The following is a 269167-nucleotide window of genomic DNA, read 5'->3' as shown; positions in this document are numbered from 1 at the left end:
ATTACCATTCAGGACATAGGCATGGGCAAGGACTTCATGTCTAAAACACCAAAAGCAATGGCAACAGAAGCCAAAATTGACAAATGGGATCTAATTAAACTAAAGAGCTTCTACACAGCAAAAGAAATGACCACCAGAGTGAACAGGCAACCTACAAAATGGGAGAAAATTTTCGCAACCTACTCATCTGACAAAGGGCTAATATCCAGGATCTACAATGAACTCAAACAAATTTACAAGAAAAAAACAAACAACCCCATCAAAAAGTGGGCAAAGGACATGAACAGACACTTCTCAAAAGAAGACATTTATGCAGCCAAAAAACACATGAAAAAATGCTCACCATCACTGGCCATCAGAGAAATCCAAATCAAAACCACAATGAGATACCATCTCACACCAGTTAGAATGGCAATCATTAAAAAGTCAGGAAACAACAGGTGCTGGAGAGGATGTGGAGAAATAGGAACACTTTTACACTGTTGATGGGACTGTAAACTAGTTCAACCATTGTGGAAGTCAGTGTGGCGATTCCTCAGGGATCTAGAACTAGAAATACCATTTGACCCAGCCATCCCATTACTGGGTATATACCCAAAGAACTATAAATCATGCTGCTATAAAGACACATGCACACGTATGTTTATTGCGGCACTATTCACAATAGCAAAGACTTGGAACCAACCCAAATGTCCAACAATGATAGACTGGATTAAGAAAATGTGGCACATATACACCATGGAATACTATGCAGCCATAAAAAATGATGAGTTCATGTCCTTTATAGGGACACGGATGAAATTGGAAACCATCATTCTCAGTAAACTATCGCAAGGACAAAAAACCAAACACCGCGTGTTCTCACTCATAGGTGGGAATTGAACAATGAGAACACTTGGACACAGGAAGGGGAACATCACACTCTGGGGACTGTTGTGTGGTGGGGGGAGGGGGAGGGATAGCATTAGGAGATACACCTAATGCTAATTGACGAGTTAATGGGTGCAGCACACCAGCATGGCACATGTATACATATGTAACTAACCTGCACATTGTGCACATGTACCCTAAATCTTAAAGTATAATAATAAAATAAAATAAAACAAAAAAAAACAAAACGTGATCATGCTACTGCACTCCAGCCTGAGAACCTGTCTCAACAACAACAAAAATACTGTAGAACTAATAAATGAATTCAAAGTTGCAGAAACAAAAGCAACATACAAAAATCAGTGAGTTATCTATATATAAACAATGAATTATCTGAAAGGAAATTAAGAAAACAATCCCACTGACAATAGCGAAAAGGAATAAAGTACTTAGGAATAAAATTAACAAAAGAGGTGAAAGACATACAGTGAATTTTTAAATCACTGATGAAGGAAAATAAGGAAGACACCAATAAATGGGAAGACATTCATATTTATGGTTGGAAGAATTAATATTGCTAAAATGTCCATACTACCCAAAGTGATCTAAAGATTCAATGCACTTGTTATCAAAATTCCAATGGTGTTCTTTACAGAAGTAGAAGGAAGTCATCCTAAAATTCATATGAAACCACAGAAAAGCTTGAATAGTCAAAGCAATCTTGAGCAAGGAGAACAAAGCTGGAGACATCATGCTTCCTGTTTTCAAAATATAGTACAAAGCTATATTAATCAAAACAGTATGGCACTGGCATTAAAAACAGACCAATGGAACAGTTAGAAAGCCCAGACATAAAACCACATGTATATGGTCAACTGATCTTCAGCAAAGGTGCCAGGAATACACAATGGGGAAAGAATAGTCTCCTCAATAAATGGTGCAAAAGAGCAAAAAGAATAAAATTAGAACCTTTCCTCACAACATATATAAAAATCAACTCAGAATGGATTAAAAACTTAAACATAAGATCTGAAACCATAGAACAACTAGAAAAAAACATACAGAAAATCTTTATAGCATTTGTCTGAGCAATGATTTTTTGGAATATGACACTGAAAGCACAGGCTACAAAAGCAAAAGTAGGCAAATGAGATTACATCAAACTAAAAAGCTTCCTCACAGCAAAAGTAATAATTAACAGAGTGAAAAGGTAACCTACAGAATGGGAGAAAATATTTGCAAACTATGTTAATATACAAAATATACTAAAAGAACTCAACAACAAAAAAGCCAAATAACCTGATCAAAACGTGGGTAAAAAACCTGAATAGACATTTCTTAAAAGAAGACATGCAAAAGGCAACAGGTATATGAAAAGGTCATTAATTCACTAATCATCAGAGAAATGCATATCAAAACCACAATGAGATATTACTTCACATCTGTTAGAATGGCTATCATCAAAAAGACAAAAGGTAAGTGTTAGTGAAGATGTGGAGAAAAAGAAACACATTTGTACATTGTTCTGGGAGTGTAAATTGGTATGGCCATTGTGAAGAAGAGTATGGAGGTTCCTCAAAAAATTAAAAATAGAACTCATGGTATCCAGTAATCCCACTTCTGGGTATATATATCAAAAGGAAATAAAAACAGTATGTCAAAGGAGATACCTGTACTCCTATGTTCACTGTAGCATTATTCACAGTTGCCAAGATACGGAAACACCCTAAATATCTGTTAATGGGTGAATGAATAAAAAAATATAATTCTATTATAAATATAAAATATTACATTATATATAATACATATTATATAAATATATATTACATGTAATTATCTATTATTTAATTATATAATTACAATTATATGTTATTAATTAGTAATATAATTCTATATTAATAATATATAATATAATTCTATATTAATAATATAATATAATTCTATATTAATAATATACAATATAATTATATATTAATAATATATAATACTATATTATAGATAAATATATAATGTATATAAATATGTAATGAAATATTATTCAGCCTTAAAAAAAGAAGAAAATCCTGCCATTTGTAACAACATGGATGAACTTGGAGGACATTAAGCTAATGAAATAAACTAGACACAGAAAGAAAAATACTGTGTGATCTCACTTATATGTGGAATGAAAAACAGTCAAACCACAGAAGCACAGAGAATGGTGATTTCTAGTGGTTGGGGGGTGGGAGAAATGAGATGTTGGTCAGAGTATGGAATCCCAATTATGCAAGATAAATATGTTCTGAATAACTAATGCATAGCATGGTGACTGTGGTTAACAATACTGTACTGTATACTTCAAATTTGTTAAGGTGGATCTTAAGTGTTCTTACCATACACACAAATGGCAACTGTGTGAGGTGAGAGATATGGTAATTAGCTGAATTGTGGTGATTATTTCACAGTGTGTATGTATATGAAAGCATCAAGCTGTATATCATGGATATGTGCAATTTTCACTTGTTAAACCTCAATACCGCTACACATAAATACACACGCAATAAATTAAGCCTAAATTATTAGTAAATTGTATTCTAGATTTTTCAGGCCTGTTTACACAATTTATTTAAATTACTTGCAAGTGTGCAATGTGAAGTAAACAGTCCTTGAAGCTGCTTGTTCAGTGTTACTTTAAATCCCTCTTTGGGGTCACTTCCAAGATGGCAGAATAGGAACAGCTCCGGTCTGCAGCACCCAGTGAGATCTATGCAGAAGACGGGTGATTTCTGCATTTCCAACTGAGGTACCTGGTTCATTTCATTGAGACTGGTTGGACAGTGAGTGCAGCCCACGGAGGGCAAGCTGAAGCAGGGTGGGGCATCGCCTCACCCAGGAAGCACAAGGGGTTGGGGAATTTCCCTTTCCTAGCAAAGGGAAGCCATGACAAGCTGTACCTGGAGGAACGGTACACTTCTGTCCAAATACTGCTCTTTTCCCATGGTCTTAGCAACTAGCAGACTAGGAGATTCCCTCCCATGCCTGGCTCAGTGGGTCCCATGCCCATGGAGCCTTGCTCAATGCTAATGCAGCAGTTTGAGATTAACCTGCAATGCTGCAGCCTGGCAGGGGAGGGGCATCCACCATTGCTGAGGTTTGACTAGGGAAACAAAGAGGCTGGGAAGCTCAAACTGGGCAGAGCCCACTGCAGCTCAGCCAGGCCTACTGCCTCTCTAGACTCCACCTCTGTGGGCAGGGCATAGCTGAACAAAAGGCAGCAGACAACTTCTGCAGACTTAAACGTCCCTGTCTGACAGCTCTGAAGAGAGCAGTGATTCTCCCAGCATGGCCAGCGTTTGAGCTCTGAGAACGGACAGACTGCCTCCTCAAGTTGGTCCCTGACCCCCGTGTAGCCTGACTGGGAGACACCTCCCAGTAGGGGCCAACAGAGACGTCATACAGGTGGGTGACCCTCTAGGATGAAGCTTCCAGAGGAAGGATCAGGTAGCAATATTTGCTGTTCTGCAGCCTCCACTGGTGATACCCAGGCAAACAGGGTCTGGAGTGCACCTCCACCAAACCCCAACAGACCTGCAGCTGAGGGGTCTGACTGTAAAAGGAAAACTAACAAACGGAAAGGAATAGCATCAACATCAACAAAAAGGACATCTACACCCCATCTGTAGGTCACCAACATCAAAGAACAAAGGTAGCTAAAACCACAAAGACAGGGAGAAACCAGAGCAGAAAAGCTGAAAATTCCAAAAACCAGAGTGCCTCTTCTCCTCCAAAGGATCACAGCTCCTTGCCAGCAACAGAATAAAAAAACTGGACAGAGAATGAGTTTGATGAGTTGACAGAAGTAGGCTTCAGATGGTCGATAATAACAAACTTCTTCTCCCAGCTAAAGGAGCATGTTCTAACCTATCGCAAAAAAGCTAAAAAACTTGAAAAAAGGTTAGACAAATGGCTACCTAGAATGAACAGTGTAGAGAAGACCTTAAATGACCTGATGGAACTGAAAACCACAGCACGAGAACTTCATGATGCATGCACAAGCTTCAATAGCCAATTTGATCAAGTGGAAGAAAGGATGTCAGTGATTGAAGATCAAATTAATGAAATAAAGTGAGAAGACAAAATCAGAGAAAAAAGAGCAAAAAGAAATGAACAAAGCCTCCAAGAAATATGGGATTATGTGAAAAGACCAAATCTACATTTGATTGGTGTACCTGAAAGTGATAGGGACAATGGAACCAAGTTGGAAAACACTCTTCAGGATATTATCCAGGAGAACTTCCCCAACCTAGCAAGGCAGGCCAACACTCAAATTCAGGAAATATGGAGAACACCATAAAGATACTCGTTGAGAAGAGCAACACATGACACATAATTGTCAGATTCACCAAGGTTGAAATGAAGGAAAAAATGTTAAGCGCAGCCAGAAAGAAAGGTCAGGTTACCCACAAAGGGAAGCTCATCAGACTAACAGCAGATCTCTTGGCAGAAGCCCTACAAGCCAGAAGAGAGTGGGAGCCAATATTCAACCTCCTTAAAGAAAAGAATTTTTAACCCAGAATTTCATATCCAGCCAAAATAAGCTTCATAAGTGAGGGAGAAATAAAATCCTTTACAGACAAGCAAATGCTGAGAGATGTCACCACCAGGTCTGCCTTACAAGAGCTTCTGAAGGAAGCACTAAACATAGAAAGGAACAACCGGTACCAGCCACTGCAAAAACATGCCAAATTATAAAGACCATTGACGCTATGAAGAAACTGCATGAATTAACAGGAAAAATAACTAGCTAACATCATAATGACAGGATCAAATTCACACATAACAGTATTAACCTTAAATGTAAATGGGCTAAATACCCCAATTAGAGACAAAGACTGGCAAATTGGATAAAGAGTCAAGACCCATCTGTGTCCTGTATTCAGGAGACCCATCTCACGTGCAGACACACGTAGGCTTAAAATAAAGGGATGGAAGAAGATCTACCAAGCAAATGGAAAGCAAAAAAAAGCAGGGGTTGCAATCCTAGTCTCTGATAAAACAGACTTTAAACAAATAAAGATCAAGAGACAAAGAAGGGCACTGCATAATCGTAAAGGGATCAATGCAACAAGAAGAGCTAACTATCCTAAATGTTTATGCACCCAATACAGGAGCACTCACATTCATAAACCAAGTCTTTAGAGACCTACAAAGAAACTCAGACTCCCACACAACAATAATGGGAGACATTAACACCCCACTGTCAATATTAGACAAATCAACAAGACAGAAGGTTAGCAAGGATATCCAGGACTTGAACTCAGCTCTGTACTAAGCGGACCTATAGACATCTACAGAACTTTCCACCCCAAATCAACAGAATATACATTCCTCTCAGCACTACATCTCACTTATTCTAAAATTGACCACATAATTGGAAGTTAAACACTCCTCAGCAAATATAAAAAGCAGAAATCACAACAAATTGTCTCTCAGAGCACAGTGCAATCAAATTAGAACTCAGGATTAAGAAATTCACTCAAAACTGCACCACTACATGGAAACTGAACAACCTGCTCCTAAATGACTACTGGATAAATAATGAAATGAAGGCAGAAATAAAGATGTTCTTTGAAACCAATAAAGACACAACATACCAGAATCTCTGGGACACACTTAAAGCAGTGTATAGAGGGAAATTTATAGCACTAAATGGCCACAAGAGAACACAGGAAAAATCTAAAATGGACACCCTAACATCACAATTAAAAGAACTAGAGAAGCAAGAGCAAACAAATTCAAAAGCTAGCAGAAGGCAAGAAATAACTAAGATCAGAGCAGAAATGCAGGAGATAGAGACACAAAAAACCCTTCAAAAAATCAATGAATGAATCCAGGAGCTGGTTTTTGAAAAGATCAACAAAATAGACCACTAGCAAGATTAATGAAGAAGACAGAAGAATCAAATAGACGCAATAAAAAATGATAAAGGGGATATCACCACTGATCCCACAGAAACACAAACTACCATCAAAGAATACTATAAACACCTCTACACAAATAAACTAGAAAATCCAGAAGAAATGGATAAATTCCTGGACACATACACCCCCCTAAGACTAAAGCAGGAAGAAGTTGAATCTCTGAGTAGACCAATAACAGGTTCTGAAATTAAGGCAATAATTAATAGCCTACCAACCAAAAAAGTCCAGGACCAGAAGGATTCACAGCTGAATTCTACCAGAGGTAAAAAGAGGAGCTGCTACCATTCCTTCTGAAAATATTCCAATCAATAGAAAAAGAGGGGATCCTCCCTAACTCATTTTATGAGGCCAGCATCATCCAGAAAGCAAAGCCCAGCAGAGACACAACAAAAAAAGAGAATTTTAGACCAATATCCTTTATGAACATCGATGCGAAAATCCTCAATAAAATACTGGCAAACTGAATCCAGCAGCACATCAAAAAGCTTATCCACCACAATCAAGTAGGCTTCATCCCTGGGATGCAAGTTTGGTTCAACATATGCAAATCAATAAGCATAATCCATCACTTAAACAGTACCAATGACAAAAACCACACGATTATCTCAATAGAGGCAGAAAAGGCCTTTGACAAAATTCAACAGCCTTTCATGCTAAAAACTCTCAATAAACTAGGTATTGATGCAACATATCTCAAAATAATAAGAGCTATTTATGACAAACCCACAGCCAATATCATACTGAATGGGCAAAAACTGGAAGCATTCCCTTTGAAAACCGGCACAAGACAAGGATGCCCTCTCTCACCACTCCTATTCAACATAGTGTTGGAAGTTCTGGCCAGGGCAATCAGGCCACAGAAAGAAATAAAGTGTGAAAAGAGGAAGTCAAATTGTCTCTGTTTGCTGATGACATGATTGTATACTTAGAAAACCCCATCGTCTCAGCCCAAGATCTGTTTAAGCTGATAAGCAACTTCAGCAAAGTCTCAGGATACAAGATCAATGTGCAAAAATCACAAACATTCCTACACACCAATAACAGACAAACAGAGAGCCAAATCATGAGTGAACTCCCATTCACAATTGCTACAAAGAGAATAAAATACCTACGAATCCAACTTACAAGGGATATGAAGGACCTCTTCAAGGAGAACTACAAACCACTGCTCAACGAAATAAAAGAGGACACAAACAAATGGAAGAACATTCCATGCTCGTGGATAGGAAGAATCAGTATCATGAAAATGGCCATACTGCCCAAGGTAATTTATAGATTCAATGCCATCCCCATCAGGCTCCCAATGATCTTCTTCACAGAATTGGAAAAAACGACTTTAAAGTTCATATGGAACCAAAAAAGAGCCTGAATAGCCAAGACAATCCTAAGCAAAAAGAACAAAGCTGGAGGCATCATGCTACCTGACTTCAAACTATACTACAAGGCTACAGTAACCAAAACAGCATGGTACCACTACCAAAACAGATATTACCAAAACAGATAGACCAATGGAACAGAACAGAGGCCTCAGAAATAACACCACACTTCTACAACCATCTGATCTTTGACAAACCTGACAAAAACAAGAAATGGGGAAACAATTCCCTATTTAATAAATGGTGCTGGGAAAACTGGCTAGCCATATGTAGAAAGGTGAAACTGGATCCCTTCCTTTCACCTTATACAACAATTAATTCAAAATGGATTAAAGACTTAAATGTAAGACCTAAAACCATAAAAACCGTAGAAGAATACCATTCAGGACATAGGCATGGGCAAAGACTTCATGACTAAAACACCAAAAGCAACGGCAACAAAAACCAAAATAGAAAAATGGGATCTAATTAAACTAAAGAGCTTCTGCACAGCAAAAGAAACTATCATCAGAATGAACAGGCAACCTACAGAATGGGAGAAAATTTTTGCAATCTACCCATCTGACAATGGGCTAATATCCAGAATCTACAAAGAACTTAAACAAATTTACAAGAAAAAAAGAAGCAACCCCATCAAAAAGTGGGCAAAGGATATGAACAGACACTTCTCAAAAGAAGACATTTATGCAGCCAACAGACACGCAAAAATGCTCATCACTGGTCATCAGAGAAATACAAATCAAAACCACAATGAGATACTATCTCATGCCAGTTAGAATGGCGATCACTATAAAGTCAGGAAACAACAGATCCTGGAGAGGATGTGGAGAAATAGGAACGCTTTTACACTGTTGGTGGGAGTGTAAATTAGTTCAACCATTGTGGAAGACAGTGTGGCGATTCCTCAGGACCTAGAACTAGAAATACCATTTGACCCAGCAATCCCATTACTGGGTATATACCAAAACGATTATAAATCATTCTACTTTAAAGACACTTGCACATGTATGTTTATTGCGGCACTATTCACAATAGCAAAGACTTGGAACCAACCCAAATGTCCATCAATGATAGACTGGATTAAGAAAACGTGGCACATATACACCATGGAATACTATGTAGCCATAAAAAAGGATGAGTTCATGTCCTTTGCAGGGACATGGATGAAGCTAGAAACCATCATTCTCAGCAAACTATCACAAGGACAGAAAACCAAACACCACCTGTTCTCACTCATAGGTGGGAGTAGAACAATGAGAACACATGGACACAGGGCAGGGAACATCACACACTGGGGCCTGTTGGGGGGTGGGGAGCTGGGGGAGGGATAGCATTAGGAGAAATGTCTGATGTAAATGTCAAGTTGATTGGTGCAGCAAACCAAGATGGCACATGTATACCTGTGTAACAAACCTGCACATTGTGCACATGTACCCTAGAACTTAAAGTATAATAAAAGAAAGTAAGAAAAAAAAAATAAATCCCTCTTTGGAAGTCCCATTCCAAGGCACCGACTTCTCCATGCATGCAACAGTGCCTTATGAAGCAATATAGGGGTTCCAGGAGAAGCCAGTCTTTAAAATCCAAGGACTGGGAAGGGCATTTCCACTTCTAGGAAGATAGAGCAGACATATATTTTGTTGTTCCTCCAGCTAAGCACAGCTGAAAACTCTGGACATTATATATAAAACAAACATAAGACACTGAAAAATGGAGAAAAGAAAGCAGACCAACTAGGGACTTTGCAACACTATGAATAACAAGGGGTATGAGTTACCTGAGGTTTCTTTTTGTGTCATAGATCCTAGACTGAGTCCAAAGGAAGTCAAGGGGTTCAGAAATACCAATGGTTTCAGGCAAAAATAAGCTCCCCACAGATTCTGCTCTTTTTTGCCAAAGGACCAGGAAAGGGGCAGTCTAGCAAGACGGAAAACTTTTAAGTAACAATTGCTTTACTCCAGTTAAACGCCTTCGACCCCACCCCCACCCATCTAGCAAAGACCAATTAGAGTCTAGTTTACTACTCTTGCCAGCCTGGGACAAGGCACTTCAACCCCTGGTGGGGTGGGGTGATATCACAGAAGGCAAGTAGCAGAGAATTTCATTTCTGAGTAAAGACTGTCTCCGCAGCCTGAACACACATACATCCGATGACAATTGGAGACTATGGGGTAATCCTGGAATTCCACCTGCACCCATTGAGGAAGATAATGAGGTCCCCCTCTCCCTCCTTACTGAGGTGGTGTTAGAAAAGCCTACTAGAAAGTGAAGACTTTTGTCACTGCTCAACAGTAATGAGTTCACCCTTTCTCAGTGGGAGAAGGTGGGGAAGAGTGATAAAGTGCCATTCCGCCTCTCAGCCAGGACCTAGTGGGGAGACTGAACTTCTAACCTTGCCCAGGGGTAAAAAGAGCTTCCTCCCTACCCCTGGCTTCACTTTTACCTCCACTGGCAATAATGAGACTGTGTCTCCCTTCTCCCATGAGAAGAGTGTAAGAAGAGGCCTTTTAAAATACAAGATTTAAATAAGATCCGGTGTCTTACGGTACCCCAAACATCTAGGTTTCATTGGAACATCAACTGTCTTACCAAGAACAGGAAGATCTTAACTTGAATGATAAAGGAAATCAATAGACCCTAAAACCAAGGTGACACAGATGTTAGAACTATCTGACAAGAATTTTAAAACAGCCATCATAATGATGCCTAAATGAGAAATTATTAACATACTTGAACCAATGAAAGAATAGAAAGCCTCAGAAAAGAAACAGAAAATAATTTTTAAATTGAAAATATTAGAGCCAAAATATACAATAGCAAAAAGAAAAAACTCAGTGAATTGGTTCAACAGCAGAATGGATAAGACAGAGAAAAATATTAATGAACTTAAAGATAAAACAACAGACACTGGCCAATTTGAAAAACAGAGAGAAAATAAGCTGATAAGATAAAGGACAAAAATCAAAGGACCATCTCAATAGATGGAGGAAAATCACTGGACAAAATTTAACACCCTTCATGAAAAATGCTTGACAAACTAGAAATAAAACTTCTTCAACCTGATAAAGGATAACTATAAAAAACCCACAACTAACATTATACTTAATGGTGAAAGACTGAATGCTTTCCTCTTAAGATCAGAAACAAAACATGTTTGTTCTTACCAATTCTATTCAACTGTACTGAAAGTTCTAGCTAGGCCAATGAGGCAAGAAAATGAAATAAAAGGCATTCGTATTGAAAGGAAAGAGTGAAACTATTTTATTTGCAGATGACATGGTCTTGTATATAGATAACCCCATGGAATCCAGTAAAAAAAGAAAAAAAAGAAAAAGAAAGAAAAAAGAAAAGAAAAAGAAATAATAAGAGTTCAGCAAGGTTGTAGGATACAAGATAAATCTCTACAAATCATAGTGTTTACATACGGTAGCAATCAGCAAACTGAAAATAAAATAAGCAATTCCATTTATAATAGCATAGAAAACAAAGTACATAGAAATAAATTTAACCCAAAAGTACAAAACTTATATTCTGAAAATTACAAACCATTGTTGAAAGAAATGAAAGAAGACCTAAATCAATTTTGAAAAATTTCATATTCATAAAGTAAAAGACTTCATATTTTAAGATGGCAATATTATCCAAATCAATCTATAGATCTAACACAATCCCTATCAAAATCCCATCTAACGTCTTTGCAGAAATTGACAAACTGATTCTAATGATTTCTTAGCTATGACAACAAAAGCACGAGCAAAAAAACAAACAACAACAACAACAAAAAAACCGTAGATAAACTTGTTATCACCAAAATTACAAATTTATCCTTTGAAGGATACCCTTAGAAAAATAAAATGAAAACCCACATATTGGGAGAAACTGTTTTTTTTTTTTATATTTATTTTTATTTTTTGAGACAGAGTTTCTTTCTGTGGCCCAGGCAGGAGTACAATCGTGAGATCTTAGCTTACTGCAACCTCTGCCTCCCAGGCTCAAGCAATTCTTGTGCCTCAGCCTCCCGAGTAGCTGGGACTATAGGCACGCACTACCACACTCGGATAATTTTTTGTGTTTTTAGTAGACATGAGGTTTCGCCATGTTGACCAGGCTGGTCTCGAACTCCTGACCTCAAGCAATCTGCCTGCCTTGGCCTCCCAAAGTGTTGTGATTATAGGCACGAGCCAGCACTCCTGGCCTAGAGAACATTTTTATAAATCATATATCTGGATTTGTATCTAGAACATATAAAGAACTATTGAAAGTCAGTAAAATGATAAATAATAGAATTAAAAACAAGTAACAGTTCTGAATACACATTTTTCCAAAGAAGATATACAAATAGCCAGTAAGCAAATGAAAAGATGTAAAGATGTTTGGCATCATTAGTCACCAAGGAAATGCAAATCAAAACTACAATTAGATACTATTTCACACCCACTAGATTGTCTAGAATAAAAAAGTAGGATGTCTAGAATAAAAGAGATAATAACAAAAGTTGGCAGGGATGTAGAGAAAATTATACAGTACTGATGGGAATGTAAAATGATGCAATCATTTTGGAAAACAGTCTGGTAATTCCCAAAATAGTTAAACTTAGAATTACCATCTTATCCAATAATTCTACTCTTAGAGATATACTCAAGAATAATGAAAATATATGTCCACATAAAAATGTGTACATCAATGCTCACAGTAGTGTTATTCGTAATAGCTAAAAGGTATAAAGAACCCAATGCTCATCAACTGATTAATAAAGAAAATATGGTATAGTCATTTGATAGGATATTATTTGATAATAAAAAGGAATTACATATGGATATGTGCTACAACATAGATTAACCTTGAGAACATTACACTAAGTGAAAAAAGGCAGTCACAGAGGACAAGATATTGTATAACTCTATTTGTATGAAATGTCTAGAATAGGCATAAAGGTGTAAAATGTCCCCAAATTGATAGATAGGCTTAACAACTGAAACTACCATTTAACTAGACAAAATTTTTTCTAGCTATGGACAAGATTATTCTGAAGTTTATATGGAAAGGCAAAGCAACTAGAATTTTGAAAAAGAGTAAGGTGGGATGAATCATTCTACCCAATTTCAAGACTTATTACATAGGTACTGCACTCAAGAGTGTGCAGTATTGGTGAAGGGACAGATACATTGATCAATGGAAGAAAATAGAAACCCAGAAGTATCCCTGAACAAGTATAGGCAACTGATTTTGGAAAAGGTCAAAAACAATTCAATAGAGGAAAGATAGTTTTTTCAACAAATAACCTTGTGGCAGTTGGGTATCCATAGACATAAATGAACTTTGACTTAAACCTCACACTCTATGAGAAAATTAACTCAAAATAAATCATATATTTAAAAGCAAAATGTAAAACTATAAAACTTTTAGATGATAATATAGGAAAAATATATTTAGGACCTAAGTCGTGGGTGAAGAGTTCTTAGACATGACATCAAAAACATGATCCATAAAATAAAAAGGTGATAAATTGTACTATCTCAAAATTTAAAATCTTTCTCTTTTAAATATCTGTTAAGATGATAAAAAGACAAGCTATCAACTGTGAGAATATATTTGCAAACCACATATCTGACAAAGGACTCCTATGTAGAATATATGAAGAACTCTCACATATCAATAGTAAATAACAATCCAATTAGAAAATGGGCACAAGACATGAGATATTTTATCAAAGAGAATATATGGTGGCAATAAGCAATGGAAAAATGTTTATATCACTAATCATTAGAGAAATGCATATTAAGAACATGATGAATTATCACTACACAGATAAAACAGTCATTATAAAATGCTAACAATATCAAATGCTAACAAAGATGTGGACAAACTGGATCTCATACATTGCTCATGGGAATGTAAAATGGTATTGTCATTCTGAAAAATAGTTTGGCGGTATCTTAAAAAACTAAACGTACACTTACCATATGACCCAGAAATTGCATTCCCAGAGAAATGAAAGCTTATGTCCACACAAAACCTCTATATGATTTTTCATACAGCTTTAGTCATAATAGCCAAGAACTGGAAACAATCAAAATGCTCCTCAAACAAGTGAATAGTTGAACAAACTGTGGTAATCCATCACAATAAATCCTCCCTCAATAAAAAGGAATAAAACATTAATTCATACAATGATCTAAAGAAATCTCAAAGGCATTATGCTGAATGAAGAAAGCCAATCTCAAGACATCACATACTGTATAATTTCATTTATATAATATTCTTTAAATGACAAATCATAAAGATGGAAAACAGAATAATGGTTTCCAGGAGTTACAGGTGAGGGAGGGTGAGGCAGTGACTGTGATTGTATAGGGGTAGCATGTGGGAGATCTTTGCAGTGATGGAATAGTTCTGCATTTTGATTGTGATGATGGTTACAGGAATCTACACCTGTGAGAAAATATGACATAGAAATATACACACACATTGTACCAATGTCACTTTCCTGGTTTTGGTATTTTACTATAATTATGTTGGATGTAACTCTTGGGGAAAATAGGTGAACGGTACACAACACCTCTCTATCTTTGCAACTTCCTGTGTAATTATTTCAAAATAAAAAGTTTCAACAAAGACTATCCTAACTGAACAGGAAATCAAAACAAAACAAAATCCAAAGGGGCTGTATGACGAGCCTCAAAGCTGTGTGTTTGCAACGTCTTGTCTCCTAAGTAGAGGAATGGAGTGTGGTCCATTGGTGACATTTTTCTACCTTGCAAAAGTGTCAGGGCCTCAAGATTAAATGCTTTGTTTGTGTTTCTAGGTCTCCAAGCAGCTTTGAAGTATTTGGTCTCCGGGGGGGGGTCTGAAGTTCAGCACATTGCTGCCTAACAGTGCCACACCTGTCAGCACACACACAGGGGCAGGCTGCTGGCCTCTCCGGAACACTCCTACTTAGGGAATGTGACCAGGACTTCAGGAAATCCCCCATGTAGGGGAACATTTTCCAGTTGAAAAAGAACTTTAAAAAGTGGAGGTGTGACTGTAGCTCTATTGAACAATTTTCCCAAGTAGAAATAGACACTGCTGTCCCCAGTCTGGTCACATTCCATCTCCTATTCTTGGAAATTCTCTTGTAGGTACACATTGTTCAGACAAGAACCCCATGATGTTTCTCCTCTGGCTCCTGAAATCCATACTTTGGAGTGTCACACCCAGTAAACTTGGAGTTTTGTGGCCTTCGATGACTAATCAGCTGTCTGAACCATGTTGGTTAAAGGACACATTATCCTTTAAGACTTGAACTGGAAGGGAGAATAAATTGAGATTTGTTTAGCCTGGTCTTCTTGATGTCTAAGTTATTCAGCTCAACTCAGTACACACGCTGGCAGGCCTTGTGCTGGGCATTGGGGATACAGAGGTGAATAAAGCACTTGTCCCTGCCTTCTTGGAGTTTGGTGGGAAAACAGACATTGAACAAATAAACACAGGGAAACATGTAGTAGTCCATGCCTTCCAGAACTCACTGCCAAGAGACTGGTAGCAGAAAAATAAACGAGGGAACTGCCAAAGAGGTCAGGGAAAGCTCCTCTGAGGTGTCCCTTCAGCTGAGGGAGATAGAATGAAGAAAGAAAGATAGAACTGTGCTTCGGGTGTGTAGCCAGTATGTGCAAAACAGGGAGGCAGAGATTCAGAATGGAAAGGGAGTTGGTTTGGCTGCATAGTGCAGTGCCTGAGGGCTGTGGTGAGATTTGTCCATTGTTGAGGAGGGCAAAGCCTGCTGCTTCCAACGAGCCATCTCTTAACAAGCATTTGCTGAGACCCCATGGGCTGAACTACACTTTGTGGGGTACAGAATAATGTCTGGGTCCTGCCCTTAAGGAATTTTCGAGGTGCAATTGAAAAGGGTACTTCAAAGAGATGAGTTGTTTTCAATCTGTGAAAGGGTGAGCTGGCATTAGCAGACTGAAAATATCACCAAAAGGTCTCACCAGCATCTGCAGCTGTTACACATTACTGGGGTCCAAAGGTCTGGCCTTGAGTGTCTTAGTTTTTTCTCTTCCAATATTCTTACTTTAAAATAGAAAAAAAAAAAAAAACCTTAAAAACAATCTTGTTTACTTTATCCAAGATTAAAGAGCTTGAACCGACTTGGATGGTCTAAATGGATTTTTAAGTGCTTTATGGACAAGTACCCTTAATTGCTAAAATGCTAGGCTAGGCTTCTGTGACCCTTGCTCAGGGCTTGTGTTGTCTGGGTTTGCTTATTTACTCTCCTTGTTAGAGGTCAAAACTAAGTCTTAGATTAGAATATTTTAATTTCTGAAGCTATGGATTGAAACACATTCTCTAGAGCCATGTCACACTATGAGCAGTCACTTTACATTTTTTTCGTTGAGTAGGCTACTCCAAGGTATAACAATGTCTCCAATTCAACGTTCTGTGCATGAGAACCCAGTGGAGTAGTAGAGCATCCAAGAGGTACAGATCACAATCCACATGTCTCAGGAACAGAGAACAGCCACAGAGAAGTGCTGGAAACGGCCAAACTAGAGTCTCTGGCTTCTCCTTTCACCAATCATGGAAGCAGCTTTGGATGACAGCAAAAGCGCAGACGTTGAAACCCATGTTCTCAGTGCCAACCCCGTCACTGCAGGACAGTGTGACCCGGGGGAGGGGGACACTTCCCTCTTTGAATCTCAGTTTTCCCGTTGGTAAACTCGTGACAGTAACCTGCCTCCATGATTGGTTATGGCATCTGAATCATGAGGGTGAGAGCTCCAGCAATCCCAGCCATCAGACTCAGCAGAGTTCCAGTGAGAGAGTCCCTCCCCAAGAGAACAAGTTTTGAAAAATTTGCAGAAACCATCCTCACAGCGCCAAAATAAATTATACTTAGGACATTTTTCCAGAAGCTAATAAGTACTTTTTAAACACTTCGTGAAGATTTATAGCAATATTCTTGGGAGATGCCTAGGGGGACAGGGCCATTTATACCATTGTTTTGGAGTTGATCGTCTACTTAGCTGATTATTCATCAAAGGTGTGCCATATGGCCTTTCTTTTTTCGCTGCATAATTGCAGCAGTTGTATTTCTCATGACTTCTGCAAGATGGCGGCCAGGAAGTGAACTCTGCACTGTGGACCCATCATGCAGGAATGGGAGACCCAGACAACCTGGCTTTTATAGACCAACGAGATGGTTCTGCAGGACCCCAGATGGCTGAGCTGGTGGCTTAGATCTGGGGACCCAGACGACTGGCTCTGTCAGGGGCTGGAGCCGCCTACCAGATGGGGCAGCCCTTCCATTGTGGCTGCCCAGGCAGTGATTCCTGAGCAGCTTTCACTGATAAGTAACCAAATATACATTGCTCTCTGGAGAACAGGATAAAGACTTTTCTAGAAACCTGCAGGGGAAGTAAAGTGAGATAAAAGCCAAACTATGAAGCAAACATTATTTTGTCAGGCACCATCTAGGTGGTTTTTGTGTTGGACTGGGGGTGGTTCTTGCCCTTGGGAGAGACTCTCTGTGTATCAAGGAGGCAGATAGCAACTTTAATTCTAAAGTGGGGTGCGGCAAGGGGAGCAAGGCAAGTGAGAGACTCATTACTGCCTCTTCACAGGAAGAGGCCTGGGTAGATTGACTTGGAAAGAGTTAGAAGACAGAAGACACCAGACACAGTCAAGGGTAGGAGGCAATGACTCAAGCTTAACTAACCTAGGGGAATTAAGTGAAAGTCTGCATCCTGACCAGAGGATCTCCCCTACAGCTTTCCTTTCCAACCCTCCCCAGAAGGCATGCACTCCTCAGAAAAGAGACTGAAGCAATAACCTGGGAAGAAGATAAATATCCCCAGGCTGAATAATTAACATGAAGATAAGTGGGATTGCAATGCATTGCTGTTGGATCTCATTTCTTTCTTCCTTTTCCTTTCCTTTTTGATTTGGGGTCTCATTCTGTCACACAGGCTGGAGTGCAGTGACGCAGTATTGGCTCACTGCAGCCTCAACCTCCCCAGGATCAGATGAACCTCACACCTCAGCCTCCTGTGTAGCTGGGTTGACAGGTGTACCGACCATGCTTGGCTAATTTTTGTATTTCTTTGTAGAAATGAGGTTTTGCCATGATGCCCAGGCAGTTCTGGAGTTCTTGGGCTCAAGCCAACAGCCTCCCAAAGTGCTGGGATTACAGGAATCAGCCACTGCACTGGGCCCAATCTCATTTCTTACCTTGCTATCTGTGGGCATTATCAACTTATTAGTTATGCCAGTAAAGAATACAGAAGTGAGTATAAACCAATGTTAGAAGGTACTATTTGACCCTTGGTCAACGGGGGAAGAAAGTAGAAGAGCTCCTGAAAATGGTTTTCATGAAGATACATCAAATTCACTCAAATGTCATTTTAGATATGTGTAAGAACTGTGTGGCCTAGAGAATTAGGTAATGAGAGATATGAGAATACTGCCTCTTTGTGCTTTGAAGCCTATGATATAAATGTCTTTATTAACAGTATAAAAGTGCTGATTTCATGTTTTTTTTGACATACCTAAGAGGGGCTCAGTACAACAGTAAGGGTAGAGAGAAGGATCGTTCTGAGTTTCTGCAGCTCCAGGTCTGACAAAATCTCTCATAGGAAGTAACCCTGGCTGCCTGAGCAGAATTTTACTTCTTTAGTGGGTAGGCATCTTTAAACCCCAGCAAGATTTAGAATTAAGAATAGAAAGGCTTAAAAGAATAGAAATCATTGCATTCATATTTTTTGTTAAAAGGCAATCTTTTCATATTTGACATTTTAGGTATTTATAATGCTAGAATTTGGCTAATTATAAATGAAAACCTTGAACTCAAATTTAAAATGTGTACTCAATATTTGTTTTAGATATGTAATTGTAGGTTGAATTAGAATATTTAAATTAACTTTACATTTAACATATACGTAAATTTAATATTTTAAATGCAAAAATTATTTATGTGCTCAGGAAGTTTGTTAATTCAGAAAAAAATAAAATACTTGAAAACTGAATATTTTCAGTTTATATATGCATTTTAAAATATTTAACTGTATCTAATAAATTATGTTTGTAAATAGGAACAAATACTCAAATACCTCTCTGGAATGATTTCTAAGATCTGCAAGACTTATAAATTCAATCATAACATTTGTAAGTACAAGTCAAAATTTACAAAAGAAAGAGGACTTAAAAATTAATGAGATCACATGGACACAGGAAGGGGAATATCACACTCTGGGGACTGTGGTGGGGTGGGGGGAGGGGGGAGGGATAGCATTGGGAGATATACCTAATGCTAGATGACGAGTTAGTGGGTGCAGTGCACCAGCATGGCACATGTATACATATGTAACTAACCTGCACAATGTGCACATGTACCCTAAAACTTAAAGTATAATAATAAAAAAATTATAACTTTAATAAATTGAACATTAAATCTTAAACAAAATACAACAAACCTTTAAATGATACTTTCTGTGAGTAAAAGCCATCCTTGAGGACACTACAAAACTGACAGTAATTTGCTGACATTTTGCAGACTTTGTTAGAATTGTCAGTTCTCCAACTGATCATCTCACAGAGAAATCCTCCAGTTGACAATCCCACCCATGAAGAATCAGACTTTTAGTGTCTCACTTTTATTTATTGAAAATTTGCATTTTTAATTTATTTTCTTTTTTGTTGATAAATAAAAAAGGAATGTATGGTTTACAACATGATATTTTGATTTGTGTATACATTGTGGGATGGCAAAATCAAACTAATTAACAGATGCATTACCTCATGTATGTACCACATTTTTGTGGTTAGCACACAAAATCTATTCTCAGTAATTTTCAAGTTTATAACATATTGGCATTAACTGCGGTCAGTATGTTGTACAATAGTTTTCTTGAGCTTATTCCTGTTATCTAATGGAAATTTTGTATCCTTTGACCAACAGGCATAGAAAGAACAGATGTCACATGATCTCACTTACATGTGGAATCTAAAAAAGTCAAACCCATAGAAGCAGAGAGTAGACTAGTGGTTGGTTACCAGAGGCTGGATATTGGCCTGTAGTTTTCATTTTTTGATGTGTCTTTGTCTGGTTTTGGTATGAGGGTAATATTGGACTCATAGAATGAGTTTGGAAGTATTCCCCCCTCCTTTATTTTTTGGAGTAGGGAACTGGTATTAGTTCTTTTTTAAATGTTTGGGCAGAATTCAGCAGTGAAGCCATTAGGTCCCAGGCTTTTCTTTACTGGGAGACTCTTTATTATGGCTTTGATCTTTTTACTTGTTATTGGTTTGTTCAGGTTTTAGATTTCTTCATGGTTCAATCTTGGCAGGTTGTATGTGTCTAGAAATCTATTGTTTCATCTAGGTTTACCAATTTGTTGGCCTATAGTTGTTCATAGTAGCCACTAACAATCCTTTAAATTTCTGCAGTATCAGCTGTAATGTCTCCTTTTTCATCTCTGATTTTATTTATTTGGGTCCTCTCTTTTTTTCTTAGTCTGGCTCAAGGTTTGTCAATTTTATTTTTCTTTTCAAAAAACCCATTTTTCATTTCATTGATCTTTTATATTGTTTCCTTCATTTCAAATTCATTGATCTTTATTATTTCTTTTCTTCTGCTGATTTTGGGTTTGATTTTCTCTTGCTTTTCTAGTTAAGATGCATTGTTAATGTTACTTGTTTGAAGTTCTTCTTCCTTTTTGATGTAAACACTTACAACTATAAATTTCCTTCCTAGTACTATTTTCACTGTATTCCATCTGTTTTGCTATGTTGTGTTTCCATTAACATTTGTTTCGAGAAATTTTTCAATTTCATTCTTAATTTCTTCATTGATCTCCTGGTCATTCAGGAGCATATTGCTTAATTTCCATGTGTTTGTATAGCTTCCAAAATTCCTCTTCTTATTGTTTTCTAGTTTTATTCCATTGTGGTTAGAGAAGATGGTTGATATTATTTCCATTTTTGACTGTTTCAAAACTTGTTATGTGGCCTAACATATGGGCTATCTTTGAGAATTATCCATGTGCTCAGGAGAAGAATGTGTATACTGTAGCTGTTGGATGAAATGTTCTGTAAATATCTATTAGATCCATTTGTTATGTAGTGCAGATTAAGTCTGATGTTTCTTTGTTGATTTTCTGTCTGGAAGATCTGTCCAATGCTGAAAGTGGGGTGTTGAAGTTTCCAACTATTATTGTATTGAGGCTTATCTCTCTCTTTAGCTCTAATAATACTGCTTATATATCTGAGTGCTCCAGTGCTGGGTGCATATATATTTACAATTATTATATCTACATTCTGAATTGACTCTTTTATCATTATATAATGACCTTTGTATCTTCTTACAGCCTTTGTCTTGAAATCTAATCTATTTTGTCTAAATTTAGCTAGTCCTGCTATTTTTTGCTTTCCACTGGCATGGAAAATCTTTTTCCATCCCTTTATTTTCAGTCTATGTGTATATTTATGGGTGAAGTGTTTCTTGTAGGCAACAGATCATTGGGGTGTGTGTGTGTGTGTGTGTGTGTGTGTGTGTGTGTGTGTGTGTGTGTGTGTGTGTATGCATGTGCATGTTTAATCCACTCTGTGTCTTTTGATTATAGAGTTTAGTCCATTTACATTCAATGTTATTATTGATAAATAAGGACTTACTCCTGCCATTTTGTTATTTGTTTTCTGGTTGCTTTATCATCTTCTCTTTCCTTCTTCCTTCCTTTCTGTCTTCCTTTTAGTGAAGGTGATTTTATTTCTTGCAGATTGTATTCATTGTATGATTTTTTCACTTGAGGTTGCCATGAGGCTTCCAAATATGATCTTGTAAACCATTATTTTAAACTGATGACAACTTAACACTGTCTGTATAAACAAATAAGCACCAAGAAAACTATTAAAAATGATACACTTTAATTTTGCTCCCCCACTTTTTAACTTCTTGTTGTTTCTTATTATGTCTTATTATACTATGTATTGAAAAGTTGTTATAGTTATTATTTTTGATTGGTTCATCATTCAGCCTTTCTACTTAAGAATATTTTACACACCACAATTACAGTGTTATAATATTCTGTGTTTTTCTGTGCGTTATTACCAGCGAGTTTTGTATCTTCAGATGATTTCTATTGCTCATTAACATCCTTTTCCTTCAACTTGAAGAACTCCCTTTAGCATTTTTTGTAGGACAGGTCTGATGTTAATAAAATCCCTCAGCTTTTGTTTATCTGGGAAAGTCTTTATTTGTCCTTCAAGTTTGAAGGATATTTTCACTGGATATACTATTATAGGGTAAAAGATTTTTTTTCCTTCAGTGCTTTATATATGTCATGTTGCTCTCTCCTGGTCTGTAAGGTTTCCACTGAAAAGTCTGCTGCCAGACATATTGGAGCCCCATTGCATGTTATTTGTTTATTTTCTCTTGCTGCTTTTAGGATCCTTTCTTTATCCTTTACCTTTGGGATCTTGATTGTTAAATGCATTGAGGTAGACTTCTTTGGGTTAAATCGGCTTGGTGTTCCTTCTTGTACTTGAATATTGATATCTTTCTCTAGGTTTGGAAAGTTATCTAATATCCTTTGAAATAAACTTTCTACCTCTATCATTCTCTACCTCCTCTTTAAGGCCAATAACTCTTAGATTTGCCCTATTGAGCCTATTTGCTAATTCTTGTAGGCGTGCTTTATTCTTTTTTATTCCTTTTTCTTTTGTCTCCTCTGACTGTGTATTTTCAAATAGCCTGTCTTCAAGCTCACTAATTCTTTCTTCTGCTTGATCAATTCTGCTATTAAGAGACTCTAATGCATTCTTTGTTATGTCCATTGCATTTTCAACTCTAGAATTTCTGCTTGATTCTTTTTAATTATTTCAATCTCTTTGTTAAATTTATCTGATAGAAATCTGAATTCTTTCTCTGTGTTATCTTGAATTTCTTTGAGTTTCCTTTAAATACTAATTTTAAATTATCTGTCTGAAAGGTCACATATCTCTGTTCCTTCAGGATTGGTCCCTGGTGCCTTACTTAGTTCATTTGGCGAGATCATGTTTTCCTCAATGGTCTTGATGCTTGTACTTGTTCATCAGTGTCTGGGCATTGAAGAGCTAGGCATTTATTGTAGTCTTCACAGTCTGGGACTATTTGTGCCTGTCCTTCCAGGCTTTCCAGGTGTTTGAAGGAACTTGAGCCCCAACCCAATAACACTGTGGTTCTTGCAGACTTATACAGGTATCACCTTGGTGGTGTGGGATAACGTCCAGAAGAATTATCTGGGTTACCAGGCAGAGGCTCTTGTTCTTTTTCCTTACTCTCTCCCAAACAAACAGAGTCTCTGTCTTTGATCTGAGCCTCCTGGAACTGGGGTTAGGGGGAACACAAGCATTCCTGTCACTACCACGACAGTGATAGTGCTGGTTCAGACCTGAAGCCAGCACAGCACTGGGTTTTGCCCAAAGCTCACTGTAACCACCTGGTTCACTCAGGGCTCTACAATGAGTAGGTGGCAAAGCCAGCCAGGTTTGCATCCCTCCCTTCAGGGTGGCAACCCCAGGCCTCAGAATTCCAGAAATACTCTCTAGGAACCCTAGAAATTTACCTGGTGTTCTATTTTACTGCAGCTAAACTGTCACTCAAACTGCAAAATTAAGTCCTTTCCACTTTTCCTTCCCCTTTCCAAAGGCAGAGGAGCCTCCTCTCCATGTGGCCACCATGAGCACTGATCCATAGGGCATTCTGCCAGGGCACTGCCAATGTTTACTTAAAGCCCAAGGCCTCTTCAGTCAGCTTATGATGAATGCTGCCTAGGACTCAACCTTTAGGGCAGCAAGCTCCCCTCTGGCCCAGGGCAGGTCCAGAAATGCTGACTAAGAGCCTAGACCTGGACTTGGGACCCTAAGAACCTACTTGGTGCTCTACCCTCCTGGGGCCAAGTTGTTACCCAGGGTGCAATACAGAGTCCCCTTTACTTTTCCCACCTGATTTTCTCAAACAAAAGGAGTCCTTCACCATAGCCACCACAGGTGTGAATGTTCTGGATCACACCTGAAGCCAGTAAGTCTCAGAGCCCAAGGCCCACAGCATATTACCAATGTATTGTTCTTGGTTATTCAGGGACCAGGGGCTCTTTAGTCAGCAGTTGGTGAATCCTACCAGGTCTCTGCTGTGACAGGGCAGCACTGAGTTCAATGTAAAGTTCCCTAGTCACTGTGCTCTCCTTCTCCCAAGTGCACAGATTTCTTTGCACTGCATGGCTGCTACCAGAGGGTGAGGGAGAGGTGGAACAAGCCCTCTCTTAGCCACCCTGGCTGGTGTCTCAGTAGTTTGTGTGCCCTGCCCACCAAGTCCACTGGCTCTGAGCCCAGCTCAGCACCAGGACTTGCATAGGAATTGCAACACCTGTGGCCTAGACTGCCCCTCAAGTTCACTTAGGGCCCCAGAGCACTCCAGCACACAGTGGCAGGGCTTTTATCAAGTCATGCTGGGATAGATAATTCTGTCTGGTTAGGGCCAGTCCAAATGCTCCCTCTGTGGGCAGATGTCAGCTGAGTACAGCCCAGTTCTGCTTTCCACTGTGATGGGGCAGCACTGAGTTCAGTGCAAAACCTCATAATCACCACACTCTCCCTCTTCAAAGCACACAGATTCTCCACACCATGCAGCCACTTCTGAGGAATGGGGAACAGGTGGCATCAGCACTTCAAGACTGTCTTTCTTGCTCTCTTCAATAATTCTTTCACTGATAGAAGTTAAAACCAGGTACTGTGATTGTTCACCTGATTTTTAATTCTTGTGATGATGCTTTTTGTGGGTAGCTAGCTGTTAAAATTTGGTGCTCCTACAGGGGTGACAAATCGTGTAGGCTTCTGTTCAGCCATCTTGCTCTGCCTCCTTCTTTTGTTCATGTTAAAATTGGATTATTTGTGGAGTTTTGTTTTGTTTTTTGCTGTTGAGTTGTTTGAGCTCTTTATGAATTCTGGTTATGAATCCCTTGTCATATGGATAGTTTGCAAACATTTTCTCCCATCCTATGGGTTATCTCTTCATTTTGTTGATTATTTCCTTTGCTGTGCAGAAGCTTTTTATCTTGATATAATCTCAATTGACTATTTTTGCTTTGGTTGCCTGTGCCTTTGAGGTCTTACACAAAAATTTTTTGCCTACACCAATGTCCTGGAGAATTTCCCCAATGTTTCCTTCTAGTAGCTTCATACTTTGAGGTCTTAGATTCAAGGTTTTAATACATTTTGGTTCCATTTTGATTCTGTGTGTGTGTGAATGGTGAGAGAAATGAATCTAGTTCATTCTTTGGCATATAGTTATCCAGTTTTCCCAGCATCATTGATTGAAAAGACTGTTTTTGGCACCTTTGTCAAAGATGAGTAAGCTGTAAATGTGTGGATTTATGTCAGCGTTCTTTATTCTGTTCCATTGCTGTGTGTGTCTGTTTTTATGCCAAATACCATGCTGTTTTGGTTACTATAACTTTTTGATAAAATTTGAAGTTAGGTAGTGTGAGCCTTTAGCTTTATCCTTTTTGCTCAGGATTGCTTTGGCTCTTTGGGGTCTTTTTTAGTTCCATACACATTTTAGGAATATTGTTTTCTATTTTTGTGAAGAATGTCATTGATATTTAAATAGGGATTGCATTGAATCTGTAGATTACTTTGGGTAGTATTGTCATTTTAACAATATTAATTCTTTCAATCCATGAGCATGGACTATCTTTTCATTCTTTTGTGCCCTCTTCTATTTCTTTCATGAGAGTTCTATAGTTTTTCTTGTGGAGATCTTTCACTTCTTTGGTTACATTGATTCCTAGGTATTTTATATTTTTGTAACTGTTGTAAATGGGATTGTGTTCTTGATTTCTTTTTCAGATTGTTTGCTGTTGGTGTATGTAATTGCTACCAATTTTTGTATGTTGATTTTGTATCCTGCAGCTTTACTGAATTTGTTTATCAGTTCTAATAGTTTTTTGGTGGAGTCTTTAGATTTTTGTAGGTATAAGATCATGTCATCTGTGAACAAGGCTAATCTGACTTACTTATTTTTAATTTTTTATTTGGATGCCCTTCATTTCTTTTTCTTGCCTAATTGCTCTGCCCCAATCCCAATTTTAACTGGCTCAACTTCATACATGAAGAAAGATATCAAATAAAAGTAAGAAATTAAAAGGAGTCTGGAGATAAAAGATAATACCCAAAACAGAAGAAAACTCTGAAATAATAAAAATAATTATATCATCCCCAGAGAAGTACATTTACTTAACCAGTTATAGAGTGCCTTTTAAGTGCTTATTATAAAAGCTGAATAAGAGAAGAAATGAAATAAAATGTCACATGTATAAAACATGCATAGGAAATTGTGAAAAAAGATGATGGAAAAAATGGAAAAATGACAAAATACCCAAAGAATAAATTTAAGACATTCAGTATCAAATTGATGAGTTCCAGAAAAAGAGCAAATTGTTGAAAGAAAATGGCTAAAAAAGTGAGATACATTTCTTTTTCATTGAAAGGGCCCAGATAGGGCTCAATACAATGAGTGAAAAAGTATCCTCTCCAATATGAAACTATGAGATTTTAGAATATCACAGGTATATCAGAACTCCGAAACTCTTCCAGAGAGAAAAAAAAAAGACAGAAAACTAAAAGTCAGAATGGCAGGGATGGGTCTTCCTAAGGGCAATACTGGATGTTAGAAGACAAAGAAAAAACATCTTCCAAATTCACCTATAATTATAGAGGCAATCAAAGTATTTAAGTGTGAAGGAGTAATAAAGGCATGGATTGAAAAACAGAACCCATAAGGCATCCTTTCGTGGGAGATAACTGCTTTCGTGGGAGAGGTACTGTAGTAAATTAAGGGAGTAAACCAAGAAATAGGAAGACATGGAGTCCAAGAAATGGTCTCCAACAGAAAATACCACAAAGGGAAGTCTCTTGCTAAGGATTTTGTAGCAAGTCTAGGGAACCAGTCCTCTCGGATCGCAGAAGAGACAAGGCTCCAAAAGAGGGATCTAAAGGGAATAAAAGGGAACTGTTTACTCAAAGGTCATCTGATATTATGGAGTATTCCAAAAGAAAACACTGGTAAGTATGTGATATAAATCAGATGCAGCATGTGGGAAAAAAATATAGTTACATAAAAAAGCCCAGGTCAATGAATAAAACCAGGTGACCATTAACTTCAGGAAAATGAAAAAGAGTACAGGAAAAAATATAATACTCTGCTTTCCACTGTGAATGTCATTTACATAGGCACAATAATGTAAACATTGACTGTATTAAAAAAACTAGTTAGCATTTAGAAGGATGGGAGCAGAGAAGTGGCCTTTGGTGATATTACTATGAAATTTTAAATCATTTAAACAGGGGATCAGTAGATTCTAAACACTGGCAATATAAAATTACTTAGAAATATGCAGGTTAATATCAGGAGAAAACAGTTCAAGGAGGCAAAAATAAACTGCTTCTAGGAAGTGGGCTTGGGGACTGGAAGGGTTGCAGGAGAATTGTAATTCTTTATTCTAAATCTTTTGATATGATTTGACTGTGTAACTATTTGTAGGCACTACACTTGCATTGTAAACCCTCTGTGTACTGCTTCAGGTAGTTTCTACCTCACCTGTGTTATTCAAACCTTAGCTGTGGTAACCAGTTCTACACAGGATCTGACCAGCTTCCTGCAGGTGTAACCTGACAGTGTCTTGCCTCAGATCCATGCCCTATGCTTCTGACTTCATGCTCTTGGGCTTCTCTGTGAAATCCCAGGCAGGAGCCACTGTGGGAACCCACTCACTTCCCACATCTGTGCAACCTGGAAATGCAAGGGAGTTAACGCTGCAGAAGGCAAACTTTTGACCAGTGGAGAGTCCTGAGCTGGTGGATAAACACATCCTCTTTCTTCCTCTGGACAGACAGTTTTGAGACAGGATTCATGGCATCTCCCTGGATAGAGCAAACAGTCACCTGCAGTCATGGCTGAGCAATAGTGCATCTTTGTCCTATCGTCCTCCTTCCCACTGTCACTGTCTGGACACTCATGCCATCCTCTGGATCATAGTCCCAGTCAGCCTTTGCTTTCTTGGCAAACCCAAGAAAAGTCTAAAATGATTAAAAACTTTTAAACAAAGGCAAAAATGGAAAGAAATTAAATAACCTACTTTCTAAAAAAGATCTAAATGGAAGATGATACTATAACAAGGAAATGCAAAGTGTAAATGCAGAATTTTTGCAGCAGTAGATAAATACTTGAAAAGGAAAACTAATGGTTTAGAATTGATAATTTCTTAGCAAAACTGAAAGTTGAAGGAGGAAAGAAATGCTATAATAAGTAAGAAATGCTCCAAAGTTCCCTTCACAAGGAGTGGTAAAGGGAATTGGGCTGGCAAAATGTCTTGTTGGGGACAGAATGGCCATTGTTTCATCTCATATATCAATGGGAAATATAGGCTTAAATATGGTAATGAAGATAGGGAGGAACCCACTAGCAAAATGGAGAAGCATAATAACAGTTGGAAATTAATGGTGGTAGTTGGGGGGTGGTAGTATAGAAAAAAAACTCAGTCAAGCACATACTAACAAAAAAATAAATCAGTAGCAACAAGTATAATAAATAGAAAACATGAACAAAAGGAAAATAAATATACCATTTAAACTAATAATCATAAATGAGTTGACTTCTCCTTTTTCTTGAAAAAAAAAAAGGACTCTCAGGCTACAATAAAACCCCACAAAATTTGCATCTGTATAAAGTGTATGAGACATACTTAAAAGCAAAAAAATAAAGAAATGTTTATTTTAATCTTGATTTTAGAGATCAAAGATATACCAGGCAAATGCAAACAATTAAAAAACAAGAAAGATGACATTTTACTATAAAACTTAATTTGAGGCTTACACCATGAATTGAAGAAAAGAACTAGATTGTTTATGATAAAAGAAATAATCCTTGAGGACGATAGAACAGCTACAGACCTTTGTGCATTCAAAAATATAATAGCAAACTAAAGAGCAAAAACTCCTAGAAATATAAGGAGAATTTTATAAAATCACAATGATAGTAGAAGGTTTTATTACAGCTTTCATTATTCAGTATATTAAGGCATTAAAAATAAGCAATGTAGAAAGCATTTAAATATTACAGCCAACAAGCTAATTTAATAGCTGTCTATGATTTTGTTCACCCTGGAAAACATGTTTAGAAATCAACATATACTTGATCACAAAAGAAAACAAATAAACTATCTCCAATAAGAGATTTTACAGGTCACATTCTTGGACCACACTCCTTGAAGACCGCAGCTGTCTTTGTTTCTTCCTGCTCCCCATCCCCCTCCAAGGGTGAATAAATCAAGCGTTAGGTAGTAATGAGAAGGCAAGAAAGGGAGAGCAGTGGGAACTGAGGTTCTTGGGTGGCTACTATGAGATAGCAGCTTCTATGCATTAGCCACTTTTCCTATTTTTAAAATCCAGTTCTCAACACCTTCCTGTGTAAGGGAATTTCATCCATTTGCAGGGGACGGAGAGTTGTTCTTCTTATTCAGTATTTGCACACTATCAGATCCCTATAAACTCCAGCAAAGTCCATGCCTTCCCTTGAAAGAGAAAGAACTGTACCCTCTGCCCTCAAATCCAAGGCCTCTTTCCTATCTCTGGGTGGCTCTTTTCCACATCAGTGGTAAAATGGGGATTGTCACACTGACCCACTTCTCAGCAGGGCTGTGAAATGCAACGACTAATTACAAAGGCTAATAAAATATTTACAGAGCTTACAGCACACTTTGGAAGTGCAAGGGTATAGTTAATAAAAATAATGACGGTGCTAGACAAACACTGCTCAGAGCCTAGTGCCACTCTCAAGAAGAGTAAACAACTTGCCAGGGTAATTTCAAGCCCTATTGGATGCTTGCAGCAAGTATCACTGTTGTCCAAGAGGAGAGAAAATCTGCCATGCAGGAAATCTTGACTGAAGGCCACAGCCCAGCCATTCAGAGCAATGTGGTTTGATTAAAATGAGCAGTGACCTTTTGTGCAAATGCTGGGATCTCTGGGCTTTTTCAGAATTCAGGGAGGTAGAAGTGAGTTGGCTGCTTGCCACCTTGGGCTCAAGGTCCTAGGCCTTGCTTGTTCTGTAAAGAGACCCTTCTCCAGGAATCCGAAGTCCAGACTGCTCTGGGCTGGCCAGGACCAAGGAAGGGAGGGATCTCTTAGTGGAAAGTATAGAGGCATTTTGGATCTTTGCAGAAGACACTAGAAAGAGCAAGTAGCAGAGCCTATTTAAGTAATAAAAAGAGAGGCAGAGGATCAGATGGTTCCAGACAGGAAGACAGAACCCATGCTAGGAATTTGGTGTAGGGGACTGGAGTTAGTAGAAAAGCTGATAGGGCACATAGAAGGAGACAGTGAGGTGACCTAGAGGTCAGCAACAGTTAAGGTAGGAGGAACGAAGGTGGAGGTGCTGTCACCTGAGCCCTGAAGGTGTGAGCTGGATCCATGAAGAAGATGCTGCCACTGCCTGAGACATGAGAGCCAAAGCCGAGAGATAAGGGGAGAAACCCTGGCTTCTACCCTCCTCCCTCCCACCCTCCAATGTCCTGTCTGTCTTCCTTCCATCAGCCAAACCTAAGCAGAAGCCAGTAGACAAGGAAGCCTAGGAATTGCAGTTTGCATGGCTGGCATCTGCAGCACAGAGCAGGGCAGGGGAGGGCTTGAGGGCTGATAGGCAGGTGCTCAGCACTTGAGGTGGGAGTCGGGGGGTGGGGCCGAACAAGGCTGGCTCAGTTTTATGGGATGCTAGACTCTCACCAAGAACCATGGGCAGCACAGATGGGTATTTAACCCAGGAGTCACTTTCCTCATCTCACACGCTAGACAAAGAGGAGGTTGTGACCTCTGGCCTCCCACCTCCCAGCTACCTAATGACCCATCACCTGGTGAGCTAGGCTGGCCTCATCCACTGCCCATAAGAACAAGCCTACTGGTCAAGGAATATGCTTCTGGCCATTAACACAGGTTGTAAAAGTGCCAATGCAGCCAACCCTTAGGGAGCCTATGAACACTCCCTCTCTGAGTTTGAGTTCCAGCCGGCATCAGAGGCTCACTGCAAGGGTCAATGCAATCCTAACTGGTAAACCAGATTCTAATACTATGAGGGTGTGGAATTCTAGCTACAGAAAGTCACCTGCATGCAATCACAAACGACCAAACCTGACAACAGGGTCAACAACAGGGCAATGTATTAAAAATGGAGGATGTCCATCAGTTGGGCGATCCCAGAAGTCAATCTAGAAAGTTCCACACAAGCCCTTTTTAAATTTTCCTCCCCAAGAATGGTGTTTAAAATTGTAAACTGTCTTATGAATCAAGTAAGGAGAGTCAAGTTCACGGGGTGTTAATTTAATGACTCACTTGGGGCTTTGACTAATTTTGTTTCTGTGACAGTGTGATAATTTTACAGACTCCAAACCAGGAAGTGAGAAGTAATTCATTTCCATTCACTCTGTGTCAACACAACTGACTAGGAACCAAGCATTCCTTTAGGTAGGTTTGCTAGTGGCCAAATTGGAGACCAGAACTCAGGAGTCCAGGCTATGAGTTGTGCACGTGGCGAGGTGGGGAGAGCTATTGTGTTGTTAGTGACCCCGTCCCCCCGTATTCTGTTCAGAGTCCCCTTTTTCTTTTCAAATGGTTTGACAGGAACTGCTCATTCCTGCCTCCCATGGATATAACACTGTTTCTGTTTCTGGGGCTCTAAGAGTTTCAGATTTGATCCTTATCCAGAAGTTCACATAACTCAACTGTTATGTGAGGAGGATCAAATGAGAGAATGCAGTTCCTGGTGCCTCTCACCTTACCTTGGAGCAGGAGTTCAAGCAATACAAACTGCTTTAGCACTTTTGCTGTTGATGCGTTGTTTGAATGGCAGTTGTGCTGGTGAGTTTCCATTTGCCCTTCCAATCCTGCTCATCTTTATGGACTGTAGCAAGCATCTCCTTCATTCCTGTTTTTGTTTGTTGTTATTGTTGTTGTTGTTGTTGTTTTTGAGACAAAGCCTCACTCTGTAGCCCAGGCTAGAGTGCAGTGGCACGCTCTGGGCTCACTGCAACCTCTGCCTCCTGGGTTCAAGCAATTGTCCTGCCTCAGCCTCCCAAGTAGCTGGAATTACAGGCACACGCCACTTCACTCAGCTAATTTTTTGTATTTTTGAATAGAGACAGGGTTTCACCATGTTGGGCAGGCTGGTCTTGAACTCTTGACCTCAGGTAATCTGCCCTCCTCGGCCTCCCAAAGTGCTAGGATTACAGGCGTGAGCCACCACGCCTGGCCCATCCCTGTTTTTGGTGTGGCTATGGGAGGTGCTGGCAGGAAACTGCAGGATGAGGGGAACATTAGGTTGGGAGGTTACCCCTCTGCTCCCTCTCTGCCAAACCACACACGAATGCTGTGGTCCTTCCCCAAAGGCCACAGCTCTCGTGCAGGTAGTCGCACCCTCCCTTTGCCACCTCAGGACTGGGGGAGCTAAGTGCTCCCCACAGCCATTGGCCCCAGGTGCTTCCCTGCTTCCTATTGTCTTCCTAACCCTGTCCTTATCTTCAAAAATTATCCTTTTGTCAGTGAAAAGAGTCAAACCCTGTAATATACTTTAGAGGTTTATTGTGCATCAAATATTAGTGACCAAGGCCTGACCCTGTCCTTATCTATTGTCTTCCTATTGTCTTCCTAACCCTGTCCTTATCTTCAAAAATTATCCTTTTGTCAGTGAAAAGAGTCAAACCCTGTAATATATTTTAGAGGTTTATTGTGCATCAAATATTAGTGACCAAGGCCTGAGGCACAGTCTGAAGAGGCCCTGAGTAGGTGCCCAGGCTGTTGGGCCACAGCTTGGTTTTATACATTTTAGGGAGACATGATCAATACATATGGGGTATGCATTGGTTTGGTTCAAAAGGCGGGACAACTCTAAGTTGGGCGGGGTGAGCTTACAGGTCATAGGTGGATTCAAAGAGTTTCTGGCTGACAATTGGTTGAAAGAATTGTTATTATGATCTAAAGTCCTGGAATCAACAGAAAGGAGTGTCAGGTTCAAGATAAGGGATTGTGGAGACTGCGGTTCTTGTTATGTACATGAAGCCTCATGCGTGGCTGCCCTTAGAGACTCTAGTTGACAAGTGTTTGCTATTCAGATCTCTAAAAGATGTTGGACTCTCAGTTAATCTCTTCAGGACTGGGAGAGACTGGAAGGGGAAAAGATCTAGTTATAGTAATAGATATTCTTTACAGATGCAATCCCCTTGCCCCACCTACCGCCACTGAACAGCTATGCAGGCCATTTAAAAATATGACAAAGAAACATATTCAGGGATAAATTATTTTGATTTCCTTCGTTTTTCTGTCTGGCATGTGGTATTGTGCCAGAGTCAACATTGGAAAGCAGGCCACATTATATAGGGTTAAATGAAACTCCTCTGATGAGATTTTATGGTTTGTAGGGTATGACTCTCCAGTCCCCTTAGATAGGAATTTGGGCAAGAGAAGAAAAAGATCAGAGTTTAGTCCTCACTTTATTACATTCTACATTTGAGGGTGCTCTCCTTCTCCTTTCTGCCTGATAATTGAGTAAGTATATTTCACAATTAAAAAAAAAAAAAAAAACAGCAACAACAAAAAACCCCAAACCAAAATACAGTTTGAAAACTCTCAGGACCTTTGGCCAGCTGTGGCCTGGGCACCACTGTGTCTTTGCCATTTCATCTTTTTAAACTCCCCATTAGTAGGGTTGTGGGAGAGGAAATTGGAGGAATTTGTACCAAGTAAGGTGATCAGGCAATTAATTTATGGCCTATGCATACAGATTTCTGGAACATGTAATATTCCCATCAAGAATATTCTGTCTCACTGTAGCCACAAGTATTCTCATGTACTAGTGCCAAGCTCACAAGTTCCATACACCTCTCCCTGTAATGAAAGATTCTTAAGAGAGGTGCCGTACCCAGACCATTTCTGGGAAACTGGGCACACAGATTTCAGCACCTAGAAAAGTACTGGGCATATCACGGGCACTCAATAGTTATTTGTAGATTAATGAATATATTCTGGGATATATCTACAACCCACTATGGTTGGCATGTGAGGTGGAGTCAGAGACCTCGAGCTTCCCCAGTGCAAACTGTGCCCCTTGTCTCCACGTCTTTGTGTGCAGGACTCATCTGTAGAATCAAAGTATCAATCTTTGGTAGATACTGGCAGAAGCATCCAATTGGGTTTCTGATTTTAAATAGTCTTTTCTAAGGGAATATGCCATGCATTCTTGGGGTTACCATTGCATTGCAAACCCCCAATTCTAGCTTCTGAACTGACTAAAAGAAAAAAGAATGAGGGGACTTTAAATCTCTGCACCTAACTCTACTAGCTCACAGCTGAAAAACCTTGATCACAAGTTGCCCACAGGATGACTCACACTGAAATGAGAGCCTTTTCCCTGCACCATGTGTTTTTGTAATGCTAATTGAATGTGAGGGAACTACCTAAGGACAAGGCTAGCTTTTCAGGTGAAGTCTTTGGTTAGTCTGGCCTGGTAATGACGAACTAGCAGTTCTTAGGACCAACCCTCAATGCAGGAGGCTACTTTGTTCATGTGGTTTGGCTCCCTAAACTAATGAAACTGCTGGCAGAGAAAGGGGAAGAAAGGCCTGAACCCACGAGCAAAAACTAGATGTGGTCCAACCCTGCTCAGTGATGTTTGGGTTTTACAGATTAATTCTGCAGCTATTAAAAATTATCATGATCAAAATTCCCACAGGATAAACAGGACTTTACTACTGAGCATTTGAAAGTCTCTAGGCCTGAATCCCCTTCCTTCTCCAACTGAAGCTCGTCTTTATGGGTACTTTTGTAACAAGACTTCTTAAGAACATATATACTATATTTTAAGCAGAACAAACTGTGGTCAACCAAGAGCCTTGGGAAAGCTACCCTCTACCTACCCTCTACCTACCCTCTACCATTTTCCTCAGCTTGCTAGAATCAGCAGAAGGACCTTCCTAGTCAGGTGTGACAGCCTCATTCTAGCAAGCTTGATTGGTACTAGAGTCCTTTTGTGACAGTGGTTGGTTGTAATGTTCTAGATCTTCTTTTCAGAAGGATGATGCATTACTTAAGGTTCTCCAGAGAAATCAGAGAAAAAGAAATAATAGGATATGTGTGTGTGTGTGTATATATGTATATATATATGAATACATATACATACTCGATTATATGTATATATCTATACATAATGCATATTCTATGTGTGTATATATACATATACAGAGAGAGAGAGCACTTCTGAAAGCTCTCTCTCTATAGCTTTTGAACTTTATATTACATATAATAGAGAGACTTTAAGGAATTGTCTCACACAATTGTGTGGGCTAGCAAATCTGAAATTTGTGAAAATTCAGGCAAGAGTTGATGTTGCAGTCTTGAGGGGAATTTCTTCTTCTTCAGGAAATCTCCATCTTGCTCTTAAGGCTTGCAATGGATTATACAAGGCCCACTGTCATTCGGAGGGCACTCTGCATACTTAAAGTCTACTGATTTCATGTTAATCTTCACTCAAAGACAACTGATTGTTAACGTTAATCACAGCTAAAAAGTACCCTCACAGCAACATCTAGGCTGGTGTTTGACCAAACAGCTGGCCATAGCCTGGTGAAGTTGACACAGAACATGAACCATCACAGATGCTGATATAGATCACCTCAAATACATACACATTCCAACAGACACTGTCTCCTTTGGAGAAAATAGTCATCCCAAAGAGAGATATATGGAGATATATGAAGAGAGTAAGAAAGGGAAACATTGTACATTTTAGCAAGGTCTGGGTGTTATTGCCTCATTTTACTTTCTTTCAGTCGAAGTAAGTGCTGACTGGCACTATGAATTGCATGTGTTTTCTCGTGTGCCATGATTGGCAGTACCCCTTGAAGCATTAGAGTCCCCTCCTTCATTGTGTTCCTCGCATCTCCTCGCTCTCGCCTCAGGGACAAACAGGACAGCAGTTGGCCTGCGTTATCTAAGAGGTGCGGTCACCAGAGCATAGGCATCCTCTCTTCTCTCCTATCCATGACAGAGAGCAGGGGCCTACCTTTCTGCATATATAGGTCATGATGTTAAATAAATTGCAAGTTTTCTTTCCCGGGTTATCCTTAGCTTTTCTGCTTAAAAGCAACATATGCAAAGTAATTTAGGATGGCCTGCTGTATTCACCTAGGATCTGAACAAATGAACACTACCATTTCTGACATTTTAAATAAAGCAGTGAGGCTTTAAATAAAGTCCTGACCTATGGGCTGACTCATAATATCCACATACGTTAAATCTGAGGTTCATTTTCATTATTTTATTTTCCTATTTTTGGATGCTTCAATGAAGCCTATTTTCTAAAATGTAATTCATATTAATATTTCACAGATTTGTATTCACTTTTCACTAGAATTAAGGACTTGACTCAACAATGTTAAGAAAAGCAAATAATAGATATTTATATGATAACTGTAATTTGAATAGATTATTATAGTTTTTATTTTACAAGATAATGTTGCAACATATAACATTAAAATTTAAAATATTCAATTGTTATTGCCAAATGCAATCAGTTTTTAATGACAAACTTCCCTCTATCTTTTTACATTGTATAATTATCTGTAAACAGATCACCTGAGTTCAAATTAAATATTTAAACTGTTTGCTGATTAGTAACCTATGAAGTCATAGCAGTTATTATTTGTGACACAGTAATAACAACCTTCTAAAACTAGAGATCTTTTAAAAGTAAAATTTACATTAAAATGTAAAATACTACAGAAAAATGTACAAATCCTAAGTGTTTTAACTCAATGAATCTTGGTATTTATTTTAATATCTAATTATAAATGACTTCTGGGTTATAAATTATTCCTGTATATTTTTCTAGAGAGTAGGTCAGCAGGGATTAGGGTGACCAAGTCATCATTCTCCCAGGACTTTGCAGATTTTAGCACTGAAAGTCCTGCAACCAGGGTAGCTCTTCAGTCTCAGGTAAACGAACATTTGGCTACTCTAGCAGGGACAGGGCTGTGATCTGGTCTTACCATTGATTGAATGTATGTGTTGAATCACCTTCTCATCCCCTATCCCCTTCCCTTCACTTGTAGCCTCAAAATGAATTCTGTAATTGACACCAAAGTGTTGGTGTTGGGGCTAAAGGGAAACAAGAATAAGCTGGGGGACAGGATGGTGAACGGCTTACAGAGGTTTCCAAAGTGGAGCCTTATTTTACATTGCTTTTATGGAGCAGGTCCTTCTTTCTCCCTTTTTGGGTTCAGTACTATTTTCCTGCCCCTCAGCTGGAACCTCTTTGTGCTCTGACCTCTGACCCCAGGAAATCCTGATGGAGAATGGATTTGCTTGGCCTTGCAGCCCTCAGGTACCAATGGCTAAGTCTGTGCTTGTTTATCACTTGCTCTTCTGAATGGACTCGCTTCATAGGAAAAGGCACTATTAGAATTTAACTTTCCAGAAACATGGAAGGTATGGATGAGAGAATTTTTGTGGGTGAAGTGGGTAGGCTTATAGAAGTACTTAACTGTTACCAAAACATATTTAAATAAAGAGAAGAAAACAGAAAACACTCATTCCACAGCACCTGCCTGCACAGATAAAAAGAAAATATAAATGAGAGGACAAGAGTAGGTGAAGAACTCTTGTCCTAATGCAGTTTGCTTGATCTGTCCTTCCTACTGGTGGAATTTCCTTTAACGACACTGTAAAAATCCCAGTGAGCCTTGACCTTTGGGAGCATGAATTCCACCTTCACCAAGTTCTGGCTATTTGATTTGTGGCAAAATGCTTAGGAATCATGAGCTTCAGATCCCTCACAGAGAACAGTGGAAGTAAAGATACTTATCTTGAAAAGTTAGTCTGAGGATTAAATTATATAATGTATGTGAAGATTTTAGCCAAGCAATGGCATATAATAAATGCTCAATAAATACAAGATTACTCTGTCTCCTAACCTTAATTTAATTTCATAAATATTAAAAATAAGATATTCATTCATTCATAGATCCATTCATTCAACAAATATTTATGGCACTGAAAGGGAGCTGGAGAGTGGGTCAAGTGAGAAAGAAAGACAGTGGCCCACTGAGAGTGAAAGGTATGCTGGCAGACTCAAATGAAGTAGAAAATGTCGGGCATGTCATATATGGCCTTGTGTGCCATGTGTTATAGAGATGACTCCTTCCCACTGAAAATTATGCTGTCCCTTTCAGAATACACAGTTGCTCCTGGGAAGTGGCTGATCAATCAGGAACTACATTCCCATCATCCTCACATTTTGATGTGGCCACTTCTTGCCAACAAATCAAAATGATACATGTCATTTTTAGGCTGGGACCTTTAAGAGATAGATTTACCTCCCCAGAGCTCTCTTTTCCATTCTCCCAGCTAGAAGCAGATGTCTTTGAGGCTCTCAACAATAGTAAAGTTGCTAGACAGAAGAAACTTTGGTTCCTAAATCACGGTTTAAAACCATTGCTAACTAGGACCGCTCATCTTGGACTGTTATGTCCAGAGAAATAGCCTTCTACTGGGTTTCAACCATTATATGTTTTGTGTTCCATTTGTTACAGCAGCTAGCATTACTCCTACTTATACATTGTGCTAAGTTATTTTGTGCAATGTATAAGTTAGAGTTACACATTGTATAACTACTATACAAAATTTTATTTTGAGTCCTATTTTATTCTAAATGTAGCCTGAAGCCATGGAAGGGTTTTAAGCAGGGAAATGACCTGATTTTTGCTAGAAAATGATAACTCTAGCTAAACAAATTAGGGGAGAGATTAGGGATCTAGTATTGTACAGTAATAAAGGCAAGAGGTAATAATGGCTAAAAATATGGGGTGGTAGCAGGAGAGAGAGAGAGAGAGAGAGACAGAAGTTTTGGTATGTGGGATCCCTAAGGCTAAACAATGTGAGTAAGGGAGAATGATGTTGAAGATAACTTCTATGTTCTGACTGGAGTGCCACGTGCCAAGACGAGGACTCTGGGAAGAGTCCCAAGTAGGAATAGGGCAGTGCAGAAGCAGAGACATTTCTGTGGACACCATCTCGTGTCTCTGTCAGTCTTTGCTGTGCAGCTAATCTTCATGGGATGCCGCAGTGAACTCCACATTACCAGATGGCATCTTTGGTCTGGCTAGCATAAAGCAGCCTTTCATGCTAAGTAGCAAACTCGTCATGGCATGCATTCCTTTGTTCATTCATTCACTCAACCAGGCACTGCGCTAGGGGCTGGGAAGTTGGCACACAGTCCTGTTCTTGAAAAACTCAGTCCTCACACTCCCAGTCTTTAATTGCTTATATAAATCTATTATAACAGAATCATTATCCAGAAATAGGTGGTTGGAGGAATTGAGAATTAATAAAAATATTGCTTCTGATATGAAATATGAAGGGGAAGGGTGTGAGGGGCAAGTGTGGAAAGGGAGCAGGTAGGAACAGAAAGGGCAAGAAAGAATAGTTTCCCTTAAAAATTTACAGAGTGTTTCCGTCTATAAAACTTTACGGGATACTTAAAATGTGGGAGGGAGACATCAAGGCCCAGAATCTTTACAGCATCTCCCCAAGATGTCACCACACTAGAACAGTCTTCCGATGCAAGGGCCATTCTTTTCTCATCGTATGCCACCATGATGCTTCCCTGGAGAGGGAAAGTGCTATTCATAACTGAGTTGAGGAAAAATTGTTGGCTCTGGGGATCACAGAGAGGCTGCAGCTACAGAGGGGCAGAGTGATGCCTCCTCACCTGCACAGGTGCTCAGGCCTGCCTGGCCATCTACATTGGGTGGGTTCCAGTGGCTGGAACTAGTTTGATTGGGTTTCAGTGTGGAGCCATAGGATGACTGCAGGCTGTGTCCCATGGAGCCCTGAGGGCCAAATTCTGTCTCCAAGTCAGGGAGGAGGGCATTGGGCTGGAAACGAGGACTTGCTGAGAAGGTCAGAATGAGGGCAGGAAATAGACCTGTGGTATGTGGGAGACACAGCCTGGCTCACAGGCCTTATGGCCTGAGTGGATGTACTATTAGGGGCCTGCCTAGATCCAGTTAGAAACAAGACTATTTCCTCAGAGCCAGGAGAGCTTAGAGAGATAGCCCTGACATATGTGTGTGTGCACACCCATGGGCACATGTGAATGCTTATAAACATATGTACACATATATGTGCTCAGGATGTGTTCCATGGCAGCGTGGGGTCAGGATGGATAGAATGGAAACAGGACTATTAGAAACAGAAAGCAGACCTGTGGGGAAGACAGGAGAGCTATCCTGGAAAGCACCTGTTTCTACCCATACTGGCTCTCTCTGCATCACTGGGTCTTTTCGTTTGGTCTCCTGGATTTATCACAGAGCCAGTCTTTCCTACATTGCTCTGATTTTACCTAAGGAAGTTTGCTGAAGACCTGGGGATGCTTCCAGGCCTCCCCAGCATTTGAAAGAGCCCCATAAGACTCTGCTGGAAAGAACCAGTGGCAAAAGGCAGACAAGGTGCTAATGTCAAATACTTGGATTCTCCTGTTAAACCCAAACGTGCTTTAATGTTTCCACGCTCTGTAAGACTTCACAAATACATGTGTATAAATCAGGAGAGCTCTGCTGGCATATTCAGATGCCTTGGTTTTCAGTTTGCAAAATGTGGTCTCTGTCTCAGCTCATACTGAAAACAGATTTCATGAGGGTTATATTTTAACAGCAAAGTGCCTCCAATGTGCCAGGTACTCTGAAAATGCTCTTTCCATCCTCTGACAACCCCAGGAGTTTGGTATTATTATAGTCCTCATTTCACAGGTGAGGCCTCTGAGGTTCAGTGAGGTCAGGCACCTTGCCCAAGGTCACACAGCTAGGTAGCAGCTCAGGTAGGGTTTGAATCCAGGCTGTGGGACTGCAGAGGCCCTGTCCTTAACTGTGCCCTCTTCCTTCCATGTGGAGCAGAGGCCTCTGTTCTGCCTTGTTGCACGAGATGGCTAATAGGCTGTCTTCTGCACTAAATTCTGACCTCGGAGGCAGGAGCTGTTTCTCATTTACCCTCATTCCTCCAGCTGGGAGCACAGGGGCTAGCACACAAAAGCAGCATACAAAGGCTCATTACCTGTTTGCTGCTGGGACTGGAGAGGCCTGCCAAGGTGACCCAGCCCATTCTCTTGCCCCTGCCTTCATTGTCCGGGGTTCTGCGCACAGCAATCTTACCCAACCCTTTTCACCCTCATGATGATTTTCCCTCCATAGTCTAAATCTCTTCTAAACAAGCTTCTCTGACAGGCCAAGTCCTGATGCATGACCATGGGCATCTGTCGTTTCTGTGCAGAGCCAAAAGGAAATGTGCCCACAGTGCTGAGCAGTAAACAATTTGCAACCAGAAGCAGGCCCAAGTCTCAGCTATACTTTTCTGGGCTGGGCACCAAAGCAGGCTGTGGCCCCTTGTTACCTCCACAGCAAAAATCCCTCCAGTTCCAACAATGATTTATCAAGTGAGCTCACTGACAGTTTCACGGTGCTCCTTCAAAACTTCCTTTCATTTCAGGGCACCCGAGGTAAAATCCAGTGGTGAGACAGAATGGCAGATCCAATTTACATGTATGAACGTAGGCACTGTTTCTGAATGGCGAGAAAACATTCCATGCTGCTTGAGTTTCTTCCAGAATTAGGCCTTCCCTGAGGCCTAATCAAAATGAGACAAATAGATTCACCTTTTCCACTTCACCAGTAGACTTGGAAGAGAAGGGAATTACATCGTGTGGTCCTAACCACATTTGCAAAATGGTGGATTTTTACTCCACAAAACAACAGACTAAAGGAGGGAGGAGGAGGAGTGGATTAATTGAGCCCCTACTAGGTGCCAAATTTTTATATGTCCGTTTTATAGACACAATAATTTATGAAGTGACTTTCTGAGGTGCATTCAGGGATGAGATTGAGACTCAGAGATTGTGACTTGCCCAAGGTCACATGGCTAGTGGGTTACAGAACTCAAATTGATCAAAGGTTTGCATGACCCCAAAGTTCACACTGTTGGCTGGATGCAGTGGCTCATGCCTGTAATCCCAGCACTTTGAGAGGCTCAGGCAGGAGAATCGCTTGAACCTGGGAGTCAGAGGTTGCATTGAGCCAAGATGTGGTCCCCGCATTCCAGCCTGGGTGACAGAATAAGACCCTGTCTGGAAAAAAAAAAAGTTCCTACTGTTCCCACCTCACAGTGCGGCCATAGACCTTTCCTTTACTGAGCAGCCTGTAAAGAAGGATTTTCCAAATTGCTGCAATAGATGACTCTAACCTTTAAAAATACCATGAACATATAAAGAAAATACTTCTATTTTGAACATTTATCTGTTCAGAGATTTATATGGTAAATTGTGTTACACTAAACTATGTTTTTGAAATATCATGTTTTTGAAAAGCTATCCTGACCTAACTTAATAGAAATAAACCACATCAAGTAAAGGTGAAGAAAGACAAATGTTAGCACCGTTCCACTAGGTGTTTCAGAATTTTTCTTTCTGACCAAAGCCAACAGACAGCATAGTTAAACAAGGAGGCAAAGTTAACTATTAACTTGGGGGTGAAAAGTCAGTAGTGAGAACATACTTTGTATTACCCTGGCCACACTCCAGCAAATATTAACATATATGGGCAAGGGCACTTTCCTATAACTATACAATATGCTTACAAAACATCAGCAATGAAGGCATTGTCCAGTGCTAGCTCTTCCTATTACAAAGGCCCAGAAAATTGACTTGTCTAAGGTCACCTCACTAGTTAGAACTAGGACCCTACAGGAGAATGATCCTGGCCCTCTCACCATTGTGTGATGGTTGGATAGTTAGGTCCTGATGGAGTACCTAATATTGCAATACATGGCATAATCACTTCCACTGATGAGCTCATCATGAACTTAAATGCAACACAATATCTGAAACAAAATTTGAGTTCGGTAACCCACTAGCTATGTGACCTTGGGCAAGTCAAAATCTTTGAGTCTCAATCCCATCCCTGAATGAAGTGACCTCAAATAGTCACTTCATAAGGTATTGTGGCTATTTAAGGGACATATAAAAATTTGGCACCTAGTAGGAGCTCAAAATTCTCATATTCTACGAGAATTTATCTACTTACTCCTGATCTTTTGCCTCCAAGTGGTATGGTCTGGAAGCCAATGGATGGATAAATGTTGATGTCATTACTTTCTAGACTTGAGTTTGCAGTTTGGTTTTCTAGAAGCAGCATGACACAGCAGAAAGAGAATAAAGCTGGCATCAGACTGAGCTAAGTCCTCAACCAAACTCTTTCAGTGTTCAGTTCAGTGGCAGGGCAAGTTCATCTCCTCCTGGGTCTCACCTTTCCCATTGATGAAATGGAAATAACTATATCTACTAATCCCGATGTGAGAGTGGATTGAATACCTGCCCCCCAACAAGATTCATGTTCACTGAGAACCTCAGAATGTGATCTTATTTGGAAAGAAGGTCTTTGCAAATGTAATTAGTTAACTATAAAGATGAGATCTCACTGGTTAAGGAGGATGCTAAATCCAGTGGCTGATGTCCTTATAAGAAAAGGAGAGGACACAGAGAGATACAGAGACGACCATATGCAGATGGAGGCAGAGATGGGACTTACCTGCCATAAGCCAAGGAATAATGAGAACCACCAGAAGAGGAGGAGGCAAGGAAGGATTCTTCCCAAGAGGCTGCAGAGAGGACATGGTCTTGCCAACACCTTTATTTTAGATTTCTGGTCTTCATAACTGTGAGAGAAAAAAAATTATGTTGTTTTAAACCACCAAGTTTCTGGTAATTTGTTATGGCAGCCCACAGAAATTAATGCAGCCTGCAAAGCGCTCAATAGGGTGCTTATCACATAGAAAATAATTGATAAATGCCTCCAATAATTATTATTTACACCTCGTAATGTTCAAGCATCAATCAGAGCATTCTGCAGTAGGTGGCAGAAGTATGACAGTTGCAAAGTCTGAAAGGCTAAGGTTAGAATAACAGGCTTTATTAATTGAGAATCTGCATCTTTTTCTATTTTTTTTCCACCCAAATCCCAAACCCTACCACTAAAAACAAAAACAAACTTTATTTAAACAACTAACTTTAACTATACAACTTGACACTAAATTTTAAAAGAATCCACAGCAATAAAAAAATTCGTAAGAAATAGGTATCTAGGTTCAGTTTGGACAATTTTTCGAACTATAAACCCTAATTATCTATATAGCTTAAGCTAACTGTGGCATTAATTCCCAAATTTCCTTGTAAAATATTGTGCTAGCGCTGAGGGGAAAAAAAAAAAAAAAAAAAAAAGACAGTGAAGAATACAAGTGGCATGGCTGCCTACATCAAACGGTTACAAAAGAAAAAGGACTCTGGGGCCAGGCATGGTGGCTCACGCCTGTAATCCCAGCACTTTGAGGGGCCGAGGCAGGTGGATCACAAGGTCAGGAGATCAAGACCATCCTGGCTAACATGGTGAAACCCTGTCTCTACTAAAAATACAAAAAACAAATAAATAAAAAATTAGCCAGGCGAGGTGGCATGCACCTGTAGTCCCAGCTACTCGCGAGGCTGAGGCAAGAGAATCACTTGGACCCAGGAGGTGTAGGTTGCAGTGAGCCGAGATTGCGCCACTGCACTCCAGCCTGGGCTACAGAGTGAGACTCTGTCTCAAAAAGAAAAAGAAAAAAAAAGAAAAAAAAGGGACTCAGGGCAAGTGTAAAGATTCTGTTTGACAAGCAGGAGGGAGTATTTCCAGAGGGGAGCCAGCAAACAGGACAAAGAGGACAAGTGCCATGAAATACAACCTAAGACGCTGTGCCCTGGCCCACTATGGCAGTGGCAGAAAGGTTGAAATACTTCTTAAGTTTCAAACCTCAAAACAAGGCTTAGAATTTCATTAGAGCCTACAGCTTATACTCTTTAAAAACCAACACCACCAATGTCACATAGGGTTAAGGGTTGGGCCACTCAGGATGGTGATCTCAGAATGGAGGGTCCACCTCCTGTGAGTGTGACACAGACTATGAATGAACAGCTGAAGCACGTCTTCCCAAGCTGGCTTCCCAGTCCAATACACCTGCCCACTCCCCTGGTCACCTACCACGACCCCACCTGTGGAAATGGCCATGTCTCTACCACTTTCCTTGGCCCTTAAATATCATTCATAGGTCCACAGGCAGATGCCTCACCCAAGCTGACCCAATCAGACTCTGCTGTGGGAATCTGAAGTTTAGAATATATACAAATATGAACTAGCAGTCTTTCCAGCAGAGTCACATTAATTGTAGACAAAGAGGTAGTGTGAAACTGCAGACTTGGCTGGGTGTTGTGGCTCATGTCTGTAATCCCAGCAGTTTGAGAGGCAGAGGCAGGTGGATGACCCAAGGTCAGGAGTTTGAAACCAGCCTGGCCAACATGGTGAAACCCTGTCTCTAGTTAAAATACAAAAATTAGCCAGGTGTGGTGGTGAGTGCCTATAATCTCAGCTACCTGGGAGGCTGAGGCACAAGAATTGCTGGAACCTGGGAGGCAGAGTTTGCAGCGAGTGCAGATTGCACCACTGCACTCCAGCCTGGGCGACAAAGTGAGACAGTGTCTCAAAACAACAACAACAAAACAAACAAACAAACAAAAACAAGAAAGAAACTGCAAACTTGCAGGGCTGTGGACTCCACACAGCTCTGATCCCAGCCTTCCTGGGGCTGGGGTTTCCCTGTTTCTCGGATTCCATGAGCTACCTTAGCATTTTTTAGTAAATTCTCATAATTTATTAATTAATGGCTTCCATTGCTTGTACTAGTACCATAGCCGTGTCCTCTGGGTCACACCCAGGGTGTAAGTTGTATGGATGGCCTCCCTGGCCAGGCAAAGGGTGTGCCGCAAGGAGTACTGGTAAATAAGCCAATCAACACAGCAGCTGAGCATCAGTAATGCAGTGGATAGGTGGGGATTATCTTAGTGGCTGGCACAGAATCTCAGATAACACACTGGCTGAACATCAATAATGAAAGGGGTTAGGTAGAATTACTTAGTAGCTGGTACCAAACTCCTCTTTAGTGGAGTGAACTGTCTTTGTCTAAAACATTTTTTTAAATAAAAAAATTATTCACTCCTGATCCAGCGAGGCGTCCATTGCCGCTCCCGATCGGGCTAAAGACTCACCATTGTTCCTGCACGGCTAAGCGCTCAGGACTTCGAAATCTTCTGAAATGTACCTTCACAAACCCCTTGGGAGATTTCAAAGAAACAGACAACTTATTTGAGGAGCCAAGATGGCCAAATAGGAACAGCTCCGGTCTACAGCTCCCAGCGTGAGCGACTCAGAAGACGGGTGATTTCTGCATTTCCATCTGAGGTAACGGGTTCATCTCACTAGGGAGTGCCAGACAGTGGGCGCAGGTCAGTGGGTGTGCCCACCGTGCGCCAGCCGAAGCAGGGCGAGGCATTGCCTCACTCGGGAAGCGCAAGGGGTCAGGGAGTTCCCTTTCCTAGTCAAAGAAAGGGGTGACGGACGGCTCCAAGAAAATCGCGTCACTCCCACCCCAATACTGCGCTTTTCCGACAGGCTTAAAAAATGGCGCACCACAAGATTATATCCCACACCTGGCTCGGAGGGTCCTACGCCCACGGAGTCCCACTGATTGCTAGCACAGCAGTCTGAGATCAAACTGCAAGGCGGCAGCGAGGCTGGAGGAGGGGCGCCCACCATTGCCCAGGCTTGCTTAGATAAACAAAGCAGCTGGGAAGCTCGAACTGGGTGGAGCCCACCACAGCTCAAGGAGGCCTGCCTGCCTCTGTAGGCTCCACCTCTGGGGGCAGGGCACAGACAAACAAAAAGACAGCAGTAACCTCTGCAGACTTAAATGTCCCTGTCTGACAGCTTTGAAGAGAGCAGTGGTTCTCCCAGTACGCAGCTGGAGATCTGAGAATGGGCAGACTGCCTCCTCAAGTGGGTCCCTGACCCCTGACCACCGAGCAGCCTAACTGGGAGGCACCCCCCAGCAGGGGCACACTGACACCTCACATGGCAGGGTACTCCAACAGACCTGCAGCTGAGGGTCCTGTCTGTTAGAAGGAAAACTAACAAACAGAAAGGACACCCACACCAAAAACCCATCTGTACATCATCATCATCAAAGACCAAAAGTAGATAAAACCACAAAGATGGGGAAAAAACAGAACAGAAAAACTGGAAACTCTAAAAAGCAGAGCGCCTCTCCTCCTCCAGAGGAACGCAGTTCATCACCAGCAACGGAACAAAGCTGGACGGAGAATGACTTTGACGAGCTGAGAGAAGAAGGCTTCAGACGATCAAATTACTCTGAGCTACGGGAGGACATTCAAACCAAAGGCAAAGAAGTTGAAAACTTTGAAAAAAATTTAGAAGAATGTATAACTAGAATAACCAATATAGAGAAGTGCTTAAAGGAGCTGATGGAGCTGAAAACCAAGGCTCGAGAACTACGTGAAGAATGCAGAAGCCTCAGGAGCCGATGTGATCAACTGGAAGAAAGGGTATCAGCAATGGAAGATGAAATGAATGAAACGAAGCGAGAAGGGAAGTTTAGAGAAAAAAGAATAAAAAGAAACGAGCAAAGCCTCCAAGAAATATGGGACTATGTGAAAAGACCAAATCTACGTCTGATTGGTGTACCTGAAAGTGATGGGGAGAATGGAACCAAGTTGGAAAACACTCTGCAGGATATTATCCAGGAGAACTTCCCCAATCTAGCAAGGCAGGCCAACGTTCAGATTCAGGAAATACAGAGAACGCCACAAAGATACTCCTCGAGAAGAGCAACTCCAAGACACATAATTGTCAGATTCACCAAAGTTGAAATGAAGGAAAAAATGTTAAGCGCAGCCAGAGAGAAAGGTCGGGTTACCCTCAAAGGGAAGCCCATCAGACTAACAGTGGATCTCTCGGCAGAAACTCTACAAGCCAGAAGAGAGTGGGGGCCAATATTCAACATTCTTAAAGAAAAGAATGTTCAACCCAGAATTTCATATCCAGCCAAACTAAGCTTCATAAGTGAAGGAGAAATAAAATACTTTACAGACAAGCAAATGCTGAGAGATTTTGTCACCACCAGGCCTGCCCTGAAAGAGCTCCTGAAGGAAGCGCTAAACATGGAAAGGAACAACGGGTACCAGCCGCTGCAAAATCATGCCAAAATGTAAAGACCATCGAGACTAGGAAGAAACTGCATCAACTAACGAGCAAAATAACCAGCTAACATCATAATGACAGGATCAAATTCACACATAACAATATTAACTTTAAATGTAAATGGACTAAATGCTCCAATTAAAAGACACAGACTGGCAAATTGGATAAAGAGTCAAGACCCATCAGTGTGCTGTATTCAGGAAACCCATCTCACGTGCAGAGACACACATAGGCTCAAAATAAAAGGATGGAGGAAGATCTACCAAGCAAATGGAAAACAAAAAAAGGCAGGGGTTGCAATCCTAGTCTCTGATAAAACAGACTTTAAACCAACAAAGATCAGAAGAGACAAGGAAGGCCATTGCATAATGGTAAAGGGATCAATTCAACAAGAAGAGCTAACTATCCTAAATATATATGCACCCAATACAGAGGCACCCAGATTCATAAAGCAAGTCCTGAGTGACCTACAAAGAGACTTAGACTCCCACACATTAATAATGGGAGATTTTAACACCCCACTGTCAACATTAGACAGATCAACGAGACAGAAAGTCAACAAGGATATCCAGGAATTGAACTCAGCTCTGCACCAAGCAGACCTAATAGACATCTACAGAACTCTCCACCCCATATCAACAGAATATACATTTTTTTCAGCACCACACCACACCTATTCCAAAATTGACCACATAGTTGGAAGTAAAGCTCTCCTCAGCAAATGTAAAAGAACAGAAATTACACAAACTATCTCTCAGACCACAGTGCAATCAAACTAGAACTCAGGATTAAGAATCTCACTCAAAGCCGCTCAACTACATGGAAATTGAACAACCTGCTCCTGAATGACTACTGGGTATATAGCGAAATGAAGGCAGAAATAAACATGTTCTTCGAAACCAACGAGAACAAAGACACAGCATACCAGAATCTCTGGGACGCATTCAAAGCAGTGTGTAGAGGGAAATTTATAGCACTAAATGCCCACAAGAGAAAGCAGGAAAGATCCAAAATTGACACCCTAACATCACAATTAAAAGAACTAGAAAAGCAAAAGCAAACACATTCGAAAGCTAGCAGAAGGCAAGAAATAACTAAAATCAGAGCAGAACTGAAGGAAATAGAGACACAAAAAACCCTTCAAAAAGTTAATGAATCCAGGAGCTGGTTTTTTGAAAAGATCAACAAAATTGATAGACCACTAGCAAGACTAATAAAGAAAAAAAGAGAGAAGAATCAAATAGACGCAATAAAAAATGATAAAGGGGATATCACCACTGATCCCACAGAAATACAAACTACCATCAGAGAATACTACAAACACCTCTATGCAAACAAACTAGAAAATCTAGAAGAAATGGATAAATTCCTCGACACATACACCCTCCCAAGACTAAACCAGGAAGAAGTTGAATCTCTGAATAGACCAATAACAGGCTCTGAAATTGTGGCAATAATCAATAGCTTACCAATGAAAAAGAGTCCAGGACCAGATGGATTCACAGCCGAATTCTACCAGAGGTACAAGGAGGAACTGGTACCATTCCTTCTGAAACTATTCCAATCAATAGAAAAAGAGGGAATCCTCCCTAACTCATTTTGTGAGGCCAGCATCATTCTGATACCAAAGCCGGGCACAGACACAACCAAAAAAAGAGAATTTTAAACCAATATCCTTGATGAACATTGATGCAAAAATCCTCAATAAAATACTGGCAAATCAAATCCAGCAGCACATCAAAAAGCTTATCCACCATGATCAAGTGGGCTTCATCCCTGGGATGCAAGGCTGGTTCAATATACACAAATCAATAAATGTAATCCAGCATATAAACAGAACCAAAGACAAAAACCACATGATTATCTCAACAGATGCAGAAAAGGCCTTTGACAAAATTCAACAATGCTTCATGCTAAAAACTCTCAATAAATTAGGTATTGATGGGACGTATCTCAAAATAATAAGAGCTATCTATGACAAACCCACAGCCAATATCATACTGAATGGGCAAAACCTGGAAGCATTCCCTTTGAAAACTGGCACAAGACAGGGATGCCCTCTCTCACCACTCCTATTCAACAGAGTGTTGGAACTTCTGGCCAGGGCCATTAGGCAGGAGAAGGAAATAAAGGGTATTCAATTAGGAAAAGAGGAAGTCAAATTGTCCCTGTTTGCAGACGACCTGATTGTATATCTAGAAAACCCCATTGTCTCAGCCCAAAATCTCCTTAAGCTGATAAGCAACTTCAGCAAAGTCTCAGGATACAAAATCAATGTACAAAAATCACAAGCATTCTTATACACCAACAACAGACAAACAGAGAGCCAAATCATGAGTGAACTCCCATTCACAATTGCTTCAAAGAGAATAAAATACCTGGGAATCCAACTTACAAGGGATGTGAGGGACCTCTTCAAGGAGAACTACAAACCACTGCTCAAGGAAATAAAAGAGGATACAAACAAATGGAAGAACATTCCATGCTCATGGGTAGGAAGAATCAATATCGTGAAAATGGCCATACTGCCCAAGGTGATTTACAGATTCAGTGCCATCCCCATCAAGCTACAAATGCCTTTCTTCACAGAATTGGAAAAAACTACTTTAAAGTTCATATGGCACCAAAAAAGAGCCCGCATCGCCAAGTCAATCCTAAGCCAAAAGAACAAAGCTGGAGGCATCACACTACCTGACTTCAAACTATACTACAAGGCTACAGTAACCAAAACAGCATGGTACTGGTACCAAAACAGAGATATAGATCAATGGAACAGAATAGAGCCCTCAGAAATAACGCCGCATATCTACAACTATCTGATCTTTGACAAACCTGAGAAAAACAAGCAATGGGGAAAGGATTCCCTATTTAATAAATGGTGCTGGGAAAACTGGCTAGCCATATGTAGAAAGCTGAAACTGGATCCCTTCCTTACACCTTATACAAAAATCAATTCAAGATGGATTAAAGACTTAAACGTTAGACCTAAAACCATAAAAACCCTAGAAGAAAACCTAGGCATTACCATTCAGGACATAGGCATGGGCAAGGACTTCATGTCTAAAACACCAAAAGCAATGGCAACAAAAGCCAAAATTGACAAATGGGATCTAATTAAACTAAAGAGCTTCTGCACAGCAAAAGAAACTACCATCAGAGTGAACAGGCAACCTACAAAATGGGAGAAAATTTTCGCAACCTACTCATCTGACAAAGGGCTAATACCCAGAATCTACAATGAACTCAAACAAATTTACAAGAAAAAAACAAACAACCCCATCAAAAAGTGGGCGAAGGACATGAACAGACACTTCTCAAAAGAAGACATTTATGCAGCCAAAAACCACATGAAAAAATGCTCATCATCACTGGCCATCAGAGAAATGCAAAATCAAAACCACAATGAGATACCATCTCACACCAGTTAGAATGGCAACCATTAAAAAGTCAGGAAACAACAGGTGCTGGAGAGGATGTGGAGAAATAGGAACACTTTTACACTGTTGGTGGGACTGTAAACTAGTTCAACCATTGTGGAAGTCAGTGTGGCGATTCCTCAGGCATCTAGAACTAGAAATACCATTTGACCCAGCCATCCCATTACTGGGTATATACCCAAAGGACTATAAATCATGCTGCTATAAAGACACATGCACACATATGTTTATTGCGGCATTATTCATAATAGCAAAGACTTGGAACCAACCCAAATGTCCAACAATGATAGACTGGATTAAGAAAATGTGGCACATATACACCATGGAATACTATGCAGCTATAAAAAAGGATGAGTTCGTGTCCTTTGTAGGGACATGGATGAAATTGGAAATCATCATTCTCAGTAAACTATCGCAAGAACAAAAAACCAAACACCGCATATTCTCACTCATAGGTGGGAATTGAACAATGAGATCACATGGACACAGGAAGGGGAACATCACACTCTGGGGACTGTTGTGGGGTGGGGGGAGGGGGGAGGGATAGCATTGGGAGATATACCTAATGCTAGATGACGAGTTAGTGGGTGCAGCGCACCAGCATGGCACATGTATACATATGTAACTAACCTGCACAATGTGCACATGTACCCTAAAACTTAAAGTATAATAATTAAAAAAATAAATAAATAAAAATAAAAAAATAAAAAAATTGTTCAAAAAAACTTTCTAAAGGTGTCCAGTAGACGGATTTCCTGAGAGGGAGAGTTACGGTAACAAAAGGAGTTTTTGGAATTCTCAGGGCATTCAAGAAGGAACCAGGGAGGTGTTTTAAGTGGGATAAGACCTGCCTCTTGCTGTCTGCCCTCACAACCTTCAGAAAAATTCACCAAATTTACATATGCTACATGTGAACAATTGTTTGTTGTTGGGACAAAACATGTGCTTGAGTTTCTCATTGGTATTGATGTGTTATAAAACATTCAAGGAAGCTGGAGCCTATGAGGCAGTGGACCCAGGAGAACAGAAACTCCCAAGACTTGGCAGGAGGCTGAAAGGGGGTTTTAGATTTCCCCTGGCCATGGAATTGGACTGGGGGAGGTGGGAAGGCAGTTCCAAAGCAAATTCCCCTAAACATGAAGGAGGAAGGGGAACCTGGGGTTCCCCCATTCACAGGGATGTGTGAAAATGACATCCCTGAGCAAACAAATTTCAGTCTCATTCCCTGTAATATGTGGGGATGTTCCCTTTGCTTCTTTGCTTGTCATGGACCCTTTTTCTGAGAAGAATGTCATTCAGAAATAAAAACCCTTCTCATACAGGGCCTCAAGGTAAAGGAAGGGCAAACCTTTACACTTATTCCTCTTAGAAATGAAAGGAGTGTGAATCAGGGGACTCCAGAAAAAAAATCCTGGCTGTTTGTCATTTAGCAATGAGCTGGCTAAACGGCCTCATGTAAGCTATAAGAACAAGGATTGAGATGACAACTTTGCCTCTGGATAGAAAGAAGTAGTTAAGAAAACTGTACCAGATGCCTCCAGTGACCCACGTCACATTTCCAGGCCACCTCTTCAGCGACACCTACAGAGAATGATTGTGGGCAAACTCAGGTTCACCTGACCTGACAGCATCTAGTCACTGCCAAGTTCTTTAGCTTTCTGCCCCAATCCTCTCCAAGGCCAGACTCCCTCTCTCCCTGAGCTTCAGTGTATGGATAAACTCTCAGGGGCAACCCCCAGCTAGTGGCAAGCTGGTGGATAAATGCCTGACTCCCATCCTTTGGATGGACAGTTGTAGGAAATGTTTATTTTTTATTTAAAGATTTTTTATTTTTAATTTTTGTCAGTACACAGTAGGTGAATATATTTATGTGGGTACAGGAGATATTTTGATATGGTCATGAAATATGTAATAATCACATCAGGATAAATGGGGTATCTATTAAGCATTTATCCTTTGTGTTACAAACATTCCAATTATACTTTTAGTTATTTTAAAATGTACAATTAAATTATTGTTGATTATTATAAAATTATGATAGTCACCCTATTGTGCTATCAAACACTAGCTTTTATTCATTCTTTCTATTTTTTGTACCCATTAGTCATCCCACTTGCCCCCACCCCACCCACTACCTTCCCAGCCTCTGGTAACCATCCTTCTGCACTCTATCTTGTAGAAGTTATTTTTGATGACACTTAGGAGGTCCCAATGGAATTGAGCCCCACTTGCACACAGTGGCACCTCACTTCTTAACATCGCCCTTATTGGCTTCTCCTCCTCCCTACCTCACTCTCCTCATGCTATCACCTCCCAAATAAACTAGATGCTCCCTAGTCATTAGCTCTATCTTAGGTGGAGTTTCAATATTATGCCATTTTGAGTGAGATGGAAAGCAAGTGGATTTGGTTCTGATATCAGATGAAGAAGCAAGACTTCAGATGTTCTGATGTCAGATGAGAATGTCAGGTCAAATATGTTCCAGAAATCCTGAAAATACAAGGCCCCAACTTCAGAACTACATATTCATCAAGCAATAAAGACATAATCAATTCTTAAATGACCCCAACTCTCTCGGGCGCCTTAGTGTTTACCTTGTAACTGCTGCTTGCCAGTGGATGGACTGGCTCTTCTGTTTTAGGTGAGTGCAATTCCCTCACTTCACTCATGGCCAATGCCTTGTGAAGTGAACAAGTAATAGTCTCAGAAATCCAGTGGAAATGCAATAGTTCAAGGAATACATCTTTAAAAAGTAATATATAGTTCTTGAAATGCACATACTGGGGGAAGCCAGCTACTGTATAAGAACTCCAACTATTCTAAGACTGTATGCTGTGAAGAAACCTAAGCTAGCCATATGGAGAGATGATTAGCTCTGTTTCTGGTTATCTTAGCTGGCTATCCTATCGGGTTATCTGTTCTGGTTATCTTGGCTGAATCTCTGAACATGTGAGTGAATAAGCCATCCTGGACATATGGTCCAGTTGAGCCTTCAGATGACTTCAGCTCCATCTACCATCTGACTGCAACTGCATGAGAAAGCCCAAGTGAGAACTTCCCAGCTGATCCCTGTCATGTAAACAGTGAGGGATTATAAATTGTTGTGTTAGGCCCATAAGTTTTGGAGTCATTTGTTATGCAGCATTAGATAACTAATACATTCCACAAAACTAATATGTGGGAGCTACAAGAAGCTTGGCTTCACTGAAATGTCGGATATATGACCAGAGGCTCTGGAGATGAGGCTTGAACATGAGGCACCATGAGACTGTATGGGGCCTAACAAGCTGTTCAAGGTGGTAATCTATTTGGTGGCTGTTGTCCTGGACCAATAAGAGATGATGATGTTCTGGGCTTGGGCATGGCCATAAGGATGGAAAGGAGACAGGATGGAGCTGACAGGGCTTGTTTGTCTATTGTCTGACAATTGCAGTGGCTCCACTATGTGTTTGTTGAGTGAGTGATGGATGGATGTTTGTGGGCTGAGTCAAGCAGAGCTGTCTGTGTGTTAGTTTGAATGACTGTAGCTGACTAATCCCTGAAATAGGATTTAGGGAATAGTCCACTGACTTTTGCATTATGCATATAGACTGCAACCCAAGAGGTTCAAATAACTGAACCCATCTTCCACCTAGAAGGTGTTATCTGCGACTCTGGCAGTCTTCCACAGGGACATGTCTAGGACAGCACATGGGAGATCTGCAGAGAAGCAGCCTCCTAGAGCCTGACTCATTCCTTTGCAATCCGAATGTTGGGCAGACAGCCTCTGAATTCAATTAGACATCTAGGTACACGACGGAAGGAAGGGACAAGGAAGGGAACGCTGGGGTTTGGTTTGCAGTTTTCATCAGTTGCTGGAAACTTCATTCCTGCTTGAGTGTGTTTGGCTAGGAGTGAGAAGTATTAATACATTTTCTTTTAAAAGGCTGTGAGAGAGAGAGAGAGAAAGAGAGACAGAAAGAGAGAGAGAGAGATTTGGGTAGAATAGGGCTCGACACAGATGAAAAGAGGATATTTGCTTTGGAAGCCGGGCAATTGACTCTGTGCAGAGGTAAAACCAAATATGATCATAGATACGACAGAGAAAGAGACATAAAGATTTCATGGAGCTATCCTTGAAATGAAAGGAAACTAAAGTTTATTGAACATCTCCCAGGAACTATCCATCTATGATCTCATATAATTCTCATGGTAATTCCAAAGTTAGGAGTAATTATCTCCATTTCACAGATATTAAGTCTCAAGGTCACACAAGGTAGAAATTGAGAGAGCTGAGATTCAAACGCAGGCCTCTAACTCTGGAGCCTCTGTGTTGTTACAGTTTCACGCTTTCTCAAGGGTGGGCACTGGAAGGGCTTAGAATCCCCTTCCTTCCCCTTCCACCTTCAGCCTGAGACCCTGAGTCCAGGAGGGCCACCTTGTTATCCTCTTGATTCAATTCATTTGGTTGGGTGGGGACACAGTGAGGGCCACAGGGACATAGGGCAGAGCTAGAACATTTTCATGAATAGGCTCCTCCCTTCCCAAGACCACATGGAACCAGCCTCCTGGGGCCTGACACCTTTGTCCCCTGTATGCTGGATTTACTTAGGGAGCCTCTTCTATGTGCAGGGCACCATGGGTGCCTCAGAGGTCAATAATAATAATAACCAGCATTTACTGAGCAGTTACTATTTGTCAGACTGGAACACCCAGGATACCTGCATCATGGCACTTAACCCTCTGAAGTTGCTCCCTTTAATCTCCCTGTGTCACAAACCAGGCATGAAGCTCATCTTATCCCTAAGATGCCCAAGAATACTCAGAGTGTCCCAGAGCCTGAATTCAAACCCACTTATGCCTGACCCCCAGCACCCAAACTCTTAAGCACTGAGCTTTGCTGTCCCCAGGGGAAAAGAGAATTGTGCTGTTCTTTCTTGGGCAGGGTGGTCCCTCCTCTGACTCCTTTCTTGGCTCTTCCAGGAGATAGCAGACACTGAGCAGTGCTTAGGAGCAGTGGTGCTGAGTGTTTGGAGGGAAACGGAAGGGAGTTAGCTCCCCATATTATATCTCGGTGGCAGCCTCTGGGCCTCCACATAATCCTGCCCCACCACCTCAGCCCTGCTCCTCCTTTTCTGAGCTATGTGGTCAGAGTTGGCCTCTACTGGTCAGGGAGCTTCTGCAGAGTGAAGGCCTGTGTGTGTGTTTGCGTGTAGTCCCCATGCTACCCTGTCACTTGCCCCTCATGCCAGCTGCCCCTTCTGTCTTGAGTACCAGCATGCCCCTTGAGCCTTTGTACACTGGCAGTTGTGTGGCCCATTGCCACTCCCTTTTCTTCTGGAGCATTCACTGAACACTGCCAAAGGTGAGAAATCTCAGGGGACTAGAGAGGTGACAAGCTTTTCCAAGGTCACACAGCAGGTTGTAGCAGCCTGGGATTTTGACACCTCCTTTTCTTGTTTCCACATGAACAAAGAGTGTTGTGTCTCTTCCTTCCATGGCACACCACTGGCCTCAAGCTTGATGACGCCTTGTTACCCAGAACCAGAGCTCCCATCCTCACACACAGAGAGCCTCCCTGGTATCCTCCTTGCTTCAAACTGCTCTCAGGTTAGGAAGGCCCAGGGAATCTTCTATTGGAAGCAAATGGGCTTTCTCAGCCCCTGAGTCTACTGCCCCTCAAACCCCTGGAGTTGAGCCCCCACCCCTGCTTTCACACCCCAGCCAGGGAAATGGCTGTGGCAAAGGTGGTTCAGGGAGTCATGTGGTACCTGCCTGGCTTCAACCACAGGAGGAAACAAAGGCCCAAGGTCCACTCGCATTTGACACAAGCCCCCCTCAGTGTAAGGCAGGCATTCGAAGCCAGGGTCTTTCACGGTTAAAATAATATCCTCTGTCATCACTGCAGCGAACAGTTTCTTGGCTCTATTTTTACAATTCTTGTTTCAGATTTCTTCAAGGCAAGACTTTCCCAGGAGCTCGCTGAATCAGATAGTCCTCGAGGGAACCCAGGGGAAAGTTGGCCTGGGAGTACCGCACGCCCACCAGTGGGGGCCCTTCCTCAGGAACCATGTGGTCACCTGCTCCTCCCCCACGTTTTGGGAAGACATAGAGAGGACAGATCTGGGATCTGCCAAGGCCAGTCTCAGAGCCCTGACCCTTCAGTGACCATGTATTTGGCTAAATCCATCTGTCAGAGCCTGCAGAGCCTCATTCACTCACCAACATACAAGCCCCTAATTCTGGAGGGCCTTCTGTTCTGTGGCCCAGGACTGCGGCGAGCTGGTGCAAACTCCTGCAATGACAGGTGAAGACACTGAGGCCAAGGCAGAGCCCAGGTCTCTTCTTGGCCAGAGTGTCCCTCCCTGCCTCACAGCTCCCCTTTGAGGAGGCCTGCACCAGGAGAACCATCTCCTCCATTCTCTTTCTCTCGACTCTAATTTCTCATTTAAAAATAATAATTATATATATAATATATATCATATAATACATGATATATAATATATATCATATAATACATGATATATAATATCATATTATATATTATATGATATATAATATATACTATATATGTCATATATCATATATTATATATAGTTATATATAATATATATTATATCATATGATATATAATATATTATGAACATTATAAATATATTATATATTATAAATATATAAACATATATATTCTATATAATATGTATTATATAATTATATATTCTATATAATATGTATTATATAATATATCATATATTATATATTATATAGAATATATAGAATATCATATATTATATATTATATGATATATAATATATGTTATATAGAATATATATTTATATATTATCTATATCATATATAATATATATTTTCAGCTGGTCATGGTGGCTCACCCCTGTAAACCCAGCACTTTGGGAGGCCGAGGCAGGCAGATTTCTTGAGTCCAGGAGTTCAAGACCAGCCTGGGCAACATGGCAAAACCCCGTCTCTACAAAAACACACAAAAAATTAGCCAGGCTTGGTGGCGCGGTGGGAGGTGGGATCCTGAGGTGGGAGGATCGCTTGGGCCAGGAAGGTTGAGGTTGCAATGAGCTGTGTTTCTGCCACTGCACTCCAGACTGGGTGACAAAGTGAGACCTTGTCTCAAAAAAAAAAAAAAAAAAAAAAATTTTGTAAAGAGATTGAGGTGAAGCCAAACTCCATGGGCTACATTTAACTTGTGTTCTCTTCCTGTGGAAACAGAGAATTCTGGGCTTGGTCCTGCTCCTGTAAGCCGACACTTTTGTGCTTCCGCACCAGGTCCCTGGTAATTAGGCCTCCAGGTGACTTCTCTGAGGCTCAGAGGGATCATTTGCCTGAACCAGGGAGGGGACTTGTGATAGTCTCAGAGCAGGGAGGCATTGCTCCCAGTCTGGGGGTAGGAGGGGACCCACCCCCATCCTGAGAGTGTAATTGTTTCTGTGAGTGTAAGAAGCTTTAATTGAAGCAAACCATCAGGTTGGTGTGAACAGCTCACAAATTACACTGTTGAGAACAAATACTATGGAAATTTTCTTCAGAAAATACAGAGAGAGAATGGTATATCCTGCCAGATATTTGCACCAAACTGTTAGATGTGGAACTAATTAGCTAATGTCGTTTAAGTTTTGAGTCTCATGTTTGTTTGTATTTCTTTTATTCTAACGTAACTCTCTTTAGTATAATGGCATGGTATGTATATATAAATGTATCTGAAAGCCTGCAGTTTAGAAGGAGCTCCTCCCCTTAGCGGTTTCTCTTTTATACTGCAATCAAGAGGCAGCAATATGTCCAACTGTCCCTTGTAACTGCCTCACTCCAGAATTGCATCACGTCCCTCACTGCTGAAGGGATATGATTCTTGCACCTCACATGGGGACCTTCTTGGACCCTCTCTGTGCCATTTTTACAGCCCAATACATGAAATTTGCACTATTTTTAATCTAATGCTGTTTCATTTCACATTTTTTAGGATGGGTTAAGAAAAAAAAGTTGTTAATTTTATTTATTTATTCATTCATTTATCTATTTATTCATTTTATTTGTTTCTTTCTTGGTTTGGGTACTCTCCAATACAGCCTGAAACATCAGCTTAGGTGCAGGCAAATTTTTGAAAGGTGATTCCAGGGAGTAGAAGTGAGCAAGTGGGGGACTGAGACGAGAGAAGGAAGAAAAGTCAATAAAGGGCGAGTTATTGAAGCAAATCAAAGCTGGTTATTGCCATGGTTCCCTGAAGCTCAATCTCTCTGGGGGCTCTCTAAGAAACTGTGTAGAACGCTTTCAAAATTGTCCCCCTGAATAGGAGGCTGGGGCATTTCCATGCCAATTCCCATCCCCCTTTGACTGAGGGTTTCTCTGGGGGATGTCAACTCACCCACTCTTCTGGGCTATACTTGTATGGGTTGTCCTGGTGGCTTTGGAGGAAGCCCTGAGGCAGGAAAATGGAGAGAAGCTCAACATTGCTGTGCTTAGTTCATTATGGGATTAGTTCATTACAGTGACAAGCTGAAGTCAAAGGGTAGAAATGCATCTGCTTTTGAATATTTCTTTCGAATATTCCTCATTCGAAAGAAAAAGAAGAAAAAGAAAAAAACACCCAGGTTTGCAGTGGTGTACACAAATGCCTATGGTACAGAAGATAAAATATGTGAAGAAATTGGGCAATGAGGGGAGAAAATAATAGAAGAAAAATTCTCTTGGGGCTTCTTAGCAGCCAATGCAAGGAGGGAAACAGATTAGTTGTACAATTTAGTGTCCACAAAACAAAAGCAAACTGTTGCTCAGGCAAACATAACCTTCCCCATGGTCCTCAGAGCAAAGGCACAGTGTCACTGTGCTGACATTGACATTCCAATGGTGAATGCAGTGGCTGCTCTTCTCTCTGTCTAATGTCATCACAGTCTGATGGTGGGAGAATTTGTCCTCAAAACAACAAACAGCATAATATTCTCAAACCCATTGTTTGGACAGGACTCTTTCAAGTAAGTAGCAGGAGCCCAATTCAACTCAGCCTTAACAGGTAGGGGCATTTGTTGGCTTGTGTGCTTTGACGGGCAGGAGTGGACTGACTCGGGCAAAGCAGGGGCCAGGGGTTCATATGTCACCAGGATTCAGTCTCTGTCTATCCAGATACAGAAGGTATTAATGGGCAGGTTACATCTCTGCAGCCAGACACAGGCATTTCCATCCCGCCAGAATGACATGGGATGGAAAGAGGAAAGCTGAGCAGCACAATGCAGCATATGTCCCCTGTACCCACTGTAACCTTCCAGGGCCCAGGTTGACTTCAATACTCGAGGGGTGGGAATGACATAATATGGTTCTCACCATGCACAATAATTTAAGATGATTTTTGAAATTATCCAAGTGATATGAAACAAACCTCCTGTTTGCTTAAGGAAAGGGATGAAATTCCATTGTAGTAAGGAAAGGGGTATGGCAGAGCTATTGGTGCCCCACCTATAGCACCTTTGTGTCACCACTCACATATGCTGACAGCACTTGAAACTATCCTGTGGGCTTTCTCTTTCCACAGGATTGTGTTTGACTTACTCATGGGATGGGGCAGAAGTATGGGTAGCTAATGTCGCCAACAAATGACAGTTGGGAATTGGAGGATATATACCCCAGCTTCCTCATCCCAGCACCACTGAAGCATGGTCTGTGTTGTCTTCCAGGGTACCCTGGTAGATTGAGCCACAGTTGACTACAGCTGTAACCTGCCCATTAATACCTTCTGCACTGGCTTCCTTTCCTTTGCTCACCTTCTCACCCTGTGCTGGGGCCTCCTGGGATCATCTTCCATATAAATTACTTGCACTTAAATTCTTGTTTTGTCTGCTTCCAGAGGAACCCAACCTATGAGTGGTCTTATTTATTCTCTCATTTCCAGAAACATTAATTATACTCCCCCACCTTCAAGTTGCTAAAATTATAAAGTCTACTCTCTGAGTTGGCAGATTTGTGTTGTTTGCTTAGAGATGAACAAGGTCTCCCAAAGGCAGGAGGAGGTCAAGATGACCCCTCTTAGATTTGGAAATCCCCAGCACAGCCAATTCCTAAAAGAGAGAAAGATGGCTTACCCTTGACTTGTAATGGGGCTCACATGCTCCCATTACAGTTCAAGGTCTGGGTTTTCTGCTCAATGTCCAATCATGGCAACAAGACTTATCGCTCAGCTTTAAACTTCTATTGGTTGTGTTAGATACAGCACAGCCCAGGAAAGAATAGCAGGGTTTGCAATCTGGATTCCTAGCTGAGAGACTACATCAGCACTTTGTTCCCGAAGCCACAGGGAACCGTGGATTTGTAGTCATTTCTAATGGAGTCCAGACAGGTTATAGCATAAGAATGAAGATAATTCCCCTGCCTGAAATATATGGATTTATTTCTAGGCATACCTCTGTCTGGTTGAAGTAGGACCTTCATTTAAATGTAAATGTGGGTTTTGAGAGTGCTCTTAAAGAAAGAAAAATACCCAAGCCGACATCCAGGGCCTGGGGGAAGGTGCACAGGATGGCTTGCGTGAACTAATGCTGCAAAGGTGCACAAGGGGCAGCCATGAAAAAGATAAGTCAAATGAAAGTGAAAAGATAATAGATAAGCTGAGGATTAGAAAATAAGATGATTTCATGTAGGGTGGGTTGGCTGCGGAGACCTATGGAAAGGCATTCATACTAGAAGAGTTGTCTAGTTGAACTTCCCAGGATGAAAATGCTCTCTGTGCTGTTCACAAGTGGTTATTGAGCAGTTAAAATGTGCTATAAGAAACTGAATTTTTAATGTTATTTAAGTAATTTAAATGTAAATAGCCATTTGTGGCTAGAGGCCATATAAGGCAGCACAGGTCTAGAAGCTTATTGGTTGGCGAAGGCTTAGAAACAGACCATTCACCCTAGGATATTAGGCCTGGTAATTCTCCAGGTGGAGGGGGTATATCAGAATTACATCGTCGGGAGAAGAGGCCTTTCAACAACACCCATGTTCTTTTTCTGATAAGCACCTCCTCCTACCATGGGAGGAGGGGTCCTGCGCAATCCTGCGGTGAGCCACCATCATCTAAGACAGTGTTTGTCCCTCAGGGGTCCGGGGACAGCAAAAGAAGTTGAGAACTCCTGAGTGAGTGAGCATAAAAATGGAAATTTTCTTTTTTTAAATATATTTTTAGAGACAAGGTCTTACTATGTTGCCCAGGCTGGTCTTGAACTCCTAGGCTCCAGTGCTCCTCTGGCCTTGGCTTCCCAAAGTGCTGGGATTATAGAAGTGAGCCATTATGCCCAGGCCAGAAAAAGAAAAAAGGTCAAGAAGGCATAATCTTATTTAGAATTGATCTTGTTCTGGTATATTGTTAAAGATCCATTTCAGTTTTCTGTAAGACAAGTGGGGAAGCCATATCTATTTACCCTGTCTATGTGGAAGGCCTGCTGTGTGCTCAGCTCTGTGCTAGGCATAGGACCTGTCATGGAAGGGGTGGGGAGGTAGGGAGGTGAGCCATCTGTCCCTGGTCACACATTCATGACTGGGTTTATATACATGTATGTGTATTTATCTTATGCTTGAAATGTGGTATAAATTCATCTTATTTATCATTCCAGGAATGCTCTTGGGAATGGCACAGATTTATTTCACTTTGTTTTTGTGTTTGCATAATTTGGTAAATATAAACACTGAAATTACAACTAAATATTTGTGAACCATGACTGGGCATTTCTTTGATCTTGGCCTGACTTAGCTCGCTTCACTAGGCTCACTCACGCATCTGTGGTCCGCTAGTAGGTGGACTAGAGCTGGCTTTGATCATCTTCATCAGACTCTCTTACATATCTGGGGCCTATGCTGGGATAACTGGGGTGACTTTGCCCTATCTTGTTTCTCATGGTCCAGCAGGCTATCCCAGGCTTGTTCACATGGCAGATGCCAGGGGCCTCAGATGGTGAGTGAGGCATGCAAGGCTTATTGGGGGCCTCAGCTTGAAACTTTAACGTGTTACTTCTGCCACATTTTATCAGTCAAAGAAAGTCATGTGGCCAGCTCAGATTTTAGGAATGGGAATTTAATTCTTTTTTTTTTTTTTTTTTTTTTTTTTTTGAGATAGGGCCTCACTCTGTTGCCCAGACTGGCGTGCAGTGGCACCATCTCGGCTCACCACAACCTCCGCCTCCGAGTTCAAGTGATTCTCCTGCTTCAGCCTCCAGAGTAGCTGGGATTACAGGCGCATGCCACTACCGCCCAGCTAATTTTTGTATTTTTAGTAGAGACGGGTTTCACCATGCTGGCCAGGCTGGTCTCAAATTCCTGACCTCAAATGATCCACCCCCCTTGGCTTCTCAAAGTGTTGGGATTATAGACATGAGCCACTGCACCCGGCCTAATTCTGTCTCTTGATTGGAAAGGCAGCAAAGTCATGTTGCAAAGGGGTGTGGATACAAAAAGAGAAAGAGAAATAATAATGGACATTTTTGGCAATCTACACACGAAGCTCAGTGATCATTCTAATGGGATTATAGGGTGATGTGGAGTAGTATTTGAGGTTTTAAGCAGAAACACACAATCAGAGGAGGGAGAGATACCCTTGTGCAGAAATGTAAAATTGAGGTGGGATGAAAAGTTAGCATATATGGCAAATAAAGACATTGTCATTGACCCTACCCTCATCAGGAAAGCATACATGAAAGATTTTCTTAATGGAAGAGAGGGCTTAAGTTGATTCAGACTTCCATTTATTTCTATCTCCTTTTTGAGCATTGATCCAAATTTGGATTTTGCAAGACAGCTGGCTATAATGTGGACTTTCCTAGACAACTTTGGCACAGGGAGAAAGAAATTGATATATTTAGAATTAAAGTCTGCTAAGGTCCTAGAGACTTAGGTTTTGTTTATTTTCTCTTGTTTTAATGACTTTTTGGTTGCTGTTGCTGCACTGTTATATCTATGTGGTGTTGTTAATTTGCAGTTCATTGGTGCCCCGTTGTACCAATGTACACAATAAGATAAATACACTAGAGCAATATTAATAAAGATGAGTAGTTATGGCAGAGTAAGATAATAGTGGCTGCAAACTTAGAAGGAAGGGTGTATGTTTAATTCCATAAGAAATAGTAAGCTATGTATACTTGGCATGAAAAACGTTCAACAGTCAGTATCCATAACTTGGGTACATCACAGCCCTCGGTACCCTCCAGTGTACTTATCCAGCCATGGAACGGCAGGCCCTTGCTTGGCTGGCTCATGGGCACCATCTCTTTAATTTCTTACAGAGAAAACATCTCTAAAGCATGGAGTTCTTTGAGTGAGGCACCTTAAACAGTCAGAAGAGAATGGCCCTGACTGATCTCTGAGTTTGGAATGACATCAACTCTACCCAGATTACTGGGGAAATAGCAGAACTATTTCCTCAGCAGGTTTTAAGGGAATTTGTTTAGACAGATCCAGGAAATACAATTTGATAACTCAGGGTTTATCTCACCTGCCACTGTCAAATTGGAATCTTTCCTAGAGTGAGAAATGCCGTCAAAAATTGCAGTGTGAGTTAAAGTATATAGCTGCATTGGCAGGAATTTCTCATTTCTTATTGGCTGTTAGGGAGCAGACAGCTCTGAAAAAGAGGAGAGGGGGCAGAGGAACCCCCTTTGCAGTCCCTCTTACATTGTCTTTGGGATCTGAATGTAGACTAGGTGATCCTCTTTCTCTAATATAATCTATAAAACCCTTGTTTTTATGTCAGCTCGACCTTTGCTTTTAAGTGTGACCCATAGACAAGCAGCATCAGCATCACATGGAAGCTGGTTAGAAATGCAGATCCTGGACCTCCCCTCACACTTCCTGAATCAGAATCTGCCTTTTAACAAGATGCTCTAGTGATGAGTGGCACATTAAAGTTTGAGAAACTCTGGTCTTGAGAAATCAGTTTATTGGAGTCATTAGAAACAGAGCCTATTTCAGGTAGGGGTTGATGCTTAATATTGCCTATCACTAGCTCCATAACCTTGAACACCTTTCTTTGTCCCAGACATTGTGCCAGGCAGTGGGTTACCTTAGCAAGCAAAAAACAGCCCTTCCCCTCAAGGAGGTTATAATCAGAGAAGCAAATGGGTCTTTGGAAATCAGTTCAATAAGCTTCCCGATAAGAGCAAAAGTCAAATGTTATGGGAACAAAGATAAGAGGTATGCAACCCAGTCTTAAGGGCAGAGATAGCTTCCCAAAAGTGATATTTAAGGCTGAAAGCAGTGGCTTATGTCTGTAATTCCACCATGTTGGAAGGCCGAGGTGGGCAAATCGCTTGAGCCCAGGAGTTTGAGACAAGTCTGGGCAATATGGTGAGACCTCGTCTCTACAAAGAATTAAAAAAAAAAATTAGACAGGTGTAGTGACACATGCCTGTAGTCCCAGCTACCTGAGAGGCTGAGGTGGGAGGATCTCGTGTACCCTGGAGGTTGAGGCTGCAGTGAGCCGTGATTGTGCCACTGCACTCCAGGCTGGGTGACAGAGTGACACCCTATCTCAAAATAAATAAATACATACATACATAAAATTTTAAAAAATCCTTTAAAACAGAAGTGATCTTTGAGCTGAAGCGTGAACAGACAGACAGCCATGGTTTTTCAACTAAGAAATGTGGTAGGGGGTGGCAAGGGAAAGTGGTGCACATTCAGCAGAGCGATTGGAACAGAAGCCACCTTGATTGCGCTGAGAAAAGATGGGAGGTGAGGATGTGGAAAGCGTTTACAGTTCAAGACTTTCTTAATGTTTGGCTCTGAGGAGCAGCTGGAGAGGATTAACATGGGTTGTGGAAAGATTTATTTTTTCAGATGGAAGCGATCTGATTATGTTATAAATACTGATGGGAAAGAACCAATGGGGTGGAGTAGGGGATAACAGAGTGGAGGAGATCCCTGGAAGCTGAGAGAGAAGAGATCCAGAGCACAGCGGGATGGGCCTTGTCTCAGCCCAATAATCACTGGGCTCCTGTATTTTACCAAGGTGGAAGGAGTAGAGGATGGAAATGATGCACGCCTGTTTATAACTTCAGCGGCAGAAAGTCAAAGGACCTCTCTGTAACCTGGCAGTAACTTTCCCTAGAGTGAGCATATACTGTTCAGCTGGGTAGGGGAGTACGTGAAGGAAATGGATAATTTACAGAAGAAAATGGAGAAATCAAGGGCCTGAAGTTCCTGATGAGGCTGAAGAACCAGGAAGAGTAGGAGCCACTGAGTGACACGTTCTCTTTGTTTGTCAAACATGTCAGCTCTGTGCATCTGTGCATGTTAATGTGCCAGTGACCTATTATCAACCCAATGTGCTAGCCCTTGTCCCTTACAAAGGTATTACTATTTTTTTTTACAAGACAAACATTTTATTTCAAAAGAGGCAAACCACAGATATAGTTTGGAATAAACAATTTCTCTGGTCTCAAAATCAAACCAAGCAGACTACTGACCATTATTCCTTTGTATAAGTGCCATTCATCTGGCTGGCACTTCCTGGCACCAAAACCAGCATCTAAGGAGTCTCTATGGGTTCCCATGGTGTCCCTGGGAACATGGTATCCTCTGTTCTGCATCAGCACTGTTTACATGGAAAGGGCTGCAGTAGTACTGGGAGCATCCTAGCAGCATAGCCCAAGTCAAATGCAGGGTCTGGGGAGTGGTTCACACCCCCTGTCCAGGCCTTGAGGGTTCTGTACCATTCCCAGCACCTCCTTAGCATCTGCTCACTTTCTCTCATGGTGTTAACACCTTCTGCATTAAATGTGACAGCTAGCTGACTACAACCTTGCTTTCTGACTAGACTACAAGCTCCCGGGAAAAGGACCACGTCCCTTCCATCGTTGTGGATCCGGTAGTGAGATCACAGGACTTTGCCTGGAATGTGTGCTCCATAAAGATTTGTTGATATAAATAGAATGCTCTGTTCCCAGCTGTTGGCCAGGGACTATGGTTGTCTGACTCCTGAATGGGAATACAACCGTTGCCTGAATATCACTCTCTGCCCTCTTCTCCATTTGATGTAGTCCCCTCAAGTCTTAGAGAATCCACAGAAAGAGTGGCATCCATACTTGTTTATCGGCTTTGCAAAATGAAGGAGTTTTATAGTTATAAGATGGTAACTTGCCATCATTTTTATTGGAAATGGTGACAAGAGAGCAGTGAGGAACTCTCAATGCTGCTCTGGAGCTGTGGGATTTCCTTTGTGATTGATGGTGTAGCCACTTTTCCTGTCACTGTCAACTGTTGCTTGGCCTTTTGCTGCAGGAATTATTGGAGTAGGAGGGTTTAGGAGGGCCATGTCTGAGGTCACTTGGATTTATCAACCTGGATTGCCAGCAGGAAACTGGTCAGTTTCATGATCAAGAGAGATGATTTCCTCCACACAATTACCACACGGCTCCACCCCCACTACTCCTGCTGCACTCGGTGGCTCCCTAAGCACTGATATGGGGTCTGACCAGGCGCACTCAGCCACAAGGGCATGCCATAATGGAATGTGGGCTTATTGGTGACACCAAACTTCCACTTGGAGAAAAGATTGACTATAGAAAATGTAATTACCTTTGAATCCACCAGTTCTGCAAATTTGTGTAAGATCACACAGGACTGGGCTGATTTGCTTTCATGATAGCTATGAAGGACAGGTTTGCTAACAAAACAAATAGATTAAACAAAAATGCAAACGGCATATTCAGACATCTTAAGGGGTCATTTTTCAAGCCCGTTAGCAAGGCTGTATGTAAATCCAGTGAGTTAGAATATTTATTGAAGTGATGCTGTTTAACTTTGTTTTTATAGGTGAGGAATCTTTCTTTTGCTCTTTTTCTCTCTCTCACTCTCTTTTTCTCTCTCTGTCTCTATCATTCTGTCTATCTTATGCACAACTCTAATAGCTGTAGCCAAAGAAAGAGGAACTCTTTGAGGTGGTTGGGTGGGACCTGGCAGGCTTCGATATCCCCTAACCATCTCATTCTTCTTGCACTGCCAGTGTTAGCCCCTTAAGAACCTCCACAGAGACCTGTGATATCAGGGAGGCCAGTTTAAAACCCACCAGTGTGACAGGTAGGGGCTTTATTTGTAGCTGTTTGATAAGCAGTTAGAGGTACCGTGCATGCTTTGTAGAAATAAGACTGCTTCTGAACAAAACATTCTCTAATCATGGCTGTTCATTCACCACAGACTTGGTTCTCATTAAAATAGTTCTTTCAATTAGCCCAAACAATTGTTTGGAGCTCTTCAAATAGAACAGGTATGGAGGAGAGGTGAGCGAAACATAATAACTGGGCTGCAGGTGGTCACACACTTTTGAAGAAGAACAATGGAATGAAGGACAGAGGTTACATGGGGCTGTGTCTGTGTCAGGAAAGGAGGCGGGAAGGGAATAGGGGAACACAGAGTTAAGAGGTGTGAAATGGTTATTCTTAGGAGCTTACGTGATACGCTTTCAAATGTGCTCAGTCAGCCAGGGGTGTGGAGCGATGTTGCCAGGAATGGCAGCTGCCAGCAGGCCTGTGCCATGTGCCTCCTGGAGGTTGATCTAGATGACATGGTCTCAGGGCTGGCAATTGAATCAGCAAGGAAGTAAAACTGCCTTTGCAAAAATTATAACTGAGGAAATTATGACATTGAAAGAGATCAGACCTAACCGACTCCATCTTGCTTCTAACTTTTAAGCTGTCCTTGTTTATTCCTGGGCATAGGCCCATCTAACCTTGAGAAGGAATTCAGTTTATGGTTTGATTCTGAAACAAAATTGATAACAGCCCTTCCCTAAAAGACCCCCTTCTTGCCTGGGGACAAGTCTGCCTTTGTAGGACTAAGAAACTAGCTACAAGATTGGAAATTATCATTTAGGGCTCATACAGCCTCTGGCTGCAAGAGTCTGAACCTCAAATTGCTACTGGGGATAACATCACTATCATAAAATCTAAAATCAGTGCTTGAGATATTTTGCAGACCCTGCACTGGATGGATCAGCCGACACCACCTAGATCAGTAATCTGGCTCAACCAGTTCTGCCAGCCCCTCCAGGAACAGAAGACAGCAAGAAAACCTCAATTCTATCCCCTATAATTCCATCTCCAACTTGACCAATCAGCACTCCCCACTTCCCAAGCCCCTACTCACCAAATTATCTTTAAAAACTCTGATCACTGAATGCTGGGAAGACTTATTAATTAATTAATTTATTTATTTATTTATTTATTTTGAGACTTAGTCTTGCTCTGTTGCCCAGGCTGGAGTACAGTGGCACGATCCTCAGCTCACTGCAACCTCCACCTCCCAGGTTCAAGCAATTCTCCTGGCTCAGCCTCCTGAATGGCTGGGATTACAGGCATGTGCCACCAAGCCTGGCTAATTTTTGTATTTTTAGTAGAGACGGGATTTCACCATGTTGGCCAGGCTGGTCTCAAACTCCTGACCTCAAGTGATCTGCCCGCCTCAGCCTCCCAAAGTGTTGGGATTACAGGGGTGAGCCACGGGATCTGGCCTCAGAGAGACTGATTTGAGTAATAATAAAACTTCAGTTTCCCGCACAGCTGGCTCTGTGTGAATTACTTTTTCTCCATTGCAATTCCCCTGTCTTGATAAATAGGCTCTGCCTGGGCAGCAGGCAAGATGAGCCCGCTGGGTAGCTACAGAAGTGCCTTCAGCCAAGGAGCTATGGCTTGTGCACACCTATGCTTGGATCAGTCACCCAAGCTGGAATGCCAGGCAGCAAAGAAAGAGTCTGGTTGCTCTGATCCTGGTTTAGGGATCATAAAGGCCACTGCAAGGGGAAGCCTGACCAGCATTCGGAAGCACCTAACTGTGGCCAAAGTTGCCAGACCCTCTAAGGGCTGCTGACCCTTGTGTCTCCCTGTGGCCACCATGATTGTCCTCTGATATATTCTGGGATGCTGCTGGTCCAAGTGGTCAAAGATGCTTAAGGGTTTGCACTGTTGAACTAACTCTCTCATTCTGGGTATTTGTGTGTCCTCCCTTTAAGAGTGGGACACATGGCCTATTCCTTCTGTTTCCCCAGGAAACATTGTGTTAGGTGTTTGATGTATGTTTAAGGATGAATAGAAGAGAGGATGAGAAGTAAGTCAAGAGGGCAGGGGGAGGCGTCAAGCTCTGTGATTCTAGACCTTAAGCAATGGCCAGCCTCATGGGCTGCCTTGAGAACCAGCTTGCTGCATGTTTCCCACAGGCCAGCCGTGCCCATCAGTCCCAGGCTTTGTGATCACCCTGCTGCCCTGCACAACCCCATCCCCACCAAAGCAAGGCAGCAGCAAGTGTTCAAGATTCTCTTGCCAGAAAGCTGCAACTCTCACAGCACTTTCTTTCCATTAATTTGGAACCGTATTCTGGAAATTTTCAATGTGCACAAAGGTAGACAGAATAGTATAATGAAATCTCATGTACACATTATGCAAACATCAACATTTTGCTAATCTTGTTTTATCTATATCCCACTTTCTTTGCTGAAATATTTAAAAGAAAATCTCAGTTATTTCATTTCTGTATATTAAATAGATAAACATTCATTTTTAACATACCCATAATATATTATCACTAAGATTATCTAATAAACTATCTTTGTTCAAATTTCCCAGATTATCTCAAAAATTTTTTTATAGTTGGTTTGATTAAATCATGATCCAAATGAATTCCATGCATTGTTTTTTAAAATACATCTCATTTCTTTTAACCTGTGTCTTTTCTCACGTTTTCAATGCCATTTATGTACAAGCATGCCTCACTTTATTGTTCTTTGCTTTATTGTACTTTGCAGATTATTGCACTTGTTACAAATTGAAGGTTTGTAGCAACCCTGAGACGAACAAGTCTATTTGTGTCATTTTTTGAACAGCATATTTTGTGTCATATTTTGGTACTTCTTGCAATATTTTGAACTTTTTCATTATGATATCTGTCATGGTGATCTGCGATCAGTGATCTTCGATGTTACTGTTGATACTATTTTGGGGTGCCATGAACCACACCCATAGAATAGGGTAATCTCAATGTATAAATGTTGTGTGTGTTCTGACAACTCCACTCACCAGCTGTTCCTCCATCTCTCTTCCTTCTTTGGGCCTCTCTACTCCCTGAGACACAATATTGAAATTAGGCCAATTAATAACCCTATGATAGCCACTAAGCATTTAAGTGAAAGGAAGAGTCACATGTCTCCCACTTTAAATCAAAACCTAGAAATAATTAAACTTAGTGAGGAAGGCACATCAAGATAGGCCAAAAGCCAAGACAGGCCAAAAGCTAGGCTTCTTGTGCCAGTTAGCCAAGTTATGAATACAAAGGAAAAGTTCTTGAAGGAAATTAAAAGTGCTACTTCAGTGAATGCATGAATGATAAGAAAGTGAAGCAGCCTTTTTGCTGATATGAAGAAAGTTTTAGTGGTCTGGAAGAAAGATCAAAACAGCCACAACATTCCCATAAGCTGAAACCTAATCCAGAGCAAGCCTAACTCTCTTCAATTCTATGAAGGCTGAGAGAAGTGAGGAAGCTGCAGAAGAAAAACTTGACACTAGCAGAGGTTGGTTCATGAGGTTTAAGAAAATAAATCATCATCACATCATAAGAGTGTAAAGTGAAACAGCAAGTGTTGATGCAAAGCTGCAGCAAGTTATCCAGAAGTGCTAGCTAAGATCATTGATGAAGGTGGCTCCACTGAACAACAGATTTTCAGGGTAAACAAAACAATGTTCTATTGGAAGAAGATGTCATCTAGGGCTTTCATAGCTAGAGAGGAGAAGTTAGTGCCTGGTTTTAAAGTTTCAAAGGACAGACTGACACTCTTGTTAAGAGCTAATGCAGCTAGTGACATGAAGTTGAAGCCAGTACTAATTTACCATTCTGAAAATCCTGGGGCTCTTAAGAATTATGCTAAATCTACTCTGCCTATGCTTTATAAATGGAACAGCAAAACCTGCATGACAGCACATCTATTTATAGCATGGTTTACTGAATATTTGAAGCCCCCTGTTGAGACCTATGAATCAGAAAAAAAGATTTCTTCCAAAATATTACCACTCACTGTCAACGCATCTGGTCACCCAAGAACTCTGATGGAGATGTACAGGAACATGAAGGTTGTTTTCATGCCTGCTAACACAACATCCATTCTGCAGCCCATGGATCAAGGAGTAATTTTGACTTTCAAGTCTTATTACTTAAGAAATATATTTCATAAGGCTATAGCTGCCTTATGATAGTGATTCCTCTAATGAATCTGGACAAAGTAAATTGAAAGTCCTCTGGAAAGCATTCGCCATTCTAGACGTCATTAAGACCATTCATAATTTATAGGAGAAGGTCAAAACATCAACATTAACAGGAGTTTGGAGGAAGTTGATTCCAACGTTTATGAATGACTTTGAGGGTTTCAAGCCTTCAGTGGAGGAAGTAACTACAGATGCAGTCGAAATAGCAAAAAAGAACTAGACTGGGCACGGTGGCTCACGACTGTAATCCTAGCACTTTGGGAGGCTGAGGTGGGAGGATTGCTTAAGCCCAGGAGTTCAAGATGAGCCTGGGCAATATGGTGAGACCCTATCTCTATTTAAAAAAAAAAAAGAAAGAAAAAGAAATAGCAAGAGAACTAGAATTAGAAGTGAAGCCTGAAGATGTGACTGAATTGCTGCAATCTCATGATTCAAGTTGAATGAATGAGGAGTTGCTGCTTATGCATGAGCCAAGAAAGTGGTTTCTTGGGATAAAATCTGCTTATGGTGGCTGGGTGTAGTGACTCACGCGCCAGTAGTCCCAGCACTTTGGAAGGCCTAGGTGGATGGATCAAGAGGTCAGGAGTTCAAGACCTGGCCTGGCCAATATGGTAAAACCCTGTCTCCACTAAAAATACAAAAATTAGCTGGGCATGGTGGCATATGCCTGTAATCCCAGCTACTTGGGAGGCTGAGGCAGGAGAATTGCTGGAACCCAGGAGGTGGAGGTTGCAGTGAGCCAAGATGGCGCCATTGCACTCCAGCCTGGGCAACAGAGCAAGACTCCATTTCAAAAAAAAAAAAGAATCTGCTTATGGTGAAGATGCTGTGAACATTGTTGCAATGACAACAGGGATTCAGAATGTTTAGAATTGAGAATATTACATAAACTTAGTTGATGACGAACTGGCAGGAGTTGATAGGATTGATTCCAATTTTGAAAGAAGTTCTACTGTAGGTAAAATGTTATCAAACAGCATCACATGCTACAGATAAATCTGTTGTGAAAGGAAGAGTCAACTGATGCAGCAAACTCCCTTGCTGTCTGATTTTAAGAAATAGCCATAGCTACCCCAGCTTTCAGCAACCACCACCCTGATCAGTCAGTAGCCATCAACGCTGAGGCAAGACCCTTCACCAGCGAAAAGATTATGACTCACTGAAGTCTCAAGACAATCATGAGCACTTTTTCTCTTTTTTAGCAATAAAGCATTTTAAAATTAATGTACGTACTTTTTATTTTTATTTTATTTATTTATTTATTTTGAGATGAAGTCTTACTCTGTCACCCAGACTGGAGTGCAGTGGTACGATCTCGGCTCACTGCAACCTCCGCCTCCCAGGTTCAAGCCATTCTCCTGCCTCAGCCTCCCAAGTAGCTGGGACAACAGGTGTGCACCACCATGTTCCGCCAATTTTTTGTATTTTTAGTAGAGATGGGGTTTCACCATGTTGGCCAGGCTTATCTCAAACTGCTGACCTCAGGGGATCCACCTGCCTCGGCCTCCCAAAGTGTTGGGATTACAGGCGTGAGCCACCACGCCTAGCCCAGTATGTACTTTTTAGACATTGCTTTTGCATACCTAATAGACTGTAATATATTGGAAACATAACTTTTGTATACCCTTGGAAACAAAAAATTTTGTGTGGCTGGCTTTATTGCAATATTTGCTTTATTGCAAGGGTGTGGAACTGACCCCACAGCATCTCTGAGGTATGCCTGTATTGAAGGAGTCAGGTTCTCTGTCCCATAGAATTCCTCATATTCTGGTTTTGGCTTCTTTCTTCCTTATAATGTTGGTTAGCGTGTTCCTCTATCTCTTGAATTTCCTGTAAACTGGTAGTTAGATCTAGATGTATGATTAAATCCAGGCTTAATTATTTCTGGAAAGAACACTGCTTAGGGAATGTTGTGTTCTTGCTAATTTGAGGAGACACCTAATACTCACAGCATCTTCTTAGCTCACGTTAAATGCATACTTACTAAATGCATGCTGTTGTTTTTCTTAAATTTAACATACTTTTCTTGAATTACAATCTGGCCCCACTTGTAGCTTCTTACTATTGACTTTATGTTTTATCCCAAAACTGTCATGAACCACAGGGTACTCCAAGCAGCTGACACCTCTTGGAGATCAGCAGGTACAACACAGGAGGTTATTCCTGAAGTTCCATTTATTGTCCCTAATTATCATTATACCCAGTTGTTGATTTTTAACCTCTCAAGTACAGATGAAGTTTTGCCTGGGATAAAATAGTCCATGGTATTGGCCAGGTACTGTGTTCCATGCTAGTCCTCAGACCTCCGAGGAATCAGGCATGTTTTTACAAAGCAAAGCAATCACTTTCACAGGTCTGAGTTACTGATACTGATAAACCATTTGTAAGTTTGCATGTATTATTTAACAGAAACTCCCACGTGCATCTAAGCAAGTTTGCATAAATTGATTAAAGAATAATTCTCAGCTGCAATAATATTAATTATTGTCCTGGAGCCCCCAATGATAGTTTTAGGAATTCAATCTGAAATGCCCTCCATGCTACCAGGACTTTCATTGGTGAAATTTAGGCAGTTGCTTGAGGGCTGTGGCATCTCAAAGCAACTACAGAGAACAAGGTCATTGTGAGATTAGCCCCAGGTTCTGCTTGCCTTCTTTCTTCCTTTCTACCCAGGAGCCAGGGAGGTAATTGTCATTGGCTAGGGAAAGTTAACCCAACTACTCAAATTAAATGGATGCAATTCTCACAATCAAGGGCTTAAAATAGACATGTAGTCTCAATTGTTCTATTGTGGAGACCTGTCTTGAGAAAACATGATCCATTCACAGAGGAGGATGGGATGGCCTCTTCTAGGTCCAATTTTGAATTTCATGAAGATTCCCTTGGGAACCTGGAGCCACTAAGGAAATGGAACTATCAGGTCCTGGAAGTGAATGTTTGCCAGTCACACTGAAGTTAGAACATCTTTGTAGAAAAAATTGGTGTGATTTACTTTACTCATAGAGTCATACTTGATTTGAACCCTGGGCTTTGCTTTGGTTGAACATGCTATTATGGCTGCATAGGCAGGGGTCAACCAAGAGCAAATTTCTGGAGGAGGGCCACATTGCCACAATCAGCTGATTAAAACTCAAGTGGGTTTTCAAAGCCTCGCTCCAGGTCAGGTTATCTTTGCATCTGTTTTTCCACTACCATTAGAGGAATAACAGCAGCCTACTTTGGAGAAAAAAAAAATGATCGGAAAAACATAGTGAGAGCATTTACCAACACAGTATTCATATTTCTCTGAGCCCTGGGGCTCTGGACCACCACAGAGAAAAGTTTTGTTTAACCTTTCCATGATGGGAAAACACTCATCCCTAATGCCAGCTCTCCACCTTCCAGCCGAGTCAAACTGCAGTAGTGGGAAATTGCTAGGGAAGCCGGCTTTGCAACAGTGAACAAATGTCTTTGTGAGAGAAGAAGGCTGCTCTGAGCAGTGGCTAATGGGGCTGCTTAGTGGAATTTTTTTCCCTTTTTAACCAAACTGAGCCTTGCTCCTTTCTGGCAGGCAGACAGGCCCACTCTTCCAAGTACGCAGGAAAGTTCTGTTTTGACAAGCGCACACATTCTTTTTCAGAAAGCCACAGAGGCAAACGCCTTTGTTGCAGACAGACCAACTCCCTTCCAGCCCAGGAGGTGAAAACTCTTTCATGAGCCACATAATGGGAGCAGCAGTTGTGCTTGCTTATACAGTTCCCGAAAAGTACATAACTTCCATTATGTAGCTTCCACATACGGAATGTACTTCCTCTCGCAAACCCAAACGCTAGCAGGGCTGTTTGTCCGGCACTGGGCCTGGCAAGGAGCAGGAGGTTGGCAGGACTCATGAGGCATTTTTCTGTTGGGCTTTGGTTTCCTGGCCAGTTGAACTCAGTCCAATTATTGTCCCAAAGTTCTGCCAGATAAAACAAGGAGAGAGCTTTTCTAGATGCCTGGCCTTGGGACTAGGAGATGGGGGAGGGAAGGTGCAAGCTGAATGGGGGTGGGGTGGGGCACACCCAAGGCCAGGGCTCAGGAGTCCCCTTTCCAAGCAAGGGCTCTGACTCCGCCCTGTAGAATGTGCAGCAGCCTCCAGAGACCTTGCCCTTCGGGTGAATGCCTGGCACTCAGGCCATTCTCCCTCTGGCATGGGGCCTGATCTTAGCATCATTTGTGATGGAAAGTCAAATTTCCTGGAACATAGGGTTAGCTTTTCAGCAGACTAATCCCATTTGCAATATACTATACAGTATTCCGAGCAGAATTGGCCCTATCCAGCAGCAGTTTAGAAGGCTGCTTCCTTGAGATGGTATCAATAACAGTGCAAGATACTGCCCACTTCCAAAGTGTCTCCCTTTACTGCCCTTCCATTGCACTTGAACTTCCTACTGTTGGAACCAGTATTTAAGAGTCACTAAAGCAATGTCTTCAGAAAATTCTATTTAAGTGCATGTATTAAATTCATAATTATGCCCACATTAAGATGCATAAATACATGTGAGCAAATTACAAAATATATGTAGGCTTAACCCCTATGGGTCTAGTGGTTACTCCCCATCCCTCCTTCTTAAGGAATGGTTGCATCTTTTCGACAGAAGAGGCTGAGGATAAATGTCTGCTCTGGAATCTCCTCACATTGCCCTGGTTCCATCTTTATCTTACTTCCTTCAACAGTCCATGAAGGGGCTTTTCCCAAATCAGTATAAACAAACTCACATTGGATTGATCATTTTCTTGTGTCTGAGCTGGGTTGCTAAATACAGAAGTTGTTCAATGTCCAGTATTTAAAATATGGAGACTTTCTGTCTTGATTACAGTTCAGTAACTCTATTTCTGTTGCTCTGTTATTTTGGTACCTAAGTGTGATTGCATAAATCTGTGAAATGTTGGAAATTCAAGTGGAGCTCATTTTTTCTGAGATATAAGTGCACTCTGGTTTTGCTTTTTGAAAAATGTCTTTGAAGTTTCCCTATACAAAGTGCCTGTGTTCAGCCCTGCAGAGGTGGCGGCAGGGCGGAGGGGCTTGAGCCTCCCTGATGACAAGCAGGACAAGGAATATCATCCAGGCTGTCAGTTGCCAACAGGATTCTGATCACTCAAGGCCCTTGCCCCTGTGGTCACTTTAGGTCTTCCACTATTGAATGTCCCTCTGGTTCTAGCAATTTTTCTCTGACCACAAATTGTGGCTTTGCTAATGTTTGATGTTTACTTAATTCCATGAAGTCTAGGTCACACATATTGTCTTGTTGCCTCCCAGTTTTCTCATACCTAACCTGAAGAGTAATGGAGACCCAGGACATGGGATCAGTGCAGGGAGGAAGGCCTGGGATTCTAAGCCACTTCTATTTCTATATAAATGTGTAGAATAGGAAGTTAAAAAAAACTCATTCAGACTGGGTAACGCAGGCAGACATCACTAAAGAAGTAGCACTGAGGCTGAGGCCTGAATGAAGAGAAAGAGGCAGCCCCATGAGGAGCGGGAGAAAGAGCCTACAGGTAAAGGGAAGAGCAAAAGCGAAGGTCCTAACTTAGAAACGAGCTGGAGGCATCATACAACCAAGGCCTGGTCACTGTGTCTGCAGCTGCAAGAAAGGGGGAGAATGGCATGCATGGGACAAAGACGCTCAGAGTAAAGTGTTTGAAACTATTGGGAAAGAATCCAGAAAGCCTTGGAGGGTTTTAAACAGGGAGAATGATGCAATCCAAACTATATATTTAAAATTCCCCTCTGGCAGCCGTACAGGAAGACAAGTAAGGACCACTGCCTAAATCAAGACAAGAGACAATGGTGGGAAAGATGCTGAGAGCCCCAGGCAGATCTCAGAGACATTTTGGAAGTTTAATTGACAGGATTTGGTAATGGGCTGGATATGACCCCAGGATCCCAGGCTCTGCCTGGTCCCAGTCCACTGTCTTTACCTGAACTTTATCACCTCTTAAGGATCCTCCAGGAGCCCATAGAAGCTGAGCCAGGCATTGGCACCCAGCTCGTGAATTAATCCAGACCACTTAGCACTTGTGCACACCTGCTGTTCCTGAGTCTCAGCTTTACTGAGGCCTTGAAACCTCTCTTTCTTCCTCTATTCCCCTGGTTACCATTGTGTTCCTAGAGCTTCCATATGTCAGGCTTCACTCTGACACCTGCTCCAGGGTGATCCACAATGTGGCTCTTGCTATTCACCCTTATGGCTTTATTCTGTGGGTACAATGCATCCCCCACCCTGTCCCAGCACCTACAGGCCTAACTGGCTGGGTCTGCCCCTCACCAACCCCTTTTCCCCAATCATGTGTGGTCCTGAGATGCTGCCCAGCTTTCTAAGAATGCCTCTTTTATTGGGATATTATACTTCTAGCCATTGACTAGGGCTGCTTCTACCTGGCTATGCCTCTTAGATCCATGTCTCACTGGCCTCCTGTTTCTAAGAGTCTACCCTTCTTGAGAACTCTTGCTTGTCTCATGGCCTAGATGAGATCCTATCTGCCTGTTCCTCTTCTATGGCACCACTAACTAGAACCAAAATGAAGCTGCTATGTCCCTTTGGACTGTTGGCTTCTTCTGTCTTGGGTGGCAGACAGAGCTAATGGCAGGGAGGCCACTAGCTGGCCCTGTCTTGGCCAGACCAAAGTTCTTCCTATGTGGTGAGATCCTGGCCTGTCACTTTGCTACACCCACCCAAGTCACAACCATGAGAGCACTATGCAATGAATATGCCTAGGTAAATATGCCTATACAGGCTGATTCTTGTGCATAAACATGTATATATGTAGGTATATGTTTATTAATAGAAGTCTACAATGACACAACTTCTTATAATTATTTTAGTTCATCTAAGGCCATATATGTAAGGATTAAAATTCAGATATGTAGACAGACCCTGATTATTGGGTATGGTCATGAACTGCTCACAAAATGACACCTCCCTGAATAGGTCTCACTCTAATCTTGCTTTTATCTTCCTGCACAGAATTATTCAGGTAGGCCTTCCTTTAAAAAAAAAGAAAATAAGACAAGATCATTGCAGAAAAGCATACCCAACTCCCATAGTTTACCACCTCTTCAAAGCTGATTCTTTCCTTGGTTCATCTTTTTCTTATGATTCATAATTCCTTACTTTTTATATCAGTCACCTATGGTCATAATAGTGCTGCATGAGGTACAATCTCAAAATATAGTGGCTTAGGATAATAAACATCCATTCACTTTACTGTTCTGTGTGTTGGTATTTTAGGCAGAGGTGGCTGAGCAGTCCTGGTCTCAGAATTCTCTCACGTTCCTGGTAATTGACTATTGGTTGATCTTGGCTGAGATGACTCTGGTGACTTGCCGGTTCCCACGTTGTGTGTCCCATCCTCCAGGAGCCAGACTGGGCATGTTGTCATGGTGATGACAGAAGGCAAGAACAGAAACGTAAATGGAAACATGCAAGTACTCTTTCGAGCATTTGTTTGTGTCACATCTACTAACCTCCCATTGGATAAAGCAAGTCACATGGCTTTTAATGAAAGAGTTAAAGCTTTAACAACACCTCTGGAGGCTTCCATAGTCAAGAATTTTGAGGTTTAGTTGAGTAAAATGGCAGAGTCAAAAGAATAAACCATCAGATGGAATGTCTTAGGAAGACTGCAGTAACAAGAAATTTTAAGAGCTTCAAGCCAGGAAGATCTTAGCTTGAAGAAATCCTCACCCCACCATTTTATAAATAAATAAATAAATAAATAAATAAATAAATAAATAAATAAATAAAAAAAAATAAAGCCCAGAGGGGTTCAAGTGCATTTTCAAAGGGAGAGAGATGGAGCTAGAACAAGAATCCAAGTCTTTTGCTCAGCCCAGTGTTCCTTCTGTTGCCTGAAGTTTCTCTGGCCATTGGCCACTCGGCTCCTCTATAATGTTCACCTCTAACCTTTGTTTTCATTTTCCTATCATCCAACTGCGTGATAATAAATTGGTCTCAGTACTCTGTTTTCTTAATTCCTAGTAGAAGCTGAAGGCATTGCTTTTCTCCTGGGAACACTGTTTGGTGCTGACTGATTGGAGGTGCCTCCCCTGGGTTTGCAGAGGGAGCAAGGTTTTAGTTCCTGGAAAATTTAATACACAATTTGATCTTTGCTACTCTACTGAACTTCTCCTAAGCTTGCCTTTCCTTATCTCCTTGCTCTCCCAGCTGCCAGGTAATTTGATCTGGATCTGTCTTATCAGTCCTAGGCCAGCAAGCAGGTGATGAATGAGGGGCTGGGGAAGCAGCTGTCTCTTCTTTGAGGCCACCGGCATTTTTGGAAGAGACTCTATGCGTGGCAGTTGCTGGAAATGGAGGTGAAACTCATTCCCACACTCCTTAGTCTAAGGCCTGTACTGTTTGTTTTTTGTTTTTTGTCTTTGCCTCCTCCAACTCACTTAGAGGTGAATCTTTCTTCTTCAGAGTTCTTGGCATTCCTGGGGCTTTACAGTGGTCTGGTCATTGAGGCTCCCTACCAGAGGACAGAATTTCCCTGGCTTAACCCTGGTTGATCTTAAAATAATCACTCACACTTATAAATCATATTCAGAGTCTTGAATTGAACTAGAGTGTAAAATAGTGCTGCAGATGGATTATTCATCCTTCTGAAAGAGAAGCCTTAATGGTACAATGGTGGTGCTGCCCCAAGTAACCTGGATAGGTCTTATGCTTCAGATGTGAGATTAAAGGATCAAGGGGAAGCTGTTGAGTCATGGCATCTGACCCACTTAAACCTGTTAGACTCTCTTCAAGAATCTAATATGTCCTTTGAGAGGAATCACCTCTGAGTTGTATCTCTTCTGCATGGCTACAGGGAGAAAGCCTGCTATATCTACTGGAATAAAAAAGGAAGCAGAGAAAATGGAATCTAGACAAATGGATATCCGGATCCAGCTGGACAAAGCCCTGTGATGTTAAAGCCACCAGTCTGACTCTGTAGGACACTGTCGCTACCACATCCCAAAAGGAAATGTACCCAGCCTGCCTACTTGCCACTCAGCATCCCTCCCAGGGGAAAGAGCTATGCCTTAGGGGTGTGATGTCACAAACAAGTCAACCATCGTTTAGAGGCATCATTTCAAGGTTCCCCCTCTCTGCTTCTCAGCTTACTTTCCCTCTGCTGCTGTCACCTGGCTGTCAGCATCCAAATTAGCACAGAGCCCCAACCCAAGCAAGCATCAACTGGATTGTCAGCCCAGTGAATGACCCACCCTGGGGACCTGCTGTTATACCCTGCCTCAGCTGTCACCTTCCTGTGGCCTTCCTCTTTCCCCGGGCATGCAGAGCCATGAAAACAGCAGTAAGCTTCTCCCTGAGAAAGAAAAAGCTGCGTGTAAGGTCAGGTAAACACAGGGCCAGAGAAAGCTCTCCCTTCCCCCATCCCACAGACACATCTTATCCTCGCCCCAAGCTAAGGACCTCTAAATCCAGCCACAGTAGCAATGCTGGGATGGCAGGAAAATGTTCAGCCTGGAAACCACAACCTCTGCAGCACAGCAGCCAGCACCAGTGAAGGACATGGAGTTAAATCGAAAAGGAATTTGAATGACAAAGTGACATTATGTCTATCTCCCTAATGATGGGACAAGTTGGTCTTCTGTCATTGGCAAGGCAAAACTGCCAGGACCAGATGTGTATTTAAAAGCTATTTCTCATGGTTTTAAGTCACCAGGTCAGCTCGATACCTAAAACAAAGAGAATGAATTATGGAACAGGACGAGGGGAGCTTGTTAATTTTCCTACTGATGCACTGTGAAATGAAAGCTTTATTCTAAGAATGGTATATCCTCAGGGCTCTCTCTGGAGAGACAAATTCAAATGTCCTTACTGTTTTCTTTGTCCCTTACTTTATGGCTTTTTCTGTACACATTTACGAAGTATATATATTTCATGGTATGTCTGTGTCTATAGGACTCAGGGAGTTCAAGTCTGTGATTCTCTTTAGGGCTTCCTTGACAATAAGGAGTGCTTAGGTGATGTTATTGATGAATACACACACACACACACAATTAGAATTTGTGGCCAGCCTGTCTGTATATATTATAGAGACATCCATGCAGGCTGCTTGCTATTGTCTGCACTAGTGAGCTATAGCCCATCTCCAATTGGAACCCAATGAAATAATCATAACAATTTTGCCTTCATGTATCACCTTTCATCAGGGAGGATGAAAGGACTTCACAAACTCTGGGTTCTTCTTTGATCTAGGCGCCTATCTGGTACACCGATCTCCATTGTGTATTCTGCCCTCACCCTGCCGATGGGCCTCCCATTGACAGTAATTGAACTTCCATATGCAGAGCAGCCAAAAGGCCGGCCTGGCCAGAGAGACTTCTGTCAGCTGCCAGGAGGGAGAGGGCTGCTTCCAGAAGGGACTTGGGTTGCTGTTCTGCATCTGCAACAGGGGGCAGGGATTATAAATGTGGGGAAAGAGGCAAGTAATTCTTAAGCTGCAACTTCAGTTTGAGAGAGGGGTGCTTAATAGGAGATGGAGGAACATTCTAGGTAACATGATAAAATAAATCTCCAGAATGTGGGTGTTGCCTAAGGCTCTGCTCTTCACTGTCTTCTCTTCCATATCGACTTTAGCTATTAGCTTTATGGGAAGGACTCCGAAATATGTATCCCAGGCTCAAACTCTCTTGGGTCTAGCCAGGCATCTCTAGCTGTCTCCTGGGCATTTCCATCCACATATTTCACTGGAACATCAATCACAGCTTCTACCAAATATTATATATGATTCTTCCTCCTCCTTCACTCTCAAATAGCTCCCTTCCCTGACCTTCCTACTTGTAGTCACTGATGTTACAGCCACAAGTAATTTAGCCAATATCTGTGTTCTCGTGGAGCTTGCATTTTAGAGAGGGGTGAGAGAATCCAATAAACAAGCAATAAATGAAGAAGAGAAATAGCAGGAAATGATAGTTTAGGTGGTGATGGGTTAGGGGTGTGGACCTCTTTGGACTGAGTGACCAACATTGGCTTCTCCAGGGAGGAAACTATTCCAGGTGCAGGGAACAGCAAGCACCAAAGCCCTGAGAGAGCCAAGGCCCCAAACAGAAAAGATGCTGAGCTGCTGGAGCATGATAACAGGAGAGTGGGAGGAGATGAGGTTAGAGAGGTGGCCAGTGATTAGATGAGGTGAGGCTTTGGTGATGGGATGCAGAGTTTGGAATCTAAGCCAAGTGCTGTCCAAAGCCAGGGAGGGTTTCCAGCAGCGGCTTGTGGGAGCTGATGTCCATTAGTAGCACCTCTCAGCTGAGACTTTGAGTCACTTTGACTCTTCTCTGTATCACACACCTCTCTCCATACAGGCAGTGTCTAATGTGGAATGAGAGAAAGGTTTTGGTAACCCTCCAACTCCCTTTGCTTCTCCCCTCCAGGGTCCCGGACAGAGTTTTCTGTGTTCAAAAGAACTAGAAGCCAAACAGAAAATAAAGCATCCTTTTTGTGATCGCTGGGAAAGGACAACATACCCTTCAGGCTGTAAATGTGGCTTAGGCTAGCAGACTAAAGCTTAGTTTCCCAATTTTTCTGAGAATATAGATCTTGGGACCCACCTGCTCAGGCATGCTTGCTGTTGGAGGGGGTGAGAATGGGTGGTCTCATGGAGAGTGGTTGCTACACCCATCTCCCAGCTGCTGAGAGTGTTGTCTGCTAAGGAAATCACAGCTGCCCTCCTCAGAGAATCGCCATTGGGAGGTTCCCCACCTTCCCACCAGGGGCAGCATGTAATCCATGACTGGCATAGGGTACAAAAGGCAGGCCCCTTACCTCTAGGTGAGACAATTCTGTGGTACAGTTCATACTCCAGAGCTCCCGTGGGAACAGGTCCAAGAAGTGTCCAGCTGAGACCCCAACCTTGCTCAGTCCTCTGCTGCACCTGGCTTACCTTCCCCCCTTCTCCTGAGAGCATTTTCTCAAGAGACATGTGCACTTCATCATCTTATCAGGATCTGCTTCTACGGAATGCAACCTAAGACAAGTGGAGATAGAGCCAGGCCTTTTAAGGAGCCCTGACAAATCTCTACAAAATTTCCATTCACTTCTCCCTTTTAAATTCATTCATTTATTCAACAAATACATTGAAACATGTTTTGTACACTCTGGCACACAAGAAATCAGGTAGGCACAGCCCATTCCCTCATAGAGCTTACAAACCAGGAAGAAAGGCAGACATCAAACTGGTAAATGCATTCATTTGGGTGCATCATGTTGAGAGTAGTCTTCGTCATTGTAATGGGACTGTTTGCCTCCAAGTCCCTATTTCTAAGACGATGAAGGAACAGGAGTAAGCCCGGACACCAGAGCCTTTCTTCTGCTTTGCGAGCTGCTGATATGTAGCTGGGATCTCTTTGTGTCCCCGCTGGGCTGACACTCACCAGTGAGCCAAGAAGGGAGGGGTGGTTAAAGGCGTGAGGACCCCGAAGGGGACCCCTTGAAAGTGCTCACTCTTCCTTCTACTAATTATTTTGTTTTTTTAAAAGCTTGCCCTGTTTAGTCTCTCAGGAGGTTTTCCTGCCCACGGGGGGTATGGCTGCCTCCCAGGAGAATCTGGCCAGGATTTACACCACCCAGCCCACAAAATCCTGAACAGCTCAGGACCAGCCCATGCTATTGTGAGCTGAGAGTCACTCTTCAGTTCTCATGATTGCAGGTAAATAAATGTTCCAGCCGTCCCGAGCTCTCACATGAAGACTACCTGCCAAGGAATTTTTTCCTCTGGGACCCATGGCCACATTGCTGGGCTGAGACTTTCTTGCATTCATAGAATTCCCCTGTTACAACGGCCACTAGTCAGCTCCCATTGCCTTAGTTTCCTGCTTGAAGGAGGTAGAAGAGAACTGCTGGCTGATGCTTGTTTAATTCACTGTGAAGGGTGCAGTTTAAGGAAGATCTCCCTCAAAGGCAGCCACATTCCGGACTCCTCTATAAGTGCTTACTAATGGAAGAGATAATTTGGGGTCAGGGCCAGCTTCGTGGGCCCCTGACCTGTGCAGTTTACATAGGACTCCACACTTAGAAGGGCCCTACTCTTGGTTTAATGTTCTGTTATTGCTGTCTTAAAATTCTTAATAATTTCTAAACAAGGGTCCCTACCTTTTCATCTTACCTTAGGCCCCACAGATTATGTAGCTAGTCTGGTTTGGGATCATGCATCAAGACTTGTTCCAGGTTGCCTGCCAAGAGGCAGAGAGAAAGGTAAAACTTCCCTTGGATCTCTTTCACCCCAGGATGCTGGTGAATTCTAAAGGCACAGGGGCAGATTTCTGCAGTTGAACAGTGTCTCTGGGGAGAGTATATTCACAATACAGAACCATCAGTCTGTACAGAGCCCAACGTGGTGGACAGTTGCTGACTGTCAGGGGTAGCTGCAGAGGGAGAATGGAGATGTAGGAGCAGGAAAAATCTGCTTGATTGTGAATAGAACTAGATCTGTTTTTTCTTGGTATGGCAGGTGTTTGGAGCTGATCATTTTTCTTAGGGAGCATCTGGGGGCTCCTTGAAGGTCTCCTGTTGGCCCTTCACTGGGTGTTCCCTTCATCCTAACAGATGCTTCTCGCTTCCAGGAGTCAGTTGAGGGCTCTTCCACAGCCCCTAGAGATCCAGCATCTCCCCTCAGCTCCTGGGGCCCCTGTTGAGATGAACCCAAGCAAATCCCACTCTGTTCCTCTCTCCTGCAGGGCCCACCTCCACCCAGCCCCACCCCCTCAACCTTGAAACCATGGCCATTTTATCTCTGTCAGTTGCACAGTAAGACACTGATCTTTCCTCCCACACTTTCAAATGCAGGCAATGCGTTTCACAGTTTTCTGAGTGATCCCGTGGAAGCCTCCTTGCTAAATCTGAGGCAAAGACGGCACTCCCTACCTCTTTCCCATGGGTGGAGTGGGAAGCCTCATGACATGACCACAGCTTTCTCTGAAAAATGAATACATCAGACATACTCACACACATGTTCAAAATTCTCTCATTCTCTCTCTCTCTTTTTGTATTCCCAGAGTAGGTAAGAGGGGACTTAGAAGTTATGAAACCAGTTCCTCACAATTTTCCTTATAATTTTTGCATGAGAGATCTGGCTTTGGAATTTCACACTATTGTGTTTCATTGTGTCTGTGGAAACTTCAATATTAACACCTTACTACAGGTGCCAGACCCTGGGTTAAGCACAGTAAGTTGAGTCACATATTATTCGCACGACCCTGTAAAGTTTACAGAGCAGCTCATGTGCCCTGCCTCATTTGGCTCTCCCCACTGCCCAGCAGAGTGAATCTATTGAGATTCAGGAGGCTGTGTGGTTTGCCCTTGTCGCTCAGCTTGTGAATGGAAGGGCTGAGGTGGAGACTTCTTCCCAGATCTCCCACTGCTGACTGCGGGCTCTGCCTTGGCACTTCTGCCCCAGAAACACACATGGATGTTGGTGACTATTACATGAAGCAGCCACTGCTTAGCACTCTACCAGATATGGAGATTATATTAGTTTGTTCTCACTCTGTCAATAAAGACATGCCTGAGACTGGGTAACTTACAAAGGAAAGAAGTTTGGCCAGGTGCGGTGGCTCACGCCTGTAATCCTAGCACTTTGGGAGGCCGAGGCAGGCGGATCACCTGAGGTCGGGAGTTCGAGACCAGCCTGACCAACATGGAGAAACTCTGTCTCTACTAAAAATACAAAATTAGCTGGGCATGGTGGTGCATGCCTGTAATCCCAGCTACTCGGGAGACTGAGACAGAAGAATCGCTTGAACCTGGGAGGCGGAGGTTGCAGTGAGCCGCGATCTTGCCATTGCACTCCAGCCTGGGCAACAGGAGCGAAACTCCATCTCAAAAAAAAAAAGGAAGTTTGATTGACTCACAGTTCCACATGGCTGGGGAGGCCTCACAGTCATGGTGGAAGGCAAATGAGGAGCAAAGCCAATGTCTTACATGGTGGCAGGCAAGAGCATGTGCAGGGGAACTGCCCTTTTAAAACCATCAGATCTCGTGAGACTTATTTATTATCATGAGAACAGCACAGAAAAGACCTGCTCCATGACTCAATTACCTCCCACCAGGTCCCTCCTATGACACATGGGAATTATGGGAGCTACAGTTCAAGATAAGATTTGGGTGGGGACACAGCCAAACCGTATCAGAGATAAAGCAAAAGACCAGTAGAATGTGTTACTATTTTTGTGGTTGTTACTTTGAGCTCCTGGGTCATCTGGGTTGACTGTTGAGGATGTCAAAGTTCATACTCATCTCTGGTGGCCATCTCACTTCTGGACTTCATCTGGACAGCTCTGACCACGGCCTACCCTCGTCTTTTCCCTGTGTGCCCTGGTTGCCTTGGACGTCTTGGGGTTCTGATGTACCCTCAGTATCCCCTACTGAAGTTTACTTTTCTTGCCTCTCCGTGCTCCAGGCCTCTGCTCATTGTGTCACCTAATTACCTTGCCTTCACTAAGGCGAAAAGGTTGAGGCAAGCCCTCAAATCCCTTGTAGGTGGCCAGTTAGCTTTTTAGTGGCCTTTAGAGATCATAACACCAGACTTGACCAAGTCCCACCCTAGTCACCTAATCCTAAAGAGTGTCTGACATGGTGGACAAGGGGACAGAAGCTTGGGATCAGGCTCCCAGGAGACTCGAAGGTGTGGGCAGGATTTTGTAGCTCTAGATCTTACACCAGATGATCAGCCATGCAGAGGACACGCTGGCCTTGAGTGGAAACTGCTTGGTAGTTGCTGAGGATGTTATGAGTGTCTAGAAAAGTTATTAGAGGGATTCAGGTTAAGGGAACATTGGCTAAGATCAAGAAACAAAAAATAGTAATAGTTAGTACATAATACATTCAGTGCATGCTAAGTACTGTTGTGCATTATTTTTTATACCCTCACTAACCTCATGTGTATATGAGGAGGGTAAAATAATTATCTTCAGTCTACAGGGGTATAGAGAGGTTAGGTAACCAGTCCAAAGTCACACACAAGTGGTAGGATTCAAACCCAGATCTTTCTGAGTTTGAAGCTCATGTTGTTAAGCATTATGCTGTTTTGTGATCTGACTCCTTAGGAACACCAGAGATGAAAATTGCCCATGTAACAATGTGGGAAAAACCATAAGAACTATTTTAAAGAAAAAATAAATTACATTTGTTGCAAAGTTCCACCATGAAAACATGTATGATTCCTCCAGCTTCTTCTCTCCCAGGGTTTCCCATTGGCTCTGCCTTGGATTATAAAGTAAATAATGGCTCTTCATTTGAAGTTTTGCAAACTAAAGTATCTTTAAAAGAACTCTGGGTGTGTTACAGAAAAGTGATTTTCCAGAAATACACATTCCTTTAAACTTTTATTCTGAGGGGCAGTCATAAGACCTACTGCCCCCATGGCCAAATCCACCACATTAAAGCAAATGAAAGCATAACTCAGATGATTAATGTGAATTATTCCTTCCATAACCCTTTATATTGTCAAAGTGCTTTGCCCTGTTGCTGTTGGTTTGTACAAATTAAGTAACTCCGCCAGCCAAAACACCAGGAAGAAAGATTTCACCAGGCTTTGATAGAATTAAATAGTCCAGCATTCTTTGGCCAACACTAAAGTTTTCATATGAAATTGAAACAAGAATAAATGCCAGGCTAAGAAAGTCCGATGACCAGAAAAACTTCTGGAATAATATTTTCACAACAGTGAACCAAGGAAATATTCAAGGCCAGATTACCCCTCCCAACAAGGTCACAGCTCTGTAAGAAAATAATTAGTAGAAGACTCTTTGTCCTTCCCCTCTCTGCAGAGTGAAGTCACTAGCCCTTTGTATTTGGTTGTAAGGCTGATATTTTAGAGAGCTTTGTTTCCTCATGCCCCAGTGCAAGCTAACCTGAAGTGGAGTTGTGTTAGGCTGTTCTTGCATTGCTATATAGAAATACCTGAGACTGGGTAATTTACAAAGAGGTTTAATTGCTTCTGCGGGCTTCATAGGAAGCATGGTGCTAATGTCTGCTAGGTTTCTAGAGAAGTTTCAGGAAGCTTCATGGTAGAAGGCTAAGGCAGAGCAGGCATGCCACATGGTGAAAGCAGGAGCAAGAGTGAGAGAGCGAGGTGCCACACACTTTTAAATAGCCAGATCTTGCAAGAAGTCACTCACTATCACGAGTAGTGATGGCACCAAGGGGATGGCGCTAAACCACTCATGAGAAATTCACCCCTTTGACTGAATCACCTGCATCCACCCCTTTGACTTAATCACCTGCATCCACCCCTTTGACTTAATCACCTGCATCCACCCCTTTGACTTAATCACCTGCATCCACCCCTTTGACTGAATCACCTGCACCAGGCCCTACCTCCAATACTGGGGATTACAATTCAACATGAGATTTGGACAGGGACTCATATCTGAACTGTCTCTGTGGTGTCTCAGTTTGAGTTCTCCCAGCAGCAGACTGAGACAAGGATTTGAGTGTGAATGTTTTTTTGAGGGGAGGAGATCCCGGAAACCACTGGCAGGGCAGTGGAGGAGTGAAACAGGAAAGGGAAAGTAGCCAACAGAAGTTCATACTAACCAAGTTACCACACTGGGGGACTAGAGGTTAATCTTGCTTAGGTCCTCTGGGAGTTGATGAAGAACATGTGCCTCTGAGGGGTAAGGATTTGGGGTATTTAAATACCATCTCCCATTACCTATTGTTTAAGAGCTGTGGGATAAGGATGTCAAATAGCTGCCTCCAGCAGCCAGAGAGAGCTCTCGGGCAAAGTGCTTTGGGTGCTGGCAGCTGGAAGATGGACTGACGTGCATGGAGACGGCAGCAAATGCCAATGCAAGCTGCATCTTACAGAAGAGAAGAAGGAGTAGGCAGAGCATCTAGGGCCCACGATACTTTTAGGGGTTCATAAAAATGTCTTAATTTTGATTCCTTTTAAGATCAGAAGAAAAACATGAATATAATAATCATGATACATAACAATAAATCCAGTCTGAATTACATTTGTCTTTATACCAATACCGTCATAAAATATGATTTTTAATTTTTCTTTTTTTTGAGACGGAGTCTTGCTCCGTCGCCCAGGCTGGAGTGCAGTGGTGCGATCTCGGCTCACTGCAGCTCCGCCTCCCGGGTTCATGCCATTCTCCTGCCTCAGCCTCCCAGGTAGCTGGGGCTACAGGCGCCTGCCACCACATCCGGCTAATTTTTTGTATTTTTAGTAGAGACGGGGCTTCACCATGTTAGCCAGGATGGTCTCAACCTCCTGACCTCGTGATCCACCCGCCTCGGCCTCCCAAAGTGCAGGGATTACAGGCATGAGCCACTGCGCCCAGCCAATTTTTAGTATTTTTAATGGAGGAAGGGGCCCATGAAGACTGACAAAAGTCATATGTGTCCCTGGATAGGGGAAGAGCTTCAATGATTTTTCTTGATGGTTGGCACATTCTCTCATTTCGGATGGCTCACACATCCAAACCACCCCACCTCATTTTACCAATTTCTCTCCACTTTTCTTTCTTTCTCTTCTGCTTCCTTGCTCCTGTGTCTCTCCTGCTGTATTTCTTTTTCTCTCTCTACAGTGAACATTTGTTATTTTTGTCTGCCCATTATTCATTCCCAAATCTTCTGATAAATAGCCTCTGAATTTGCTTCAGAGGAACCAGTCTTTCTCACTGCATGCAGTCTGCCCTACCTGCTCCTAGCCAAGAGGTGGGCACTTGACACAGATCAGATGCTCACTTCTTGGAATTTGACTTTTGAACAGAGCAATAAAAAAATAGTAGTTTCTGCTTCCCAGATCCCTGGCCTGCCCTCGCACCTATTCTCTTTGAAACCTGGTTCTTCAGCCCTTCCTTCCATTCTGTGAGTGGCTATTTTGTGCTTAAGTTATGCAGAGGTGAGTGTTTGTTGCTTAGAGCCAACCGCCCTCATTTATGTGTACATACACTGAATATATATACATGTATATATAAATTATCTCCTGGGCAAAAGTGGCTCCAAGTTCCAGGTTCATCCCTCTTCTCTGAATCTCAGCTTAGTAATTCTATATATAATTACCAAGCCAAGATTTATTCATCTCAGATAATTACAAAAAGAAGGTAAATAAATGGAAAGAATACAGAAAAACATAGATATTAATAAAATAGAAAGCGAACATATGAAAGAGAAAAATCAACAGGACCAACACATTTGATTATTTGGAAAGCTTAACGAAATTGATAAACTGGCCAGGCGAGGTGGCTTACGCCTGTCATCCCAGCACTTTGGGAGGCCAAGGCAGGGGGATCACCTGAGGTCAGGAGTTCGAGACCAGCCTGACTGATATGGTGAAACCTTGTCTCTACTAAAAATACAAAAATTATCTGGGTATGATGGCATGGGTCTGTAGTCCCAGCTACTCGGGAGGCTGAGACAGGGGAATTGCTTGAACCCAGGAAACGGAGGTTGCAGATCGCGCCACTGTACTTCTGTACTCCAGCCTGGGCGACAGAGCAAGACTCCGTCTAAAAAAGAAAAGAAAGAAATTGATAAAATTTTGGTAAGATTGATCCAAAAAAGGAGAAAAAGTCACACAAATGATCAGTGTAATAATATTATACAGACATTAAAATGACAATGAAAGAATGTTTTAAACATTATGCCAAATAGCTTGAAAATTAAAATGCATGGAAAAAATCCTAGAAAAATACGATTTACAAAAAAGACAGGAAGCGAGAATTTTAAACACCTGAATAATCCTATTATTATTGAATAAATTAAATCCATAATTAAAAAAATACTTCCCCTATATAAAACTATAGGCCCCAAAGCTATCATTGTTAAATTCCATAAAAATTTAAGGAAGAAATAATGCCAATCTTTAACAAACTCTTTTGGAGAACAGAAAATTATAAAAAAAAATGCCTCAATTCATTTTATGATGCCGGTATAACTTCATACCAAGCCTGATAAGACCAGAATAAGAGACAAAAGTAAGTTAATTTTACTCATGATCATACATTAAAAATTCCTTTAAAAAGTTAGCAAACACAATCCTATCATACACACACACACACACACACACACACACACACAATCCATATATATGTATATAGAAAATACATCATAACCAACTTAGATTTAGTCCAGAAATGCAAATGCAAGGTTAGTAGAACATTAGCAAACCCATTAATGTGTTCTGCCAAATTAAGAAATAAGAATGGAAAAATCATGTTTTTCAAAAAATGCAGACGTATTTGGCAAAATTCAATATTCATTCATAATCTTAAAAATAACAATGAGCTAGGAGGAGAAGGAGAATTCCTTATTCAATTAAAGAGTATCTAATTTAAAAAAACTGCAGAAACATTATATTTAATGATGAAATACTAAAGCCTTTTTCTTTGGGATCAGCAACAAGAAATAACTGGTACAGTTATCACGTCTTCTAGTCGACATTTTCCTGGAGGTCCTGAACAGTTCAGTAAGGTAAGAATAATAAATAAAATACATAGTGATTAGAATGGAAGAAACAAAATTGCCATTATTGAGATATGCTATGATCATATACACAGAACATTCAAGAGTATTACAAATAAATCAGACTTAATAGCAATATTGTAGAATGCAAAATCAATCTACATTTGTATCCATTTCATTTCTACATGTATTAGCGATAAACAAATTATAAATAAAATAAATTGTCTGTATAATAGTATAAAATACTTTGTAAACTAGAAAGCCTCTCCCCCCAAAATTACATATCTGTGTATGTGTATGTGAAAGGCACACCATGTTCAGAGATTAGAAAACTCAATATCATAAAAGATTCTTATTAAATTGATGTCTCAAATGAAATATGAATAGGTTTTTGTTTTCTGAAAATTAATAAGTTCTTTCTAGAATTTATATGGAAGTGCAAAGGGCCAAGAATAACCAAGACATTGTTGAAGAAGAAACATAAAGCAGGATGATTTGCTCTAGCAAACAAGGACTATTATAAAGGTCTAATAATTAAGGTCTAGGCTGGGATAGTGGCTCATGCTCCCAGCATTTTGGGAGGTCAAGGTGGGTGGATCGCTTGAGGCCAGGAGTTAAAGACCAGCCTGGCTAATATGATGAGACCCCCATCTCTACTAAAAACACAAAAATTAGCAGACTGTGGTGGCACATGCCTGTAGTCCCAGCTGCTTGGGAGGCTGAGGCACAAGAATCACTTGAACCCAGGAGGTGGAAGTTGCAGTGAGCCAAGATTGTGCCACTCCACTCCAGCCTGGGCAATAGAGTGAGACTCTGTCTCATACACACACAAAAACAGTATAGATGACTAAGGTGAAAATCTAGACAAATACACCAATGATAGAGAATACAGAGCCAAGAAACAAACCTATACAGGTGTAGAAACTTAATTTAAATCAAGGCACTACTACAGAAGATTAGAAAAAAGACTTTCCCATAAATGGTGCTGAAACAATGGGATATCAATGGGGTATCAACATGAAAACATTTAACTGAATCCCTACTTCACATTACACAAAACTAAATTCCAGGTGAATTTTAAACATAAATGTGAAAGGCAAAACAATAAATTCTCTAGAAGACAATGTAGGAAAATATCTTCATTATCTTGGATTAAATAAGAAACAAAAACACTGACTATCGTAAGGAAATGGTTATCAAAATCAGGCTCAAAATCAGTAACTTCTGTTCACAAAAATAACATGAAAATGCAAGCCAAAGAGTAGGAGAAAATATCTGAAACACAAAATTGACAGAGGACCTGTATCTGGAATGTAAAGTTCAACAAATTCAAAAGAAAAAGGCATAAAACCCAATGAAAAAATAGGCAAGGGGCTCAGAACAAATCACTTAGAGAAGAGGATATACAAATGGCCAAAAAAACACAAAACAAAGCATGAAAAGCTGATTAATTTCTTTGTAATGAGGGCAGTATAAATTGTAACCACAATGAGATACCAATAGATGTTCCTGATGAGGGAGGCCAAGGGTCACTGATGTTAAGAGGAAATTTACTTTTTATCGTATACTGTTTTGCATTGAATTTATTTTACATCATCCTTGTATTGCTTTACATTTAAAGAAGGAAATTGAATTACATTTACATTAAAGAAGGAAAACAATGAAGCCAAGGACAGAAGTGACTGGACAGACCCTGTTTCCTTGCTTGTGGATTAGTGACAGCTATTAGCTGATTGATGTTCTCAAGCTCTGACAACTACACAAAGATTAATCAATGGCTGAGAAATCAATCGATGGAGCAGCCCAACAGGTCTAGAGTCAGGCTCTAGACAACTTTTTCTTTTTTAATAGCAGAGTGGTTTAGTAAGACAATCTGGTTTTCTTTAGCTTGTAACAGCTAAACATTAGGCTAGGATGATACCCCACTGACTTGAAATAAAACCCCTATGAATATACCTATGTTTTAACTAAAGTATTTACGCAGGGGCTAATTTTTCTATTTTGATGGTCCATTTACTCACTAATATTAACTGAATGCCTATCATGTACCAGGCATTGCTCTAGATAATCGGGATATAGCAGTGAACAAAATAAACAAATTATCTGCCCTCTTGAAGCATATATCTTAGAGAGATACAGAAAATAAATAAATAAATATGCGGAATGATACAAAGAGTAACATGTGTTCTGAAGAAAATTCAGGCAGAGTTAGGGTTGAGGGTGGTGCTATTTCAGTTGGGATGGCCATAGAAGGCCTCTCTGAGGGACTGGTATTTCAGAAGACAATGGAGTGAAGTGAGGGAGGGGATCACACAAATATCTATAGAAAGTCCTCAGCAGAGGGAACAGCAAGTGCAAGAGGCCTGAGGTAGGCCTGTGTATCCCTGGGCTCTACTTGGGTTATTGTTGTTTTACAGGATGGAATGTTTTTTGCTGTGCTATCTCCTTTAAAGAGGTAAAGCCACAAGTGGGTTTAGTGCCTTTTGTTTGCCTGGATATGCCCTCCAGACAAGCCTGTGCATGATAGGTCAGTAGCAGATGTTGTCAGCAACTTGCTATGAAATAACAGATTGTCTCCCCTGGTGTCCTGGTTATGCCACTCACATCCCCAGAAGGGCTAATAAGTTGTCTTCTGGTGTAAAAGCTAGTATCTGGGGATTTCCACCCTAATTCTGTAATGTCGCCAAAGTAAAGAAGGCATCACTAACCCTATCACATACTAGGGGTCTTGGACCCCCCACCAACCTCCCCTCTAGGTGTTCAGATGGCACGTCTCGAGCTTCCAGGCTCTACCCCAGATCCTATTTGCTTGCTCCTATTCCCACAGTCTTCCTTCCGGTTCTGACACACAAAAGCTCTATTTTATTCTTTCACAATTAACTTTGGCTCATTAAAACCCAGAGCTCCGATATTTAGCAATCATAAAAACTGGCTCCCCTTTCCTTGAGGGCAAGATGAGCTTACTCTTTAAACTCTGCCAGCAAGTGGTGAGACATAGGTACATACTACCCTGGTGGGTGGGAAGTGCCCTCCACTCCCAAAGTGGATAGCGTCCGGCTAATGAGAGAAAAAAAAAAAAAAAAAGGAAGAAAAACAGCTGTCAGCATGTACAACCAGGTTGAATAGTCCATTCCTGCTGCATTTTCTCCTGCCAGTGATCCTTTGTGCATCCCTGTGTCCTCAGGGGAGCAACTTCTTTTCATTGGGTGGACATACCACCCACCACTAAGGGAGTGACTCTCTCTCCTGGCTTCCTTGAGTATGTGTGTTAGCAGGGCCCCTGGGTGAATTGCTCACCTCCTTTGTGCTTTTTCTCCCAGGGTGTCATTTCCTAATGATTCTGTCTCTTGTCCACCTCTGGACCATCCCTGTGTGTGTAGTTAGGTTCCAACATCATCATGCAGGTGTTCACTGAAGCTATGGGAATGTGTTTACCTCCCTGGCCCCCCGGGCCCACCCTCTCTTGTGGTTGCCTCTGTTTTCCTCAATTAAGGCTCTACTTTCTTGCCACAACCCAAGGGCATCCACCATCAGACTCACCTTTCCAGAAAGCCCCCTTTCCTGTCCCTTGTCAAGTGACCCCACCTACACTTGAAATTTGCACACATGAGGGCAATTTTCTTATTATTCTCCTTCGGAGAAATAGCCAGTTGTTTCTAACCTGAACAACCTTAGTGTGCTCTCCTCCACTCCCCTACATATTTTGTTGAAGAATCAAATCTTACACTGGGAAGCTTTAGTATTGATCATTTTTTTCCTACCGTGATATCCTTAGTTTTGTTCCTCAGTTGGTCCCCTTCTTGCAGCCCCTGATAGCTTAGGGTAGCAATATAATTTAATCAGTTCCTTGCTGTGGTGAACAATAGCGGTGGCTAACTGGTACTCTTACCATATTTTGGTTCTGAGGCCACCTGTGCTCTTGATCCTGTGGCTAAATTTCTTTGCTTATCTTCAGCAGAGATGGTTGGCAACCAAGATTCCCAGCCAAACCTAATGGCATTTTTCTTGGTAGTAATAGGCATGTATTAAATAGTAAATGCACCACACAGAGTCTCCATGTCCCTTTCACTCAGGAGGAAGTGATCCTACCTGTGTGTGGGGTGAGAGGAAAGTGAGCAGGCAATGGAAAGAATGACCTCCATCCAGAAGGCAGGCGAACATGTAATGTCCTACAATGCTCCTGACATAGTATGACCAGGGCAGTAGATTCCAAGACAGAGTGTGCATCAGACGCCCTTAGCGATCCTGTGAAAATGCAGATTTCAGAGATCCACTGACAGATATGGAAACTGAGGCGTAGAGATTAAGTAACTTGCCCAAAATTTTACAGTGAAGTAAATTCTATATTATAAATGATTTATTTTTATATTCTGAATTTGATACTCTTATTGTCTAAAGTTCTTCAAACTCTAAATTTGCTGTTAATTGATTCTCCTGACTATGGCTCATGGCATTTTATTCCAGGATATGTTTCATAATTTGAAATTGTGAGTTCATATTTCATGGGCTTTATTTGTGAATGTCCTGTGTATCTTAGGGTGGAAGCTTCCTACATTCTTCCTAAACAGTTTTAGTTTTGCTTCCTTCCAGATGCCCCAGAGATGTTGCCTACTGAGAATAACCTTTTATTAATTTCTAGGTTTGGGGTCTCCTGTGATACATTTGCAAATTTCCTAAGTAGACTCATTTTCATTAAAAAGGGTGGTTAAGAGAGATTCAAGCTTGTTGGCCATTTTGTTTTGAGGGCAGGTAGACTTTCTCTAGTTCACTGTGTATGTTAGTCAGCGTCCTCCAGAGAAACACAACCAATAGGGTATGTGTTTATGTGTCTATGTGTGTGTGGAGGGAGAAAGAGAGAGAGAGAGATTTATTTTAAGGAATTGGTTTACATGATCGTGGAGGATTGGCAAGTCCAAAGTCAGCAGCGTAGGCAGGAGGCGGGAGACTCAAGGAAGAGTTGCAGCTGGAGTCCATAGATGGTCTGCTGGTAAAATTTCCTCTTCTTCCAGGGAGGTCAGTCTTTTCCTAATTAACGAACTGATTGGATGAGGCCCATTCACCGTATGGAGGGTAATCTGCTTCACTCAAAGTCCACTGGTTTAAATATTAATCTCATTTAAAAACCCTTCACAGAAACATACAGAATAATGTTTGACCAAATATCTGGACACCATAGCCCAGTCAAGTTGATGGACAAGATTAATCATCACATTATGTCAGTGAGTGTGGGACATTTGAGAATTCTGGATTTATACAAAGATTCCAGTTCTAACTTTCTGTCTCATATAGGTCCAAATGCTTCATCTCTTACCCTGCATGGAATTAGTCTATTTTTAGGCCCAGGTTTCTGAGTTCCACTTAGGATGACCTAATTCTCAGAGCCTGAATTTTTATTTGGAAGTCTGTTATTGCTCTCGTTAAATTACTCCCCTCACCTGATGTTCTTGAGAAAACCAGCTCTTTAATGATGTGCAGAGATTGTGATGGTGTATTCCCTTGGCCCACATATCTCAAATCAAGTGATCTGGTAATAAATTTTAGCACCTGCAATTCATACAGTATTCACTTGGTATATTAAAGGAAATTCAAGTTAAAATGTTGTCAGCTCAGAGAGCAATTATGATCTGAGCCCAGCTGATTTAGGTGTCATGGGAGATCTGGCTTTATAAACCAGGCCATAGATTAATCTGGAACCTACTGCAAAGTGTGTATACCACAGTCATTGAAAAGGACCCAATACATGAATCTTGTAGTGCTATTAATATTAATGATGATGACAAGGCCACTATTTTTGAAGCACTTATTATATATGCTAGGTGCTATATTTAGTATCATACGTATGGTATTTCCTTTGAAACTCATGGAACAAGGAGCTGCAAGAAGTGGGTACTGCGAATGGAAAACAACCAAAGTTTGGAGCAGTTACCTTATTAGGCAGGTTTTAAAAATTGCAATATTATTGTATAACAACCCCAAATCCTAGTGGCTTTCAACAACAAGCATTTATCTGTCACTCATAAGTCTGTGGGTCAGCTGCAACTCAGGTGCATCTCCAGACTCCAGGTTTCTAGTTGCCCATTTGGTTTTCTCAGCATCCCACCTGAAAGCCCAACCACTTCCTGAAGAAGTCCCTTCCCATGGGGGAGGTAAGAAGCTCCAAGATGAGGGAGAAACAGTACGTGATGATTCTTAAGGCTTCAGCCCCGCATTTATACCCTGTCCACTCTGCTCACATTCCATTGGCCAAGGCAAGTATCACAGCCAGGTCCAGAGTAAATCGGATGGAGAAGTGAGCTTCACCCACAGAAAACCACCAGAAACATAGAAGAATCATAGACAAATAATACTATTCACCATGCTAATCATCAAATGTGTGCCTAGCACAGTGCCTAGCATGCAGTCCTCTCTCAATTAGAATTTTTTGAAAGACAGAATGAGAATATTTAAGCAAAGCTCTGATCGAGGTGTCTTGCTAGTGTTGTGGGGGCAGATCAGTCAAGTTATAGCATACTCTCTGCCCTTCATTTGCCTACAGTCGCCATCACATGCCCAGAGCCAAACCCATAGTAGGTGCTCAATAAATATGTGTTGAATGAATGAATAAGACTACCAAGCAAGAAACCCATGAGGCACATGTAAAACATGTGATGTCCCTAAAGGACCTTTGTTTGCGAACTGAATTCAAAGACATTCACATCTCTGGATGCAAGGCACCATCTCAGTGAGCAGACAATGAGGCAGCTCTGATTCGGCGGCAAAACCATCCTTGGGGCCTAAGAAATGAAAGAGCCTCTTGGGCCCTGCTATGTGGATAGGACACAGAAAAAGGGGGCCCATCTGACCCATAAATTGGAAGACAGCTCAGCTGAAAGGTGAGGGATGAATTGCTTTGCCAACTGGCATAAAAGGGACTTGAGGTTCACACTTGGTGATTAGTCCATTAATTTAATAAAAATCTATTATTTTTACCTTACACATGAAAGGGTAAAAATAGCAAACGTAACAGCTTGATGGAGGTGGTGGGAGGGTGGACAGTGACACAAGGAGGCAAACACATAGTATTTATAAAAGCAATGAGTGGGGAAGGGCACAATTTTTCACTAGTATCAAGATTAAATAGAGGATGTCCCATCCCCACTAAAGTCTGAGAGGTCTATCAACCCATTTGATCATGATAATACAAAGGGCAGGTGGCATTTCTGAGCTTTTTGCAATTTTATTTACAAAATTAGAGGTAAATCTCAATTCCAACATTTGCATTAAATAGCGTAGTACCAAATAGGAGCAAAGACAGCAAGAAATGTAGACAGAGTTGATAAAAATGTTCTAATGCAAATCCTGGGGTGAGAAGTTTGGGAAAAGGAGACTGCAGAATTCTTTGCAGTTAGTATATCACTGATCAGGCCTGCTACAGGAAGTGACCAGCCCAATGATCAGCATGGGTCCCAGAAAATGATCCAAGGATGACATGTATAAGAAAGGAGGAGAAGAGAAATAGTCCAGAGACTTTTCCTGGACTCTTCCTGCAGATGGATTCCCTGGTGCTTCATGAAGAGGGGTATGGGAAGTTGATATGTTTCTCAACATAGTTGATTATGTGTGTTACTTGTGGTTTTCCCCCTATTTTATGCTGTTCATTTTCTCCCTGTTTTATGCTGTTCATTTACCTGTTCACCTTGAATTCATTCCCTGTCCTTCTCCTGTTCTGTTCTGTGTGACATCAGTTCCCTGAAAACTACATTTCCCAGGCTCCCTTGTCCACTGGATTTCTATTAGTTTCAACCAGTGGGAAGAACCAATGGGAAAGCAACATCTCTGCCCTTCGTCGGTCCAGCTCTATGGGTGGTTATGTCTTTCTAATCTTTAATTTGTATCTCTGTCTCATTTAAAGCTCTTCCAACACTGTACACGTTTCGATCTATAGTGTGGATTCAGTTGTTATGAATTAAATCTTTTTGAGTCCCAAGTGTTTTAAAGGCAGGCTCCCTAGAAGCAGAGTCTGAGACATGGATTCTTGAGTAAGTGATTTATTGGGGCAGAGCTCTCGAGGAAGTAGGATGGAGCAAGGGGTGGAACTAATCAAAGATGTGGGTCTCAGCTGGAGTCTGATTTAGGCTCTCTGGAGCATGAATTGAACCACAGAGCTGATTCCACCTGGAGGCAAGGGGACTGGGTTTTTGTGAGTCTAGGTCAGTCAGCCAATGGCTGCTCAAGGATGGGTGGGTGGAGAATTGATAATCTCCACTGGCTTCAAGACCAATGAACAAGACAGCTGTGGGCTCTTAGGGGCCAACACTTGTTGCAGTTAGGCAGGTGGATGTGCTAGTCTGGTAAAGATGATCTAAGCAGGGCGCTATAGTATCCACTGCACCAAGTCAAAAGAACTCCTTTTAAGGTTATTCTCCATTCCTTCCTCAACCATAGCCCACTTCCCAAAAGAGAGGAACCCTATAGAAGTGACATGCAATCATCATGCATTAGCACTGTAGCCAGCAGGAAGTTACAATGCTTCCATTGTGCAGGAAGGTCATCAGAACATCTACTATCAGTGGCTGTGAGACATTGAAACTCTCTCCAGAGAGATGGGGAAAACATTCAGAATAAAACATCTGGCTGGGATGACTTGTGTGCAGCCTTGCCTAAGTTGGAAGTGGCCTTACATTGCGTGGTTTCTCCTTGAAGATTTGAAACAGTTAAATATGATCTATTACTACAAGAAATCTTTTTTCCTTATTACACAGTGAAAAAACAAGTTCCATGGGTTATTCCTGGGATTTTTATTTGCATCTATTCCTCTCCACTCCTGTTAAGAAACCTTAGTCTGGATCTACATGATCTCATTCTTGGATTGCCATGTCAGTTTCTTCATCATTTCCCACTTCCAATCTCTCCTCCTTCCATCTAGCCTCTGTTCAAGAGGCTAGAACCTCTGTAGCTCCTAGCCTGATCATAAAACACTAGTGTCATCACACCTCTTCTAAAATTCCCCAGCTGAAAATCTGTCTGCCACTTAACACTGTCTATGGTTTGGCCCACTGTGCCTTCATCACTGTTTCCTACCACCTTCCAACCCCATCCATCCTCTCCTCCATTGCTGTTCTCTACAGCGGTTCCTGCTCAGGTCCACTGGTGTCTTTGCACCATCAGTAGCCCAGGCCTTTGGGGCCTGGATGCACAGTTCTAACAGATCTTTTAGCTAGTTTCCACTTCTGTAAAATAAGGAACATTATTTAGCTTGTGGATGGACATCTAAGTGAAAAACTGTATTTGTCATGTAATTCTGTGCCTAGCACAGAATTTTTCACATGGGATGTTCAATTAGTCTTTAGTCTTCTCATATCTCTCATCACATTTTCTCCCACAGGAAGCACTGCTCTCTCCCCTTGGAGTGAACTTTGAGTGTCTATGCTAGTTATGCCTCTGCAGAACTTCCTGAACTGCCCCAGCACCAATTCTATTTTCTTATCCCCCATCTGACACACAAGGCCTCTAACAAACTAGCAAGAAATGCCGCTTTAACGTATGTTCTAACTGTTGCTACGTGTGTGGCTTCTACCCACCCTGCAGTGTTATGCCATTCATCAATGGTGCAGGTCCCTCCTTGCCCGGTGTGACTGTCTCAAATGTTAGAACCTATTCTTGATCTGAACTAAACCAGCTCAAATTGATGTCTTGACCTGGAACAATCATTAATACCATACCCCTCCCCGCCCCATTATTCTCCCAAGGAAAGGAAAGAATTTGCACCCTCCTCTGAATTTGTGCAAATTTGGAATATCAAACTATGCTGGCTGAATACAGATTTCAAAACCATTTTCCTTTTATTTCAGATCCAGCCCTCAAAGTCTGGTTGAAAAGTTTGGCTGACATGGTTTGCTTTTCATGACAAAAGGGTGTCTTAGGAAAGGTTTGCCTATTGGGGAGAAAAGCTCTGAAAAGCCCAAGAGTTAAATTCTGCCGGTGTGGCCACAGCTCCTCCAATCCTATATTCCATTATCTTCCTCTGCCCTTGAACAGTTGATAATATGGGGGATGGGGAAGAGAGGAAGAGAATACAAGCCACCTTTTTAAAGTCAGCCTGCTTTGGCTCCGAGAACTGAAGACTATGAAGATCAGAGCAAGTCCATATTCCAAGTCTTCAATGGACCATGTCCTTTGAACATGAAAGCCCTAACTTAGGCTCCCCAAGGCATGGAATCACTTAAGTGATGGTCACCCCGGGCCTAGGTCCAGCTGAGAATAAAGCCAAATATTTCAAGGCTAAAATCTTTATGAGAATGGGACATTTAACTACACCATATATTTCCAAAAATATACTGAAGACCGGAAGTGGGAGGAGACCCAGTGGCTTTGGCTTTCCTCCAGATGCCATCCAGGGCCACGTCTAGAGAGCTCTGCTTTCCCATCCTGGTTATCTACTGTAGGACGATCTGAGCAATGTCACTTCAGTAAAAAAGGGCTCCACCCCTTAAATTTTTCTGTCACTATTTCTCAATTTAAAAAAAGACTGTGTTATGGAAGCAAATGTTTTAGAAATATTTATGTATCAACTCAGCTGCCTTTTGTCTCCTTTGCTTTATCTCTAGATGAAATAGGTTCTGGGTGCAGTGCATAGAAGAACAGGATCCATCTGCTTTCTCATCTGCTGTAGTCCTCTAGTCTCTATGACTGGAGACACTCTCACTAGTCCCTCCAACTCTTTCTGGATCCTAAGGTAGTTAATGGTGTTCTAGGCCAGGCATTCTGTTCTACCCACACAAGACTTGTGTTGGTCTTGTAATGCATGCTTTGTACCAGGGGCATCATCCGGTTGGAGTTTTTTGCTTGATTTATTTTTGTTTTTTGGAATCAAGCTGCTGTTTCACACTCTACTTCCAGCAGGTTGGTTTTGGTTTTCTTTCTCCACCTGCCTTAGTTCCTACAGGAACTTTTTTGCGCTTACCCATTCTGTGTCATCTCCCTGACACTCCCTGTCTTTCCCTCTCTCTCCCATTCTGCCTCCTGCCAAGACATCTTGCTGTTAATTCACCTCTACCAGGATACTCTGTCCTTCTACCTACTGTCCAGATGACATGTTACATCCTTCCAGACCTTTCTGGGTCACTTGCAGCCTTGTGATATATTTTCAGTGCCTGAGAGGCCTCACTAGTCTGCCCTGCCAGACCCTGGTATCTGGCTATATAAGAGGCTATGATTAAGCATCAAGGAATCAGCCACAGCTTGGTGCATAGCTTGGTGCCCTGCATGGAGAACTGAAAATATGGGCCTAGAACTTTGGCTACTTTTTACTGAAGTTATAGTCCTGCATTTATTGGAAATACAATGGTTATAGAGGACCTGGGTTTTAGTCGTAGCCCTACCTTTTATCTACTTTGTCACTCTGGCCAAATCCTTTCCCTTGGTGGGACTCATTTTGCTTATCTGTGAAATGAGCCTTGAAGGAAGAAAATCCTTAAACATGATTCCAACTTCAAAGTGCTTTGACTCCTATTCACTTTGATCTGAGACAGTTCTGCTTTCAGAGATGCATGAAGACCTTGTGAAACTCCTCAGTTTATGTGGACAGAGCTGATCATTCTCTACTTGGTCTTTGTCTATAAACTTTGTCACTTAACTAGGATAATCCTTCCCCAATGACATTTTACTTTATATTGCTTTAATTAGCATCTCATTAAACTAATTCAGCATGTACCTATTTTGTATTGATGTCAAGGTAGAATGACTTTGAGAATGAGTTGAGAAACTGGAACACGAGTGCCTCCCTCCTTCTGGAGATGAAACCACCAAAACTGTCATCTGGGAACCACCCTAAAGTGGCTAGAGCTCCCAGATGCTCCTACCCTATTCTGCCTTTCATAGACCTGGGGCTGGGAATTCTATAAGCTTTCCTAGATGTGCGTTTCCTCTTCTTCCTCTTTTTTTTTTTTTTTGACATGGAGTCTCTCTCTGTCGCCCAGGCTGGAGTGCAGTGGTGTGATCTTGGTTCACCGCAACCTCCACCTCTCAGGTTCAAGCGATTCTCTTGCCTCAGCCTCCCGAGTAGCTGGGATTACAGGCGTCCACCACCATGCCAGGCTAAGTTTTGGGATTTTTAGTAGAGTTGAGGTTTCACCATGTTGGCCAGGCTGGTTTCATACTCCTGATCTCAAGTGATCCACCTGCCTTGTCCTCCCAAAGTTCTGGGATTACAGGCATGAGCCACCACACCTGGCTGAATTTCCTCTTCTTACAGAGAAAGAAAACAAAATCAACCTATACCTTGGGAAGGATCATAAGGACAAGGGTCCTTAAAAGAGTAACTCCGAGCTGACGCAATCAAGGCAGGCTCCTCTCCACGTTTGCCTTGAGAATTCTCCTTGCAGTATGGCTGGACCAAATAATAGCATCTCATGTTTCTATAGTGATTAAAAAACCCACATTATTTTTGCTACCTTATTTGAGCCCCAAAATAACCCTGTGAGACAGGCAAGGCAAATATCTAGCTGTCTACCTGGTGAGCTAGCTATTCTTATTCCCATTTTTTAGATGAGAAAACTGAGTCTCAGGAAGATTGCATGACTTGCCAAAGTCATTTTCCAACCCAGAAATCCCATATCTCAGTCTTTTCTCTTCCATACTTCACCTTTTTTATCTGAGAGTGTGTGCCTCCCTGTTCAGCCATGAGCCTGAGCCTTGCTCTGCAGTGATGAGCAAAGAACCTTTTCAGACAGATTCACAGATCATTTTAATGCAGCTGTGGAGAGGACAATAAACATGATCTCATAGCTCAGTGCGCAGAGGAGCAAGCAAGATTTAATATTATATATGGTCATGGAGCCCGGAGCCCCAGATCCAATCCTCCTGGTGGTGTGACAGATGACTTCATAGCTCCAAAAATATTGTTAGTCAGTTTCTCATAAGCTCCAGTTGTCTAAAGCTTTTGGAAGCATTTATGAGATGGGGAGAGGGGTGGCAGGAGTGGTGCTTATTGCTGCTTTGCTTTAAACAAAATTACAAAATGAGGCTCTTAATTTGCCTGTTTCTCCAGCAGCTCTACCAGCAGATATGCGTGGGTTTATAAGGTCTTTATTTCCTCCCCTCTGCTTTTTAATAGGAGAGTCATTCTTGGGGTAAACCAGATGCTGCAATTACTTGGCAACAAAAGAAGGGACCAGCCATGTGTCTAATTACTAAGGCAACCCCACATATGTGTCTGCTTCCCTCTTATTATGTAAATAGCAGGTAGTCCTATGTGTGGAGAGCAAAACCCACACAAGCTCGTAGATTCATCCATGCATTGCCCTCCAAGAATGACCCTAGAAGGGCTCCCCACATGGGCATGGCAGGGCTGAGACTTTGAGAGTGGGAAGGAAAGGCTTGCCCTTCCCAGCATGGCAGTCTGCTAATGGGGAAAGACTGTCTGGTCTTACAATGTTAGAGGTGGGAAGGCCCCTCCAGACTCCCTGCTGCAGCCTCCTAGTTGGATCTAGCTACAAGGAGGAGTAGGGGACCCCCGCAGCCTGTGGGTGGCTGGTCACGCTTCCTCTCCCAAGGCAATCCCAGAGGGAACAATGATAGTCAGTAACCACAGACTTCCAGAGCCTCAGCACCTGCTGTGGGCCTGGGTAAGAGGGAGCATTCCAAAGATGCCTGCATCCCTTGTGTGCTAGGGATGAAGGCAGAAGGAAACAGAATGCAGGAACAGACTGGGCAGACTGCACGTGTCTCTAGTGCAGCCTACAGGGAACACAGACAATGCTCAGCTGGTCTGGCAGCCTCTATTCTGATAGAGAAGACAGAACCAGCGAGTGAGCTAAAGAGAGAGAGAGCTATCCAGACTGACTCCTAAGTAACTAGGAAATCCAAAGGAAGCTAGAACAGTGCGTGGCTTGCCGATAAAAGTCCACACCGTGAGGCTTATCAGCTGTATTTGTGTGTGTGTATGTGTGTGTGTGTGTGTTTTCACAAAGACATACTGTCCCAGGATTCAGCTACTGAGCTAGGGTTCCTCTAAGTGGACAGAAACTACAAGGCTGCAGAAGTTCTTGTAGACTCTAGAATCTTTGCTAATGTACCTTGGAGCCATAAAACATGCAGGGCAATTTTTAGAAATTGATTTAACTTCTCAAGACATTTTAAAATTCCTTAGAGACTCACTATAGCAAGTAGCAGTGTCTGCTACAGGTGTTTGATGCAGAGGAATGAACTGGGTATCATTCTGTGTGAGCATGAGGACCCTGTTGTGAGGATTAGCCCCATCAACTGATGTCAAGACCTTCCACAGAGCAGAAACCCTCCCAATGCCTGGTTATCTCAGAAGGCTGCAGTCAAGAGTTCTTTCTGTTTGACTTTGCTTTCCCACACAGGTTTTGCATTTTAATTAGTTCCCACTGTTGTTGCTTTTCCTCTGTTTTTACCCCCAGGTTGGCTTTTTGTTATGGCAAAATTAGTACATTGAGAAATAAAGCTTAAAACCTGAAAACTTCCTTACCTCCAACAGTAAAAATCTCAAGTCTCAATCTTATACAACTAGTATAAGCCCAGGTCTTTGGTTTGGTTAACTCAGAAAGACTGCAGACTTTGGAGAGGGATAGACTTGAGGTCAAATCCCATCTTTGCTATTTACTTCTAGGTTACTTTGGGCAAGTTCCTTAACTTCTCTGTGTCTCAGTTTTCTCATCTATTAAGCAGAGATCATTATGCCACCCTTGTTAGGTTGCCTAAGGATTAATCAGTCAGTCATGTACAGATAGCAGCACATGGCAGCTATTCAACAAATGCCACTTCCTTTCCCAGCTGTCCTCTTGTCCTCTTGTTCCTGTCAGCAGCTGTCATTCCCAGACATGGTTCACACGGCCACCATCTATCTTTGTAAAAAGACTGACATAGGGGCTCCTTTAGGGAACCATGAAGGAAAGGGGTAGTCAGGAGCCATTAGCATCTGTTAATCCAAGAATTCTAACATATTTCCTTTGAACAAAGGGCACCACTATTATATACCATGTACATGGGAGTCCTGATTCTCTGTAGAGAGGCATGAGCGTATTTTGGTTAAGTGAGAAGACTGAAATCAGGCAGCCTGGGATCATGTGTCAGCTCAGCCATTTACTAGCAATGTGACATCCTGCAGGTCATGTAATTCGTAAAACCTCAGTTTCTTCATTTGTGAAATGTGGGGAGTAGTTCATACCTAACAGGGTTGATTGTTATATTTATTAATTTAAATAATACTTATTAAGCACTGTTTCAGTTATCTGCTACTATACAACAAATCATTCTGAAACTTAGTAACTTAAAACAACAGTTATGATTTCTCACAATTCTGCCATCTAGGCTGGGCTCAGCTGGGTGGTTCCTCTCCTCTGTGTGGTGGCTGTTGAGGCTGAAACATCTAAGATGGTGCACTCTCTCTCTCTCTCTCTCTGTGCGTGTGTGTGTGTGTGTGTGTGTGTGTGTGTCTGTGACTTCTCCATTTGGTAATTGGGCTTTCTTTTTTTTCTTGTTCATGTTTACTGAGACAGAGTTTTGCTCTGTCACCTAGGCTGGAGTACAGTGGTATGATCATGGCTCACTGCAGCCTCCACCTCCTGGGCTCAAGTAATCCTCCCACCTCAGCCCCAAATGTAGCTGGAACTACAAGTGCACACCACATCTGGCTAATTTTTTAATTTTTTTTTTTTATGGAGATAGGGTCTCACTGTGTTGCCTGGACTGGTCTTGAATTCCTGGCTCAAGCAATCCTCCTGTCTTGGCCTCCCAAAGTGCTGGGATTACAGGCATGAGTCACCGCACCCAGCCTTAACTGGGCTTTCATACAATGTGGTAGTATCAGAGTATTTGGTCACCCTACTTGGCAGCTGGCACCCAAGAGAGAGGAAGCAGAAACTGCCAGCTTTCCTAAAGGTTAGACCTAGAACCAGCACAGTGTCATTTCCACCAATGTTTATTGGTCAAAGAAACTCAAAGGGCCAGCCTAGATTCAAGGGAAGGAGAAATAAGCTTCATCTTTTCAAATGAGGAACCATGTGCATCCAGGAGGGGAAGGAATTGATGGTGGCCATGTTTGGAGAAGGGTTACCATAAGCACTTAGTCTGGTGCCTAACTAAGGACTAAGTAGGACTAAGTAGGAGTCATTTACAAAAAATGTTTGGTAGAGATCAGATTGAGATCTCTAGACACATTAGGATAGGAAATAAAACATGGACTTTCCATTCAAAATTTCAGGAGATCCTGGGTCCTTCAGACTGATGAATCAGAAATAATTCCTAGCAAGCATTCCCAACAGAAGCACCAAGAATGCCACATTCATCCTCATCCATTAAATCTATGCCTTATGTAAATGCAAAGGCTTATGCAAATGGCCTCTCGGAGTGTTGTAAGCAGTGCAGAGGTCCTGCTTTCTGTGGAGGTTAATGCAAATAAATGTGATGAAACCTACAAACAGGTGGTTCTTGCAATGCGGAGCAGAACATGGAACCCATTTTACAGGAGCCTGTTGGCCAGAGTTGAGTCAGAGTAACTACCAGAAAACCATTTGGGTGAGAGATCTCTACTACAATAAGGAATGATTTTGTGTGTCTATCATTCTGTCAGGCATGAGACAGTGATGGATGTGGAAGAGGATATTGCTGCAGCTAGCCGGAGGTGGAGAGAACACGGATATTTTCATTCATTGGACCTCAGTGCAGTCAGGGCTTCATAAATGCCAGGACCAATCTGCTCTCATAAAAGAATCAGTCGTTTTTCCCCCACACTCCCAGATCGGCAAAGTTGTATAATGTTCTTCTGAAATAAGAATGGAATAAAGGATAAAGCAAGGCAAGGAGTGGTTGGTGTGTATGCTCCGAGCCCAAAGATGATGATCAAGAAAAATTTCATTAAAATGTTTGAGAAAACAGACATATCCGCTGGACTAAATTTCCAGCTTTTGCTCTCACAGCTTATACCAGTATATTTAATTACAGGAAGAAATAAAGCATCGCAATGATGTAAAATCCTGCCTTTTGAGGTTACAAAATATTCAGTTTACAGAGTTAAGGAAAAAGATTTTATCTGTTACATGCTCTGTATCTGGACTCTGGACAGATTTAAATGTGTTTTGGGCACACAGCTTGTGGTCACAGTAAAATTGTGAAGCAATCAACTTTTTCTTAGGCCCGTTCTCTGCCTTTATTCACCAATTTTACCTTCGATTTGGCCTTCCTTTCACCCTGTCCTTGAGTGCCAGTGCTCTGGTGATTCAAGGCCCATAGCACAGCAATTTATACTAGAAGAATAAGTTTGTTTTTTTTTATGCTGGTAAAAGAATTTCTTTAGAGAGGAAATTGTCTCTGTTTAGGGAAATACCTTGATAAGCTGTTGGAGGGTGGAAGGGAGCAGCGCCCTGAGGGCATGGTCTGAAAGGAGGTAGGGAAACAGACAAGATGACTAAAGGGTTCTGCATGGGAAGCAAATAGCAGCTGGGAAACAGAAACACGGCAGAGAAAGAAAATAAACGCCTAGCCCCTTAGCCAGGAGCTGACACCTAAGATGGTAGAAATCACCCAGTGACTTGTTTTCAACAGTGTTAATTACTATAACAGCGGGTTCCCAAACTTTCTTGGTTCACAGCTTCCTTGGTGCCTCTGGCATTTTTTCATAGTGTCCCCTGGGCCACAAGAAAGAACAGTTCCTTTATTAAGTAGCAAACCCAACCAGCTTAATATGTCCTAACAACTTAATTGTGGTTTGAAATAATAATGTAAATTTAAATAAAAATAATGTTACTTTATTGTTAAATAACTACAATGATTTATTAATCACATATGTGTACACTGGATGTGCACACCTCTCAAACTTTGGACTAAGATTGGACACCCCCCACCCTCATTTCCTGTTCCATGTTGATTTTCACTCAGTGCTTGCTTTTTATCTCAGTAACCCTGAATATCCAGATTCACAAAGATATCATTGAAAGGATGTGCCGCAATCTACTGTTGAAACAGTGAACTACTTTGAGCTAACAACTTCTGCTCCAGTACCTAAGAGATACTGAATATCGCTTTGTTTACCTTGAAAATGTAAAATACCTCATAGAATTTCTTTTCTTTGTATTTTTTTTTTTTTTTTGGAGACAAAGTCTGGCTCTGTTGCCCAGGCTAGAGTGCAGTGGTGCTATCTCAGCTTACTGTAACCTACACCTCCTGGGCTCAAGCCATCCTCCTACCTCATGCTCCCTAGTAGCTAGGGCTACAGGTGTGTGCTACCACACCCGGCTAATTTTTGTATCTTTTGGAGACGGGGCTTCGCCATGTTGCCCAGGCTCGTCTCAAGCTCCTCGGCAGATTGCTTGAGCTCAGGAGTTCGAGACCAGCCTGGGCAACATGGCGAAAAACCCAAAGTGCTGGGATTTAAAAAGGCGTGAGCCACCATGGCCGGCCCCCTCATAGCATTTCCGTAAGTTGGCTACAGCATCTCAAGGTGTCTCCGCACACAGTTTGGGAAACGTAGTGCTGTAGTATTTACTTGTAAGTTGCCGATGTTGACTGCCACGTCAAGTTCTTCTGCCTTTCCTAACTTTCAGCGTGTTCTTATAAACCTGAAACAATCTTCTGTGAGTCTAAAAGTGGATGAGTGTCAGAGATGGCTCAAGGAGGCAGGCTGGGAACAACTCATACATGGGGGGGAAGAGAAACCCAGAACATAACTAGTTCAGCAGAGACAGGTGCTCGGTGTGAGTGACCCTCTGGACATAACTTCCAGAGTCCTGGTAGAATATCAGGTGGCATTTCACTTTCTACAGGATTCAGAATGGAATTTGAGCCAATCTTCAGACTCAATGACTCCAGTTGGCATTGTTTAAAAGAAGTGAACACCTATTATGTTAGTTGTTGGCAAGGTTTGTAGAAAATTTAATGTAAATTACCATCATTGCTAAGCCTAAAATTAGAGATGTGAGTCATGGGGACCAAAAAAAGAATCCTTCTATAGGATATATATATGTATGTATGTATGTATTTTGAGATGGAGTCTCGCTCTTGTCGCCCAGGCTGGAGTGCAGTGGCATAATCTCAGCTCACTGCAACCTTCGCCTCCTGGATTCAAGCAGTTCTCCTGACTCTGCCTCCTGAGTAGCTGGGGTTACAGCCATGCACAATCATGCCCAGCTAGTTTTTGTATTTTTGGTAGAAACCAGGTTTCACCATGTTGGCCAGGCTGGTCTCGAACCCTTGACCTCAAGTAATCCACCTGCCTTGGCCTCCCAAAGTGCTGGGATTACAGGTATGAGCCACGGCACCTGGCCTATAGAATATATTTTGATGACAGAGGTCAAGGCGGAAGCCAGTTTTGACAGCTGTCATTTTACATTAATAGAGCAATAGTGCCACACTTAACTAGCAATTTGCCCTTCTTTTGCTGAATCCATTACTGTGCCTCACTTTCCTTGTCCTGTATGAACCATCATGAAAATGTTGTCCTGTGAAAGACAATGTCCATATTTAGTGACCCTCTGAGTTCATACTCCCAATTCCCAGGTCAAGGTCAGGTCCAGGTCAGTAGCAGCAACTGGCAAATTTTTTTTTATGAAGAGCCAGACAGTAAATATTTTAGGCTTTGCAGACAGTATCATCTCTGCCACAATTGCTCAGCTCTGCTGTTGTAGCATGAAAGCAGCCACAGACAATACATAAAGGAATGAGCATAGCTGTTTTCTAATAAAACTTTATTTGTAAAAATAGACAATGGGCCATATTTTGCCTATGGGCTGTAATTAGCAAACTTCTGATCCAGGAAGTGACAATTTGTGATAGAATGCATATGATATAGTTCAGTAGCCACTGTAATAAAATACATAGCTGCAATGAGTTTGCCAAACTCACAGTTAAGGGCACAGTCTTCCAACACAACTACCACATCTGCTCAAAATTCAGATACCAGCTGAAAGTTTAGAGAGCTTCAGGGCCACCCTCACTTCTGACCAACTGGCTACAAATTCAAGGGTCCCTACCCACAGACTTTCTCAGGCATGACAATTTGCTAGAACTACTCACAGAACTTAGGAAAGAGCTATGTTTCCAATTATGGTTTTATTATAACAAAAGGATACAAGTCAGAACAAGCCAAAGAAAGAGATACGTAGGGCCAAGATCTGGGAGCTTCCCAAACAGAAAACTGTCAGTCATCTCCTGGGGAGTCCTTGATAATGTTACCTCCTCCCAACTACAATTAGTGATAATACTCAAGAGTACTGCCAACTGGGGAAGCTGAACTGAGTTCCACTGTCCAGTGTTCTTATTGGGGTTTGATCACATATTGCCTATGTTAGCTGATCTTTAGTCCCTCTGCCTCTCCTGGAGATTGGGGCTAAAAGTTTTAGTTTCCAGTTCTTAAACTGAAACTGGGAAAAGATCAGAACTGATACGGCATGGGCCAAAGTCCCCATCATATTGCATTATTAGGCTGTCCAGTGGCTAAAAACCCCTGGCAAACAAAAATACTTCTATGAAACAAGACATTCAAGGGACCTAGAGATCAGCTTCTAGCAGCTGAGGACAAAGAACAGAACTTGCTTTGGGTAAAGTTAATTCTTCACTACACAATAATACATAACAGCTTCAAAATTCCCTAATTTTATGGTTTCCATTTATTTATCTGTTTCTTCATTCATTTATTTATTAAAGCAACATTTTTGCCATTCTAACAGTCTCCTAAATGGTCTCCCAGCTTCCACCCTTTCCCTTGTTTAGAGCGATCCCCTGTAAACCTAAGTTAGATTTTGTCACCCCTCAGCTAAGGACTCTCCAATGGCTCCCATCTCAGACAAAAAACCAGAGTCCTTACAATGTTGTACAGGGCCCTTCATGACCTGGCTCCCATCACCTGACTACCCTCATCTCCCTCTCCCCTCCTCTCACTCCTCTCCAATCGTAATCAGCTTCCTTGCCATTCTTCACACATATGAGGCCAAGGCCTCTCCTTTGCATTGTCTGTTCTCTATGCCTGGAATGTAAGTATCCTCCAGAGAGCCATGTGGCCATCCCCTCCTTCCTTCAAATCTTCACTGAAATGTTACTTTCACAATGAGGCCTATCCTAACCACTCCATTAAAATTGAGACCTCCCTGAGCCCCCTGCCCTCAGCACCCCGGTCCTACTCTCTATTTTTCAAATATTTTTAAATTGTGGCAAAAAGTGCTTAATATAAAATGTACCATCTTAAACCATTTCTAAGTGTACAGTTCAGTAGTGTTAAGTAACTCACATTGTTTTAACTAATATTTGGAACTTTTTCATTTTGCAAAACTGAAACTCTGTGCCTATTAAACAACAACTCCCCTTTTCCTCCCCCTCCAGCCCCTGACAACCATCATTCTACTTTCTGTTTCTATGAATTTGACTACTCCAGGTATTTTATGAGTGGAATCATATAGTACTCATTCTTTTGTGTCTGGCTTATTCCACTTAGTATATTTTTCTCAAGGTTTCTCCATGTTGTAGTGTGTGTCAGAATTTCCTTCCTTTTTAAGGCTGAATAATATCCCACTGTACTATGGTCTGAATGTTGGTGTCCCCCCGAAATGCATATGTTGAAACCTAGTATCCAGTGTGAGAGTATTAAGAGATGGGTCCTTTGGAGAAGTGATTAAACCATGAAGGCTCCACCCTCATGAATGGGATTTGTGTCCTTATAAATAAGAGAGGTTGAAGGGAGCTGACTTGCCCTTAGGCCATGTGAGGACACAGTCAGAAGGCCAGATCTATGAAGCAGAGTGAAACCTTACCAGACACTGAATCTTCTGGCACCTTGATTGTGGAATTTCCAGCCTCCAGAATTGTGAGCAATAAGTCTATGTTGTTTGTAAATTACTCAATCTAAAGTATTTTGTTATAGTAGCCTGAACTAAGACAGAAATTGGTACTGAGAAGTGGGGTGCTATTATAACAAACAGCTAAAAATGTGAAAATGTAGAAATGGCTTTGGAACTGGGTAATGGGTAGAGACTGAGAGTTTGGCGGTGCATGCTGAAAAAAGCCACGTTGCTGTGAACAGAGCATAAGGGTGATTAGTGTGAGGGCTCAAAAAAAGAAGAGAGCCATAGAGAATGCCTCAATCTTCTTAGAGATTACCTAAGAGATCATGATTAGAATATTGGTAGAAATAGGGATGATAAAAACCGTTCTCATGAAGTCTCAGACAGAAATTGAAACATATTATTAAAAACTGGAGGAAAAGTGATCCTTGTTATAAAGGATCAGTGATCACTTGGCTAAATTGTATTTATGTCCTAGTGTTTTGTGGAAGGCAGAGCTTGTGAGTGCAGAAATAGAATAGTTGGTGGAAGAAATCTCTTAGAAAAGTGTTGGGGGTGTGGCATGGCTGCTCTTGACTACTTATAGTAAAATGGAAGAAGAAACAAAAAAAATTAAAGATGGAATTAATAATCAAAAGAGAAGCAAAACTTAAAGATTTTTGAAAATTCTCAGCCTGGCCATATTGTAAAGAATGGAAAGGCATGTTTGGGAGATACCACCAAGGGCATGGCCAAGTGACCATTTGATAAAGAGATTAATATGGGTGGGCAGAAGCCTAGTGCTATTCTTTATGACAATGCAAGAATGACCTCAAAGTCATTTTGGAGATCTTTGAGGGTGCCCTACCCATCACAGGCCCAGAATATCTGGGCCTTGAGAGCAGAATGATTTCGAGGCTCCACTCCCCTGACTACAGTGCAGCACTCCTTGGCCACTCCACTTGTGACTCAAGTAGGTGCAGCTTGTCCAGCCCTTCCAGAAAGCACAGGTGGTAAACCTTGGCAGCATCTATGAGGTTCCATCTCCACCAGGGTGCAGGGGTGGATGAGCTGTCAAGGGATGGCTACCCTCACCTAGATTTGGAAGGATGCCCCAAAGAGCCTCAAGGCCCAGGAAGAGAACCACAGCAAGGGTGGAACCACTATAATGAGCCCCAACTAGGGCAATACCCAGTGGAACCCTGAGGGTGGGACCACCTCAGAAAGTCCCCACTAAGGCAATGCCTGGTGAAGCCATGGGGGTCAGGGCTATTCCCAATACCCCAGAACTATAGAGCCCCCATTGTGCAACCCCAGCCTGGAAGAACTGCAGGTACAAAACTCCAATCTGTGAGAGCTGCCACACCCAGGAACCCATAGCAGCAGGGCCACCCAGAGCCTTGGGAGACCAAACCCCACCTGTGTGTCCAGAAAGCGGGACATGGAGTCAAAGAAGATTATTATGGAACATTGAGATTTAATGTTTGCCCTGTTGAGTTTTAAATTTGGTTGGGACCTGTTAGGCCTCCATTCTTTCCTGTTTCTCCTTTTTAGGATGGAAAAGCCTGCCCTATGTCTACCCCACCATTGTAGTTTAGAAGCACATAACTTGTTAGATTTCACGGACTCATAGTTGGAGTGGAATTTGCCTCAGGATAAATCACACCTTTGAGTCTTATGTGATTTAGATGATATTTGAATGAGACTGTGGACTTTAGACTTTTGCATTGATGTTGAAGCAAAGACTTTTGGGGTTATTGGAATGGAATAAATGTATTTTGCATGTGAGAAGGACTAAACTCAGGGGGCCAGAATGCTTTCATCTGCTTGTTGGTATTTCCCCCAAAATGTATATGTTGAAATCTAATATCCAATATGATAGTATTAAGAAGTGGAGGCTTTTGGAAAATGATTCTCATAATGGCCCTGCCCTCATGGATAGGATTAATACCCTTATAAAAGAGGTTGAAGGGAGCTGTCTGCCCTTCCACCATATGAGAACACAGTGTTTGCCCCTTCCGCCATGTGAGGACATAGCTGAAAGCCACCCCCTTTGAAGCAGAGAGCAAACCTTCGCTAGGCACTGAATGTATTGGCAGCTTGATCTTGAAATTCTCAGCCTCCAGACCTAAGAGCACTAAATTTGTTGTTTATAAATAACCCAGTCTAAGGAATTTTGTTATAGCAGCAGGAACAGACTGAGACACATTGTACATAAATATGTGTCTGTCTATCTACATATCTATCTACTCACATATTGTTTATCCATTTATCCATCAGTGAACACTTAGGTTGCTTTCATCTCTTAGCTGTTGTGAATAATGTTACAATGAACATGAGTGTGTAGTCACCTCTATTTTTTTCATGGCATTTATCACTTTATAATATATTATGTAATTTACTTATTTATCATGTATATTGTTTAGTATCTATTTCACCTCACTAGAATGGAAGCTCCATGAGGGATTTTTGTCTTGTTTGTTCCCTGATGTATTCCAAGCATAACAGGGTCTGACATGCAATAGATAGTCACTAAATAGTGCTATTAAGTAAATTAGTAACAAGCTTTTGTCATATACTAGGTCCTCTGCTAGACCTTGTGGAGGCACCAGCAAATAAAATACGGAATTTACAGCTTATTTATCTTTAACCCTTGGGATAGTTAAAGAAAACTAATTGGCAGACCCAAAATTGGAAAAACAAGCTTATTTGCAAGAATGCTATTAGTTCCTCAGCTTACCTACTTTGCTTCATGTGGGTCCCTTGCTGGATTTCACAGGCTTACAGCTGGAGGGGAATCACTACCTGTGTTACATGTGTATCCTAATGACTAGAATAAGCTGTTTCTAGCTCTTCATTTAAAGTATACATGATGTGAAGAGATCTGAATAATTGAATTGTAATTAAATAATGATTCTATTTTTATGTTATCTCTTCTGGAATAATTCCACCCACCAATCTGGCTTAATGGACAAGTGTATTGCAGGATTCTTCCAATTCTTCATTTAAGATTACCATCCACATGGAGAAAGGTTTCAAATGTTTTTCTCACCACACGTCTGTAGAATTACTCTCATTTCCAAAGTTTAGGTGATAGCCATTTTTAAAATCAGTAATTTTGCTTGAACAAAATTCCAGTTTCCCTGAAATAACTAAGCACCCTCATGGGGTGTACTATACTGGGGGTTTACCTGTGGAGATCTCAGGAGCTCTGTTCCACTCTTTGGGAGTATGTAATCAATGCAGTGGATTCTCTTTTCTGCTTCTGCTTGGTCTGACATTAAAATTATTATTTTTACTCCCTCTTTTCAGCAAATAGAAAAGTTTCTTTGCTCATTTTTTCCTATTAAAAATGTAGTTCATGATTATTCCAGAAAATACAAATAACAGAAAAAAACAAAAAAGGACACTAATTATTCCAACTGCTGTTAACAGCTTGGTGAATATAATTCTAGATCTGCACTCTCCAAATTAATAACCACTAGTCCCACATGGCTATTAAGCACTTGAAATGTGGCTAGTCTGAATTTAGATATGTTGTAAGAGGAAAATGCACATCAGATTTTAAAGACTTAATATGGAAAAAGGATATGAAATATCTCATTAATAATTTTAGGATTGATTACATGTTGAAATTAAAATATTGTTAATATATTAGGTTAAATAAAACATATTATTTGTTATATTAGTTTCTTTTTATCTTTTTAATGTGGCTACTAGGAAACATAAAAATATATTTGTGGTTTGCATTATATTTCTGTTGGACAGTGTTGCTCAGAAGATAATTTTCTGTGTATCTCTGTATATAAATACATACTGTAAGAGAAGGATCATGGTACTTCTATTTCATGACTCCCATTCTTCACTCAATAATGTATTTCAGCATATTTCCATGTCTTTGGACATATTTCTTTAAAATTATTTGTAATAGTCGCAGCATTTCATTGTAAAAGTGGGCCATAATTTCTTCAATCAACATGCTTTTAGTAAACAGTGGAATGTTCCCATTTTTCACTAAACAAAAAGCATTATAATAAATATCCTTGAACCTACATTTTTGTCTATGTGACTATTTTATTACACTAAATTTCCAAACGTGGAATTGCTAAATCAAAAAACACACATTTTTAAGGTTTTTGATACTTTATAGTTTTACAAGCTAAAAACTACCATGGCAGTCTAAAAAATGTGGTGCTAATTTAAACTCCATCAGTAGACTATACCCTGGTTCATTTCCTTATAGCTTTCTTTTATTGACTGTTATAATTTTAAAGAAAAATCTCATTGTTTTTATTTTCTTACTTCTGTTGTAAGATGGAAGGTTTTTACATTTTTATTTGTTTTTATTAGTACTTTGTAACTCATCTTTTGTAAACTAACTGTTCATGTCTGTAGCCCATGTTTCTTTTGGAGAATTCATCTTTTGTTACTGACTTATAAGGATGTTTTTATAGATTAATTATATTAATCCTTGGCCACACACGTTTCATATTTTTTTAGTTTATTTGCTTTTTAATCGTTTATGCTTCTTTTTGATGTTCAGAGGTTTTTAATCCCTACATAATTTTCTTTTAAGATAACTGCCCTTGAGCTTATGTTAAGGAATTCCTTTCATACTTTAAAAATTATATTGTTATTCAAGTATAATGTCTTCTAGTATGTTCTTGGTAAAACTTTTTACATTTATTCTCTTACACCATATGGAATCTATTTTTGTGTAGAAATTGCAAGGCTTATCTTTTCTAAATATTTAGCTAGATAACCCAACTCCATTTATCAACCATCTGTCCTTTCCTCATTGGTTTAAAGTCAACGAACGTGAAAGGATCAAGTATATACTAGGTCAACCCCATGGAAATTGGTAGAAGCAGAAAGAGGTATGTGTTTGTGTCCAGGATACAGGTGGGCAGGAATCAGGGTAGGCTGATCAGCAAGGAGGCAATAGCGTGCCAGCCTTCTGTTGTGTCCCAGAAAAATGTGCAAATACATCCAGCTTTGCATTTAATTGCATGAGATTGACAGATCTCCTGAATCTGTCCAGTGGAGTTATTGGGATACTGACTCAAACATGAAGGTCTCTAATCTGAAGAGTTGTGGAAAGCAAATTAAAGACCTAGAGAGGAAACTCATACACCAGGTAAAGAGAGGCACAAAGATGCTACTCTACTTTTTATGTAGTCACACTGGGATATTCAGCAGCCCCCAAACTCAGACTAGACTGCTCAGTCTCAGCCCTCTCTTCCTACTGATGGCTTGTCTAAACTGTGATTTTCTGCTGCAGTAGATATTGCTGGTTGCCTCTCGCGCAGCCACTCTCCACCCTATCAGTGTCCACAGTCTTGTTTAGTTATCCACCCTCCCACTCCAGGAAGCTGACTCCACCCCATTCAGCACCAGGGGCAGACCCTGGTTGACTCGGAACAATCGGAACGTTATACCCTTTGAATCTAGTCATTGGTCCAGGAGTGGACATGTGATGTAAGCCATCCTGTCGTTGGGAATTAAGGTCTCTTGCTTGGAACACTGGGGCAAAAGCATTGCCTCTCACCCACTGGACACAAAAGGGGAAACAAAGGCACCACCTGCTGCTGTCAACCATCAACCAACCAGCCTTAGAACAAAGTCAGCACTGTGCAAGGGAGTGAGAATAGAAGAGAGGAAATTCCTTAGTGAGATTGCTAAGCCACTGGATCTATCAACCCTGAAGGCCGTCCTAACTCAAGGCTTCTGTTACTTGAGTCAATAAATTTTTGAGTGATGTTTTCTGTTGTATGTAACCTAAGATTCCTAATTGATACATCCTGGCCTAGGGATTCCTGGCTTAAACACTACCTTCTCCATGACTTCCATAGTCAAGCCAGCTACAAGGGATCCCTCCCTCAGATGACCCTTGCTCTGAGCATATGTCGTGTCAAAGTTCGGTCCTAGGAGAAGGATTCAAAATCAATGAACAACATGCCTACCTGGACATCTGATGGAGAGGCTGAACCTTTGGGCTGGACTCTTTTTTTCTTGACATTTCAGGGGACATTAAGTGGTCACCTGATCTGCTGGACCCCTTAAAATGAAGGTCTCTGCTTTATCCATCTGGTCCACTCATAGGCAGCCTGTGATAAAAATGAACATTTAAAAAGGTAGAGAAAGGCCAGGTGTGGTGGCTCATGCCTGTATTCCCAGCACTTTGGGAGGGTGAGGCAGGTGGATCACTTGAGCCCAGGAGTTCAAGACCAGCCTGGACTACAAGGAGAGACCCCATATCTACACAAAAATTAGATAGGCGTGGTGGCATGTGCCTGTAGTTCCCAGCTGCTCGGGAGGCTGATGCAAAAGGATTGCTTGAGGCTGGGAGGTTGAGGCTGCAGTGAGCTGTGATCAAGCCACTGCACCATGCCTGGGCCACAGAGTGAGACCCTGCCTCATAAAATAAAATAAAATAAAATAAAATAAAATAAAATAAAATAAAATAAAATAATAAAACAGTAGAGAAAACTCCAGCCACTTACTCATGGTAATTGCTATAGTTATTCCTTCATAAATATGACAGGATTACCAAGATTCACTAGCTGTTGAAGCAAACAAGTGAAACAAAGGAGATGGGCTGATAAGATCAAATAGAACAAGTGACCCCAGGAAAGCAGAAATAACTTTTGGAGAAGAAGAAAACCTCAAAGAAATCTAATTGCCTCCCAGAAAAAGTTGAGTGGCTACTGCATCCATTTAAACAAGGGCACACGGCCATATAAAGGAGCAATAAGAGAATAAGAAATAGTTTACAAAAGTTCACAAATACAATTAGGAAAATTAAAAATATGATCACTACATTAAACATTGAATGCAGGGGCTATAATTTAAAATTTCCTGGGATGTTAAGCAAGAGAGGGATGGAGCAGAGGAGAGAGAAGGGGGATGAGAAAGCAATTCATGGCAGGGCTGGAACTGGGAGAAAGGTCTAACCAGGAGGGGGAACATCCATCAAGTAAAAGTCTAGAAAGAGAAAACAGAAAATATAGGGGAGAAAATATCTTAAAAACAATAGAAGACATTTTCCAGAGCTAGAGAAAGACACAAGACTTCAGATGTAGAAGGCCCAGAAATTATATATATATTTTATAATTTTATACATTATACTTTTATGTTTGTAATAACTACATGTATATGTATGTATATATAATTGAGACTCTGTTTGCCCTACTAGCATGTAAGCTCTGAGAATGCAGGGACTTTGACTATTTTTTTTAATTGCTGTGTCCCTACTGCCTAGGATCTGACCCAAATAAATAAAATAAAAATAAAAATATAACTAATCCAAATCAAAAGGAACAAAAGAGGGTGACAGCGATAGTATAAATGACCTAAAATGCTTGCTTTTCAAAGGAGAGCATCAATGGGATATTTCTTGATGTTGACAAATCAAGAAAAAATACTATAGGACTTCCATATCAAGATGATAGATGGAGCACATGGGTATATTTTTACTCTGTCTTGAAATCCCAACAAAACAACAGTAAAGGGGCTTTTTAAAAGACAAAAAAAAAACCCATAGGAACAAAAGGAAAGAGTAAAGTATAACATCAGAAAAATTTTGGAAGTTGGGAAGCAAATGGTTTGGGACTAACTCTCAACTGACCTGGGACAGCTGAATCCCAGGCTGGTAGTAGAGAAAGTTCTAAGACAGCTTCACTGACAGGGATGGGGTGCAAAGGGTGTGTGGTTTGATGAGGGCAGAGGTGAGGTAAAAGAGGTCTGGGCTCTCATCTTCTGAAAAAAAACAATAGATACTGAAAAGTTGAGAAGCGAAAACAGAAAAAAGAATTCTTAGTAATATGGAGGTAACTACCAAAAGAATCAGCCAGAAGAATTGAAAGTACTTGCCTCTGAGGGGAACAAAATCAGAAGGAAGCTTCTGTTGTTTGTAACAAACTTTATTGAAGAATTTGACTCTGTAAGTTAAGTTTACTCATATAACTATAATATTTTCTCAAATTGTTGAGTAACAGTAAAAAAGTTATACACCACTAGCTAAAAACATAGTTAAAAGTACGATCCTTTGGAGAGTAGGATTATGAGGAAGGGGGCTAGATGAAGTGCACACATATTTCCATACCCTTAAGTACTGTTCCAACTTTTATCTCCATGCATGTTCAGCAAATATCTATATTTACCTAGAGACATATATTGGTTGCAAAAATGGTCATAATAATTGTCTTCCCTGTATCCCTGCCCTTGTGTGGTATCCTCACGTTGTCTCCAGGCTTGGTCACTTGACTTGCTATGGTCAGTGGGACAATAGCAAATGTGGTACAAGTAGATGCTTGAAAATTGCTTATGTATTGGAACTTGCCCTCTTTTGCTGCTGGGACCCCTCATTACCGCTACCATGTAAAAAAGCCTGGGCTAACCTGCTAGAGGGTGAGAGACCAAATGGAGCAGATATCAACTGTTTCAGCTGAGGCCATCATAGACCAGCCAGTCCCCAGTAACCTGGCAGCCAACCATGGATGTGTGAGCCCAGCAAGACCAGCAGAAGAGCCACCCAGCTGAGGACAGCTCCAACTCCCTAGTCACAGAATCATGAGCTAAATAAAGGTGTATATTAAACTTCTGAGGACAAGTGATTATGTATCAAGTACTAACTGACAGAGATACATGCAGATATAGAAGTAGAAAATAAAATAGAAACAAAGATATATAATAGAATTTTTGGATCCCAACTCAAATTTATAAGATCATGCCAGAAAGTGAATCCTGAGAATTTATATTTGAAAATTTCCACAATGATTCTAATACAACCTGGACAAACATTTGAGAACCATTGGTATAGAACAAAGACTAAAGAGTTTGGAGATCTGGGTTCCAAACCAACTTCTTCTCCCTACTAATAGTGTAATCTTGGGCAAGCTATTTAACTACTCTGAGCTTCAATTCTTTTTCCCAGTAAAATAGAGGAAAGTTGTTATGAGGATTAAATGGTCTTGTACATAAAAAGTGTCCAGGATTGTACACAAAATTTCTTCCCCTTCCTCCCCCACGAACCCTGATGGACCCTCACAGAAGCAGCCAATTTAATGTATAATTCCAGAAAGCCTGCAGAGTAGTATAATATGAGATTTTTCTTGTCCTTTCTATTTTAATAAAGCACAGAAGAGAGAGAAAGTTTGGTGGAAAGCAACCCTCAGAAGGGTTTTATTTCCCTCATTTGTCAGCATGACTTTAATAAAAATGTGATAGTGTGAAATGAGAAACTTCCAGGGAAGAATGGAACAGGCCATAAGGAGAAAACAGGGTTTTTATCAGACTCATGATTTTGAACAAATGATTTGGAAAATCTCAAATACAAGACCAGAAGTTTCTAGTAAAGGTGCAAGAAATCATAGAAGCAGGACCAATAGCATGACAGCAACTTCAGAGTGTAAAATCTCCTTCATGATTTGTTGGAGTCAATAGAGTGAATTTGGACGACCAGGGGCAAGCTTCATGGCTTCATGAAAGTCATGTCACCTGTCTGGGCCCCAGTTTTCCTATTTGTAAAGTAAGAGGCTTGTATTCATTGATTCCTGTGGTTCTTTGGAATGCTAGCATTCTATTAATTTATAACTAGACCTTTTTTTTCTCCTTATCTAACTGTATCATACTTCAATCCTCCATTTTGAAAGGAAACTGGGCAACCGTTAAAAACAAACAAGTGTCTCTTGGTGTTGACCTGATCCCTGATTTTTATTTGTTTTCATTCAGAGAGAAAGATAACTATGTTTGTGGCCCATCATCTATGTCTGTGTTTCTTATCATTTTTTTCAAATTTGCAGCACCATACTATCGGAAGAAGAACTACATGCATTGCCTCAATTTCCCCCAGGTGATCAGATTTGGGAGGACAAAAATAGAATGGCTTGGTGACATCAAAAAAAAAACAAAAACAAATGAACAGCTATAATTATTGGCCAATCTTGTGTATAAATGCCTTATTGCTCCCACATCAGCCAGAAACAGACACACACTCAGGACATTCACCTTAGCTGTATTACAAACTGCATCATCAGTTCATATCAGAAAGAGAAAGATACTCTGTGTTTCTAGTGACCAGAGCCCCAGGCTTTAAAAATTTTAACCCAGGTTTCTGTTATCTGAGTATCTGTCCCCAAGCTTGGGCCCCTTCCTGACATGATGGTACACACAGCCTCTGATGAAAGAGGAATTAAAATGTGAGAGAGTTGTGATTGAATACCATTAGACAAGCTTTACCAGTTCTGGTAAAGACCTCAGAGAACCATCCATCTGGCCTAAGCAATCTGTTATAATAATGCTTGAAATGTGAAACTATTTAAAATCTAATTTTAAAATCCTATAGAAAGCAATGATGGCATTTTTTAAAGTCAAAGTGAACATTTTAATATTGACATTTGTGGATCTTTCCCAGTGTGGTCACAAAACCACACTGGAAAACACAGACACAGAGCTAACAGAGAATCAAGTAATTCCAGCAGGTATGTGATCCGTGTCAGGCCACTGTGGTTCTTAAAGTAGACCTATAATGTACATACTGCATTAACTGAGTTCACTGGCAGCATATCTTAAATTATAGGCATAGGCTGGGTGGCTCTCTACCCTTGGAAGAACCAGTACATTATTGGGCAGGCCAGCACTCGCCCCACTTAGTAGAGAAAAGGGAATGGACTTACCCCATGTCAGTGATTAGAACCTTGGTTCACCAACTGTACTCTGTGAACCAGCTGCATCAGCATCACCTGAGAGCTTGTTAGAAATACCTTCAGTCCCACACCAGACCAACTGAATCAGAACCTGCATTGTAACAAGTTCCTAAGGTGATTCATGTTCATGTTAAAGTTGAAAGAACACTGGGGTGAAGCCTCTTCTTTGTCCAGGTAAGATTATTTTCTCCTTGTGAAAGACTGCAAAAAACGGTCACAGATTTCTCCCACTTCTGTTTTCAGGTGCCTTTGCTTCCCCCATCAAGAGGTAGAGTCTATTTCTCTACCCCCTTGAATAGGGGTGCTTAATGTCCTGCTTTGAACAATAAATTGCAGTAGAAGTGATGGTGTTAGTTCCAAGTCTGGACCTCAAGTGGCCTGGCAGCTTCTGCTCTCGCTCTCTTGAGACCCTGAGAACACTGTGTGGAAAAGTCCAGTCCAGCTGGCTGGAGGATGAGAAAGCTTGTGGGGAGTAAGGTCCGGAGAAGAGCTGTCACCCATAGCCAGGCATGTAAGTGAGTCATGTTGGATCACTCAGCCCCAGTGGAACTGCCTGATGACAGCAGTCACGAGTGTCCTCAGGAAAACCAACAGAGGAACAGCCCAGCTGATCCCAGCCCAAACTGCTGACCCACAGAATTATGAGGAAAAACTTGTTGTATTAAACCATCAAATTGTGTAGGTGCTTTTAATGCATAAAAAGAGTTTCTGAACTCTTCATCGAGGGCTGTATGGATTTCCTGAGAACAAACAAGTCCATCTTGGTGAAAGAATCCACCTTCACTGATGTGAAACTAAAGGTTGAGCAAGTTTACTTCTGGAGAAGAACGCTGTTGACAGGCTTACACATGATGATGGAGCAATGGAAATATTAATGCTGGGTGATTAACACAGACTCTACAACCGGTGAGTTCTCTTCAGAACCTGAGGACGACTGTTGCAAAGAAATAAAAGCCGTGATCAAAATTTTCTGATATCTGGTGTCTAGATTTATGCAGGGACTTCTGGCCTGGCTCTGCCTACTCTCACCCCCATGCCTTGACCTAGACTCCTGATAGTTTCTGCTCAGATCCAACACCAACCGAAGCAGTGACCCAGGAGTCTTCAATGAGCAATGCAGAACTGGAAAGCGTCTAAGCTTTGGAGTCATCCTGAACCGAGTTTCAATCCTGGCCCCACCACTCATTAGCTAGGTGATTGGACAAATAGATTACTTAACTTCTCTGAGACTCAGGCTTCTGATTTGCTAATTGGGATTAAGAATCCTTATCTATCAAGATTGTTGAGATTATTTATCAGAAAAATGATAACATCTAATGACTGCCCTATAAGTGTATTCTGCATAAATGAGGCTGGGATGTGAAAGCTATAAAGTCCCTGACAGGTGTAATTTTTGAAAAGAGACAAACCCATCAGTTCCCCTCCACCAACTCCCTTCCACACTTCGAGAGTTCCTAACTTCTAAGTGTCAGGATGTTCTGACTACAGTCTGGCTGTGTTTTTCTGCTGCCTGATTGGCAGCTATTCTGCTTAGAGCCACTTGGAAGGAGGAGGGGGACAGGGTAATCAGCATTCATCTCTGGGCCACCAGGTCAAGTGGGTACTAATCAGGAAAAATGTTTGGCTATTAAATGCTCCATTGAGTCCTTTAAATATCACCTGATGTGTCATAAATTTGGATTAGCCGTAGAAAATCAATCTTCACCATATGCAAATTAACGATGAAATGAGATTCTCCTTGTGAGCCATTGCTGTCCCTCAGCAAACCAGTCACTTCAACTTTATTTAACTGGCCTGAATTTTTCTTCCATTTTGCTTCACTTTGTGACTTGAAGCTCATTATCCCTTTGACAGTTTATGGTCAGAGAGCTCTGGGCCTTCAGAGGGACTCAGCTAGTGCTTTCTTGGGTTCGTTTACTCATCTCCCTAGTGCAGACTCAGGCTGCCGCCTGGAATGAACCTGGATGTGCTGGCCTTGTCCCTGATGATTTCCCTAAAATTGGATGTTGAACCTGGTAATGATGCATATAATGCGTGTGTGTGGAGTGTGTGTGTGTGTGTGTTTGTATCTATGACTATAAATATGAATTCTAGGAACACATTCAGGAAGTTACTTTTTTCCATTAAAAAATAAAACACTGTATTTATTAGTTGCTCTTCATGATTCCACAAAACAGTGAAGCTTTGGGATCAAACTTCTTGGAGCTAGGCTGAACCTTTAGGTATAGAATGGCAAAAAATGGGCAAGTTTTTTACCACTCCTCATATTGCTCTGTTTTAGCCCATGCATATCCCATGTAGTTATATGTTACATACAAAGCATATAACTACAGGTAGGGAAATGGAACAAAAAGCACTGGTGAGTTTGCAATGGAATAAAATGCTAGTATCAGGTCCCAGCAGCCACTGGCTACCCAGGAATTTATTAATAGTCTGCCTTTGCGTTCAGCAAGCTTGCAATAGGATGCAGCTAATTAGCCTGCCTGGGAACCAACTGGCATGGATTAGAATGGGATGGAATGGAATGACTAATGATAATAAACTGTATACTACCTTATAATTTGCTAAAAACTGACAATAAATTATCTCACTAGATCCTCTCAACAGTCATGTAAGGTTTGCATTAATATTATCCCATTTTACAATATGGAAACTGAGATACAGAGAGGCTAAATTAACATGTGAAAAATCTTTAAAATGTTCATGCCATATGACTAGTAATTACATTTCTGGAAATTTAGCTTGACAAAATAAAAAAATCCAAAAATAGATTTATTGACAGATATATACAAAGAAGTTACATATAATAGCGAACATTGAAAATAACCTGTATGTCCAAAAAGAAGAAATCACTTAGGTAAATTATAGTGATTCAACATAAACATACACTTGATAATCTCTAAAAATAAGGTTTCTGAATATCATTTAAAGATGTGAAAATAAATTTACTACATAATCTTTAATTTTTAAAAGGAGATAAAACTTCTTATGCTGTATAATCCCAATTTTGCTATATCTCTGTATATACCTGAAAAATAACATGAAAGAAATATCTTAAAATGTTAGTTATGGTTATATCTGTTTCATGAGATTAATAGTGACTTTCCATCGCTTTTTACTTTTCTCTATTTTCCTAATTCTCTATAATATACAAGTATCATAATTTAAAAGTGATGAACAATCAATAAATAAAATAATAGTAACATACAAAATTATTTTTAATGTTACTTGTGCATGAAGAGCTAGTGAAAAAGCAGAATATTAAAATGTGAAACACTTGGAGTGGTTTTGAAGGTCAGAGTAAACATATGCCAAATACAGTTATTTTGTCAAAACCATTTTGTTCATTTCTAACTAATTTATCTTTAATAAGATAAACAAGTTCGAGGCTCTGGCAATGATCCATCTACAAAATCACTGGATGTTTGGTTCATCCTCGCAATTTTCTATACTTATTTATCCTTCACAAAGCACTGTCAGTGTTTGGGAAAATGATTTTGTGAAACTTGGTAAATGGCTAGGTAAAATATTTCCTTGGATAATGGTGTGCCTGACACTTTAAACATCTGAAAACTCTCAGAGTTATTAGATCTCAGGTAGAGGAGGTCAGATAATGTCTCTGGAGATGGCTCCTATTAGTAGAGCTTTGGATGATGTAAAATACAAGGCAGAGAGTGGAGAGAAAATGGTGGGCTGCAACAGCAGAATTCTAAATAGATACTTAGAAGGAATTTCCAAACAAGAAGCATAGTTCCTACTTCTATCAGAGTGGAGGGAAGCAAATTGATTCTGCAAGGGAAAAGTCCAGCCATCGTGAGGAGACTTCTAATAACGCCCAAATTCCATTTCTCAAAAAAAATTTTTTTTGCTTGAATTGCATTTAAAGCTACAATTTTAAGACTTTTGATTTGGGTACATTTAAATGTTAATGCACGGGTTTTAAAAAATTATTAAACTCATTTGGAATGTAGTGATAGTTTTTTACATTTAATTATTTAATTCTCCTGGAATGTACTTCCTCTTTTTTTACGTAAAATTTTTAACATATCTAGAGTGAATATTAATGATTTTATTAATAATCATCTCCACTACCACTTATCAGTACTTGCTACATGCCTGGAATTGTGCTAAATCTTTTTACACACATTAGCATACATCATTTGCTTTAAACCTCACAACACTGTGCAGATCTGGGGACTGAGCCTCAGAAAGGTTGAGCAAGGACACAGCCAGTAACACACACTCTGATTCCCAACAGTCCATTCCCTTAAACACCTTACTATGATGCCACTTGGATCACAGACCAAATTGTTATGTCAAGCATGGTTCCTTTCTCAAATTTTTGTTTGGTTCCATTGATCTGTTCGTACAGACTTACATCTTATTATTTAAACAGCTGATAGGACAAATGCCTCTGATGAGTCTATATAATCAAAATTAATCTTGGCTATTGTTACCCATACATTCTTCTAGAAGATTTTTTTTTTTTTGATGGAGTTTCGCTCTTGTTGCCCAGGCTGGAGTGCAAATGGCTCGATCTCGGCTCACTGCAACCTCCGCCTCCCTGGTTCAAGTGATTCTCCTGCCTCAGCCTTCTGAGTAGCTGGGATTACAGGCATGAGCCACCATGCCTGGTTAATATTGTATTTTTAGTAGAGATGGGGTTTCTCCATGTTGGTCAGGCTGGTCTCAAACTCCCAACCTCAGGTGATCCGCCCACCTTGGCCTCCCAAAGTGCTGGGATTACAGGTGTAAGCCACTGCGCCTGGCCCATCTTCTAGAAGATTTTTAAAATAATGTTTATGTTTTAATTATCCAAGTAATACATACTTCTTATTGGCTACTTAGGAAATGCACACAAGTAAGAATAGGAAAAATTAAAATCCCCTGTGAACTTACCCAACCAGAAACGATCACTGTGATAGCATTTTCGTGAGAATCTCATTTATTTATTATCTGTCTCCATTAGAATGTAATCTCCATAAAGCAAGAGTTTATCTCTTTTTATCACTGTTGCATCCTAGTATCACTAATGGATGGCATGGTTCACTCTCCAGATCACATGCTCAGGACCAAGGTACTTATTACCCAACCTGCTCCGAGTGCTGGCTCACATATGAATCCTTCTCTCAGAAGAGCCTTCAACCAAGGGAGCTACTCTGCCAAAGTTACATCTTCTCCAGAGGTAGCCCACATCCAATGATCTGTAGGTTTGGGGGTATCTAAAGGCCCAGCCCCCTCACCATAACTTGGAACAACTCCAAAGGGTCATTCCAAATCCAGAGCTTTCTGTGGAATTGGCTGGGGCCTATAATATCCTCCTTCCCTAACTCCCCTACTGATGTTATTCTGAAATTACTCCCCAGTAAACCTCCTGCAGGCTAACTTCTGCCACACAGCTTGTTTCCAGCGAGCATAATCTAAGATAATGTAGAACAGTGCTTGACAAGTGGTTAGCTCAATAGTATTTGTTGAATGAATAATGCAAAACTTCCTAGGGGCTCTTTCTTCATTCTTGCTGCCTTTAACTCTTCAGCAATGAAACAGAAACTCCACTGGGTCCCCAGGAAGTCAGAAGTCAGCCATTCATGTGCAACCATAAATACTATTGCAACGTCTTCCCATCATTGTCTCTTCTATTCTTGATGAAGCCAGGAGCCTCATCCACTTCTTGTTAACAGCCTAACATAACAGTGGCCAGAGACAAGATCCCAACTTGGCCGCCATTTTGAGTGTCTCTGGATCCTGTCTCCTCTAGTCTTTACAAATCTTGAGGCTTATAATCACTGCTTACTGGACCCAGGGAATCTACGGAGATAGCAATCCTGCTGATCCTGCATTTCCTAGTCTCTGCCCAAGTTGCATGGGTCCTAGAGTGGTGGTGAGGATGCTCCCACCTCAGTGTGTTGTATAGATAAGGGCATTTCATGATTGAAAGTGCCTGATCTTAGTTTCATCCACATGTCCACTTTTTGAGAGCATCACTTGTGAACAGAATGACTGTTGGGACAGGACTAGGACAGGCCTGGAAGCCAACACATGCCTCTGTTCTTGGTCAAGTCTTCACATACTCTCCTATTGAAATCATTCTTTGTTCTATCTGAGGCCAGGATACATACAAACAGAGCTTGAAATTGGGGATTTATGATAAATTAATTTATTAAAGATGATTCTCAGGAGAAGGGAATAAGGGAAGCAGGGCAGGGGAGGAGAAGGAGCTAAGCAAGGATGTGGTCTCAGCATGAGTCAATTGCACCACAGAGTTGTCCCCCTAGAGGTTCAAGGATCCAGCCTTTTATACCTCACGCAAGCTAGTCATTGGCTATGGACTGTCCCCAGAGGAGGAGTAGGAAGCATAACCTTCCAGGCAAGGCAGCTTCTGGTCAGTCAAGGGCAATTCTCTGAAGAAGGGGGTAACTGTGAGCCATTAGCAGCCCAATACTCTCAGCAGCTGGATATGGGTGTTCCAACAATATTCACTACAGGGGTCTTGCTCCCTCTCCTAACAGGTAGCTTCCATCACAATGATCCCTGTGTTTCAGACATAGTTTAATAACTTTGCCTAAAAATGGAAAATGTTATACCTCCTTCACATTTCTGCAGAGAGTTCCTCTATTCTTGTATACATTTAGGATCCCAGAAAAATAAGCAGATGGAGGCTCTATGCCCACCCACCCTCTTATCTCCTCTCCAAGTTCCAAATGCTCATGGTACATTTGCTTACAAAGCCCGGCTCCATAAGAAGGGAGAGCTGATAAATATTTAACAACTGGCTCTCCAAAGAGAAAAGCCTTAAGTTGTTAGCATTTGTCACTTTCTGCAGTGTAAATACTCCCACGTGGTCAATTTTAAGTTACCATATGAAGTCAGTGAACAAAGTGTTGGAAATAAAAATGCCATAGCACACAATCATGCAGCATGTTTACCCTAAGTTCACATAAATCACCTCAAAAGCATAGAAATAGTAAAACATAATAAGTAATTAATTTTGAGTATATATTACATTTTTCCTTTTTTATTATTTTTTTAAAATTATATACCCTATAATCGACAGCTTAATAAACTTTAACACATGTATAAATATGTGTAACCATAACCACAATCAAGATTCAGGATACTTGGTAGAAGACAGCTCTAGTATGCCCCAGTTCATTGAAAATTTTCCAATAATATGTAAATATGTATGTGTATATTTTCTCAAAACATTCTAATTCATGTATTCAAGAATATACTGCATGCTAGGTTACAATAATAAGCAAAATGACTAACCTCTGCCTTTACAGAAACAGGCATTAATCATATGATCACACAAACAAATATACAATTAAAAACTTATTTTTAAAAATCTGAGGAAAATGCTATGAAGGAAAGTCACAAGAACAAATTTCTAGAAGTGAAATTACTGAGTCAAAGAGTAGTGTATTTGCAAGGCATTTGGCATATGTTGCCAAATTGCCCTCCAGGAAAATCATTCCAATTTACATTTCTACAAACATTGCATAAGCAATGTATATTTCCTCCTACCCTTGCCAACGCTACAGAGTATCTTTTTTTCAGCTATTTTTATTTTGATATGTTAAAATATTTTTTTTTTAATTTTGCATTTTTAATTACATTTTTGTCTTCCTTTTTGGTCCAGTCTTTTCATTTTTTAGAAATTTTCTATTGGAGTATTCACCTTTATTTTATAGAATTGGGAAAGCTTTGTATAATTTGAGGCGGAGACCTGTTTTCAATTATCAGAGTAATATGTTTTAGAGGAAGTTAGACATACTTCTTTTTTTTTTCAGATGTATTATAATGTATTTAAATATCCTTTGTTAGCAGACATGTGTTTCCTATTTTTTTATTACAATGCAACAACCAGCATTCATATATATACACACACATATGCATTTGTATTTGTTTTTGCATTTGTTTTGATCATTTCCTTAGATAAAATTCATAGAAATTGAATTGCTGATCCAAAAGTCATAAACAATTAAAAAATCGGCCAGCACAGTGGCTCACACCTGTAATCCCAGCACTCTGGGAGGCTGAGGCGGGCGGATCACCTGAGGTCGGGAGTTTGAGATCAGCCTGACAAACATGGAGAAACCCCATCTCTACTAAAAATACAATGGCGCCATCTCAGCTCCTTGCAACCTCCGCCTCCCGGGTTCAAGTGATTCTCCTGCCTCAGTCTCCCAAGTAGCTGGGATTACAGGCATGAGCCACCATGCCCGGCTAATTTTGTATTTTTAGTAGACATACTTCTTTCAAAGAGGAACAGGTTAGGAAAAAAAAAAAAAGTGCATGACCTGCAAGGTCTGTAGGACCTGGCCCAAGTACACGTGTGTAGCCTGTGCCTTCCCTACCATGTTTTCCATCTCACTTCACCCACACTGGGTGCCTTGTGGTTCCTCAAAGTTTCAGTTTTCTAATTTGTGTGCATCAATAATTTAGTTTTATCTCATTTCAAACTAGTTTCATACTTGAGCTCTTACTTTTTCATCTCCTCTTGTTTGGCTGAACTAACAGTTTCTACAAGAAGAATACATGGATTAGAGATATTTTGAAGAGTTTATCTGATAAAGTAATGTGCCTTTGCACATGGAAGACACTTTACTGGGTATGAAATTCATGATCTTTTTCCAAAGTCTCTAGATAAGATGATCCAGAAGTTTCTGACATTTAGCATTGAAGAGATGAGTCCTGTTAAGGTATTTTTGTTGTTATTGTTCTGCATGACCCCTTATGAATTTTTTCTCTTATAATTAAAAAATGACAATTTAGATGCTGTCTTTATCTAGCTGGTATAGTTCTGTTTTACTGGTTTTGCCTGACAGGGAAAGCTCACTTTCAAGCTCCATGCAGAGGTCTTCCCTCAACTCACTAATGTTTTATTCTGTTATGTTGTTAATTATTGTTCTGCATTCTTCTTTAATGCTTACCAAAATCTGCAAGTACATATTTATTTGTGTATTTGCTTCTGTACTATCTAATTAGATAGAAACTTAATTGAAGGAAGTAATCACATTTAATACGCTCATTGCAGCCTATGCAGCACATAGCACACTGCACAGCACATGGTAGATAGCTCAATAAATACATGTTGAATAAATGGGTGAACTAGTATTGTTTCTGTTTCATTGTGTCTTGTCTTCTTCAAGCAAACCAATTATCTTTGTATTCATTGTTCTATATTTATGATTTTTTGCCTTCAGTGTCACTTTTTAGTACATTTCTTTGCATTCTGGGAGAGTATCTTTAGTTTAACATGTTACTATTTATATTTCCCTTGACATAACTTCCCTATACCAACAATATAAAGAAGTATCGAACTTCTTTATGGAAGTATATAACAATATAAAACAATACGTAACATAACTTCCGATTTCAGTGGAGATATTGGTTTTGTTGCTGAGATTTTAGTTTCCATGCAATACTTCCTTCTCATTCATTTCTTTTATTTCACTTTCTTTTCTTCTCTTTTTGTTGCCTTATCACCTTAGCCTGCTCTCTATGACTTTATGCTATTGATTCCTAGAGACTCTGTATTAGTCCATTCTTACAGTGCTATAAAGAAATACCTTAGGCTGAGTAATTTATAAGGAAAAGAGGTTTAATGGGCTCACAGTTCTGCAAGCTGTACAAGCATGACGGCAATATTTGCTTGGCTTCTGATAAGAGCGTCAGGAAGCTTACAGTCATGGTGAAAGGTGAAGTGGGAGCAGGCACATCACATAGCAAGGCCAGAGCAAGTGAGAGAAGGGAGAGGTCCCAGACTCTTTTAAATAACCAGATCGCGCATGAACTAATGGAGCAAGAACACACTTCTCATGAAGGGGACGGTGCTAAAGCATTCAGGAGGGATCTACCCCCGTGACCCAGTCACCTCTCAGCAGGCCCCACTTCCAACATTGGTAATCACACTTAAACATGAGATTTGAAGGAGACAAATATCCAAATCATATCAGACTCCATACTTAGCACTCTATTCAGAATGCTAACTAATTTCTCAGATTTTTTCCCCTCTGGGTCCTATAACAGATCATTTTCAGAAGGGTGCTCGTCCCTTGAATCTTCTAGATGCAATTGCATTTCCTTTTCCTTCAGTAATTTTTTGAAAAACCCACATGTTGGTATTTTTCTCTCTATCCTCAAACAGGGTAGATCCATCAATATGAGGGTGAATAGATTTCCTTGGTTTCTCCCAAATGTTTTTTTTTCAAATCTCTGTCTGAAGGACATGTTAATGTCAGCAACAGCCAGTGCCAGTTTTAGGAAGCCTTTTGTGAAACACTCTACCTCCCTAGTTATCTGTGTTCTAAATCATGTATCATATGAAAACAATAATTCTATAGGTAGAATTTTATTAGGTTTATTTTCTGTTCTCTGTACAGCCAGTGGTGTTTCTCTGGTGGTTACACCTCTCGGAATTGGTTACCTCATTTCCATTATAAATTTCATCACCACCATCATCAGCAACCATCAATGTTTCATGTGTAGTTAGTGTCTGGGATTCACAGTCTCTGCCTAGAAGTGGAAAGACAAGGTAACAGAAGCAAGGTGGGGACAGAGGAGAGGGATGGAAATATAAAGTTACAAAAAGAAGATAATTGTTCTTTTTTCATGGAGAAGCGCTCAGGAAGGCCAGTGGGCAATGGCTCTGGAACTCTGGCATATTCATTAAGTGTACACTTACGCACTACTTCTCAGGTTATCTCTGTTTTATAAGAGACATGGAGAAGTTCTTTATGGCACTGGACTCAGACAGGATTTCTTGACCAAGACCTCCCACAAAGCACAAATTATGAAAAAGCGATGAATTTTATTATCACATAGAAAGTCAAACTTCTGTTTAATTATAATCTCCCTAATTAAAGTAAAAAGACAAACCAGATAGTGGGAAAAGATATTTGCAATATGCATGCCTGACATACATAAAGAACTTCTGCATGTCATTTAGAAATAGATCATCAGCCAGGTGTGGTGGCTCACACCTGTAATCCCAGCACTTTGGGAGGCCGAGGCAGGTGGATCACGAGGTCAGGAGATCGAGACCATCCTGGCTAACACGTTGAAACCCCATCTCTACTAAAAGATACAAACAATTAGCCAGGCATGGTGGTGGGTGCCTGTAGTCCCAGCTACTCGGGAGGCAGAGGCAGGAGAATGACGTGAACCCGGGAGGTGGAGCTTGCAGTGAGCCAAGATTGCGCCACTGCACTCCAGCCTGGGGAACAGAGTGAGACTCTGTCTCAAAAAAAAAAAAAAAAAAAAAAGAAAAAAAAAGAAAGAGATCATCAACCCAACAGAAAAATGGGCAAAAAATATGAGCAGGCAATGAACATAGGAGAAAACCAATGGATCAAAAAACCTAGGATAAGGTGTTTAACTTCACCAGTTATCGAAGAAATGCAAACAAAAACAATGAAGCACTAGTTTGCACCTATCACTTTGACATTTTAAGTCTTATAACACCAAGTGTTTGCAAGACTACAGCTTAACAAAAACCTTATTAACTGCTTATTAAAGTGTAAATTGGCATAGCATTTAGGAAGGTCATTGGCAATGTCCTGTAAAAACTGAGTTGCACTTAACCCTGCAATCAACAATTCTACTTCTAGATATACACTCTAGAGCTGTGCTTTGCAAACTAGAGCATGCATCAGAATCACCTGAAGGGCCTGTTAAAAGAGTCCTGGGACCTAACCCTAGAGTTTCTGATTCAGTATGTCTGGGGTGGGGCCTAAGAATTTGCATTGCTAACCAGTTCCCAGATGATGCTACTGGTCCAAGAACCACATTTTGAAAATCAATGCCCTTGCAGAACTCTTACACATATGCACAAGGTATATGTACAACCATGTCTATTGTAGTAGTATTTTTTGCAGCACCAGAAAACAATGTAAATATTCATTGACAGAGAAGATAAGTACACTGTGATATAGTCACATGCTGGAAAATAATTCTGCAATTGAAATGAACAAACTAGATTTCCATGCAGATTGAGAGTCACAGCCTTTCTAACAAGTTTTAGAATCAAATTGTTACAAGCTATTTTGGTTACATCACTTATTCATTCACAATTTCATTGATTTGTGTTTTCTATCTTTTGTTTTGTTAAACTGGTCAGAATATTTTCTATTTTATTGTTTTGCCTTTTTCAGAGAACCAGCTTTTAAAGGTATTTATCAGTTCTTCTGCTTTTCTGCTTTCTAATTAATTAATGTCTGCATTTTATCATCATTAATTTCTTTTCTTTATTTGATGTTCTTTTTAGAGCTTATTGAATGGAATCGGGAGCTCATTTATTTTCATTCTGTCTGTTTATTAATGGCAGCATTTAGGGCTACTGATTTCCCATTTGGTAATGCTTTGGGGCCCATTCCACAAATGCTGCTATGTTATTAATTATTCCTATTATTCTAATTATAGTTTGAATTTTCTCTTTGACCCAAGAGTTTTTAAGCATAGCATTTTTTAAATTCCCATGTATTTAGAGGTTTTTGTTATTACTTTAAAGCTTGTGGCATTATGAAGAGTGTGGAATAGTGTGTGTGTGTGTGTGTGTGTGTGTGTGTATTCTATATGCAATAAAAAAGAACATATATTCTCTATTTAGAGAACACAAAGATCCTTGGATACTTATTAATAATTTTTATTGATTTATTATTCAAATCCTCTCTATCATAATTAATGGTTTGCATAATCTTTCAAAGACTCAGATAGAGTCTGTACAATTAAACAGGAGAGTGTAACCACTGATATTTCTTCAGTTGATGCCCGTGCTTCTTTGATCTCATTTCTATTTTCTGCTCTATGGGCTCTGCCTGCCTATGGGTGCCAATGAGGGCCATTGTTACGGACTGAATTGCGTTACCCCGAATTTATATATTGAAGCCTTAAAACTCAGTGTGACTATAATTTGGAGATAAGGCCTGTAAGGAGGTAATTAAGGTAAATGAAGTCATAAGGATAGGCTTCTAATCCAGTAGGACTGTGGCTTTATAAGAAGAAGAAGAGACACCAGTGCTCTCTCTTCACATGTGTACAGAGGAAAAACCATGTGAGGACACAGTGAGGAGGTGGCCATTTGCAAGCCAAGGAGAGAAGCCTCAGGAGAAGCCAACCCTTCTGGCACCTTAATCCTGAACTTCCAGCTTCCAGAATTGTGAGAAAATGAATTTCTGTCATTTAAGCCTTCTGGCCTACAATATTTTGTTATTGCAGCCCAAGCTAACTAATACAGTTACATTAACATTAATAACTCCCCTTTATCAGCACTTGACCATACATATTCGTAGAAGACCTTAGGTTCCTCTCCAAAGTCCTCCTAGCCACCCAATATTTCTGAGTCACAGGGAGTATCACGTGGGCTTGTTTCCTGTAGGCACTGTACAGCCCTGAAATCTCTTTCTGGGCACGAGAGTTTTCCACCAACTTCTGCTGCTGTCCCAGCCTCTAGATGGACACTCCAGGCTCTTGGAACAGATTGGCGGGGTTCCTGTCTCTGTTTCACTAACAACCCCGGGGCACCCAAGCCCCTAAAATGACCAGGATTTGGTGTAGTTTGTAGATAGTATCCACTTCATAGAGAACCAACTCAGAACACAGTCATGTGAAATAAAATAATAACAATAATGTATGTAATAATCATACACGTTTTACTATTTTAATATAAAATATGAACAATAAATATTTATGTGAAACTAGATATTATTTTGTATTATTTACTTTTCTACAACAAAAGGCTATTATTTAAACAAAACAACAATAGGACTAGCTAACAGTGGCACTGAGCAAAAATCATAGGACCAATAAAATAAATATGTAATAAAATATAACATTTCTATATTTTTTTCTGTCTTCTGATAGAGCAACTTATTTAAACTCTTTTTTAAGAAAACCTTTTAAATCAATATTCAAATTTTATAGGCTATATTGTGTATTCTTAACATACATAAATGTAGGACTTCTGAAAAGAAACAGATAATACAATTGGAGTTATTAAAGAGACATTACCTATATTTAATAAAAAATAACAATGAAATTTTTCTTTTTGTTCCATGATACAATAGGGTATTTTTACCCTTGATTTTTCATTGCCAGTAATGCTTTTTTGAACTCCCTGGAACCTTTAGGATATTTTTTCTTTTCTTTTATGTAGGGGTAAAACTGAATATAGTCAAACATAAGAGTTACTTTGACTTGTAGTTCTGTTCTTATCAAATGCACACTATATGGATTCTGATATCGGTTCAGTGTGATGACATCAAGCTAAATATACCCTCAAGTCTCAGTGAAAGTGTTTGGCATGGGTTACTTAATATAATAAAAATATTTTACTTACTAGCAGCAGCAGGTTTTTAGATTGATAGGAATTAGTTTCCAGCTCTCCAAAACAAGCCTGTATTTACCAAATGGATGGACATTTGTGGAGATCTGGAAACTAATTCCTACAAGCTGTTGCTGGTTTTCAGGATAAGATGCATTATTTGATACATGGTAGAAAGTATGACCATTGGTAAGAGCTGAAAAAAATCTGTGCTACACTGTAAGGGGTCAACACCAACATCTGTTAACAAAATTTTCCCTTTGGTTCACTCACAGGACATTATAATTGTGTTTAATTGCTATTTTAATCAAGAAAGGAAATTTCACTCAATTTCAGGTAACAAGGGAATTACATGATAATACATGTTTGTTGGTTATCTTGAGTTAATTCAGCAGGTACTATTTTCAGCTAAGCTTTATTGTATTGTTTGGAGATGAAAAATTATTTGATTGATTTAGAAGTACGTATCTGTCTCTTTCTGGATTTGGGAGATGCAGTGTCCATCTGTTTTCATGTCTCCTTCATCATCAGGCACAATTCAACATTTTTTTCACATATCACATAATATGCTATGTTTTGATTCTTTATCTCCTTAGTCCAGTTACATGTGTCCTTACACCCTTCATTAAAATTACACAGTCAATGAGCCTTTTGTTTTCCCAGTGATGTCTAGGTTATGCTGGCATTTGTACTGTAGCTGTTCTCATTTTTATTATATGAACTCTTAGAAAATGTAATCACACTACTCACAATATTAAAAAATTAAACAAGATTGGACATGCAAATTGCTAAAAGAAAGGCCTCCATAAGTCTGCTCTTCCGAAAAGGAATAAAACAGTCACAAAAATGTTTAAATCAAAGTTTTCAGAACTCTAAGATTAACCAAAGCCCTGCAACAACGTGAAGACCATTCATTTGACGAAAACTGCTTACCTCAGTAAGAACAGCAGGGTTCATGGCACTTTAACTTGACCTACTCTCATTCCTGTCTTTCCATCTCTGCAGTAGCCTTGAAAATCAGCAGCCATTCAGTCAACATGTACCGCGTTTGGAGCGTCTCAAAAAGCCCCACCCTAGAGCGTTGTCACTATGTGGTCTACCTCATAGTTCCCTGGAGAAACCCCATTTGCAACATGCTGTCATTACTTAACTCAGATCTCACCCTATAGGAAAAGTCCTGTCTTCAGAAGGTTTGTCAAAATAATCAGTGGCCATAGTAACAATGATATATTATATAGTTTCAAATAGCTAGAAGGATAATATTGAATGATCCCAAAGAAATGATAAATGAGATGAATATGTTAATTATCCTGATTTGAATATTCTTCATTATACGTATGAAAGCATTGCTACGTACCTTATGAATATGTACAATTATTATTTGTCAGTTAAAAAGTTTTTAATGAAAAAGCTTTAAAAAAAATCAGTGTCAATTATTTAACAGCACAGTTTTCCAAAGCTGTAATAATACCAGTTGAGGTAAGCAAGAACCTGCCCAATAGTTAAAAGGGAGATCTAGGGACCAATATGCCAGAAAGGACCTTGAAAATCTCTAACATATTTCTGGGGACCTAGAAGGATGCATGCCATGCAATGCTATATGCATTGAAGAAAAGACCTGAGAATACCCCAATCCCTCCTCACTGGCTGATCTTGAGGCCCTGAGCTAGTAGAAAGTAAAGTCGAAGGTAAAGGTGTAAACTGTCTGAGTGTTGAAAGACATGATTTTACAAACACAGAGTCCCTCAGCAAAAATTGGAAGATGTATCGGCTCAAGGCATTAAAAAAAAACTCTGACTGGCCAGGCGCAGTGGCTCATGCCTGTAATCCCAGCACTTTGGGAGGCTGAGGTGGGCAGATCACAAGGTCAGGAGTTTGAGACCAGCCTGGCCAACATGGTGAAATCCTGTCTCTACTAAAAATACAAAAATTAGCCCGGTGTGGTGGCGGGCACCTGTAATCCCAGCTACTCAGGAGGCTGAGGCAGGAGAACCACTTGAACCCAGGAGGTAGAGGTTGTAGTGAGCCGAGATCATGCCATTGCACTCCAGCCTGGGTGACAAGAGCAAGAGTCCATCACAAATAACAACAAAAAAAAAAAAACAAAAAAATCTCTGGCCAAACATCATCTAATCACTAAACTAATTGAGCAGAAGCTTCACAAACCACAAAGAATACAGACAATAGCAACAAAAGCATGAACAACAACAAACCCTAAATGATTCCCAAAATTACCACATAATATTATCTAAGGTACCCAATTTTCAATGAAAATTGTGAAACACATAGAGAAATAAGAAGGTGTGACCTATACAAAGAAAAGAAAGCAGTTAATGAAAATTATCCCTGAAGGGGGACTAGATGTTGGACTTACCAGACAAAGATGTTCAATTTTATAAATATGTTCAAAGAACTAAAGGAACTATAGCCAAACAATTAAATAAAGTGTGACAGCAGTGACTCATTAAGTAGAAAATATCACCAAATGAATAAAAATTATTTTTTAAAAAGAGCAAAAATACAATTATTTGAGTGAAAAAATACTATCAGGTTTCAACAGCAGACTTGAGTGGGCAGAAGAATCAACAAACTTGAAAATCATTCAACAAAGATTATCTAGCCTGAAGAATAGTAAGAAAAAGATGGAAGAAAATGAACACAGCCTTAGAGACTTGCGAGACACCATCAAACACATTAAAATACGTATAATGGGAATTTCAGAAGGAGAGGAGAAACAGAAATCTTTAATCAACCCATTGAAGAAGCTGAACAAACACTAAGTAACATACTATCAAGGAGATACTATAATCAAACTGTTGGAAGCCAAAGTCAAATACAGAATCTTGAAAATAGCAAGAGAAAAACAATTCATTACATAAAGGAAATCCTTAATAAGATTAGTAGCTGACTTCTCAACAGAAACCATGGAAGCCAGAAGACAGTGAAATGACATATTTAAAGTACTAGAGGGTGAGGGGAAGAGAATGTCGTTAACCAAGAGTTCTGCATACAGCAAAATTACCCTTGGAAAGTGAAAAAGAATTTAAAACATTCTCAGACAACCTAAAATAGAGAAAATTTATCAATAGTAAATCTGCTTTACAAGAAATAACAAAGACAGTTCCTCAGGCTGAAATGAAAGGACATTAGATGGTAACTCTAATTCACACAAAGAAATAAAGAGCACCAGTAAAGGTAATTACATAGACAAATGTAAACCACAGTATAAATATACATTTTGTAATCTTTTCTTCTGCTATGTGATTTAAAAGACAGTTTCACAAAGCAATTATAACATTGTATGGGTGGGCTTATATCAAGATTTAATTTGTGATAAAAACACAAAAGAGTACAGATGAAATCAAGCAATATTGACACCAAGTTTCTAGATATTAATAAAATTAAGTTAATATTAATCCAAAGTAGGATGTTTTAAGTTAAGATGTTAATTATAATTCTCAGTGCAACCACTAAGAAAAGAACTCAAAAAATATGGTTAAAAATGGAATTATAATTATATACTAGAAAATATCCTTTTAAAACAAAAGAAGGCAATAATGGAAGAACAGGAATGAAAAGTCATAAGGCATATAGAAAACAAATAGCAAAATGACAGCCATAAATCCTATTTTAACAATTATATTAAATGTAAATGGATTAAACCCTCTAATTAAAAGTCAGAGGTTGGGAAAATGGATTTTAAACAAATATGATTCATCAGTCTGTTGGCTATAAGGTTCCACTGTAGATTCAAAACACAAACAGGTTAGAAGTAAAAAGACAGAAAAAGATACATCATGCAAATAATGGCCAAAAGAAAGCAGAAATGTTTGTATTAATATCAGACAAAATCCACCTTAAAACAAAAATTTTTACTAGAAACAAAGCAGGAAATTTTATAATGATAAATTTTCAATATATCTGGTAAGCATAACAATTATAAACATATGTGCACATAACAACAGAGCCCAAAAATATATGAAAGAAAAACTGACAGAATAAAAAGGAGAAATAGACAATTCAACAATAACAGAGACTTCAGTACCCCAACTTCAATAATGGATGCAACAATAGACAGAAGCTCAATAAGAAAATTGAAGACTTGAACAAACTATAAACCAACTAGATCTAAGAGATGTATATAGAAAGTAATCCACCTGACAACAGCAGAATACACATTCTTGTCAAGCACACATGGAACATTTTCCAGAATAAACAATAAACATAAAGCAAACCTCAATAAATTTTCAAGGAATCATACAAGGTATGTTATCTAACCATAATAAAATAAAATTGGAAATCAGTAACAGAAGGAAACTTGAAAATGTACTAATATGTGAAAATTAAACATGCTTCAAAATAACCAATGGATCAAAAAGTAAATAACAGGAAAATTAGAAAACACTTTGACATACATGTAACTAAACACAACAAATGAAAACTTTTGTAATGCAGCAAAAGCAGTGCTCACAGGGAAATGTATAGCTATAAATATCTACATTAAAAAAGAAGAAGAATCTCAAATCAATAACCTTACCTTCCACCTTAAGAAATGAAAAAAGAAAGAGCAAACTTAACTGAAAGCAAGCAGAGGGAAGGAAATATTGAAGCAGAAATAAATGAAATAGATAACAGAAAAACAACAGAGAGAATCAATGAAACAAAAAGTTGGCTCTTTGAAAAGATCAATAAAATTGACAAACCTTTAACTAGCTTGACCAAGGAAAAAGAGAGGAAACTCAAATTACCAAAATCTGGAATAAGAAAGGCTGAAGTGGGAGGACAGCTTGAGCCCAGGAGTTTGAGGCTGCAGTAAGCTAAAGTTGTGCCATTACACTCCAGCCTGGACAACAGAGTGAAGCTCTGTCTCTAAAAAAATGAAAGAGAGGATATTACTACCGATCTTAGAGTAATATAAAGAATTATAAGGAAATATTATGTACAATTGTACACCAACAGATTAGATAGCCTAGATAAAAGGAACAAATTTCTAGAAAGACACAAAACACCAAAACTGACTCAAGAAGAAACAGAAAATCTGAATTGCCCTATAACAAATAACGGGATTGATTTACTAGCTTAAAAGTTATCCCCAAAGGGAAGCCAAGACCCAAATGGCTTCATTAGTGAATTCTAACACACATTTGAAGAACAAATAATGCTAATTTTTTTTTTAAAACTCTACCAAAAAGAGGAGGGAACACTTCCCAAATCATTCTATGGGGCAGTATTTCACTGATACCAAAACAAAATTGATATCACAAGAAACTAACACTACAGACGAATATTCTTCATAAATATAGATGCAAAATTTCTTAATAAAATATTAGCAGGCAGAATCCTGCAACATGTAAAAGTTGGAATTTATCTCAGGAATATAAATTCCCTAGTGGAATTTATCTCAGGAATATAAATTCCCTAGTGGAATTTATCTCAGGAATATAAATTCCCTAGTGGAATTTATCTCAGGAATATAAATTCCCTAGTGGAATTTATCTCAGGAATATAAAGTTGTTTTAACATCCAAAACTCTATCAGTGTAATCAATTAATGTGCACATTATAGAATGAAGGACCAAACCCTCTTACATGGTCATTTTAATAAATGCAGAGAAAATATCTGACAAAAACTAATCCCATTTGATGATTAAATAGATAGCAACAACATTTATGAATAAAAGAGAACTTCCTCAACCTGATAAAGATTACCTATGAAAAAACCACAGTTAACATCATTCTTAATGGTAAAAAACTAAATTATTTCCACCTAAGATCAGGAACAAGATAATGATATCCACTGTCACCACTTTTCAATCAATCTTGTACTGAAAGTTCCAGCCAGGGCAATTAGGCAAAAAAATGAAATGAAAAGTATCCAGACTGGAAAGGAAGAACCTAAATTATTTCTATCTGTAGATGACATTATCTTGTATATAGAAAATCCCAAGGAATCCACAAAACACTACTACAACTAATAAATAAGTTCAGCAAGAGAGGAGGATACAAGGACAACATACAAAAGTTAATTTTATAAACAATCTGAAAATGAAATTAAGAAAACAATTCTATTTGCAGTAGCATCAAAAAGAATTAAAAACTTAGAATTAGATGTAAAAAGTGCAAGACTTGTCCAGTGAAAACTGTGAAATACTGTTGAAATAAATGTATAAAGGACTAAGTAAACGGAAATGCACTCATGTTATGTGGCAGAAGACTCAACACTGTTAGTCAGGCAATACTTGCCAAATTGATCTATAGATTTAGTGTAAACCCTATTAAAATCCCAGATGACTTTTTTGCAGAAATTTGCAAGCTGATTCAAAAGTTCACAGGAAAATATGATGCATCCATAATAGCCAAAACAATCTTGAAAAGGAAAAATAAAGTTGAAGACTTCACATTTTTATTTCAAAACTTACTGTAAAGCTACAGTAATTAAGACAGATTGGTAGTGGTATAAGAATAGATATACAGATCAATGGAATACAATTGAGAGTCTATAAAGAAATTCTGACATTTGCGATCAATTTTAAACAAGGATGCCAAGACATTCAATAAGGAAAGAAAATCTTTTCAACAAATGATACTGGAACAATTGGTTATTCACATTTGAAAAATGATATTGAGTTTCTACCTCATACCATACACAAAAGTTAACTCAAAATGGATCATAAACATAAATGTAAGAGTTAAAACTATAAAATTCTTACCAGAAAAATAGAAGTAAATCTTTGTGTCCTGAGTTAAACAAAGGTTTCTTAGATATGACACCAAAAGCACAAGCAACAAAAAAAGATAAATTGGACTTCATCAAAATTAAATACTTTTTACAAAGAATATCATTAAGAAAGTAAAAAAGGCAATCTATAAATTAAGACAAAATATTTTCAACTCACACATCTAAGTTTCTTGCATCCAAAACATATAAAGTACCTTCATAATTCAATAATAAAAAGACAAATAACCCAATTTAAAAAGGGACAAAGGATCTGGATAAACATCTATCTAACAAAAATATACCAAAAATAGCCAATAAGCATATGAAAAGATGCTCAGCACCATTAGCCATCAAGGAAATGTGAATCAAACCATAATGAGATACTACTTTACACTTACTGGGACAGCTATAATTTAAAAAATCAGAAAATAGCAAATGTTGGCAAAAATATAGAAGAATCAGGATACTCATACAATGCTGGTGGGAATATTAAATATTGCATCTGCTTTGAAAAATGGTCTGGCATTCCCTTAAAAGTTTAAATACAATGTTGCCATATGACCAAGCAGTTTCACTCATAGGTATATACCCAAGAGAATTAAAGCATATTTCTACACACAGATTTGTACACAAATAGCAATATTCATAGCAGCCTTGGTCATAATAGGCAAAAAGTAGAAACAACCCAAAAGTCCATCAACTGATAAATGGATAAATAAAATGTGGTATAGTCATACAATGGAATATCATTCAACACTAAAAGAAATAACGTATTGATAGGGGCTACAGTATGGCCGAACCTTGAAAACATGATGCTAAATGAAAGAAGCCAGTCACAAGTCATATATTGTATTATTCTGTTTCCATGAAATGTCCAGAATTGGTAAATCTACAGAGATAGAAAGTACATTAGTGATTGCCTAGGGTATGTGGGAATGGGATGGAGAAAATGACTTCTAATGAGTATAGGTTTTCTTTTGGGGTGATGAAAGTGTTCCAAAATTAGATACTTATTCTACTAATATATAGTTGACTCTTGAACAATGCAGTGGGTAGGGGAACTGATCTTCCATGCAGTTGAAAATCATATAACTCTTTACTCCCCCAAAACTTAACTACTAATAGCCTTCTATTGATCAGAAGCCTTACTGATTATGTAACAGTTGATTAATATATATTTTGTATGTTACACATATTATATATGGTATTCCCACAATAAAGCTAGAGAAAAGAAAATGTTAAGAAAATAGTAAGAGAAAATATATTAACTATTCATTAAGTGGAAGTGGATCATGGTAAGGGTCTCTATCCTTGATGTCTTCAGGTTAAATAGACTAAGGAGGAGAAAGAGGAGAGATTGGTTTTGCTGTCTCAGGTGTGGCAGAGGCAGACAAAATGAAGGAGGTGGAAGGGGAAGCAGGAGAGGCAAGCACACTTAGTGTAACCATGGAAATACATGACAATTTCTGTCTGACATTTTGCTTTTTCATTTCTCCAAAAATGTTTCTGTATGGTACCAATTATTCTTCCACCATTTGCTTTAGCTTCAGTGCCTGTATCATTCTTGTCACAAAAGAAGTCGTAACTACTCTTGAATAATTAAAACTTTTTTTGTCGGATTGTCTAAAGTTTTTGGCACTGGTGCTTCTACATCTTCTTCCTCATGATCTGGCACTGGTTCAGAAGCACTCATCCTTATCAAGTCATCATCTGTTAATTCCTATGCTGTGGTGTCTACTAGTTCTCAAATTTCTCCAAAATCCATATCTTGAAACCCTTCACCCACCACTTTATTTTTTTTTTTTTGCCATATCCACAATCTCTTTCATGAATTCCTTGACTGACTCTGTTGTAAATCCTGTGAAGTCATGCACAACATCCGAACACAGTTTTCTCCAGCAGAAAGTTATTATTTTATGTTTGATGGCTTTCATCGATTTTTCCTGTGACAACGATGGCATTTTCAGTGGTGTAATCCTCCCACACTTTTATGATGTTCTCTCTAACGGGGTTCTCTTCCATAGCATTGACAATCCTTTCCATAAGGTACCATATGTAATGATTTTTTAAAGGTCCTTATGATCCCCTGATCTGCAGGCTGAATTAGAGACATTGTGTCTGGGGACAAATAGTCCACTTTAATGCCCTTGGTATTGAACTTGTGGAATTCTGGGTGGCCAGAGGCATTGTCGAATATCAAAAGAACTTTAAAAGGCAGTCTCTTACTGGCAAGGTACTGCCTTACTTCAGGGACAAAACATCAATGGATGTAATCCAGAAAAAGGGTTCTCATTGTTTATGCATTTTTGTTGTATAACCAAAAGACAAGCAGCTCATATTTGTCTTTTCAATTCAAGGCCCAGAGGTTAGCAGCTTTGTAGATAAAGGCAGTCCTGATTATAAACCCGAATGCATTTGTACAACATACAGTTAGCTTATCTCTTTCTGCCTTAAATCCTGGTGCTTACTTCTCTTCCTTACTCATAAATCTCTTTTGTTGCATTTTCCCCCAGAATAAGGCACTTTCATCTGCATTAAAAATCTGTTCAGGCAAATGTCCTTTCTCCTTGGTGACTTTCTTGAAGGTGTCTGGGAACTTGTCTGCTGCCTCTTAGTTGGCAGAAGATGTTTCTCCTGTTATCTTGACATTTTAAAGTCAAGCCTTTTTCTTTTTTTTTTTTTTTGGTGTTAAGAAGCACTTTTATTAATACCTTATATATGTCATAATTTTTCACTTGTTCTTTATTTTATATATATATATTTTTTTCATTATACTTTAAGTTCTAGAGTACATGTGCACAATGTCCAGGTTTGTTACATATGTATACATGTGCCATGTTGGTGTGCTGCACCCATTAACTCGTCATTTACATTAGGTATATCTCCTAATGCTATCCCTCCCCCCTCCCCCCACCCCATGACAGGCCCCAGTGTGTGATGTTCCCCTTCCTGTGTCCAAGTGTTCTTATTGTTCAATTCCCACCTATGAGTGAGAACATGCGGTGTTTGGTTTTTTGTCCTTGCCATAGTTTGCTGAGAATGATGGTTTCCAGCTTCATCCATGTCCCTACAAAGGACATGAACTCATCATTTTTTATGGCTGCATAGTATTCCATGGTGTATATGTGCCACATTTTCTTAATCCAGTCTATCATTGATGGACATTTGGGTTGGTTCCAAGTCTTTGCTATTGTGAGTAGTGCCACAGTAAACATACGTGTGCATGTGTCTTTATAGCAGCATGATTTATATTCCTTTGGGTATATACCCAGTAGTGGGATGGCTGAGTCAAATGGTATTTCTAGTTCTAGATCCCTGAGGAATCGCCACACTGTCTTCCACAATGGTTGAACTAGTTTACAGTCCCACTATCAGTGTAAAAGTGTTCCTATTTCTCCACATCCTCTCCACCACCTGTTGTCTCCTGACCTTTTAATGATTGCCATTCTAACTGCTGTGAGATGGTATCTCATTGTGGTTTTGATTTGAATTTCTCTGATGGCCAGTGATGATGAGCATTTTTTCACGTATCTGTTGGCTGCATAAATGTCTTCTTTTGAGAAGTGTCTGTTCATATCCTTCGCCCACTTTGTGATGGGTTGTTTTTTTCTTGTAAATTTGTTTGAGTTCTTTGTAGATTCTGGATATTAGCCCTTTGTCAGATGAGTAGATTGCAAAAATTTTCTCCCATTCTGTAGGTTGCCTATTCACTCTGATGGTAGTTTCTTTTGCTGTGCAGAAGCTCTTTAGTTTAATTAGATCCCATTTGTCAATTTTGGCTTTTGTTGCCATTGCTTTTGATGTTTTAGACATGAAGTCCTTGCCTAGGTCTATGTCCTGAATGGTATTGCCTCGGTTTTCTTCTAGGGTTTTTATGGTTTTAGGTCTAACATTTAAAAGTCAGGCCTTTCGCTAAGATTATCAGACCATCCTTTTCTGGCATTAAATTCTCAGGCTTTAGATTCTTTGCCTTCCATTTGCTTTAGGTTTTCATATAATGACTTCACTTTTTCTTGAATCATATTAGAGTATAAAGGTATGCCTTTCTTATAGCAATCCTGCACCCACAGAAAAGCCACATTTTCAATATGTGATAAAAAGTACTTCACAAAAAGTGCAAGGTTTCATGCACTTTTTTTTAATGCAGTGATGGCTTCATGAAATTGTTTTTCCTTCCTTCCTTCCTTCCTCCCTTCCTTCCTCTTTCTTTCTCTCCTTTCTTTCTTTTCTTTCTCTTTCTTTCTTTCTTTTTCTTTCTTCCCTTCCTTCCTTCCTTTCTTTCTTCTTTCTTTCTCTTTCTTTCTTTGATCTTTACACTGGTTTCATTTATCTTGAAATGGTGAACAACTGCAACTGCTGACCTCAATTGATGGTGCATATCAAGCAACTCTGTCTTTTCTGGTGATGTCATGACTTTTCTCTGACACTCGGGAGCACTTCAAGTACTGGCACGTTTGTATGGGTCCCATGATGTTATTCAAGGTTTATGGTATTGCAATATGAAAAATACATGGAAACCACAAAAGATCATTTTTTAATGTGATATGCAATTTACTGGAGAGACAAACTGTTCACAAGGAGATGAATAGCAGCACATGGTGTTTTAAGCAGATATCCCCAACACTGGAGCTGACCCAGTAGTAACAAGAGGTAAATACAAAATTATTACAGTAGTACAGTATGTATTCTAATTAAGTTTATGCAGTTATGATTTAATATTGTATATTTACATTTCTCTCAAAATACAATATATTGCATGTATTGTATATTTACATTACATGCAAAAGGCAACATGTATGGCCTGTATGTGTATGCATAAGTTTTGATAAATTTAAACTTTTAATAATAGATGAGCATAATTTATGATAGTAAATGATAAAAATAGACTACCATCTATATATATTTTTTGCATTGATTACATACCAAAATTTTACTTAATTTTTTTCCATATTTGTAGGCTATATGATTCATCTGCAAGTTTTTTTAAGCTGTTGCAAATCTCTGGGTATCAAAATGGACTGCTTGGATCCCAGTAACCTGCAGAATTTTTATTACCAAGGTATCCCATCTTCTTTTTTGCTTTCATGACAGAGACCTTTTCTTTTTTTATCTGTGCAGTCTACTTGCTAATTTTTATTATTCATACATTTTTAACAGCAATATTCATAAATGAGTTTGGTCATCTTCCTTGTACTCTGATTTGAGTGGTGGTGTTATTTTTGGCTTCCCGTGGAAGCTCTTCTTATCTTGCTGTGCTTTGAGACAGTTTAAGTATTGGAATTCTTTGTTCCTTGAACATTTGAAATTATTTACCTGAGAAACCATCTGGGCCTGGTGATTAGGGTATGTTTTAGTCTTAATTTCTGATTATTCATCTATTTAGAATTCTTATTTTCTCTAGGGTGAATTTTGGTAATTTCTGTGTTTTCTAAGACACTTAATTATTTCATCCAAGTTTCAATTTAATTTGTACCCAGGTTTGCCAAACATTCCCTGAAACTTTTTTGAATGTCCTCTGTACATTTCATTAATTCTTCTTTCTAATTTTTTATTTTTTATTTCTAATATGATTTTTTCAAATTTTTAAAATTTGTTTTTTCTTTTTCAGTCTTGTAATTCATTAATTTCTGCTTTTACTTTATTATTTATGCTTTCCATATGCTACTTGTGATATTTTTTCCTAACTTCTGGAGCACATTTTTTAAAATTTTCATTTGTAGTGTCTAATATATGTGTTTATGGCTTTATTTTTCTGTGAAATCAGCTTTGGCCATCTTACATTAATTTTGACATGCAGTATTTTATTATTGCTAAGTCATGGAGTTTGAAATTTCAGTTTCAATTTTCTCATTGACCCAAAAATTGTCAAAGAGGAAAATTCAGGGTTTTCCATCTATTATTACATTATGAGATAATTTAATTACTCTAATAAATATAATACTCTTTATTGATCTATGATAAATAGTATTCATCATGCTGGATGTATTAGTCAAGATCTTGGCAGTAAGACAATATGCCGAAAAATATTTAACTAAACAGAATTGAACAAGGAAACTAAGCATAGAGATTGGACGGGTTAAGGGAACCACAAAAAGATGGTGAGGTGTCCAGGGAATAGCAACTGTGGGAATCTGTTAATACCCGTAAACCTGAAGGAAAAAAGGGAGGGAAAAATATCACTGGAGCCTGTGAGAGTCATAGCCATGCCGGAAGGTCTGCCTAGAGGAGCTGCAGTTGAGGAGGAACACATCCACTGCTGAACACTGCCACTGCTGAAACCGCAGGGGATGAAAGGGATAGAGGGGACAAACACTCCAAGCATCCTTCCCTTCACCTTCCTTCCTCTGCCCATACCCAATGGCTGAGCACAGTCTGAAGACAGAGGATCTGAGAGCCTGAAAGATGTGGTCTGTGGAGGTCAGCCACAGAAGGACACAAAACAGGAACTGAAAAGGGAGGAGAAAAACAAATCTGGGAGCAAAAACTGGGAATAACCAGCACCTCAAGTAAATATCATTCTACTCGTATTTAAACATCAGGAATAGATGTAGACTGTGTTAATGCTCTGTGGTCTACTTACGTGATTCATTCTATTTCTAGCTTTCCTGATTTTGAAACATTCTTGCATTCCTAGTACCCTGAACCCTACTTGCATACCTGCATATTCTTTTCAGTATACTTTTGAGTGGTAGCCTCTTTATTTAGAATTTTTATATCTATACTTGTAAATGAGATGATTGGTTCAGCATTTTCTTTTGGGAATGCCAGTTGTCATAGTTTAGTACCAGGGTTAAATTTGCTTTGTGAAATCAATCAGAGGAGCTTTTCACATTTTTATGTTCTAAAATAATTTATACAATAACAAAAAATGATTCCTTAAAAGTTTTTTTTTTAATTACTCAATTATATTCCTACCAGGAACTGGTGACTTTTCTTTCAGTTAATTCTTGGACAATGTTTCTGGGTCTTCTATAATTATTGGTCTGAACAGGTTTTCTAATTTTGAGTCAATCTGGGTCACTTATAATTTTCTAAGGAATGGCTCCTTTCCTGGATATTTATTTTCTCCTGGTAGATCCACATTTTATTTACCCAAACTTGGGGGTTAAATCGTCTTTGTAAAGGGTTTTTCCATCCCCCGTGGCTGCCCATAGGATTGTTGTAGTTGCTGCGCGGAGAGCTCCTCAAAGGCTTGGTTAAAACAGTTAAAACTCTTAAGAGGGGTTTTATCCTGCAGATAGGATTGTTCCAGCTTCTCTGCAGCTGTAGAAAAATGCCACATCCTGTGGAGCTGACCACATGAGAATGTGCTTGAGCTGTCCTTCCAGAATGATTCACCATGTAGTTGCATAACCTCAGCACCTGCCTACCCTGGAAACTGACCTCTGAAAACTGGCTGTGATTTAGCCCTCCTGCTCAACAAAAGCAACAAGGAAGTATGTGAGAGGAGGAGAAAGAAAGGGAAGCAGGGAATGCATGCAAGAGTGAGCCCTGCTCTAAGAAGGATGTGCCTTCCTTGACAGAGCTTTCCTTCTGGCCTTGGCTCTGCCACTTTGGATGTGTCATTGTGAGTAACCTTGCTGGGCTTTAGTTACCTAACTGTGAAATGAGAGGCTCTGAGGCCTTCCTAGATTTATGTTTCTATTAACAGATTCCCCCCAGGATCATACCTCTCTCAAGAAACTGATGGAATTGCATAAGTAACAGTGTCTGAGAGCTGAGATCTTATTCAGGAGGGACAAAAAGGCCCTTCTGCTCCCCTTGTATCTCCCCACCAGCCTGCCTTGAACTCAAAGAGCTGCTATGTGGGGTTCAAGTTATCAATAGCCTGAGCAAGAGTCTTGGCCCAAAGAAACAACCCTTTGAACTGTTTAACACCTTAATGTGCACTAACGCATCCAACTGGCAAGGTTCTGAGCGGACAGGATGTTTTTGATGGGGAGGGAGAGGTCTAGTGCATGGACCACTGGAGAGAGCCAGCCTGGAATGACAACCAAAATTGCCAGGGATGGATGGGGAGGTGTGCAATTGGCAGGCAGGTGACAACATAGTGTTTATTGAGTGTGTGGCCAAGATGGAAGTGAAATACAACGCTGTCTTAGCTTGGGCTACTATAACAAATTATCATAGACTAGGTGGCTTAAATGATAGACATTTCTTACACTTCTGGAGGCTGGGAAGTCTAAGAAGGTGCTGGTAGATTCAGTTCCTAGTGAGACTTTCTTCCTGACTTATAGACATCCACCTTCTTGCTGTGTCATCACGTGTTCTTTCCTCCATGTATGAGCATGGAAAGAGAGAAAGATTCTTTCTCTTCTTGCAAGGGCACTAATCCCATCATAAGAGCCCCAGCCTCGTGACCTGTTCTAACCCTAATTACCTCCCAAAAGCCTTACTCCCAAATACCATCACACTGGGGATTAGGACTTTAACACATGAATTTTGGGAGGACACAAACATTCAGACCATAATGAACACAAATTAGTCTATAAGAGTTTGAGGAATGTTTAGCATCAAAGACTCTGGCAATGTAGCGTGAATAACATGGTCTATAGAAGCCAACAGAGCTGGGTTTCCATCCCAGTTTTGCCACTCACTTAGCAAGTTCCTAAATCTCTGTGAGCCTCTTTTCTCATTTGCAAAATGGGAATATAATGCCTATCTTTAGGGCTGATGAGAGTTAAGTGAGATAATGTTTAAAAAGTACTTAAGCACAGTGACTGGTACAAGTGAGAATTTAATCAACATATCTGCTATTAAAAAGAATCCCACTTTTGACCATCTCTCTCTAGAAGCCATCCTTAATCATTTAATTAATCACAAGAATTTTTGTGTTCCTGCTGTGCTGATCACTCTGGGGTTACAAGGAAAAATATTCCCTGCACTCAAACAGCCTCCTATCCAGTGGAGTAGACAGATTTGCACACAACCAAGTAAAACATAAAGCAAAACTGGCATGAGAACCAACTAGAGGTGTCCCAGCACACTGTGGAAAGGCCTAGGAAGGAATGATGAGCTCTCAGAGTGGGAGTGGGGGAGCAGGTCAGGCAGCATGTGAATTAGGTTTTACCAACTGATAAGGTCATCTAGTCTGACACCTTTGCTTTACAACTAAGGACCCAGACAGGTTTAAAAAGGTTAAAAATTCTCCACTCACATATTGACCACAGACAATGTGCCAGTCATTGTTAAGCTTGACTTCTTCTTTTTCTTTTTTTTTTTTTTTGAGACAGACTCTTGCTCTGTCACCCAGGCTGGAGTGCAGTGGCATGATCTCAGCTCACTGCAAGCTCCGCCTCCCAGGTTCACACCATTCTCCTGCCTCAGCCTCCGGAGTAGCTGGGACTACAGGCGCCTGCCACCATGCCCAGCTAATTTTTTGTATTTTTAGTAGAGACGGGGTTTCACCATGTTAGCCAGGATGGTCTCAATCTCCTGATCTTGTAAGCTTGACTTCTTAAACCTCACAAGAACCCTATGAGATGGAGATTCTTGCCATCCCCATTTTATGGATGAAGAAACCGAGGTACAGAGAGATGACATAACTTGTCCAAGGTCATATAGCTCATGGGTGACAGAACAAGAATTTGACTCCCTGTAGTCCTCTCCAGGACCAACACAGCTGCCTCTCTTAGCAGCAGAGCTGGAGCTGAAGAGCCCAGCTCGCGACTGAAACACTATGCTTTCCCATTCTCCTACACAGCCACTTCCAGCAAGTCAAATATTTCAGAAGGCAATTCTGGGTGAGCTTTCCAGGCTGAGGACAGCCTAGAAAAAGAATAGAGGACAGCAAGAGAAAAAGCATGGAGACCTGAATGGTCACGTTCTTGGAAGAGTGCAGGGATTACAACTGAAGGGTGGAATGAAGTTAATTAATAACAGTAGTGTAACACTTGCACCATTACAATCAAACCTCAGGTGATGAAGAAGCAGCAACAGCAACGTTCTTATACATTTTAGAAGTAAGAAAAGGCAAAGAGTGGTCTCTCAGGCATTAGTGTCTCCTCTGTCATCACAGAAACCATAGAGATATAAAGAAACCCTCAACTCTAAACCTGCTCCTCTCTTGGGTTCTACCATCCACCCTCCTGCTACTCAGAAACAGGGGAGAGGTAGGAGACTCATTTCTCCCTCATTCCTTTGCCAATTCTACTTTTAAAATATTTTTGGCTGGGCACCATGGCTCATGCCTGTAATCCCAACACTTTGGGAGGCCGAGGCAAGAGAATCACTTGAGGCCTGGCCAATATTGCAAGACTCCGTCACACAAAAAATTTTTTTGAAATTGCCCTTGTGTTGTTCCAGCTTCGTTAAGAAGCAGATGCCAAGGTGAGGTTAAACATGCAAGGATTTTTGTTAAGGAAAATATCTATGAGAGAAAATGTGGAGGAAGCCAGGAGAAGCTCACAATGAGTGCGACCTCGAATGAAGAAAAGAGGGAGAGAAGGTTGGGTGGAAGTGTCACACTGTTGTGCAGTGCAAGGAATGTTCCGCAAAGCCACTGGGGAGTTTTAAGCCACAAACACCATTAGGGGAGCTCCAGGTCTCCCAGAAACATCCCCGTACTTGTATTACTGCCACTCTTGGTAACTGGCTGACATTAGCTCATGGGAAGCATGGCTTCAACACAAACGTGAGGCTGGATTTAGATCACAGCAATAGTGCCCATGGTCCATTATGTGCCCTGTAACTGGGGAGCTGTGAGTCTAGACTGATGCCCAGGTACATAGCTCCTCATCAACTCTACAACTACTGGCCCAGTTCAGACCCTTCCATTCTCTGTAGAACCTCAGCTGGTCTCCCTGTTGCTAATCTTTATCACTCCAAGCCTTTTTCCACACCACAGTCAGAAAGACCCTTCTAAAGTACAAATCTAACATGTCAATCGTCTGCTTAAAGCCTTCAATAATGATTTTGCTAATTCCCTTGAAATCTATAAATGGAGCTCTTGCGTTGTATAAGAGATTGATTGAATATTTAATCAAACAAGATGCCCTTGAACTGGTAACATACTTTATTCCAGCACTCTAGTCTGAGTGAGGTAAGACTCTATAGAGACTGAAAATACAATTTAGCTGAGACACTTACACATTACCTTTACTGAGAGTCATTGAACGTCTTGCTGATCTTGTTGGGGAATTTAAATCTTTGTAAAATGTGACTTGGCTAAGCTTATCAACAACTGATTATTAATGATATTACTGCAAAAACACAATCAAACTCAACATACTACATTCTGAGTTCTTGATTGGGAATTTTACTGACCTTGGGATTTTCTAATACTTTATGAACATCCTGCCATCTAGAATATTGGCAGGGGGTGGAGGGTACCATCTTTTGGGAATGTATTAACTGACTTTGCCCATTCATGAGGTAAACCAATAATTAGCTCACGGCAAGATGGCAGGAAGTTCCTGCCACAAAATATAAGAATGACAATGTAGCTCCCATTATTCATTCTTCAGGAACACAGTGTAAACCTTCATTCTCATCTCAGTAGTTAAAAACGTCTGTAGCTCCTGGGACAACTGGAACACTACAGGTAGCACTGATCACAAGCTTTTATCTAAAGAAAATGCCATAGATTTAATTTTTGCTGTGATCTATGCAATGCTGAAATCCTTTGACTTAGTGACACACCTAGAGGAGGAATTCCTAATATAAAACTTTGAAGGTCACAGCGTGTCCCAGATTTAGATATTCTCAGGGTGATCATTTTGCACAGTTAATTCTGTGAAATCCAAAATTGGTTCATAATGTCACTTGAATATTATTTCTAATAAAAAGGATTTGAGTCATTCTTAAATATTAGGGCCAGTTTATATCTGCCCCCAAAGCATCACATTTTCTCCAAAAGACACTCACCATGTTAGTCTAGCCATCATACAAGTGGTCCTTCTAGGAAATGTCCACAAGAAAGCTTGGAGAAACCCTAGGCTTGATGTCCCATTATTAATCCCAATATTGCAAACACTCACAAGGCATATATCTTATGCCAGTGGACTTATGACACTGGCATCTAATATTTTCTCTGATCAAGAACTCATAACAACCATTTCAGATAAACAGCTTTTTGATCATAGCAGATTCTTATTCAAAATTCCTCTGATTTATTTAAAATTGAGGAAGAGAGGACCAAGACTCCTAATCCCCCATTCCTTGGCCACTTGCTTGCACCTACTTCAGGTTCCTAGAGGAGAGATAAGAAAGAGGTCAGGGTGAAAAAAATGCAAGTTTTCTCTTGCTTTGTCCCCAAAACCATATAGGAAGAGTCCAACCTTGGTAGCTGAGCTGGACCACAAGAGGGTGACAAGGACAACCTTTGTGCATCTGACCAAGGCTACACTAAAAGTCAGCTGTGATAGTTTTATGTGTGATATCGTTAGGCTTTATGTCCCCACCCAAATCTCATCTTGAATTGTAATCCACAGGTGTTGAGGGAGACACCTGGTGGGAGGTGATTGGATCATGGGGGCAGTTTCCCCATGCTATTCTCATGACAGTGAGTGAGTTCTCATGAGATATGATGGTTTTATAAGGCAGTTTTCCCTGCTCTTGCTTGCTCTTTCTCACCTGCTGCCATGTAAGATGTGCCTGCTTCACCTTCTGCCATGATTGTAAGTTTCCTGAGGCCTCCCAAGCCATGTGGAACTGTGAGTCAATGAAGCCTCTTTTCGTCTCAAGCAGTTCTTTGTAGCAGTGTGAGAATGGACTAACACAATGTGTCAACTTGGCTGGGTCACAGTGCCCAAATATTCGGTAAAGCATTACTTTTTATGTTTCTGTGAAGGTGTTTTTGGATGAGATTAACATTTAGATTGGTGGACTTTGATTAAAATGGATTGCCCTCCAAATGTGGGTGAGCCTCCAAAGAGTTTAAGGGCTGAATAAAATGAAAGACTGAACTTCCCTCAGCAAGAAGAAAGTCTGTCAGCAGACAGGCTTCAGTCTTGAACTGAAACATCAGCTCTTCCTGGATCTACATACAGCCTTCCGGCCCACCCTGCAGATTTTGGATTTGCCAGACTTCATACACACACACACACACACACACACACACACACACACACACACACACACACACACACACACACAGAAAAGGAAAACCCAAGAAACACAGACCCACGGAGTGGGACCCTGAGGCTGTCCCAGAGCAAAGGGACACTTCCCAAGCAGGCATTTCACAGTCAAGGAGGTTCTACCCCCAGTGTTGTGGCCTAATTATATGCTGGATCCATGTCATCCGGATGTCCAGAGCCCCCAAGATGTCTCATGCTGGAAGTGTTTTATTTGCCTCTTTAGATCCAATATCCACCTGCCTTTACCAGCTCTCTGGCCAAGACACTGATATCTGTGAGCCACTTTACAGGGTTTTCTTACTTCCAGCTGGCCACCAGTTGGGTCCAGCCTCTCATGCAGAGGTCATTGCTCTTCAGGCAGCCATCCCCATGGAGCCTCCCTGTCTTTCGGTTCTGAAAGCCTCACCCTCTCCTTGCTCCTGTGGGGACGGAAACTGAACCTGCTGTTTCTAACTCCAGGTACTGCATCATCCCTTGTTTTCCTGGGGCTGACTACACCTTTGTAAATAATCTCTTTTCAAAACCCTCCTTGAACTACCCCGTTTAAGTGTTTCATCTCTTTTCTGGCAAGACCCTGATTGACATACCACCCCTATTAGGATTGTCAGATTTAGCAAAATCAAAAGACAGGATGCCCAGTTATAACTGAATTTCAGATGAACAGTAATTTTTTTTAGTATAAACTGTTCCCAATATTCATTGTTTATCTGAAACTCAGATTTAACCAGGCACCCTGTGTTTTTATCTGGCAACCCTAGCCTTGCCATCAACTATGAAAATATTTTGGGAATCTTGGTGAACTTCAGCTTATCCCTGAAATGAATAAGGTTAATGACAGTCACAGAATATTAATGCTCATGATGCAGATACGGTCCTAATTTGTAGGACTGTTCTCTGAATTGTTTAACTTCCCCTTTCTCTCTCTCTCTCTTTCTCTCCGTGTGTGTGTGTGTGCACGCGCATGTAAGTAGAGAGAAAAAGAGTGTGTGAGAAAAAGTGAGAGCAGAGAAAATAATGAGAGATAAGCCTGGAAGGGAAGTTGATGTTGGCTCATCAAGAACCTTAAATCCTGGGCAGGCAACAAGAGGCCTCTCCACACTATAAGATGTTCTCAAACTCTTGTATGCATGATAAGAGTTCTGGCCCTCACTGCATTATCCATATTTCCTTACCTATCTTTCATGGTTGATTCTGATGAATTTAGCTCTCCAAGGTGGTTTTGTCTTTTTAAAAAAATCTGAAATTTATATCAAAGGATGAAATTGGACTCTGGGAATCTTGCTAGTTCCACTAACTGCAAAACCACATTTGGATACTATGCCACATTATATTTGTAGAACATATTCTTAATAATAAGATGAGATAAGGAAGACTTGATTTAATTTCCCTTTTCTTATTTTTTTCTTGTAAATATAAGAAAGAAAAAGAGAAAAGAAGGAATGAAGGAAAAAAGGAATGAAGGAAGGAAAATAAGGCATTTATAAGAAGTTTTAATAGCTCAAATAAGTGTGCAGAAAAAATTAAGTTTTGGCTTTTGTAATCTACGTTTAAAAATAAAAACATTATGTAATCATCAAAATAAGTGATTAGTTTTTGCAGCCTCCAGTTATTATAATTTCACTGGATATTTTATAAGTTGTTCTGGGAGATATTCCAATGCTTCCTCCGAGATTTCATGAAGAAAAAATTTGCCTCATGTCTAGAAGGTGTTTGATGAAGTATTATAGTGACTGTCTTTTCCGTCTTTGACTAGAGAGGCACCTATGTGGGTCTGTCAAAAAGGCTGTCACTTGAGCAATGAGCATAAGCAGCTCTCTGTGCTTTCTGAGTTGGATTTGAAATTAAATAACTTAATGTTCCCATTTTCCACGGCTCTCAAACAGAGACTTCAGAGATAGTTTGAACAGTCTATTTCAGGCAACAACTTCTGCTTTCAATGACTGGGCAAACATTACATTTTGCCCTTCCTAGGCCAAATCCTAGAAAGGATAGAAAACATAAAAATAATATATTACATATCTACATAAACACATTAAAAAATAAAAAGAGGGGTTTGCAATGGACAAAAAGCTATGAGAAACTCACCAACAACAGAAAGCAGAGGATCACACTGAAAAGGAAGACAGGAGGCAGGGTATGCAAGACAGTGTGGCCGCAGAAAGGGAAGGCAGAATGAGGACCAACATAGTGGAATCCAGGAGCAAGAAGGGGGACCCTTAGCTGGGATACTGCCATCGAGCTACCACATGGGGTACCCCAGACATTCTTCGCCACCACCAGGCCTAAGCGACCCCGTCACAAACGTGAGTGCAGGAGCTCCAAGCAGATGTTCAGACCACCAGGCCTTCATGAGACTGGCCACAACACCCTGTCTCATGTGAGGTTGTGGTTATCAGGCCCCCACTAGAAACCACCCCAGAAATTTCCTCAGAAGGCCCTTCAACCTGTGCATGAGCACCAGTTTACTTTTGTCTAAGAAGTCCAGCTTGCAATAATTTTGAAACTTTATCTATCAACATTCCTTCTCTGTGCCTCCTGGCTTTATGATATGTAGATTCGGGTCATTTACTCAAATGTTAGCCACAATTATGCCAAAGACAGAGCCTGCTGGCAACTACTAGAAACCTTTCTCCAGGTTCATGTGGAGGCAGGAAGCAGTGCCCTTTGAGCCAGGTTGAACTAGCTGTCAGTCCATCTTACTTGTCAACATTTTTGTTTAATCTGCTTACTAGCTGTGTGATTTGAACCAGGCACTTGGTCACTCGGAGCCTCAGTTTCCTCTTCCTACCTCATAGGATTGATATGAGGATAAAATGGGATAATATGCTTTGCACAGTCACTAGAATATAGAAGGAGATCAATAAATGTTCAGTTGTTATTACTATTTTGAGCATGTGGGGTAGTCAATGGTTTTCCTGGAATTTAGTCTTCCTGAAGCCCTCCTGGCCCATGTCTTACTTCTGTCATATACCTTGGCTGTGCCCCTTCTTCTAGCTTTTCCTTATATACTCTAGAGTAGAATTTATCTGAAAGCGTGATGTACAGGCACATTTCTTTCTGGAGGTGACATATTCTTGGATTGTAATAATTTTAGATTTAAAGTCTCCATTTTTTCTTATGTCATATCACCAGTTAGATTTTCTAGCCACAGGATTGTATCCATTTTTGGGGAGTGTTTTGGAAATCTGCCTTCCGAAGTCTAGAATCCATTTTCTTACCATCCTCAATATCTCGTTTATGAATCCTGGGGTAAAAGAGTCATTTTATGCAAAGCTTTTATCGCTTCCATTTTACCAATTAGTTTTTTTGTTGGTGGTCATAATCAATTCCAGAATAATCTTTCTTCCCTTGTGGCTTCACCTGCCTGTCTAGGAGTGGAAGTTGTCAGCAGGGCACTGTAGGAATGTGCCCTGTTTTCAGCAGAATGAGGCTTGTGCAGAATGCTGGAGAGCTGACACTCCAGCCCCAGCCCCAGCCCCAGCCCCAGCCCCAGCCCCAGCCCCACTGCTAAAACCCCTAAAACAATTGTTCTTCCCACATTTTAGTCTCACCAGAATAGTCTCCACTGTGTTTCTCCACATGGATCCATGAGTTTCTAGGTCATCTTCTATAGTGTGATTCTGTCTGCCCTTCTTCTGAACACAGTGTCCTTCTAGTTGTATTTCAGGTGATTTATTTACCAGAGCTGAGTATATTTTATGAGACTCTTGTTCCCTCTTTACATTAAAATTTTAGGTCATCTTGATTTTCCCTGAGCTTTATTCCTCCCTCCCTTGGTCAAGACACAGTCTAGCTCCCTCTTTAAGCAAGTCCTTATGAAACACCTTTCTTCTTTTCTTCATGAAATGCCCCCTATCCCTAGCCAGGAACTCCCTGCTGGGTCATCAAAGGTCAGAGTCCAGGAAAAAAAATGCCTTCTCCTTGCTGGTGGCTGGAGTCAGCTGTTCACAGCCCACATGATCCAGTTATTACTTAGGTATGACAGGTAGAAGAAGTAAAAGTGCTGAGCCTTCAAGCCCTTCAGTTCTTTTTTTTTTTTTGATGGAGACTCACTCTGTTGTCAGGCTAGAGTGCAGTGGTGTGATCTCGGCTCACTGCAACCTCCGCCTCATGGGTTCAAGTGATTCTCCTGCCTCAGCCTCCTGAGTAGCTGGGACTACAGGCGCATGCCACCACGCCCAGCTAATTTTTGTATTTTTAGTAGAGACGGGGTTTCACCATGTTGGCCAGGATGGTCTTGATCTCTTGACCTTTTGATCCACCCACCTTGGCCTCCCAAAGTACTCGGATTACAGGCGTGAGCCATGGCACCCGGCCAAGCCCTTCTGTTCTTTTATTGAGATTTCAGACCCCAAGGCAACATTCCAAGTTAATTCCGAAAGGATCCACATGAATCTGCAGAATGAGGAGCAGCCTGTCTTTTTCTGGCAAACTCTCAATGAAATCAGCCTCAGCAGACGTTAATGGACCCACCATATTGCCTCAGCACTCAACATTCCCCTGTACACCAATGACTTCTTAATGTGAACACCTGCAACTCTTTGCCTGAGGACTTTGATCAGTCCATGTGGGAACAAGCAAGAAGTGTTAGGGACCCCCAAGAGCAGCCATCAACCAATAACAGATGAAAACTCCAGCTTTCCTGCCCTTCAGGTGGCACATTTCAGCAGCCTATCCCACACTATTTCCCAAAGACCCTCCATCAGCCTCACCCCCAATTAACCACAGTTGGTAACTTGCTCAGCAAGAATAAATTTCCTTGCCTCTCTGTCTTCTTTGCTTCTTTACACTCCCAAATAAGCAACTGCATTCACATAAGTTTGAGGGTCTGCTTCTGCAGAACCCAGACAAAGACACAAGCTGACATGTGTTATCTGTTCATGCTTGGTTCATACCAAGCAAGCCAGAACCATGGTTGTATACTGTATTAGTTTCCTATTGCTGCTGTAACAAATTACCATAAATTAATTGGCTTAAAACAACATAAATGTATTGTTCTGTAGGTCACAGTTCTCACTGGGCTAAACTCAGAGTATTGGCAGGGCTGTTGTTACCGGACGCCTAAGGGAAGAATTCATGTCCTCGCCTTTTCCAGCTTTTAGGGGCCACATGCATTCCTTGGCTTGTGATCCCTTTCCCCTTCTTCAAAGTCAGCAGCATAGCATATTCAAATCTCTCTCTCTCTGATGCTCTTGCCTCCTTCTTATAAGGACTCTTGTGATCATGTTGGGTTCATCCAGATAATCCAAGATAATTTTCCTATTCACAGATCCTGAAATTAATCATACCTGCAAAGTCCCCTTTGCCATAGACGATCACATATTCTCAGATTTCAGGAATTAGGACATGGATTTGGGGAGAGGGGTTGTTATTTTGCCTATCAACGATATTCAAAGGTCCAAATTACAACTTTGAAACTGGAACTATTGCCACCATTTACTCTGCATGGTCCATGTGGAACGTGGATTAGTACCCTGGATCCAGGTCTTCTCCCAAATTCCTCTCCACAAGGGGCAGGTGGGCACTGTATTCCATCTTGCCCAGAATAAGGCTGGCCTAGCTTGCTGAGAGTATGCTGATTTCACTCACCTTCTGAGGGTTGATTTTTTCCACCTATAAAATGAAAATATTTCAATCTAACTTCCAGGGTTGTTAAAAGGTTTAAATGAGATAACAAGTTAAAATTGCTTATTAAATTATTTTTGTCTTTTGAGGTTATATATTATTTTGACTAAGTCTACACTTATTATGTAGTGGTAAAAAAAATTAAGTATATAATTTAAGGCTCAGTAAATATACCTTTGCCTCAATTAGCTGTTGTAGGCATTAGGGATACTGAGATTTCCTGTCTAATCACCACACTCTGTTCTGCAGCTGCCTCTCCAGAGGACCCAAAGACAATTCCTTCTTCCTGATCAGATGACCTCTTGTCTCTCCTTCCAGGGAAGAATTAACTTCATTATCTGAGTCAGGAACTTAAAGCAATGGGGACTTATGTGCAGCTAATCACATGGCATGGAAGAGTACAGAGTCAGTCAGGATCTACATGCTTGGGAAGGGATGCTACCCAGATTAAATAGATTGTTCCCCTCAGCATTTCAGGGTCTTCTCTAGTGACTGTGTGGCAGAGGACACAGATTTGCCCCTCCCTCTGACCCAGAGCACAGAACTGGTACCTACAAGCAGAAATTGCAGGAAGGTAGCTTTCAGATCATTCCAAAGAAGGATTTTCTAGCATGTAAGTCTGTCTTATAATGATGTGCTTCCTTTGGAAAGTAGAGCTTGGCCATCCACATTGCTCAAGCTGGTGGCTCAGCAGGTATCTTAATCTATTTTGCATCACTATAAAAGAATACCCAAGGCTGAGTAATTTATAAAGAAAAGAGGTTTATTTGGCTCACAGTTCTTCAGGCTATTACAGACATGGCACCAACATCTGCTTGGCTTCTGGTGAGGACCTCAGGAACCTTACAATCATGGTGGAAAGTGAAGAGGCAGCCAGCATACCATGTAGCAAGACAGAGAGAGAGTGGGGAGGTGCCACACCCTTTGTAAACAACCAGATTTTGCAAGAACTCACTCATTACCACAAGGAGGGCACTAAGACATTCATGAGGGATCTGTCCCCATGACCCAGACACTTCCCACTAGGCCCCACTTCCAACATTGGGGATCATATTTCAACATGACATTTGGAGGGGACAAACATCCAAACCAAACTATATCATTCTTCCCCTGGGGCCCCAAATCTTATGTTCTTCTCACTTTGCAAAATACAACCATCCCTTCTCAATAGTTTCCCAAAGACTTAACTTGTTTCAGCATCAAATCAAAGTCCGATGTCTAAGGTCCAAAGTCTCATCTGAGAATCAAGGTAAGTTCCTTCTACCTATGAGCATGTAAAGTAAAAAAGAAGCTATTTACTTTCAAGATAAAATGGTGGAACAGAAATTGGGTAAATATCCCCATTTTAAATGGGAGAAGTTGGCCAAATAAAAGGGGCAATAAGCCCCATACAAGTCCGAAACTCAGCAGGGCAGACATTAAACCCTAAAGCTCCAAATAATCTCCTTTGACTCCATGTCCTGCATCCGGGGCACACTAGTGCAAAAGGTGAGCTCCCAAGGCCTTGGGCAACCCTGCCTCTGTAGCTGCAGGGTGCAGCAACCATGGTTGGTCTCACAGGTTGGAGTTGAGTGCCTGTGGCTTTTCCAGGATCAGATTAAAAGCTGCTGGTGGCTCTACCATTTTTGGGTCTGCAGGACAATGGCTCCCTTCCCACAACTCCACTAGGAAGTGCCCTGGTAAGGATTCTGTGTGGGGGCTCCCACCTTGCTGTAGGCTTCTTCCTAGGCAGCCAAGCTTTCTCATACATACTCTGGAATTTACATTAAAAACTGCCAACCCTATTTCATTCTTGTATTCTGTGCACCTATAGGCTTGCCACCACATGGAAGCCACCAAGGATTACTCTCCAAAGTGGAAGCCTGAGCTGTGCCTAAAGCCCTTTGAGCTGCAGCTGGAGCAGCAGGGATAGGGAGGAAAGCCTCCCAAAGTGGCTCAGGGCAATGGCACCCAGGGCTTGGCCCCTGGAAGCCATTCAGTCCACCTAAGCCTCTGGGCCTATGATGGGAAAGGTTGCCTCCAAGATTTCTGAAATGCCTTTGAAGCCTTTTCCTCACTGCCTTGGATATTAGCACTTGGTTCCATTTTAGTTACACTGATCTCTCCAGCAAGTGGTTGCTCCACAGACTGCTTGAATTCCTCTCCTGAAAATGATTTTTCCTTCTCTATCACATGGCCAGTCTGCAAATTTTCCAAATTTTTATATTCTTCTTCTCTTTTAACTTTAAGTTCCAAATTTAACTCATTTATTTGCTCCTGTATCTGATTGTAGGCCATTAGAAGCAGCCAGATCACATCTTGAATCCTTTGCTGTTTGGCAATTTCTTCAACCTGATACCCTAGGCCAGGGGTCCCCAACCCCCAGGCCACAAACCAGTACCAGTCCATGCCCTGTTAGGAACTGAAGGGCAGGAAAGCTGGAGTTTTCGTCTGTTATTGGTTGCTGGCTGCTCTTGGGGGTCCCTAACACTTCTTGCTTGTTCCCACATGGACTGATTGAAGTCCTCAGGCAAAGATTGCAGGTATTGTTCATGTGATTAGGTTGCATTATATGCCATGGTGGATGCTAAATAAGGAAGATTATTCAAGTGGGCCTGACCTAATCTCATGAGTCCTTTAAATCTGGGTCTTGAGATTAGAGACAGGGGACATAAGAGACCCAATATATTCATATAAGAGGGAATCATTGCAAGGGAGAGTCTCCACTGCCTACCTGAAGATGAAGGGGTCATATGGCATGCAGCAGGCAGCTGGCCTCTAGGAGCTGAGAACAAGTCCTGGTCAACAGCTAGCAAGAAGATGGAGACCTCAGTCCTGTAACTGAGGAACTGGATTCTGCCACTGAGTTCAATGAGAATGAGCTTGGATTTCTGCCCACCCCTCCCCGCCACCCTGAAACCTCCAGATAAGAAGGCACCCCTTAAAGTGGGACCTGAGCAAGGAACTCTGTCAAGATGGGCCAGGAATTTTGACCTACAGAACGATGAGCTAACAAATGGGTGTTATTAGGTTGGTGCAAATTGACGGCAGTTTTTGCCATTAAAAGTAATGGCAAGAATTACAATCACTTTTGCACCAACCTAAATATTTTAAATCCTTCGGTTTGTGGTAATTTGTTATGCAGCCATAGAAAACTGATACACTGACCCATAAAGCAATTCTAGACCTGTTTGCACTTGTTCTCACCAATGGTCACCAATGACTATCAAGGAGGAGCCGTTACCACTATAAGGAGAACCAAGTAGGAAGAAAAGCCTTGGGTATGAGGCAGGATTAGGGGATTGAAATGAAGAGGAAAGCGAGGCAGAGTAAGGCTGTGCTGGCTAACTGGATGAAACAGCTGCACAAGCAGAGGAACCACTCGGAACCCAAAGCAGTCGTCGGAACGCTTGGCAGCAGCTTGGTGGGGTGAGTCAGGAAAAGGGGGCTTCTTTCTTAAGAGCAAGAACTATGCTTGAGATCACTATTTGAAGGAAGAGACGCGAATACAGGACTTTTGTGAGAAAATATACAACTGGGATGACTCAAGGAGCTGAAATTTTTGAGATGAGTATAGCAATAGGAAGGTAATAGCTAACCTGAAGGAGAGAAAGATAAAGAAGAGGAGGAGGAGAAGAAGGAGAGGGGAATGGGGCTATAAGGAAAACAAAAAAGAAGGTGTCCACAATAAAAATGCCTATACAGGGCCAGGCATGGTGGCTCACGCCTGTAATCCCAGCACTTTGGGAGGCCAAGGCAGGTGGATCATGAGGTCAAGAGATCAAGACCATCCTGGCCAACCAATATGTTGAAATCCCGTCTCTACTAAAAATACAAAAATTAGCTGGGCGTAGCAGTGCATGCCTGTAGTCCCAGCTACTCGGGAGGCTGAGGCAAGAGAGTCGCTTGAACCCAGCAGGCGGAGGTTGCAGTGAGCTAAGATCATGCCACTGCACTCCAGCTCGGTTGACAGAGTGAGACTCCATCAAAAAAAAAAAAAAAGTCCGTATTAAAGTCTTTAAGCAATTTCTATTAATTTGTGTGTTTGGGAAGCAATTCAAAATAACACAAATACTTTTTTTAAACTCAATTGCTAGTGTACAAATTTTTGTTACTGCATACTAAATTAAAACATCCCTTAACACCAAAAAAAAAAATTATCTTTCTGCTTTAAATAAATAACTTTGTAGAGCAGTGGTTATCTTATTCCGTAACAGTCAACAAATCCACCATTTTGGTGAATTAACACATTTTCCCCTTATTAGAATGAAAGATCCCAAAGACATAAAAGAAGCAGGCATTAAAAAGGTGGTCTCCTTAGAATCTCTCAAATACAAGTCTTCCCCAGTATTAAACAACAAAATATCACTTAGGTCAGGATTTCTAGAAACAGAAGCTGAGACAGAAATTTCAAGGTACACAATTTATTGAAAGAAGCTCTTCAGGAGAAGGGGAACAGGATGGAGTGAGAAAGCAGCTAATCAAGGATGTGGTCTCAGATGGATACCAGCCTCAGTCTAGTCCCAAAAATGGGCTGGGAGCTAGCCTTTTGTAGCCCTATAGAAGTTAGTTATGCTGCATTTTGGGGCTGAGATGCAAAATCTCTGGTTCAGCCAAAGGCAATTCTCTCGAGCCACTCATAGGAGCTGGGGGAGGAGTGCGCAAGCAGGTAAAGGAAATCTGAGTGGGGTCTAACTCCAACTGTGAGCAGAGTTGGAATCTTTTCCCAGGAGTTTCCTCAACCTCCAGATAAATCAGAGGATAGAGACCAGGGATATCCAATTCCATATGCCAGAAGCATACAGGTGTCCAGCCCCAGCAAGACAGCTGTGACACCAGTTTTAGACCTGATCTTTGATTGTTCCCCCTTCCTGAGGGCCACAGTCATCACAGTTCTGGCCCTGACTTGTATGCATTCCTGTTAACTCCCAGTCCTCTCTACCACCTTAACCTCGGCTTAGAGTCTCTTGGCCGCACTATATCCTGGTGAGTCCTCATCTCTGCTGGAATCAGGTTTCAAGAGGCTGTAAGAATCTTTAGGCTTAGGAAAGAAATTATAGAACATTCGAATTTGAGGGACCTTCAGAGTCTCATGTAGTCTAACTTGTTCTTCGCAGTAGGAAAGGACGTTGCTACATGCTGGTTTAGTCTCTTGCCATAGAGTCCAAGAATTTTGTAAGCACAGACCAGCTCAGATGTCCACTCCTAGTATAAGTAACTGTTGTCATAGTTTTAAGGTACATGGAGCAGCCTTGTCCAGGCAGGGTCTGTGGGTAGAGCAGGCAATGAATATATCCTCCTCTGACCCAAAGGCAGCCTATCCATTGTCAAGCCAAGAGCCAATCAAATTTCCTCCTTCAAAGATATAAACTGAGAGATATATAGAGAGATTATGGTTAGCAAAAATGGGTACTCCCAGCACTCCAAAGAGATTATGGTGTAGAGAGAGACCAGAGGAGGTCATATGGGATTTTAGCAATATTTACAAGTCGGGTACATTTATAGCTTAAGGGGTATTCATAGAAAAACATTTATAATTATGGAGGCAATCATGAAAAATTTATGCAAGTTTCTGTTTGCTTGTACTTATTCAGATAGCAGAAAACCGGGTTCCTGGGCCCCCAGATGGGCATTTTGGTTAGGTCTTTTAAATAGACTGCTACTTCCAAATGACAATTAAACAATTTCTCAATTTCAATAAATCTAGCCTGCCTGTGAATTGAGTGAGGAATGGTGGAATTTGTCTAAGGAACTCAATGGTTTAATGCCTTTTGCCATGGAGATTATAGCTATTGCAGCATGGGGACAGGGCTGGCTTGAAAAAAGATGAGCCCTCATTGAGCATTCTGTTCAGGTAGCTGCCCATTATCCAGGGGGTGGATGATCCAGTTTGGGGATTTTTCATGCCTCTGGCTTCTCCTCCCTTCTACTGTCTGCCCTTTGGCCACATTACAGATCAAATTAGCATGTCTTTGAGAGGATAGAAGGGGAAGGGACAGGTAGAATTCAAATTGGTCAATTTTGTAGCTTGTTCACTCCTCTAATACATGAGATCAAAACCAAAGGCTAACGTGGGGTTTTGGATTATCAGTGGATTATATTTAATCTATACCAGACCTCCCCTCCATTACTAGAGAAATTGGAGTCTGATGGGGACTGTCTGTATTTCATATGGATGCCAGAGCTCAGCACATAGAGGCTTGTCCAGAATCTCAAACACATACATGTTAGAAGTTTGGAGCTGGAAGGGGACTTATAGATGATCCAGCCTTGGAAAATCGAAGCTCAGAAATCTGCAGTAATGTGCTCAAGGTCATACCATGAGATGGTTGCCAGTAGCTAGTGAACAACTTGAGAGGGGACCTGAAACCAGTCAATTTTAAAATGATGAAACTGGCAGGTTGATAAGTGAGATATTAATTAAATGTGCCCCTTCATGATCCCTGGTGGCTTCTTGTTGGGACTCTCCACCAAATAGAAACTAAAATCAAGATCATCCATTTCTGCAGACATCCCCCCAGCACTGAGAGCAGAGACTCCTAACACTAAAGTTGCTAAAGAACACAGCTCTGAGTTTGAGACTAGACAGACCTGATGCAAAGAGGTAGCAAGAGACAGGTTTTCCCTCTGCCTGAGGAGAGAAGAGTTTAAAGATCAAGAATGAGGAGCGATATATTCCATCGTACACACACAGAGGTTGTCATCATCACCATCATCATCATCATCATCATCATTATCATCATCATCAAAGGAAGGAGCAAGAAGTGGGAGAGGGTTCCTCATGAGGGCTGAGGACAGCTGAGAGAGAAGAGGAAGGCCTTTGCTTCTCTTCCAGAGGTTTCTGACAGTGGCAATCTCATGGAACTACCTCATTGGAGCCAGCAGAGTGTTAGAGAGCTGGTACAGGAGAGGTACAGGAGACGGGCATCAGGCTGTCTTCAGCCCCCAAGTGGTGTGGAGGAGACTCTGCAGGTCCCACATAGCCAGCAGAAAGAGTCAGCATGCTCTTGAAAGTTGCCAGATGAGTGAGGTAATTCAGGGAGACAAACACCAAAAAAGGGTGCAGCTTATATGCTGGTTGGGATGGGTAGAGGAAAGGAAGCATGACTGATTTGATTCTAAGGGAACTTTTTGGAAACCAGACCACCCACTTGCCACACCCAGAGTGTGAATTACATGAGCAACACTCCTCAGCAGGCTGCCCACGTCCAGTCCACCTGCATGGAGAAGCTGGTTACCACGCTGCATGCAGGCACCCAAAGTAGAAGAGGTCAAGGTGGCTGCTCCCTCCCACACATCCAGTCACGAAGACCTCCATTCACCACCTGCTCCTCAGAGACTAAGTTAGGACAAAAGCACGGGGAGAGGCAAGAAATCCCACAGTCATTTTGGGCTAGACTGTGACCAAATTGCAAATTGCAGATCCTAAGTTAACCCTATTAATGACTGGAGTCATTACATAAACTGGATGATGTTTCTTGCCACCCAGTAGAACTGGGGCTTATATTCCATGGGGAGAAAGAAAAGGAGTTTCGTCGCTGTACTTGGTGTCTGGGGGCTGCTTTAACTGTGAAATTCCATATCCAAGACATTCCCTTTATGGGTGAGCTGTCCTCTATCTCCTAAAAACCAAGCAAGAGAGATAGAACCACACACTCAACCTCCAGGGACAAACCGGTGGGAGGAAACGGATATTCAGTGGGCGCCTATTATGTCCCTGCCCTGTAGTAAACACCTTCGCCATCCTTAGCATCTTTTCTATTTGTAATATCTCTGCAAAGAGGAAGAGCTCATCCTTGTTTTAGGCAAATGCAGCTAGGACCTATGAGCTACATTAATATCCGGTCACGGTGATGCCAAAGCCCTTTCCTCTTCCGCCAAGCTGCCTCGGGGCAGAACTTAGAAAGGCTGAGAAACATCCTCATTCCTCCCTCCGCACACTCCCACCCTGAGTGCTTTAAGAGTAGGACAGTCAGCAGCTGAGCACACAAATGCAGCCCTGTCTGGGAACAGGGAGCCCAAGGGGATGCAGCGGTGGCCTTTGGAGGGGTCAGTGACAGCTGTGTAATCGGGGAAGTGCCTTGTCCAATTGGAAGCCCACCCTCCCTTTGAACTATGCGCAATCCCCTCTAGCCGCCGGCCCCCGGCTCCCTCCTCCCAGGCTCTGGGTTCAGTTTTTTCCTTGGCAAATCACACCATTCCGTTGGGAGAGTGGCTTGCTGAGTTTGGCAGTGTTGACACAGCAGTCTCTGGACACGTTCCGGGAAAGCAGGCTACAGCATGTGAGATGAATTTTCTCCTGAACTGTGTGGTTTCCAATGTGTTAGAAAAACAAACTTGGAGAAGTCTGTTTGGCGTGTGTGCATGTGTAGACCCCACTTCCGGAGTCGAAAATGCTGTTGGCCTTCGCCCCCGTTACTTTAAAAAAAAAAAAAGAAAAGAAAAAAGAAAAAAAAGTCCGTCCTCCCAGCGTCTGGTTCCCTGAAACCTGAGGCAGCGTGGACAATGGGAGCTCTTTCAAGTCGCAGCCCCAGCGGCCACGTGACTGCGCCTTTGTGCTGGGAGTGGAGGCAAGTGGAAGCTGCCTGGGTGTCTGGACATTGGGGCCCTTTCAGTGTTGCTGAGCTGCTGGGCCTCACCTCTCCACCGCCTGCCTCCAGGCCCTTGGCTACCCTTCTTCCTCCCAAACATCCAGTTCCTGTTCCCAAAATAACTGCACACAGGAAACTGCCTCGAGGTGGGGCCTCTGCAGTGGGTGAATTCTTAGTGCCCCTGCAGGGATCTCCGGACCTGGCAGGGCCAGTGAAGACAGCGACTGCCCATCACTGCTATGGTTCACAAGCTGTGATGCCAGGAGGGCCGGCAACACCCACTCTTCACGCTCCTCCCATCCCATAACTTCTGTTTTTCCCATAAAAGCAAGGCCAGGCAGCAGCCAAGTCTGACTCCTTTCACTGCTTTTCCGTCCTTCAGGAAAGATGTTCAAGTACTTTTGACCTTCAGATGCACTGGCCAGTAATGCCTTCTTTTTCGACAGAGACTGTGGTTACCTGGCCACAGGGCGATGAAAGCACTTCAGCTGGAAACTACTGCTCCCTCACCTCCCATCTTCCCATGAAACAAGCCAAAGAAGCCCCCTTTGTTGCAGAATAGAGAGGTCCCTGCTCCTCCTTGCCAGGGAGAGAGGAGGCAGGGCTGACTCTGGAATCAGAGTCCTGGAGGGTAGTCACCCTCGGCACTCTAAGTGATAGGACGCCCGCAAGGGGGTCGCTCGTCTAGATTTCATCAGTGTAGCTAAAGTAGGTGTTATCCAATTCTCTAAGCCAGTGGTTCTCAACCCCAGCGGCACACCAGGATCACTGGGGACCTTTCAATACTTCTTTACCCAAGCAACCTCCAAACCAAGAAAATAAGAATCTCCAGGGGGTAGGACCAGGCACTGGTATTTTTAAAAAACTCCCCAGATGGTTCCAGCATGCAGCCAAGTTTGAGAACCACTGGCTTAGCAGTCCTTCTCAAACTCTAATATATATGTGAACCACCTGGGATCTTGTTAAAAACATAAGTTCTGATTCAGCCTGAGATTCTGGAGGCCTAACAAGGAGTGCTGACTCCACCGATCTATGGACCACACCTCAAGCAGCCAGGCCTAAGAGTCTTTAATGATACCCTGTACCTCTCCCTGGTTGAATGGGCAGAAACAACAAGGAGATAGGATGGGAGGGCCTATAGAGGACTTGTGGACTTCTAGGTCTTGAAGGGATTGCTGAGATAGAAGTCACATCCATGCATTTGGGAAATATCTTCAATGGTGGAGAGATCTGGTTGTCAGTGTCTGAATTCGGGATAGAGTAAAATATAAACTTCACCTTTCAAAGCTTGGATAAGAGAATTGACATGGGAGGAAATCACCTCCTACCTTCTAGCTCTTTGCCTGACGCTAAGGATAGTGACAGTCTTACGCTGACCCACTGAGTGACATAAAGCCCTATTTGGGATTGTCAAAAACCGTCTGGCCTGAAGAGGGCCATGGGATCTCAGGGAGCTCAAGCAATGAGGGGGATGAGGCAAAGGTGGTTCCTCCTCTCAGGGTGTCTCGGTGTTTCAAATACAGCTGACGTGCTCTGTCTACAACAGGGAAATCCTTTTTGTTGCCTATTTCCTTTCTGATTCAGAGCTAGTCAGTGCCTTCAAAAATACAAATAACATCAGAGCCTCATAACAGGTTTCTCAGAGTTACACTGCCACAACATCCAGAGCCTTTGAGCCACAATAGCAAACCCTCTGGTCTAAAGAACCAAAGCAATAAGGCACTGACACAGGTGGGATTTGGGACTCATAGTTCTCCCCAAGCCTCATTTTCTCATTGGCAAGATGGGCCTAACAAAAGTATATACCTTTTCAGATTATATGAAAATTAAATAGTGTGTGTAAAGCACATTGCACAACAGTTGGCAAATAGTAAATGCTCAATAAATGCTAGCTGCTATAATAATAATTACTATTATTAAAATAATATTCATCTCATAGAACGTGAAAGCTAGCATAATGCTTAGTACATAGAAGATGTGCAATAAACAGTTGCAAAATCTAAGCCAAAGATAAGTTTTTCTTTTATGCTCTCTTTTGCTTTCTTAAGGTATCTATCAGCCTTTAGTTGGTTTCCATCTTCCTGCCCCTTCTTTAATCACCCTGCAAATGCAGAGAGAAGGTTTAGAATGCAAATTCCCCCTGGAAGAAGTGTGACAACTGCCTGCTTTACAGAAAAGAGATCTTCCTGGTGGTGGGGGGAGGAAAGGATAGGACTTGAGAAAGGGGCGCTTATTTACAGAGACCCTGTAAGTGAAGAGGACAATACCAGGTGCTTTATAGACATTACCTCAGTCAATGCCAGTGTCCTTTCCTCCTTACATACAAAGGAAGGGGCAGCATCTGCTTCTTAAGCTGAAATACCTCCCTTTGCATGATAACACCCTTTGCACACATCCATGCTCTCAGAGTATGGTTTGAGGAATCATTTCTTCATCACTGGAAGTTTCTGCCTTTGTTGGAAAACACGTATTTCCCCCTTAATTCTTGGAGGAGTAAGTCTGGAGGAGTAAGTCCAGCAGGCTCAGAGTGCCTCTTTGAATTTAAATACACAGGAAGACTTCTAGGGAAAGGATGGAGATAGGCAGGAGCCATGGCTCTGCAATATGATAGCACAGGGCATAAGGAATTGCAGTGTTCCCTCTCGGAGTTCTCCTTCATGAAAACTGTGTGTAGGAGGGATCTGCTTTCTGCCAAGCGTGGTCTCTGCATGTCTGGAGACATTTTGGGACGGGAAGTAGTGGGGCAGACCTTCTGAAGACCACAGAACCTCAAGGGAGGAAAGCCATCTGTGATGGCTCATTTTATCTCAATCTGACTTGGTTAAGGAATGCCCAGATAGCTGGTAGAACATCACTTTGGGGTTTGCCTGTGAGAGTGTTTCAGGAATAAATGAGCATTTTTATCAGTACACGGAGTAAAGAAGATTCCCCTCACCAATGTGCCATCATCCAATCCATTGAGGGCCCTGCTGGGACAGAAAGGCAGAGGAAGTCTGAATTTGCTCTTTGCTTAGGCTGAGACTTCCATCTTCTCCTTCCCTCAGACATCAGTGCCCCTAGTTTTTGAGCCTTCTCACTCAGACTGGGACCTATGCCACTGGCTCTCCTGGTTCTCAGGCCTTTAAGTTTGGACTGGACCTACGTGACCTGGGCTTCTAGTTTGCAATAAGCAGATTGTGGAACTCCTCAGCCTTCATAATGGCATGAGACAATCTTCCTAATACATCTTTTTCTGTATATCTAGATATAGTCTATTGGTCCTAGTTCTCTAGAGAACCCTGACTACTACTCCATCTGCAGGGTGGGTCATGCTTGGCCTTGATTATTAGAAGCAGTGTGATGTGGAGTGATTATTAGAAGCAGAGTGATGCAGAGTTCAGTGTAGTGGCTGGCCCTGGGTCTGGCCCCACCCAGCCCCATGGATTCATGTGATCGCTGGAAGAAAGAGTGCTACGAGGGAAAATGGAAAGGGCTGTTGAATGAAGAGTGGTGAGGCATTGGAGCACGAGCAGCCCAGCTCTGGCTGTCCTTGGCCTCTGTGTGAGGCAGAGTGGAGAGGTGCCTTCATCTTCTCCATGTTGCCACAGGCCATTATGCATTTTGTCATATGGAAGGCTCTAGCACTTTCTCTGGCTAGGGTGGCAGCTATCAGTGTAGGGCAAAAGCAAAACCTGGAAGAGGTGGCCATGCCCAGAAAGCATGGCAGTGCACAGGACAGGCTGCGGTGCCCAGCAGGAGGGAAGGATGAAGGTGCCCACTATGCAGAGAAGGACCCACTGGAAGTGGGAGTGGTGACCAGGAGAAACCCCAGTGACCAGTAAGAGGAAAGAACAGCAGTGCCCTGCAGAGGCCCAGCCTGGACCATAAGCCAGAGAAAGAGACAAAGGAGCCTGGGGGAATGCTGTGTGGCAGCTGAATGGACTTGGGCTCAAGCTCCCAAAAGACTCCAATAAATACAATATGGGAGGCTTTGACAGGACCTGAACTCCTGTCATGGCTGGTGGTGAGTGGAGTGATTTCTGCTGAAGTCTCATTTTTAACCCTGGGGTTCCTGGAATGCTGAAATATTTGTCACTACCCTAATATCATTGGGATGAAGCCTCTTTTCTGTACATGGGGGTGAGCACAGCACTCACGCCTTTATCCTCCCCACCCCCTCCCTCCCTTTCTCCTTTATCTCTTTGGATTTTTGTCTGCCTCTGTCACCATCCCTCCATCTCCATTGTCTGTCCCTCTCATCCCTGCCTCTATCCTATTCACCCTATTTCCCATTCCCTACACTATTGCCTGACTCATGGTAGGCATTTAACAATTTTTTTAACTTCATATTACGGAAATTTTCAAACATACACAAAAGTTACAGAATAATATAAGGAACCCTCATGATCCCATCACCGAGTTTTAATAATCTTTCATTGACATCCTCACCCACCCCTCCCTGCATGTTATTTTGAAACAAGCTCAGGCATTGTATCATTTTACCCCTAAACATTTCAGAAAGTGTCTCTAAAAGATAATGGCTCAATTAAAACATAACAATACCATTAACACACTCAATAGTTAGCAATAATTTCTTGCTATTATCAAACATTGAATCAGTGCTTCAGATTTATTCAACTGACTCCGCTTTATTTTTTTTTTTTACCATTTGTTCATTCAGATCAGCATCTAAATGAGATTCATACATTGTGTTGTGTTAATAAGTCTCGTTAGGCTATCGTCACCAAATATTTTTTGGCTGACCACATCTCTTCTCTTTCTGTTTCTCTGTGTCTTTCTATTTTTCTGTCTTCCCTTCTATAAACATCTTGGTTTCTGCAGGCTTGGTTTCTGTCTGTCTATGTCTGTTTCTGTGTAACTTTATCTCTCTGTGAATATTTTTCTGTCTCTCTGTGCCTTTATCTGTATCTTACTCTCCTCTCTCTCTTTTTCTCTCTCCCTCCTTCCCAAGTCCTTCTGTCTTTGTGTCTCAAATGCGCGCACACACACACACACACACACACACACACACACAGCCAGGATATCCTGTAAGGGAGTCCTGCACACACCTGTGGCTGAAAGTGTATGTACTTGGATCTGAAGAAATAAACAAGGTCCCTAGCTTAAACATGAGTACAGCTTTATCGACCTTCTGCTTTTTGTGCTACATCCCTTCCACTGGCTTTCTCGAGACTCTCTTGTTATTGAGTCCTCCTTCAATAACCTGCACATAAGAGACAGCACCAAAACAAATTAACAAATGTGATGGCTGAATGTCCTGCACAGATGTCCATGGTGTTTATTACTTTATCTGTTGTTCCAAGTAAAATTCCTGAAGGATCACGGATTGGTGAATTCCTAAAACACTGTTTGTAAAGAAAGCTGAATAGAATGCTTGTCGACTAAGTGCTACTTCACATCAATCATAGGGATGGCTCTCAGTTTTGAAAGAAATCTTTTACAAAGTCTTCGATTATTTGTTAGAGCTGGAGGCAACAAACCCAGTGTTTTTCCATTCTTTTTTGTAGTGGAATTCTTTTTTGAAAAAAGTCTTACATAAAACCCAAATATATAAAATGCATAAAAACAGAACTTGGTAAATGTGGGTTGGTGGGTGGAGGGTGAATTGCTATGAAAAATAACTTAAACAAAGCAAAATAACAAAAACTGACCCGACCAAACTTATTTTGCAAAGAAGTGTGCATTAGTATAGAACCAACAGCAGAATTCAGCACCTCCTACCTTACTCCTTGCAGGCAAGTTCAGAATTTCACAGAGACCTTGAGTCTAGGGCTTTTAATATTTTTCAGGTAACCATTTTGGAAAATGAACTGAGCCAAATAGTCATTTTGGAGGTTTCAAGTCCCAGAAACCTTGAGCCATGGCCCCTTTGTTTCCCAGGGCAGAATCTGTTGATTGACTCCTTGGCAAATGACTATTAGCAGAACAACTTTAGAGTCCAATTATCAAGGTCAGAATTGCAGGATCTGAGTCTGCCTCTTATGAGAGTTGCCTGTGCTTGTGGGAAGGTGAGTCCTGTATGTTTGGATACAGACTGGAGAGTCAAAGATGAGAATAGTGACTCTTTTTGATTAGGAACAGTTGCCATGAACCCACTTTGAAATGGAAATTCCAAGTGATGGGAAGAAGCACGCTGGATGAGAGGCAGCTTGGATGCCTGGTCTGCAGCTACATACCTGGGACCCTAGAGAACCCACAGACGAAGCTGTAAACCTAGAAGAGACTCAAAGTGCTTGCTGTCTGCATATGTGCATCACCAGGGGTGCTGCCAATGAGAGCTGCTGGGGAGGCAGCAGTCTGGTTCACACTGAAGGTTGACTGTAAGTAAGCTCAGGGGGAATTACTCCATACAGCTGACAGATGAGAAAATTTACTCAGCTCAATATTGGATTGAGTTTTGGGGACCAGTGAGGTATACTAGAAAACACATGTACTTCAAGGCTAGAAAGACTGAGTGCATATCCCAACACCATCACTTTCTAACTGAGTGACATTGGGACTATTACTTAACCTGCTAAGCCTTGGTTGCCTCGTCTATAAATAAGGATGATGCCACTTACCTAGTTCACAGCATGTTTGCACAGTTGACTCTCAGCAGCCTTGGAAAACTGGTCTTGCAATGCCTGCTAGTCAGTGAAGAAACTAAGATCCAAGAGGAGTCCCCTTCTCAATCTCACTTACCTGGTGAGTGTCCCAGATGAGCAGATCTTCGCTTCAATCCTGGTCCACGATTTATCCACCACCCCATGCTGCCTCTTGTCTAATCTTCAGTTGGACAATGAAAACACAGAGGCCGAGAACTGCAATAAAGAACAGCCAAGATTCAAATTTACAGAGAAAGAAAGTATATTGGTAGTTGCCTGGGGCTGGGGTGGGACTGGACATTAATTGTAAGTTGGCACAAGGGATCATATTGGGGCATGAAAACCTCATAAAATTGATTTATGGTGATTGTTGTACAACTCTATAAATTTACTAAAAATGCATTGAAGTATACACCAGAAATGTATGAATTTTATGATATGTAAAATATACTTTGCTAAAGCTGTTTTAAAAAGCCAAGATTACAAAATATATATTTTCTTGGAAAGAATTATCTATTTTACCAATCATATTTGGAAGTAATTCATATTAGTTTATTTCCTTTAAAATGTGTGTCCTGTAATTACTGATTTGAAAAAATAGAAGGGACAACTTTCCTCTACAGTAACCGTTCATTAGCAACACAGTTAATATCGGCTCCATTTTATTCTCCTCATTTGTAAGACTACAGTTTGGCAGCCATGAGATTGGTCAATATTAGAAGTACCACTTGTTAATAGCAGGTACAGGGGGTGGCACATTGTGGGCTCTCACTAGTAGCAGGGTTAGAGATCTGGAAACTCCTACATACCCTAAGATCACAGGATAAGGAATTAGCAGTCCGCATGGCTGCTGTGACAACTAGCAATACTGTATGAAGGCATGTACCACCCTGACACTCAATAAATCAAGGCAATTAGCATTTTTATACCAATCCAGGGCTACTGAGTCCACTGGACTTCAGTTGTGCAGCAGAAACCCTCACTCTCATATCCCCATTCTAGCTGGATGAATTCTAGCCTTTTATTTCAATTTAATTTTTTTTTGAGACAGGGTCTTGTTCTGTTGCCCAGGTTGAAGGGCAGTGGCACGATCTTGGCTCACTGCCTCCTGGGTTCAAGCAATTCTTGTGCCTCAGCCACGCGAGTAGCTGGGATTACAGACAAGCACCACCACGCCAGGCTAATTTTTTTGTATTTTTAGTAGAGACAGGGTTCCACCATGTTGGCCAGGCTGATCTTGAACTCCTGGCCTCATGTGATCCACCTATCTCGGCCTCCCAAAGTGCTGGGATTATAGGTGTGAGCCACTGCACCTGGCCAAATACTAGCCTTTTAGAAGGTTGCATTCTTGTCAGTAACATATGGGAGTGTTTCATCACTAATTCTCGCCAATGAAGGATGAGAAGGGGAAAATTCCAGCAAGGTTGTATTTTGAGGAAGAGCAACACTTGCAGGGCTGCAAATGTGAAGTTCATAGTTAGTATTTTGTGGTGGCTGATTCCATTTCTTCATTTAATTGTAATTGAAAATGTGACAAAGCAACTCTTCGTTGTTGTTGTTGTTGTTTTTGAGATGTAGTCTCACTCTGTCACCCAGGCTGGAGTGCAGTGGCGCGATCTCGGCTCACTGCAAGCTCCGCCTCCTGGCTTCACACCATTCTCCTGCCTCAGCCTCCCGAGTAGCTGGGACTACAGGTGCCCGCCACCACGCCCGGCTAACTTTTTGTATTTTTAATAGAGACGGGGTTTCACCATGTTAGCCAGGATGGTCTCGATTTCCTGACCTCGTGATCCACCTGCCTCAGCCTGGGATTACAGGCGTGAGCCACCGCGCCCAGCATTGTTGTTGTTGTTGCTTAAAGGAAGTGATTTTTGTGGTTTGGTGACCCTGGTACATTTTTCAGAGTGGCCTGGCCACACATTGGTACTGGTTGGTGCCTTTGGTTGGAACAGCCAGTTTCAATGTTGGTATGTGGGATAGCATATTACTGCAGCCCTGGGAGATATAAAGTGTATCTTCAGGGTCTTAGAGGCTAACACTGAGAAGCTGTAAGCTTTTCTTTTTCTTGGCTTTGATAGCAATGACCATTGACCTAACACCAGGAATCCTGTGTCTCCAGTGGAGAGTGAAACCAGGATTAAAGTGGAAAATCTTGGGGGCCCAGGTCACCACATGTACACTCCAGGGGTGCCTGTTGCATTCCTTATCTGTGAATGGAGCCTGCTGGGCTGACCATGGAGGACCTGAGGGAGGGGGCCGAGAGGTCAGACTGGCTGATTGGATGTCTGTGTTCCAGATTCCTGCATCCATGAGTCTGAGACATTCTTGCTCCTCACTGTATTCCATATGGTTGCCCCTCTGCCTTTATGGGGATACTCCTGACATTTATTGTCTCCTGCATGCCAGGCACTGTGTTGAGCTGTTGCACTACTGTTAACTTACTCAGTTCCCACTACAGCCAGCTGAGGTTTGTCTACCTTTCTGTCTATTGAGGGTCTCAGTGGGGTTGTGTATGTACACATGCAGATATATGTGTATGTGTGTGAATATACATACATGAATGTATATTGCGTGTATATGTATACATGAATATTCCAAATTGCAACAACTCTACCTACTTTATTGCCAGAAATTCTCATAACTTTTTCTCCAAAATACAAAGTGCTCACTGCTTTGGCCTGCGGAAGGGCTGGATGGCGGTAGCCTTACTTGAAACTGAGCTCAGCAACTTCTGGCTCCCAACATCCTTGCCAGCCTCTGGCTTCAGTTACTTCAGTGTCTGCCAGGCTGCTGGGGGGAAGGGAGAGTCAGCGATCTGTGGTGCTTTTTAAACCTTCTGGCAGGATCACAGGAATTTGGTTTTTACCAAACCATCCCCTCCCACTGGCACTGAGATCTTACTCCTCAACCCCACATTTACTGCTAAGCTGCCTGCTTCTGAAAGCTCAGGTGGAGACCCTTCTTTATTATCCTGAGGATTTCCCATGGTGAGAAACAGGACACTCATCCCTCTGTATCATCCTTGGTGAGGGGTGCTCCACAACTGACCGCCTGAGCCCCTAGTGTCACAGCTCATACACAGGTTACAACAATTACAGTACACAGTGGTGGCCATTTGGTCTGGCACGTGCCCTTGGGGTGGTGGATCTGGGCATATGCTATATCTGGGACCAGCAGTCCTCTCCAGTGAACCCTCAAGGAATGCGGTTTACTGATACAGATGTCCTAAGCCCTCAGGGAGGCAGCCCTCTCTTGTAACTACTTTCCTATAATTCGATTTACCTTTGAAACTCGATGTCAAGTGAGTGACCAGCATCCCAGTCCCTTTCTCCCAGAGTTTTCATGGCCTCTGGGAAAATTTTTGCAGCAGAAATTTATTAGGAAGGGAGATCTGCCCTCCTCTAGGAGGCATCATTTAGTCCCTAAATACTGAGTGTACTAGAAAAGAATACTGTACTCCACTCACCCACATCTTTTGATTCTTAGGCCTTCAGTCACCAAAATTTAGACTCTCGGTTAGAAAACTTTAGCTCAACGAGGTTAAGTTACTGGCCCAAGATGTTATGACTTATCAAGGGCTTTGCATCAGCCTGCATTGATTCTAGGACCAGCTGTGGCTATAAAGAAAAAGAAACCTCAGATGTGTTTGGAGCTCTTGGTACTATTCAGCTTCCTGCAGAAGCAGGGGAACAAGGATTTGAGGGCAAGTTGTTTATTCAGGAAATGATCTCAGAAAGCACCAGTCAAAAACTAGGGAAGTAAGAGAAGCAGAGAGAACAAGCAGGGTACATAAATAAGCAGGTTATCACGGGAGCAAACAGGGCTTTGAGGAAGCGCTGGAGACTGTAAAGGGTAGATCCTCAAACTCGTGCATGCGTCAGAATCACCTGGAAGGGATATTGAAACTGACTGCTGGGCCCCACCCTCAGAGTTTCTGATGAGTAGGTCTGAAGTGAGTGGGACCTGAAAATCTGAATTTCTTTTAGGTTCCCAGGTGATGCTGATGCTGCTGGCCCTGGGACCATACTTTTGAGAGTAACAGTGAAGCACATGCCTCAGAGTGGTCCTGCCTAGGGGTAAAGAATTGCATATTCATCTGCCACTTCTCATCTCTCATTGGCTGAAGGCTGCTCCTGGGATGGTTAACTCCTTGGTGCCTTGTGTACCCACCATGCATAGCCCTGTAGCCAGAGGAAGCACTCAGGCACCGCTGTAAGGAGCCACAGAGCGTCAGAGAACAGAGAGTGCTGGGGCCACACCACCTGAAGGAATGGTGTATCTCTGTGGCCCCAGGTCATAATATCCTAGTTAGGGAGGCAGAAAGAACACTAAATCATAGTGACAAAAAAAGCACTAGTGTTCCAGCTGCTCTTGCACTCATGGTTGTGTGACTTCAAGCAAATCTCTTACCCATTCTAGGACCCCAGCTAGAAGATTTCCAAGGTCATGCCTGTCTTGAAAATCTCAATTTTCTGTCCACAAAAGCCTTGCAGCCTGACAATTAAATCCAAGTTATCACATTCAGTCACAGCCTGTGAAAACGTTCAGCCCCAACCAGAGTTCTGAGAAAGCAGAGGTTTGAGAAAGCACCAATGTTCACATTTGTTGCCCCTGCCCAGTCTTTCCCTGCAAGGTGCTACTTTGCTCAGGCAAGTGTTGCCCCCAGAGTGCCAAGCAGTGTGCTCCACTGCTCTCAGGCTCCCTAGGGTGGGCATCCTGGGTGGGGCTCTCAGCCCACTGGCCCACAGGCACCAGGCTCACTGCCTTCCTCTAAGTCCTTGGCAGGTGTATCAAACATTAATGAGCCATGTAGTCTCAATCAAGGAGGGCTATAAAACTATGCATTTTCTTTTAATGAGTTATGCAGTTAAAACAATAAGCTGCTTAAGCTCTTCATTTGGGGTAGGATGATGCATTAGGGCAGACTTAATTGTTCTCCTACCTCCCGCCCTTTCCCTGAACAGCCTGGCAATGACCACTGATTGCTGGTTGAACTTTCTGGGCACCTGGTCATAAAAAGTAAACCCAGGCTTTCCCATGGTACTGGAAAGGGCAGCTGGTGTAGAGGAAATCCATGAGGCTCACTCGCAGATAAACTAATGTAGTGGGCATCTGTGGGTTTATCTTCTAAGTAGCCAGATGCCCTTTTGTCAGAAACAGTTCCCAAATTTTCCTTGGAAATCTCACACCTCCCCCTTCTTAATCCCAAAGGTTTGAGACAGTGAGGCCCACCTGATCCCAGCCAAATCAGCATATTTCATAACTCCAGTCCAATGACTAACTCAGAGATGAGCACATGACCTAAGTCATCACATCAGAGTTTATCCTGGGACTTCTACTGAGTCAACCAGGAAAGAGACACTTTGTTTATGCTAAACCTGGAGCTGTAAGGATGAGCATGTGAAGTTTCCAGGAGTCACCATGACAGAGAGCCTGCCTGAGAATGAATGCAATCTGAAAGGCAGCGGAGCCAAGAGCAGGGGAGAGGCAGCTTCTTAGGGACATTTTTCAAGGGCCTTGATCCAATTGTCCCTGATAACTGTGCCTACCCTTAGGCTTTTCAGGGATGTAAGCCAACAAATAACCTTTTTTCCTCAAGACATTCTGTGTCTTGCATCTGGAAGAATTGGGTCTAGCATATTTGTGTTCACGTTATACCCACTCCTGCCACAGCTAACTGCGTAACCTTAGGTAAAATCCTGACTCCCACCCTCCAAGACCTCCACTCCTGCTGTGCCTCTCAGGGGCCTCTTCCAGTGGGGACATTCCACAATTTGAGTCCCAGGGCTATATCACCCTTCAAAGAAACTGCAGAAAATCCCAGGATTAAGATTCTGGATCTGTTAATTCTCTTGGTACAGCCCTTATCTCTGGAAGGGCCATATCATCACCATGCTTGACTCATGAAAACTCAGAGGTGCTTTGGAAAATCTCATAGCAACCTCTTCCATTTTTAAGATTTCCCTTACAACTCCGAGTATAAAATCTCATGCTGCCATAAATACCTTTTATTGCTTGTCTTCAAATCATGGCGTGGAAAGCCATCAGAGTAGCAGGAATTCATTATTTCAGTGAATAATTGGAAGGCCCAGACCTTCACTGAACATCACTGTAAGAGAAGGGCAGGGGACTTGGAGTTTTTCCATGCCCATCCCCCATGTGGTCCACCATCTCTCCTGCTCCCTCAAGTAGCAATATCCTGTCCTCTTTCAAGGTTCACTTGCAGATAGCACCTTTCTGAATCCAATCCATGTTCTCCTGGGCAGGACCAGATGTCTTCTTTGTTGGAGGTCCTCTTCCTCTGTCTCAGGAATCCAGAGAGTGAGTAGGGAGTCCAAGGTCACGAGTACAGCCCTTCAAGGTCATCCTGTGACCTAACCTGCCATCTTTGTGTTTCCTTTGTCCCAAAGTAGACCTGGCCACCTTGGTAGACCTGGCTGTATGTGTGTGGGTGTGTACAAGCACATACACATATGTGTGGTTCTTTTTGCTAAGAGACCTGAGCACAGTGCCTGAAGACCTTCCCACACTATCAGAAGGTTAGGAGAAAGGTATAGGTTGGGGTCATGCTTCTCATAAAAGTGCTATCTGTTTATAAGCATGTGATTGGTTGCCACTTGGATGGGAAGTTACTTCGTTCCTCCTGCCCCATGAAAGTGGCTGAAAGTTCCTTGCCTGACACCTGACCTGCTGCCAAGCTCTCTTGGGTCTCCCAAGTTTTGTGATGACAGGTCCCTGTGCCAGGTCACCCTTGTTAATTCCCTAACATTTCAAACAGAAATGCATCCCAGGTTGTACTTCCTTTCAAAACATGTGTCACCCTAATCATATAGAAAACTGGTGGACACAAGGTTTGATCACATTTTTATATCCAAGCTCTGATTTTAAATCCAAACTAAGGAGACACTAATGTATGGAAACTTGAGGACCCTCAAAATCACTTTTTCCCTTCTTTGTAACTTGACCTTTAGTCTCTTCCAATTTTTTTTCCTCTTAACCTTGAAAGATCTTCTAAGTTCATGTTAACTTAATTTAACATGTTTAATAACTATATGCCGCTTCTGTCTTTTTGGGAGGAAGAAAGCTTGTGAGTGTCCCAAGCTCGTTGTCCTATGTTTAGGGTCTTCTCCACCATTTTATTTCTCACAATAGAAGCCAATAAGCCATGCAGGTAGGGCACAAGCCAGTGGTCAGGGCTTGGTCACCCACACTCTCTAGACTTTCAGTTGGAAGTTGGCCACCCAAAGAAGCAGAAACAGAGGAAAATTTCTTTTGATGATGGTGGGGGTGGTGTGAATGCAGAATTCAGAAGCCAGTGACCCATTCACATTAGCAGGGGCATCCCCCATTACACACCTATTTCTGTGGCACAAAACTGGCTGTGGTTCTGTCAGTGAAGCTACCATCTATCCACATACAACCCCAAGCCTGAGTCTCTAGAGCTCTCAGGGATCCTGTCAGCTACCCAATATTCTTTCAGTGAATTTCTTTTCCTGGTCATATCACTCAGAGTCTATTTCTGTCATATGCAACTAAGAGCCCCGGTCGTGAACCTGCTACTGCTTTCTCTTCCTGCCTCCCTCAACAAAAAACCCCTTCTGTCCATTGCTGGCACAACCCTTCATGATCTGGTCCATCTCCCCTGAGGCAGCACATATATCCTCAGCATCCCCTCTGGGGTCCCACCATACCCAGACGTATCTCACATCACACCAAATTAGGAACACTTACCTGTCTGTTTTGTTGCCAGAAGTATCACCCAAGTCATTGATAGAGAAGAGATGATACCTTCTACCCCATGCCCATCCACAAACTCAACCTGTTCTGCAAGGCTTTTCTCTGTGGCACTGAACTGGGGGCAGCTGGGCGTTTGTGTCAAGGTTGGTAGAATCGTCTGTACTTTATAGCAACTCAAAAGAGAAACAGAAGTGGCTTGGCTTACAGACCTAAGAACTCTGCTCAGAGTCCTGAAATGAGTCCAGCTTACTCACAACCCAACAGTATTCAAGCCAAGAGTCCCAAGAGATCCTCTTATTACATTTTTGGGCAAAGTGAGACCTACCAGGAAAGTGGTTTACTCTGAGTCACATGTCGAGTTAGCAGCTGCTGATTTTAGAACTTTGGAAACCCTCAACTCAGTTAATCAAGCATTTGTCACACCCTATCAACCCACTAAAATCCTTTTCTTCTTCTTCAAGCCTTTCTTTTTCTTCATTTAGACAGATCTATCAATTAAATTCTCTTCTTTCCAAGGGCCAAACACATCTCTTTTCATAAAAATAATTTTTTAATAAAAAAATCTTTACTAGAGATTATCACATGTATTTTTCTTTCTTATCAGCCTTTGCATATTCTTTTTAGGGCCCGATCAAAGCTTCAGCTTTTCCAAAGAAGGAGCAAGAATGGATCTTCTAACCCAATATCCTCAAGATTGGGAAGAGTGTCCGGAGTCAATAAGGGAGGCTTAGCTAATGTAGAAGCCTGGGTGTTCCACTAACCACTAAGCCTCACCAATTCAGAGACCCAGCAAGCATTTGGTCAATCTGATCCACATAGATGGATGGGTTTGATAATTCAAGCTAAGAACCACCTGCTCTGATTCTAGAACTCTCTGAGGACAATAACTGCTTCTGGTTCTTTAGAGAAATTTCAGGAGGAGACTGAGGATAAAGAAGGGATGGAATGGGAGGAGGGAATGAAGAAGCAGGCCAAAAGCCCTCAGCTTTTTCTTTTGGCATCTGGAAAGCATGTTACAGCAGTGGTTCTCTGCAAGATAAGAGCTGGGACACAAACGAGAATCTTACGCAGGCAAGGCAGGGACTCCTAAATGCTCCTGATGCATAGGCATCCCACCCTCCCAGTGACAGTGAGAACCACCATTCTGTGGTATTGGCCATATCCAAGACTCAAAATTCTTCATTCTATTCTTGAACTGTTCATCTCATGAACAGATGAGTCCAGGGTAGAATGTCCAGGGCTATGAACCAATTCACTTTCTTAGATCAAGAGTGAAAAGATGTCTCCATCCACCCAACTTTGCAGTTGATCTTTCCAATTGCTTTGGAGAGTTTCAGTGGGAAACTAAACGCCTGAATTACTGGTTAATGTATTGTTTGTGTTCCACTTGCTCCCACAAAAGACTCAAAAGAACTTACAATAAAAGCACACAGGGTAGTTTGGGAAGACTGCAATAAAGATAAGAAAGATACTGGGTATTACGTGGACAAAGAGGATCATTGTTTCATTTACTAAGGAAGAGAGTTGCTTTAATCAGGAGCTTTGAGCTTCCTGAGATGGGGGTAAAAGTGAAACCTTGTGGGTCCTTTAGAACCTTATTGATCAAAAAATGTTTTATCAAGGGAGATAAGCTTTAAAAGATCAATAAATATAGATACAACTAATTCTTTTAAATGTTGGCATACTCTATAGTACGGATGGCTCATAATTTATTCAATCAGTCACCTATTGATGGCTTTCAAGTTGTTTCAAGTTTTGCTTAATTTTTCTTTCTGGACCACTTGAGCAATACTTCAATATCTACGATACATTATCAACAGAGAAAAGCTAGAAGCAGAGACACTTATTAACTCCATTTTTAAACAATAGGCATAAAAAAATTTACATATATGTATATGTGTTTGTACATGTTTGTATGGCCTGCAGAAATATGTGAAAGGAAACACCAAAGTTCCCAATATTTGCTATCAAGTAGAATTAGGTTTGATCATAAGCAACAGAGACTGGAACAACAGATGACATAAACAAGATAGAAGCTCATTTCTCCATATAGCAAAGAAGCCTAGAGCCAGGCAGTCCAGTATAGTGGCTCTACAAAGTCACCAGGGATAGGGCTTCTTCGGGGTCACCACTGCAAAGTCCCATGATATAGTCCTCATCCTCATGGCCTGGCTATTTTCCTCATGGTCCAAGACGGTTGCTAGAGTCCAGCCATCATATTGACATTCAAAGAAGCAAGAAGGAGGAAAAGATGCTAGAAAGAAAGTCTCGCTTTTAAAGGAGGGCTTAAGAAGCCCCATGTGACAATTCCACTTACATTTCATTGCCCAGAACTTAGAAAGATGACCATATGATATTGCAAAGGAAGCTGGGAAACGTAGTCTTTTATTTGGGAAGCAATGTACCAGCTAAAAATATGGGGTTTGTTAAACTAAGATGAAGAGTCAGAATGGACACTGAGAAGTCTTCAGCAATCTCTACAAGTTAACAGTTGATTTGAAGTATGAATAAGGAAGTGACATTGTCAGAGAAGCGAGGAATGGAGAAGCAAGCAGGTGGAAATGGTTAAACTTTTTTCTCTATATATGTGTTACTTTGTATTACTTTGTTAGTTGTACTGAGTAATATTTTTAAAGTAAGCTTGGAAAAGTTTAAAATTTTTTTAAATGTTTTAATTTTATATTTTTAATTTTTGTCAGTACATACTAGGTGGATATATTTATGGGGTACATGAGATGTTTTGATACAAGCATGCAATGAATAATAATCACATCATGGAGAATGGGGTATCCATCACCTCAAGCATTTATCCTTTGTGCAGCAAACAATCTAATTATATTATTTTAGTTATTTTTAAATGTTCAATTAAGTTATTATTAGACTATAGTCACTTTGTTGTGCTATCAAATACTAGGTCTTATTTATTCTAATTTTTGTGTCCATTAACCATCCCTACCTCCCCATGCCCCACCACACCTCTACCCTTCCTAGCCTCTAGTAACCATCCTTCTACTCTCCATAAGTTCAATTGTTTTGATTTTTAGATCCCACAAATAAATGAAAACATGCAATGTTAGTCTTTTTGTGCCTGGCTTATTTCACTTAACATAATGATCTCCAGTTACATCCATGTTGTTGCAAATAACAGAATCACATTCTTTTTTATGGCTGAATAGTGACATTTTCTTTACCCATTCATCTGTTGATGGACTCTTAGGTTGTTTCAAAATCTTGGCTATTGTGAATAGTGCTGCAACAAACATGGGAGTGCAGATATCTCTTCGATATAATGATTTACTTTCTTTTAGTTCTATAACCAGCAGTGGGATTGCTGAGTCATATGGTAGCTCCATTTTTAGTTTTTTGAGGAACCTCCAAACTGTTCTGTATAGTGGTTGTACTAATTTACATTCCCAACAACAGTGTATGAGAGTTCCCTTTTCTCCACACCCTCACCAGCATTTGTTATTGCCTGTCTTTTGGATACAAGCCATTTTAACTGGGGTGACATGATATCTCATTGTAGTTTTGATTTGCATTTCTCTGATGATCAATGGTGTTGAGCACCTTTTCATGTGGCTGTGTGTTTCCCATTTGAAGTGTCTATTTAAATCTTTCATTCATTTTTGATTGGATTATTAGAGTTTTTTTCTTGTAGAGTTGTTTGACTTCCTTATATACTCTGGTTACTAATCCCTTGTCAGATGGGTAGTTTGCAAATATTTTCTCCTATTCTGTGGGTTGTCTCTTCACTTTGTTGATTGTATCCTTTGCTGTGCAAAAGCTTTTAAACTTGATGTGATCCCATTTGTCCATTTTTGCTTTGATTGCCTGTGCTTATGGGGTATTGCTCAAGAAATTTTTGCACAGACCAATGTTCTGGAGAGTTTCCCCCCAATGTTTTCCTGCAGTAGTTTCATAGTTTGAAGCCTTAGGTATAAGTCATCAGCCAATATTGATTTGACTTCTGTATATGGTGAGACATATGGGGTCTAGTTTCATTCTTCTGCTTATGGTATCCATTTTTCCCAGCACCATTTATTGAAGAAACTGTCTTTTCCCCAGTGTATGTTCTTGTTACCTTTGTTGAAAATGAGTTCACTATAAGCATGTGGATTTGTTTCTGGGTTCTCTATTCTGTTCCATATGGTCTATATGTCTGCTTTTATGCCAATACCATGCTCTTTTGGTTACTGTAGCTCTGTAGTATAATTTGAAGTCAGGTAATGTGATTCCTCCAGTTTTGTTCTTTTTGCTTAGGATAGTTTTGGCCATTCTGGGTCTTTTGGGGTTTCATATAAATGTTAGGGTTGTTTTTCCGTTTCTGTGAAGAATGTCCTTGGTATTTTGATAGGAATTACATTGAATCTGTAGATTGCTTTGGGTAGTTATGGACATTTTAACAATATTGATTCTTCCAATCCATGAACATGATATATTCTTCCATATTTTTGGTGTCCTCTTCAATTTCTTTCTCAGTCTTTTTTTTTTTAATCCAAAATGTGTTTATTGAGATGGTTTCCCACTCATCTTGACTCAGAGTGCTTTTAGTGCTGCTTCCTCCTGAAGGAACATCCTTCTGTAAGCCTTGCTTTTCCTCCTGTAGGCTGGCAGAGGACAGTGGAGCAGCCAACACACAAAACTACCGTTTGTGCATGGCTAAAGACCGTGGTGATTTTATAGCATCCTGGGCATTTCACATCCATGAAGTAGGAATTGGGGCTCTGCACCAGGCCTTTCTTCTTGTGTTTCCTCTTCTCCTCTTCTGGAGAGGGATGAAGGAGATCCTTTGCGAGAGGCATGTTCTCGTGTGGGTAGGTCGTCACTGCCGGAAAAGCCTTTCTCAGTCTTTTATAGTTTTCATTATAGAGCTCTTTCACTTCTTTGGTTAAGTTAATTGCTAGATACATAATTGTATTTGTGACTATTGTAAACAGGATTACTTTTTAAATTTTTTTCAGATTCTTCATTCTTGGCATATAGAAATGCTACCGATTTTTATGTGTTCATATTGTATGCCACAGCTTTACTGAATTTGTTTATCAGTTCTTTGTGGACTAAGAATTTTGTGGAGTAAGGTTCTTCCAAATATAAGATCATATCATCTGCAAACAAGGATAATCTGACTTCTTCCTTTCCAATTTGGATGCCCTTTATTTCTTTCTCTTGTCTAATTGCTCTAGCTAGGACTTCCAGTACCATGTTGAATAACAGTGGGGAAAGTGGGCATCCTTTGTTGTGTTCCAGATCTTAGAGGAAAGGCTTTCAGTTTTTCCCCATTCAGTGTGATACTAGCTGTGAGTTCGTCATATATGGCTTTTATTATGTTGAGGTATGTTCTTTCTATACCCAGTGTTTTGAGGGTTTTTATCATGAAGCAATATTGAATTTTATCAAATGCTTTTTCAGTATTAATTGACATGATCATATAGTTTTTGTCTTTCATTCTGTTGATGTGATGTATTACATTGACTGATTTGTGTATGTCATACCATTCTTGCATCCCAGGGATAAATCTCACTTGGTCATGATGAACGATGTTTTTAATGTATTGTCGAATTGGGTTTACTAGTACTTTGTTGAGGATTTTTGTATCAATATTCATTAGAGATATTTGGCCCACAGTTTTCTTTGCTTTTTAAATGTCTTTTTCTGGTTTTGCTATCAGAGTAATACTGGCCTTAAAGAATGAGTTTGGAAGCATTCCCTCCTCCTCTATTTGTTGGAATCGTTTGAGTAGGATTGGTATTATCTCTTCTCTAAATGGTAGAATTCAGCAGTGAAGCCATTGGCTTTTCTTACTGGGAGACTTTTATTTATGGCTTCAGTCTCTTTACTTGTTATTGAACTGTTCAGGTTTTGGATTTCTTCATGGTTCCATCTTGGTGGGTTACATGTGTCTAGGAATTTGTCCATTTTGTCTAGATTTTCCAACTTATTAGCATATAGTTGATCATATGGTATCAGTTGTAATGCCTCCTTTTTCATGTCTCATTTTGTTTATTTGTATCTTCTCTCTTTTTCTCATAGTCTGGCTAAAGATTTGTCAATTTTGTCTGACTTTTCAAAAAACCAACTTTGTTTCATTAATCTTTTGTACCGTTTTCTTCATTTCAATTCCACTTATTTCTGTTCTGACTTTTAATATCTCTTTTCTTCTACTAGTTTGGGGTTTGGTTTGCTCTTGCTTTCCTAGGTCTTTAAGATGCATCATTAGGTTGTTTATTTGAAGTTTTTCCTCTTTTTGATGTAGGCACTTATAGCTATAAACTTCCCTTTTAGTACTGCTTTTGCTGTATCTTATAGGCTTTTGGTATATTGTGTTTTTTATTTTTTTTATTATTATACTTTAAGTTTTAGGGTACATGTGCACATTGTGCAGGTTAGTTACATATGTATACATGTGCCATGCTGGTGCGCTGCACCCACTAACTCGTCATCTAGCATTAGGTATATCTCCCAATGCTGTCCCTCCGCCCTCCCCCACCCCACAACAGTCCCCAGAGTGTGATGTTCCCTTTCCTGTGTCCATGTGATCTCATTGTTCAATTCCCACCTATGAGTGAGAATATGCAGTGTTTGGTTTTTTGTTCTTGCGATAGTTTACTGAGAATGATGATTTCCAATTTCATCCATGTCCCTACAAAGGACATGAACTCATCATTTTTTATGGCTGCATAGTATTCCATGGTGTATATGTGCCACATTTTCTTAATGCAGTCTATCACTGTTGGACATTTGGGTTGGTTCCAAGTCTTTGCTATTGTGAATAATGCCGCAATAAACATATGTGTGCATGTGTCTTTATAGCAGCATGATTTATAGTCCTTTGGGTATATACCCAGTAATGGGATGGCTGGGTCAAATGGTATTTCTAGTTCTAGATCCCTGAGGAATCGCCACACTGACTTCCACAATGGTTGAACTAGTTTACAGTCCCACCAACAGTGTAAAAGCATTCCTATTTCTCCACATCCTCTCCAGCACCTGTTGTTTCCTGACTTTTTAATGATTGCCATTCTAACTGGTGTGAGATGGTATCACATTGTGGTTTTGATTTGCATTTCTCTGATGGCCAGTGATGATGAGCATTTTTTCATGTGTGTTTTGGCTGCATAAATGTCTTCTTTTGAGAAGTGTCTGTTCATGTCCTTCGCCCACTTTTTGATGGGGTTGTTTGTTTTTTTCTTGTAAATTTGTTTGAGTTCATTGTAGATTCTGGGTATTAGCCCTTTGTCAGATGAGTAGGTTGTGAAAATTTTCTCCCATTTTGTAGGTTGCCTGTTCACTCTGATGGTAGTTTCTTTTGCTGTGCAGAACTACAAACCACTGCTCAAGGAAATAAAAGAGGATACAAACAAATGGAAGAACATTCCATGCTCATGGGTAGGAAGAATCAATATCATGAAAATGGCCATACTGCCCAAGGTAATTTACAGATTCAATGCCATCCCCATCAAGCTACCAATGCCTTTCTTCACAGAATTGGAAAAAACTACTTCCAAGTTCATATGGAACCAAAAAAGAGCCCACATTGCCAGGTCAATCCTAAGCCAAAAGAACAAGGCTGGAGGCATCACACTACCTGACTTCAAACTATACTACAAGGCTACAGTAACCAAAACAGCATGATACTGGTACCAAAACAGAGATATAGATCAATGGAACAGAACAGAGCCCTCAGAAATAACGCCGCATATCTACAACTATCTGATCTTTGACAAAACTGAGAAAAACAAGCAATGGGGAAAGGATTCCCTATTTAATAAATGGTGCTGGGAAAACTGGCTAGCCATATGTAGAAAGCTGAAACTGGATCCCTTCCTTACACCTTATACAAAAATCAATTCAAGATGGATTAAAGACTTAAACGTTAGACCTAAAACCATAAAAACCCTAGAAGAAAACCTAGGCATTACCATTCAGGACATAGGCATGGGCAAGGACTTCATGTCTAAAACACCAAAAGCAATGACAACAAATGCCAAAATTGACAAATGGGATCTAATTAAACTAAAGAGCTTCTGCACGGTATATTGTGTTTCCTTTAAGAAATTTTTCAATTTCCTTCTTAATTGCTTCATTGACCCACTGATCATTCAGGAGTATATTGTTTAATTTCCAATTTATCTTGTGTTTTATTTCTCATTTTATTCCATTATTATCAGAGAAGATACTTGATATTATTTCAAATGTTTAAAATGTTTTAAGACTTGTTTTGTGACCTAACATATGGTCTACCCTTGAGAATGATCCATGTGCTGAGGAAAAGATGTGTATTCCACAGCCATTGAATATGTTCTGTAACATATTACCTGCACTACAGAATATGTTCTATACTGCAGATTAAGTCTGATGTTTCTTTATCAATTTTCTGTCTGGATGATCTGTCCAATGCTGAAAATGGGGTGTTGAAGTCTTCAGCTTTTATTGCATTGGAGTCTATCTCTCTCTTTAGCTCTAATAACATTTGTTTTATATATCTGAGTGCTCCAGTGTTGGGTGTATATATATTTACAATTGCTATTTCCCCTTTCTAAATTAACCCCTTTATCATTATATAGAGACCTTCTTTGGCTCTTCTTATGATTTTTGTCTTGAAATCTATTTTGTCTGATACGAGTATAGCTACTCCTGCTCTTTTTTGGCTTCTATTGGCATGGAATATCTTTTTCCATCCCTTTATTTTCAGTCTAAGTGTGTCTTTATAGGTGAAGTGTGTTTTTGTAGGCAACAGATCAGTAGATCTATTTTTTAATCAATTCAGCCATTCTATGTATTTTCATTAAAAACATTTTAATAAGCATAGTAGGGACAATTTTTCCATAGATCTTTATATAGAACTCATGGAACAGCTTGATAAGCCAACAGCTTCACCAGGCTTAAAAAGGCAGGAAAGTTAAAAATGAAGGGCTGAGACCCTTTTAGGATCCTCATGGGAACCCTCCATTGAGGCACAAATGCATGTGGAGAGGCTGGTTATGAAAGGAGCTGAAGTTTGAAACAGAACTGAGTGTAGGGAGGGAAACACTGGCTACTCATAATCTGAACTCAAAACTTCTTGGGAACCATTTGTCTTTCCTCACCTATAGGTCTCAAGAAGATGATCAGGGCAGCAGAAGTCCTTCAAGACAAACTGGAAAATGTGGGGCTTGGGAATGTTACGATACCAGGTTCAGAGTTCATCACCAAACTCATTGGTGTCCCAGAGAAAGCAAGTCAGATGGACATGTGTGACCCAGTTCCCCATTTTACAACTGAGAGCAGTCTAGGGCATGAAAGGTTTCACCCAAAGGCCCCAGCTATTGGTAGCAGAACCTGTATTAGAACTCACACAACTTGATTCCCAGACAGCACCCTCCTCCCTGCTCTGCTCCACAGTCCCTTTTCCTCACAACAATCCCCAAGAACATTTCCATGGAGAAAAGCAAGAACACTAATTCTTGGGTTCTTGTTCTGAAAACTGTGACTTCCCTATGGGTCCAAAGTGGAACCAAAGGCTAATTGGTATTCTCCTACTGGTTCCCATTCAGATGCTCCACTTCCCAAAAGATAATAGAGTATGTGGTAACCTGGGGTTCCAGAAACAACCCTTTATTAATTTCCTAGGGCAGCTGTAACAAAGTACCACAAACTAAATATGTCAAAGTCATCAATTTTCTCACTGTTCTGTGGGCTCAAAGCCTGAGATCAAGATGTCACCTGGGCTGTGCTCCCTCTGAGACACTGGGTAGAATCCTTCCTTGCTCTTTCCTAGCTTCTGATGGTGGCTGCCAACCCTTGGCGTCTCTATGCTTTGCAGCTGTGTCATTCCAGCCTCTGCCTCTCTTGTCACATGGGGCTCTCCCTGCATGTCTCTCTTCTCCTCTTTTATAAGGACACTAGTCATATTGAATCAAGGACCTACCCCAGTCTAGTAGGACCTCATCCTAATTTACATCTTAACTACATCTGCAAAGACCCTAGCTCCAAATATGGTCACATTTAGAGGTACTAGGGTTACAAATTCAACATATCTTTTGTGGGGGCCATAATATAACCCATATCAGCCTCCTTTAGGTTTTTCCCTAAAAGCTTTCTGGGCCCGCAGCATCTCAGTCAGGCAGGGCCACTGTATTAGTTCATTCTCACTCTGCTAATGAAGACATACGTGAGACTGGGTAATTTATAAAGGAAAGAGGTTTAATTGACTCACAGATGAGCATGGCTGGAGAAGCCTCAGAAAACTTACAATCATGGTGGAAGGAGAAGCAAACACATCCGTCTTCATGTGATGGCAGCAAAGAGAAATGCCAAGCAAAAGGTGGAAAAGCCCCTTATAAAACCGTCAGATCTCATCCAGGCACGGTGGCCCATGCCTGTAATCCCAGCACTTTGGGAGGCCGAGGCGGGTGGATCATGAGGTCAGGAGATCAAGATCATCCTGGCTAACACAGTGAAACCCCATCTCTACCAAAAATATAAAATATTATCTGGGCGTGGTGGTGGGTGCCTGTAGTCCCAGCTACTTGGGAGGCTGAGGCAGGAGAATGGCGTGAACCCAGGAGGCGGAGCTTGCAGTGAGCCGAGATGGCACCACTGCACTCCAGCCTGGGTGACAGAGCGAGACTCCGTCAAAAAAAAAAAAAAAATCAGCTCTCTTGAGAACTTACTCACTATCAGAAGAACAGCAGTATGGGAGTAACCACCCTTATGATTCAACTACCTCCCACTGGGTTCCTTTCATGACACATGGGGATTAAGGGAACTACAATTCAAAATGAGATTTGGGTGGGGACACAGCCAAACCATGTCAGCCACCAAAGGGATCACACTTCAAAGGAGTCCACTGTGGGCATAATTATAAACAGAAATACTTAGAATTTCAATAATAATAATGAAAAAAAGAAAGGTAAGGTGCTTCAAGATGTGCCCCACTCCAAAGCATTGCCCCCCAGGGCAGTCACCCAGGGGTGGACCTGACCTCTTCCTCAACATTGTCAAGGAAACACCAACAGCCTTGTCAGTGTGCACAGGATCCTTCCTGCAGTCAGAGGCAGGACAGGGACAGTGTCTCCTTGCTGTGAACAGAGTCCCTCTAGCTGTCTTGGTACAGAGGGTAGAGTTTCCCAGCCCTGGCAATCCTGAGGGGTGAGGAAGAGAATGAAGTCAGATCAGGGAGTGAGGGAATTCCCCCAAGCACCACAGCATACAGGTTTATGAGATAGAGTGAGAACTCTCATGCCCTGAGCTCTCGAGCAGTTGCCAGACTAAACAGCATGGGCTGTACTCCTAGCCAACCACATGGCTTTCCCCAACCGTGGGCCTCAGTTTCCTTGCCTTCCAACTAAAGGAGTTTGGTCTCTAAAGTCCCTTCCCAATTCAGTAGTTCTGAGCTCAGAGTAAGAGCAGGAGTCTCTTGGGGGGATGTCTCCAGTGGGTTTTGCTGGAAGCAGAGATAGAGAGGATGATTCAGGTGCACGGGAAGGAGAGAAGCAGGACAGAAAGGGAAGGGGCCAAAGACATCTGGTCTCAAAATATTTAGCCATGGCTTGAGTCTAAGGGGGCTTTGGAACATAAATCCCACCACAGAGGCAATTAAGGGCTTTATAGCCCTTTAACATCAGTAAGTTGTCCTCTGTGGGCTGCCTTAGATGAGGGTGTGCATACCTCCTGGGTGAGGTGGCCCAAGGTTAATTCTCCAGAGAAAGGGGGCTGCTATGAGTTATCAGAGCCCCTCACAGTAGCTAGAGGAGGGGAGAACCACAGCCACCATTGCCAGGGAAATGCAAACATTAATTCTCTCAGGCCTCCACCTAGAGGAGACTTGCTGAGAACAGAAGAGAGATCCTGCTTTCTGTAAAGCCCTCCCCATTCACTCAACTTATTTTATGGAGCCCCTGCTACCTGCTAGGCACTGTTCTGGGTGTTGGAATATAATACCTGGCTTCCCTGAAATCACAACAAACAGTCTGGTTTTGGTACTTCTCTCAAGAACAGCTGGATTCCTGCTCCAGTGAGACCCTGCCCATGGAGGAGCTAACAATCAGCTGTGCTGGGAAGCATCTACAAGGCTGGGGAGGATGAGAGGAGGAGCAGCTCAGGTTTGCACATGTTGGGTCGTGAAATGCCTGCAGCACATTCAAGCAGAGATGCAGTAGCCACACTGGTACAATTCGGAGGCAAGTCTGGCTCCACTCTCCAGGAGTTTCTGGCCAGGAAGCCTGCTGTGCAGCCAAATGTAGCCTCCATATGTTTGAGCAAATTCCACTTGGCAGGTGGAGAGGGAACATTTGCTGGGCAGGCAGTCTTTTGCCTTCAAAGCCTCATGTGCCTCCCTTCTCACCTTTTAACTTGCATCTCTACTCATCTCTGCTGCCCCTACCACAATGGGAGCTTCTCCAAAGGGCCTCGGTGCTCACACTTGGGAAGCCTAGGACCAGCTTTCATGCCCCTAGAGGCTGGAGAGGAGGTGGTGTGTGGTGGGGACTGTGAGCCTCAGAAGCGGGGACAGATCTGGGTCCTGCCAGGAAGTGGACATCCAGCAGTGAGGGAGGGGCCACAACAGAGGGGGGCCACAGCCCTGTGAAGCCAGAAGGAAGTTAAAACAGGTTGTTTAATGTTCCTTTTTCAAAGTTCAAAGTTATTCCTCATCATAGAATGATAAAGGGGATGCTTTGAGAAGCAGAGAAAGTGGCCCAAAGCCAGCATCATGTTAGTGAGAGGTGGACAGGCTTGGGGGACTGGAGAGGATGTCCCTCATAAAGCACCCACTAGCATGAAAATAAGATGCCCTTGCTGGGAAAATGAGATGCTATCTAGTGGGTTCATGCATGGCAACAACTTCAATTGCAAACTGAATGTGTGGATGGCTCCAAGCCAAAGTATCAACTTCAGCCAACTATCACAAGCTCACAGCTCTGTCTCTTTCTCTCCACCTCTCCCTCTTTCTATACACACACACACACATATGTAAAATGTATGTGTATATGTGTGTGTATATACACAACCACACACACATACATATATGTGTATATGTGTATTTTTTTTCTCTAAAATATGGAGAAGACTACTTTCCATCTTGCGGAGAAAGACCCAACAGCAAGACTTCTATATGGTCACTGGTGCATATTTTAAAATAGTTGTGTCATACCAGGGAAAAACAAAAGACTAGACAGAGAAAGGATATGGTATTGGCCCCTGAATTAACATTTATTGGGCACTTAACATGTTCCAAGCACTATGCCAAGCCCTTTCCTTGCATGATCTCAGTCCCGCAACAACCCCCGATACAAGGCTTATTTGCATTCCTCCTTTTACAGATACAGAAACTGGAACACAGAGAAGGGGGCTAACTTGTCTGAGATCACACAGCCAATACATGTGAGATTCCAAAACTCAGTCTCTAACCACTTTATTGTAGACACAGATTCCAATTTAGCCCTGCCTCATACAGTCTTCAAAAGTGTGTCAAAAAACAACTTTTATAAGTGAAGTCCAGGGATAAGCAGAAGAGAAGGGCTGGGTAGAGAGGGTGTGAGGATGGAGAGGGTGGAGAGAAAAAATGACCCTAGAAAAATGAAGCCAAGCTGAGGGACTGCATTCAGCCAGACGACTAAGCTCTAAGCTTCCTGGGAATGGATGCAAAGGATAGGCAGGGAGTGGTCCAGCCCTCACCTAATAAGAGTGTCATAATCCAATTAGTCGCAAAAGAGGCTTTCGCAGCCCCAATTCTGGGGAATCCATGGATTTGTTCTGGAGTCTTCCTTATTTAAGGAGCATGATTCAGAGCCACTGTTGTTGAGGAGGAAGAAGAGAGTAATGATGCTTGTTGTGGCTGGTGTCTTAGCCCATTTGGGCTGCTATAATAAATTACCATAGACTGGGTGGCTTAAACAACAACCATTTATTTCTCACAGTTTTTGAGGCTAGGAAGTCTAAGACCAAGGTGTCAGCAGATCTGGTGTCTGACCTACTTCTTGGTTTGCAAATGGCTATCTTCTCGTTGTATATTGTCATGGCAGAGAGCAGAGAGGGAGAGCAAGCTTTCATATCTTTTCTGGGAAAAAAGGAACTAATCTCATTCATAAGGGCTCTGCCTTCATGACCTAATAGCCCCAACGGCCGAGCCTCCTAAAACCATTACATTGGGGGTTAGGATGTCAACATATGAATTTGGAGGAGACACAAGCAGTCCATAATAGTTGGTGTTTGTTAAGAAAGCCTGCCTTGCTTCAGGTGCCTTGGTGCAGGATTAGGGAGTGGAAAGTGGCTACTGCCTGAGGCTGCAATTCATGAGCACTCCATGGACATACCTGTCCACATGTATGTCCCATTGGAATAAGACAGCAACTTAACCTTCTCCCACTTCCCTCTGATCTCTCCCGCTCTGCCCCTTCTCCAGCCCACACCAACACCCCTGCAATGTTGGTGTGGTCTGGCATTTTAGGTCCACAATGTTATGGACATGTGCTTAGGTCATTACTTATCTAGGCAGTCATAAACTGTACTGGATTATTTCTTCACCTTTACTCCTCCCACATCTCCTTGCTTCCTCCTGGAGACACCTTCTCAGGTTTTTTCAGGAAGGCACTTTACATAGTATGTATCTGTGACTTTGTATCTCTGGGCATGCCTTTTTTTCTATTCACATTTAAATGACCATTCAGGTATATATATATTCTAGATGTACTGATATTTTCCTTCCACACTTCGGAGACATCACTCCATTGTCTTCCTGCTTTCCAGGTGGCCATTGAGAAGTTTAATATCTATTTTAAATGAAGTATTTTGCATGAAGCTGCATTCTGTCTCTGGAAACTTCTCTGTCTCTGATGTGTTTAAATATCAATATAATATGTCTAAGGGTGTGTGTGTGTAATTCTGTCCCGTTTGGTGCACCATCCACCTATCTAATCAGAGGCCTCAATTATGTCATTAATTCTGGAAAATCCCCAGTCATTAGTTCCTCAAATATGTATTCCCTTCCCTCCATAGACTCATTTCCCTTTTGCTGGAAGTTTTAGAAAAAAAAAGTAAACACTTCCAATTCTAACCTCCATATTGTTTTCTCTCATCTTTTCCCATCTCCACGCCTTTCTGCTACCTTCTCTAAGATGAATGACCTACATGTCTGTCTCACTAATTTGTGCTGCTGTCGAATTCCCTATGTTCTTCAACCCGTCCATTAAGTGCTCTATTTTAACAATTCTACTTTTGTCTCTATTACCTCCAATTAGTTTTCTTTTTTTTTTTTTTTTTTTTTTGAGACAGAGTCTCACTCTGTCACCCAGGCTGGAGTGCAGTGGCGTAATCTCGGCTCACTGCAAGCTCCGCCTCCCGGGTTCACACCATTCTCCTGCCTCAGCCTCCCGAGTAGCTGGGACTGCAGGCTTCCTCCTCCATGCCCGGCTAGTTTTTGTATTTCTAGTAGAGACGGCGTTTCAACGTGTTAGCCAGGATGGTCTTGATCTCCTGACCTCGTGATCCACCCGCCTCGGCCTCCCAAAGTGCTGGGATTACAGGCATGAGCCACCACAGCCGGCCTAGTTTTCTTTATAACCGCTTATTCCTACTTCCTGATCTCCCTGAGGATATTCATGATGTTTTTTTAAATTATTATTCTATTTGTTCCATTATTTCTGCTCCTCCTGCACAAGTTGCTCCTTTTGTTGGGTGTCTTAATAGCACACACACTCCTCTCAGATGTCTCCCTGAGAGTACCTACCCTGCCCACTTTGGGACTGTCAGCTGACAGCTAGGACTGCCACCTGGCTGGGAATGGAGAACACTCACCAGTGCTCCTCCAGGGCACCTCTTCAGGGTAGAGTCTGTAGAGCACACTCTGGGCTTAACCCCCAGGCAAGCTTGCCCCCCAGAGGGGACCACCCTCTGCTGAAGTGGATGACCCTCAGGGCTGGGTTGGGGGACCATCCACTGCTCTGCTATCACTCTAGAATCTCTCTCTGGCAGGATCCCTTCCTGCCCTGTGGGAGAGGGACCCAGTGGGCAATCCTCCACCCAGGAAATGTGGGAGAAAAAGGGCATTGCTGCCACCTGTGGCCCCAGACCTGCCACTGTTACCCCACACGGGGACCCTACCACCTTCAATGTCCTAGGGTTTTCTCCTACCATCTGTGTTGGTTCCTGAAATCCAGACACTTCTTTTTTGTACCTGTGGCATTTCTGGTTTTGGGCATGAAAACAGCAGCCCATGCTGGTCCAGAACCTGCCTCCGTTTCTGAGGCTCCACTCTTATGCATAAGCATGACCCTGCCCTCCAGGCCCTTCTCAGAGAACACAGCCTCCAACAGCCAGTTGGAGCTGCCCAACCTCCACCCAGGGCCCCCCAGAACAAGAGACATTTATGAAAACAAGCTGGAATTTCCCCAGGGCTTCTGACATCTTTGAATGAAACCAGTCTCCAGAAAGCTGATCTTGTCCCCAGCTCCCACTCCCTATCCTCCATTGGCCTCCAAAGAATTGCTCTGGGAAGCTGCTGCCCACCCCAGCAGTGAATGATACCTCTGAAATCTTACACCTGAGAAATTTCTTTTAGAGTCAAGTACCAAAATCTTTACCCTCCTAAAAAACAGATATATATTGTGTTCTGTCTGATAAATAAGAAATGTATGACTGATTCTTTTTCCCTTTCTACTTGGGCTGTCATAAAGTTCAGAGCCAGAATTGAGGCAAGATTCCAGCACTTACATGGAGACACTGATAGCCTGTGTATTTGAATTTCTTTCCTTCCTATTCCTGACTTCTTATTATTAGGTCTTGTTGGCTTTTCTGCCTATTTTATTTATGCTCTGATTGTCCAAAAAAAAATTAAGCTCACTTTTAGAGACCCCAAAAATAGGAAAGAAAGAGAAAAAGCAAAAGAGGTGATTGTTTATATTCTTTAGACCTGAATTTTTAACTCTAAGCTATATTTTACAATTTTATTGTATGTGTTTCTTTTGTACGTTAACTCAATTCCACTGTGGAATGAGGCTGAGTATATAAAAATAGACACAAAATAAAAATACATAAAGTCTGTGGAGCATGTCTTTGTGAGTAATCCTATGAAATACCAAGACGTTCCACAGATGGCCATTTATTACATTAAGCCTTAATGAAAGTCATGGTCTACCAATCAGTGGAGTGCCCCTGATTTGCAGCTGATCACAAAGCTTATATAAGAATAATAATGACACCTGCTCTGGCCTACTGGTGTTTGGGCAGATACATTTCACAGGATCGAGAAGGTGCCATTGTTTACAACATTTGTCCCTACTGAAAACTAGTTTATTATTCAATGAGGGTGCTCCCAAGCCTTTGTGAGCAAGGTGTGTGCTTGTTAAGGGCAGAATTTGCACTAAACAGCTCATGCTCTTTAAGCAGTGGCTAAAGCAGTGGCTGCCTGGAGCACAGGGCGCCAGTGAGAACATAAACCAGCCCATGGAGGAAAGCCATAACCGCATGTGCAATGATGGGGAGCAGCTCTTAAAGCCACATGAAAATTTCAGGCACCAGTTGGAGCTCTGTGATTTTCCTAGGCACAGATACATCAAGATACCTGGGTGACTCACAGTTGCCCTCTAAAAGCTTGCTTTCTCCTGCAGATTGGCATGGAAAGTACCAATGAGCTGCCTAAAATCATGCTTCATCCCAGCCTTTTTTCATAGCTTTCTGGACATGCGAATAGGTGGAAGCCTGTGTGAAGCTGAGCTAGAAACAAACGCCCTTTGGGCACTAGAAAAATCACTCCTTGAGGAGTTTAAGAGAAACAGGCAGCTACTCCATGCTGACCATGCAGACTTTCCAGGAACTTTCTCAAATGAAATTTCTTCTTCCTCAAGGCTTAGGTTAGGAAAGGCAGCCAGGAAGAGTCCATGGGTACTCAGGCAGGTGTGTAGGGTCTGTGTGTTCTAGGTCCAGATTTGCCCCCATTCACTGGTCTGAGCCTTTCGTTTCTCTGTGCCCTTTCTTATCTGCTAAATGGGGATTATAACCACTGCATGGAAGAAAGGCTTGAAGACTTGAGGAGAAATGGTGAAAAATTCTACTCTTCTCAAAACAGGTCCATATATAAAAATCATTCTTATTGCTTTGAATAAGTGATAGGGGAGATAGAAATAAAGTCCCATGGAAACAGAACTACACATCAGATTCTGAATTCAGTTCACAAGGAAAACTTCTTATGGGAATTGCTCCATAAACTGGAGAATGCTTTCAAAATAAAATCATCCACTCTTTATTGATCTGTCATGTTAGTTTATAATTTGGCATTCTACTTCTCCTTAAAGAGAGGCAGAGGGGTTGTACATCACATGAGGACTTAGACCCATAGAGGTTTGTGGAAACAAAGTGCTATGGGTCTGTGTGCTTTGGAGGTTAAGTGTGCTCAGAATCTGGCAGCAAATCTCTTTCTAGCTGAGCCTTAGTTTTCATATCTGTGAAACAGGAATAATATCCACCAAATAAGGTTGTTGTGAGGGCTAAGGGAAATAATGTAAGAAAAGCACTTCAGACAGTGTCAGACCCATAGTAAATGCTCCATAAATGATAGCAATAAGTATTCTTGTTAGAGTAGGAAGGCCCCATCACCATTATTCTCTCTATCTCATTCTCTCTCTCTTTCTCTCTCTCTCTCTCTCTCACACACACACACACACACCAGGGTCAGGATTAGGGAAAGGCAAGCTGAGAATCCAGGGTGCAAAATCACTCCCAGGTCTGTGCAAATCTGAGAAGGAGTGCCTAATTAAATTTTGCAACCTAGACACTTGCCCTACTCTTGACTCTGATGTACACACACACACACACGTCAAATGAGAAAACGGAGAAATTTAAGGAAACTGGATCTCACAGTTTGCACATGGGAACACTGAAGGTTCCAAGTTAGAGCCTCCTCCTCCCTTCTCCCATGCTCCACTCTCCTGGGTCTGAGTGTGGAGATTCAAAGAGAGGGCAACAAAGCCAGATAATGTGAGCTTGTTCCTGCAATCATGCCAATAATTTGCAGAAGAGAGAGACGGTGACTTCTGGTGCACCTAGAAAGATTTATCCCACTGGAATTCTTCTACTACCTGTGAATGGACCTTACTTTAGAAACTGACCCCACTGGACTTTGAGCAGGACTGGTGCCCATCAAAGGTGCACTCATAGGGCCTTCTGGCCAATCACACAAGGGTCCTTTTGGTTGGTCTCACTGGTTGTTAAATAGTTTGATATTGACCTGTGCAGAAGGTTTCCAGAGCCCATAGAGAAATGCGATGACTTGCCCTCAGTAAGGACAAAAAGCCTAATTCAGCAGGTGAGGGCATCCCTGCCTCTTTACAACTCCTCCTTAGAGCATCTGCTCTTGATCTCAAACTCCACAGCCCTAGATCCAGTGCTCCCTCCACTTCTCATCCAGGAGAAGCTAACCATTCAGCTTCCCACCCTTTTGAAAAGCCTGCATTCTCGTATGCATGGGTGCCACCCATTGTCTCTCCTGCCTTTCTAGCTCTGCTTAGCATGCGGCCTGGAGGTCTCATCACCAGCTCCAGAGTGAGCCCTGATCCAGACAGGGTCATGTTAGGAACTCCAGCCCACCAGCTGATGGTATCAGGAATTAGCCTTACTGCTCTGAAGTCAACCAAATACAACCTTCTCTGATCAAAATCATGACCACCCAGTCCCTAGTGAGGTTTCTGCTATTGTTTGCTGAGAATACACCCATTACCAGGCTTCCTCCTCCCCACTGGGCACATACATAGCCCAAGTGTGAAATCAAGGTCCAGTCCCTAGGGCTTGACCTTGATTTCAGTCTTGGACTGTGCCAACTCCAAACTGGAGGTCTTGCTTTGGCTTCTGCCAAAAGCTGACCCTGAGGCAAAGACCGGGGGAAGGTAGTTTGGTTGGAAGATTATCTAAGGAAGCATAACGAGAGAGTAGGGAAAGGAGGCAGGAAGGGAAGAAAAGTCTAGAAATCATGGGCTAATGAGCAGGTTACCACTGCAGGCACCTGGAACTCAATCTGGCCAGGAATCCTCAGAGAGACAATGTAGAACATATCCCTTAAAACTCAGACACCAAGAAGGGAAGACGCTGAGATATTCATCCACCAGGGCTAAGGATTAATCTTGGGAGAGTTAATTCTCAGAACTCCTACTCTCTCCATGTGCTGGCAAGTTACTTCTGTGGCCAAGAAAGCCTTCAGGTGGAGAGAGGTGCAGGGGCTCAAGATAAGAAGGCACCAGGGTACAAACAGGGTATCAGGAACCATCAACTGAAGCTACAGTTGACCTCCAGGGTGGCAGAAGTGATACAGCATCAGAGTTGGCAGCACCTGCTGTCACGAACAAACTTCCTGGAATAATAAAGTGTTTTTCTGGGCTTGGAAGAGCCCTTTCTACCCTGAGCCTTTATAATGTTAGGTTTTCCCCTCCAACCTCTCCTCTACCACCCTGGTCTTGATTTTTCTCATCAAGAGAGAAAGTGAGAAATTGAGAAAGGACAAAGTAATAAAGTCAGACACAATAGTGGTCTACAGACTTCCCTTCCACATTCCACTTTCATTTCAGGCTTCTGTCTCAGGCTGGGCTCTCCAGAAGATACCCTGAGATGAATAATTGTATGTGCTAGTCATTTGGTAAGGAAATACTCCCAGTGAGACTTTAAGGAAGATGGAGAAGCAAGACTGGGAAGGGGAGGAAGACAAGGAAGGATGTTATCTCAGGCAAAGTCCCTCTGGGGTGGCCTCTGCCTGATCCCATGGGGAGCTCTGGAGTGTAAGTTACATCTCAGAGTTGTCCTGACCCAGAGGCAAGAGAACTGGGTTCTCATCTTCCTGTACTGATGAATCACTGGCTCAGGGCCACTCCAGAGGGATGTAAATTCCCAGGCCTTTCCGGCTTTCCACAGTGTGGGCAAAGTGACCTCTACTAGCCCAACTGTAAGTGCTGGCCATTGAAAATAAAAGTGTGCCTAAACCATGGCAAGGGGATTTGATGGGCCCTGGATGGGGCATGAACATTATCTGCTATCAATTGCAGATAAACTTTCATTTTAACAACAGGTTCTGCTGCTTAAAAAAAAGTTTGGATACTGCTGGATTAAATAATTTCAGGGGTTTTTGTTTAACTCTCAGCGTGAAAGTCTCTAATTCTTCAACATAGAACTTCAGATCATGTGATTTTGGGGACTGGGTGCTAAACTATCCCATTAGGACTGAAAATAGTTCCTAAATCACACCCTAAGAGTGCCTGAAGCAAAGGCCCAAACATAGCTGGTTGCAGCAATTTCCAGCTCAGAAAGATCTAGTCACAAAAATGTAAGAATTACTGAATCTATCCATCAGAGATGACACACAGAAAAGTAGGCATTGCGGCTGGTCCCCACCCCCACCCCCATCACTCTTTCCTTTTCTAGAGATTTTGGCTAATAAAAGAAAATGAGTAGGTGTTGGTTCCCATGTTGCAAAATTTTCTTCATTGGTAGTATGTATTTTTATTTCATTTCCATTCAATAATTCTTCAGAATAACTCTTAGATATGCAAAAATGAGAAATGAAGATGAAATTATGAGATGTTAAAAGTATCTAGTCCTCTCTCACTCTGGGTACAACTTGGAGGTTGAGGTAAATTTTCTTGATCCTTTAAAGGATAAAATGAATATGTGGGGAAGTCCCCCAAACCATCAAAATATTTACCTTAAGTTTAAAAATATTTAGTGAGTTCACCATCTCATGCCTGTTTAATCCAAAGGTCATATTGCATGACACAGTCATGTTTCCTCAGGAAAAAAGAGGGACTTCAGAACCTACATTGGAAATATCATATGTTTTTAGTTCTTTGGAAACATTTCATCACAGGCAAATAGAATGATTTAGAGGAGTTTGTTCATTTTGACTGTGCATGAAAAGTAAGCCTGTTCTTTCTTCATTGCCAACAGGAGATAATACGTGAAACACATAATGGAATGTCAAAACAAATTAATTTCCTGGTCCGGCTTGTAAATACAGTACTTTGTGTAAGCAACAGCAAAAAACCATGAAAAGTGAGATCTTCGTGATACTAATTTCACTCACCCATTCAACAGGTAATTACTGCAGGTCTTCCATGTGTCAGCATTGTCCTGAGTGCTGGGGACATAGCAGTGAACAAATCTCCAAGATGCCTTCAAACCTTGAAATATTCATCCCGTTATTTTCTGAATTTGGCATACATATTGGAAAAATGTTTCCATTTTTAAATCTCTGCCTGCTGTTCTGATAAATATTGTTCTCCCAGGTTCCCAAAAAGAGAATTAATTTGGCGAAACAAATCAGTAGTTGTTTCACTCATTGTTATGGTAATAGAGAAATTAGGTTTTTAATTAAGGCTGAGGAAGGATGGAAGAGTAGTAGGCAAATAAGCACCTACATGGTTTGATGCAGACATGACAAGTCTCCTTTTTTGCCATAGTGTCTAAAATTCTGTCCATTAGAGCATCCTGTAGGTTAAGGCAATTTATCCAGGAGGCCTCAGTTATGTGCATTTTCTGCCTTGGAAAATGTATGCACTATCTTGGTGTGAATAAGGTTTTAACATCAGCCACTTTTAGGAAGGTATACGGCAGGTATCGCTGTTTTACAAAAGAATGAACTGAAGCTTAGAGAGGTTAAGCACCACGCTCCAGGTCCCACAGCATAAGATGGAATCAGGATTCAAATCCAGGCAGTTAGATTCCAGGTACTCTGTGCTTTTAAACTGAATTAACTTTCAACACTTAAAGAAGGGGTCTGGATTGTCCAGTGCATTTATCACGCACCTTTATTTTTTGAAATCACTACAATATTTTAAATTACACAAGGAATACAGGTTATTTGGAATTAGAACACAAGGAGAAAGAAAAAGGAGGAAGAGAACAATAAAAAATAAGAAGAGGGCCAGGTGCAGTGGCTCACGCCTGTAATCCCAGCACTTTGGGAGGCTGAGGCAGGTGGATTGCCTGAGGTCAGGAGTTCAAGACCAGCCTGGCCCAAATGGTGAAACCCTGTATCTACTAAAAATACAAAAATTAGCCGGGCTTGGTGGCAGGCACCTGTAATCCCAGCTACTCAAGAGGCTGAGGCAGGAGAATTGCTTGAACGAGGGAGGCAGAGGCTGCAGTGAGCTGAGATCACACCACTGCATTCCAGCCTGGGTGACAGAGCAAGATTCTGTCTTGAAAAAAAAAAAAAGAAGAAGAGAAATAAAGCAATGCAAAAGAAGCACACAATCTGCTCTATTTCCACTGCCCATAGAACACACATTCCCAGTGGAGGCGATATAACCCCAAGAGACAAAAATTGGTCCCCATGGGGAGGAAAAAATTACTCTTTTTGTATATAAAGCACAGATGTTCATATCATACATAAACAGATAGATATACAGAATATTGGTGGTAAAAATTTCATCTGAGAATAAGATTAGGAAAAACAGTGTAAAAAGGCTTTTTGGAGGAGAAAACTAAAAAACAAAAATTGAGAAATACTGCCATAGATATAGATTTTAACATATTGTCATGTATTTGTAAAAGTAGTTTGTATAGTTTCTCCATCAAGCAGATAGAAGAAAACCTTCCCTACTCTTGCAAACTTGTTGCTAGGTTTAAATAAGATACTGTTGAGGGAAATGACTTTGTGGAGCTTACAGAGCTTTCCTTATCACAAGACTATAGCTTTTTAGATCGTATTGGCCAGCCCTAAATAGGCCTAAATAGATTTTGATCATGGTCTGAGTATGAGGAGGCCATGGAATACAAGATCTCACAGTGAATTCCTTTACCTTGTTCTAGTTCTTGTGCCAAGTCCCCATACCCAGGGTCCAGTTCACAGAATGAATGTGCTGGGAACTGAGGGGGGGACTGTTGGTTTAAATCAGTAACAGGCAACTGGCAGCAAAAAACCTTGAGACAAGGTATAAGGGACATTCATCTGTTTTGACCATGAATTTTATTAGAGATTTTTTGTTTTGTTTGTTTAGGTTGTTTTGTTTTTTTAGAAGAAGATGGGGATTTTCTGTTCAGCTCAAGCCCTCCAACCACGAGGCTGAAAGTGAGTACCTATCTGCAGCCTGGAACTTGGGTATTAGCAGCCATGGTTCTGCACAGAGCCGTTCTCACCTCCTTGAACCATGAGTCCTGCAGAGTGTCCTGAGAGGGGCTGGATGTGTAATTTCACCCTTCCCAGGTAAGTCACTCCAAGTACATAGGCAGTCTTCCTTCCCTGTAGCCACACTTGATGTCAGTCTGGTGTTTTTGGGGGGCCTTTCCCACTGCCCTCACTGCAGGCCATTCTTGGATCCATCTCAGCCCAATTCTGGAAGAGCAGTGCAAGAAAACATTCTGGTGTCTTGTGAAACTTGTTCAGCTGGGAACTTGGCTACAAGGGTTGCTATGGTAACCTAAGCAGCTGCACTTGGGGGAACTGTGCTTCCTGTTGGAGTGTGGGATGTGTTTGTGTTTGCACATGAACGTGTGTAGCACAGAGGAAAGGAATGACATCACTACCAAGAAGGGGCTAGTCAATCCATGTAAGGCCCTGGGATTATCCCATAAGCCATTTCCCTCAAGTCCACTCAAGTGTTCCCCCAGAGTCAATTGCAATTGTAATTTCATGACAGCATGAAGCCAATCCTTTTCAAATTGTCTGCATTAGCTCTATGCTTGTGGAAATCTTCTCCTCAATGTGTGGTTCCTCCAAGTTTTATCGGGATATAGTTGCCTCATAATCTTTCAGTCCAATAAACCTGCAGGTATCCACAGATGGATGAATAGCATGTGTATTCTGCCTGTAAATGTTGTTAATGGCAGGTGACAGGGATGCTGTGACTGCTTATAATAATCGCGTTCATCTTTGAATGTTAATTCACTTGATCTTTTTGAAATTATATCTAGAATTTCTACAAAGCGTATCATCAAACATGATTTACAGATTTTGGATCTCATGCAATGTACTCAGGGTTTGTAAGAAGTTCGTCATTCTCAGTGCTTCTTTGTATAATTAAAGAGCAATGAGTAGTATTACTTAATAAAATTTTAAACTCCCAAATGTAAAAAGTCTGAATCATATGCAACTGAAAAAAAATGTGGAAGAAATGTTACATATTAGAGATGTTTAAAATTAGAGACAAAGTGAAACCCTACACAGATCCCTCTTCTCTCGGGTATTAATAATAACAATAAATTTAATTGGTGATTATTATGTACCAGGCTTTATGTGTTTTACATGTACTTACTCATTGAACCCTCAAGATAACAACATAAAGTAGATATTATTATTATTGTTACTATCTCCATCTTAAAGAATAGGAAATTAAAACACAGAGACAAGTTACCCAATTCACAAGACTAAGAAATGGTGAAACCGGGATTCAAACCAAGTGGTCCGGCTCCACCACCCAATCTGATGACCCCATCTCTGAGTCCTCCCCAAACCAGGAGTCTGCCTGGGGTGGGGGAAGGAACAGAACCTCTGCTCAGAGCCTTCCCCAATACTTTCCTCTGTTGCCCCTCTCTAGCTATCTCTCTCCTCCTCACCCCTCCTACAGTCCCTATTTCCTTTTGGATAGGAAAACAATTTCTTTTATCCTAATGTACTCCTTCAAAAATTATTGGTTAGGGCATACACTTTAGGCTTCTGGTATTCAAGCACTCTAGAACTTTAAAAGTCTTATCTCTCAAAGTTACCGCATCTGCCATGAGCATCAAAAGTCTGTTTCAAAACTCAAAGCTGAGCACTGGCTCATTTCTATCTCCACATTTCAGTTCGCTCCTGAGGAGATAAGCCCCCACCTCATGGTCTAATTTTAGTGGAGGAAAGACTGTAGATTAAAATGTATTAGCAAGAATGAAGATACTTCCATTAAAATTTCAAATATTATTCCTCTACACGTTGTATCTGAGCATAATGAAATTACTAATTGCGTTTGTGAGAAATATAGGAATAAGTAAATGGGATGTGTTAATATTTTAACTATTCAGATCTGCTGCAATGGCATATGTTATTCAAAGTAAAGCTAGATTTGTAAGCACTCTGTGTCAGAGGGCTGTCCCTCAACATCCATTCTTCTATTCTTCCTTTCAGAACAGTCATCCCAAATTTTAGCCACAAAGCTAGATACAACATTTCCCAGGCTCCCTTGAGCTAAGTGTGGCCGTTTGATGAAATTCTAGTTGAGAAATGATTTGTCTAACTAACTTCCAGATCACATTCTTAAAAAAGGAAGCTGCTTGCTCTTCACTCCTTCTTCCCCACTGTCCAAGTGTCAGATACCACAATCTCAGAAGTAAGTCAGTTTGACCATGCTGACAAAACCAACAGCTTGATGAGACAACAATAAAAGAACCTTGGGTCCATGTTTACCCTCAGGTGGTAGAGCTGCCCTGGACCACCAGCTAAAACAAAGACATCTGTAATTATAAAACTTACTTATCCTTAATAATAGAGAATTAAAACATCTACTTTCTTTAAGCCATGGTTATTTTTGGCCTCTCTTGGTAGCCAAGCCAATATCTTGCTCAATACATCACCCAAAATTGGAAAAGCATCTATTTCAAAGCATCTGTTATACACATAGCCTTGTGCTGACCATCGAGGCACAATGAAAAGATGCACAAATTCATATAATATGTTATCAAATGGAGGAAACTAGACCCACACACATTCAGTTACATGAAAACACAATGCAATAAACAATATGACAAAGGAAAGGCCATGACAAAAAGGCACAAGGGGTTTGGACAAGCCCATGGCCTGAAGGATAGGTATTGAAAAAAGAAGACTTGAGAAAAGAGGCGGGACCTGACCTGAAGCTTTAAGGATTGGGTGGAGCCAGGCAAGGCAAAGAGGAGAGGGAAGGGAGACAATCAGACAAACAAAGCATAGTGGAGGTAGAGTCTGTGTAAGACTGTGGCCAACAAGGAGACTGGGGAGAATAAACCAAAAGGAGCATGTGGGACACAATAGGATCTGGTCAGGCTGGACCTTGAATGTCTGCCTATGCAGTGAGGACACCATTCTCTAGGTGTTGGGATGGATTTTCCTCTCCTGGATGCTCCTGCTCCTATAGATGTCGACACCCCTGCAGCTTAACCAAGGTACCTTCCTTGTAAGTTCCAGGGAGTGAATCACAGAAGACTTCTATGGAACATGCCTTACCCACATCCCCTTACTTCTTATCATTTCCACTAATGTCAGCCCTTTTTCAATGCTAGCCCTGATGTCTATTTGTCTAAAGGCTTCTACTGGCCAGTAGAGTCAGCTATGCCACAAGAGTGCCCATAACTGGTACCCTGTTGTTGCACCAATGGGAGGTGGTGGATAAATATGGCAGCTCTCTCATCTCTTGAGTGGAATAACTCTGAGGCGTGTGTTCTACACTAGCATCCAGAGTTCCCAAGAGAGATTAAACCCCAGTTTCCCACAGTAGTAAGAGCCTTAAAAATGCACCTTGTATTGGCTTCCCTCCCTTTCCTGCACCATTTCCCCACTCTCCTCTAGTGTTTCCTAGGATCTTCTCCCAAGTAAACTACCTGCATTAGAATCCTGATCTCAAGATCTGCTGCTGGGAGAACAAAGACTCTTACGACATCCTCGACACCCTCAACTTTCAGAATACCCTATGCTGACTTTATTTACATACCACAGAGGCCAAGACAATGTGAGACTAACAGGATAATACTGAGACTTTGAAGGTCTCAAAAACACAATGCAGAGAGCCAGTGAAATAAACTGCTTGGGCTCAGATTATACCCATGTCACCAACTCACCAACACCTCCTTTGTCTCCAGGTAGATGATCATTTTTCAGCGAGACTGGCCTACCTCAAAAAAGCAATCTTCAAACTCATGTTTAATTGCCCATTCTTCCTGAATCAGGTAACCTCCCCATGGTTGTGAGGAAGCCTCACCCTCTTTGATTGGCATCTTCTCACAGAGGAATCTCTGTGGGGGCAGAGACCAGAGGCCATGGAGATTTAGCCTTTCAGCACCCCCTGTCCAGAGTCTCAGCCCTATACAAGTAATGAGGAGTCCTGGAGATCCCTCAGGAAAGAAGTGTCATGACAAGGCTGCCTACTTCTTCAGCAGACTCAAACCTTCACACTCCCTTCAATGAGTGCTTGGACTTAGGAGTAGAAGGACTCATTTAGACGTGAGCAAAGTATCAATACAGGCTTCATATTGGCTAAATAAAAGAGAGAAATGGGATGGACCCTTAAAGGGAGTGGGTACAGCCCCCATCTCCCCATTCCTCATCCTAAAGACAGGAGAGCCTTCTCTCCCTCACTCTGAGCACTCACAGTCCCTCTGCATCTTCCTCCTGTGTGCCTTCTCTTCTCCTGACCACCAGCCCCAGCCTTACTTGATTTGAGGGAGCAGAAACTTTGCTCTGCCATCCTAACTTTCCTTTTGGTTACTGTGGCCTACAGCTTCCTCAAGTCTTTGTTTCAGTCCCATTAAAGGAAAGAAAGTGGCTTTCAGGGTACCTGTGGGAGAAAAGGAGGAGTAGAAATAAAAAAAACAGGATATATATAGATTCTCTACGTTCTTTGAGGAACAAAAGCATTAACACATTTAAAGTTTCTAATCACAGTGTCTGGTTCATTACAAGGACCTAAGTCATAGTAGCTATTATGGTTTGTGATAGATTCATTGCAAACATAGGCCCAATTCTCTATATTTTCCCACATCCATGCTCCTTTCCAATGTGACTTTGTAGCTCCTCCTATTAAGCGGGGGAGACTACTGCCTCATTCCTTGGATCTGGGAGACCTTCTGACTTGCTTTGGCCAACAGGATGTGGGGAGATGCCAGTGATGGAATGCCAGTGCTGAGCGAGGCCTTCAAGCAGCTTTGCATGCTTTTCTCTCTCAGAAGCCTGTTTAGCTGCCATCATAATAAGCATAAACTGGCCTCCTGGAGAATGAGAGATGATGTAGAGCAGAGACAAGCCATCCCAGTGACTGCCGATGCATGAGAGAGCCCACCAGAGGTCAACAGAGCCTGGGCAAGATTAACAGAACTGCTCAGCCAACCCAAGGACTCATGAACTGGAATAAGTACTTTTTGTTGTCTGCCACTGAGGTTTTCTGGTTGTTTTTTCATGCAATATAATTGTGGCTATAGCTAACTAATGTGCTATGTGTTTTTTATTATTATTTTTTAAACAGGGAGTTGACTAAAGAGAAAAGAGCATTTCTGTGTGCAGGCTGGTTGGAGGCTGCTCAGGCAGACACAGGCAGAGAGGGTGGGGCCAGGAAGGAGAAGATAGCACCTCCTGTCTGTGCAACTGTGGCCTTCCCACAGTTCTGTCGTCTTCAAATTTTTGTTTGCATGCACATCGCAAAAAAGAATCTCAAAAAACAATATAACTGTCACATATTTTTAAGTTCATAGGTAGAAGTTTTCACGATAAGTTTAAGTGATTGCAAGGGATATAATTTTCATTTTACTGCAAATATTGACATTTAAACATACAACTATCAATCTTAAAATATTAAAGAGAATCTGGAGCTCATAAAGATTTCATGCTCATCACCATCCCATTTAAAACATATGAATAGGCTCTTCTTTACTGTTGAGAAATTTTACATTTTCCCTTTTTCTCCTTGAATTTATATTTCTTTTGTACTTCCTCCATGAACCTTTAACATAATTTAATATACTTTTAAAATTTGAAGATATTTTATTGATCATCCTATCATACATTAAAATATATTACATATGTATTCATAATACATTAAAAAATATATTTTATTCTTGTGACCTTAAGGCTCCCCATGCTTTAAAAAATTGCTTCTGGATTGAATTATCATACAACTGATCAAAATTGCATTAAAATGTTACCAATTTTGATCATTTTTTAAACATAAAGTTAAATGTAATTGGAAGTGCATCTCCTAATGAGATGAACGATTTTCTAACTTTTCATATGTATTTAATGAAAGAGAAAGGCATATTCTGCTAAAAATGAATCAGTCCAGAAGCTAGGATAATATTATTCCTGTTAATAGGAAGTAGAAAATGTTAAATATTTTATATGGTAAATTAAAATGAGCAATAGCTATCATTGGATTATTTCATATCATTTCATAAGATGGATTTTCAATTACCTTATTGAATAACATATACTACATACAAATAAGTCACCTAAAATTGGTATCTGTGCATTTTATTTGATATATCTTGAGAATTGTGAAAGTCTTGGCAAATCTTGCAGTTATATTTAAATGCATCAGTACAGCCCAACCTATATGCCTGGACTGTACTTTGATACTCTTCCTTTGAGCTGGAGACCTGACCTAGGATTAGTACTGAAGGTGGCTGAAAAGTATTGCTTACATTTAAACATATTTGAAAAAGCCACGTTCTTTTTTCCTCTGGCATTCAGTGTTTCTAGCTGATGTTCTCTTTGCTTTACTGTCATTGGACTCTCCTTTAAGACGGAAAATATCCTGTCTCTTACCATTCTGGTTACCATATGTCTATATTCAGAACATCCTAATATATGTCAAAATACTATTTTCTAGAATATCTTCTTCCTTAACATAAATTGCATAAGATGGGAAAACATGAGAGCTCAGGAGTTAATGGAATCTTGTCTAAGCAATAAAGAACTCTTCCTCTTATTTTTTTCCATTCTTCCTGAGGTGTGCACACCTCATAGCAATATTACCATAGTCAGATCACGGGTGAGTGAGGAGTATGCCTTTTTGCTTTTTTAAAACAATAAAGTGAGAGGACAAATGGAAACTCAGAGGTGTTCTTAGGCAAATAAAACCAGAAAAGTATGTGGATGAAAATTAAGGGTCTGGAAATCTGGTTGCCTGAAAAACCCATGCTCAGTATTCCTTGGAACTTTTTCACAGGCCCCTATAGGTGATTGCTTTTCTTCCCTAGGTGCTTTCCTGTCTTTACAAATGACGCTTACATCCATTGTTTCATTTGCTCTTGCCACAGTGGGTTGAGGGGGAGGGCAAGAGCTCCCATGTCCATTTTACAGTTGTGTAGACAGAGTTCAGGCATATTAGGTGACTGTTCCAGGGCCGTGGGGCTTTGGCCAAGATTGAAATAATATTGATTATTCAGAAAGAAATGTATCTAGATAGATAGATTGTAAATGATTATGTAAGTCTTGTTAGGGATAAAGATTTTCCACGTAATAAAAATGGAACTAATATAAAATTAAAATATTTCACAGAAAATCACATAATTCTAAATTTAAATGGGAGGTAACATCATGATCTATTTCTTTTTCTAGAAAATGTCTGCTTCCTACCTTTGTTCTTTGGAAGGGCCTAGAAGCAACAACAACTCAGTAGCAGTGGCACCCTTAATGCCCCCCAACTACTGGTTTACAAGAAGTGTGGAGTCTAAAGGGGCATGTAAACAACACAGTAAAGAGGCAACCAGCTAAGATAAGAATATGGAAATTCTACAGGCCAAATGCCCTAATTGCTTCAACAAATAATGGCATACAAGAGTCAAGGGAAATATGTTACAGATAAATAGTCAAATACAATGTGCAGACCTTGTTTGCATCCTACTTTAAGCAAAATAACTATAAAATGACACTTTTGACACAATCTGGGAAATTTAAACAGACTGTATAAAATGATATTCAGTAAATATTGTTTTTTAGGTATTATAATGGTATGGGGTTATGAAAAATACATTCAACTATTCAGGATATATATATTCAAGTATATACAGACAAGATCAGATGATGTTTGGAACCTGCTTTAAAATAATGCAGCATTCTGCCATCCTGTATCTTTTAAGAGGAACATTTAGACAGTTTACATTCAACATTCATATTAAGATGTGAGGTACTAGTCTCTTATTCATGTTGTTACCTAGATAGTTTTGTTGTTGTTGTGTTATTGTTTTATAGGCCCTATGAGTTTTAAGCTTTCAAGAGGTTCTATTTTGGTGCATGTCGGGCTTCAAGAGACTCAACCTAACATGGAAGGATTTATATAAACTCAAGGTAAGTGGAACACAAATGGAAACCAAAAGCAAGCAGGAGTAGTAATATAGTTTGGATCTGTATCCCTGCCCAAATCTCATGTTGAATTATAATCCCCCATGTTGGAGGTGGGGCTTGGTGGGAGGTGATTGGACCATTGGGGTAGATCCTTGAATAATGGTTTAGCAGCATCCCCACAGTGCTGTTCTCCTGATAGTGAGTGAGTGAGTTATCACAAGATCTGGTTGTTTTAAAAGTTTATAGCACACCCACCCCCATTCCTCCTGTTCCAGCCATGTAAGACACGCCTGCTTCCTCTTCACCTTCCACCGTGATTGTAAGTTTCCTGAGGTCTCCCCAGAAGCAGAAGCTGCTATGCTTCCTGCATAGCCTGCAGAACTATGAACCAATTAAACCTCTTTTCTTTAAAATTACCCAGTCTCAGGTATTTCTTTAAAGCAATGTGAGAATGATTAATACAAGTATCTACTCTTATAGCTACTTCAAAGACAAAACAGATTTCAAAGCAACAACAGTAAAAACAAAAAAGACAATGATGGTTACTATGTAATGATAAAAGGATCAGTTCAACAAGAAGATATTAAATCCCTAAATTTATATGCACCAAACACTGGAGCTTCTAGATACATAAAACAATTACTACTATACCTAAGAAATGAGATAGACAGCAAAACAGTAATAGTGGGAGACTTTAATACACCACTGACAGCACTAGACAGATCTTTTTATATATATATATACTTTAAGTTCTTGGGTACATGTGCACAACGTGCAGGTTTGTTACATATGTAGACATGTGCCATGTTGGTTTGCTGCACCCATTAACTCATCATTTACATTAGGTATATCTCCTAATGCTATCCCTCCCCCCACCCAACGACAGGCCCCGGTGTGTGATGTTCCCCATCCTATTAGACAGATCTTTGAAACAGAAAGTCAACAGAGAAACAATGGGCTTAAATGACATTCTAGAACTAATGGACTTAACAGATATTTACAGAGCATTCTACCTAACATCTGCAGAATATACATTCTCATCAGTACATGGAACATTCTCCAAGATAGACCGTATGATAGGCCACAAAACCAATCTCAATAAACTGAAAAAAAAATCAAAATCATGTCAAGTATCTTCTCAGACCACAGGAGAACAAAACTAGAAATCAACTCCAAAAGGAACCCTCAAAACTATACAAATACATGAAAGTTAAATAACCTGCTCCTGAATACCTGGGTTAATAACGAAACTAAGATGGAAATGTAAAAATTCTACAAATTGAATGATAATAATGGCACAAGTTACCAAAACCTCTGGGATACAGCAAAAGCAGTGCTAAGAGGAAAGTTTATAGCATGAAATGCCTACATCAAAAAGTCTGAAAGGGCACAAATTGACAACCTAACGTCACACCTCATGGAACTGGAGAAACAAGAACAAACTAAACCTAAAGTCAGAAGAAGAAAAGAAATAACAAAGATCAGAGCAGAACTAAATGAAATTCCAACAAAACAATACAAAATATCAATGAAACAAAAAAACTGGTTCTTTGAAAAAAAAATTGATAGACCGCTAGCTAGATTAACCAAGAAAAGAAGAGAGAAGATCCCAAAAACCTCAATTAGAAATGAAACTGGAGAAACTTGGGGAAGATGGTGGATAGGTGATAAGGCTGACATACAGCTCCCACTTGGATGGATGGAATAGTATGTGGAGACTTACACCATGGACTTTTGCTCCAGGAACCACCAGGTACCAGGAAAACAAAGAATTAACAGATCCTTTGAAAGCAGCAGCAGGCCTCTGCAAATTCCAGAAGACAGGTGAAAAACTGAGTTCTCAAAGTGTGAGGGGAGAAAACCTGCCTCCAAACACATCCCCACTGGGGAACGCAAAAGTCCAGATTATGGAGGAAGGATTTAACCTTACCTAGAGCTGAAATGGATTTAGTGTGAAATATAAAAGTAGAAACAACAGTGGGAAGAGACTTGTAGGTATTCCCATTCTCCAGCTTGAGCCCAGGGAAGCCATCTCTGACTATATCTCACAGGGGCCCTTGGGAAATCAGCTGGTGGAATTTGAGAAAGGTCACAGGGTGAAAGTAGCTTCTGACTGAACTTTGGCATAATTTTGACTGGGCTCAAACTCTCTTGAGCAGAATCCAGTGGCAAACAGGAACTGCTGAGGAAAGGAGAGCAGGAGAACAGGAGTTGCATCCAATAGTGTGGGCAGTTGGGGAGAGGTGTGGCCTGAAAGCCATGCTTGTTTTCTCAGTGAGAAAACTTATAGCCTGGAGCTAGGTCTGAGTCCTGTGCCCAGGCTGCCTGGAGATAAACTCAGCAGTGTTAGTGAGACTGGCTTTGCCACCTGCATGAGAGCTGGGTGAGGCCTATTGCTACTGGCTTCCCCCCACTTCCCTGGTGACAGAGACAGCCATAATCCCCTCTGAAACATAACCCTATTGGCCCAAGAACCACCCTCCATCCCCCTCAGTGGCCATGGCAAGCCCTGCCCAAGAAGAGTCTGAGCTCAGACCTACCCTACCCTTCACCCACCTGATGGTATTTCTCTACCCACCCCAGTAGCCAATCACAAAAGACATAAGCTCTTTGGGAGCTTTACGACCCTGACCATTGCCTGAGAAACCCAAATGCTTATCCTGGCCAACTCAGGGCAAGCCTATATCCCCCTTCTACAGTTGCAGCTGGTATTCTCTTCAAAGTGTCATCTCCTGGCTGGAGGCCAACCAACTCAAGACATTACAGCAACTCATGACAGAATAACTGCTCCAAGGAAGGAGAAAACAATAGCAAATTCAACTTCCTGCAACATCCTGGCTAACCAGTGGTCCTGAGTCTGTCCATGTGACAACTTCACTACTAGCATAATCAGCATTTGAGAAAGCCAGCACACTAAACATATCTACAACTAAGGACTCTCACAGACTCTATTTAACTCCCCTACCACTTCCACCTGCTCAGGTGCTGGTATACACAGTTGAGAGACCTAAAGACAGATTGCATCACAGGACTCTTTGCAGACATTCCCCAGCACGAGCCCAGAGCCTGGTAGTCCCACTGGGTGGCTAGACCCAGAAAAGCAATAACAATCACTGCAGTCTGGCTAACAGAAAGCCCTATCCCTAGGGGAAGGGGGACTGCACCACATCAAGGGACCACCCCATGGGACAAAATAATCTGAACAGCAGCACTTGAATTCTAGATCTTTCCACTGCAATAGTCTACCCAAATGAGAAGGAATCAGAAAAGTAATTCTGGTTATATGACAAAGCAAGGTTCTAAAACAACCCCAAAAGACCACAGTAGCTCCCCAGCAATACATCCAACCCAGGAAGAAATCTCTGAATTGCCAGATAAAGAATTCAGAAGGTTGATTATTAAGCTGCTCAAGGACATACCACAGAAAGGTGAAAACCAATTTAAATAAGTTTAAAAAATACAGGATATGGATGAAAAATGCTCCAGAGAAATAGAAATCATAAAGAAAAAACAATCACAACTTCTGGAAATGAAAGACACACTTAGAGAAAGACAAAATGCATTGAAAAGTTAGAACAATAGAATTGAACAAGTAGAAAAAATAATTTCAGAGCTCCAAGACAAGCCTTCAAATTAACCCAAGGAGACAAAGACAAAGAGAAGAGAATTTTAAAAAATGAACAAAGCTTCCAAGAAATTTAGGATTGTGTTAAATGGCCAGACCTAAGAATAATTGGTGTTCCTCAGGAGGAAGAGAAATCTAAAAGTTTGGAAAACATATTTGAGGGAATAATCGAAGAAAACTTCCTGGGCTTTGCAAGAGATTTACACATTCAAATACAAGAAGCTCAAAGAACACCTGGGAAATTCATTGCAAAAAGATCATCGCCCAGACACATAGTCATTAGGTTATTTGAAGTCAAGATGAAGGAAAGAATGAATCTTAAGAACTGTGAGGCAAAAGCATCAGGTAACCTATAAAGGGAAACCTATCAGATTAACAGCAGATTTCTCAACAGAAACCCTACAAGCCAGAAGAGACTGGGGTCCTATCTTTAGCATTCTAAACGAAATAACTGCCAGCCAAGAATTTTGTATCCAGTAAAACTAAGCTTCATAAATGAATGAGAGATAAAGTCTTTTTCAGACAAATGCTGAGAGAATTTGCCACCACCAAGCCAGCACCACAAGAAATGCTAACAGGAATTCTAAATCTTGAAACAAAACTTAGAAATACACCAAAATAGAACCTCCTTAAAGCATATACCTCACAGGGCCTAAATAAAATAACAGACCTAAGGTATTCAGGCAACAACAAGCATAATCAATAAAACAGTACCTCACATCTCAATATTAATGTTGAATGTAAATGGCCTAAATGCTCCACTTAAAATGTGGCAGAATGGATAAAAATCCACCAATCAAGTATATGCTGTCTTCAAGAGACTCACCTAACATAGACATGCTCACATAAACTTAAGGTAAAGAAGTGGAAAAAGATATTCTGTGCCAATGGAAACCAAAAGTGAGCAGGAGCAGCTATTCTTACATCAGACAAAGCAGACTTTAAAACAGACAACAGTTTAAAAAGGCAAAGAGGGATATCACGTAATGATAAAAGGATCAGTCCAACAGGAAGATATCACAATCCTAAATATATATGCACCTAACATGGGAGCTCCCAAATTTATAAAACAATTACTACTAGACATAAGAAATGAGATAGACGGCAACACAAGAATAGCTGGGGACTTCAATAATTCACTGACAGCACTAGACAGATCATCAAGACAGAAAGTTAACAAAGAAACAATGAACTTAAACTGTACCCTAGAACAAATGGACTTAACAGAAATTACAGAACATTACCCACCAATGCAGAATGTACATTCTTTTTATTAGCACATGGAACATTCTCCAAGATGGAACACATGATAGGCCACAAAATAAGTCTCAATAAATTTAAGAAAACTGAAATTATATCAAGTACTCCCTCAGACCACAGTAGAATAAAATTGGAAGTTAACTCCAAAAGGAACCATCAAAACCATGCAAATACATGGAAATTAAATAATCTGCTCCTTAATGATGTTTGGGTCAACAATGAAATCAAGATCCTCTGGGACACAGCTAAAGCAGTGCTAAGAGGGAAGTTCATAGCCTTAAATGCCTAGATTTAAAAAGTCTGAAAGAGCACAAATAGACTAAGGTCATACCTCAAGGAACTAGAGAAACAAGAACAAACCAAACCCAAACCCAGCAGAAGAAAAGAAATAACAAGATCAGAGCAGAATTAAATGAAATTGAAACAACAACAACAAATACAAAACATCAATGAAACAAAAAGCTGGTTCTTTGAAAAGATAAACAAAATTGATAGGCCTTTAGTGAGATTAACCAAGAAAGGAAGAAAGAAGATCCAAATAAGCTCAATTAGAAATGAAATGGGAAGTATTACAGTCAATACCACAGACATACAAAAGACCATTTAAGGGTACTATGAAAAGTACTGTGCACTTTATGTGCACAAACTATACAATCTAGAGTATAAGGATAAATTCTGGAAATATACAACTCTCCTAGATTAAACCAGGAAGAAATAGAAATGCTGAACATACCAATAACAAGTAGCGAGACTGAAACAGTAATTTTAAAATTGCCAACAAAAAAAGTCCAGGACCGGATGGATTCACAGGTGAATTCTATCAGGCATTCAAAGAAGAATTGGTACCAATCTTACTGAAACTATTCCAAAAGATATGGAGGGAATCCTCCCTAAATTATTCTATGAAGCCAGTAATACCAAAACCAGGAAAGGACATAATAAAAAAAGAAAACTACAAACCAATATCCCTGATGAACATAGATGCAGAAATCCTCAACAAAATACTAGCCAACTGAATCCAACAGCATATTAGAAAGATAACACATGATAATCAAGTGGGTTTCGTACCAGGAATGCAGGGATGGTTTTACATATGCAAGTCAATAAATGTGGTACAACATATAAACAGAATTAAAAACAGAAATCATATGATTATCTCAATAGATGCAGAAAAAGAATTTGACAAAATCCAGCATCACTTTATGATTAAAAACCCTCAGCAAAATTGGCATAGAAAAGACATACCTCAAGGTGATAAAAGCCATCTATGACAAACTCACAGCCAACATTATACTGAATGGGGAAAAGTTGAAACCATTCCCCCTGAGAAGTGGAACAAGACAAGGATGCCCACTTTCACCATTTCTATTCAACATAGTGCTCAATATCACTAATCACCAAGTAAATGCAAATCAAAACCATGATGAGATATCTCTTTGCTTCTGCTAGAATGGCCATAATTAAAAAGTCAAAAAACAATAGATGTTGGCATGGATGTGAAGAAAAGGAAACACTTATACATTGCTGGTGGGAATGTAAACTAGTACAACCTCTATGGAAAACAGTATGGAGAGTCCTTAAAGAGCTAAAAATAGATCTACCATTCAATCCAGCAATCCCACTACTGGGTATTTACCCAAAGGAAAAGAAGTCATTATAGAAAAAGACACTTGCACATGTCTGTTTATAGCAGCACAATTCACAATTCCAAAGATGTGGAACCAACCTAAATGCCCATCAACTAATGAGCAGATAAAGAAAACATATATATATACTATGAAATACTACTCAGCCATAAAAAGGAACAAAACTATGTCTTTTGCAGCCACTTGAATGGAGCTGGAGGCCATTATTCTAAGAGGAGTAACACAGGAGTGGAAAATCAAAAACTGTTATGTTCTCACTTATAAGTGGGAACTAAGCTATGAGTATGCAAAGGCATACAGAGTGATGTAATAGACTCAGAAGAGACTCAGAAGAGGGAAGGTGGGAGGGGGATTAGGGATTTTAAAAACCAAACGTTTGGTACAATGTACACTACAGGGGTGATGTGTGCACTAAAGTCTCTGAAGTCACTGCTATATAATTCATCCATGTAACAAAAAACCACTTGTACCCCAAAAGCTATTGAAATAAAAAATAAAAAACTTAGAAATTTTAAAAAACCAATTAAAAAAATAATGCAGCAGTGTGTGAGAGAGGTAAGTAAGGAGTGGACAGAATAGCAATTAAGCAAATCTCATCTTAAAGTGCTCAGAAAGAAGTGGCCCCCTAAAGATACCCAACAAAACTAATGCTGAACACTGTGAGCACCCTGCTCAGATTCCAATGTAAGCAGGTATGCCTGTCCCCCAGCTGCTGTGAGTGTTGGCCACTGCCCCTTCTCTGGAAAACTGCCCTTGGCCAATGGAACAGCAGCCATCTTGACAGGAGGTTAGGCATGTCCCCTCCTCACAAGCCATCAACCAATGACTTATTAACACAGGAATACAAAATGCAGGTGCATTTGCCTCAAAGTGACAATGACTCTGTGGTACAATTGATACTCCAAAGCTTCCAGAAAGATCACGCTGAAGCCAAGTTCATCCTTTTCAGTTCTGTTCCTGGCCTTATCCTACTTTCTTTCCCCCCTTTCTCCTGAGAGCTCTGCCCTAATAAATCACATGCAGAAAAATCCCCATCTTATAATTTGCTTATGACATACTTGTTCTGAAGAATACAGCAAGACTGTTCTAAAGGCAAAAATAAAGGATAAAACCAAGGACCAAAGCCAACTAAGATTGGAAGAAAAGGCTAGGTGTGAGTGGTTGGGGTACGGTGGAATTAGTTACATCAATAAAATAGAAGGGCTTGGAGATATGGATGTCAGCAGCAGCAGGATACTCCTGTACCTTCAAATTCCCCTTAGAGCTCCCCTATACAAGCAGGAAAGGGAGCTTCCGTCAGTGCCTTTAATTCCAGGGGGCTGGACAGGTAAGGGGAAGGGATCTAGTAGATTAGCTAAGTGGCACTGTGGAAGGATCTTATCTGAGGCTCCAGAGACCTCCGTCCTCGAAGCCTCGAAAGTCCTCACAAGCAACCTTACACCACAACTTTGGGATCCATCTGACCCTGCCCCCTGGGTATAATGAGCATTTTTAGTTTCATCTTCTCAGAACAGTACTCTTCTCCTGGGAGAAGAGAAGTTCCTCCAAACCTTTTCTAGGTACTAAAAATAGCACCCCACCCTAGACGTAGTGATTGGTGCAGAGACAGGCACATTATTAAGCTGGACAATCAAGGCTAAAATTTACAACTTAAAACTCAAAGTATTATTTTAACTAGGCAATACATTTACGTAGTTCAAAAATCATAATGTCTAAAAAGAAAAAGTATACAGTAAAAAGTCTTGTTCTCTCCCTTTCTCTAGTTCTACTCCCATAACCAGGTACTTCCTAGGGTATCCTTCCATGGTTTCTTTGTGCATACACAAACAAGTACAAATTTGTTTTCTATCTTTTGTTACACAAATTGTGGCATAAGGTGCATATTTTCTGCTGCTGAATTTTATTTTCTCTTAACATTGTATCTTGGCAGAGATCTCTCTACATCAGTAGATGAAGTACTTCCTCACCTGTATCTTTATTTTAAAAAAATAGTACAGCTACAGAGTATTCCATTAAATATATGTATTATGTTACTTAATCAGTGCCCTTTCAAAGGACATTTAGGTATTTCCTGTCTTTGCTATTTCAAACAACACTGCAGTAACTAGCCTTGTATGTATATTGTTTTGCATATACAACATACAATATTTTGAGAATATTTGTATGATACATTGCTAGAAATAGGATTACTTTTCTCGATACATGCAGGCTAATTTCTGTCTCTAGGGGTTGTACCAATTTTTCACTCTCACTTGCAGTGTATGCAACTGCCCATTTCCCCATAGCCATGTCAATAAAAAGTGTTATCAAACTCTGGAATTTTGCCAATCTAACAAGTTAAAAATGGCATCTTGGGGGTAGTTTTAATTTTCACCATCTTTTATCTTTGGGTTGGAGGACTCCAAATGCTTGCAAAGCTTTAAAGAGGGGACCTCAGGCCATATCTCAGTCATATGGAAATGGCCAGCTTGGCAGAAGTCCAAGTGCAGGTAGAGAGAAGTAGAACTGAGAGACAGAAAGGGGAGAGAGGGTTCCTGGCTCCAAACATCTTGGCCTTCCCACACTGGACTACATTTGCCAGTGATACCCCCTTTTTTATTTAAGGTGGTTCAGGCTGGATTCTGTTGACCTGCATCCAGATTGAGGATGCACAAACAACCCCATTAGGCTACTACAATCTGGTTGCCAGGTGGACCTGCCAGCTGCCTGGCCAGGAACCAGGACCTTATAAAAGCTGTTAAAGGCACAGTGCAGCCACTTTGGAAAAATGCTTGCTGGTTTCTAATAAAGTTAAACATATGCCTATCCTACAGACCAGCAATTTTACTCCCAAGTATGTATCCTGAAGAAATGAATGCATATGTCCCCCTAAAGACATAGCTGCTTTGGTCATAGTACACAAACACTGGAAATTACCCAAAAGCCCATCAACAGGGCATGACAAAAAAATAAAATTAGGTATTATTTTTCTAATGGAAGAATAAACTACCAATAAAATAACACAGAAGAATCTCACAAACAATTAAGCAGAGGTCAGATCAAAAAATGCATCCTACATAATCCCATGTTTATGAAGTTCAAGAAAAGGTATAACTAATGTATAGTAATGAGGTTAGAGTAGTTTTCATCCCTGTGGGAAACACTATCTTCAAGGAAGCAAAACAGTACTTTCTGGGGCAAAGGAAATGTTCTATACCTTGGTTGGGGTGATGGTTACATAGAAAGAGGTATATTTTCTTTATCTCAATTTTTTTAAGTAAAAGAATATTATCAATAACAAAACAAACCATTGTAGGGAACATAACTGAACCATCTTGGAGATAATCTCCACCAGATGCAGGTAACAGTGAATCTGTCCTCTTTGGGTGCAACAGCCCTGTGGGTAGGAGGCAAGGTGTCTGCCCTCAGAAGTTTGCACACACTTTGCCGTGGACACTCAGTGAATCTACAGCCCTTTGGAAGCCCTCCTGGAACCAGCTCTTTCACATGACTTTGCTGCTCAGATTTCTCTCCTCACCTACCAGACAGCTGAGGTCCCAGGGGCAGGCTGGTGTGAAGCAGTCCATGGCTGTGGTCAGAGAGACCCATATCTCCATCCTGGCTGCACCCTCTGAGTCCATGGGAACAGGAGTATAATGGTTCCCTTGCTGGGTCATCTTGGGGATTCCAGATATCAGTATACAAATCTGACATTATCCATGCTATATACATGGCACCTATTTTATTATTTGTGAACAAGAGCTGTGTTGACTGAGCTTAGAGGTCTTGGCTTGCAAGGGTGAGGAAGGGTATGGGAGGGGCTTAGGAGAGGGCAGGGAGGCTTGATGGTCTGCAAGCTAAGTCCTTGAATATTAGACCCCAAGATTAAAAGCTGTGTAGTAGAATTCATTGCAATTGGTTCCCACCCCTTTTCAGCAATTAGAGGCTAATTTTGGATAGGAGATTTGTGTCTGAAGCCTCATTCCCACCTCTTTGCAAATGCCTTTAATCTATCTTCTTACCTTCTAAGAGAGATGTTAGAGGAACACCACGGGGTGTTTGGGGAGAAGGGATGGATGAAGTGGGGACTTTAAGAAGGTTGACAGTTCTTAAGAGCTGCAAGGATCACAGGGAAAAGGAAAGCAATGGAAAGAGGTTCTGAAGGGAGATAAGAAAGCAGCAGAGACAAGGGTAGCCTCCTGTGCAGCTTGGGTAAGGCTGTGATTATTTGCTGTGGCAGAACCTTATGACCATACTACACTATAGTAGCCACTAGTCCATGTGATTGCAGAGCCTTTAAAATGTGACTACTGTAGTGTAACTCTATTTTTAATATTATTTAATTTTGATTAATTTAAGTGCACACTGAAAATCTGGAGCAGAGTAAAAATATTTTCTATTGAAAACAAATGTATTTTATATTATTATATATTTGATATTATTAAAGTTAATAATTAAAATTTATTTTACCTGGTTGTTTTTACTGTGATTACTAGAAAGGATTGTGTTCTATTTCTGTTGAACAGCCCTGCCCTAAGATGCCAATACACATACTCTGTTCTGTCCTGCTCCCTCCCTGCAGATGGGGCAGGGCTGTGCAATTCAGCAGTCATTCTTTTATATGCATCAACACAAACTGTGTTCATGTAAGCTCAGCTGTTATACTTTGTTTGTCTAACAAAGTCATCCAATCAGAAATTTAAGAAACAACAAATAAACAAGCACATAAAGGAAGCAGGACTTGGGTGTGTTTCTTCTGTGTCCCTTCCCTAAGTGCACTAAGAAACCTGCCCTAATCTTTACTGGGAGAGGTGATGGAGTCCAATTTGTACTTTAAAATGTCACTCATCCCAGCACTTTGGGAGGCCAAGGCGGGCAAATCATAAGGTCAGGAGTTTGAGACCAGCCTGGCCAACATGGTGAAACCCCGTCTCTACTAAAAATACAAAAAATTAGCTGGGCGTGATGGTGGGTGCCTGTAATCCCAGCTACTCTGGAGGCTGAGGCAGAAGAATAGCTTGAACCTGGGAGGCGAAGGTTGCAGTGAGCCGAGATTGCACCACTGCACTCCAGCCTGGGCGACAGTGCGAGACTCTGTCTCAAAAAAATAAATAAATAAAATAAAATGTCACTCAGGCTGCTCCAGGGAGAATGAACTAATGGAAAGAGAGTGAGAATGGGGGGCCCCGTGGATAGGTCTTTACTGCAACTCAGGCAGCAGTTATTATGGGTTACTGTACATTTACCTTGAGAAGAATTTTGCATTTAACAAAACAAAGTTCTGAGAAAGCAACTATAAATAAGTGTCACCTTCCCCCAACCTCAAGGGTAACTTTCCCTAGTACAGTTTTTGAAAAGGCAGGATGTCCAATGTCCCTCCTAGGCTGTCCACCCAGTAGCAGGGTCCTTCTCACTCAGTGAGCACCCCTGGGACCCTGGCACCAGCCTCTTCAATGGGATACTGCTATCCCTATACAAGCTCCAGCAGAGAAGGATATAAGTGAATCACTTCTGTCGTGACTGCTCAGCTCTTAATTCCTGAAACTCCGCCAGCCCTGGCTTATCAAAGTCCCAGTTTCTTCTTGCCCAGCCTTTGGTTTTCAGGCAGGACCTACCTTCTACCATAAGAAGGTCAATTTCAGAGCAATTCACTGATGGCTGTGTAGAGATCCAGCCAAACAATAATGTACATGGCTCTGCCTCCTCACTGGGAAGCAAGAGGAGGAGTCTCATAACATATGTACCGTTGTTTCTATAATATAATTTAAAAAGCTGGTGGGAATTCCATTTAGCCACCTCAGCACTGTTCACTCAATGGTTCTCAAATATAATGTGCATAAGAAACACCCTGATGTTTCACAAAATGCATATGCCTAGGAAACAAATGACAATGTCAAATGGAGTAATTAGGGAGCATTTAATGAGAACTATTTATAAAAGTGCAGGAAAAACTAAGAAAAACACAAAATATGGTATAAGAGTGGAAGCTGTTATCATCCCTATGTCTCAAGGACCAAGGAAGGAAACCAGGAGAGAAGAGTTATCAGAGACACCTGCCTAAAAGAGCTGTGGCCTTGGGTAGAGGGACAAAGCAAAAGAAAGCCAGGGCAGTAAGCACCGGGACCTCACTCTCCTCCTGTCTCTACTGATGCCCCTCGGCCAAACCCAACCAGAAGCCAGAGAGCAAGGAAGTCCCTTGATGCAGCCCATTCAGTCCACACAAGCCAGCCACCCAGGCCCAGGCTAGGGTAGAGAAGTGTGGAAAGTGGATCTGAAGAGACAAATAGAAAACATCTAACCCATACTGCATACAGACAAAGAGTGGTTACCAATCTGCTGGCTTCACTGGATTGTCTGGTAAATTCTAGATGCTGTGGTTTAATGGCAATATTGGCAAACTGGAGATGAATTAGATAAGGTGATAACAGTGCTGAAAGTTAAGCCATTTTAAGAATGACTTTATTATAACACAAATCAGAATATTGAGTCTGGAGACCACAAGATTTGAGAGGAATAACCATAGCTGTGTGGTTTAAACTGTTTGATCTGATTTGACCCGTTTTGATAGGTTTAACTGGTTTGAACTGCTCCACAAATGCATGTCAAATCTTTACTTTTTCTGATTAATTACTTAAGTAGACACAAACATTATTAACATTTAATTCAGTATATTCCCCTTGAGGCTTCGCAGATGCCCACACTGGATTCCCAGGGGGGTTACTCAGTTACAAAGGAGTCAGCCTTCCCTGATGCAAACGGGAATCCCAGTCACAAAACAGTCAGCCTTCCCTGATGCTGCAGAGAGGGAACTGGAGTCTGGGTATCCCATGGCAACCACTGTTTCTCACTGCAACAGACTATGGCTGTTAGAGCTTAGACCCACACTATCCCATGGGTGCTCATCCACAGGGATGATCCCTATGCAAGTATAGAGGCTTGCAAGCTTGGGCACCAAGGTAGTAACTCTCTTTTAGTCCACACGCACACCTCCAGTCTCTTCCCCAGGGTGGAAACAGGCCACAAGCTGGCCCCATTAGTGCCCAGGCAGGTCTGGTTCCAGGCCCTCATGCAGACTGCGAACCACTGTCTCCACTTCTCCATCTCCGCCACCTCTCTGGCTGCCCATAGGTAAGGCTGCCTTATTTTCAGACCTTTAAAATGTAATACATCTTGAAAACATGCTTCTCCCTTAACAACTGAGGCTACTTTCCCTACACATAGCCTTTGGGGAAAGCTACCCCCAGGGGCATCAAAGTGGTTTCTAATGAAGCTAGAAACTGTGACATGTGACATAGAAGATAACGTCCTCTCACTAAAGAAAACAGAGCAAAGTGCAATCTGTAGTAAGGTGCCTTGTTGGCGACACATCTGTCCACAGAGCCCCCTACACACATTCACAGAATAATGTCATGAGGGTCCTCATATTTTGGAGCCACAGGAGCAGAAGCTTCAAGAAGTAAAAGGTAAAAGGTGACAGATTTCCATTCAACACCAGAAAGAAATGCATAACGATTAAAGCTGTTTCAGAAAACCGGGCCTTAGTGACTTTGGGAATTTTGCCTATCATATATGTTAAGAGGGGTGGATTCATACAGGTGCGCACCAAGTCAATTCTTGCCTCCAGAGAATTTGTCTGAGGGGCATAAGGCAGAGTGAGAGACTGAGGCAAGTTTTAGAGTAGGACTGAAAGTGTATTAAAAGTTTTAGAGCAGGAATGAAAGAAAGTCAGGTACATTTGGAAGAGAGCCAAGTGGTTGACCTGAGAGATCCAAGAGCTCCATCTAGCCCTCGATTTGGGGAATCATTGGCATGATTCCAGGGTTTGCGTTTCTTCTCCCCTGATTCTTCCCTGGGGGTGGGCTGGCCACATGCACAGTGGCCTGACAGCACTTGGGATGAGCCGCATGTGCAGTATGTTTACTAAAGTTGAGTGCATGCCCATTTGAGGTGTTTTTTTCCCTTACCAGCTTAGCGTTTCCAGAAGAAGGTCATACACCAGTTAAACTCCGCCATTTTGCCTCTTAGTGCGCATGCTTGAGCCCACTTGCCCAGCTCCTGAAATCTTACTGGGAAGCTGCTTATCACCAGTTTCAGGTGTTTTCTATCTATTGGGAGACCGCCGTTCCCTGGCGCCAGCTGTGGCCAATTATTATTTTAGAGAGCTAGTTTAACAACTACCTGACCATCACCTGACGGTTGCCTGACATTCTTTGGATAGTGGGGAGGCCCTCTCCTGCCCTGCTCATGTCTGCTTCGCTACCTACTCTAACATATGTATCACAAACTAAGGGGAGGAGATGGTTTACTGAACAAATGGTGTTGAGGAAAATGGCTGTTTTTGAAGGCGATAAAAAGTTATATCTAATCTAGACTTCACAATAAATAAAAATTAAGATGTGTGAAATATACACTAAATATTTTTAAAAGGACATAAACATCTAAATGTTAAAAAATGATATTTAAGTTATTTCAGGATGAGAAGGAGTTTCTGTGAATAAATATAACAAAAGATCTCATGTAGAAAGGTTTAACTACATAAAATTTAAAATATCTACTCTAAGTTTTGTAACATATTTTATTGTTTATCTATCCCTTGTTGGAGGCAGGGTCTGTATAGACACCAAGGACCTTAACCAGCTCTCTTTTTCTCTCACACATAACAAAACAATAACAAAAGGAAAATTATAAACCAGGAAAGAAATATGAAAATAAATGTAACAAACAAAGGTTATAATTTAAGTCATGTTAAACTCTTTTAAATTAATCTTGAAAACATCACACCAATAGGAAAAACATGAGCAAAGGAAATGTAGTGTTAAATCACAGAAGGATGAATATAAATGACCAATATAAGCATATGAAAAAATACATTCAACTTTTCTGTATCAAAGATACAGAAAACAAAACAATGATGAGATGTCATTTTTCAATTATGAAACTGACAGGTTTGTAAAATGAGGAAGTAGGCCAAGTTGCACCAAGAGAGGCTCTCTTATTTAAGAAAAAAAAGGCTTAGTTTTGCTGTAAGCTCCCTGTCCCTCAAATAGATTAAAGAGAAGCTGGCTACCAACCCTCAGAGATGTGGCAGGGAGGATTCTAGGCTAGGGGAGAGGTTAGGGCCAGTAAGCGCAAGCTTTCCTCTGCTTCTCTGGCTTTCAGTGCTGTGTCTCAGAGCTGGATTCCCACATAGCTGACATGAAAGCAGAGACTTTCCAAAAAACAGGCTCTCCCAGACCTCACTTTCTATCTTTTCTTAGCTTAATGAATCCATTGCTTATAGGTAGAAGCTTGTCCTCAAAGCACTAGCATATGGGTGGATGTGTTGAAGATCTAATTAAGGACAGGGTCCAGTTGTCCAAGGTTCTGTGATATAATGTATACCAAAAAAAAAAGTCTGCCTATGTTCTCTCAGTCCAGCCCTTTTGTGAGTAATGACTTAGCACATGTGGCCTAGCAAGAGGGTGCCCAGGAACAAGCCCAGTCAACCTGGCATGGTGTGAGGCAGCTTCCTGCATTCCTCCAAGGAAGCAATCTCAGTACATGGCAGCTATTGCTGCAAACCAGAAACCAGTACCAGCAGGTTCAGTATGGAATATTGATCCATAATTACGCTTTACTTAAAAGATAAAATGAGTCTTTCTCCCTCTCTCCCCACCCTGTTTCTCCCTCTCCCCTTTGCCCTCCCCATCTCCTCCCCACCCCTTTTTTTGTCTCTGTCTCTCTGTCAATGTACACTAATCTCTATCACATACACCAGTAAGTATGTCAGGCTGAAAACATTCCAAATTGTGCAGCTCTCATTGATTCTCTTCTAGGCCATCACTGAACCATGGTGGCTAGCATGATTCACTTCCATGCTCATCCCCAATAATGTTAAACTTCTCCCCTCAACCTCAAGGTCGATTTCACTCTTTGACTGCATCTAAAAATGTTATGATTTTAAATGTCCTAAAAATTAGCTCTGTCTTCCAGCCTCCAGGGAGCAATGGTTAGTGAGTGCCTTGACTAAGGTGGATTTGCTATTTTAAAAAAAGAAAGAAAAGAAAAAGAAATTAGCTGCCACCTTGGCTACAGTGCAAATGCCAGTCCCTGCAGGATTCCCCTTTTCCAACCTCCCCACCACAAGAGCCAGAGGATTTTTCTTTGAGCTCCTTGACAAGTCCAAACCCCAAGAGTACTACAGACCTCAGCTGGGTAGGGGAATGCTGTGGCTGTCTATCCCCTGTTAGGGCGGGGTCTGTATTAACACTGGGGACCTTAGCCAGCTGCCTTTCTCTCTCTCATACTCAGCCTCCAGGTCCACTTGTGTTAAAAGTGTGTCAATCAGCAGACTCCAGGATTCCCATACAACAGAGCCAGTCTGCAGTGCTACCCAACTTCTTGCAGCAATCAAGACCTGGTCAAGATGTTTAGAGGCCTTAAACACTGAGACTGTTAAGATGTCACCCTAGTACGTATCTCAAATAAAACTACTACACAATAAAATATGTTAGAAAATTTAATGAAGTTGCCACTTTTTTGTAACTTCTTGTTTTTTTTAAAACAACAACAAAAAAGATGTTCTATTATTAAACCTTCATAAGTTGTTGTTATTAAATTGTTAGTATATTGTTGGACTAAACTCAACTAGGTTAAGATATATTTTCTACTAATGTGCTCTTGAATTTGTTGTATTTAGGGTTTTTTGTTTCAGTATAAGTGAGATTGAACCATGACTTTCTTTTTTGTGCAACTTTGTGGGGATTGATATGAATATTATGCTTGCTTCATGAAAAGCATTTGGAAGTTTTTCTCCTTTTTTAAATGCCTTGAAACAGTTTAAATAACACTGAAATAATTTCTTCTTAAAAGGTTTGGAATAATTTCTCTTGAAATCATGTGGGCCTGGTGCTTTTTGAAGGGCAACTCTTTGACAACTTCTCCATTTCTTTGTAGTACTTGGCTTATTAAAATTCTCTAACTTTTCTTAAGTCAATTTTTGTAAAGTATGTTTTCCTAGAACATTATCCATTTCATCTAAGTGTTCAGATATATTTACATAGAGTTGAGCAAAGTAATCCCTTGTGATTCTTTTAATTTCCTCTATATCTGTTTTATTTTCACTTTAACATTTTTTTAAATTTTGTGCTTTTGTACTCTTCCACATTTTTCTGGATTAAGATAGCAAATGCTTTATCTGGTTCATGGTTTTGCCAAAGAATCCAAACCTGGGTATGTAATTTGTTTTATTATTCTGTTTTGTAATTCATTATTTCTCCTTTCATGGTATTCATTCCTTCTACTTTTCTTAGGTTTATTTTGTTGCTATTTTTCTAACTTACTGAGTTAGATGCTTAATTCATTTATTTTAATGCTCTCCTTTTTTATTGAAACACATATTTAAGGGAAGAAGTTTCCTCTGTATACCAATTTAGTTATATTCCATATATGATATATATTTTTTCATTTCTGTTATTTAGATTTTCTAAAATGTGTTTGGAAAGAGGAAGAAATCTTGCTTTTATGATGCTATTTTCAAATTTTCTCTCTTTTAAACTACATTATACATTTCCATTACATTATTCTTCCACTGGACCTGCTCTTCTGAAACAGGTCTTTGCTTGAAAGTATCTGGGGCAGATATCAAGAAAGAAGCTTTCTAAAACCATCACACTATTTTCATCTCAGTCTTCCAATGATGGTAAATAGAAGGGACAGGTAGACCCTGGAGGGGTAGTGGTGTGGGAGTGCCCCTCTGTCATTCTTCCCTTCTTTCTCTTTTCCCTCCCCTGCCCCCTACTTCCATCCCCAAATCCCTCCCTCCATGATATCTCAGTGAGCAAGGAAATGTGGAGCAGACCATGGAAACCTTGACCTTGGGAGTGAACTGGTTGTGTTAGAAGCTGCTCTACTTAAAACCATGTGGGGGCTTCTGGTACATTCATTCTTTCCCTTTTGTTGTCTCTCTGATATTCAGTAGATCCTCAAAATTCTAGCCAGCATCAGTTACTCTAAGGAAATTAATTCATCTAGTCACTGAGTCAATAAATATTTATTGAAGATTTACCACATTCTGGCCCTATGCTGAGCACTGGGGATTCAGGGATGAGCAAGACAGACACAGCTTCTCCTTGCAGGGCTGACAGCTACAGGGCTTACTGCAGCAGGAGCTGTGGGACTTCTCTAAAGTGGTGGTGATGTGTTGTGTAGCAAAAGCACTCTTCTTATTTGGACTCTATAATTATCTAGTGGGTAGGCTACATGACTATAAGGAGGATGAGGCTCCCTAGCACCATCCTTGGCACAGGGTGCCAAGGTAGTGTTGTGATTTTGACAGAGAAAGTACAAGATGCAATGAAAGCAGATAGGAGATGCATTTAATCTGTGGTGGGCAGGGCCTCGGAAGGCTTCAGGAGGAAGTGTCATTTCAGAGGAGACTTGAAGGATGATTAAGAGAGTGAACCACACAAAGTGATGGGAAAGGATGACCCAGGATCAGGGAATCCCACATGAGAAAGCCTAGAAGTGAGGGGGACCATAAGGTGAGCTTGAAGGAATAAAAGACTTTCAGATGATGTAACCATGAGAAACAAGGCAGGAGCTTCCTAAGTTCCCCTAATAAGTTGTCTCCTAGGTGGAGAGAAAGGAGTGTGTGGGGAGGCTGGTCGTGAGTGGAAAGGGAAGAAAGGGAGGGAGGAATTCCCAAGAGGACATGGAAACTCAGGGAGTAAGAAGAAGAAGGGGCTTAGAGTGATGAATCATGCTTCATATCTAGAATGAGGAAGTAAAAACAAAACAAGGAGATGCCGCTGAGAAAAAGCAAAATAAAACAAGCCAAATTGTGATGCTGCCTGTTTGTGGAGGCGTCGAAGCTGCTGGTGATCCCGAACGTATGACTTAAAACATGCTCAAACTGGTCTACCTGAGCCTGGGAAACCCTGACGGATTCCCCAGGAGACCTGAAGGTGGAGATAGGGTGCCTGGGGCTGGTAATTTTTTTTTCACCTCCCCCTTTTTCCCTCATCTGACTCAGTTAAAGCTGGAAGTGGTGTCTGAGAAATCAGGTCGGCCAGAACTCGTGTTTCTGCCACAGCCTGTGGAGGAGGATCTGAGGCTCGCTGCTCAATTTAGAAGAAAATGCCTGTGATCAGTGATGTTCCTGGCCCACCTGACAGGTCACTGGCAAATGGGCAGTGGTTGTGAGTGAGTTGGTTTGGGCTGTGCCTGTTGGTTAGGCCCTTTCAAAGAGTCGTATAGCCACAACAGAGGGCAAATTGCTAAAAAGTCATGTGTTCCACAGGAAAAGAGCCAAGCTATTCACTCAGGTGCCTCAGTACCACTGTTCCCAATTATGTGTTTGAAATCTCAGGATCTTGGAACTCTAGCTCTGTAAACCCACAGTGTGAGATCGGGGAAGAGAGGCTGGGGAGCCGTGGTCATGCCGTGAGTTGGCAACATGAGGAACAGCAGTAGAAGAGCCGGCTGGGGTATAGCAATGTTTCCAAAAAAGTGTGTCCACTTGAGATGAGCATGATGATTTTTTTAGGTAGCACACTGAAAAAAAAAAAAGGAAAATAATAGTATATTTATTTTGATGCACATTTGGAAATATTAGCACATAAATCACACAACTTCACTTGTTAGGGTAAGGCTAAAGTAAGTACTCAAGTTAGAATGTAGGTCGATTTAGAGAAAAATGTTAAATACTAGTACACAGAGGCAAGCATCGTGAGCATGAAGCACAAATGTGGAAGTGGGGGAAATTGGAGACAGTCAACAGACATTTATAGAATGACAAGCCTGTCCCAGGTGCTGTCTCAGGAAATGGACCTCGGTGGTGAGAGGAAACCATGCCTCTGCCTTTAAGTGGTTTATGTTCTGGTGGGGAGCCACAGGCGTTAAATACCTAAGCAAATAAGTTGGTGCCAGGTCCTGGGGAGTATACAAATGGAGGTGACAGGCTGGGCAGAAAGTGGCTGGGAGAAGGTCATCAGCTCAGGGCATGGGGAGGCCTCGCTAACGAAGGGATGCTTCCCTGGGAACTTAAGTAATGAGGATGAAATGGCCAGTTGGCGAACTGGAGCAAGAGCTTTCCAGGGGGATGAAGAGCAAGTGCCAAGGCCCTGGAGGCGGAGGTGCTTGGTGTGATTATGCATAGAAAGGAACCCAGAGTGAGGGATGCGAGGAGGAAAAGGGCCCAGGGTGGAGAAGATGGTTAGAAGGATAGGAGACAAGGTCACACAGGTTAGTGACACTGAGCTTTTTATTGTACTTGACTTCATTTGACTTAAGTTTAAATAGTGACATGTGGCTTCTGGCTGCCCTGTTGGACAGTGCAGAGCTAGAGTGTACACTGAGAGTGCCAAGAACTTCAGGAAGTGTTTCAGGTCTCATGAGCCAAGCTGTTTCAAGGTCTGAACTCTGTCTGCCAATGTGGTTATATAACATCCCACACTTGTCTGAGAGTGTGGACCAGCAGGCAGGGCACTCACCTGTCACTCCCTGTCCTTAGCCCTCAGGGAAGAGAGTTCCAGAAAGGAATGGAAACCTCAGGGGGTATGAGGGAGGCTGCATGGAGAGACCATCTTAGTAAAGGACTGTGGGGACCCTGACCATGTAGGGAGGCTTTGGGGGAATGTTTTCTGCTGCTACCAAGAAATGTCAGAAAATCCCACCAAGGGCAGCTCTGCTTTCTGGACTCAGACTTGGCACTCCCTTGTTATAAGCCCACTCCCCCCGGGGCAGGTTCACCAAGTGCTCTCTCCCCAGGCCTCTGGAGGTGATGTGAGGAGTCCTCTGAGGGTCAGAGAGGAAATGCTGTGGCCAGGGTCACACAGCACTAAGCAGTGAGCACTGAGACAGGACCCACGGTTGGGTCTGTGGGCACACCCAGTGCCGCTCTCTCTCACCGAATCTATCTAGGTTCCTCCCACTGTCCACGTGCAAGATCACGGAAAACACTCAGCACTGAGAAGCATTCAAAAGCATTCCTTTTTATTTCATTTTACTTTGCAAAGGAGTATATAGATGCAGCTTTTTACTCTCCTTCTTCCTCCTGGATCCATCTGCCAGGCTCCCAGGCAAACCTCCTGTCTCCAGCACAAGTGCAGCTGAGGTCCCATGCTCCACCAAGGACTCTGAGGGGTCAGTGGCCTCTGAACATTCAATTCAGACACAGGTGTGATTGATGACTTATGACAAATTAGTCTCAGCTATAAGCAAAGCCATGTGCTTCCCAGGCCCACTGAGAGAGGAGCAATGTAGCCCATTCAATCCCTCCTCGCCTCAGTTTCTCCCTGTGAAATGAGAGGACTAACATGTCCCTTGGTTGGGTTTGGGCTCAAACCTGATCCCACGCTTCCAGGTGTAGCCCTTGGGCCAGTCACTGCCCCGGCATCAACCCCCATCCCTAAGTTCCCTCAACAGGTCCTGAGCAGCAAGTGGGAAGATGAAAACAGCACAAGCACAAGCAAAGCCACCTGCAAAGAGCCATGTGGAAATGAGTGGCCCTTCTCCCAGAATCTGGTTTTATTTATTTTTTGGTTTTTGTTTTGAGACAGGGTCTCACTGTTTCACCCAGGCTGGAGTGCAGCAGCACAATCATGGCCCACTGCAGCCTCTACCTCCCAGGCTCAAACGATCCTCCCAACTCAGCCTCCTGAGTAGCTGGAACTACAGGTGTGCACCACCACACCTGACTAATTTTTGTATTTTTTGTAGAAACAAGGTTTCACCATGTTGTCCAGGCTGGTCTCAAACTCCTGGGCTCAGCCACCTGCCTCAGCCTCCAAACATGCTGGGATTACAGGCATGAGCCACCACATAATCTAGTTTTGTTTGACTCACACTGTTTCTCCAGCCACCATGATATTTTTGCAGCAGTTTAGTGGTTCAAGACTGTGAACCACTGGGGCAGCCAGATGGCTGCATTGAACCACAGCTTGCTAATTACTAGCAGTGGGGTCTCGGCGGCAGCTCACCCCATGTGTTCCTCACTTTCCTTCCCTGTAAAATAGGTCAGTTACGGAACCATCTCTGGGTCATGGTGAGGATTCAGTGAGTTAATACACATGAAGGGCTACAAACTTTACTTGGCAACAATAATCCCTGCCATTAGAGGATGGCCACATTGTGACCCTTGGAGTGTATGTGGGGAGAGTGTGGGGGTAGAGACCAGGGAGGCATGCAAGGTGCTGGGAATACACTGTTTCCTGATCTGGGTGCTAGTCTCACAGGTGTATTCCACTTGTGAAAATTCATCAAGTTGTATGCTGAATGTTCTCACTTATACGTGAGAGCTAAACATTTGGCCACATGCAGGTACAGAGTGGAAAGATAGATAACAGAGACTGGGAAGGGTGAGTAGGGGTAGAGGAAAGGGGGAGGATGAAGAGAAGTGGGCGAAAGGGTACAAACATACAGTAAGATAGAAGGAATAAATTCAATGTTTAATAGCACAGTAGAGTGAATACACTTAACAAAAATGTATTATACTCAGGTAATGGACACCCTAAATATCCTGACTTAATCACTACATAGTGTATACAAGTAAAAAAATTTCTCATGTACCCTATAAATTTGTAAAAATAAAAACAACAAAAGAGATCGAGACCATCCTGGCTAACATGGTAAAACCCTGTCTCCACTAAAAATACAAAAAAATTAGCCAAGCGTGGTGGCGGGCACCTGTAGTCCTAGCTACTTGGGAGGCTGAGGCAGGAGAATGGTGTGAACCTGGGAGGCAGAGCTTGCAGTGAGCCGAGATCGTGCCACTGCACTCCAGCCTGGGTGACAGAGCGAGACTCCGTCTCAAAAAAAAAAAAAAAAAAAATTAAAACTAAAAAAATGAAAATCTACGAGAGGCAAATAAAAAAAGTGTGTTAAAGATATGTGCACTTTATCTGTATCACGCCTCTTCATTTTTAAAACTGCCTAGGAATTAGTAAAATTCCTAGGAAAACTCCAGACTGTCAAAGACTGTGGAATTGGTGGGGTCCAAGCCAGATCTCCAAGGGTAAAGGGCTTTCTAGGTTGTCTGGGTTGTAGGGAAAATACATAGAATTACACTGAGGTATAGATGTGATGTGAGGAGAGGACAGGGCTGGCAAATAGGAAGGCCCAGAGAAGGGGAGAGGAATCTAGAGTCTTAGGAGGGTGGATGGTAGGGGTAGGGCTGTGGATTCCCCTGCCCTGCCCTTGGGAACCCTTTATGACTACTCCATTGCTCTCTGATGTGACCTTGGAACCCTTTAGAACACAAAAGACATCTCAGTGTCCATTGCCTAAGGCAGCAGTTAGCTTCAGCCTTCAGATGAGGGACAACCATCTCCTTGACGGAGCCATGAGGCATCAATTCCATCATGGAACTTCTTCAGGGGTTTGGACTCCTCCCTTTATCTTTCTTTCTATGGAGGAGCCAGTTGCTACCAGTATTCAGATTAAAGGACCCATCAATCAGGTAAGGGAGCCAAGCCCAGCCCCAACTGAGGTCACTTTTGTTTTCCTGTTCCTCTTCCCACTTTTCTAAATTAATTATTTTAGTTCAAAGAGACATAATTAAGACAGGAAATAGGAAAAAAAAATATATCATCCCAAACACAGGGATTCAGTGGTCAAGAACTGAATTGTTATGGGAGGTCAGGATCCCTGCAAGAGAACAACATTCATGCTATCTTCCTGTCACAGACGTCTGAGTCAAGCCTTTCCTCTGGGTTAGGGCCTTTGTGGAAAGTGGTTCTAAGCCTCTGATCTGATGATAGAACCTCACCCATCCTCAGGGAACAGAATCTTCACCCATGGAACATCAAGCAAATGGAGGTCTAAAACTCCATGCTGTCTTCATCTGAGGATTACAAACTGAAATACCAATTGAGGATACAGTACGAAAAACTTTTCTTTCCGTTTTTCAGTGAAGAAAACATACAAAATATGTTTATCACTTTAAAAGTGAATAACACGAAAAAATCCACAACTCTCTGTTAATTGAATGTAGAATGTCATGTTATCCATGCATTATAAATGTTTGCAGCTTGTCTAATAAAAGGAGTGAGACGGATGCTAGCCTTTCACTCTAGCCTTTCAGCATCAATGCATAGAAGCAAATGGGAACATTCAAAGGTCAGCTTGGAGAACTTGGCCATGAAGAGCTGACGGGACACATAATCTAATTTCTTTTCATAAAAAGGTTGATTCATTTTTTTCAGTTTTCTCCTATATTTCATGATCTTATCCATCTCAGATTAGGGCTGTGGATTATCTTTCTCTGGAAACCCAGAAGGCGGTATAGTCTCTGACACTGACTGAAATTCAACACCTAAAACGACAGTGGTTGAAGAAGCAGCTGGGAATTTGGTGGGTTCAGTCTCAGTTGTCCAAAGATCTCAGAAGACCTTTGGTCCTCCAGCTCACAACCACCCCATCTAGCCTGGACTCCCAGGCCTTTGTGCCAGTCCCCACACTGTCTCAAAGATTTTCTCTTGGCAATGAGATTCAAAAGTAACGATCACTGCTGTTCAAAAGGGCTCTTCCAACTGCAGTGAGTCTTCACCCATCAGATACGCAGTTTCTGGCATGAATGCAGTCTCAGAGAAAATAATCAGGGAAACATCAGACAAAGGTTAAACAAAACCTCTCACCACTCTGAGTTTTAAGGCCAAACAATGAAGAGCTAGGGAGGAATGGACTGAGCACCCAGGAAGCTTCCCTGTGAAGGGCCTGGAGGAGGGTTTCAGACATAGCTTAGAAATAATCTATCAAGGAGCTCAAAAAGCTACTCAGGGAGACTTCTGGTTTCCAGTCCAGCACGTAAGGTGCTTAAAAGTTTCCACCCCATTCTAGCATGTAAAAAGCTGAACAAACTGAAAAATCAACAACTCTTATATCTGTCAGGGAAGTGAGGTTACAGAGCAAATTGCTGCCCCCAAAACTGGAGAAACAGGCAGATAGAGAGAATCACAACTTCCTGGAGCAGAAATGCACGAATAGAAACATTTGCAGAAACCAGTACCGGGGTAGGAAAACCTAAGCTGTAATTGACAAATTTCTGGAGGCTGAGTGTGGACAGTTCTGAGAAGACCCATTCATATGGGTGACCCTCACACTTTTGTGAGTTTTGCCTCCAGATACTCCATCAGATCCTCACAGGGAATATTGAAGAAAAATCCCCTTTTGCATCTAACACGAGGAGGGGGGAATAAATCATTTAAAAATACACCACAGCATTCTGTTCTTCTTAACAAAGCATTCTCTCTGGAGGAAATTGAGTCTAATACATTAGACTCTCTTTTACCAGAGCCAAATCTCTTTGGGCTTCATCAGAGCCTAGCACATCTGGGGGAAGGGAAACACCCTACCCTAGCCTTCTCTAGCCATCCCGTCCCTCCTAAGTGGAGAAAAAATCAAAGAAGCGTAATGAAGCTCACAGTCCAGGGGCAGAAGCCCATAAAGGACTGAGACCTAATCACAGGACTATAGAAGACACCCCCACCCCAACTCCATACCTCACCACTGGGTTACTAAGGGGTTACCAAAGTGCCTCTTACACAGTACATTGTGCCCACCTTTCAACAAAAAATTACAAGATACACTAACAGGTAAAAACGTAGTTTGCAGAGACTGAACAAGCATCAGAGTCAGATATAGCAGAAATATTGGAATGATCAGATCAAGGATTTATTTTCAACTTTTATTTTAGAATTGGGTGTACTATGCTGGTTTTTGTTACCTGGGTATATTGTATGATGCCAAGGTTTGGGGTATGAATGATATCAAAGCATAGCACCCAATAGTTAGTCTTTCAACCTTTGCCCCCTTGCCTCTGTCCCTTTCCCCTCTAGTAGTACCCAGTGTCAATTGTTGCTATCTTTATCAGACCAGAAATTTTTTAAAATTAAGATTAATATGCTAAGGGCTATAATACAAATGTAGACAACATGCCATAACAGATTGGTAATATAGGCAAAGAGATGGAAATTCTAAGAATCAAAAGAAATTCTAGAGATCAAAAAAACTAACGAATATGAAATATGCATTTGATGGGCTCATTAGTGGACTGGACATGGCTGAGGAAAACAATCTTTCAGTTTGAGGATATGATAATAGAAACTTCCAAAACCAAAGAGCAAAGAGAAAAAAAAAAAGTAGGGGAAAAACCAGCACAGAATATTCAGGAACTGTGGGGCAACTACAAAGGACGTAACATCCATGTAATGAAAAAATAACAGAAGAAAGGAACAGAAGCAATATTTTAGGAAATAATGACTGTGAATTTCCCCCATATTAATGTCAGACACCAAACTACAGATCCAGAAAGCTCAGAGAACACCTCCTAGCAGAATAAATGCCAAAAAAACTACACCTAGGTACATCATATTTAAACTTCAGAAAATCAAAGATAAAGAAAAAAATCTTGAAGAAACCATAAAGGAAAAAAAACTGACCTATAAAAGAGCAAATAAAAGAATTACATCTGATTTCTTTTTAGTAAACATGCAGGCTAGAAGACAGTTGAGTGAAATACTTAAAATGTTGAGAGAAGGGGACAAAAGGAAAAAAAACTAAAATCTATACCCTGTGAAATTACTCTTCAAAAGTGACAGAGATATAAATATTTTCTTAGGCAAACAAAAGTTGAATGTGTTGCCAATAAACCTTTCAAGAAATGTTAAACGAAGTCCTTCGGAAAGAAGGAAAATGATATAGGTCAGAAACTTAGATCTACATAAATAAATAAGTAACATCAGAGAATAAATAAGTAAAATAAAAATTTTTATTTTTCGTATTCGCAATTTATCTAACAGATGTTTGTTCAAAATAATAGCAACAATGTATTAATTATTCTTACAGATTTATGCATAAGTAAAAAAAATAATAATAGCAATATACAAGGGGTAGGAGAGAGGAAGTAGAGGTATTTTGTTATAAGTTACTTGCACAATCTGTGAAGTGGTATAGTGTTATTTGAGAATGGACTTGGGTTTCTTGTGCATGTATACTGCAAACTCTAAGGCAGTAACTGAAAAAAAATAAAAGAAATAATTGATATGCTAGGAAAGTGAGGGAAATGAAATAATATAAAATGCTCAATTAAAACCACAAAAGGCAGAAAAAATATGGAGGATAAAAATAGAAATAAAACAAAGATAACAAATAGAAAACAGTAACAAATATTGTAGGTATTAACCCAACTATACCAATAATCACTCTAAATGTCAATGGTCTAAAAATACCAATTTAAAGAGAGAAATTGCCAGAGTGGATCAAAAACAAGACCCAACTCTGTGTTGTCTACAACAAACCCACTTTAACTATAAAGGCACATACAAAAGATGGAGAAAGATATACCATGCTAACACTAGTCAGAAGAAAGCAGGAGTGGCTATATTAATTTCAGACAGAGTAGACTTAGAGCAAGAAAACTTATGAGGAATAAAGAGGGACATAATGATAAATGGAGTCAATATGCCAAGAAGGCATAATTTTTAATGTGTATGAGCCTAACAACATAGTGTTAAAATACATAAGGCAAGAACTGATAGAACTGCAAGGAGAAGTAGATGAATCCACTATTAAAGTTGGAGACTTTAGCACTCCTTTATTAGAAATGAACAGATCTGGCCGGGGGCGGTGGCTCACTCCTGTAATCCCAGCACTTTGGGAGACCAAGGCAGGTGGATCACAAGGTCAGGAAATCGAGACCATCATGGCCAACATGGTGAAATCACGTCTCTACTAAAAATACAAAAATTAGCTTGGCGTGGTGGTGTGTGCCTGTAATCCTAGCTACTTGGGAGGCTGAGGCAGGAGAATTGCTCGAAGCAGGGAGTCAGAGGTTGCAGTTAGCCAAGATTGTGCCACTGCAGTCCAGTCTGGCAACAGAGTGAAACTCTGTCTCAAAAAAAAAAAAAAAAAAAAACAGATTCAGCAGGTAGAAAATTAGTGAAAATCAGTAAAGACATAGTTAACAGCACTATCAATCAACTGGATATAATTGACATTTATAGACTACTTCCTCCAACAACAGCAGAGTACACATTCTTCTCAAGTTTATATGGAAAGTTCACCAAGATAGACCACACTCTGGGCCATAAAACACACCTTAACAAGGTTAAAAGAATAGCATTTATGCAATGTCTGTTCTCAGACCACAATGGAATTAAATTAGAAATCAATAATAGAAAGATAGCTAGAAAATCCCAAAATACTTGGAGATTAAACAACATACTTTTAAATAATATGCAGGCCAAAAAAGAGATTTAAAAATTTTTAAATATTTTAAACTAAATGAAAATATAAACATCAAAATTTGTGGATTGCAGCAGAAGCCATGCTCAAAGGACTTTTTTTTAATGTTTTACAATAGTTTTTATAGTCAGTGTTCATTTAGATTTATAAATATGTTTACCATTTTTTCCAGTTTGCTATTTATCTTTTAACATGTTTTTATTATTTATTTTTTCCATAGGTTTTTGAGAAACAGGTGGTGTTTCGTTACATTAGTAAGTTCTTCAGTGATAATTTCTGAGATTTTGGTGCACCCATCACCCAAGCTGTGTACACTGTACCCAATGTGTAGTCTTTTCTCCCTCACCCCCTCTCACCCTTTCCCCCAAGTCCCCAAAGTCCATTGTATTATTCTTATGCTTTTGCATCCTCATAGATTAGCTCACACCTGTGAGGGAGAACATACGATGTCTGGTTTTCCATTCCTGAGCTACTTCACTTAGAATAATGGTCTCTAATTCCATTATTCCAAGTTGCTGAGAATGCCATTATTTCATTCCTTTTTATGGCCGAGTAGTATTCCAAAAGGGGGTTTATTAACTGATAACTTATGTGATCACAAGGTCCCACAATAGGCTGCAAGCTTGAGGAGCAAGGGGAGCCAGTCCAAGTCTCAAAACTGAATAACTTGGGGTCTGATGTTTAAGGACGGGAATCATCCACCACAGGAGAAAGATGTAGGCTGGGAGGCTAGGCCAGTCTTGCCTTTTCATGTTTTTCTGCCTGCTTTATATTCGCTGGCAGCTGATTAGATTGTGCCCACCAGATTAAGGGTGGGTCTGCCTTCTCCACCCACTGACTCAAATGTTAATATCCTTTGGCAACACCCTCATAGACACACCCAGGATCAATACTTTCATCCTTCAATCCAATCAAGTTGACACTCAGTATTAACTATCACAACAATCTCTTCCAAAAGATAGAAGCAGAGGGAATACTTCCTAACTCATTTTGTGAGGCCAGCATTACCGTAATACCAAAACCAGACAAAACTATTACAAGAAAAGTATAGAACAATATCTCTCTGAAACATAGATGCAAACATTCTCAAAAAAAATTAGCAAATCAAATCTAACAGTGTATAAAAAGAAGAATAAGACAACACAACCAAGTGGGATTTATTCCAGGTATGTAAGGCTGATTCAACATTTGAAAATCAATTAATGTAATCCATTACATCAACAGGCTAAAAGAAAAAAATCACGTGATTATATTGATAGGTGCAGAAAAAAACATTTGACAAAATAAAATACTCTTTTATCATAAAACTCTCAGGAAACTAAGAATAAAAGGGGAACTTTCTCAACTTAATAGGGAATATCTGTTTTAAAAACTTACAGCTAGATAGCATGCTTAATGGTGACAAACTCAAAGCTTTCCTGCCAAGATGAGAAGCAAGGCAAGGATATTCCCTCTCTCCACTGCTTTCCAACATTGTACTGGAAGCCCCAACTAAAGCAATTAGACAAGAAAGGGAAATAAAAGGTATACAGATTGGGAGAAAAAAATAAAACTGTCTTTGTTCACAGATGACATAATCATCTATGTAGAAAATCCAAAAGAATCAAGTAAACTCCTGGACCTAATAAGCCACTATAACAAAGTTGCAAGATACATGATTAAGAAACAAAACTCAACTACTTTTCTATATACTATCAATGAACAAATGGAATTTCAAATAAAAACACATTACCATTTATATTAACACTCCCCAAAATGAAATTCTTAGGTATAAATCTAACAAAACGTGTACAAAATCTATATAAGAAAAACTTTAAAATTCTGTTGAAATAAATCAAAGAACAAAATAAGTAGAGAGATAGTCTATGTTCATGAATAGGAGGACTCTTTATTGTTATTGTCAGTCCTTCCCAACTTGATCTATAGAGTCAATGCCATTCCAATTAAAATCCCAACAAGTTATTATGTGAATATTGACAAAGTAATTCTAAAGTTTATGTGGAAAAGCAAAAGACCCAGAATATCTAATGTAATCCTGAAGAACAACAAAATTGGAGTACTGACACTACTCTAAGACTTACTATAAAGGTACAGTAATAAAGACAGTGTGGTACTGATGAAAGAATAAATAGATCAATGGAACAAAATAGGTAGCCCATAAATATACCTAGATAAATACAGTCAACTAATGTTTGACAAAAGGGCAAAGGCAATACAATGAAGAAAAGATAGTTTTTTCAACAAATGGTGTTGGAATAACTGGACATTTACATGCAAAAAAAAAAAAAAAGAAAAGAAAAGAATCCAAAAACGGACCTTACACTATTCACAGGTATTAACTCAAAATGGATCATAGACCTAAATGTAAAAATAAAAACTACAAAACCCCTAGAATACAACATATGAGAAAATTTAGGTGATCATTGGTTTGGTAATGACTTTTTAGATACAGCAACAAAGGAATGATGTGTGAAAGAAAGAATTAAAAACCTGAACTTCATTAAAATTAAAAACTTCTGCTTTGTATAATACAATATCAAGAAGATCAAAAGATGGGTCATAGACTGGGAGAAAACATTTGCAAAAGGCACATATGATAAAGGACTGTTCTATAAAACAAAGAACTCTTAAAACATAAATAAAGTGAATAACCCAATTAAAATATAGGCCAAAGACCTGAACAGACATCTAACCAAAGAAGATATACAGATGGCAAGTAGGCATATGAAAATATGTTCAATATCATGTCACTAGGGAATTGCAAATTAAAACAACAGTGAAATGTCACTATGCACCTATTAGAATGGCCAAAATCCAAAACAAAATCCAGAACCGGATGCTGGTGAAGATGTGGAGCAACAGGAACTCTCATTCACTGCTGGTGGGAATGCAAAATGGGACAGCCACTTTGGAAGACAGTTTGACAGATTCTTACAAAACTAAACATGCTCTTTTCATAGAATCCATTAATCGTGCTCCTTGGTATATACCCAAAAGAGTTGAAAACTTATGTCCACAAAAAAACTTACAAATAGATGTTTACAGTAGCTTTATTAATAATTACCAAAACTTAGAAGCAACCAAGATGTCCTTCACTAGGTGACTGGATCGATAAACTGTGGTACATCTGAACAATGGAATATTGTTAAGTGTTAAAAAGAAATGAGCTATCAAGCCATGAAAAGACATGGAAGAAACTTAAATGCATTATCGCTAAGTGAAAGAAGCCAACCTGAAAAGTGTACATACTGTATGACTCCAGCTATATGACATTCTGGAAAAGGCAACTATGAAAACAGCAAAGAGATTAGTGGTTGCCAGGTGTTAGAGGGGAGGAAGGGATGAACAGGCAGAATGTAGACGATTTTTAGGGCAGTGAAACTATTCCATATGATACTACAATGATGGATCCATGTCATTGTACATTTGTCCAAACCTATAGAATGTACAACACCAACAGTGAATCCTAATGAAAACTATGGACTTTGGGAGATAATAAGGTGTAAGGGTAGATTCATCAACTGTAACAAATGTACCACTGTGGTGCAGGATGTTGAGAGTGGGGGAGGCTGTGCATGTGTGGGGACAGAAGTATATGGGAACGCTCTGTAAGTCCTGTTCAATTTTGCTGTGAACTGAAAACTGCTCTTCAAAAGTTTATTACTATTTTTTAAATCTACCCAGTGAAGAGTTTGGGCACTGACTGAGAAGGAGACTGAAAGTGGCATGTGAATCACTCAGGAAATGGCTTATAATAATCCCAAGGAAGATCAGAGGCAACTGGAAAATGTCCTAGGAAGGTTTTGGACAAGAAATCAGGGCAGACCAATCAGGATTGTTTCCAAGTCAGTTGTGACTTGTTCAGGGCTTGCTGACTACTTTACACTGGCCCCTCCTGGGAAGTTCCATATGGCTTAGAAGCCAGAAATTGGACACTCTCTGTGGGTTGTAAACATTACCTGAATATCTCTTGGATTTCCTTCCTTGTTCAGGAGCTCATTGGGTCCTAGATGCCCATATTCTGTGGTTACATATGCAGCAGAGGCCTGGTCTGCCTCTCAAGGTCCTTGAATCCATAAGCATTTAGGTGGAGAAATGCCCAGTTTTGGCCTCTCCCCCTATCCATCTTTCCCTCCTCAGGCACACATGTATAAAGAGAGAACTCCAAAGCCAAGCTCACCAAGCAGTCCAGTTAAATGAGGTCATCACTCTGAATAGTCTCCCTGTTGTAGTCTCTTATCTATGAGTGTGGAAGTCCAGAGGGCCCTGATATGGTCCCCCACAGGCCTTGGCAGCCACATCCTCATGGCTTTACTGGGTGTAGCCCATGTGGCTGCTCATATGGGTTGGAGTTTTGTGCCTGAAGCTTTCCCAGGCAGGTGTTGTATGCCACTGATGACTCCACAGTTCTGACATATCAGTGATGGCCCGGCCCCCACAGCTCCACTAAGCAGTGCCCTAGTGGTGACTCTCTGTGACAGGTCCCACCCAACATCTCCACTAGGCATTGCTCTAATGGGGGATCTCTGCAGTAGCTATGTCCCTGTGACAAGTCTCTGCCTGGCCCCCCAGGCTTTCAGCAACACTCTTTGAAATCTAGGTGAAAGCTGCCATATCTCTATAGTTTTTGCATTCTATGGACCTGCAGAATCAACACCATGTGGATGCTGCGAAGGTTTATAACTTTTACCTTCCAGAATAGTGGGGCCACTTGAGCCACCACTGGGGTAGCTGAGGAGCACTGTGCTGCAGTGTAGGGAACAGAGACCCAAGGGGATCCTGGGAGGCAAGTCCGTGGAGGGCACCCTTGGGTCTGACCTCCCAGACCATTCTGTCCTCCTAGGCTGCTGGGCCTGTGATGATAGGGGCAGCCTTGAAAATCTCTGAAATGCCTTTGAAGTCCTTCTTCCATTCTTTTGATGATCTCTTCTCTCTGTACTAACCTCCTTAGCAAAAAATTGCTGGGCCACACCCTTGGTTTTCTCTCCCAAACACTTTTTTACTCTTCACATGGCCAGGCTGAGAGTTTTCCACATCTTTCCATTTTGCTTCCTTTTTGATTATAAATTCTATCTTTAAGTCATTTTTTTCCTTCTCACAGTTTAATGTGAGGGGTTAAAAGCAGCCATGCAGCAGCCTGAATGCTTTGCTGCTTAGATATTTCTTCCACCAGATATTCTAATGAATTGCTTTTAAGTTCTGCATTCCATAAAGCCCTAGGGCATGAACACAATGCACACAAGTTCTTTGCCAGTTTATAATAAAGATGGCCTTTACGCCAGTTTCTAATACCTTGTTTCTCGGTTCTTCTGAAGCCTCATAAGAATGACCTTTACTGTCCATATTTCTATCAGCATTCTGGTCAGAACCACTTAACCAATCCCTAAGGAGGTCCAAACTTTCCCTAGTCTTCTTGTCTTCTAAGCCCTCACAAGAATCTAGGCTTTTTCTAGCCTGCTCCTGCAAATTCTTCCAGCCTCCGCCCATTACTCAATTCCAAAGCCACTTCCACATTTTCAGATATTTGTTATCAGCAACAACCCCACTTCTTGGTATCAATTTTCTGTCTTAGTACATTGTCTGTTGCTTATAGCATAATACCAGAAACTAGGTAATTTATGAGAAAAAATATTTCTTCCAGCCCTGGAGCCTGGACAGTTCAAGGTCAAGGGACAACAAGTGGTGAAAACCTTGCTGGTGAGGACTCTCTGAAGAGTCCTGGGGCTGTGCAGGGCATCTCATGGTGAGGGGGATGAATGTGCTAGATTAGTTCTTTCTTTCTCATCTTATAGAGCCACCAGCCCCACTCCAATGATAACTTATTAATTCAGTAATCCGTGAATGGGTTAATCCATTCATGAGGGAAGCGACCTTTAGGTCCAATCACCTCTGAAAGGCCTTACCTGTCAAGTACTGCCACATTAAATTTCAATGTAAACTTTGGAGAAGATAAATATTCGAATCATAGTACCATCCTGGCTTGTCTGGGACTGAGGGGTTCCCTGGGAGACAAGCTTTTTTATTGTTAAAACCAGGAAAGTCCTGGATAAACTGGGATGAGTTGGTCATCCTACCAAGTGATGAGGGCGGATGTTATACCCTATGAGACTTTAGCCATGGAATAGCAATGCCATCTAAGGCAGAGAACAGAAGAGAGAAGGTCTTGAGAGAAGAGAAGGGATGAAGGGAAGAATCTCACCAAAGAAAGAGAGCATCTTCAGAAGAACAAGAGGTGAGAATGATCCCCGGACAATGAAAGCAAGTGTGTTGCTGCATCCCACGCCCAGCGCTTATGTCCCACCACCATCGTCAACAACACCGTGCCCAAGAGAAAGGCTGAAGGGGATGCTAAAGGAGATAAAGCCAAGGTGAAGGATGAACCACAGAGAAGATCCATGAGGTTTTCTGCTAAACCTGCTCCTCCAAAGCCAGAGCCCAAGCCTAAAAAGGCCCCTGCAAAGAAGGGAGAGAAGATACCCAAAGGGAAAAAGGGAAAAGCTGATGCTGGCGAGGAGGGGAATAACCCTGCAGAAAACGGAGATGCCAAAACAGACCAGGCACAGAAAGCTGAAGGTGCTGGAGGTGCCAAGTGAAGCATGTGCATTTTTTATAACTGTGTACTTTTGATGACTGTACAGCTTGAAATACTATTTTTATCAAGTTTTATAAAAATGCAGAATTTTGTTTTACTTTTTTTTTTAAAGCTATGCTATTAGCACACAGAACACTTCAGTGTTGTTTTAGGGAGAAGGGGCATATGTCACTAATAGAATGTCCCAAAAGCTGGATTGATGTGGGGAAAACACCTTTCCCTTCTAGCTTTGAGAGACTTCCTCTTGGCTCCCAGGAGGAGGGATTCCCTGACTTTGACACAGATGGTCACCTTGGCACAAAAGCCTTGTAGGATGGAAAAACAAATTTGTTTTTATGTCCTCTTCTCCCTTTCCATCCTTCAGCATAGACTTAACTCCCTTAAGCCCAGACATCTGTTGGGACCTGACCCCCAGTCATTGGTTACCAGTGTGTCAGGCAATCTGGACTTTCCAGTGATGCCACTGAGATGGCACCTGTCAAAACAGCGGTGGTTCCATTTCTAGACTGTGGATCTTCAGATAAATTCTGCCATTTTCATTTCACTTCCTGAAACTCAGGGTCGGCTTGTGAAAAGCTGTTAAACAACATGCTAAATGTGAAATGTCAACCCTCACTCTAAACTTTCCCTGTTCAGAGCATCAGACGAAAACTTCATTGGGTTTTATAGTGGCTTTCAGATTTTTGGTAGTCAATTGAAGAAGGGAGTTTAAAATTTGTTGTATACTGTTCATGATTGTCTGCCCATGTCCTGCCTGAAATACCATGATTGTTTATGGAAAGTATCTTTAATAAAGCTGGATACAGTTTGGCTTGGAAAGAAAAAGAAATAGAGCATCTTCTTTATGGTGAATTTCTATGTTAAGAAAAGGACGTTGGAAATTAATTTAGGAATTCCTTGAATGGTTGAAGATTGTAGGGAGATAGTCAAGTTGATGATTTCCAGTTTCTAAGCCAAAATCGGGAGATGATCTCAGAGGCAGTAAACTAGGAAACTCTCAAAAGTTAAATGGGGATCAGGATAATCTAAGGTCCCAGTGACTGAGAGATGTCCCTAAAGAGAATATTTCTAGCTGGTTAAAACTCAGCTTGTCAGGAGAGCCACAAAACCAGCCTCAGAGCCATCCCCTTAAAGTATTCCTTGCCTCAGATCACTTGGCTTCTAAGGACTCACAGTTCCATGTCCAAAGCATTACATATCCACCTCATCCCAGTTTTCTTCATTTTTACCTGAAAAAAAGGACCTGTTTAAAAATACATTATTTTTTTCATAAAACTCCCTTGAAAATAAAACAATATAAAATGAACTGTATTGTAGTTGTCGAGGTTAGAAAATCTAGTAACAGCCTGGCCCCAGGACCTGGCTGAAGCTCTTATTCCCCTGATCCTTCACTATTTTTACCTTTATACAGTTGTAGTAGGAAGGTGATAGTCTACAAGCCTACTAGACTGGATCAGGGCTTCCCATTTCACAGAAGTAGGATGGGACCTGCCTTCTCTGACGAAATTCTATAGAAATAATAGTAATGTTGATCATTATTTATTGAAGATACACACCATCTAGGCTGGCTTTGGACAAGCAACTCAACCCACGTCCCAGACCTCACATATTTCATAGAGATAATACAGTCATGTGCTGCATAACTATGTTTCGATCAATGATAGATTGCATATAAAAGGTGTTTCCATAAATTATAGTACCATATTTTTACTGTACATTTCTATGTTTAGATATGTTTTAATGTACAAATACTTCCTATTGTGTTATAATTGTCTACAGTATTGGACACAGTACCATGCTGTAAAGATTTGTAGCCTAGGAACAAGAGGCTATACCGTATAGCCTAAGTGTGTAGTAGGCTGTACCATTTAGGTCTGTGGAAGTAAACCCTTATGATGTTCACACAACAATGAAAAACTGCTTAAAATGCATTTCTCAGAAAATATTCTTGTTATTACATGATGCATGACTGTACCTACCTAATAGGACTGTCCCAAAGAATAAAATGAACTAGTGCTTCAAACCTTGCCAAAGCTCTATACCATATTAGGGGACCTGCGAAAATTGCCACATGGCTGTGATGTTCCCTGAGAACCCTAAGTCCTGGAAATGTCAGTATTAGTCAGGACAGTGAGACTTCAAGTCACCACCTGAACACTAAATGACAGGGTCCACAGCTCCAACTGTAGGACCACTGATCTAGAGCGAGACAATCCCCATAGTCCCACTGAAAATTGCTTTCATAGGAACTGACAAGGTTTGTGAAATCTCTGTTGCTTTCCAGTGAGGGGAGTGAAAATAGTTTGGCAGAACTGCAGGGAAAGACCCATCTAGGCATAGGGTCAGTGACCGGAGATGAGGACTCTTGGGGCAGAGGCAGAGGCAGAACCATGTGTTCGGCACAAGTTCTGCACTTGCAGAACCCTGCAGACTCCAAGGCTGCATCTCTGAAATAAAGAGAGATCCCCAGCCTACAGGATGGGGCCATAAGCCTTCCAAAACTCAGGTATTGACAACCATGCATGTGTTGAGAGTATGGATATATAGATATCAATGTTGTTTTAGGGTTTGAGGTTTTTTTGTTTTTTGAGTTTGTTTGTTTGTTTTTTGCCTTTTCTTACAGTAGTTGTTGTATTAACCATTGTTTAGTCCGGGAAACAGAAGCAACACTAGTTATCTTATCAGCAAGGATTTGATGTAGGTAATTGGGTAGGTAGATGCTGGAAGCCTAGGAAAGTCAGAGGTAAGGTAAAGGTAGCAATTGCAGGAAGCATGTTCACCCTCAAGGCTGGGGAAACAAAAGGGAAAGTTTGTGGTTCTAGGAAGCTAGAAGCTTTAAGAGTCAGGGTTTAGACTATAGAACAGGGTTCATTGACTGGATGGTTGAACAGCTCAGGAGCTTGGAGAAGAGGCCTTTAATACTAGGACTTCCAATGAGAAAAGGAGCCCTTGCCTAACATGGCAGACACTGCTAAGGGATGTGACAAGGTTAGCTGACGGAATGTGGAAAGTATCTGGGGAAAGGAGCCAATGTTGTTGTTTCTTGGTGACATGGGAGAAATAGGAAGTGCAGAAGAAAGGGCAGATCCCTTCTCCCTTCCTCTACTTTCCAGTCCTTCTGGCCGAACCTAATTGAGAGCCAGCTAGCACAGGAGAAATGCAGTTTTCAGAATCACAGCCCCAGCATCACAACAGAGAAGAACAGAGAGGATTTGGAGCTGAGGCAGCTCCTTAATCCACAGTGCATTTGTGGAGCTGAATCTTTTTACACTTTTATTAGTTGTTCATGTTTCTTCTGTGATTTTCCTGTTCCTATCCAAATGCTATCTTTCTTAAATATAACACCACACTGACTTGTATGAATACATTGTGATAATCCTTTTTTATATGTATACACACTGTATATACATACACACTATATATATACATACTGTATATATACACACATATACATACAGATTAGTAAGATATACTGTGCACACATGCCATATATAATACATGCAATTATATATATGCAATTGTATATGGGGGGTGTGCACAGTATATGTATTGTGCGCACAGTATATCTATTACATATGGCGAGTATGCACAGTATATCTTGCTATATATATGTATTATAGATCATGCATGTCCTCTAGATCAACATTTGCTAAATGAATAGGTAAATGTTCACTTATTCTTTTGCTTGATCCACCTCCAGTTTCTGTTGTGGGTAGGCTACAGGCTGCTATGGAAATCACAAAAAGCAGCAATAGCCTTTATTTATAAATAAAAAGATGACTATTTTAAAATACTAATAATTAACCCTAGAAAACCTTTTACAAAGCAGATGGGAGGTTGATGCATGGTTGGTGGAAATCCGGATGCTCTAGTCCCTTGCCCTGGCTCCACTGCCACCCTCCTGCCCTGCCCCTGCTCTGCCTCTTGGCAATAGGACTACTGGAGGTGGGCTGTGGGGGGAAGATCATGGGAATCCTAGAGTCATCAGCTAAGCCAGAGAGGAGTCTTTATGCATAAAGATTTGTGCAAATCCTGACCCTGGACCAGTGTTTATAAAAGAGAATTTCTAAAAAAGCCAAGTGGTGCTCAACCATTCCCAGCTGGGAGTTTCTTCCCTGGGAAGATAAAGCTGGAACTGAAACTACAGGAATAATTATATTTTAAATTGAGGAACTAGGAAGAGAAAATAAGCAGAAGCATTAAGGAGTTACCTCTTGGCTTATAAAATAATGTTAGAGGTTTGTGGAATAAAGCTGATTATGGAATCTGGAAACAAGACCTAGGCCATTTAACTTGCAAAACAGGCCTCAGCCTCTGAGCAGGGCCCAGTGCAGCCAAGCTAAAGTCACCCATATGCTGGAAGCCCACGTGAGCTTGGATAGGAATGTTCTAGATTTCCTTTAGCAAAATGTATTCTTCATGAGGTATTGGTGGAAAATAACATTGCAGGGCTCTGGAATATTCTGTTTATACAATTAGAGACAAAAAGGAAGAAGAAAGTTCTGATAGTTTGCCAAGAATCCTTTCTCTCCCTCAGAGAATTTTATCTGAGTCCTCCTCAAGAGGGAAGCGGGAGAGAAGAAAAGAGCCGAAAATGCAGCTCCTCCTGCCTTAGGTCATAAGTGTTAAAATACCACAAAAAGCCAAGGACTCCAAAAGTTCCACCTCAGATGACTTAAGCAGCAAAATAGCTAAAGAAGGAAAAATAAAAGTGGTGGGAGTGGGGAGGGACCCTTAGAGAATCTGGAGAAGAAATGGACCCCCCAGAACCAAGCCAGGGTGATGCTGCTAAGCAAAGACACAGGGAGGCCAGCCCTGCCAAAGCACTGAACTCTGAACAGATACAATAACAAATAGTCCATGCACAAAGAGGAGGGAACTTCTACTCTCAAAAATACGGGGGTTGTAGGAACTCACAATGAATACTACAAATACTGGAAACATAAGCACAAGTTCCCATGATGGTATCCTATTCGAGTGCCAAAGTGTTTAGGCAAATATGAGTGACAGGGGAAAACTACTGTACAATTTATCCTCAAAGAACAAAATTAGGTCAAATTCTAAAGTGAAAACTTGGCCATCTTTTGGGGACTTCTGTTGGAAATATTTTGTTGTTTTTCTTTGCTTTTGTTGTAGATGACAGTTAATAAAAAGTCAGGCCAGGCATGATGGCTCATACCTGTAGTCCCAGCACTTTAGGAAGCCAAGCTGGGAAGACTGCTTGAGGCCAAGAGTTCAAGGCCAGCCTGGGCAGCATAACTAGACCCTATCTCTACAAAAAAAAAATTAAAATTAGCCAGGCTTGGTGGTGTTAGCCTGTAGTCCCAGCTACTTCGGAGGCTGAGGCAGGAGGATCCCTTGAGCCCAGGAATTCAAAGCTGCAGTGAGCTATGATCATACCACTGCACTCCAGCCTGGGATACAGAGCAAGACTCTGTCTCTTAAAAAAAAAAAAAAAAAAAAATCTGAAGACAAAACCCGATAAATGAATGTATTACATAGTGCTTAAAAAAACAACCAAGGAACTCTGGGAGGAAGAGAGGAGGTCAGAAGGAAAATGGCCCAGAATAGACACTACTTATTCCCTGAAAGTCTAGGACTAAAGCCCCAGCTCAGAGAAAGTTTGAAGCAACCACAGCGGTAGGGTTCCAAGCATGATCTTTCAAGTATGGTGTACAAAGGTGATCCACAGGTGTATGGGAAGAGAATGTTAGATCATCCACTTCTGTTTATCAAAAAAGGACAGAAATTAATACTTTATTTAATATATGAATTGACACTGGAGGTCTCCCTCAGTCACTATGTCAGCCAGATGTCACTCGGGCTCTGTGGCTTGACTCGTTCACAGTATGCAGAGGCTGGCAGTAGAACTCCATTATTCACGCTGCCTTGCAGTGTGACCGGTTAAGTGGATAGGCTGAGTATACAGGCTAGTTTTAGATGAATACTAAAAACATTCCTGCAAAGAAACAGTTATTGAAGATAATTCTAAGTATTGAAATACAAGTGAACAAAAAAACAGCCTAGCTGATACTTCTCCTGCTCCGTCCTTATTAAGCACTTGAAATGTCACTAGAGTGGCTGAGGAACCGAAGTTCAAATTCTATTAATTTTAATTAATGTAAATATATATTTAAAATCTGATATGTGATTCCATTACTGTAAAACTTTTAAGTATATGTGGAACCACTTGAGTATATGAATCTATTCTGGCAACTATAAAGTTTGTGAAACTGAAATGCAATTAAGAATTCCAATGATTATTTTTTAGCATTGGAATTGAGGTGTGCTGTAAGTGTGAAATACACACAGGAGTTCAAAGACTTGGTAAGAAAAAAGAATATAAAGTATCTAATAATTTTTATATTGTTACATGTTGAAATGGTAATGCTTTTAATATAATGGAATTAAAAATATATATTATAAAAATTAATTTTACCATTTAAGAGTTTTTTGATGTTTCTACAAGAAAATTTAAAATTAAAATTCTGCAAGAAAATTTAAAACTAAAATTACATTATTTTAATTATATTGTCTTTATAGTGTTTTCATATTATCTTTTATAGTGTCTTACATCATCTGTCTACTGGATAGCACTGGTAGAGAGGACTTCTTTGCCCTATACCAGGTCACTCATCCTTGGTAGCCCTGGAGGGTCTTGAAAAATGCACAACCTTATCTACCTATACTGGAGTTTTTTGTTTCATAGTAAGATTACCAGAAAAATAGAAAACATACCCAACATGGGCACAAAAACTGCTGGGGTCATTTTCTCTGTGCCAGATGTGAGCTGCCAATATCATCATTTCCATTGGCAAAGCCCTTCAAACTTTAAAACAAAATGTAATTACTTTTACACACCCTTCCCCTTCCTACCTCATGAGACTATTATGAAGCTGAAGAGAGAATGTGAAAATTCTGTGACATTGGAACAAGGGATGATTAAAATATCAGCCAAGTAAACACTTTCCAACAGTTACTACCTCTGACCTTCACACTTATGTGGGGGCAATATTCCCATTTCATAGGTGAGGAAACTGTGGCAGAGAGAGGCTAGGTCCTTTCCCTGAGTCACACAGACAGCAGGTGGTGGGGCTGACATCTAGACCTCTACTCTGACCTATCAGAGAGTCATTGACACTGGTGGAGTGGACAAGAGACCTCACCCTCTGGAAACAATTTTCAAATGAGAAACTGTCTGGAAGTCTCTCTGCTTCTCTGATCTGCAGGCTGGCCTCTCCAGTCCTTGGTGAGCAGCTTCTCTGCATGGGAGCAACAGTTCCCATGACAGCTGCAGGGAACCATGGGAAAAGGGGAAAAAAACTTCCTGAATGCACTCATTGTCTTTCCAGACATTTCCGGCAGGAGGGTTGGTTCTTGGGAAACAAGACCTCATTCTTAAACTGGCTCTGCACACTCAGGTATGTGCCAAAGTGGCATCAGCATGGCCAACAACCACTTATTTGTCTAAAGCAACAGATGACTCGCTGGGGCTACTTGAACTTCTGGCCGGGAAGCTGACCCCACTCTTACTGCCCACAGAACCTCCAGGTTCCTCTGATAGGTCAGCGGGAGGGTGACCTTCAGCCCCAAATGCCTGTTTCTTCCCTTCCCAGTCATGACCAGTGGCAGGCCTGGCACGGGTGGTGGAGAAGGACAATATTCACTTCCAACGGTCAGTGGTTGTACACAGGGCCCTTCCCAAGCCATGGATTCCAGGCCCAGCCCTCCTTTCTGAAAGGTGGTAGTTTGACTTGGAATGAGATGCGCCTGCACCTGCCAAGTTCAACACACAGTGAAGAGAAACACAGCTCAATCCCCAAAGGCCCCGCCTAAGGCAAGGCAGAGACAGGGCAGTTCATCTGGAGAACAAGGGGGGTGAGCCAGGTTCCAGCACAGTCGATGCAGATGGGAATGGGGAGGCATGGGGAGGGAGTAAAGAGCTATGAACTGAGGCTCTGGGAGCGGGGATGGAAGGAGGTGGGTCGAGTTCCCACTCCTGCCCACCTCCTTTTTCATCTACTTTCCCTTTGGCCTTAAAATAACCCCATAAGTTTTGATTGATGTTTTTTGTTGTTTTAACTGGTTGTCCTCAGGGAGGGTTTTCAGAAAGAGCAGCAGCGTTTCCAGGAGCTGGCAGGGCCTCAGAGTGAAGCAAGCTCGCCCACACCCACTCCCTTCCTCACCAAGCACCAGGCAGCTCAGCCAAGGACTTCCTTCTCCTCCCCCCTGGCTTCCTCCCCTTCTCTCTCACCATTTCACCCAGGGGGGAAAAGCTCCAAGTTTTAAAAGAGTCAGCTCAAACCAGCAGCATACTTGAAATATAGAGGAAAGCCCTGCTAGGATGTCCAACAGCTCTGTGTTGTGTGACCTGGGTCGGGGAGATGGGGAGGACAGAACTGACCACAGATACCCGACCTCTAGATGAGTCCTACCCCCTAATATAATCAATGGCTTTGACCTCCTTGAAGAGCTGTTTAAAAGATTTCACATCAGCTGACTTGAGTTTCAGCCCCTGCTGTCTAATGGAAATGAATAAAAGACCCCAGGTAATAGCCCACCTTAATAGTTGCCATCTTGATAACAGAAGGGGGTTTGTAGGGCTGTTTCTGGATCTGGCAGAAACTGATCTGGGTCACTAAATGGCTTTACAGTTACAGCTGGTCTTCATTAATTATTAGATAGTTGCTAGTTAGACCAATTTGAACACTTCTAAGAGCAGCTTAATGGTTGTTTATTAAACTCTCTCCAATTATGACTGCTTAGCATATCAAAAGGCTGGGAAAATACCCCCAGGTAACCTTGGGAAGAGAAGGCAGGCACAGGTACAATGGGTGACTTTGCTGGGCTTAACAAAGATCCCAGAAAAAGAGCAAATTCAAATGAAGGTGAAAGTCACCCTTTAAATAAACCATGGACTGAAACAAATGCTAAAGAGTAAACCATTGCACAGTTCAACAACTCCCTCCCTCTTCTGGGTAATTGAAAATACTGTAACATTGTTTTGCACTTGGACTCAGTATTATGAAGTTTCTATGGTGGTGAGGAGTAAACCCTCATATGTACATATTTACAAGGTTGTGAACACTAAACCCTGCATACTGTACCTTCTGAGCAAGTTAAATGATTTTAATCCCTGATAGTCACCAATCTTGATTTTTACCTTATACTGTCTTTAGAATGTAACATTTAAATAGAGACGGGATCCCACTGTGCTACCAGTAATATCTGCATTGAGATTTTACTGTATGCCAGGAACTTTACAAGCATATTCATTTAATCCTTAGAATACCTTTTGAGTTTTGTTATTATCTCAGTTTTACAAATGAAGCACTAAGGTTCAGAGAGGCTTTGGTAACATGCCAAGTTCACAGAGTTTAAAAATGCCGAAAGTCAAGACTTACTCAATGGGCATCAAACTCCGGATCCCATGGCTTAATCTCTATGCTATAGTTCCCTAGTCTGATGGTCAACTTCTGATCTTCCAAATCAGAAAACTCCATCAGAGAGTCAAAACTTTAAATCAGTAGTCAATATTGAAAGCTTTGTCTCTCTGATGGAGTTTTCTGATTTGGAGGGAACAAGTATTGTTGGGACACTGCCCAGATCCCCCTCAGATCCCTTTTACTGAGTCTCTGTTCATCTCCCCCAGCTTCAATGAGCTTTTGCCTTTGTATTTGTCCTATTGCTTCTGTAACAAATTGCCACCTTCTTTTTCTTTTCCTTTTTTTTTTAGACAGAGTCTTACTCTGTCTCCCAGGCTGGAGTGCAGTGGCATGATCTCAGCTCACTGCAACCTCTGCCTCCCAGGTTCAAGTGCTTCTCGTGCCTCAGTCTCCTGAGTAGCTGGGACTACAAGCACCCACAACCACGCCTGGCTAATTTTTGTATTTTCAATAGAGACGGGGCTTCACCATGTTGGCCAGGCTGGTCTCGAACTCCTGACCTCAGGTGATCCACCCGCCTTGGCCTCTCAAAGTGCTGGGATTACAGGCGTGAGCCACCGCACCCGGCCACCACCTTCTTTGTGGTTTGAAATAACATAAACTTATTATCTAACAGTTCTGGAAATCAGAAGTCCCAAATGGGTCCCATGGGGCTAAAATCAAGGTGTTGGCAGGGCTACATTCCTTCTAGAGGATCTAGGAGAGAACCCATTTCCTTGTCTTTTCCAGCTTCTAGAGGCTGCCTACAGTCCCTTTCCATCTTCAAAGCCAGCAATCAAATCACTCTGACCTCTGCTTCTGTCATCATATCATCTTCTCTGACTCATCCACCTCCCTCTTTCTCATATAATGACTTTGTGATTGCATTGAACCCACCTGGATAACCCAGGATGATCTCTCTATCTCAAGATTCTTAGTTTAATCACATCTGCAAGGTCTTTTTTTTTTTTTTTTTTTTTGGGGACAGGGTTCCATTCTGTCACCCAGGCTGTAGTGCAGTGGCATGATCACAGCTCACTGCAGCCTCAACCTCCCCAGCTCAGGTGATCCTCCCACCTCAGCCTCTGAGGTAGCTGGGACTATAAGTGTGCATCACCACACCCAGCTAATTTTTTGTACTTTTCGTAGATATGGTATTTCACCATGTTGCCCAGGCTGGTCTTGAACTCCTGGACTCAAGCTATCCATTAAGATAATGCACAGGTTCCCGGGATTAGATGTGGACAGGTTTCAGAGCCATTATTCTTCCTAACACAGCATCTAATGACTGCAGCTGTTTCTCTCTTCCAAGGACTTTCCTTGGGCTCTTGATACCATTTTTCCCACAAGCAGATAGCTGCAAGTATTTCAGTTACAACATGTCCAGGCTTTCCCCAGACTGAGGGGTTTCCTGGGCCATGGGACTTTCAGTCCTAAAGCCAGGATAGTCCTGGACCAACTAAGGTGGTTGGTTACTCAATCCCAGATCAGACCTTAGCCAGTGACCGACAGTGCTGGACTACATAAACTTAGCTCCTTTGCCTCAAGTTTGGACAAACTCTGAGAGATAATTTACACTTCAGAGTTCCCCTATAGGATTAGGCTGTAGCTGCTGTCTTTGCCTAACATTCCACCCCTTACTAACTTCCCTCCCTTCCCTGTCTTTCTTTCCCATTCCCACACTAGTTCTACTGGAAGCAGTTTCTTAACAAACCACCTGCATACCAATCTTCATCTCAAGGCCTGCATCTGTGGTGACCAGCTTAAGAAGGAAGGTTATAGTAGCTTTGTTATCATTTATTCAACAAACATTATTGAACTCCTTTAATATATCAGGTACTAACCCAGGGATCAAAAGTCAAACAGAAGCTAATTTCAGTCCTTATGAAGCTCACAAAAAAGTAAGGAGACAATAGAGGAGAACCAATAATACATTTTGTTAAGCAAGAGAGGCATCCAATGAACACCACGGTAAGCAAAAGAAGGGCACAGACTACTGCAAGGGAAGAGGCGTAGACAGGGGCTGATGATTAAAGAAGCTTGGACTTTATTTTAAAAGCTGCACAGAGCCACTAAAAGAGACACACATTTCAACAAATTTTTGCAAATCAGAAAGCAGTTAGTAGAGAGGTGACTGAGAGTTTCCTGTCTACCTAAGGGTCTACAAATCTAACATTCTAAAATGAAAATATGATTATGCCACTTATCTGTTTGGTGTCATCCACAAAGATCACTCTTCTGGTGGGACCTCCAATTTAATCCAAAGTCTTTATCACATGTGTGCATCTCCTGTTCTTTCTGTTACTCCTTTGTAAAAGATTTTTAAATATACAGACTCATAAAGGAAAGAGAGATATCAGCAGAATATCAACAAATTATTTAAGAAAATGAAGTCATTACAGGACTGGTCATTGAGTTGGGAGTCCAAACGAAGCTACCAGAGAAGGTATCTGCAGAGGAAAATCTGTAAACAATAAAGTTATGCTTCTGGTCCTCTATCCCATCCAAGGAGAAGGGAGTTTGGTCTTTGAATGAATTAAAGTCAAGGGTTTCAGAGTTCAAGATCTCAAGAAGGGAGGAGGCCCAGAAATGTGACACATGGCTACAAACAGGTGGATAAGTTGAAAAAAAAAAAACAAAAACCTATATTCTGAAAACTATTTTCTATTTCCAGTCTCCCTCCCCCGGCACACATACACACCCTTCCCTAATTATTCATTTATAAACCCCAGGCAAGAGGTGAATACTGTTTTTGAGAAACTGAATGCCTCAAAGGAAAAGATCACTGGATACTGACATTTCAGGGTTCCTCGCTATCTTACAATAAAGCCACTATCTTATACTATTCACAACAAGCACCAACAGTTTACCTAAACATTCAATCAGTTCCTTCATCCCTTGGGTGTCTTACTCTTAGTTATATACTCATCCCCCAAGGATCAAGAAATGTTGACAAAATCCCACAACATGAGAAAGAACAAAACCAACAGAAAGTAGGTGCTTAGAGGAAACAGACATACTTTGGAGGAATTAAGCAATATGCATTTAAAAATCTCTCTGAAGGCAGAACACAAAAACAAAGGTAGAAAAGAGAAAAGAATATTAAAGAATCTTACTAGAAGGTCCAACATTTGAATAAGGAGTTACAGAAAGAGAAAACAGAAAATAGAAATCGTCAAAGAAATAATTAAAGAAATAACCAGAACTGAAAAATAAGCAAACAAATGAAAGGTCCACCAACAGCCTACCATGATAATTGAAAAAAGATTCATTATACAGGGTGTTATTGTAAAATGTCAGAGTCTCAAGGATAAAGTGAAGATTCCAAAGCATTCAGAGAGAATATAAATAGGTATTTGCAAAGGCCACAGTGAAACATAGAAGATGCAGGAGGACTACGCTGCAAACATTTGAGGAGAAATTATTCTCAATCTGGAATTCTATGCCTGGGCAATCATGTGTTAGTATAAAATAATTTTCATTAATGCAAGGAGCCTAATAACTTATATCCCATGCCTTTTCTAAGAAAGCTACCACAAATGTACTTTTTAAAAATGAGGTCAAAAATGAAGAAAAAGGAAAACATGGAACCCAAGAAAGAGTGGATCCAAAAAAAGAATCACAGTTATGCAGCAATTTCAGAGAATGACCATTTCAGGAGGAGCATACAAATAGAACCAATACTTGTTCTTTGGTTGTTCTTTCTTATACCTCCAACTATTGGGAAAATCATCTTAATACACTGACAGATCTGATGAAGCATTTGAGAAAAAAATTAAAGATATGCACAGACAAAGGCTAGCAAATGGAAAAAGGGACAATTATTAACTCTAGGAAAAAA

At 41.2% G+C, this 269167-nt stretch overlaps 3 long non-coding RNA genes and 2 pseudogenes across 7 annotated transcripts, besides 6 other annotated features; 2 read left to right on the top strand and 3 right to left on the bottom strand.

The window, feature by feature from the left end:
- Positions 24556 to 24850: a silencer, noted in NCBI's record as "tiled region #10975; K562 Repressive non-DNase unmatched - State 13:Ctcf". NCBI's record gives its function as "represses a minimal TATA promoter and a strong SV40 promoter by Sharpr-MPRA in K562 cells {active_cell/tissue: K562}" and the evidence as "EXISTENCE:reporter gene assay evidence [ECO:0000049][PMID:27701403]".
- Positions 34452 to 35001: an enhancer, noted in NCBI's record as "NANOG hESC enhancer chr3:40961458-40962007 (GRCh37/hg19 assembly coordinates)". NCBI's record gives its function as "activates a minimal SCP1, AML or CMV promoter by ChIP-STARR-seq in naive H9 embryonic stem cells {active_cell/tissue: H9 hESC(naive)}" and the evidence as "EXISTENCE:reporter gene assay evidence [ECO:0000049][PMID:30033119]".
- LOC105377043 (uncharacterized) lies at positions 43606 to 235109 on the bottom strand. 5 transcript variants are annotated; one of them, XR_007095886.1, is made up of 4 exons: positions 235053 to 235109; positions 180982 to 181100; positions 166919 to 166994; positions 161580 to 162084 (listed from the first exon to the last, which is right to left on the bottom strand). It is a non-coding gene; the product is annotated as an uncharacterized LOC105377043 (long non-coding RNA). The 5 variants fall into 5 exon arrangements; XR_007095883.1 differs by lacking the exon at positions 235053 to 235109 and adding an exon at positions 188616 to 188761; XR_007095885.1 differs by lacking the exons at positions 161580 to 162084; positions 166919 to 166994; positions 235053 to 235109 and adding exons at positions 43606 to 44020; positions 188616 to 188761.
- LOC124906230 (uncharacterized) lies at positions 78645 to 83898 on the bottom strand. The gene is made up of 3 exons (XR_007095887.1): positions 83261 to 83898; positions 82341 to 82420; positions 78645 to 80475 (listed from the first exon to the last, which is right to left on the bottom strand). It is a non-coding gene; the product is annotated as an uncharacterized LOC124906230 (long non-coding RNA).
- Positions 82985 to 83665: an enhancer, noted in NCBI's record as "NANOG hESC enhancer chr3:40912794-40913474 (GRCh37/hg19 assembly coordinates)". NCBI's record gives its function as "activates a minimal SCP1, AML or CMV promoter by ChIP-STARR-seq in naive H9 embryonic stem cells {active_cell/tissue: H9 hESC(naive)}" and the evidence as "EXISTENCE:reporter gene assay evidence [ECO:0000049][PMID:30033119]".
- Positions 110430 to 111298: an enhancer, noted in NCBI's record as "NANOG hESC enhancer chr3:40885161-40886029 (GRCh37/hg19 assembly coordinates)". NCBI's record gives its function as "activates a minimal SCP1, AML or CMV promoter by ChIP-STARR-seq in naive H9 embryonic stem cells {active_cell/tissue: H9 hESC(naive)}" and the evidence as "EXISTENCE:reporter gene assay evidence [ECO:0000049][PMID:30033119]".
- Positions 186284 to 186484: a silencer, noted in NCBI's record as "peak4616 fragment used in MPRA reporter construct". NCBI's record gives its function as "represses an SCP1 promoter by STARR-seq MPRAs in K562 erythroleukemia cells {active_cell/tissue: K562}" and the evidence as "EXISTENCE:reporter gene assay evidence [ECO:0000049][PMID:32103011]".
- Positions 193112 to 193456, bottom strand: RPS27P4 (ribosomal protein S27 pseudogene 4; annotated as a pseudogene).
- LOC124909370 (uncharacterized) lies at positions 233967 to 237590 on the top strand. The gene is made up of 2 exons (XR_007095888.1): positions 233967 to 234216; positions 237379 to 237590. It is a non-coding gene; the product is annotated as an uncharacterized LOC124909370 (long non-coding RNA).
- Positions 240846 to 240905: a silencer, noted in NCBI's record as "silent region_14234". NCBI's record gives its function as "represses an Ori minimal core promoter by ATAC-STARR-seq in GM12878 lymphoblastoid cells {active_cell/tissue: GM12878}" and the evidence as "EXISTENCE:reporter gene assay evidence [ECO:0000049][PMID:35858748]".
- HMGN2P24 (high mobility group nucleosomal binding domain 2 pseudogene 24) lies at positions 255533 to 256719 on the top strand (annotated as a pseudogene).

This window comes from Homo sapiens, chromosome 3, assembly GCF_000001405.40.
Source record: "Homo sapiens chromosome 3, GRCh38.p14 Primary Assembly".
In the NCBI taxonomy this organism is placed as follows: Eukaryota; Metazoa; Chordata; class Mammalia; order Primates; family Hominidae; genus Homo; species Homo sapiens.
The sequence above is the reverse complement of the archived record's forward strand: the minus strand, read 5'-3'. Positions and strand labels throughout refer to the sequence as shown.